The sequence below is a fragment of the Phlebotomus papatasi genome, chromosome 2 (genome assembly GCF_024763615.1).
Source record: "Phlebotomus papatasi isolate M1 chromosome 2, Ppap_2.1, whole genome shotgun sequence".
Lineage (NCBI taxonomy): Eukaryota > Metazoa > Arthropoda > Insecta > Diptera > Psychodidae > Phlebotomus > Phlebotomus papatasi.
Window position 1 is genome coordinate 11,105,186 of NC_077223.1, and position 246,314 is coordinate 11,351,499.

Below are 246,314 nucleotides of genomic sequence, written 5' to 3' on the forward strand. Positions count from 1 at the left end.
CATTTTCCGGCACTCGAGCACCAGCGAAGAGCGGGATTTGTTTCCCGATATGGAGAGCAAAGCAGCTCTGCTATCAGAAAATATGTTAATTTTCCTGCCAGAAACCCCAGATTCAGTCAGAGTCTGAACCCCAATTAGGATTGCTGTGACCTCGGCCTGGAATACTGTAGTATACCGGCCAAGTGGCACTGACCCACCAATTCCGAGTTCCGGACAGTGGTACCCGGCTCCAGAGGAGCCGTCTAACCGTGAGCCGTCTGTGAAGAGTGCAACCGCACCGGGTTCATTGATGACCCCTTCCCGGTTAAGTGCTTAGTAAGTACTTAATTTAATGTGTTAGCTTAGGATTCAAAAAAAAAACTCTCATTTAGGCTCCCAATCAACTGTACATCACTTCTAATCACAATGTATCCCCCTTGTTTCCATGTTAATCTCTATCCAGTGGATTTATGAACCAAATGGGTTGAATGCAATGGAATGGGTTGAATTTCTGGGAAACGCGCGGGAAAGCCATATGAAAGAACGTACCAGGAAAGTAAAGGATCTGTTTGCAATTTGAGGGTCAGGAATTGTGGATGTGTGTGAATGTATGTGGGTGGACAAAGTTTCCCGACCATAGACGAGGGTGGGTGGGTGGCCAAGATGTCTGGCAGCCACTTTCGATTTTCATTCGGTACACCCCAGACCCGAAGTCCTATTGATCCATCGTGAGTGACAGAGGAGGTGCGTCTTGGCGTAGGGGCATCTCCCCCACAACGCGCGTGGATTTTGCGCAATTTGGGGCACTGCCGAAGCCACCTGTTCCGCGAAGGGTGCGAAAAAGCGCGAGAAGGGTGCAGCATGTCTGATGGCGAGTCACCATAAATCAGTATCAATTTGTTTAGCGTGTAGACAAGCTGTGTTTCCGTAACATTTCATTTCGTAGACTGGACACCATCATCTTTAAGAACACCCACCAAATTCTGAATTATTGCCAAAAACAAAACACATAAAACTGATCCCAAGTGCCTGATTTTAGCTGAAAATTTCGAATAAAAAAAACCGTGCAATTTTTCTCTGTGAAAAGATCTATCTTTTTCGTGCTTCACTGGTGGATTACGTTTTTTCATCCCCTTCCCCGTGCAATTTTGTTTGAGCTCCGAAGGGCATTGTGCGAAAAATTGTTTATTTGCTTAAAGCTCTACTTTAGCAGCTTTTTTTCAACTTTCTTTGTTGCATCCTAAAAAGGTTAATATACTCCAAGTGCAAATAGAACATTGTGGCCACATTGTCACGTCCTTTGTTGGAAGGCAAAAAAGGTGACATTGAGAGGCATATGCAGATGAAATTGGGTGGTTTCTCTCAACCCAAGACCAAAACCACCAAAAAAGGATAAAGTGATTGTGGAGCGTGGTGGGAAAAAGTGATAAAATTGTTCAAGTTTTGAAGGAAGAATATATAGCTGAAGCTTAAAAAAAAAGTCTTCTTAATTGGGTTGTCGATTTTTGTGTTGAAGCGCAAGCTGTATTTCATCGATTTGGCTATATAAATTTTCCACGTGAAAGTGTGTTAGTTGATGTGATTGTGTGCGAGTGATCTAATACAGTCAAAAGGTCCTGCTATATACCTTAATCCCCGACCGAGGAGCAGACGCTGCTGCAACAGGTAAAAATGCTAAGGGTGTTATTGCGTCAAATCACAGCATGAATATATTTGCGAGGGTGGATGGAAAACTTTTACAAGCCAATAATAGAGCTCCAAACCACTGGAATGGATTAAAAATAGCCCACCAGTGACCAAATTTTCCCAATCTCTTGTCGTCCCAAAAAAAAAAAAACAGAATAAAAAACCAAACAGCTCCCGCAGAAAATTAAACCAGGGAACTCTCTTTGGGATATTCACAGCTAATATTCCTCCCAATATCCGTCCCTCAAAATTGATTCAATTTCCCATCCAATTTACTGCATTTTCCGCATTTTCAGGGCCATCAATTTAATACATCTCATCTCGCTGGGTGAAGGAAATTTGCATTTGAGACACCATGGCAACAGCTCTTCCAACGTACCATCCGTCACTCTTCAGTAACGTATCACCTTCAACTCTTTTTTTTATTTTTCCTCAGATGTGATCCTTTCATAATCACAGCAATTGTAATGCTGCTTTTCAAATAATGACCTTCGATTAGCCTTAAACTTATAGGGTAGAAGAATCTAAGTAAGACAATATTATGACGGAACGGATATCTTATTCTTTCACAAAGTCCCAGTAGATATGAGAGATTTATTATAGACCCGTCAAATCATTGCTCTACCTGCCGATTTTACTCTGAGCTTTTTTGAATTGTAACGGTATATTCTAGTACATTCAGAGGAAATCTGTAGATTTTCTGCAGAATTTCTGTCAGAAAATCTGCAGATTCTCGGCAGAATTTCTGCATTGGAAATCTGCATAGTATCCATTGTCTCAACAAAAATATTGTTGATTTATCAATAAACTATAGAAGTTACAAAGAAAATGGTATGCTCTGCTTAACAAGCGTTACCGATTAAACATTTTAGATAGCTAAAAAGATGCGAGCAAAAATACTAATTTCTTAAAAATCGCCAATCGAATGATACAAAAATACAAAATTTAGATCGACACTGTGTTTAAAGATATCACTTCACTATACTTCTACTTATAACACGGCGTCGCAGAATTCTTTATTTTACATAAACACTGTGATATCACCAAGAATAACGTTATTGAATTTTGCAAACTTCAGTGAAAAATATGCCATCTTTTCTGACACAGCTGTCTGGAAAGTCTGGAATGTAGAAAAATCTACAGAAAATCGGCAAAATATCTACAGAAATTCGTCAGAGTGTGCACCAGGATTTGTCAGAAAATCTGGAAAAATTTCTGACGAACTTTGTCCCAAGCCCAAATAAAATTCGTAATATCTACAGATTTCTCGTCAGATTTTCGGCAGAGGTGCAGATATTTTCTGCAGAAAACTTAAAGATATCTGACGAAATTATTTGACGGGGAGAGTTCCACTTTCAAAAACCGCAAAAAGCACGCGAATTCACTTTTTTTCATAACGGTTCATAACCAAAAAATTTGCATATATATATCGGTCTAAAAATTGGACTGAACTAAATTTAATTTTGTGTGATTTTAAAAGGAAGAAGAAGAGTATGAAAGAATAAGATAGACATATACAAAACTTTTAGGAAAAAAAGGGATGTAAATTTCGACTTTATGTAATTCTCCTGATCTAAAAGGTGTGCCGGAGCCATAAGAAATGTATTTCAAATTTAACGCGTGAAAAATATTTGCACACAATTCAAAAATTATTTTGTAAATGAGCTCATAAAAGTAGGCAATTCATATTAAATTCTTTCAATACGTTTTCACTTAATCCAGAACTGCTTGTATTAGTAAACTTTTATAAGAAATTTCCCAAGATGCAAATAACACCTTTTGTGTTTAAATGCGCCATTCTACTTTATGTAGTCACATAGACCTGGCCAAAAGCACTATAAGCAAATTTCTCACTTCATAAAAAATTTCTTCTTCAAGCCATTTTTTTGAAAATCAATTCAAATCGAAAACTTTTTTTTTATCTTAACGAGAAATGTGTTTTTCAAGTAATTTCCTATAAAAACGGGCTTTTCACTGGTTCAGAAAAGATAGAAAAGGTGAACTGGAACAAGTTGCCACGTAACACGGACTCTAATCATTTTTTGATAAAAATTCTTCGTTAAAAAATTTCGTTAATATGAAGTACAATGTTATAGGGTAAAATGGGGTAATTTGGAACCATTTACAATTTGGAACACTTAAAAATTGAGAATAAAAAGGAAAGAAAAGAAACAGCTATCTTTGTGATCAAGAGTCAGAGTAGTTGTGGTATAGTCAGATCAATGCTAAAAACGTTAGTCTCAAAAAGGAACTATTTACAATCATCCTCGTTCCGGATTTGGAATTAATTGGAAAATTCGATCTTTTTTTTCAATTTTTCAATTAATATAATGCTTCTAAAGCATCCAGTTGATCGTAATCAGTTTTCATCTCTTCTTGGACATCTTTGAGGAGTTTTCCCTCCACAAATTTCCTGGACATAAAGTACTTTTAGCTCATTGTATAATTCAAATTCAAATTTCGAGTTTTCCTATTTTTTTCTATTTTTTTCAAACCATAAAACGAAATTTGAGGTTGAGGTACAAATCAAATTTCATATGAATTGAATCACAACTTCTATAAATTCATAAAAGTTTATCACTAACCTTTCCTCTTCATAAGTCCGATATGAAGCATATATTTCCTAGAATTAAATTTTACCCTATCAAGGACAATTGTAATTGGCAATTGAAGTGCGTGAAGTCATCCTAAAAACCTCACTACGCGTATTGATTTAGCATTGAAAGCTTTCAATGTTAATTAAGGATGCATGAATAGATTAAGTCTCTCAGGCTCTATACTAAGGGAAGAGCGGGGCTTTTTTGGACGAAGACTATCCTTTCTGCTGAAGAAATTTTACTTTGAAAGCACCCATAACCGAGAGGTTCATGAATCACTAAAGGGAATTCAATGGCATTTCCAAGTCTGGAATTGATTGCTACACTTTTTTTTCGTTTTTGATTTATTTTTTTTATTCGGTGCTAATTTTTTTGAAAAAAATTACTCCCTATTTGCTGTGGAGACCGAAAATCATGTGCTAAAGCAAAATTTTGCTAGTTTTTAGCAAAATGAAACTGATAAAGTAAAGACAATCATCAAGCCTAATTTTCCAAATATAACATAAAACATTACAAACATAACATTCCAAACATAAACAAATTGTTTCTTGAAAAGATTTCTTTTTTAAGAAAAGGCAATTTTTTTCTCTAATGCATTTAATATTTCTCAAATTCTAAATAAGAAAGAATTTTTTTTATTGTCCTAAATATATACCTATAAAAAAACATTTCGGTCTCTCTCATGTACAATGTAGCCCTGTTCTACTCTTTGTGTATACTATGCAAACATTTCAGAAATTCCTTGAATTTTAGGAAACACTCGTAGGTATTGAATTTTGATGAGTGTCACTGTAAATGTGGCACAAATTGATTTATTAGTTGAAAGGGTGCCAACTAATTTGCTTTAATATATTCCAAGAAATAAGCTACATTATCATACGTTATTAGCAAACTTATCGTAGATGCGGGTAGCTTTGTACTCCGAAGGTGATCTTGCACACCTTTTCGAAAACTTTTCTTTAAGTCTATCATTTGTGGATGGTCTTTACTAATGGGACCTATAAAGACCATCCTTAAGTGCTAGCTAGAATTAAAGAAAAACTTACGAAAAGCAAGGGTGCAAAATTACCTGCATCTGCGGTAGGGTAAACTTTATGTGAATTTCAAGGCTTCTACATATCGGGAGCATTTTTCGTAAAAAAACACATTTTTGACAGAATTTTGACGTTTCTATCTGCAGCAGTGTAGACGATTTCCTTCAAAAAATCAATTTTTGACGAAAATAACTACCAATGTATAGATGCTATTAAGTATATAATTTTATTGATATTTTATTGAAACTCCCTTATGACTACTTTGTCTTTTTTTTGTCAAACCTAACATATCAAATATTTTAAATTAAATCCATTTTTAACTACAATTCTTAATGTTAATAAATTCGAAGATCTGTGAATAAAGGTGTCTACACATTATAAGAAATTTCTATCAAAAATGAGCTTCAAGAAGTGTTCTTCAAGAAAATTACCTACACATTGGTGAGAATTTTTGACAAAAAGATGGATTTTTGAAGAAAATTTGTCTAATGTGTAGACAAATTTCTTCAAAAATCATATCCAATTGAAGGTAATTTCCATCAAGAATTTTTGAAAGAAATTACCCGCTACACATTGGAATAAAATTCATCAAAGTCATTCTTGACAGAATTCTTGACGGAAATCATCACGATTCAAGATTGTTTTTCACGGAAATTTGTTATTTTCTGCTGGAAAAAGTGAGAAAAACGTATGCCATACGTCACAGGAAATGTTCCTTCAAAGGCTGGGTTGGATTCCACCAGGAACGACATCTCCAGAAAAACACTATTCCCTTGCATATTTAGAAGATTTTCTTCAGAAATTCACTAAATACTATCCCAAGGAACTTCACCAAACGTTTTTCTCACTTTTTGCAGCAGTGAAACAACAAATTTTCGTGAAAAACAGTCAGAAGAGCAAGAGACTTGGAAATGATGGCAATCTGTCAAAATTTTTTTGATGGAAAATAAAAATCCCAGTGTGGAGGCATTTTTCTTCAAGAATTCCTTCAAAAATATGAATTTTTCTTTAAAAAATTTTTGAAATAATTCTTGATGAAATCAGCTCCAATGTGTAGACACCTTAAGTCCGTAAACAGCTTATAACAATAAATATTCGGATTGTAATTTAATCGTTATTGAGTTAACACTGCCCTCATCTAACATTCTGGTCCATAAGAAATATGGTATACGCGGAAATCTGGTTTAAAATGTGACAAAATGCAAATTTCAAATTCGATGTCCTGTCCAAGGACAAAATTCCAAATTTTTACTACAGATAGCCTTCGGTAATATCCTGAGATTTCTAAAATTTTAAGGGAGTCGAATAAAGAATGTATACTCTTCTTTTTAAATTACTTTCCTTACAAAAGATTTCGACAAACTTATTTTCCAAAATCCATGCACTAGTGAGTGCTTCAAAGAATAATTTGGATCCAATGAACACGAGTCCATTATTCGTTTCATAAAGAAATTAGAGACGTCAAGATGGTTAAGAATCTTTAAAAAAAAATATTTAAGAATTTTAAAAATTAAAATATTAAAAAGAAATTTAAAATATTTACGTAAAAAATTATTTAAGGTAAGATAGGGCACTTTGGAACCATGTCCAATTTGGAACTGTAAAATTTCCTAACAATTTTAGATGACAAAAAGAAAAAAAACGAAGAAATACTCTTCAATGTAAAATATTGTACTTCCTCGTGGTTTTTTTTTTCACTTTGACCATCTGAAACAGTTAGAAAATTTCAAAATTCCAAATTAGACATGATTCCCATTACCCCATCTTACCCTACTAACAATTTTTACACAAAACACGTCCAATTTACTGTAAACAAAATTTATCAATTTGTTTTATTTTGAGTAATATTTTGTCATGTTTTTATAAAAGATGTTCAAGAGTGACAAGAATATTAAAATATTGTACTTTTTCTGAAAATTTCATCTATAATAGTGCCCCTGTAATATTAATAGAATGAATCCTACGCAGAAAAGTGTTGTTTAGTAATTCAGAGTTAGTAACAAATCACATTTACAGGGAACAAAAAAATGAATAAAAGCGCTCACAAAATATAATTTTCCACATGGAAAACTTGCATTGCAAAAGAGCTTGGGGACACATTAACTGAAACATACAGTGTTGGATATGAAATTGATCTACTCTATAGTGAACATCCCTTAGGCAAAATTAGTAATTTCCTGCACTCACGCTGCTGTTTCTATTTCACATTTTGCATTTATGCAACTCAAGAGCTCAACCTTTAAGCGAGATTTTTAATAAATGCTGCACAAAATGCAAGGAAAGATTTTCAAGTATATAGAACAGATAGATTTATTTTATACACACTATATACCAAACGTTCGAATCCTACAAATCTTTTAATGGAATTATCGTAGATGCTGTCTAGAGCTTTCACTATCATTTTATGCACTTTTACTATTTCGTGCAAAATATTAAATTCCTACCACAAACGTATTCTTGGATAACGCTTTTCAAGAAGCTTAAGAACAATATTTTGAAGATTTTTTATTATAAGAAGCTTATAAAAAATAGTGATAAGCCTTATAGTAGATTAGGATAGCTGATATTCTTCTGACACTTTCCTTTATTTAGAATCTACTATCTTGAAATTTTAAAATTTACTATCCTATGGATAGTAAATTCTAATTATCCGATGGTAAAATCTACAATCCTCCTAGGGTAAGTATGCCAAATTTCGGCATATTTGCATGCAAGCGTCAAAGTCTCAAGTTTGAAATGTAATATTTTAAATACAAATTTATTTTTTTTATCATTTCTTCTGAAAGAGTGTTGTTGGGAACCTTGTAAAGAGTTTACCGTCTTTATTTACTCTAAAATCATTCTTAATACATTTTAAAATGAATAAAAATATAGACATAGCTTTGGTGTCCTATTTCGGCCACCTTCATTCTCATAGTTCCTTGCCCTCCACGAATTCTTCCAATGCCTTTTTCATGTCATCTCGTTTGTCGAAGCTACATTTTTTGTTATTCTTTTGCGTTGTATAATCTCTAGAGTGTGTAAAATCTAAAAGTTCATGGAAATTCGAGGAACAAAAAAGGTGGCCGAAATTGCAAGCTGGCCGGAATTTGGCACACTTACCCTATAGCTTTAACCTTGGCTTCTCTTAGATTCTAATACCCGGATAGTAGATTTTAATATCCAAATAGTAGGTTCAACTAGCCAGATAGTAAATTTTACTAGCCAGATATTAGAACACAAGTTTTGGTAAAATTGGGATAGTAAGTTCTAAAGGTGAGCACGTATATTCTACATTTTTTACAGCCCGATCTAATAACGCGTTTGCTGGGTGATTCTTTTACTATACGACTATTAAAATTTTGTATGGTAAATTGTACCATCCTAGTTTTCTCAGTGTAACTTATTATATTTTGAAAATTTTTATAGTCAGAATCTACGAATTTTAATTAAAAAAAATCCGATTTAGATCAGGTTGTAGATTAGTTCATTCTACTCTAAAAAATATGATATGAAATTGACCTATTTATGTAAAAGCTATTCGCCCGGAAAGGATTAATATAGGATTGCGAAAATTTGTAAAATTACTCAACAGATATGACGGCAGCTTCTTTCCCCGAAGCTTATCCCTCAACATCCGCCGCTTGTGGATATTTCGAGTCCGATTTATCTATTTTCGAGAACAAAAGTGGACTAGCTGAGGACATGAAGTTCCTGGCATCGATGCCAGAACTCTGTGATGTCACGTTTCTGGTTGGAGAGACCAGGGAACCCGTCTGTGCCGTTAAGGTGACATTATATCCATTAAATCCCTATCTCTAGAGTCTAGACACTAAATTTTAAATACATTTTGCTTTCAGGCTGTTCTTGCATCGAGATCCAGAGTTTTCCAAAAGCTCCTGTACCAAGCTCCATCGCCCCAAAGAAGGAAGGAACCCCCTCAGCGCGAAAATAAACTCAGGCTGTTCCTCAAGAGATCCTCAGAGCCCCTTCTCAATCTACAGAATGCTGCTCAGCAGGTAGTTACGAGGATAAAATTCTGCACAAATTTTATTCTTGTCTTTGATTTCTTTTAATGTGCCATTTTATCCCCCAAAAATTTCCATGTAAAGATCCTCTGTGTGGATGCGGTATATATATACTAAATTTAGATGAGAAGTATTATTTAAATACCCCTTTTGGGAACTTTTGAGAAAAGTGATGACGCAACTGTCGCGAAGGATTTAACGATAAAGCATTACCCTGGTAAATAATAAACAAATCTCCACAATGGTTAATTGTTCTAATTGCTGCCTTCAATCATTCGACAATGTCTGTCTGTAATCAATTTCCGTGATTACGTAGCTCAAACATCTGCAATTCAAGTTTCCAATTTCCCTCAACTTTGTGGTTTGTAACTAATGCATTAAATGCAAGAGAAATTTACGACCCTGTACTTGACAGCCAATTAACGTTCCTGCTTCGACACTATGCGCAAAGGATAAATTTAGATTGAGTATTTAGTCACAAAATCTATTGAAAAATGTAATACATAAATCGCAGTAAAAAAAAACTCTACCAAGGGTTGAATATAATCAATATAGAGCTTTGGATTTTGCTTTAAACAAAAAAAAACTTGTAATTAATGGCTTTTTCGTCCCAAATTAATTTAATTTTTCAATTAGTTACCAATTTTTCAGGCATCACGGAGTTAATTAGTTTAAAATTTCACAAAGTTGTTGTTTATACAAATTTGTATATTAACAATCATAATAATGAAAAGCAATCGAGGGTGGGGTAATTCATGTTTCATGCTACAATTACGAGTTTAAAAAAACGTATTACAGTAGAGTCTCGCTATAGGCCATCGGTCTATAGTCCACAATTTATCGACCGTTGATTTCAAATCACTGAGGTTATGTTTTTTAGTACGCGACATGCAATGTTATCATAATTATTTTAATATTTTTGAGAGCGAGCACAAGTACCACAATTGCAAAGAAAGTGGAAGCCGTCGAACAATTTCAATACTAAAAGTCGTTGATAATTTTAAAAAATGATATGGACTATAGTGCGACCCAAGTGTCAAATCTGGAACCAAATATGGACTATAGCGAGACTCTACTGTACAACCTCCCAGCGAACATCGAATGTTAACCGATTTCAATTCAGCTGAAAACCTATGTATTTTCAGTTGAATTCTGCTGGCTTTAAAATGACACTCGCAAGGCAGTGTCATTTCCATATATTTGGTTAGCACTGTTTCTTCGAGAACTGTTGACCGGTCAGCATATTTTTGCTGATCGTTTATTCAAAAATATACTGAAAATGCTATTTTTTAGCTAATCATGCTCGCTGAGCATTACGACTTATCTGCAGTTCTATTTCATATGCTATTTTATCTTCAATCAACAGTATTTCAGAAGTTAAGAAATTTGTGGAAAAAATATATTTCTAATAGAACTCACTGTCAGAAGTATACAACAAACCGTTGGTTGAATCAACAAATTTAGTTAGCACAGTTGCCAATCCAACCGACGAAATGTAAACTACATCATCCATTGTCGTAACCGCATTTCGACGATCAGTTACATGATTTTCCTCAGTACATTATTTATTAACGAAAGTTAGCTCTGAATAAGGGAAACTATAGGATAGTATTAAACCGGGGCAATTATAAAAACACTGAGATTTTTCCTTTAATTACAAGCATTCAAAGGACGATGCATATTGCACGTCGATCAATAAGTCTGTAGACTGGCGCATAGCTAGAACCTAGAACTGGCAGTGGACGGAAAAACATAGATATTTTTTGATCGTTTCGAGGATTGTTGTCCTCTTCATCAGGTATAGAAATCGCAGAAAAATTCACGTACAGGTGGGAAATGTTTACACAGTTTGTTCAAATGAAAAAGAAACGACCTTGTATAAAAATATTGTTGAAAATAAATGAAAAACTTTTTGTAGCCACTGAAGAAGGTCCACATCCGGACCGAAAGCTCTGGGCAAGACAGAAAATTTGTTTTTCTTCTTGAGGTGAAATAAATTTCCACTGACGATTACCGGGAGTGTCCCCACAGAATGTTTACACTACACAGCACTTGGGTCCAAGTGCAGTGTAAACATTTGAAAATTTCATCAGTTTCGGTTTGTGAAGAAGTTCTTCGCGCAATGGCTGCCGCATTTGCTCACTTTGGCCCAAAACCGAAAAACCAAAAAACAAGCAAAATTGCACAAAATTGAGTTTGAACTAGTCCTTTAGTCGCCATATTCGCAAGACCAGGACTCAAGAGAGTTTTAACCAAATAAATGGCTCACCGAATAGCGTTTCATTTTACGAACTAAAATCTAAAATTATGACCTATTTTGAATAGATTTTAACAGGATAAAAAAGTTGGATAACCGTTGAAAATGCTATATCGAGTTTTACAGAACGTATCTTGTCAAATAGCATTGAATTGGATAAAAAAAAATTCTTACTAAGTCTACGGACTTATTGGTCGACGTGTTATGTAATGATAAACTCTATTGGAATGCTTGTTAATAATGAAGAAATTATTACCATAGTCCAAATTAAAAGCGTAAATTTTGATTATATAGACATGCTAATGACCTTCAATTATTCCTTATTTAGGGTTTTCAAGGTCAAAAGTGCATAAATCTAACGAGCGTATATGTCTCAATTGATTGTGTCATTTTAGGTTATATTCTTAATATTACATAAAAATCCTTAACCACTTGGTTTTCGGTTACCTCGGACTTGAATTTCTTACTGACCGATTTTAACTTATTATTGCTCATTTATTTTTTTCTGCTATAGGAAAAGTCTAACATTTCGCAAAAGTCAAGACTTTTAAGAACGAAAAAACAAAGTCAGAAAAAATAATTTTTCCTGTCGTCCTGAAAGGGTTAAACTTGCATTAAAACACTTTCGATTCTTGACCAGATTTTTTCGAGATCAGATTAGGAGGAAAAACTAAGAGTCATGGCAAAAAAAAACTTTATGTAACTAATCCACTTTCACCCAAAGCATAAACATAAATTCGCTTTTTAAAGTTTAAAAATCAGGCAGCAATTTTACCGTATATAAAAATTTCATTAGATATTTTTCCGAATGATGAAACTTTCTAGATTGAAATTAGATTAAAAAAAAACTGAGTTTCCCAATCAAATTTTAAAGTTGTTTTATTCCTCGATTGAATGCAAAAGAGGCTTCTTCATGCTGAAAATGATTAATTGAGGAATCATTGTGGAGATTTAATATTGAGAGTGTACTTGCTGCCGGTGATTCCGTCCGGTGGCTTTTCCCGACGCGTTCAATCACCAAAATTGATTATTCATGAGATTCAGGTGCGCCTGGTGTATTCTACCTAAGCTATTTTGACCAACAATTCAAAATTGTATAGCAAGTATATGAATTATATTTTCCAAACACACGCCCTTACCATAATCCCAAACTTAAAGCATAAAATTCAAATGTTTGACTGTTGCTGTATATTTGTTGGTGGGTGTAATTATTTGTTTTTGTTGCTGGGAATTTTTCATCAAACTAAATTTTCATGATTAAAACATCTTGTTGATTGAAAAATTATAGAGAAGTGGATTTACGAACCAGTTAGCGCCAATTCCTGAGGTAATTAAAATATAAAACAATCATGGTCAACAAAGCAAAATTCTTTTTTTTCAAAATTCATCTTAGAAATGCAAAATCTTTCCATTCATTTTATCTATCTTCATACATCATCATTTTAGTCACTTTCTCTCACTTGAGAATTTCCAAAAAAAAAAAATCTTTTCACCTAGACATGCTGTCTCTGAAATATGATTCTTTTTGAGCACATTTGGCTTTTTGAAAATTGAAAAGTTTCCTTGCAACAGGACGACAATGTGTGATTTTTCAATGTAATCCACTATGTACATTTCTCTTTAACTGTTTTCGCTGCATGTATATTAGATTGCGCACAAAGGCTTTTGTTTTGCAAACATATTTTTTAAGCGGCTTATGTTAGCAAACGAGGGACTACGTTCAATTTTTTTATTATTGTGCGTTGTCCATAAGCTCATAAGCTTTTCATAGTGATAAACAGCATATTTATACTCATGCACAATTTCAGGGAATTCAAAAAAAGTCCAATCAAAGCACAATTTGCACTTCCTATGTGAAAATTTTCCTTATAAAACCATTGCAAATTTCTCAAAAAAAATCTATAAGCTATTTTTCTTATCTTATCATTCATCAATAGTAGCTTTACTCCTTTACTACTGGATTAAGAGGATTTGTTCACAGATAAAATTAACGTGTTTTCCAATTTGCCGATTTTCCCCAAAATTTTGTCAATTTTTAGGATTCATTGAATATAATTTTTAAAGTAAAATACTCTTTTTAATCTTTAATATAATTTTATGTATCTAATTGTGCTATTAATAAAAAAATGATAGGGGAAAATCTTTTTCCTGCACATTTTTTTTTTAGTACACGATGGCTATTATCTGCGTTATCAACTTTTCTTATATTAGTTTCTGTCCCGACTGTTTTCCGCAGTCCTCTTCGTGTTCCAAAATCACCAATTCTAACAGGAACCAACTGAAAAGTCAATTATGGTGCTATTCCAATGAACAATGACCATGCTTTTTTAGCACTTTACTGTTCTCAAGTGCTTCTGCATTATCGACCTTTCTTTAGGTCAGTTCCTGTCTCGACTTTTTCCCCATATCTCATCGTGTTCTAAAACCACAAAACAGTCGAGAGTGGAACCAACCCAAAGAAAGGTCGATTATGTAGAAGCACTTGAGAACAGAAAAATGCTAAAAAAAAACATGTTTTATTTTCATTGGAATAGCCCAATTATGCAGAAACACATGAGAACCAGTCATGTACACGGTAAAAAATTTCGGCACGTATTTGTTCCAAAAATTAGCTCGTCCACGGACACCATAATTTTTGGCATAATCTTGTTCATTTTATGAGACTCAAAAAGATACCCAATATTAGTAATGAATTTGTTCCAAATTGTAGCTCGTCCACGGACACCATAATTTTTGGAACAAATTTGTACCTTCTAGGAGGAACAAAAAGATACCCAATATTAGTAACGAATTTGTTCCAATAAATGGCTCGTCTAGTATAAAAGCGTATCCCTCCTCTCACACTCAGTCGCCCGTCACCGAAGGGAAGAGGACGCCAAATCTGTGGCAATTTTCGTGCTACATGGTTTCACTTTTTTAATTCGAGATTCCCTTCCCCTCTTGCTGCCAGCGCTCGCATATGATTTCGTCATGCACGCGTCTGTATAAAACACTCTTAAGTTGATTCTTATTTGATGTTCCTTATGAACTTTCGCTACCGAAATCCATCTCGACTGAAGTATAGGCCTTAACTGTAAGGCGAAATCACTTACACGAATTTGTTCCCGACAATGGGAACAAAAAGATTCCCCATATGAGTAACAATTTCGTTCCAAAAATTACCTCGTCCATGGACATCGAAAATTTTTGGAACAAATATGTTACACATGTAGGAATAATATTGTTATAAAAAATATGTACCAATTTGTTCCTGACAGTGGGAACGAAACAGCCGAATGCAACAAATTCTGTTCCAAATTTCGGGAACAAATTTGTATAAAACGAAATCAACTTAAATTTGTAGACATTCCACTGTATCAAAACGGTTCCAAAAACAACTCTAACAAAATTGTAACTGTATTTTGTAACGAAACTGTAAAGAAAACTTTTTGGAACCAACAAATATCTTTTCTAGGTACAAATTGATTCCAAAGAAATTTGTTCCAAGGAAAACTTGTTCCAATATTTTGGTCAGTGTCCAAAAGTTTTTACCGTGTACTAGAAAAATAGGTGTGATTAGAAGGAATCACACCTAAAATGTTCAGGAGAAAAATTTCTCTTTAATATTTTTCATAGGAATTGCACCATAGTATATTGGGATTTTCAACCCTTTTTGCCAATTAGATGCATTCTCAACCCCAAACTCGGTAATTTTGTTGATAACAATAAGCTGAACGCTTTTAATGTAAATGTTGAACAACCACACGTGATTTTTTATGAGACAAATCCTCCTTTCAGGGATTAGTTAATATCGATCCGTGTTATTTTTTGCCCATCAATGTAATCCTCTTTACTTTTTCCGTACCACTCACTCCACATACAGCCAACAGGACACCAGCACCAGACATTGATCATTGAGGAATTTGAGCCGGATGTCTTCCGGCAATTGATTGAATACATCCATACGGGAGGCGTGACTCTACAGCCCCGAACTTTGTTGGGAGTTATGAATGCTGCAGACTATTATGGTCTAGAGGAATTGAGGAAGGCCTGTGCCGGATTTGTGCAGTATTGCATCAATGTGGACACCGTATGTGCTCTTTTAGCATCCGCTGAGCGATATATTCAGTATAAATGCACGAAAAATCTGGTGCAGAAAGTACTGGAATTTGTGGATGAGCATGGAAATGAAGTACTCAACCTTGGCAGTTTTACTCTACTGCCACAGCATGTGGTGCGACTGATTCTGGCACGAGAGGAGCTCCGTGCCGATGAATTCACCAAGTTCCAGGCAGCTCTCATGTGGAGCAAGAAGTATTGTGACAATAATCCGGTAAGATAAACATCTCAAAAATTAAATCCCGCGTAACCATAATATACTAAATCTTTGATGTTTTCCAGATCAATCCCCTGAAGGAGGTCTTGGGAAATTTCCTAGAGTACATTCAATTCCACAAAATACCAGCAAATGTGCTGATGCGAGAAATTCATCCTCTTGGCCTTGTACCATATTCCATTATAATGAATGCTCTAGCTTTTCAGGTATGTCCTTGAGTTTAAAATATACTCCATTGTCTATTGATGCCTATTAAAGAGGATGATGTGTTTGTATTTAAACAGGCTGACCCGGCTAGTGTGGATCCAGGCAAATTGTCACCCAACTCAAGTCGTGTCCGTCGAGCTAGACATGCAAAAGGACGCTCAATGTCTGTCCAGAGTTCTCTTGATCCCTATGGTTCAAACACAACCCTCAGCTCTACTGGGAGCAGTGATCCGCCGAATGGAACTTGTAGCAGCAACTAGCATAGGTCTAACGGCCCCTCCTCCCACCACCACAAAAACTCCTCTCCAAAAATCCGGAAAGCCAAATCCCAGAGCTTCCGTACTCGTCGTAGTCCATCTGAACGGAAGGGCAGTTCATCTGCATTTGCACCAACTTCGGGACAACTCAATCTAGCTATTGAGCGTGTTGGCAGCAGGAGAAGCCCTAGTGGTCCATCGCCTCATGACAGCAAAAGTCCTAGTAGCACATCACAGAAGAGTCCGATGTCTCTGTCACGACAGAACACCGTTCGGCAGTCTCATCGGAGAAAGAATAGCATGACAGCGTCGCTGAATTTGCAGGGACGGCGGAGTCCCTGCGGAACCGCGCCAGAGCAGCGCAGTCCGCAGGGACGTCGCAGCCCCGTCTTTCTCAGCTACGAACAGTCACGCTCAGGACACCGCAGTCCAACTGATCGGCGAAGTCCAACTTCCTCAATTCACGTACAGCAGCAATCGGGGCATCGGAGTCCTATTGACTATGAAAAGCGAAGCCCAATATCTGGAGTTGCACCACCGCTTGATCGAAAAATGTCAGGAGGAATATCACCGGATGAGCGAAGGTAATTCTTTCTGAAACATTCTGTGCTGTAAAAGACTCTGTTCTAACAATATTCCTTTTCGCCATTAGGACTTCTCTACAACAGTCACTGATCTTGGGCAGACGAAGTCCCATTGGTTTCTCGCAAGGAATGATGATCCCTCTAACACCTAGTCGTAGCCCAACGCTTCCTATTCCACCCATAACAATCTCCAATCCTTCAGAAACAATTGCCATCATCCAACGCCAGATTGACAGCACAGTTGAGTCCTCGGCAGATGAAAAGAGTCCTCCTCCAGTTGAGCGCAAGGAGAAGACTAGCGTTATGCGAGAAATCCTGGCTTTTGTGCGCAAACCTTCTAAGAAGGTCACGACGAGAACTAGTCGTTTTGCTGCAGCTTTCTCAAGAGCAGAATCCACATCTGGAAGTCCTTTGCTGCGCCAGAGCACCTTTTCCAGTGCCCCAACGGCATCTAGTCGAGCAGCCAAGAGTGCAGTCACTAAGCAAATGTCGGAAGTCAGCTTGGAACCGAAGATGTCTCAACGCTTTAAAAATCTAGCCTACACGACAAAACTCTCTCTGAGGCTTCGAAGGTCCGACACAGGTAGCAAAGGCAAGGACATGAAGAAATCTAGTGGAGAGGAAGCCAGCGATGTAGAGAGCATAACAGATGTGAGAGCGGTAGAGAAATTGGGTACTAAGCCTTCTCTTAGCAGTACTAATGGTAAGAAAAATATTCTTGATGAGTTAGCTCTTGGCACAAGTCTTGGTATTTAATCTATCCTCATGATCTTCATGATGATTTTCAGGTGGACTGTCATTTGAGTTGGAGAATGTGTACTTTGAAAAAGTAGGAGATTCCTATATCAAGCACGAACAGATCCGCGAGGAGACTCTTGAAGAATCTAGTCCTGTAAAGTCTGTTTCGAGTGGAGAGAAACGAACAGCTGAGGGAACATTGGAACCTCAGCGTATTGGGATGAGCGGAAAATCACCGCTGGAGGAAGAGACGGAACGCATTGAAGAGCTCAAAAGGAGCCTCTTGAGCCTCCTTCCACCGGTGGAGGGAAGTGTAGATGATGCGACTCAAGATACGACTGAGGCTGTCCCAGAGTTTACGCTCGAGAAGCCACAAGTGCCTGCCACCACCAAGATGCAGTGTCCCACGTTCGAGATCGAGCCCCCATCCCGGCGTGCATCCTTTGATCCACCTCGGTCACCCTATCTGGAAAATCTCCGGAGTCCAGGTGCTCGAGGTGATGATGCAAGTGGTGTACGCAGGGACTCGGGGGCGGATAGTTTCGAAATTGTGGACACTGATCGCAATCGTGAATCGAGCTTTGAAGACCGCTATTCATCCATTGACACGAGTTTCGACATATCCAGGTAATTGTACATAATGAGGTAACACTGCCGTCCAATACCTTTGATCCCATTCTTGTCCGCAGGTACCACTCGACGAGTTACGAAGATCAAACATCAAGCTTCGAAATGATGGAAGCCACTCCCGGTGATAAGAGATCACCCTATGATCTCCGTAAATCGTCGATTGAGCTCGTGGATGTTGAAACCTTCCAGCAACGCTCAGGTGGCAGCAGCGATGGTCGCAAATCCTCTTTGGAAACACATTTTGACTATACTCTGCCCCATGGTATGGCCAAACACTTCCACTCCCGCAAACATTACCATCAGCAACGAGCAGCTATGCCTCGACCACGTAGCCCACTCTCGCAGCAAACGTCATCCAATTACAGTTCTCGTGACTCCTATGATTCAGCTTCAGAGCCTCTGGCTCAGAAGCGTCTTTCTGGCTCTCGAAGCCCCTTTGCAGATCCTACGCGTCAGCACTTTCCACTTCCGGCTCGATCACCTTGTACCGGCGTCGACGGGGAACCTTTCCTGTGCATGGATCACCGTTGTGCCGCCATCTTTGAACCACGTCCACCACGAACTTCCTCTCCCTACCTTACCACCTCCAGCGGCAGCGAATTCGAGCCACCGTCGCCGCGACGTGCCTCCTCAGTGTCACCCAAGCACACCTTTACTTTCCGCATTGTGCTCAAGAAAGTCGAAAGCAGTCCTGATGATTTGTGTCCAACACGTGAACCACGAAGGAGTCGCGTTGACAGACACAAGAGACGTGATAGCCGTCGCAAGAGACTCATGGACACGGGAAAGAGTTTCTAGGAGCTAAGGAACAATCACCCCGGAACCCTTCCACCCGTCATCCAATGCCTTATTCGAGGAAGGATTTTCTGGTGAGTTGAATACATTCGAAAAATTCCCAAAATTGGCAAATTTCACGAGACTTAAAACGAAAATTCGAAATTCAAGCGAAAATTCGTTTTCGAAAAACATTCAGAAACAATATTGGCATATTTTCAAGCTTTTCCAAAAATTCTAAATACCAAACCTAATAGCAATTTAAAGTGAGTCCTAAAAATGTTAAATTCTTTAAAAAGTATTTTTTATATCCTGTGCCAAAAACACAATCCAAAAAACATTTGCTTGTTTTTAATTTCAGCATGTCAAATGAAATTAGAAATGTGCGAAAGTGAAATACGTGAATCAGGGAAAGTTTACAAATTGTAACATAAACATTTGCTTGCGTTCAAGTTTAATAATTAAAAAGTAGAGACGAAATAAAACAAAAAATTGAAAAATGGCGAATTAATTAATTTTTAAATAAAACTTACCAGTTAGTTCTTTCTGATCCAAATCACCCAATTCCTTTCTGATTCCGCCAATCTGCCTTCCACCTGAAAAATAATGAAACACAGAAGTATAACAATTTGCCAGATGTGGGTGATTGTGCTAAAAAAAAGTTGATAAGAATTTGTGTGGATAATTTTAAAAGATAATCAATAAAATGTTGTTACTGTTGGCAACTTAAACTAATCTCATTGATATAATTGATAAAGAAATGATAGGACAAAAGAATAAATAAAACGTACACTGTGACAATCCTCAATGTTACTTATATTTAGAAACAAAGATATTATTGAAATTATAGAAAAATAATGAATATTGTTTTTCCCCTTATTCCCTATATTAAGTAATTATATATTCAAGTCTGGCAACATTTGGCAATGATTTCGCAAGAATAATTAAATATCTATAATTAGTGTTCATTACTTAATTGTTAATTCCTGTGATTACATGATAAAGTTTTTATCCATGGACACATAATACCACAGTAGCTTAATCGTTTGCATTTATTAAACCGTTTCAGTGTTCGAACTCAAAGAGAGAGCGGTACTTTTCTCAACTTTGAACTAACCTACAGCTTAAACGGTAAAAGATATTAACATCACGTTTTCGCTGACCCCCAATAAAAAACATTAGGGAAAAGTAACTCCCCTTTCGAACAGTCATGCCTTCGAATAATGTGATTTTTTTTTACTTGCACATAGGGTAAGTGTGCCAAATTTCGGCATCTTTGCATGCAAGCGCCAAAGTCTCAAGTTTGAAATGTAATATTTTTAATAAAAATTGATTTTTTATTCCTTCTTCTTAAGGAGTGTTGCTTGGAACCTTGTAAACCGTTTATCGTCTTTATGTACTCTAAAATCATTCTTAATACATTTTAAAATGAATAAAAATGTAGACATAGCTTTGGTGTCCTATTTCGGCCACCTTCATTCTCATAGTTCCTTGTCCTTAGGGAATTCTTTCAACGTCTTTTTCACGTCATCTCGTTTGTCAAAGCTACATTTTTTGTTATTCTTTTGCATTGTATAATCTCTAGAGTATGTAAAAACTAAAAATTCATGGAAATTCGAGGAACAAAAAAGATGGCCGAAATTGCAAGCTGGCCGGAATTGCAAGCTGGCCGGAATTTGACACACTTACCCTAATTATCAATAATAATTGATAATAAGCTAACTAATATTTAACAGAAATGTAAAATGTTAGGAAAAGTAAAAAAAATCACATTATTCCAAGGCATGAACATTCGAAGGGAGAGTACTTTCTCCTAAGCACTAAAAAGCCATACGAAAATATACTTCACGGAGAGCTCTATCTTGTGAGTTCGAACATTCCGCAAAGCGTGGACACTTTGTAATCTCTTTTTTTTTATTCGAAAAGCAAAATCATTCCAATAAAGAAAATATGGATTGCATTTTCTATAAAATAGTCTGTTGTATTTTTTACGGTTAATCTTTCATTAAAACCGTAAATGCGTCACATTTCTATAAATTTTTGATCAAAATAAAAACAGAAATTACCGTATGAAGATTTAAACTTAAAATAATTACTGAAAAAACTTTGAATTTTTTTTTATAAAGTTTGTTACAGTCAAATTAAATATAGTTTTGGTAATCTAAAAACTTCTGGTTTTATTTATTCAACGTATAAGGCAAGAATACCATTTTCCCTGTAATTTTTTGGGAGAATCAATTTACTTTTCTGTTACTTAAAAATAGATTACCTTCCAACATATACGAGATCGTTAAAATTCGTGCCAAATCGGAAAATATTATCATTCGTACACTGGCAACCCTACATTATCAAATTGATCAAATCTAGTATTGCCAGAGGAACCAACATTATGGTGATTCCTCTGGTGTTGCTAGTGCCGAAGTGATTGTATATTTACTGCGCGGAGTTTCTATCAGTCCATATCTGCTTTACTATCATTAATTCTTTTATCCTTATATTGATTTTACTATGATGAGTTATTTAAAGAAAATATTTTGTAGGACTATAATGCCCAGTACACAATAAATTTTGTTTTGTAAACATGTTTTTTGACTTTTCAGTGTTATGTCCAGCGCACAATAACTTTTGTTTGTAAACATGTTTTTAAAATTTCCTATAAGAATGAGCGAGATGACTAGATCTAGATCTCACTCACATGTTTACAAAATAAAAGTTATTGTGCGTTGGGCATTACTGAATGAAATCTAAATTAAGAATCTCGCTCACTCTCGTATGCAATTTTGAAAACATGTTTACAAACAAAAGTTATAGTACGCTGAACATAATGCTCAACGTACAATAACTTTTGTTTGTAAATATGTTTTCATAATTCCCTATGGGAGTGAGCGAGATGACTATCTAGGTTTCATTCACTCTCATTGAAATGTCAAAGACATATTTACAAAACAAAAGTTATTGTGTTTTAGGCATATTTGAGTTGCTATTGCTAGTTTTTCAACTCAATCGATCAATAACCGTAATGTAATGATGTTTTTAATTTTTCTATAAGAGTGAACGAAACTTAGATCTAGTCATCTCGCTCAATCTCATAGGAAATTTAGAAAACATGTTTATAAATGAAAGTTATTGTGCGTAAAGCATTATGCCCAACGCACAATAATTTTTCTTTGTAAATATGTTTTCAAAATTTCCTATGTGAGAGAACGAGATGACTAGATCTCTGTTTCATTCGCTCTCATTGAAATTTCAAAAACAAGTTAAATTAACAAAAGTTATTGTGCGTTGGGCATTATACCTACAAAATTATTTTAAATTTTAAACCATTGAAAAATAAACAAACTGTCGATTTTGGTTGAAAATTAATAAAAAAGAAATATGGTCAAATGCATGGTTTTATGACACCAATTGTGTTGTTAAATTCTAGACTACTTTAAAGAAAATATAATCCATTTTTTTTATCTTCTATGTATCAACTCAACTTCAGTTGAGTTAATTCAACAACATAATTCTGTTAAAAATCATTGAAGCTCAATCTGGAGGTTAATAAGAGACTAGATATTTTTTTGTGTCTCTCCTCCAATTTTCACTCCCATCTCTACTAAAAACAAGTAAAAAAAATTGTAAAAAGAGTAAAACTTTATGAAACTATACACACAAAATGCCTCGTGATAAGATGGAAAAGTTAAAAAAAAAAATACAGTGAATATGTAAAGTATGCGAACACGTAAATTTGAGATATATCACAAGGACAGGAATTTTATATGTGCAACTTTAATATTTACCATGATTGATAATAATAATAATTCTAAAAAAAAGAACAAAATAAAAATAATTGAGATGAATGTGTGTTGATATGTTATACAACCATGACATTAAAAGTTGAAAGGAAACAATTAAAAACGTAAAAACTAATAAATTTAGCCTGATTATCCCATTTGCCACATAAGATCTTTTAGAGTGTGAGGTTATGTTGGACATAACCTTGAAAAAAAAACCTCGACGAATTCCTAGAAATAAATTAATAACTTATTTGACTATTTCAAGGACAAAACACTATATATAACCTTAAATTTTGCCAAGAGATTACTTGTTTTTAAATAATCAAACTTCTGATAAAAGTTCTATGTATATATCAATTGAAAACTCTAGAATCAAAGTATGTTTTGGTAATTTTTAAATGAAGACCAAACATAACCACACATTTTAAAATGGCTTAATGAACAAATAAAAGAAGAAGGCTAATTAATTACACTTTTGAATGTGTGATTGTGCTCTTTAACTGTTAAATTTAGCTTAAAAAGTAAACACACATATAAATACTGAATGTGAAGAGATACAGTGGCTTGCAATATCGTCGAATCACTTTAAATATATTATTTAAATTCTTTCAAAACCATTATTGTTGCAAGATAAAAAAAAAAATGCAAGACCACCGGGTGAACATTTAAGAGAAAAAGAAGTAACTTGACTAAGAGAATAAATGAGAACATCTCCTTCATGCCTTACATGATATATATCTTACATTATTGATCGTATTAAATTTATTATTGAATATATCTAGAAGTTATTGAAAGTTATACATTTTTACTGTAATGTCCAGAGTGATTGTGCTTAAAAAGATGCAGACAGTCATTCTCTTAGTAAAATGAAGAAGAACCTATTTAAAAAACAGACTCAATATATTCACTGTTGTTATTAAGGGGAAATCAAAAAGAAATATATTTGGACACTTTGAAAGCAAAGAAATCTTCAAAAAAAAAAACTGATTAAAATTAAAGAGAGATGTATTTATTGATGAAAAAGTGAATATATATTTTATTAGCCAGCTGGATTTGGGGCCGTTAATATAACTTAGATAAAAGAAGAAAAAGTAAAAGAAAACCATGTTAATATTGATAATAACTCAAAAAATTAAATCTATGTCATAAGATGTTTTAACTAAGAAAAGAAATTAAAATATTGATCAGCTATTCATAAATATACCGAGTTTAATCGTGAAATAAAATAATGTTTGCTTGTGGGGCAATTAATATCGTGGAATGTGACGAAGTTAAAAAAAAAAAGTTATTGCCACTGAGAGTCATTTTTTAATGTCCTCTGTTTATAACTAGTGGATGGTGTAAAAAAAAAAACAATTTCCCGCTCTGACAAAGGCTGTTTGTAGTTAATGAATTTATTTCATACCTTTGAAAGTTTCACACTCGAAAGAATTTGCCAAAAATGCCAAATTTATAAATGTTTGTTGAAAATATATTGCAACCCTATAATCATGGTATTTCATGTTCTCATAAGACAATTTAAAGAGAAAAAAAAGAGGAAAAGGACATACGCAATGAAAAATAAATTGTTTGCAAGAAAATTACTTAAGAGTGAAACTACATAATATTATCAACCATAAACTGAAGGTTTCGTATAAGTTCATGTTCAGGTGAAAAATATATTATTATATGTATACAGAAATGTGAAATGTTTTATTTTTTCAACTATTGATTATAAAGATCCCTTTTCATATTTTTTCACCTTCTCATATTGATTATTATTCAGAATAATGTTTATTCAGTTGAAGCCTTTCATCTTTTATGACATGTCAGGTAAGTGTAGGCATGGTAGGCATTATAATTGGAGAGCAATGTGAATTAACAATTTTTTTTAAAATGGGGAATGGACCAATTTATGAACAAAAAACTAATTTGCCCACCTTTAGGCGGGCCCCAAACTGTCCGCGAGGAGCTATCCCTAAACACGTCTACACTGCACGACGGTCCGCCAAAAAGAGAAACATTTCTCCTTTCATTACTCGCATGCCTATTCGTTACAAATATTCCTATAAGATACTCGATTGAAAGTCGTCTTTACTACCTTCAGAGGTTCTGGTAACATGGTTGTAATATGAGAAGAGACTCACCTAGAATTTATTGGTTGCCAAACTTCCGAAGGTTGCTGTTTTCCGGTCCGAAGGTTCCTGTTCTTTGCTGTACACATAATTGGATTCAACATTTCACTGCTTTTTTTTATAATTCACTTTGTATTAAAGTACTTGCTTCACTATATTTACTTTACTTGATTTTAACGTTAGTTAAACTTACTTAATGGTGCAATTCCAGACTAATTCTTGAGTAAATTAAATATTTAGTGGTAAAATACAATGTTTTGAAATTTTTCTTCATCGTGGCCTTTAGGTTAGGATGGTTATTGAACTAGCATTTTCTTTTCTATAATCATCATGCAAAATTCTCAAAGCACGGCACATTGGACCACATTTCTGAAAAAAAAATGCTTACAGGACTTTCAAAAAACAGTCCATATGATCCTAATACGTAAAAATAGGACAGTAATAAGAGGCTTCAATAGCTTTTTAGGCATCTGGAAAAAGCAATAAAGCATTTTATTGATTCTATTAAGAACATCTTTTTTAACTTTGCATTTTTTTATGAACATGCATTCTTGAATTAACAAATTTATTCGAAATTTAAGTCAAAGGATTTATGTTTTTAGAAATATTTTCTTATTAACCCATTCAGTCAATGTACCAGAAATACTTGAGATAGAATGTTCATATTTTGGGATAAGTTTCTTACAGATTAATAGATGAATTTTCTAAAAAGATTTTTTTTTAATCTATTATGAGGGTGCGGGGAGCCGCTGTCAAATACACGCCTTAACGGTCACTGAATTTAAATTCTTTACAGTTATTCATTACAAACTCTATTGATTTAGATAGAGTAACTATCCAAGAACATAAATTGACAATCAGAATTCAAATCAGAAAAGAGGATAAAGGCTAATTTTAACAAATTCGACGGAATGTCGAATTTTCCGTCCGCCATTTTGAGCAAAAATTTTGCATGACCTTCCGCGAAGCAAGAAAACAATAACAAAATGTATTTTCATATCTGTCGGACTATTTTTCCCAAGTAATTGAAGAATTAAAGTTATTAAAAAATCCATTCCCGACAGCAATTCGGATAAAAATTGCACAGGAATAAATCATCTAAAATCACTCAATTTGCGTATGATGTATAATACCATGGTAAGGAATGGGTTAAGTAATTTTACGGAATTATATTCCGCTTCTTATGAAACTTTTATATTTTCATTCGATAATTCACCTTGTTGAAAACATATAAGATCATTTCAAAACCTTGGTTCTGTTTTATAAGGAAACTAATTTTCTAGTTGGGTAGGTTATGTTCATTATAACCTTAAAAATAACCCTCCTAAGTGAAAATAAATTTTTATATGTATGTATATGTAAAAAAAATTAAATTCCACGTGCATTTTGAACATTTTTTCAACCGCCAAACCATCTATAATGAATATTTTATGTCCATTTTATCAAATTTAAACGCTGAACCAAATAAATTTGAACTTGAAATGCTTGAAATGGTTAGCTATCATACAGTTGATTCTCACTCAGGGGCGTAGGAACGAAATTTGCTAACGGGGGGGCAAAATTTTTTTTTTAGTTTTCAAATTTTTCAAAATATTACTTATTTTTAATGGCCTCTACACACTAGAGGACTAGAGATATTTATGTCCATATTAAAGAGTTTTTCCTACACAAGCGTAGGGAATTTGCTCCAATATGAACATAAATTTCCCTAGTGTGTAGAGGCCATAAGGGGGGGTGTCAATTAGAAGATAAAAGTGGTCTATATTCTTTTATTGTTTAAATCGATAGATAAACTATCTTAGAATATAACATAAACATAAATATTTCAGCAGAAGCTTATTCGAAAAGTAACAGAACCGAAAGCAAATGAGCGCCGATCAGAATAGCATGCGCTCGAGTGGACATTCAAAAATTTGAGGCGTTTCTCCACTTCTCATTTTTAAATTTTTGTCGAATTTGCGGGAAAGATTAAGAAAAAACTTATAGGCCAAATGAAATGAATAAAGGCTTATTCTCTTCAGCATTAAATTCTCTTCTAGTTGCTCTAAAAGAATTGATGAAAACTTATTTTCCATTTTTTTAGAGCCTGTGAAAGACAAAATTTTGTCCCAAAAACGCATATTTTTCAAAAACCTTAAAAAAAAGTTCTGATTTAACAATTTTCTTAGGGTTTTCTTAGTTTAACTATGAAATACACTAATGGAAATTGATTTTTTTCTCAGATAAAAATTACGAACTACAGATTTTTCTGAAATAAGGGAGTAGTGCGACGAGGCGCTCAAGAAAAATTCAAGAATCTTGAACGTTTCCTTCTCCTTCAAAGAAAGAATCCGATGAACAGCTAAGTTTTGGCCTTCTTATTGACACTCCCCCCTTAATTCACGATGCGTTAGAGAAAAGTCTAAATTAGGAGACCAAAAATTAACAGTTTTCTTTTTCTGGTTTTACGCGATTTTCCATACGAGAAGGACACGATCAAGTCTCTATTTTTTTCGAAAAATATATTACAAAATGGCTGTCTAAAGAACTTCACAAGAGCGTTTTGTCGCAGCGCTCCCTAATTAACGATGAAATGTGTATCTGACAATTCTTATATGAAGAAAAATTAAAATAATTTTCGATTTTCATAAGTTTTTTTCATATTTAAACCAAGAAAAACTAGAAAAAATCTTGAAATCACGTGTTTCGAAATTTTTGATGTTTGGTCAAGTGCATGCAAATTTACTCGACAGTCTTTGGCTTTCGTCTCTGTATTTTCGAAAATACAATCATTTTTATTAAACATAAATTTTTTAAAAATCATTTTTAATAAAAACAACGAAACCAAGAGGCTTCATAATTGTTTGAGGGTTGATCCTGGTTTCAAATTGCAAAAATGTGTTTTTCTTGATTTTTTATTGTACTACTCAAAGCTAAAATCTATTGATGAATATTGTATAGAGTTTTGATTTACATTTAAAAAATATATATCAAATTTTTTTTAAGAGTAAATAAAACAGATGCAGAAATTATGATATTTGTTTGTTACGATGATGAAGAAAAATACTTGACAGATCGAGTTGTTCCGAAAAAATTAAATATTATCAAAATTTTTATTGGATATGAACTAAAATATTAAATAAAAATTACCATTATTTGTGTAACCTTTTAATTAATTTAAAAAAAATCATTTTCATTCAAAAATTTTGTCGTGAAATAGAAAAACAATACGCTTTTTTACTTTACCGTTTAATAAATATTTCTTTGAATGCTTTTTAAAGAAAATCGATCAGCCAAGAAAATGTTTCTTAAGGTATCTACACTGGCAGTAATTTATGTCAAAAATTGTTTTATTTTAAGAAATTGACGATATTTCCTCCAGAGAGAAATGTACAAAAAATCTGTTAAAAGAACAGCTTTCGACGAAAATTGCTCCTTATAAACTCTAAACATTTCTTTCCTTAAAAAATGCGTTTTTGAAGGAAAGTACCTGTAGTGCTGTAGATAGAAATGTAAAAATTCTGTCAAAATGCGATTTTTGACGAAAATTGCTCCCAATAAAATGTGTAGAAACCTTTACATTTAAAAGAAGTCTTTAACCACAGAGGCAAATTTGAAAAGGTTTTGTTTTGGATTTATTTCACAAAGGCGCTCTCGAATTCATAAACTTAAAATTTTTATTGGTATATTGCTTTGAAACTTGAAAAATAGTATATTTTTAAAGATCAATACATGAATACCAAAAAACTAGTACGTTTTTCTTAATTTGTCACAAAAATGTGACAATATTTTACCGAGTTTTGATTTTGGAGAAGAACAATGGACAATTTTGGAAATTTTTGAAACAGAGATTGGCCTTCCCTTCACTCAATCGGCTCTTTTTCAATCGGGCGACAAATTTTGTTGACAATTTTCACGCTTAATTATGAAGCTAATTTACTCAAATTCGCTGTAGTTCTTCCTATTTTATCGTGATCCTTTATAATTGAGCGCTTTTTGTGGAATTTACAAAGGCTTTGACGCTCAAATCTATCGATAAACTGGATGACATTTTGCCCCATATCCCCGATTGAGAGAGAGTCTTCTGTATCTGTGAATCTTATTCTTCCTGAATAACTTTTGCCATTCTGATTACTCAGGCAATTAAAAAAATCCCTCGATTTAATAAATTAAATATTAAATTATCTTGATATTTAAATTATTTTTAAAAAAAAATCATTGAGTCAATACTTCTGCTAACTACTGTAAAAATAAGTGGCAGTTGCTCCAGTATTTTAATTTTGAATTCCATTTCTTTCATCTTCTCAATGAACTCAGCGCCAGAGTGTTTTGAGCGGCCGGAATCGCAAAGTTAGAGTGTCAGTCAGCTGTTTTCCCCAAAATGTTTTTTATCGCTTTTTAGCCTCCCAAAACGCCCTTTTCTGCCCTTTTAGTGCTCTAAATGCCTCCCAATCCAGCAATAAATAACATTCCAGTAATTTTCATCAGTTCATCAGTTAAACACATCAATTTGGATGGAGTTGTAGCCAAGAGGAGAAAAGTGAAAGAAAGATAGGTTAGGGAAAAGATTTGTGGGTGTTTTTCTCAGTGAAAATTTAGTTTGGAGAGCCAAAAGGAAGGGATCCCAGGTAATAGTAGAATGCATCGAGGTAGATAATTGTTGGAGGAGCTGTGGTAAAAAAAAATGGAAGACGAGGAGGAGGCTCTCTTGGCTCGTGCTCAGGCGGAACGGGAAAAGATTTTTCAGAAGTACGAGCGTGGCAGGGAGCCTGGAGCAGAGATTGATCCATGGGAAGATCCAGATTTCTCCCTATATAAGCATACAGACAGATATGGGTTTATCCATAAACATACATTGCCCGCAAGGCAGGATTTGGGAACTACACGTCGACGGGAGATTGAACTGGAGAGGGAAAAGAAGTGGCTGAAGATGCTGCCAAAGTGGCAACGGAAGGATACGCAGGAGAAGCTGAGAAGTCGCATTTTCAAAGGAATCCCCAACAAATTGCGTCCAGAAGTGTGGCTGAAGCTTCTGGGCGTGAAAGATGTGATGAAGAAATGGCCAACGGTGTACCGGGAAATGCTCAGAAGAGCACGACTTTTCTCCACGGAGGTCAGGCAGATCGATTCAGATGTCAATAGGCAATTCCGGGAGCATATGATCTTCCGAGAAAGGTACAGTGTGAAGCAGCAGAGTTTATTCAATGTCCTGGCAGCCTACAGTATGTACAACTCAGAAGTGGGCTACTGCCAGGGGATGTCAAGTGTCGCGGGACTGTTACTGATGTACATGGATGAAGAAGAGGCTTTCTGGGCACTCAATATTCTATTCACAGAAGAGAAATATGCCATGCACGGGCTATTTATCGAAGGATTCCCCAAACTGACGCGCTTCTTAGGCCACCACGATAGGCTTCTGGAGAGATTTATGCCAAGGCTCAAGAGGCACCTGGACAAACACCATGTGGACTCAGTTCTCTACTCACTGAAATGGTTCTTTGTGGTTTTCGTGGAGAGAGTTCCATTCAGTTTGGCGCTAAGGGTTTGGGATGTGTACCTGCTGGAGGGAGAGCGAGTGATGACAGCCATGGCCTACACAATTCTCAAAATGCACAAAAATCGTCTAATGCGCCTCCGGGACATGGATCTCATCATTGAATTCCTGCAAGTGAAGCTCCATTCGGACTTTGGCTATGACGATGACTTCGTGATAAGGACTCTAGGGCATATCATGACAGATTTGAGGCGGGTCAAGATGGACCTACCGCCACCACCGGCAGCCTCTGAGCGTCCCAAATGCACTTTTGGAGAAATTGTGGAGGCTTCAGTGGAAAAGAAAATTGGCCGCAGGAGATCTGTGTTCACAGAAACCGAACTCAATGTTCACAATGTTGTCATCAGCCGACGGGAACAACTCGAATCGACGGATTTATCAGAATCTCGCATCTCCGATGAACTCCCTGATGAATTTTTCGGTAAGTTCTCAGCCACTTTTCTTTCAATTCCGAGATTGAGATCGAGATTTTTTTTTGCTAATTCTTCTAATTCTTAGATTGTAATGTTGAATACCCTTAATCCCCTTAATATTCTCCACCGAAAATGGGCGTGGCCTATTTTCCGAAGGCATGATCTTTAGTTAAAATTAATTGAATTAACCCTTTAACGACGAGACACTTTTTACAGACTGAAAATCAACAATAAAAATTAAACTGAGAAACATAATCAATGATAAGTTTTACATCTAACCTTGGCAAGTCCAACAGAGTCTGATTCGGTGTATTTTGTGCTTCCATGAACAATAGGGACAAAAATAGCCCAAAAATTTAAGTAATTTTTCTGACAATACTAATGAATAATATTTTTCGCTTTACCGTGCAAACAGACGGAATTCCCACGGAAATTCCCATATGAGCAAGTGGTAAATTTGCTATACTAGCGCCCTCTGCAAAAGTGCAAGAAACTGCCCGAACGCGTTCAAATATTTTGAATTTCAAATGATGATTTTCCGTTGGATGGTGAAATGTTCAATTTTCTGAAATGGTTTTGCATCTCTTAATCATCGAGAATCACTGAATTATTCATCAAGGATGTTTTTTGAAGGATGTATAGGGTGGAATAACCGGCTATCGCCATGTTTAGGAAAAAATGAAATTCATTTAATCATATCATAACTTTTGAATCCTTGTTACAAGATAAGTCAAATTTGACACAAAGTTACTTAGATGTATTGGCTCTAGATACGTGAAAATAATAATCCTAGAACATAACACTGGATTACTTAAAAAACTGATTTTTATTAATAATGCAAAAATAACCATTTCGTCGCCACTTTTTACCACTTTTCGCCAGTTTTGTAAAATTTGTAACCACTTCTCGCCACCCACTTGAAAAGAACCACACTCGGTTATTTTAGGCAATGCTATGAAAAGAATACATTCACCATTTCTCTTTCCTTGTGATCACTTTATTATTACTCTCTTTAAATGATTTTTCTTCACTTTTATTTGAGAAATCAAATTATGGGGCTTTTGCAGAAAGTAAACAATGCAGATTTGACAACTGAGAATGTACGAAGTGAAGTTAGTGTCGCCTATTGAAAAGATATGGCGACAGGTGGTAAAATCAATTCCAGAATATTACCACTTCTCGCCATGCCTCATTTTTATACAAAAATAATATAAAATGAAATATTAATTGACTAAATACAAATTTTATGTATTCCACAAGTGCAATTAAATATTCAATAGACAAATTATTTACCCAAATAGGTATTTTTGGCCTGATGAAAATTTGACGACACTTAGTACATTTGGTAAGAGATGTTGGATTCGATGCACTTGCTTAAAATATTGCTCTAAAAAGTCATCAAAATCGTGAATCCAAAACGAATAATTATTATTTTTCGATTCTATGCGTAGAAGCAGGAACAATACAAAAAAATTGCGAGTCATTTATTTCATAAATTGCGAAAAATAGCGATTTCAATGTAAGTGGGGCACTGCTGGCGAGAACTGGTGATTCCACCCTAGTAGGATATTGAAACATGATTGCTCAAAGTCTCGAAACTTTAAAGCTTATATCTCAGAGATTTATTAATCGAATTTAATTAATGAATACTCAATCGAAAGGTCTTGAAAAATCCTGCAGCATGATGCTATAAGTTCACAAATCGACCGCAAGGAGCGATCCAGGTCATAAAAGTTCTCAAATACAGTAGACTCTCGCTAATTCGGCTCTTTTAAGATCAGGCTATTTTTTAATTTTGAAAAAAGTTTGTTGACATTTTTCAAGTTTGACTACCCCATAGCAAAAGAAAGCGGAATAGGAATAACAAGCGAAAAATTCCTTGGAATTTTCCACTATTTTTCCTTAAAAAATTCCATAGGAATTTTCCATAATAGGTTCCAAGGAAAATTTAATGGATTTATGCTGGATTTTTTCTATAGAATACATCCATGGAAATGCTCGTGGAATTTATGTGGATTTTTCCACCAAAATAAAATGGAGAAAAAATGAAGCTGTCACATGCACCTCATGATTTTACTTCCGAATTTTATAGAAACGGCGAAGATTACGAGGATTATAATATGTTTTTATAAACCAGCAATAACGAATTGACACTTTGAGCAATAAAAAAATATTTTATTAAAAAAAAATTTTTTTCCTAAAATATATATTAATTAACATAAAAACAGCATTATTTTAGGTTGGCGACCTATTTAATGTAATCACTTCATTATTATCTACACGAAACGCAGCATCGCATAATTAATTATATTATAATTGCCACATGAATCACTATAGAAATGTTTGCGGAAGGTTTGGAAACAAATTCTAAAAGTTGTCGCAACACCATTTTATTTGTTTGACATTTCAGAAAACTAGTGGAAAAATCCATATAAAACACTATGGAAAGATAGTGGAAATTTCCATATGTTTTTTCCAGCTTATCCCGCGGACGTTTCACGTGTGAGTTTCCATATAAATCTTCCGCGGAATACCGCGGAATTTAACGCTAGAATTCCAGCATGTCGTACTAGTAAATTCCATGGAGCACTATGATTTCCATGGAATTTCCGGCTTTAAATTCCATAGGAAAACTTAGTGGAATTTTAGCGTCAAATTCCAGCGAATTTAGCCATTTGGACGCAAGTTTTCCATTGGAATTTTTGCGGAATTTTGCTATGGGGAAGTGTCCGAATTTGAAAAAATCTACGTGAGAAAAGTGTTAAGTTTCGAAACTAATACAACCAATTTAGTGATTTTATAATATGTACTCTGATATTTTGTAACTTTTTTTTAAAGGTTAGAAGTTTTGTCAAGTTTTGTGTCATTGTATTCATCGATTTCAATAGAATCATTACATATTTTGACTTGTTTTTGAAACTATAATTTAATTGTTTTCTTTTGGAATTGTAATGACTGAGTAGCCCTCCATAAACCTTGTTCCCATGCCGAGCTTTCTACCTTTTCTCAGAGAGGAGTTTTAGTGGAAAAAATCCTCATTTTGTATGGGGACTACCGAAAGGAGTGGTAGCGGGGGAAAGGTATATAAACATGGTTAAAAAGTCTTCCATTGCCCTTCATCCTGTGCCAAGTTTTCTGATTTCTACTTCTTTTCACAGAGGAGTTATGATAATCGCTTCAGCCGATTTTGAGTAATTCGATCTCAAAATAGTTTTTTTTGTCGAAAGGATAAAGGCGTTTTTAAAAGGACTCAGCGAATATGGTAGTTTTTCGTCCTTTATCATTACCTATAAAATGCGCCTGGTCCCAACTGTGAATGCCACACAGACCAACTCCCATACATTTTTGCCCATTGTCCTTTGGAGACTGAAACAAATGTCGATGTCGGATTCGAGACACTTCGAAATTCGAACAGGAGATGGAAAAGTGATGTTTTAGCCACCACGCGGACGAAACGAAAAGTTATAATTTCTTTAGCTTTCGAAACCGGTCTTCGAATATATTTTTCTCATGACAAAACTCCGGCTGTTAGCGCTCGATATGGATCAAGTTTAGTGTAGACACGCTTCTAATTTTTGTCCTTAGTCGAGACTCAGAAGATTCCACAAATCTTGCTCTCACAACTTTATTAAGATTAAAATTTTGTTCTCGATCTTGGTCTTAGAATTTAGTGAATTTATACATTTTTTCTTTTGTTATTTTTTCTTTTTCTTTTTTTGCTTTTGAAACAATTCAATTCAGGCACAAACACCTCTGCAATTATGTCGTACAGAAGTGAGAATAGTCTCTGTACGTCTGTGGCCTCGAGCAACAGCTCAGTGGCCAGTTCGACGGATTGTGTGACGAAATTGTAGACAGATGCAATATACTCAGAAATTGTATGGACCACTTTTAATTTCTCCTTATCCTTTTTTTTTACTTTTTTGAAGGTAATTTTCATTTTATTTTGCTTTTGTTCCCTTTCAAGAGAAGTCAATTTGTTCTTTATACAATTTCCTTTGCAGATGATTTAGATTTGTCTAAGAGATCTACGCGTGAAGTATCTTTCGAGACATCTTTTTCGTCTACAGCAGACTTGAGTCTCTTCTCGGGCAGTTGCAGCAACACCAGCATCCCAGAAGAGGAAGTGGGTGAGGATAGTCGCGCCAAATGTCCATAGTCGTAAGGATTTTTTCTTATTCTATTTACCTATTTGTATCAATTGGATTTTTTTTTCACAAAATACTGAATTTATTAATAAACAGACGTGAAAAAAGACTCCACTGGAATTTACAATAATTTATTTTATGTCTTGAGATGATACATATTAAGTCCTTAGAGAGGATTCTTCGTGAATGAGCTCATTTAATTCCTGGGATGATGTTTCTAGAGTTTCATTGGTTTGACAAATGCTATCTTAGCGCTCCTAGCGGCAATGGGTTGATTTCTGTGTCTTCCAAAGAGTTTACATAAACCCTATTTTCAAACATACAAACAAAATTGCAAACCAGTTCCGAAACTAAAATTTGGTTTCAATTTTTAAACTGTTCGTCATTTTATTTCTTGTAAAATTCTAAATCTGTTTTTAGGAACTCTACTTTGGATTTTTAAACTGTTCCCAACTCAAAAAATCTCTTTTTATTTCGATTTTTCCGATGCAACCGTTTTTATATTAAAAGTGCAAAATTTCAAATACGGTTTTTCTTCAAATCTTAGTTTGAATTTTTAAACTGTTCCCAACTCAAAAAATCTTTCTTTATAATTCAATACTTGATTTTTTTCGCGAAACCATTCTCATATTTTCTGTAAGATTTTGAATCCGTATTGATGAGCTTTTATTTGAATTTCCTAAACTGTTCCCAACTCAAACTAATCCGTTTTTGTTTTGATGTTTGATATTTTTCGCATCACCGTCCCATTATTTCTTGTAAAATTCTAAATCCGTTTTAGGAACTCTACTTTGGATTTCTAAACTGTTCCCAACTCAAAAAATCTGTTTTTATTTCGATTTTTCCGATGAAACCGATTTTATATTAAGTGCAAAATTTCAAATGCGGTTTTATTAATCTTAGTTTAAATTTTTAAACTGTTCCTAATCAAAAAATCTTCCTTCATAATTCAATATTTGATTTTTTTTCGCGAAACCATTCTCATATTTTCTGTAACATTTTGAATCCGCAGTGATGAGATTTTGTTTGAATTTTCTAAACTGTTCCCAACTCAAAATAATCCATTTTTGTTGTGATATTTAATATTTTTCGCATAACCGTCCCTCTATTTCCTGTAAAATTCTAAATCCGTTTTGCGGAATTTTTCTTTGGATTTTTAAACTGTTCCCAGCTTAAAAAAATCTGTTCTTATATGTTTTAATATTCAATTTTTTCGCGAAACATTTCTTATATCACGTGTCAATTTTTAAATCCGGTTTTATGAATTTTAGTTTGAAATGTTAAACTGTTCTCAATCAAAAAATCTGTTTTTTTTATAATTCAATATTTAATTTTTTCACGAAATCGTTCTTGTATTTCCTGTAAGTTTTAAATCCGGTTTTATGTTCTTTAGTTCAAATTTTTTAAACTGTTCCCAATTCAAAATAATCTGTTTTCATAATTTAGGATTTTAATTTTTTTAAACAAACTTCGGATTTCAGAAACCCCTGAGCAATTGCCAAAAAATTTTCTGTACAGGTCAATTCTTGATCAAAACTGTTCTCAATCTAGTGAATCATTTAAATTTCTACAGAAAGTATTTATCTTATTTTTTATTAGGAACAGATTGAGAAAGAATTGATCCTTTTCCGGTTTTTATTCCAACACCAACATCAAATTCCCAGGAATTACTTACCCCATTCCTAGATGTCCCTCAGCTTATCCTCAATGTCTGTGACACGACACTTAACTTCCGGTGAATTGTCCCTCCGGAAAAAGTCCACAGTTGTTCCAAAGTGCTCCTTGATGAGTGTTAAAATGGTCGTATCGTTGGCTTTCTTGAGCCGATTGATGAGAATCAAGATGATATTGAGAGCCTCTTTCTTGAGTCCTGTATGCGGAATCTCGGCAAATTGTCCAACACAACGCAGAACAATCTTGCAGATGGCCTCAATTGTATCAGCATTGGGATCCACCTTTGCTTTCTTCACTGAATTATCAATCTCCATGGGAGTCTCTGATGGCGGATCGAGAATCTTGAGGCGCTCCACAAAGCGTCCAAGAGCTGCTAATAGGCTCACTTGGACTGGTCGGGTATTTCTACTCAGACACTCTACACACTTCTGAGCAAACAATACTTGATACTTTTGCTGAGTTTCCACAGAATTCACCGGCCAAGCTTTCCCCAGAGTCTCACAGACACTCTCCTTGAGAGCAATATTCACCTGGAGAGCTTTATTGCGCTCCTCGGCAGAAATTGTCGAAGCATCCTCATCGGAAGTTGATGAGGAATTCTCCAAAATATTCCACACCATATTGTAAACTTCCTCAAAACGATCAATCTTCAGGGCATCCAGAATACTTCCCAGTGCCTTGAGACTATACGTCCGGTACACTGGTTCCTCCTTCCGGCATTCCTTCATCACGGCATCTACTGCCAATGTTCCCAATTCTTCCGAATTCTCAAGATGTTCACAGAGATTATCCAGAGCTTCCAGGAGTTTCTCCTTCCCCTGAAATGTCCTTCCCGCCAGACCTGCTACACAAGCCCTAATCAATGTTTCTCGATCATTTGCCCCCAGAGATTTTCCCAATTGCTTCCCAAGTGTCTTAATGGCATTGCCACTCTGAGACTTGAGTGTCCAGGAGGAATCTCCCAAGAACTTGAGTAAATTCGGTATGATACTGTCCAAATGCATGCGAATCCCTGATTCACCTGGACTTACATCATTCCACAAATCTTTCCACACCTCACTGGCTGCCTTCTCAGTTTCGTCGTGCATGGCAAAGAAGATGAGAGGCAGCACCTGTCCCCCATAATCTTTGAGGGTATCTGGGTAGCGTTTATTGATGGATTGCAGAACTAAGGGCACTGCTTGGCATTTGTACGACTGGCGATCGTTGTAAAAATCATTGAGTTTCGTAAAGAGCTTCACCAGGCTGCTCTCTTTCAGGATTCCCGACAAATGACCAATAGCACTTGCATAGTATTTCCGGACAGTGAGATTCCGATCGGCTATTCCATGGTAGCAGGCACTCAAGTATTTAGCCGAAAATGGTGTCATCTCTTGACCCAAACGCACAGAAATCTATTAAAAAGGATGTTTTACTTTTAAGGCCAAAGCCAGGGTTTGAAAAAATCAAATCGCTCATCCCGGCTAATAAGTACTTATTAAGCCCTTAGTAAAGGCATTTCATGTTGAATCTGTTGAGCCTTTAATGCGAGAGGAGTGTAAATTACTCAATAATTCTCAAATTACAATGAATCTACTCTATAGTCCAGTGTATAATTCGGGGGTTCAAATTGCAGCAAAATATCATCTGATAAGGGCAACTACTTAAAAAAAAAGTACTTAGTAGGTCTTAATTAAGTACTCAGTGGTAAGGCTAATATTTGTCACATATATTCGCTATTCACCAAAAACGCTGACGTTTGTTTGCTGACTTGGGGCTAGGGATCTGCGCACGGAGTGCGCGCATTTATGCGCGCTGCGCGTAAACTGATTTTTATGACGCAGCGCGCAAAGTACATTTTATGCGCGCACAATGCGCGCAGCATTTATTTTTTAATTTTTTCATATTGAGATGAATAAATAATTATGCGAATTAAATTTATATTACTCATCCTTGCATTGGTTACAGAGAAATCCTATCCTAGTGTTTCTTCATTACTTGGTCATATCAATGGCTTAGAGTAAGTCTCGAAGACCTTGCCAATGGTCAACTTTAGAGCAGATTGTGAACGGAAAAATAGACCTTTCTTGACTTTTTCTCTTTAATTCTTCACGACGTTTCGAGGATGAATGTCCTCTTCATCAGGCTTAGAATGTGGAGGAAAAATCATGTACAGATGGGAAATTCTACTACTGCAATGCACTTGAACTTTTTTACAAATCTTCACTCTGAAGTAAAAATTTTGTAAAAAAATTTTGTAAAAAAGTTCAAGTGCATTGCAGCAGCAGAATTTCTCACCTGTACGTGATTTTTCCTCCACATTCGAAACCTGATGAAGAGGACATCCATCCTCGAAACGTCGTGAAGAATTAAAGAGAAAAAGTCAAGAAAGGTCTATTTTTCCGTTCACAATGTGCTACAACCTATTAGAACGAAAATTCCACCAAAACAGTCAACTTTACAGAGATTTTACATGCCGAATATGGGGTTTTTAAGCTCCTCCATTGAAGAATTCTATCAAAATCAGTCCAATTCACGCCCAGATAACGATAAGCGGTCGAAAATGATGATAAAATGAATTCTATAGCGGATAAGAAGAGATTTATCATATATTTCACTTATTTTTAAAAAATCCTGCTACTGAAACCCAATATCTATCTATGATAAATAGAGTTAAATTTTGAAGAAAAGTTCATTAATTTTAGAAAAATGGATTTCATTTTAGAAAATCTGAAGTCCGCAAGATAAATGTTATAGCTCTGTTCCTAGTCGAAATATTAACCCTTACTCTTTCAAATTTTGAAAAAAATAAATATAACTCGACAAAAAAGACAATTATATGTAGATAATACCACTGTGAAAGTGTAATAGGGAAAATTTTAATCGATTGAATTTCACTAAATTTAAAAATTGTGGGATTAGCAACCGGACTAATTTTAGAAATTTTGTATGATCAATTTTAGAAACCCTCGGGATGATTTTATAAATAGAATACCTTATTTTAGAAATTTTTAGATGGATTTAAAACATTTTTTATAATCAACCAGAACTCAGCACAAACCGTGTAAAATCTGTATAAATCTTCTTCTCCTTTAATATGAAACGGTTAAAATTGTGCACTAAAACCATATTGGTATTACTTTTATAAGTCTTCAATAAAGTGTTTTTCGCGAAAAAAAGAGTATGCGCGCAAAAACACAGCTTGCGCGCAAACAGTGAATCTTGCGTGCGAAAGTAGAAAAGTTTTTGGCGCGCATTTGCGCGCAAACCCTCCCTCTCCTGCGCGCAGCGCGCAAGATTACTCCGTGCGCAGATCCCTACTTGGGGCGAGGTATCGTCTTTACGAGTGCTTTGCACTCGGGGGGTGACTTTGCACTCTACTGTCCATAAAACTTTCATTAATTCTAGCACTTATTGGTGATCTTCGCCGATTCGGTCTACCATATATGTTATGTACCAAGTAGGGCATAAGAATCCTCAAAAGGATACTTGTAGTTACATTACAGTATTAGTCAATAAAATGGAAATATAGGTATTTTGCCAAACAACGACTCCGTGAAAAAGTTATCTGAAAGTCTGATTCCAAAAATGGTTTCGGAATAGTAAATTGCCTAAATCTAATTTAAAATTATCTAACTTGAATAATCCATTTCGATTTTGTTAATTTTTAAAATTCAAAAAAAAAATTTTTTACTACTTTCTCCCTAGAAACGCATTAAAAAAAGTAGTTGAGTAAAAGTCATGCAATTTTTATGGACACTTAGATAAAATTCCCGAGATCTACAAGGTAGCGTGGTCGCCATCTTGATTTGATGTTCCTGTCCGCCATTTTGAATAATTGTTAAAAATAAAAACTCGTTCGATTTAGTTTTAAATTTTAGTATGTTGTAGCTGATGTCAAGACCTTTTCGGAACGTATTAAATACTTAATAAGTACTTAATTTATTAGCCGGGATTTGATGATACAGGGGCGTAACTATTATCTAAAAATTTGCTTAAAATAGAACCACTTTAAAATTTCTTTCCTCCTCTCTCTCTGTAACTGTGTTATCACACTTGCACATTTAAAATTTTAATATGATTCACATTAATTGTCGCTGGTGAGAGTCCAAATGTGTAATTTGTGTGTTTGAATCATTTTATATTCAAAATTTGATCTATTTGTTGATAAAAAGGTAGACTTGGCCCGCAAAATTTGATATAAAATGATTTATAGCATTAATGCGAAAAATTAATGCGATTTTCTCTTTAATTTTTTAATGTGAAAAATATTTATGCTTTAGGTAAATTTAAACTTATTTTTGCAAGCCAAGTCCACTTCTTTATCAATAAATAGAAAAACCCCAAATATTAAGTGACTCAAAGACACAAATAACATATTTGGACACTCACAAGCGACAATTAATGTGAATCATATTAAAATTTTAATGTGTTCGAATGAGCGAAAAATTATTCATTTCAAAAATTATTCAAAAAAAATCACTTACCAAGCATATAAAGTGAGCACAGGCAATCTTAGTACCCAGATTGACGCTAGTCTTGATGAGATCCACAATTCCTGGAGTAATCTTCTCCATGGTATCTGTATCAATGTACCTGATGCACTTCCCAATTGCCACCATTGTGTGATGCTGCTTGGCCACTTCGGCTCTCATGGAATCAACAACTTCCTGAACATCAGATTGATCGCCAAATCTCGTGGACATGTAGCTGAGCTTCTCAGTCTCCACCTCTCCGGTCGCCTGCAACAGGCACGGAATCAGTAGCGGCAAGTGCGGGGCTATTGAATCTCCAGCTGTATCGATGATATCACTGAGAGTACGTATCGAGATCTTCCTCACTTCCGGAACAACATTTGTAATACCCTTCTCAAGGAACAGTGGCAATATGCTCTTAACCACGCGAATTCCGGACTTTCCATGTCCCGCAGATGATGCCACAATGCAGGCTTTACTGAGAACTGAAGCTGTTCCTTCGGCCGCAAGACGAGTTCCCTCATGAATGTCATCCATCACCCTGAATAGTTGAGCCCAGAGTTCCACAAGTTCTGTCTCTGTATCTGCATCTCCTTCGCGAAGCTTTAAATACCCAGGAAGCTTAATAAGATCCCTGACAGCCAGGCAACAAGACATTCTCGTGCGCCATTCGTGATTGGTGAGATTCTGGGTAACTTCTTGTAGGATCTCCCAATAGAATTGCTCCACAATCTCCTTCGGATTGGACACCAGTGAATTCCAGATGCTCACCATTGAATTCTGAATCTTTGGAGTTGGATCGTACTTATAGCGAAATAGCCTTGGAACAATTTTACCCAAAAATGGCTGCATTTCCCCTTTGGCCACTCCAGCAATGGACTTGAGTCCAAAAGCTGCTCCCAATTTGCTATTCCAGGTGGCATTGTGATTGGCCAGTTGCATAAATTGATAGATGAGATCGGGTTTATTGAGATCTGATGCCAGAGAACACAGTTCCCGATAAGTTGTAATATTCTCTCCAGTTGGAGTTTTTCCAAGGATTCCCTCTTCAAAAATTTTCGATTCTCCTGTCACCTGCATCATCTTCCTGCGGCCTCCCGTAAGTTGCAGCAGCAATTCATCGGCCAACTCCTTCTGATCAACATCACTGGACAACGAGAAAATCTCACCAAGCCCTCGTGAAGCAACATCCTGCACAAGTTCATTGTTTTCCGACAGCAATTCCGTAAAAGTCTGCTGAAGAATCTCCCTATTTCCACTCACAATTTTTCCCCGGGAACTCGCTTTAACTGTGGCCAGGAGCCAAATTGCTACAGCTTGCCTCGAAGATGGATGCATTTCACTTGTCAACTCAATCAATTCTCTGAGCAACCACCTTATCAATTCCTCATCTTTCCCCTCCTCATCCGTCTCCATTTTTTCCTCACCGCCGCCACCCTGTTTGAACACATCCACATCATCCTCCCCACCCACAATCTTCCCCATCGACTGCCCAATAGCAATATGCAGGGCAGGATCCTTCGTGAGACGATTGAGCTTGAGGAATTCCTTAAGAATGCGCTGGGAATAGAATTTGGCATCACCATGGGAGAGATTTGCTAAGCAAGTGCAGACTTCTTCCCTCAACTTCTGCTTCATGCTGTTACTCTTGAGAATACCAATGAGACTTGTGAGTAAGCTCTCTTTGGAGTCTGTTTCACCCTCCTCAGGCAAGGGTAACTGAGTGACATCCCCAATAAAAGATAGCCCACGGATTGCAGCAGAAATTATCATGTGATGACTGTCTTGCAGAGACTTCACTGAAAATTCAAAATGATCTCTTTCGCAATTTTTTCTAATGCCCAAAAATTGTTACATTTAAAATCTAGGAAGGTCCACTTAAACGAGGGTATTTTGATTCGAAAAGCCCCTTTTGAAATTGAAAATCTCCCCTTTGATTTCCCAATTGTGTCTTAGCTAAATTTACATACTAAATTTTCACACAAGATCTGGAAAATTTATGAAATATCACACTTAAAAGCTACCATAAGCCTGCTTTTGAACGAGGATATTTTAAAAATGCACCCCACTGTGCTATGCACCGGCGAGTCTTGGATAATCTCCCCTTGAGGTTCGTGTCTGAATAAAATCTCCCAGTTAGCTGTTATAATACTCCTATTTGTGTCTCGACTAAAATAGGCAGACTTTCTATTTTATTCCGAAACGTTTCGAACTTGTTTTGAGGTACATAGTATTGAAAATAATTTAATGGAAGTCAAAGGGTTACCAAGTAAATATTAATGGTTGATGAAAAATAAATTAAAAAAGATATTGTATTAAACTAGTCTCATCGCAGGGGTTTATGTCATTTTGCCAGGAATTTAAGGAAACATCGTCAGTTGCTTTACAATCTGAAAAAGTTTTGTTAATGAAGTTGTATTACAATGGCTAATATTTGGTTTTCCTCTATATAATTCATGATAGCTAGACTTTATGAAAACTTTCATCTTACTTTAGTACTCCTTGTGTTCTCTTGATAGTAATATTTCGTATTTTTGGAGTTTTCATTTAACAAATTTCTCATGTGATTTGTGGAACTGCTATTAAAAAATACAGACACAATCTATTAAAATGAAAATTAAATTCACTAACAAATTTCACTATAACACTAGGAATTTTTAAAGATATCCTTGGTGAAAGGTGTGAAAACTCTTGAAAAATCTGCACGAACAGCACTTTATATTTATCAATAACAAAAAACAGCGGATTTAGCTTTCGAAGAGTTACTTTTGTGCGCCAGAAGGTAGACAATTTCCACTGAGAAAGCTCAGTACGATATTTTATGTGCCAAGAGGTAGGCAAATGTGACTGAGAAAAAGTTCAGTGAGATATTTTGTGCGCCTAAGAGTATGCAAAATGACACGGCGAGAACGCTCAGTGAGATATTTTGTTTCGAACGGGCAGTTTCGAATCAAAAGTTCCCCCTATAAATGCTGCCTTAGTGTAAAAAATGATTCTTCCCACAATTACACTATGAAAGTACTCAGGTGCTGTGATATAACCGCTTTTACTCGACTACATTATTAAAAATAATGTTTAAAAGAATAATCAATTCAATCATTCATTGATATTGTTGTAGTTCGTCACATGAACAAAAAGCCCGCTGTGGTCAAAAAATGTGTTCCATAACAAATAAATTGAATTATCTCGGCTACCGAGCAATCGATAAGATCAAATTTTTGGTTCGAGCGCTTTTCAAAACCTGATACGTTTTACCAAACTTTTTAAAATTTGAATAAATTAATTTAAAGGGTTAAAAATTAAAATGTTAGCGGTATTATTACTTACGGGTAGCATATATTTCGGCAGTGAAACAAATTTCGTACAAAGAAGTATCAATTCAAATTATTATACCTTTTAAAATGAAAATAGAAAAATTGTAAGACTATAGTTCACCCAAGACACATTTGGGGCATTATTACAGATGAAAGAGAGATTTTATCGTCGATACAAACCACTAAGGGAATTCTAAGAGTAATCGGCGTGTAGAACAGGTAGAACACAATGCGGATATTTCAAAATACACCCATTTAAACGAGCCCAGACAACCCAAGTTACAAAATAAAATCTAAATTAAACTTTTAACTCTTTCCAGATCGCAGCATATTATGCTGCAAGCCAATTTCACCATTTTGTAATCAAAAATATCTAAGCTCAGGAATTAATTGAGGTCCTACAAAAAATATCTTACGTTTGGACATCCTTATAGTTTGTAATCATCCATAAGAATCGGATTTTTATCAGTTCTGAATAATTAAAAAACATTGTTTTTCATAGAATATGCATATGCTTCTTTGGGGTACTACAGTCCGAAAAGAGACGAAAGAGTTAAGCGAACCCAAGTAACTCAATTTATAAAAGAAAATCTAATGGCTCCGGTAAACCTTTTGGATAGGGAAAAATTCATGAAGTCGAAGTTCACATTCATTTCTTTCTTTAAAGCTTGGCGTCTATCCCACTTTATCGCACTCTTCTTCTTATTTTGAATATCAGGCCAAATTAAATTTAGTTCAGTCGAATTTCAGATCGAAAGAGTGAGATAGACTTATGCAAATGTCTTGAGAGAAAACGGGTCGCGAATTTTGATTTTTTGAAATTATACCGAGCTAAAAGGTGTGCCAGAGCCATAAATTCAACTTTTATCATGCAAAAGCTAAACAAAAAACAATTGTGCAAAGTATATGCACTATAGGGTGGAATCACCAGTTCTCACCAGTGCCTCACTTCTCGCCACTTATACATTGAAATCGCTATTTTTCGCAATTTATGAAATAAATGAGTCGCAATTTTTTTGTATTGTTTCTGCTTCTACGCATAGAATAGAAAAATAATAATTATTCGTTTCGGATTCACGATTTTGATCACTTTTTAGAGCAATATTTTAAGCAAGTGCATCGAATCCAACATCTCTTACCAAATGTACTAAGTGTCGTCAAATTTTCATCAGGCGAAAAATACCTATTTGGGTAAATAATTTGTCTATTGAATATTTAATTGCACTTGTGGAATACATAAAATTTGTATTTAGTCAATTAATATTTCATTTTATATTATTTTTGTATAAAAATGAGGCATGGCGAGAAGTGGTAATATTCTGGAATTGATTTTACCACCTGTCGCCATATCTTTTCAATAGGCGACGATAACTTCACTTCGTACTTTCTCAGTTGTCAAATCTGCATTGTTTACTTTCTGCAAAAGCCCCATAATTTGATTTCTCAAATAAAAGTGAAGAAAAATCATTTAAAGAGAGTAATAATAAAGTGATCACAAGGAAAGAGAAATGGTGAATGTATTCTTTTCATAGCATTGCCTAAAATAACCGAGTGTGGTTCTTTTCAAGTGGGTGGCGAGAAGTGGTTACAAATTTTACAAAACTGGCGAAAAGTGGTAAATAGTGGCGACGAAATGGTTATTTTTGCATTATTAATAAAAATCAGTTTTTTAAGTAGTCCAGCGTTATGTTCTAGGATTATTGTTTTCACGTATCTAGAGCCAATACATCTAAGTAACTTTGTGTCAAATTTGACTTATCTTGTAACAAGGATTCAAAAGTTATGATTAAATGAATTTAATTTTTTCCTAAACATGGCGATAGCCGGTTATTCCACCCTAGATTTTTTTTTTATTTTGGAGCCCCAGCATATGCAGCAAACCAATTTCATTCTTTCCGGACCGCAGCATTATGCTGCAAGCCAATTTCACCATTTTTTTTTAATCAAAAATATCTAAGCTCAGGAATTAATTGAGGTCCTACAAAAAATGTCTTACGTTTGGACATCCTTATAGTTTGTAATCATCCACATGAATAAGATTTTTATCACTTCTGAATAATTTAAAAAAAAAACCATTGTTTTTCACAGAACATTCATATGCTGCTTTGGGTACTCAGAGTCCCAAAAGAGACGAAAGAGTTCATTTTTGATCATAAATATCTTAACTCAAGAAATAATTAGGGTCTTAAAAAATATATCCTAGATTTGAACATCCTTTTTGTTTAAAATTGACAAGAATTGGATTTTTGTTGAAAAAAGTTTTTGAAAAAATACTCACTTAGAAAATCAACAGCAGTCCTGAGGATTTCCCACTGTAGAATATCTTCTTGGGTGGATTTCTGTTCCTTGAGAATATTGATTCTCTTGTAGATCCCATAGGAAGCTGCCAACAAGCTTCCATGTTGCCCTTCCAAGCTTTTATTTGCGGTATTCAGGAGACCCTGAACTTCCTCATCGAATGCCTGTCTGTCCGTCACATTGAAAGCAATGAGAATCCCATAGAGTTGTCCAACAATGGTCCTCGTGTCCTCTGTGACATCTTTGAGGGAAGTGGCCAGAAGTGGCATCAACTCTGCACTCTCACTGCACAGAATGTCAGGAGCTGCATGGAGCAGATCGAAGAGGCAACAGAGGGGATTAAAAGCTCTCTGGACAGTCACTAATTGACGTATCAGGAAGATGTACTTCCGAATGCCCGACGACACCTCAAAATTGCCCAAAATAAAAGATCTCATCGGTTGGGCATTGAAATTCAAACTTGGCGGAGAGCTGTAGCCCGATGAAGCCCAGAGGCAGGCTCTCAAGTAATCCAGAACCTCACCAAAAGTATCCAGATCATAGGGCAGGATCTTTTTGCCACTTACAAATCTCTGTTTGATATTTTCTTGCCTTTTCATGGCCATTTCGGCACAGTAAATAGCCATTTCGTTAAATTGGGGCAGGATAACTGAGGAATTGCTTTGGGTATCGCTTTCCTGGAAAGCTTTCAAGCGACTGTAGTCGATATTGTCTTTCTTAGGGGATCCGTATAAATGGGTGAAAATACTCTCGCGTAGAGAGGCTTTGCTTCCTGCAATCAGGAGGAGCAGATATCGCGAGGTGACCTGTTGAGGTGGGAAGCAGGTGGTGAGAAAGACAACACAAACACTCTGAACAATGGTACTGGAAGATTCCGAATGCTGGGCAATGAGAGCCAGCAGGAGAGTATGATTTCCAGCATCGGAATTCTCTTCCAATTTGCGCCAACCGAAAGCTGGCGCCATGGAAATCAGTGCTTCCCGGAGACTGGCTTGAATCTCCGTTGGTGCTTTTCCCAGTGTCGTGAAGTACGTGACAACCAGCTGCAAATCCTTGCTCACAATCTCCGGACAGACACTCACGAGGACTGACATTGCAGAATAAGCAGCATTCTGCACGTCAAATGGTTCCGGTGGCGAAGCACTGACCAACTTTCCAATTCCCGTGGCAATCACCTTGGACACTTTCCTGATCAATTCGGGATTTCCGTCTCTGGTGAGATTCTCACAGAATTGCAGAGCAAGGACTTTGCATCTCTGATTGGTTTGTTCCCCAAAGAGAGCTTCGAAGATCACCTGAATCCCCTTGACCGTGTCAATTCCCTTTCCACGACACTTCAGAAGATACTGCAGCAACTTCTGACGCACCCTCACATTGCACGGAGAGGATTTTTTATCCGGAATCTTTGCTCCGTTCCCCGAGAAGAGAGTGTAGAGAGGCGCTGAGAGACTTCCATTGGTCCAGTCGATGGAGATGCAAGTTTTGCTGAGTTCTGCAATTGCCGGAGTGGCTACACTGAATCTCGTGTCAGCTGAAGCTACAATTAGTGGTACTACTGTATCTTCAGGAGCAAGGATATCGCTGGAGAAAAATTTCACCAGGCCCGTCTTAAAGAGCTCTAGTTCCTCAGTTCTCCATTTGTTCCCGGAAATCCTCCGGAAAGAGTAGGGACTCATACCGGCGGGCACTTCACTGTCTTGCGTAATGCCATAGGGAAATAGCAGAACATCCTGCAGGAAAGATATCAACTGCAGCTTCACGGAATCTTGAGCCAAAAGCTCCTGAACTTCCTTCCGTGCAGTTGAGCCTTCGGGGAGTTTTATGTCACCCAGCAGGGGTACAATGAGTGCCAGAATTTTGTCCTGATGCACTTCAGGCTTACCCTTGAGAGCCACCAGCAACTGAGGCGTCAGCTGAGCCTTCAGTTCCGGCGACAATCTCGGAAAACCCATTGTAATGTAAATGATGGCAAAATTCATTGCAAATGACGAATCAGTATTTTGATACTGTGCCAGGATATCCTGCACTGGAATCTGAATCAGTGGCCGTGTCTTCAGTCTCTTGTTGATATGCGTGAGGACTTCCATTACCTTTTTTGGAGGGAAATATTCCCTAAAAATACCCCTTTTGTCTGGAGAGATAGCCATCAAAAAACTTACCTTCAGTCGAACAGCCTCATCGGACGAGACGATTTTAAGGAGTACCGGAGCCAGGAACTTACTAACTGCATTCTGGAGTTGTTCATCGGTATCTGCACAAGCCAATCTCAACAAAACCCGTTCCAAAAGAGCAATTTCATCACTATTTGAAGACATTCTTGCGAATTAAATACACTTTTTTTTTGCTATTCAGGAAACCAAAACACACTTTGCCGATCGCAGCGCCAAGAGTGGTGGGAGAAGAAAATTTCGCTGGCATGCAGTTCATGAGATTGCGCTTTTATTCAAAATCTCATTGCAACGGTCACTTTTATTGACTTTTAAAAATTTATTTTTCTGAATCAAGAGAACTTTTCTGAATAAAAAAAATCATAATTTTGCAATTTTAGAATTGTGTACTCAATAAATTTACCAAAAACCTGGAAAATCTTGAGGAGAGCTGGCAATTTTTGGTATTTTCGAGAGAATTATCTGCAGACAATTCCATGGAAAATTTCCAGATCCAAATATGTAGCTGAACACGCTGCAAAGAAATTTTTTATAGGGCATTACCCTCCCTATAGCCAACGGCCGCAGCGATTCTATTGGATCTCCAGCAGCCTTTTCTGCCATGTCCGCTGATTTTACCGCTCAAAATCCGCGTAAGCTTCCGAGATGGAATTTGACGCTAAAGGAGAATGGTCAAAACTATATGGGCGCTGGTCCCGGAATCGCCACAAACGAGAGTAGGCGCATTTTGTAGGTATTGATATAAGATTGGAAAATTGCCGGGACCCAGAACGATAAACGCTGGGAGTCCTTGTAAAAAAGCGGTTGTCCTTCCGAAATATCGCTGTTTTGACAACGAATTACTCAAGAACGACTAAAGCGATCTTGATGAAATTCGGTATAGGGTCAGTGTATTACTTAAACTTTTTACTCATGCATACCACCCAATCCCCCGACCCTCTATTCTTGTAGCCCCCATACAAAATGAGGCCATTTTATCTTACGACTTCTTTCTGAGAAGAGGTACAATGCTGAAATACGGCATGCGAACAAGACTTAAAGAAAACTTTTTAACCATACATACCGAACCCTTCTTCCATCATCCCTTATGGTAGCCTCCATATAAAATGAGAGCATTTTACCTTATAATTTCTTTCTGAGAGGAGGTAAAAAGCTGAAATTCGACATGGGAACAAAGCTTAGGGAAGACTCTTTAACTAGCATACCACACCAACATCCACCTGTCTGATAGTCTCAATATAGAAAGAATTCCTTCGCACAAATTGTTATTAATCCACTGAATTTCATATTATTACAACTTCTGTAGACAATAAATCGAGAAGCACCTCCAAAACATTGAGTACAATATCACAAAAATCATCATTAATGCCAATTAGATTATATGAGGATATGTTTCTATCTTTCACGTACCAACAGATCTTAATGAGGCGAAAAATGAAATATAAAAAATCTGGAAAATAATTCTTAACGTTATTACTTATTCATTTTTTTTTCATTCAATCAAGCTCGATCAAAAAGTTCTTCGTGAGGATTGATGAAAATAACTCTTCTCAGAAAGGAGTTATAAAGTAAAATGCTCTCATTTTATATGGGGGCTATCAGAATGGAGGGTGGGGGGAGGGGCTGGTATGCATGGACGAAAAGTTTAAGTAATACACTGACCCCATACCGAATTTCATCAAGATAGCTTTAGTCGTTCTTGCGTAATTCGTTGTCAAAAGAGCGATTTTTTCAAACTACTTCCAGCGTTTATCGTCCTGGGTCCAGAGAATTTTTTTTAATCTTATACCAGTATCTGCAAAATGCGCCTACTCTCATCTCTGGATAAAGATAAACCGGTGCCCATATATACTTTTGATCATTCTTCCTTCTAAGAAATAGTTTTTATGCTCTAAAATTTTTCCTCCATAGTTTAGTAGAACATTGGTCCAAGAAAAAAAGTTGTTACCTATACCAATGTCTATCCATTAACATAGGACCCGTTCGTGGCGATTCCGGGACCGGATTTGACTATTCTCCTTTCTTCCTAGCATTCCATGGACGTTTGCGGAACTCCGTATGGGACCGTCTAATAAGATATGTCCGCGAGTTTCCATGGACTTTTCTCTAACGAATATTTCCACGGCTTTTCCTATGGATTGTTAGCGTATAATCGGCAGTCAGCCCTTTAAAAATTCGGAAAATCCTCTATATTTCCAGGAAATTATCCGCTGAAATTTCCATGCAACGGCCTTAGAGGCTTCCGTGGTTTAATATTACGGAATTCCACGACTTTTCCAGTGGATTTTTTAAATACATTTTTCTTCAAAATAATTCCAAAAATTGATTAAAAATTTCGTGGAACTTAGAGAATTTCCACACAAAAAAAACATCCACAAATAAATGGACGATCACTGCCAATTGGCAGCTTAGAACGAGAGTATTCATCTATCAGACGAACACTCAATTGTTCTACTTTTGAGTTGAAAATATTGCTACTATATCGTTCATTTGAGTATGTCTAGCTCGCAAGAATTATAGCGTTAGGGCGAAAAATAATTGCAGAATTTTCGCGCTTACTTCCATGGAGTCTTGGTCGGAAAGATATCAGAAAATATACTCGGAATATTCAAAGAAAATTTTGAATCAATTTCCGAGGAATGCTCTCAAATATGTTGCAAGAAAATTCCTCGGACTTTTTTTCTAGGAAATCCACGCGAAAAAAAGCTGATAACTCCGCAGAATTCCAAGCGGAATACAGTAGACTCTCTCAAATTCGGGCATATGGGACCGAAATGTCAGCCGAATTAGACAGAAATTTGGGCGACAAACTTTTTGAAAAGCAACGATTTTTTATTCATGTGCATATTAAGTTTACACACTCATTTATATCGTAAATTGCATGAAAATCCCTCAATAATGCAAAATCACATCAAAACTAAGACAAAGCATGCCAAATTTGAGCATATTTGATTCATTTGATAATCATAATTAACACTTGGAAGGACCCTAGTGGCAGCCGCTGCCAATTTAGTTTTCAATTTAATTTTTTATAGTGAAGAATATATCATTTCGCTTGGAGGCCTGATTGAATGCGTGCAGAATTTATCTGTCTATTTTTTCGTTATAAAGTTTTTAATAAAAATTAAATATTAATGTAAATATATTGTAAAAACAAAAAACTGCACTCGGAAGGACCAAGTGGCAGTTGCTGCCATATGCATTTTATATGGGACTTTGACGTTCTGCAGATGTAATTTTCTTGATTGTTAGTGTATAAAAACCTTAAAAGAACAAATTGAAAGTGTTTTTGCAAAATATTGAGAAGAATTATGGAAAATATTGAATTGAGAAATATGAATAATTATGGGAATTATTCAATTTTTCTCTTATTTCCCAAAGCGAAAATTCCATTTTTTTAAGCGAAGCTAATAGATAATAGTTAATAGTATTAACTATTGTTCATAAGCATTCAAAAGCAGACTACTTTCCATTACTCCATGATTCTGATAAAGATGAAAACATCGAATGGTTAAAAATCTTTAGATACAGTACCCAAAGAGATAAAATTTCTGATTCAGACACCAGAAAAGAACTGACTAAAGCTTCGAATATTAAAATACAAATAAAAATATTAAAATATTTTGTAAAATCCGATAAATAGCAGCAGCTGCCACTTGGTCCTTCCGTGACACTTTTACTTTACAGTAGACTCTCACTCAATCGGCTCTTTTTCAATCGGGCGTCAAATTTTGTTGACAATTTTCACGCTTAATTATGAAGCTAATTCGCTCAAATTCGCTGTAGTTCTTCCTATTTTATCGTGATTCTTTATAATTGAGCGCTTTTTGTGGAATTTACAAAGGCTTTGACGCCCAAATCTATCGATAAACCGGATGACATTTCGCCCCATATTGCTGATTGAGAGAGAGTCTACTGTAGTTAGGGTTCTACGAAGTGTTATGCCCAACGCTCAATAACTTTTGTTTGTAAATATGTTTTCAAAATTTCCCATGAGCGTGAGCGAGATGACTAGATCTAGATCTCACTCACTCTCATTGAAATGTCAAAAACATGTTTACAAAGCAAAAGTTATTGTGCGTTGGGCATTAAACTTGAAAAATGACAACAAACTTTTTTCAAATGTAACCGCTGCCCGAATTAAAAAGTAACCCCGAGAGTAACCCGCCACCCGCCCGATCTTAAAAGAGCCGAATTTGCGAGAGTCTATTGTATTTTCAAGACAATTATCTGCAGACAATTCCATGGAAAATTTCCAGACCCAAATAGCTGAACACGCTGCTAAGAAATTTTTTTATAGGGCATTAAGTGTCAGTTCGTGTCAACATCTGTCGGACATTTTTTGCGTTTACGGCACGTTTTAGTGGAGATTTTTCGTGGTAATAAGATGCCTTCCTGTGCAAAAATAGAGAAACGCGCCTCAGCCGAGGTGCAGATCCCTGACAATGGTACCCCCATACGTCAGGTGATTGTGGCAGTGGAGCATAAGATCCGAAACTTGGAGAAGAGGAAGGTAAGTTGGAAACTGTTTGGGGATTACGCCCTTTTTTTGCCAATTTCCCGTACAGCTGCCAATGTGAATGTACCCCAAATGGATTCTTTGGGGTATGTGGGTTGAATTGCAAGTTCAATTGAGTGGATAGAATTGGGATTTCCTGTTCCAATTTGTGGGTTTTTTCTTTGTTCCCCCCGACGCCATATTTTATACACATTTTGCGCTTTGCATGTGCCCTTCCGGATGGGAGGGGGGGCACTTTCTCGAGGTTTTCTTGAGTCGGATTCTCAAGGTTTCTATCCATGGGATGTTGCAGGGAAAGTTGGAGTCGTATAGGGATCTGCAGAAGTCAGGGAAAGATTTGACGCAGGATCAGAAAATTGCAGTGTCCAAGTACGATGAAGTAACACAGTGTCTGGACTTTGCTAGGGAATTGTTCAAGCAGGTCCATGCCATTTCGGCCATGTGGGAGAAGGATCAGAAGAAGGTGGTGCGCAAGGAGACGGCAACACGTATCCAGAATGAAGTGACCAAAGTCAAGGAAGTACTCGTGATTCAAGACACATTGGAGAATCTTCGCGATGAGCAAGCCCGGGAGGATTTCCTCACGGGTTCCAATGGTGCGGCTAAGCTGGAGAAGAAGGAACTCGATCTACTGGATAAGCTCTATGACAGTTCAACGGTCAAGAGGGTGCCTGGGTCAAATCTAGAAACCTACCTGGCCAGTGCCCAGAAGGCGGCTGATCACCTCATCTCGACGGTGGATGGCAAGCCAAAGTCCTTCTGTGACACAAATTACGAGCGTGTCCGAAGCATCCTGCAAGTTGTGCAGAATTCCGGCTATTTTGACAAACACTTCATCATGCCGGAAAAGGAGGAAGAACCAGAGACGGAGACTAAGGAAGTGCTAAAGAATGGAGTAGAGAGTGATGCTGAAGTAGCTCCGGCGAAGGAAACTGTGGAAGAACCTGAGGCACCGCCTCAGCAACCTGCAACTGTTCCCAACTTCCCGGCTGAACCCTTGACCCAAGCTCCTCCAGCTCTGGTGCCTCAGATTCTCATGCCACAGCCCATCACGACCATCATCCCAGCTCAGGCGTCCGTCGTGAGTACTGCCACTCCGCCCTTGGTGGGAATTCCCGGTGCTCCGAATCCCCTTATGAATGCCGGCCACATGAGAGCCATGGAACAGTCCTACTTCAAGCATCAACAGCAGTATATGCAGCAGATGAGGCCAATCTCGGACATCATCGGTGGCAGCAATTACTACTTCCTGCAGGAGTCTGAGCTCGATTCTCCGGACGTCGTGACATCTACACCGGCGGCACCGCAGCCACAGCAGCCGGCTGCAGCACCAGCTCCGGCACCCCAAATGACTGCCCCTGCCGTTCCCATCGCCACTCAGACCTTCACAAACCAGAACTATCCCATGGTGCCCCCGCAAACTGTCTTTCCCGGCATCAAGCCACCCGCCGCTGTTCCCAATCAACAACCAATTGCACCCAATCAACCTCCAGCTCCGGATCATCTTGCAGGTTAGTGCATTTTTTTTCTTTCAAACAAAATATTAACCCATTCCTTACCATGGTATTATACATCATACGCAAATTGGGTGATTTTAGATGATTTATTCCTGCGTAATTTTTATCCGAATTGCTGTCGGGAATGGATTTTTAGTAACTTTAGTTCTTCAATTTTTTAAGAAAAATAGTCCGACAGAGATGAAAATACATTTTGTTATTGTTTTCTTGCTTCGCGGAAGGTCATGCAAAATTTTTGTTCAAAATGGCGGACGGAAAAAATGACAACCCGTCGAATTTGTTAAAATTGGCCTCCTTCCTCTTTCGTGATTTGAATTCTAGTTGCCAATTTGTTTTCTTGAATAGTTACTGTATCTAAAGCAATAGAGTTTGTAATGAATTAATGCAAAGAATTTAAATTCAGCGACCGTTAAGACGTGTGTTTACAGGGGCTCCCCGGGCCCCATAATAGATAAAAAAAATTTTCTTTTCAAAAAATTCATCTATTAATCTGTAGGAAACTAATCTCAAAATATGAATATTCTATCTCAAGTATTTCTGGTACATTGACTGAATGGGTTAACTCTTTTCGGACCACAACATATCCAGCGAACGAATTTCAGTAAAACTCACGTTATTGTAACTCTTAGTGGTCAAATATGATACTTTTGTAGAGAAAGAATTTTCTCCGCCTCTGGGAAATTGGAAAACTCTCATGGGTACTCTCGTCCCCAAAAGAACGAAAAGGAGACAAACTCAGACAAACTTCAATTTTCCCAAAGGCAATAATATCAATTTTGTGAATTATTTTTGCGTGTCAAATGACTCCTTTACAATGTTGATTACTAAAACAAGAAGAATTATTGACCAGTATCTTGTGGGATGTCCAGGAAGTGCTAAAAAGGACACCGAGCTCCTGCTTGCCAACAGATTCCTCAAAATATTTCACAGAATAGCACTTTAAAACACATTTTTCTCAAACACGATGTTACTGCAGACACATTAAGCTTTCTCAAGAGCCAAAAAAACACTTCCTGGACAATCAGAATTCACCAAAATCTGGAAGAATACAAAAAACTTTAAGCAAGCTGAACTTCGTACCAATTTGACAAGTACCAAATTTTAAATTTGACCGTTAATACACTGAGAAAAAAATGGGATATGAAGAGGGAATTACTTAGTTTTCAACAGAAATAAAGGTAATTTTCGATGAAAACGCATCTCCAGAGCTTATTGAATCCTCTATTGACTCACAGGAACTTAATAGGACTTGTGCTGTAATAAAATTATAGCATTTTATCGATTTTTTGTGGTTCAGTACAGATTAGCCAGCTGTCAAATTGGTACGAACTTCAGCTTTTTTCAATGAAATTTGGTATCAGCAAAAAGCTGAAGTTTGTACCAAATTTTTGATAGGTTCTATTTTAATTAATTCACAATTATTCACTGGGGGATATCACTGGGGTGGCCAGGAAGACGCTAAACTACCGCCTGAGATACCGGGCAAGAGGAATCTTGGCCACATTCACTTGAAAATCCGTAAATAAATTTGGTACCAAAAAAACTGAAGTTCGTACCAATTTGACAGCTGGCTAATTTGTACTGAGCCACAAATTTAATAAAATGCGATATTTTCACTATAGCACAAGCTTCATTAAGTTTCTGGGAGTCAGTACAGGATTCACTGAGGCTCTGAGGATGGAATTTGTGTGTAATTTCCACTAAAACGCTGAAAAACCACTTTGTTTTCATTTCAATTTGTACTTTTTTTTTAGTGTACCTTCCGAAATTTGGTACTGTCAAATTGGTACGTAGTTCAGGCTGCTAAAACTTTATCAACTTCAATCAAATGTCAAAATTATCGGCCATATTGGCAAAAATTTCGCTCCCGCTTGAATTTTCTTACAAGGTTGGTGTTAAAAAGCAAATGGCGGGCATTGGCGGGATAACCTTACATTTGACCTCTAGATTTTTGGGGACGAGAGTACCCATAAAGTTTGAACAAGTTTTTTTTATTATTATTATTATTTATTAATGCAGCGGCAAATTGCCATATGCATATAAAAATCAGGTACATTGGAAGACTACAATTCAATAACAATTCTAGCTATACCTGATTAGAAAAAGAAACCTTAAATATCTAAATCGAAATAACAATTTGTACGTGGTAATTAATTTAAAAAAAAAGAGAAAATAAAGAGAAAGAGAACAAAATTTTGCAAGTTTTTTTTTTAAATTTTAAGAAAAAAATATTTTTCGAATTTATGCAATTTGTAATTGTTAGTTATCATACTTATTGGCCCCGAGAGGTTTTTCCTTATTCTGGTCTAGAAATATCAAAAAAAAAAAGTCACAATATCTGCAAGGAAGCAGAAAATCGAAAATTCACGATTTTTGACCAAAAATATCTTAGCTCAGGAGTTAATTGGGGGAACCTGCAAAAAATATCCTAGATTTGGACATCCTCATAGTTTGTAATCATCCACAAGAATCGGATTTTTATCGATTCTAAATAGTCCAAAAAAAATTCTTTTTTTCCATGGATACCCAGAGTCCCAAAGGAGACGAAAGAGTTAAACCCCTTCGGTAAAATTTGAATTTGTGGCATTCAAATTCTGACCTGAATCCTGTAAAGTACAGTGGACTCTCACTCAATCGGCTCTTTTTCAATCGGGCGACAAATTTTGTTGACAATTTTCACGCTTAATTATGAAGCTAATTCACTCAAATTCGCTGTAGTTCTTCCTATTTTATCATGATTCTTTATAATTGAGTGCTTTTTGTGGAATTTACAAAGGCTTTGACGCTCAATTCTATCGCTAAACAGGATGACATTTTGCCCCATATTCCCGATTGAGAGAGAGTCTACTGTAAAGTAAAGTGTATAAAAGGAAAGCCAATATAACTTGCAACATCTTTCACAGCAGAGTCTGGAGAATTATTTCAAAAGCAGGTCAAGGAAATTGCAAGGAGTCTTGTTTTGTTCATTTTATGCTCTGTTAAAGAGGCCAAAGAAATTACCTCAAAAACAATCATAACATAATTGATTATTGCAATGCGATTTATTTATTTATTTTCTAAATTGAATCATTTTACTAATTTCTTCTCAATTGATTTTTGCAATTGCATCTTTTAAGCTAAGAAGTCTATTTTCAATTTAATTTAGGGTTTTAGGGGAAGGTTTCGCAGGTACGTACTGAAAATGGTTTCCATGATTTAACCCTCTAACGGGTAAGACCGTCTCCAGGCGGTCTTCACAAAAATCACATTTACAGCGACAATAAAGGTTTTATTTATTTAAAAATGCTATAGTGTCCTCGGTAATAGTCTTATAAACATCTCTTGAAAGTTTGAACTCATTTTGACTCTTCGTTTTGTTGCTATTCCCAGTTTTGTGTGACAGGTCAGAGAAAAAGCAACCAAAAATATTTGTGCAAAAAAACTCATTTCCAATTTCCATAAAAATACCGATTTAAAGTTATCTGACTAAAATTAATTTATTTTTTACTGAAAGATATGTCATTCTACTTTGTATATTTTATTTAAAAAAAATTGAAAAAACTAAAAATGTGAATTTTAGAAGCAAAAAGAGTTTTAAAATTTTTTTATATTTTCTCACCTAGCGCCTAAACTAAAAGAGATAATGAAGAATGGATGGTTTTTACGACTTTATTGGATCATAATTATCATAGTAAACATTGTTTTAGAACTTTTTTTTCGCATATTAAAGAAAACACCGTTAGAGGGTTAAGATTCTTTACTGAATTCCACACAAAGCGAATCAATTCGCTGCTTGGAAATTGCAAGGGGTCAACTCACTTTTTGCGATTTTGAGATTCTAATGCACTTAGAAAGACAATTTAATAAATTTTCAGATGATATAGGGTAAATTAAGCTAATTCAAAACCTGCTTCAAATGGAAATTTTTTGCTACTCCAAATGGAAACGTCATTTTTTTCCATGATAAATACAGTATTAATATAATTTTCTATACCACAGTTTCATTATTTAGTTAATTTTGCTCCAAATAAAGCGAAAATCCATTCATATTCACAAATTTTAATTTATTAATTTCTCAGAAAAATTAATAGTGTACCTTTTCACCATCGAATTTTTCATGTCATATTTCTGGGTAATTTTGTCACTTGTACCCAAACGCTACTTTTTGTTCTAAAATTTTATTTTATGAACTATTTACGTAAAAAGGAATTTAATATAATGACTTCCGGCTGTTATTAATGCATTTTGCATGAACACTTCCGGAATTTATTCACTTACAGCCTAAGTAATGGTATATTTGAATAAAATACGGTCTTATATGAATAAATGTATCAATAACAGATTTTTGTCCAATAAAATGGCTGGAAAGTATGACGTAGGCCATATCACAGAGATGAGGCTACGTATCTAGGCGTGATCCTGTGGTAGGACTATCAAATCTGGACTCCAATCACAGTTTATTACCATTTATTTTTGTATCTGGACGACAAAATCGTGTTCGGCGATGTCTAAACTATTGGCTAACCTTTCAAACTAATCAAAACCGATATCCTAAGCAACATCAGCTTCAGGGTATGATAACTGAATCATAAAATACTTGGCAGAATGACCGGTAAAGCAGGGAAAGAGAACGAAATGCAAAAGAAACTAAAACAGTTTTCAACTAATTTTACAATTCCTCAATTAAACCGACATTTCTAAAGAATTTTCAATATTTTTTCGGTCCCAGTTGGTTATTTTATATATTTCCGCGCTATATTAAATATATCCATGGTCATACTGCCCTAATCGTCCGATTTTGCTATTAAACTTTATGATACTAAATCAGTACGTAAAATCTTTATAAATAATTCCGCTGCTTTTTTGTCTATACAGACAGAGTATATAGGCTATTCCGTTGGGTAATTCATGGCTTAGTTATCATACCCTGAAGCTGATGTTGCTTAGGATATCGATTTTGATTAATTTGAAAGGCTAGCCAATAGTTTAGACCTCGCCGAACGCGATTTTGTCGCCCAAATACAAAAATAAATGGTAATAAACTGTGATTGGAGTCCGGATTTCATAGTCTTACCACTGGTTCACGTCCAGATATGTAGTCTGATTTCTGTGATATAGCCTACGTCATACTTTGCAGCCATTTTGTTGGACCAAAATCCGTTATTGATACACTTTTTCATAAAAGAGCGTATTTTATTGAAATATAACATTACTTAGGTTGTAAGTGAAAAAATTCCGGAAGTGTTCATGCAAAATGCATTAATAACAGCCGGAAGTCATTATATTAAATTCCTTTTTACGTAAATAGTTCATAAAATAAAATTTTAGAACAAAAAGTAGCGTTTGGGTACAAGTGACAAAATTGTACCAATGCATCCTTTTTTTAAAAGGCTCTAAAAAATATTAGTCCTTCTCCTAAAAAATTCTAATAAGGCACAATTTGTAGCTTTATAACAAAGCTCTCTAAGAAAAAAAAGTTTCAGTCAAAATATAAATTAGATCTTGAGATATTAAGTGCTTTATAGAGAGTTTTGAAACATTGTCCGGCACTGTATATTTATTCAGAATAATAAACACTCCCTTGCCTGCCCTCCTTATTCATTGAAATATTTACTGAACTCAAAGAAAAATTTCATTTGCTGGCTTATCTGCCCGGGTCTCCCCTAATTATAATTTATTATCTTTTGTAGCCGTTCATATTCCCGGATTTGCAACAGCTCGACCCATCGTGCCGCCGAATTCGGCTCCTCAGACGCTGCAGCAGCAACAACAGCAGCAGCAACAGCAACAGCAGCAGCCCATTCAGACTGCAGGACATGTGTCTCCTGGCCAGGCTCAGCAGTTCCCGGCAGCTGACAATAGATCTCTTATGATGACCCAGGCTCCACAGCCGGCTGTCTCGAGTGCTCAGCCGGCGCCAGTCGTTGAGAAAGTGGCACCGAGTAGGAAGGAGGAGCCACCGGCAGAAGAGCCACCTTTGACTATCAGTGAATGGACGGCTGAGGATTCGGCTGCGGTGACAAAGAAAGTGGCTGAAGAGAGTACTGACTGGGGCGATCAGGTGAATGAGGCAACAACCAAGGATTGGAATTCCGCAGACACATCCAATGCCGCTGGGGACAATCAGTTTGGTGGTTCTTGGCAGCCTGAGGGAGGATCGTCTGGAGGTGGCTACGGAGGTCGCCGGGGATATTCAAGTGGTGGAGGTGGTCAGATGAGGCGCCGCGGGATGCACAATAATATGGGTTACAGGTCCAGTAGGCAGCAGCAGGGAGGAGGAGGAGGAAATGGTGGTGGTGGGTATCATCAGAATGGAGGAGGAGCTGGTCAGAGATCTGGCGGTGGAAGCACTTTCTACCGCAACAACGATCCCAACTACTATCAGAATCAGAATGGGGGCTCAAGTGGCGGCAGCGGAGGAGGTGGCTATCACAATGGTGGAAGTAACTACAAACAGCGTCCCAATATGCGTCAGTCAATGGGCGGAGGAGGAGGAGGAAACCGTGGAGAGCGCAGTAACTCCAACAGACGTGACAATAGACCCATGCGTTCAACTGGAGGCTACCAAGGTCCCACTAGGAACTCTGCCCCAGCTCAGAATGAATAAAAAAAAGGGAGAAATTGGCACAGGAAGAAAGATGATGATACAAAGGGAGGAGGAGGAGGAGAAACTGGCCCAGTGGCCCTAAATATTTGTCTACTTTGAAGACTTCTATCTCTTGTTTTCTTGAAGTTCTCACACACAAACACAAAAAAAAAACTCAATTATGGAGTTTAATAATGAAATTAACCGAGTATTATAATCCCATTTCGTTCGTTCTCTTTTTTTTCATACAGACACACATATATTTAAAAGAATTGATGAATTATGCAGATGAACTGCTGTTTAATTACATTATTCTGATTTTTTTTAAAGATCCTTTTCATTATGACTTTCTGTATAATTTATAATAAAGAAGAAAATTATGTTTTTTTCTTAAGTTTGCTTTTTTTTTTGGATTTTTCAATTGTTATTCGCTTTTGGTTTTTTGTCCCTTGGCCCCAATTAGTTGGAACTCAACTTATTGCAAAATAGAAGCTTCGGAAATCGTCTGTCTGGTGGCGCTGATGCTTACTTTTTGCATTTATTGAAATTGTTCCAAGGGTTTGTGCCAAGGAACGGAAAAAACAGCTTCTGCCATTTTTAGCAATATCTTTTTTTTCTGAGTTTTCCAACAGATGTGAAATAAAAGAATTTTTATAGCTAAGATTACAGCCAATTAATAGAAAGAAAAAAACAATTACAATGAACGCAAAAAAAGGAATAAGGATTTGCTTTTCACATTCTAAATTTATCAAAAAGAAAAATCGTAATTAATAAAATATAGTGGATTTTTAAATGAGCAAATTAGCATGGAGAATCAATCATTTAATTATGAATTTAGCTCTTGAAAACAATAAATGACGGAAAAAAATGGATACAAAAATAAAGTATTAGGAGTTTTTAGAAAAGAATGGAGATACAATTGAAGGAATTACCCAAGTTCTACTTGTGTATGTTTGTAAACTATTTCTTGCTCTCAAAAAAAAATAGGTATATATACAATAAAATTAATTTTCTTTTGTGACACACTATTTTTATCACTGAACTGTACGGCTTCCGTTGGATATTTTAACAAATTGAAACAGCAGCGCCATCATGCGTGGGGAAATTGAAAATAATAATTTAAAAAATACATTTTAAACTTAACCCTTTAACGACGTGACAGTTTTCGCGGACCGAAAATCAGCAATAAAAATGAAACGGATAAACAAAATCAGTAAAAGGTCTTACATCTAACCTTAGAAAATCCAACAGAGTCTGATTCGGTGTATTTTAGTCCTCTATGAGCGATAGGGACAATAATAGCCTAAAAATTTAAGTAATTTTTCTGACAATACCAATTGTTGTGGACAGAACGCCGTCTGACGGAAATTTTATGAATTAATATTTTTTGGCATTGTAATTTAGGCCCTTCCGGCATTCTGTCTTTTCACTTTGTGACTTTAATGGCGAGACACGCGTGACGACGACGACTACAGAAATTTGGTTATTTTCTCGAATAAGTTGTGAAAATGGTGTAAAATTATGTTATCTATTGAATCTAAGAAGGTATTTCTTTACTTTGCGATAGGTTGATTAAATAGAGACAGACGGATTCAGTAGATATTAGGTGATATCCAGAACAAGATTGAAGTCTTATTAGGTAAAGACAAAGACGATTTATTTAGCAATTAGGACTTTTAATCAATTCTTATTAGCTCTACTAGATCTTCTCGGGAATTATCCGTGTCTCGCCGGCTGTAAAGACGACGAAAATAAAAAGCATTTACAAAAAAATACAGTCCACTTTGACGACGACCCCAACACCAATGAACGATAATTAGGTGTGATTCCTTCTAATCACACCTATTTTTACTCTAATGAAAAATATTATGTTTGAGTATTGTAGTTTCTACTTCCAAAACAGTTTTGCTTAAAAAAATTGGAAGTATAAAAAATAATTAAAATTAATTTTCAATATGAGAATTTAAAAATTCGTCATTTTTTAGCTGAAAAATTTACTATCTAACAAATAGCTGGAGACTTTCAAAAAATATTCTAGATTCCTTCAACCTTCTACTTTGCAAAAACGTACAAAAATAAGGAAAAAATGACTTTATGTAGTCAGAAAAAATTATTTTCCTTATGGGACAGCGGTGTCCCAATCGTCCTTAAAGGGTTCAATCCGCTGAAGTATCCGTTCACCGCCTTTATTGAGTCCATTTTTAAGAAAAAATGTGACAAAGGGTTCCAGCTTTGCGGAAGGCTCGAACTCACGAGGCGAGATAGAGCTCTCTGTGAATTATACTTACCTCACTTACCTATATTTTATTTATTTATTTACAATGGCAATGCGTGCAATTGAGATTAAATCCCTTGAAAGTACAGAAAAGGTTTAAGCAATTGAAGAAACAGTTAGCAGCGTCCACCGCCGTCTTAGCGTTGGTGACCAACCTCCAGAGCAAAACGGTGGAAAAGCTCCTTCGGAGGTTGTATTAGGTCCTTGGCACAATTAGGACTTAAGCCGAAAGACAGCTTAGTGGAAAATGATAGAAATGTAGTTAAACCATTATTTCGAATATAATTACGCTAAGCCATCTCTCGGCTAATCCTCAAGTCCAGGCCTGAGCTAAAAGAAAAGCCGAAGAGAGTTTGGTGGTGCCTGTTGGCATTCTTCGAAATGCCGCGAAAATTCACGTAGAAAAAATGAGAGGTTTTTTAATGTGAAAATTGTTTAATTCCTTAGAAGTTAAGTCATTTTCACAAGAAAATGCTTTTAATAATTTAGTTGAATACAGTTATTTGAATTAATTGTAAATTATTGTCGATATTACAACAAAAACATTGGGATGAAGTTTTGAGCTGGAAGACTCACATTCTTTTGAGCTGTATCAAAATTCAGGATAAGTTTGAGAAAAATCTTTTTGTACAACACTATTTTGGTTAATAAGAAATGCAAAAGTACATATTACAAGAAGGGACACGACCTGCTAATAAACATAAAATAGAGAAGAAAATATTTTCAAAGAAGAAAAGATTTTTCGCAACCGCAGCGCCGCCAGACGTTTGTCAAGTGAGTTATTTGTGTCTCTATCTCTCTCTCACAGTTGAATTGCGCGCGATTTAAGAACTCTCCATTTGAAGTGACATTTGCATTTAATTTCTTTGTATTTCTGCAAGATTCAAGTAAAAGGGTGTGTAGTGAACAGCTATCCGTCTTCCGACAAAGATATTAAGAAGACAATTTCTTTCTATATGAGTTTTTATTTCTTTTATGCCTTTTTGGCGCAAAAATATTTATCATGGCACCGTGAATGAGCGGGATTAGTCTTACCAGTATGGCTATCTGTAATTTCCATTAAAACTATCAACACAAAATTTCCGATATTACACGACTTTTAACGAGCACAGGTCTGCGTCAAGTCTGTCAAGGCCCTAAGCCGTCTGAGCCAACCAATTTCAAAATATACAAATTAAACAGAGAAATAGAAGAAAAAAATGAAAACGCAACACAAAAGAAAAAAAGAATTCAAGAGGACAGAAAGGATCGAATAAGCCACTGCCTCTTCTCTCTGGGCAGCTCATTCCCAGACTAAAGTACTATGAGTTACAAGCACACGGAGAAATGAAAATGAAATTCGACAAAGACAAGTCATTACCTTTATCGATTCATCACCGATTTCAAGACCTTTCCAAAAAATCCAAATTTAACCAAATTGATTGAAAAATAAGCCTCTAGAGTGATTAAACGGATTAAATCCTCAAAAAATCAAGACGGCGATTTCTTTTAGGTCATACAGTAGACTCTCTCTAAATCGGGTATATGGGGCAAAATCTCACCCAAAAATATCGAGAGATTCTGCTGTCAAAGTTATCGTAAATTCCACAAAAAACGCTCAATTATAAAGAATCACGATAAAATAAGAGGAACTTAAGTGTATTTGAACAAATTTGCTTAAAAATCAAACGTGAAAATTGTCAACAAAATGTCTCGCCCGAATGAAAACGAGCCGATTGAGCGAAAGTCCACTGTAGGTACAGTCGAGTTCCTCAAATTTGAACTCCTTCAAAATTTAAAATATGAGGCTATTGAAAGGAAATTTTGCGTGTAGTCTGAATTAGAACTATTTTTCTCTGGAGTTTTCTCAATATTGTTGTATTACCCCCCAAATGTTCGAATTTGATGAACTATATTGTATGTATAATAGAAAATATGTTCTTCTGGACCAACTCTAAAACATTTTCAAAAGGATATTATAGAAGCCATTTTCGAAATAAACCAAGAACATGATTTCAGCGTTAATGGAGGGAGGCAAGGGGAAAGGAATAAAAACTTCTAGAGGTAGTTTTTTTTTATTGGGGGTTATCGAAGACCAAAAGTTGATATCAAAATCTGTGCACAAATTCGCAAAAAATACTTGGAAGATAGATAAAGCTTGGAGGCTGGCCAAGTGTGTGGCTTATTAATCAAGACTAGCTCAATCATAAATAAGTCTTAGGCTCTTGATTACTGCCTGTTGCAGTGATATCAATATCACTCATTATCAGGTATGTTTTGGTTTTCTATTTTATTTGATTTGTTTTTCCTTAGAAACACAGAAAATATGGCACATATTTCCAAAAATAAATATTTATGTATGAGTTTTTTACGTTATAATTTTCTCAAAAAAAAAAAAAAAAACTAACAAAACTTGAAAAAAATCATGAAGAATTTATTACACAATTTAAGTTGAATTGCTAAAGTGCAGTCTTGATTAAATAAATCCGGCAAAATGAATTTGCTTTTGCTATTTCTTTCAGACACATCTCAGCTTCTTTCATCGTGTAGGATCAGAGAACCTTCTAATAATGTTTCGATGTTGTTTATCAGATTTGACTTTTTACGGGCGTTTGAAAAATACAGTGTGCAGAGATCGATCATTTTAAGATTGTTCTCTGCTCTTCCGGTGACTACTTGTTCTAGGCGTTTTAGACAAAAAAAAATGAGCAGTAAAAATTTAGATTTTTTCAGTAATGCTGCTCTCAGCTCCTACACCTATACAATTTAGTGAAATTCAATTAATTAGAATTTTAACTCTTAAGATGCTGGCACACCTTTTCAATTGAGTGAAATTCAATCGATTGAAATTTTACCTCACTCTTTCAAACTGAAATCAGATAAAACCATCTCGAAAATTCAAATTCAAATTGAACATGAAATTGAAATTTCAATTTTCATTTGACAGAAAGAGACAAACATATGTTATTTCAGTTTGAAAGAGTATAAGAGGTTAAAATTTCAAGCGTTTGAATTTCACTCAATTGAAAAGGTGTGCCAGCGCCATTACTCTTTTAAATATAAATAAATTTAAAGTTGTATCATTTTCTGTCAAATCAATATTGAAATTTCACTTTCAAGAAAGAGACAACTATCTGAGTTTGGCTTGAAAGAGTAAGAAGTAAAATTTCAATTAATTGTATCTCACTAAAATTGTAAAGGTAAGGGAGCACTACAAAAAATTAAATTCGAACAGTAAAAAATTAAATTTGGTTCGCAATAAATCAAAATTAGTCAGTAATGCCACCAGCACACCATTTAAAACAAGAATATAGTGGCACAACGTTCCATAGAGGAACTTAGGCCTTAGGATTGGATAAATTTGCCTGATCTATAACTTATGGCGCTGGCATACCTTTTTAATTTAGAAAAATCCCATCGATTGAAATTTTACCTCTCACTTTTTCAAATTGAAATTAAATATAGTTGTCTCTTTCTGTCAAATGCAAATCCAAAATGAAATTGAAATTTTAATTTGCATTTGACGGAAAGAGTCAACTGTTTGTAATTTCATTTCAAAAGAGTAATGGCGCTGGCACACTTTTTCAATTTAGTGAAATTCAATCGATTGAAATTTTACCTCTTACTCTTTCAATCTGAAATAAAATATAGCTGTCTCTTTCTGTCAAGTGAAAATTGAAATTTCAATTTCATTTTCAATTTTAAATTTCATGTGACAGAAAAGAGACAGATTTATCTGATTTCAATTTGAAAGAGTAAGAGGTAAAATTTCAATCGACTGAATTTCACTCAATTGAATAGGTGTGCCAGCGTCATAACAGCTAAAATGTTAACCGATTGAAATTCACTAAAATTGAAAATGTGTGCCAGCGCCATTAGCATAGAAAATTGAATTAAGCCTGTATAATATTAAACTTTTGTTAGTAAAAACATCTATACTTTTCCAAAAATAAGTCTAATTTATAACATTTTATAATAATTTATTAACATCTGAGGTAATTGCAGGTAAAGTGAAAAACTTAGCTCTCTCCGATATCCGGCAGACGGGTGGACAAAATGAAATTTGGGTTAGGGTAAAGGCTCATAATTTTGGACAGTCTGCATATAAGCATCGAAGTTCCAAGTTTGAAGTGCGATATTTTCAATTAATTGACATTTCTTGTTACTCTCTTTTCAGAAGGGTTGTTTAGAAACTTAGCAAGCTATTTATCGTCTTATTTTTATTAAAATTAGTTTTAATACGTTTAAAAATGAATTGATATGTAGAGGTGACTTTGGCTCTTATTTTGGACAACTTGTTTATTAATTTGTCCAACTTGGCTGTAAATTTGGACAGCTAATCCGCCTCAATAGGATGCCCATTGTTCTTCATTTCATGAACCAATCTTACCAAGTCCTCTTCCTGTTCATGTAAGGAAACGTAGAATGTCACAAGAAGCCCGGAAACTTTCCATATCATTCATTAAAGTGAGTTGACTTCGATACTCCAAGTATGATTCTGAATTCTGAAGTTCTGATTCTGAATGAATTGAAAATCAACAGATTTTTTTTTGTGGTGTGCTTATGTTTCATTTTGTGCCACAATTAAGTATCAAAGGTTTTGATAAAGTGAAAATAACATTTTAATTCATGCTGGACAAAGCTTCATCTTTGTAAAAAAAAAAAAAGAAGTTTGAATTAATCAACCGTCAGTATTAGGCAGCTGCCAGCCGGATATCGGGCCGTATATCGGAGAGAGCTGTGTAACTTGCATGAAAATTTATTTCTGCGCATAAAAATGTATTTATTGCTATCGGAAAATAGTTTTTAGTTACTGAAGTCTAGTCCTTCAAAAACGTAAGAAAATTACCTAATATAAATATATTCTGTTGCACTTTTCTCGCCCCGTGGGAAGTTATACAAAATTTTTGTCAAAAGTTTATGCCCAGAAAGTTTGATATCGCGTCGTTTTTGATAAAATTTTCCTTTTTTTTCTTTCCAGATTTGAATTCCAAGTGACAAATTCTTTTCTTAGTCAGTTACACTATGTAAATAAATAGGGTTTACAATGAATTTTATTGAAATTAATTCATTACAATGTTTGAACTGGATTTACTTTCAAATAAGGTCTCCTTGCGCCTCTTATGTAGGTAGAATTTTTCTCTTTTCACAATAAACAATTGTTGATCTGTGCTAATTCCAAATATGAACATTAGCTTAATTTATTGTGCTAAAATTTCTTTTCCGTGTCCACTAAAGAAATTGCCAATGCAAGAATCACAGCATCCATAAGGTAAAACAACCTTATTCCTTAGCTATTTCACATAATCTAATCTTTTTTTATTGTTTTTCTTTTTTTTTTTTTGACAAAATATGATAACTGTTGGCACAGTTATTATGTTTTAAGATTTTTTACAAATACAAATTCAAAATCTAAATTATAATAAATCAACTATAAATTAGAATTAAAATACAAAAAATAACAAACCGTTTCTAAGAGTGTATTCCGCGCACTAAAGAAATGATTTTCGAGAAAATAACTGAACTTTTCTTTCCGGAACTCACCTTTTTTTAATTTCCTGTTCACTTTTGATGCAAATCTGAAGAATCGTGTTATCACTGGGGAAAAATTCGCAACTAGCAATAAATGATCTCAGGAAAATGACACGTGTAATCAGCTGATTTGTTTATTAATTGCCGTTATATCGGTTATGTCCATAGAGAGACAGAGGTACGGTACTTGCCCCGACTTGTCCGGATGAATGTTTAATGAACTTTTCGTGGAATTTCGAGAGAAAGTGAATCATCAGGTATGATTTTCTACTCAAGCATCTTTTTGAGAGACCCATCGTTGTATAGCTTCTTGACGTCAGTTCCTCCCCCAATGAATTCACCCTTTACAAAGACTCTGGGTACCTGGGATGCCACAAAAACCCTTAGAGACGTGTTTGCAAGGCAGAAAATCATTAACTTACCGTTCTAGCACCTGTGATCTCTCCAAGAACATCCTGAATCTCAGACCCATCCTCTCTGCTCTCCAATTCAATTGCTGTGAAGTCCTGAGACAACTTTCGGAATTGCTGAAAGAATTTCCAATAGAATTTGTGATCCGGGAAGCCCAGGAAAACTCCAAAAACACTTACCTCCTTGGCCATTGAACAATAGGGACAATAGGTTTTTGAGAATATCACCACTTTATCACTTGCAATGGTCTCTCTCACAAACTGTGCCACAGGTCCACTCATGTCGACGGGTTCTTTGCTACTGAAAATGCCCATTTGCTCTCAAAATTTCATGAGAATCGCAAAAACTTTGCGCACAAATAAAATTCGCCTTTTTGTAAGAACGAAAACAAAAGGGAATGAGGTTATGTTAGTGGCAGTCTCAGAGATAAGGGAAAAAGCCGCAATTTCCGTGCATTAAGTGGTTTTTTCAATTATCTTATTATCAATTTACCAAAGTTCTGTAGATTTGATGTAAAGAATTTGTAGAAAAGTTAGAAAATAATAAAAAAACTTCAAATTTTTCAGGCATTTAAATTTACACCGCACTTCAGTTTAGCAATTGTTATACAGAGGTCACTACAATTGGCGGGAATTTTTATAATTTGTATTAGGCGAGACGCGTGATCAACAAAAATAAAAATTCGGTCCCTTTTTTAAAGAAATTTTGAGGAAAAAATAGAAAAGAAATGGAATATAAATAGAGAAATACAAATTTATTTATTAATGTAATTATTTATTAAAACCCAATATATTTTTTTTAGTATTATTTGTAAAAATGAAAAAAATTGGATGAGAAATTCATAAAAGTGTCTGAAAATCTTTAAAGTCGATTATCTCGGAAACTACGAGAGATAGAGGCCTAAAACTTTACATCCATTTAGAGCCTCTTTCAGGCTTGATATGTGCAAAATTTTACTTGACCTGCGAAAATCCTCGAAAAATTTCGCGACTCGCGGAAATCCGAGAAATTTCTCACGACCCGCGAAATATATATACAGTGTCTACTCAATAAATAAATTCGAGGAGAGATGGAACACCTTTTTTATATTCAATAGTGCGGACACATTTTTAACGGGAGATAAAAACGAATCTTACTATTTTGTCATTTAAAGACTCTAGATTCATGTTATCACCATTAGAAAACTATTAAAGAAAAAAATCACCTCAAAAAATTGATTTTAAAAAAAGTTGCATTTTGGGGCATTCAGAAAAAGTGAGGGAGAGATGGAACACCGAAAATTTTATCAAAATATGCAGTTTTATTGTATTAATTTATAAGAAAAAGACACATTTTTAAACAAAAAAACTATTTTATTGTATTTCTCAGTTTTTTCAATGAATTTGAAACTGATTTTTTAGAGGTCTTGGGAATCTGTGTAATACTTTTTTTGCGTTCTTGGGATTTGCGCTCAGTTTCTTTCTGTTTTTCATTTTTCATGCGCAAATTTTCTCTATTTTCGGTAGAGGTGAGCACAAGAGCTTTTCCACGGGTTCGAATCGATTTCTTTACTGCAATGTTGATTTCAGGAATTGGAGCAATCTCTTGCAAAAGTTTTTCTGACGTTTTGTTCTCAATCTCTTCCACTTTAATTTTAACCTCCTCGGGAACGACCTTCTGAGTCTTTACTGGTGCTAATTGTTGGGCACCAATCACTTTTGCTGCCCCATCCGCAGGAATGACTTTTCCTGTACTCGGTTCTTTCTTGATCTTATCCACTATGGCGAAATGATCATCACGCAGAGTTTGGCGATTCAGTGGGTAAATTCCCGTTGTCCTAAAGCCGTTCACAGCATTTTTTGCCGTAGCAGTTTTTAGCCACGCCTCCCGTACCAAGGGACCTAGCTGATAACGCGTTATATTGCGACCCGGGTGGCTAAAAATCCATGCATCAGCGGTAACCCTGAATTGATATTTAAATGGCTGGAAGAACGATGTATCCAATGGCTGGAGTACATGGGTTGTGTGAGGAGGAAGACAAAGAAGCGTCACATTTTCTGCCGCAGCCCTATCCAGCAGTTTTAGAGATCCGCAGTGAGAAACATGTCCATCCAAAATCAGAATATTTCTGCCCTTCACTTTTCTTGGCAAGAACACTTCCTCAAACCAACGTAGAAAAATTTCTCCGGTAACATATCCTGATTTTGGATTCATAAAGACTCGCGATCCAAGAGGCAGTCCATCTGAAAATTCAGCTTTCATATTTTTTCCTTTCAGAATCATTGTGGGGGGAAGAAATCTGCCCTCTGCTGAACAAAACGCCAATATTGTTACAGTTTCTCCTCGTTCTCCTGTTGTAATCTGATTCACATTCTTTTTCCCTTTTTTTGCAACCACTTCTCCGGTACTGTTGATGAGTTGAAGCCCACTTTCATCACAGTTCCAGATATTTTCAGGCTTATTCTGTAAATTGAACTTTTCGATTTCATTGAAAAGAAGATCGTAAAATCCATTTACAGATTCCCTTGTGAGATTTTGTGCTCTTGAAATGGATAGTCCTGCAGAATGTCGAATTGAAAGACTTGGATTGCGGCGCATAAATGACTGGAATCAAGAATATCCAGCTATTTGTTCTTCCTTATTGAATCGATGAGCGACACCCAAGTTTTCAGCGAATTCATAAGCCAAACGCCTGACCTTCTTTCTATTAAGAGGAAACCCTGCCTCATCCATATTTATGATGTGCTCAACCAACAATATCTCATTTTCTTTACCAAGACAAGCTCCAGGACCAAATCCATCACTTTTCTTCATTACCTTCATATTCCTGAATAGTGTAGTTTTAGGAATTTTATAAGAATCGCGAGGCTTCCCCGAGACTCAATGTCTTGTTTTTTACTTTTGAAATGGCTTCATCTAGATTATGTTTGGTCCACGGATGTCTAGACAAATTCGCCTTCCTTTTATATTGTGTTGGCATAGCTGTCACATAGAAATGAAAACATTCTAAATAGAATGTTCTAAACAAAGTTATAAAGTCACTCTTACCCGAAAAGTTCTCTTCTTTTTGGAAAATACTAAACAATGCGTTGCTTAACTTGGTTATGTGTATTTTAATGACGTCCGGATACAAAATATTTAAAAGAAAGAAGAAGAAGAATTCCTGTGAGAAAAACGTTCCAACTCTCCCTCAAAAAATTGTTCCAACTCTCCCTCACTTTCAAATGCACGTATTCTTACGGAGAAATAAAAATTTTTGGCCATTTTTTAGACATCCAAAAAATTGAATTTCTATTTTCTTGCAAAATTTTAAAGATAGAAAGCTGTAACTTGGGGGTTTTCCTTAGAATGTTGGAGGGCATAATTAGACTAAACGTGGTGGTGATCATGAGGAGGATGTGGGCAGGAGGCGAAGTGTTCCATCTCTCCCACTGTTCCATCTCTCCTCGAATTACTATAGATATGAGGCTGCCATCCTTATTTCAACTTCCTGAGAGTGAACTATACACGGTGACTGATGATCACTGTGACAGAATAAAGGTTTAGGATTGGTGGGATACGGCCATCGACTGGATTGACATGTGTCGAATAGGTTGTACGCTCTACATTACATTATCAAAATTGATTAAATAAAAATAGCTTTAGGGTAAGATGAGGTGATTTGGCATTATGTCTAATTAGGAATTTTGAGATTTTCTAACAATTTTAAATGGCAAAGAGAAAGAACAACGATTAAGTACTCTCATGTAAAGTCTTATACTTCGTGGTTTTCCGTTCTTCTTTGCTCATCTGAAACAGTGAGAATATCTTAAAATTTCTAAATAGACATGATTCCGAATTACCCCATCTTACTCTACTGATGTCATTTTGATTTTTCTAATTTTTACCGCTCATTTGATAATATCTCCAATTCTATTTACCTGTTCTTCATCACTGCCAATGCAAATGAAAGGTTTGAAAATCCTTAATTTATTAGTAGGACACCAACAACATTTTGGTGATATCAGCAGAATAAAGAAGCAAAAATATGTCTTACCATCGAGGGAATATACTTTATTATTCACAATAAGTTATTTATAAACGTACATAGTTTCTGGTATCTCCTCTGCACCACCAATTGCCACAGTTTCGCACGAGAGAGAACCCTTTTTTTGCGCTATTTTTCTCTGCAAATCTAAAGTGTTTCTTTCTTTTTTTTTTTGAGTGTATCAATAATCTTGATCTTTTACCACAAAAATACTGTGTGAGTGTGTCATCTCTCTGATCCTCTCAATCCACTAGACAAAAGCCTCTCCCACAGAAATCATCCCACAGTTTAGAAAAGGGTGGGAAGATTTTATTTTATATTTTTTCCATCTTCTTGTACATTCTAAAACAGTTTTATTTATTGTATATAATTTTGGCATGAGTGTTTCATCCTGTTGGGCTGTATTTTCGTCTTTCTCATTATTTATACCTCTTTTTTATTTTAAAAAACAAAACTTTCAAACCGAAATGGCTCAATTTGCTCGTGTCTGGCAAGCAACAAACGGAGAATCTCAGTGGCAAAGGGAATTAATATTAATTAATTAAATAAGTAAAATTTAAAACAGTGAAAATATCAACAAGGTGTTGTGTATCACAAAAAGAAATAAAAGTTTATTTATAATATTGAATAATGCAACTAACTAAAAGTCTTTTTTTTTTAATAATAATATTTGTTAAGTAATTATTCTTTCGCTGAATTCTAAGCATTTTGTTTTTTTTTTGCATATTTTAAATGACTCGTGATTTTCTCACTAAATATCCTAAATACAATTCTACTTTCTCTTTTTCTTTTGTAACTTTGAGGGAACACATATAGTACAATTATTTTGTATGTGAGGCTTTTCGCGACTTTTATTTTGCACAATTTAGCAATTGTTTTGCAAGGGCGGAAAAGCAGGAAAACACAGAAAAGGGGGATAAATGTCTCTAAAAAGTGTTTGGTGGGTGAAATTTTATACTTTTAGTTCATTTTTTTTTTTTCTTTTAGTTATTGTTCTACATTTCACTTCATGTAAAAGATATTCGAGAAAAATAAATTCTATATGGTATCTCTATTTGTGATGAGCAACACAAAATTATTCTTGTTTTGTGAACATGTTTTCGAAATTGCCTATGAGAGTGAGCGAGATGACTAGATCAAGATTCATTCTCTCTCTTTCTCACTCTTTGAAATATCAAAAAATCCATGTTTACAAAACAAAAGTTATTGTGTGCAGGCCATAAGAATTCCTGAAATGCTTCAAAAAATAAACATCAAACTCAATAATAGAATAATTTAATGATTAAGTTTTTTTTTTTGTTTTTGTTTTTTTGGTGAAATTTTTGCCCCAAAAATTCCCAGTAAAACTTCTCCACAATTTTCACCTATCTTACAATATTAAAATGTCAATTTTACAAATTAACTCATTAATCGAAAAGTATCAGGCTTTTTCGTTCAATTGAAACTCTCTCAGTTGTGAGTTCGAGTCCCACCCGGTGCAAAGATCTTAGGACTAATTTTTATCACCCTTATTCGCACCCGTCAGCTCTTTAGTAATCGAGAGAAATTGACTCGCACACCCCGCAGATTGAAATCCGTCTGTAACGACTCAATTATAAGAATCTGCGAGGTATGCGAGTCAACTTCTTACGGCCAATAAAAAGTTTACGGGTGCGAGCAAGTTTCAAAAATCGGACCTCTGAATGTCTAGAACAGAGGTGTGCAAGAACCGTTTGAAACCGAAAAAACGTCAAAAGAAACTTGTACGTCAGTGGTCAAAACGCTATACTTGAACAATTTTGACGTTTATTCGGTTTCAACGGTTCTTGCACACCTCTAGTCTAGAAAAGACATTTTCACTGTGATATAAAGTACTAAAAACGTACAGCCTATGCCCAAAAACTCAGGGAGGTACTCCTGTCCGATCTACGATCAACAGATTCTTCCAAAACGGTGTATACGACAATATGATTGAATTATAATAAATAAATCCCGATATGATTAAAAATAACGGATAATTGTTATGAATTACAGGGAGTTCCGCTTTGAAGGAATTTCTCTGGACCGAAAAGAGGCCCGCAAATTAACTCCAATGACAGAGTAAAATTGCATATTTGCAGGAGATATCTTTGGGATAAGTTATGGAATAGCTCCCAATAGTAAGCAATTTATAACAAATTCTTTCAGTCCTTTTTCTCTCAAGCTAGAACTCCCTGTACCTAACTACATATAATTAAATCTGTGATAAGTAAAGAATCCCGTGATACTTCTCACAGAATAACCAATCCAGATACCTGAATGTAGAGACTGAGAAATTAATCTTTATCCGGCGAAAAAGGATCCGTTTTCCTGATATAATTTTTTTATTCACGAGACAATTAATTAATCTTTCTTTTACACAACCTTTAAAAAACAAATGATAATTAAATTCAAAAGATAATTGCAGATTTTTTTAAATTTTTGCTCCTGATGATCGCGCGAGGTCTTGAAGAAGAATGAATGACAAATTGATAATGTCTTTAGTACCCAAAAACATTAGTTCTAAAAAATACTTCGGAGGATTTCCGCCAGAGCGTATGGTGTCCTTTCACAGATAACTTTGGGATTTCTGATAAAATATTATTTATTCTAAATTTAACTGAAAGCCGCTAAAAGATTGATGTTTAATTTGGAATTTTATTAGTTTATTCATAGCGTTCAAGAGGTTCTGTTGGTAAGGTTATGTGCATCTGGATTTAAAATTTTCTCAAAAAATGATATTTATGATTTGCTCCTTTTCACGCAACGCGTTGCTACGAAAATTGTCGAAAAGCTTACCATTTCTCTAAGCTAAACCTCAAGATAAAGTTAAGATAAACTTAAAATTACATAACCTATTAATTAAAATTTAATGGGTCTAAAAAAATTAATTCCATTAATTTTCAAGCTCTCGCCAATTTATAGAATGGGATGAAATTAAGTGTTTTATTGAAATTAAATACGTATTTCTCTATATGTTTCAAGTTGATAGATTACATAATACTCTAATCTGCCCTCTAGAAGAGTTTTTTGATCAAACCACGCCGAAGAACTTGATAAAAATCTTTCAATTCAGAAACCATAAAAAGTCAACAAATCTCGGCAAAAATGTCTTTGAAGTTATTTATTGAATTTGGAAAATAAGATTACAGATTTTTGAATTACCGAGGAAATCGCATTTTGCATTAAATTTCCAAAGTACTTGTTATGTTATGATCTCCCGTTTGAGGTTATATCATAACCTCAAATTGCAATTGATTCAGATCCTACTTCTGAATTATGGACCCCATAAAAATATTTATATACAGAAAATTAGCTCTGTGACCGGAAAAAACCTGATATTTTTCAAACTTTTCAACTTATACATATTTATTTTTTAGCGACTAGATTTTTTTTAATGAAATATTAACGCTTTTTATGACTTTTCACCGTCATCTAAATATATATATATATATATGTTCTGTTTTGTTCTATCTCTTTTAACGCTACTCCTCTCGCATGTTTCCTCTTTTTTTTTAAACAATAACCTTAGAATTTTAATATTCTTGTAGTTTTATTTTCTTTTTTTTTATAAATATTGAGATAAAACTATCTCTTTTATTACTCTTTTCTTATTTTCTTTTCTATAAAGCAGAGTGTCTTTTCAATACATTTAACATGTCTTATCGTCTTTTATTGCATTTTTTTCCTTATTATTTTGTGTTTGCACAATGAAAACAAAATTATTTTGAATTTTAATTGGAGAAAAATTGCACGACGCAAAAATACTGATTATTCCGATAGATCTCTATAAAGTACTTTTTTCTTAATTTTTTGCAATTTTCTTTTTTTTTTTGAGTACAAAACAGTCGGTAGAAAAGGGGTGGGGAGAAGTGAAATAAAAAACGTTGGGGAAGGGAATGATATCAAAATTTTTGGAGGTTAAATTAGTTTTTTCTTTTTCCCTTTTGGTCCATGAAAAAATCAACACCGATGGGAATGTCTCTCTCATTTTTTTTGAGCGAAATGCCGCTAAAATGCGGACCTCAACGATATGATTCAATTCATATAAATTCCCCTCAAGAGTCCTTAAAAATTTTCACTTTTTTTCTGTTCTTCCTTTTAGAAAAGTTCCATCATTGCTATTTATTATTGGGAAAAAAGGAGGTTTAAATGGAAAGAAAATTTCTTCATCTTTTTTTTTTTGTTAAATACCTATCGATTAATTTTGTCTTTTTCTTTTTCTTCAATGTTTTCAGCAAACAACAATAAATCTTATATTCTCTTTCTATTACTTTTTTTCATGTTTATATTAATTTTTTTTATGCATTAACATTAACACCATCAATTCGTTTAAAGTATCTCCCCACAATATTTATGTTTTTTTTTTTTTTCCTTTGAGTTTTTCTTTTGCAATTCTCCCAATTTGCAAAGATGGTTAAGTTCTCTCAAATCTTTTTTTTTTTTTACAATTCTCTATATAAATTCTCTCGTCAACTTTATCTTTTTAATACACAATTCTGTCTCCGTTAGAGTCTGTGCAATCAAAAACATCTCGAAGAATTCACTTAGGCAGAGAAATTCCTCAAGAGACTCTTATGTATACCACCCACTGTCCCCATTTTAATACGTTGGAGCTTGGAATTCATTCGTGCCTTCAGAGAAATGAGTGACAAGTTAGATAAAATCCCTAAGTAAAGTTTTCATTGAAATTACTCACCGCGCTGCTGTTGTCCGGAAAATGGGGGCTCATGGTACTGATCCGCATCATTGCCAACAGGGTAGCTCGAGTAGGCATTAGCTCCAGTGGGATCAGCATCATAAGAGGCAAAGGAAGCATCGACACCCTGTTTGAATCGTTGATATGCAAAGAAAGCGCAACCCGCCTGAAAAACCAAGAATTATTGCGATGGTAGTAATAAATTTTACATAGAAGACCAGGGGCATGACATTTCCTATGTTTCCCATATGTTTCTAGCGTGCCGAAAAAACTTTTGAGTTTACTAATTGTTTTCTGTCATTGTAGAATGAATTAAGAAAAAATAATAATACAAAACAAAAGCCAATGTAATAACGAAGAGGCAACCAAAAGCCCTAAATTGGCAATCTACGTGGTTTTGGAGATATCTCGTGAAATGTGTACGAAAACAGGGAAAAAATTACACTAGAACCGGTCGCATTTTTCAGAGCTAATGTTACCCCCCTGTAGAAGACGATAATTTTGTCAACTTTGACAAACTCTATACATAAAATCATTTTTTAGAATAATTAGGGTAAGTGTGCCAAATTCCGGCCAGCTTGCAATTTCGGCCACCTTTTTTGTTCCTCGAATTTCCATGAACTTTTAGATTTTACGTACTCCAGAGATTATACAATGCAAAAGAATAACAAAAAATGTAGCTTCGACAAACGAGATGACGTGAAAAAGATATTGGAAGAATTCCCGAAGGGCAAGGAACTATGAAAATGAAGGTGGTCGAAATAGGGCACCAAAGCTGTGTCTATATTTTTATTCATTTTAAAATGTATTCAGAATGATTTTAGAGTAAATAAAGACGGTAAACTCTTTACAAGGTTCCAAACAACACTCTTACAAAAGAAAGAATAAAAAAATCAATTTGTATTTTAAATATTACATTTCTAATTTGAAACTTTGACGCTTGCATGCAACTATGCCGAAATTTGGCACACTAACCCTAATTAAATTATTAATTTTTAGAAAAAAAAACTGTAAGGAAAAAAGAAACTTATTTAAGGAGTAGAGCAGACTAGGGCAATTCTTGTCAAAACGAATATTTCAATTTTTCCCAAGCCCTCTGAAAACTTGCTGTACCAAATTTCGGCCACTTCGTTTGTTCCTCAAATTTCTATGAATTTATATTTTTTGCATATTCACGGATTATACAATCCAAAAAATGTCACGTTTATAAACGAGGTGATGTGAAAAAGACTTTAGAAGATTTCCCAAAGGGCAAAGAACTATGAGAATCAAGGTGGCCGAAATATTACTCAAAGCTATGCCTATATTTTTATTCATTTTAAAATGTATTAAGAATGATTTTAGACAAAACAAAGACGATAAACTATCTGCAAGGTTCCAAGAAACACTCCATAAACAGGAGACACAATAAAATTCAATTTGTATTAAAAATATTACATTTCAAACTTAAGATTATGGTAAGCCGGAATTTGGCATGAACTCATGAAGAGTACAGCGAGTTCCGGCTTGAGTAAAAAACGGATTGAAAGAATTTGATATAAATTTCCTACTATTCGGAGCTCATTTATAAAATAATTTTTGATATGCCCCTAAATGTATGCAAATATTTTTCACGCGGTGAATTTGAAATACATTTCTTATGAACCGTTGGCGCTGAAAATTAGCTGAAAAATTGGCGCCGAAAATACCTTACATACATCACGGCGTTTCCATAACTTATTCCAAAGATATCTCCTGCAGATATGCAAATTTACTCTGTCACTGGAGCTAATTCGCGGGCTGTTTTTCGGTCCTGAAAAATTCTTTCAAAGCGGAACTCCCTGTATGTTCTTATAGGAAATTTAGCGTTCAGCAACTCTTCTAAAAAAATCACTTTCATGTTTCTCAAGAAGAAATGTGCTTTTAGAGACATTTTCTAAAATCGATTTTATGGAAATTTTTAAAATTAAAATTACTGGGGTAAATTTTGTCAGGTTTTGGGTAATTTGTAACGTTTTGCTTTCGTCAATGAAATAATTTATCCTATTGACAGATTTTGATAGGAAATTAATTCCTCTAAAACTTTGGAAACAAATATTTTTCTATTATTTACAGTTTATTATTACTACCCGAATAATTCAGATTTCTAAAAAGCTTCTAAAATTTCAATACTTCGGAATTTACAGCGTTATAAACGATTAAAGTTATGATAAAATCTTATTGTGTTTCTTCTAATATATATCTCTATATCTCAGCTATTAAGTCATTTTAAAAATATTTCCTCGAGTTAACTTGTAGTTTATCAGTACTAGTTTCTTTATTTTGATTCATTATTATTAAGTATTAGATTCGGGGATCATTCTTAAGAAAAATGAAGCTGAGCTGAAAATTTCGTCTCTTGAATAATTGTCAAAAGGAAGTTACGACAAATACTGATTTAACTGACGATATCCAAAAATGAGAGAGGAGTATTAATCTTTCGATTTTTTCACCACCACAAATTTTCTACTTTCCACTACCCGAAAGGACCACTTTTCTCAACGCATTTTCGCGTTTAATACGATTTCTGAGGGCTTCACGCTGTTTGTTCGTCTTTTCATTCGGCTGTCATCAGATATAGAAGCCAAACGGTTAGAGATAGAGACTTGGGACCTTCAAAACCTTCAAAACCATGTTTTTTGGGATTGTTTGAAAACGTGGCGTCCGATTTTTATTTAATTTTCAGGCGGATATGTCGTCTTTATAAGAAAATACTGTTAAATTGTTACTAATAACGGTTTTCAAGGTCAAATGTTAAAAAGGCTCTAGAAAGCGTGTTTTGCAACAGAATGGGGTCGTTTATAGTCCCGCTAGAAAGGTCTTGGAATTCCTAACAAGACTAAATCATTTCCAATTGATTATAAACCGGTAAGCTTAACAAGAACTTTCGCATTAAGAAAACTCCGCGAAATCCTTGAATTCATCATCAGTGCCTTTTCCACGTGAATTTAATTAATGAAGAACTTTAACAAAATTGGTTAGTAACAGTAAATAAATCGAGCACTTCGCAAAGCATAGCACGCTTTGCCACCACTTTTCTATACATATTCTATATGCTTACAATATTGTTACGATTTTACATGCGATCTTTCGCTTTTACTTTAGATTTCTTGCAAGAAACGCATATACAATCGCAACGATAAGATTGTGAAATATAACTCTCCAGAGTTTGGAAGATAAAGTTGAGTAGACTTTCAAGATCCGCCCCGGCTTGTCCGTGGGTAATCCCTAAAAGGTACACTCCGATTAGTTCGTGGATGTTCTCTTGGGGGAAAACCTCTTATCTTCGGTATTTAAAGCGGGCCATTTGGCCACTGGGAATTAAAAACATGTTAAAATAAAATGTAGCGAAGTTATAAGTTCACAAAAAGAAGTCTGGTATTTTTCCTGGACTTGGAAGCTCATCTTTGCCCCTCTTCCGGTCATGAGTCCTTTGAGGATGGTTAAATTGGATGATAGCTTCTACCCTATCCCTAGAATCGTTCCTTTTGTTTTTATACAATATCTGTTAATTATTGAAAATAGAGCACTGACCGGGATTAAAAATATTCTTTAGGGTGAAGTGGGGCACTTTTGAAATGAAGTATTTGTGAAATTGGGCTTTTTTTCTCCTACTTTTAAATGAAACTAGACTTTACCATCACTCTGAGAAAAAAAAGAGGGTGCGATTACCTTTTTTTCCTCATAACTTTAACACTTTTTAGGTGTAAAAATATATCAACATTTTTTAATTTTAATTTTACACCTTTTTAAGGGTAAAATTAACATGAAAAAGGGTAACTTTAACCCCCAATACACCTAAAAAAGGGTAATATTTACACCGATTTCGGATCAATACTGCAGGGTAAAATTAACATTTCCGGAATGTTATTTTAACTTTTTCGGATTTCTCTCACTCAGTGATGATATAATTCAGCTCGATAAACCAATTGTGAAGCTAAATTACATTATGATAAATCTCAATTCCGTGTGGAAATAGGACAAAAAAAACCTATTTTAAAGGTATACCATTTTAATGGTGCTCCACTTCCGCCAATAAGGTCTCTAATATTTCAGGAATTGTTTGAAATGTTTGATAATTTTGTAAGCGAGATTCAATAAAAAGAATTTTTCCTTCATAAAATGATTTAACCCTTTAACGACGAGACAGTTTTAGCGGACCGAAAATCAGCAATAAAAATGAAACCGATAAACAAAATCAGTAAAAGGTCTTACATCTGGCCTTAGAAAATCCAACAGGGTCTGATTCTGTGTATTTTTTATCTATATGAGCGATAAGGACAAAAATAGCCTAAAAATTTAAATAATTTTTTTGACAATATACTAACGAATGATAATTTTCACAATAATGAAAAATATTATGTTTGAGTATTGTAGTTTCTTTTCCCAAAACGGTTTTGTTTAAAAAAAAATGGAAGTATAAAAAATAATTAAAATTAATTTTCATTATGACAATTTAAAAATTCGCCATTTTTTAGCTTAAAAAATAGCTATATAGCAAAATAGCTAGAAACTTGCAAAAAATATCCTAGATTCTTTCAACCTTCTACTTTGCAAAAACGTACAATCATAAGAAAAAAATAACTTTAGGTAGTCAGGAAAAAATATTTTCTTTATGGGACACCGGTGTTCCAATCGTCCTTAAAGGAGTAAAAGACGTATCCAAGTGGCGTTTAAAACAGTAATTTCAAGTGCTCAATAAAATAAAATAAAAATTGTGATTCACTTCTGGATATAACCGATCGTTTGGAAATTCAATAGAAAACAGAGGGAGTTCAACCTATTTTTTTTTTGTTCTTCAAAATATTCTCTAAGCCAACGCAACGATCCTGAATGGGATCTTCTTCATAGCCTAATTACAATTTACAAATTCTTATTTTACTTTATAATTCCTTATTAACTGGAGACTTTTTTTGTGTTTATTTCGGTTCTAATACCTATTTTGATGCTACCTTAAATTCGTTTAAATATTGAAATTATCACACTGCCCAAGAAGCATTTTTTTCTTAATATAGTCTTGTAGAATTCCCTAAGTAAGGCATTATAGAACCAAAAATCTTTTTAAATGCTTATAACGCTCTTGGTTCCATCACTGAGATTACTATAAGTAAAGTGGTGCACTCTTAAGGATCTTAAGAACTTTTATAGGAATTAAAACACAAAATTCCCACTTTAAGTTTTTTAAAAGTGCACTAAAAGACTTGTCTAATACTTGGTTCCATAAGGCAGCTATTTTGTTTCTTGGGTGTATTCTTTGGAGTTAGCGAAGATAAAAACCTAGCTCTGATCATGCAGTGATTCTGTTAATTTTTTAATGGAAATTTCTCTTAGAGTTCAGCCTATTTTTTTCTTCTTGAAATTATTCTCTAAGCCAACGCATCGATCCTGAATGGGATCTTCTTCATAGCCTAATTACAATTTACAAATTTTCATTAAACTTTATAATTCCTTATTAACTGGAGACTTTTTTGTGTTTATTCCGGTTCTAATACCTATTTGGTGCTACTTTAAATTCATTTAAATATTGAAATTATCGCACTGTATTCTTTGGAGAGTTAGCGAAGACAAAAACCTAGCTCTGATCATCCAGTGATTCATTTGGTTTTTTTTTTAATGGAAATTTCTCTTAGTTGCTTTGAAAATATTGTATACTTATATGCGAAAGTAAACTACCGTGAATGAAGTCATGCGTTAATTCTTTCTCTGATGACCGTCAAATCATTGCTCTATCTGCCGATTTTACTCAGAGGTTTTTTGAATTGTAACGGTATATTCTAGTTCATTTAGAGAAATTCTGTAGATTTTCGGCAAAATTTCTGCATAAGAAATCTGCATAGTCTCCATTTGTCTCAACAAAAATATTGTCAATTTATCAAGAAACTGCAGAAGTTACAAAGAAAATTGTATGCTCTGCTTAACAAGCATTACCGATTAAACATTTTAGATGAGTAAAAAGATTCAAGACAAAAATACTAATAAAAATCGCCCATGAAATGATACAAAAACACGAAATTTAGGTCGACACTCTGTTTAAAGTTTTCACTTCACTATTCTCTACTTAGAACACGGCGTCGCAGAATTCTTCATTTTATATAAACACTGTGATATCACGAAGAATAACTCTATTGAATTTTGCAAACTTCAGTGAAAAATATTCCATCTTTTCTGACACAGCTGTCTGGAAAGTCTGGAATGTAGAAAAATCTACAGAAAATCGGCAAAATATCTACAGAAATTCGTCAGAGTGTGCAACAGGAATCGTCAGAAAATCTGCAAAAATTTCTGACGAATTTTCTCCCAAGCCCAAATAAAATTCGTAGGAATATTTACAGATTTCTCGACAGATTTTCTGCAGAGGTGTAGATATTTTCTGCAGAAAACTTAAAAATATCTGACGAAATTATTTGACGGGAAGTTACTAAAATTAATTATCAATCAACTCACCCAAGTGAGAATAGAGAAGAAGGAGAAGGCTATTGCGGCCTGAACATTGTTGACACCGTAGCCCATTGGCGGTTCCTCAGCCTTGCCCCACTGATTGGCCAGATAGCAGAAGCCGATGAAGTAGAGAAAAGACCAAAAGGCGGAGAATGCCATGTCTCCCAGGACATAGTGTTTGCGCGTTTTTACGGAGGACATCTGCTCAAACAGGTACTCGCCCACGATGAAACCCATGGAAGCCAGGAAGGCAATCACTCCAATCCCAACGCCATAATTGCAGGCATTCGAGTCTCCATTGTACAAGCAATAATCCTTCCCAGCCTCATCTACTCGCCATCCTTGGGATGAAATACAGCCGAAGACAATGATGGCGAACAGCTTTTGTGATCATTAATAAAGTAATACACATTTAGCTAAGAATTCCATGACTATCTACTAGAAATCTTTTATAAAAATTTCTACAAAATATTTTATCAGGAATAGTCTTTTGAGATAATTAATCATCTAAGAAAATGCTGTTTTCTGTGGGGATTCAGGAAGGTCTTTTCAAGGTTTTTTTTTTCTGGGGAATTGGGACAATGAGAAAAGAGATTTTCTAAAATTTTCCAGCTGTGGAGAAATTTATGGATTTTCTTGATGTTGCTAAAACTGAATTGTCCTGCAAATATTCTTGGAATTTGCAGAAAAATTCTTAGAAAAATACCATGAATTTCCCGAAAATCGATTCTTATTCATTTCCCCTCTTTTTTATCCTAAACAGTTTCCCCTGAATTTTATCCTACTACCCCCCCAGAATGTTTTATCCTGCATGAGATGAAAAATCGATATCGACATTGGGCATCTTTTTACGCCCTTTTCTGACAAAGTACTCTGAAGAATAGGATGAAATTGAGGATGAGGATGCTTATGAGATGGTCAACTTACCCAACAGACTGCCCTAAGGATGACTTGGGGTCTCTGAACGAAGGTGATGGGATCAAAAGCGGCACCAGCTTTGGAACCACCATAAGCTCCAGCTGTATCCATTTTATTTTTGCTTTTTACACAATTTCCGTGGCACACTGATTGATATTTTCACTTGATAGGTATCACTGAACCCTTTGACTATCCTCACAAGTGGGTGGTTTTACGCAAGAATCAAGAAAATTGCCTTTTTCGTGGGAAAAAAACAGAGAAAAGTACTTTCTTGAACACCAAAAAAGTCAATACTAACATCGGGCAACACTAGTCCTTAGTTGTCAATTGCATTACTTTCTTTCTTCCGGAAAGCGCCATTTTTCTCCGAATTTTTTCTCCGCGTTCTCCGTGTGTCAATATTGTGGTTTCCGTGGTTTCCGCAGAATTTGTAATAAAATATTTACCAGGATCAGGATGATGTGTCGACTGTGTCTGGAAGACAACATCAATGATGGAGTAACTTGTGAAGATTTCCCTGAAATATCGGAAATTGTTAAAAGTACTTTAGACATTGATGTGAGTATTTGGGATTCGGGGGATTTGCATTCCAGGTTTTTCAACTAATTTTCAAGGAGTCTCTTTCAGATGAACGAAGAGAATGAGTATCCACGAACTATTTGTGCTACCTGCTATGAAATTATAATGGAATATTATTCATTCCGGACACGGTGTATTGAGAATCAGAAGACTCTTAAAATCAGACTTATTAAGCAGAAGGTGGCTGAAATGAGAAGAAAAACGATTGAGGATGACAATGAAGTTATTTTTGTGGGTATTATTAAGCCAGAAAAGGAACAGGAGCCTGTAGTTCAAAGTCAGGAAAGTGATGAAGAAATACGAGGGTTCACGGGTAAAACTTATGGAGAAGATGTAAGTAAAAAAAGGAAGTTGACAGAAGTGGCGGAAATGGAAGAGAATTGCAAGGTGAGGAGGACAGAGAGTCAAATGGAAAGGTATGGAATAATTCCGTGCAGTGTTGCTGTCAAGAGACTTACAGCCGAAGCCATTGAGAGGATCATCAAATTGTACCAATGGAAAAGAAATCACAGTAACGATCACAACTATATTCGCATTCAGGCACCGTCTGTTGATCCACCGAGAAATAAAAGTGTGATCCAGGTAGTCAGGACGTACTGCAGCGGCACCAAAAGTATTTCCAGCCAAAATACCTCACCAGCTGCCCGGAATGATACTGGCGAGAGCTCTAAGAGTCGAATTGAACAACCAAATTCTGCCTCACCACGTTTAAAGGTACTGTCCAGTGCTGAAATCAATTCTCGGGCACAGCAACATCACAGGCTATCTTGCACTCTCATCAACAATCGGGGAAAGCTAGATTTCAATTTCACCGATGAAAAGAATAACGAAATTAATTTCTGGAGCATGACTGAACGGCAGAAGAAGGACATCCTGAGTACATTTGAACCAGAAGAGGTTTTACAGAAACTCAGAAAATATTTCAAAGTAACCCCAATCACACGGGACATGGAGGCTAAATTGCTATCGCTCTATCAGGGTACCATCCCATTCTCCGTGATTGTTGAAGATTAAAAATCCATCTTTCCCGGAAAATACAATAAAATTTTATTTATCTCTTAGAATTTCTCCACTCGACCTTTTACAATCTGTACATTGTCCACTGGGCGATCATTTTTATCAGTTTCCACCATTCCCATCCTCTTTACCACTTGCATTCCCGTGTGGATCCGTCCGAAAATAGTGTGCTTCCCATCGAGCCATTGCGTTGGCGCCAGAGTAATGAAGAACTGCGATCCATTGGTATTGGGACCCGAATTGGCCATTGATAGAATTCCAGCTCCTGTATGCTTGAGATCTGAATGGATTTCATCGGCAAATTCACCCCCGTAGATTGATGTTCCACCTCTTCCAGTACCTGTTGGATCACCTCCCTGAATCATAAAGTCCCTGATGATCCTGTGAAACACCGTACCATTGTAGTAGCCTCTCCGGACCAACTCAGCGAAGTTCCGGCAGGTGTTTGGAGCATGCTTCCAGTACAATTCCAGCACGATTTCCCCCATTCTAAGAAAGCATTTGAGGTTATGTTACAAAATCTCTATTTTCATTTTTAGATTATTAATGCTTACGATGTTTCAAGGGAGACAAAATGTGGCTGCCAAGCCTTATCAGGAATACCAGATGCTGCACCAGCTGCTTGAATCATTTTTTTCTCTGATTTTTTCACGAAAAAGCCAGCACAGCCACAACTTCCACTTTTTCCTCTGTTTTTATTTTGATTATTTCACCTTAACCTCAATTCCAGTGTTGCCAACTCTAGGAAATTTTCCCTAAGATTTAGGAGATTCGAGTGAGTATTTAGGTCCGGAAATTTTGATATAGGAGTTAGGAGAATATTTTTTTTATGGCTCGGGCACACCTTTTAGATCAGGAAAATTTCGTAAAATTGAAATTCGAAACCCTTTCTTTCTCACATATTTTGCATATGACTATCTCATTCTTGCACATACCAAATTCGATTAAGCTAAATTGAATTTGGAGTGATGTTTTAGAGAAGAAGAAGAGTACGAGACAATGAGATAGACATATGCAAAACATGCGAGAAAGAAAGGGATCCGAATTTCATCTTCATGAAATTTTCCTGATCTAAAAGGTGTGCCGGGCCGGAGCCATTAGAAATTACTGAAATTATCTATAAAATTTATCAGAAAAATTCCGACAAACACAATCTAACGTGAAAAATGTCAACAACTGCATTAGGTGTGATTCCTTCATAATCACACCTATTGTGATACTCCGATTTTCTAAAAGTGCTCCGATCGAGCTGAAATTCACAGGGTATATGTTTTGAACATCCCTGATGCCAAAAATGATAGTCCGCCATTTTCGGGTCCATATCGGCACATATCAAGCCTGAAAGAGGCTCTAAATGGATGTGAAGTTTGAGGCCTCTATCTCTCATAGTTTCCGAGATAATCAACTTTAAAGATTTTCAGACACTTTTATGCATTTCTCATACAATTTAATGTATAAATATCGTTCGAGTTTGCCACAATCCGATTTTGCAACGAAGGAATCACACCTCTATAAGCTGATCTAGGCTTATCACTGGTTTTTCAAACGAAATTCTCGCTTGAATTAAAGACTAAAAGTGTCTACACTCTACATCATCTACCTACACATTGGAGCTGGATTTCATTAAGAAATACTTCAAAAAGATTTTAAAGTATAATTTCAATGTTTCTTTCTTCAAAGCTGCGGTGGATTCCACCAGGAATGAAATCTGCAGAAAAACAGTCTTCTTTTACATTTTAGGGATATTTTCCACAAAAATTTACTAAATATTATCTCAAGGAACGTCCACAAACGCATTTCTAATTTTTTTTTAGCAGTGAAACAACAAATTTTCATGAAAAATAATCTCGAATCGTGATGTTTTCCTTCAAAAATTCTGTCAAAAAATTACTGGTGAATTTTGTTCCAATGTAGCGAGTAATTTCTTTCAATTTTTTTTTATAAAAATTACCTTTAATTGAATTGATTCTGGAAAGAAATTGCCTACACATACAAATTTACTTCAAAAACCCATCTTTTTTTATCAAAAATTCATACCAATGTGAAGCCAAGTTTTTTGAAACACACATCTTGATGCTAATTTTTGATAGAAATTTCTCATAACTAATGTGTAGACAGCTTTGCGAACACCAAATGTTAAAACGCAGAAAAATATTACTAATAGTTAGCAACATTTGTATAGAAATTCAAAGTTTTAGCATTTGGTGTACGCTGAGAGTTATAGTCTCGCAAATTTGTGAATTTAGGAGACAAATATCATCCAAATAATGAATAATTTTAGGGTTGAACGTGAATTGCAAAAATGTAATTTTTTTTTTATGTAACTGTCGTGTGAATTAAAAAATATCCCGATCCAAGAAAGAACTAAATTATAAGCAAGAGTTACTGTATTTCATTCTTAAAAGAAATGAATTGCTTAGAGTTTACATCTAGATTACACTATAAAGACTTATTATTTTTGACCACGTATTCTAATAAAACGTTAAAATTATAAATCATAATATTTTGAAATGATTAATTTTACTGAATTTGTATAAAATTTATGAAAATAATAAAATTTGTTTTGTCAAGTTTCAGGTGCAAATTACAAATATGATAATTTGTGTATCCTCGCTAATTCTGTTCTTTTTCAATTGGAACACATTTTAGCTCAGGGACTATTCAGTTGCATTTAAAAAGAAAGTTTGGTTACATTTTTCAATTTTGATTATGTTTGCCAAATAGCGGAAACAAATGTTTTCTGCTCAAATTGACATTCGATTTTTTTTTGTTGTGTTCTGATTGTTTGCATAGAAGTTTTCTTGACAAGTTTGCAATTATTATTAAGACTTTGTAAATTTATATTGATTTTGAAAAAAAAACTTGATCTTCATACTAATGTTCTACGTCCAAATTTCTCCATAAATTGGATGACATATTTCGCTTCCAAATGCACGAATTTGAAAGACTTTTTGTTTGTTAAACAAATTTAAGGTAATTTTTATAAATCATAATAAAGGCAGTTCTATAGAATTTTGTAAAATACAAAACTTATAATAGATAAATAAAAAAAATGTCCATATAAAATATAATTATAAAACTGAGTGGTTTTACTTGCAGAGAGATTTTATAAAATAAATTAAAATAAATAGATGCTATCCACTTTCAGAATTTTGCAAAAAAAATATGTATACGAAAAAAGTAAGGTTTTTGCCGTGGAAAGGCCATCGACTTTTATAAAAAAAAATAATACAGTGCCCGCTCTCTAATCCGGATCGCCGTAATCCGGACGAGTTATCGACGGTTACCTTTAAAATCATTTTGAGGTTATGTATGCATGTGTGTTCAGCAATGAGAATGAATTATCCTGTGAAGTTTTTGTTCAATAAATGAAGTATAATAGCATAGAATTCTCTAATTTTGTCCTTTTAAACTTCTTTAAAACTTTTATTCTAATTCTCGGAAAAAAACCTTGTATTATATTTTCAAGACGTTGAACAAATTCAAAAAATCCATCCGGATTACGAAGCGGACATCTGTCAAATTGTCTCCCAATCATCCGGATTACGAAGCGGGCACTGTAATAATAAAAATAGGGATAATCATTCGTACCATTTAACTATCCTCCTATTCCGTATTCTGATAAACAAATAAAAATTATTTTGTTTTCCATCCACAAGTAAAAAATTTCATGTGAAAATTATTAAGGATTCACATGCAATAAATATTCTTGACAAGGCAATATTCCCGGGACGCCCGGGACTCCCGGTGAATATTCAAATTTAAATATTTGAAATTTAGGAGATTTTTGGAAGATTTGAGCATTTCTTAGGAGAGGAACTGTCACTGAAGTGTTGGCAACACTGCTCAATTCTCCATTGACATTTCTCATTAAAAAAAAAAACAAGTTGTTGATGTTTTTCCTTTAGATTTTGATCTGATTTATTCATCAGAAAACCATGAAGTGCTCAGTAGAAAATTGTGAAAATTCATCTCGAGGATCTAAAAAAAAGCCCGGAGTATCTTTTCACTAGTATGTCATTCAATTTATCACGCAAAGAACCTCAGAAATTACCCTATTTCTCAATAACAGTTTCCCCATGGACAAGACGATGGGTGTGCAGTGGTTGAGAGCCCTGGGCTGGAAGAATCGTATTGTGAGCTCCAATACGAGGATCTGCAGTGATCACTTTGAAGAGTGCTACAAAGATAGATCATTGGGATTCAAAGTGCGCCTCCGCAAGGACGCAATTCCGACTATTTTTGATTCCCGGGGAGAGGAATCGGTTGAAGAGGAGACTTTTGGGGCACTTCCTGCAGATAGTATTGTTATAGATTACACCGAAGAGATGGAGGATGAAAGTGAAAATGCAAAAAGTGACAAAGATTGTGGAAAAGAAGAGTCCGAAGAGGAAAATTCACAAGACTTCGAAGCAATGTACAAAAATCAGTGTCGCTTGGTTCAGGGACTCTATCAGGAGCTCCAGATGAGTGAGAATGAGTGCGATGGACTGCGAAAAGAACTCGAGGAGTTGGAGATGAAATTCTCCAAACTGCAGAACCTCATGCAATTGATGACACCCTTTGAAAGGCTCATAATTGAAAATGAGATCTTCCCGGAAGGTCCCAGTGATGAAATTCACAAATTTTCCAGCAGCTTGTACAATATTTCTCCCCTTGCCTACGATTTTGTTCAGAAATCACTGCTAACATCGCTTCCGGACGTGGAAAATCTTCCAGAATTGGAAGAATTGTAAAGAAAAAAAAATACAGAAATATTTAAGATAAAATACACTTTTATTTTTTTTTGCATCTTTTACACATCCTATTCATCAAAGAAACTACTAATAGCGAAAATACTCTCGAGCGAGTTGGTGTCCTCAACTTTAAAAAGGTAACGCGGCAAGAAATGGACAGGAAGATTAAATATAGCGCGTGAAATTAAATTAAAAAAAAATTATGGCCACAGAGAATAGAGCATGCATCGGAGACAGAAAGAAAATCTCTTCATGGGACTTTGGCTGGTGTCACGGAGAAGCACACCCGGTTGAACTTTCTGCACAGCTGCTGAACAACCATTGTACCGTAATGCCAGTGACATAGAGTCGTCCCCACGCACAGTGCATAGAGTATGAAGAGCTCCATGGATGGGAATGTCATTCCAGCCAGAATCCCAGTCACAAAAATTGGTGTCATCCAGTGGACAGCTTCACATCGAGTACTGGACATCTGAGCCACAATCAGGCGACAGCTAATGTTGCTGAAAATCGTGCCGCTGAGCAGGAAAAGTCCACGAGGCTCACGTTCCATGATATTGCTCGGAGACTTATGCACCCACACCATAAAGATCACCAGGAATGTGACGAAGGGCAGCAGTGGACGCAGAGCCTCCAAAGGGGGACGCATTTTACCCGTTTTATTTCGATATGAACTGCAAGAAAGAATTTTGTTGAGAACATCAGAAAATTTATAAAATGATTTTTTCGAACGAAAAATTTGATCAAAAAAGCTCAAATTTGTGGTGAAAATTCTTTTTGTAGCAACAATAAATTGATGATAAAAATCAGAAATTTTGTAGTTAAGACACAAACCGAATAGCTGTTCTGGAACACAGCTCAATCATTGACTGATAATTTTATTTGGCAAAAAACAAACGAGCAGTAAAAAATTCAAAATGAGCCGTAAAATGTCAATATGGTCAGTAAAAAACTTAAATCTTTACAAAAATGGGTCTGTTTATATAACATTTAAAATTGTTACAGATAAAATGAAAAACCCCTTAATTTTCCCTTTGCCAAAATTTGAACGAAAATATCAATTTCAATTTTTTTATTACTGCTCAATTTTAACTTTTTACTGCTCATTTTGTGGTCAGACGGGACGAACGATATACTTAGTATAATTGCCGCGAATTATTAAATTTTTTATTTTGTGAAAATTTAATTTTAAATGAATTAAAGATCACTATATGAGAATTTAACTCGCAATTTACCTACATTTATAATATTTTCTGACTGATTTAAATAAAAAAACCAGTGTTTTTTCTATTATTCAATGGGGGAAAAATAGTTTTTAAAAAATCCAGAAGAAAAGTCGTGGAATTCCATAATATTAATCCATGGAAGCCCTTAAGACTGTTGCATGGAAAATTCCGCGGAGATTGTTCTGGAAATAAATAGTTTTTTTCGGAATATTTAAAGGGCTGACTATCGATTTTGCCGCCAATAATCCATAGGAAAAGACGTGGAAATTTTCTCCGGAAAAGTCCCTGGAAACTCGCGGACATTTCTTATTAGACGGTTGGATAGACAGTGGCAGAGCTATTTGGAATTATCTTAGAATTTTGGGAGGGATTCCCTAGGAATTCCGGTGAAGAGAGCGCCTATGACGCTCTACAGTCACTGGGGGATAAAATTCTAATAATTAGAACGCCTTCTTAAAGGCAGCTCTTTCTTAAAAGAACTTGGGAGGATTCCTGCATGAGAAGACTTAGTGAAAAGACAAAGTTTTTGCCTTACTTACTTGTCCTTTCCACTACTGCATCACTCATGTGAGCTTCTATGCATAAGCCGTAGCTAGATTCTGTGGAAAGACGCGACTGGTTTATTTTCCCATAAATCAATTATTTTATATTACAATACTTTCTTAATTCTAAAGAGGTGGGAGAAAATACAACTTTGATGCACGCCTACTGCAACTTGGGGGAAATGTGACAAAATATAATGAGAAAGCAAATTTCTTCCCCTACTTTGCAAGCACATTGTACGTTCTTCCACAATTGCCCTATATTCTTCCAAATATAAACAATGAGAAGTTAGTATAATTTATCAAATTTTAGAAAGGAATAATAAAAAGAAAAGGATTAAATATAGGGGAAAGTACTTTCCCTTCGAACGTTCATGCCTTCGAATAATGTGAATTTGCTTTTATTTTTTCTAAGAGACTTACACATTTCTATTAAATATTAGTTAGCTTATCATCAATTGTTGATAATTCCGTGATAATTTAGTGTAAATCTCTTACGAAAAGCAAAGGAAATTCACATTATTCGAAGGCATGAACGTTCGAAGGGAGAGTACTTTCCCCTATTATAAAAAAATTATTCATGTTCACAGTCGTGAACACGGTCCTATACAGAGTTCCGCAAACGTCCATGGAACGCTAGGAAGAAAATTAGCGCCAATTTTCTATCTCGGAAGCCTACGCGGATTTTTAGCGGTAAAATCCAGGGAACTCTACGCGGATTTTTAGCGGTAAAATCAGCGGACATGGCAGAAAAAGCTGCTGGAAATCCAGTGGAATCGTTGTGACCGTTAGCTATAGGGCAACGACCTCTGATTAACAAAATACAGTCGACTCGTCAGTTATCTGGCTGACTGGGGGACAAAATGACATTTGGGTTTTTTGAATGATCAACTGTTTTTATATTTTGTGCTGTGTGAATTTATTTTCTGTCTGCCAAAGAACAAGAGAATTTTCTTCATGGTGTGCTTATGTTTCATTTTTTATCACAATTAGGGTAAGTGCTCATAATTTTGGACAGTTTCTAAATTTGGACACTTTGAGGGTTAAATTGGACACTAAACATAAATTGATTAAAATGATGGATTTTTATTCCAATATTTGATGAATAATGAATTCTACCTAAATATTTGTTCTTTTTGGAAGATTTTGACACTAAATACGTTAAATTTTGAATATGATTTGAGTTGAAATTGCTTTGTTGAAAATTCAGTGTGAGCAATTGCTTACGAGAAATATGACAGAACTTCGTGGCTTACTTCAGTCTTATTTAGTTTTGGTGAAGTACTAACAAAGTTTGTTCGCTGTTTTTGAGTGATATTATTGAATATTCATTGAATATTGTGTTGATTCACGTTACTGATGATTTGTACATTTGACCTGAAGTGAGATTTGCCTTGTGAATTATATTTTTCGTGTGAAAAATGGGAAATTTTTTAAGACATTCACCAGTGAGATGATGATTCTTATTTTGGACAGGTGTTTTTCTCACGAAATTTCGTGAAGTTTTAGCTTTTGTGATGACTAGGTTGGACAAATGCCTGGAGAAGCAAAGGAGCATCATCTCTACGAAAGAGATGTAGCGAGAAATGCCTTGAAAGGCTCCCGGAAAGGTCAGGGAATGAGCGAATCTGCACGTACTTGGAGTATCGAAGTCAACTCACTTTAATAAATGATATGGAAAGTTTCCGGGCTTCTGTGACATTCTACGTTTCCCTTACATGAACAGGAAGAGGACTTGGTAAGATTGGTTCATCAAATGAAGAACAATGGGCATCCTATTGAGGCGGATTAGCTGTCCAATTTTACAGCCAAGTTGGCCAAATTAATAAACAAGTTGTCCAAAATAAGAGCCAAGGTCACCTCTACATATCAATTCATTTTTAAACGTATTAAAACTAATTTTAGTAAAAATGAGATGATAAATAGCTTGCCAAGTTTCTAAATAATCCTTCTGAAAAGAGAGTAACAAAAAAAGTCAATTAGTATTGAAAATATCGCACTTCAAACTTGGGATATCGATGCTTATATGCAGACTGTCCAAAATTATGAGCACTTCCCCTATGTAGTAAAAACTTCGATACAATGATAATAACACTTTAATTCACACTGAAGAAACTTCATGTTTACTAAACATAATTTTGAATGCATCAACCGCCAGTGTTTGGCAGCTGTCACCCGGATAACGAAGTGCCGGATAACGAAGAGTCGAGTGTATGCCCGATATAACGTAACCTCACTACTAGAATAAAGATAATAAAAACCTTTTTGCAATATATAGGAATTTCAATTTTTAAGGATCCAAGCTCCCCAAGATCTATCAAGTTTTAGAAGTTAGAAATTACTCTTATAAAAATAAAAAAATCATAAATTTTGCTACAAAAGATGTTTTTGATTTTTAAGGTTAGGCCTAAAATAACCTAAAACTTTTCAAATGAATTTATTCTATCTTCTCCTTCTTCTACTTTATGTAAGGCTGTCGGACTCACTCGGGTCCATATAAGCCAAATGAATTTATTACTGTAGACTCTCACTCCCTCGACTCTTTCTTCAATCGGGCGAAAAAATTTGTTGACAATTTTCACGCTTAATTATGAAGCTAATTCGATAAAATTCGCTGTAGTTCTTCCTATTTTATCGTGATTCTTTATAATTGAGCGATTTTTGTGGAATTTACAAAGGCTTTGACGCCCAAATCTATCGATAAAGCGCATGACATTTCGCCCCAAAAGCCCAATTGAGAGAGAGTCTACTGTAGGTCTATGAAAAAATATGCTGTCTATTTTGTTAATCGTTTTCAAATTAAGAGCTTTTATTCGATCGGTTTTACCTAATCGCAAAAAAGAAGTAAAAATTATTTATTCAGTAACCCAGCCCTCCCCAAAATACATATTAGGCACTTTTTTTCATATCGTGCCGTACAATTTAATTTGAACAATTTAGAAAAAAAAGAAACAATAATTATGAAATATAGTAACAATAAATATTTACAATTTATAATTCATTAATGTAATTTAATTCATTAAAAAAATTAGCTACTTTATGTGTATCCACCATCGAAAAATTAAGGAGATCTTTTGGACTTTTACTTCCAAAATGCTTTAGTCTTAAAGAGTTTAAATGCTCGCAGTGTAAAAGGATATGTGGAATTGTGAGAAGATTAGAGCAATTGGGACAAATTGGTTGAGGTTCACGGGTCATTTTATAGGATTGAGTCAGTCGTGTATGTCCGATTCTAAGGCGGCTAATAAGAGTGCATTCTCGGCGGGATAGAGATGGATCCAAAATAGGTTTTTTTGGTGTACTTGAAATTTCTTTGATAAAGCCAGCCACCTCATTATGGAACCATTCATTTTCTAATTTCATATAAAAAATTTTATTTAGTTTAAGTGCACTTCGTATTGAAATTGTAGGAGAGGGAAGATTATAGGACAGGGCTGCAGTCTTGGCTTCTGTGTCTGCCTTTTCATTGCCTTCGATAGACCTATGACCAGGAACCCATAAAATGGTAACAATTCCAAGTTCAATTAGAAGGGAACGAATTTGTTTGATCACAGGATTTCTATTACCTAAATTTTGAATTGCTTGAACCACACTTAACCCATCGGTCGCTATGACCCAACTTTCATGAAAATCTTCGCCATTTTTTATATATAGGAGGGAACTTAGGATTGCTTTCGCTTCTAATTCAAAAGAAGATGTTGGAACAGAACATCTTTCATTCAGAATTGATCCGTGTAATGATGTTATGGCATATCCTGCATTATCTCCTTGTAGTGAACCATCACAGAAAATTACGAAGCTATTTGGATTAATTCTATTTATACATAAATCAACTTGATGATTAAGATCAGTACTTGTCATAGTTTTAAATGGGCATTTAGTAATGGAGGTATTAAGAAAATTTATATTGAGAAGCCAGGGAGCTAAATATTCTAGGAAATCTTGTTCCACTGTAAGACCATTTAGAATTTCTCTGATTGCTTGTCCTCCTATTGAAAAGAAGCTTTTTATATCTTTACGCGATGAGGAAGACATTAGATCAAAATGACCTGGAGTATCAGGTCTTGATAAAAGTCGGATAGCTGATCTACTAATTTGTGATTTAAATCTTTGAGGGAGGGGAGATACACCAGCCTCAGCCAATAAACTGTTCAGAGGTGATGTCCGGAACGCCCCAGTACTTAGTCTATAGCCTGCGTTATATACAGGATTTAAGCTGTTTAATCTGGTTTTAGAAGAGGCAGGATAATAAATTTCACAACCGTAAAAAATTTTCGAGACTATGGTAGCTTCGTGAACGCGAATCAATGCATCTCTGTGAGCACCCCATGTGGTTCCAGAAAGACATTTAATCACATTTAATCTTAAATTACAAGAGGTTTTGAGCTCTTGAAAGTGTAAACCAAATGACAGTTTGGGATCCAGCCATAAACCCAGAAATTTATACTTTTGTGTGTATTCTAGAATACTGTTGTTGAGATAATAAGAAAATTGATCACAGACATGTTTACGGCAGAAGTGAAGGACTTTGGTTTTAGTCGGTGAAAACCTAAAACCATTTTCACTAGACCAAGCGGCTATTTTATCTAAAGAGGTTTGAATTTGGTGATGTCGCAAGTCATTATTTTTAGTAGAATTATAAATAACTATGTCATCTGCGTATAAAAGGATTTTAGTTTCATCATTTCGTGGAAACAGGCGAAAAATACTGTTAATAGCTATGAGGAATAAAGTTACTGAAAGCACCCCGCCCTGAGGTACCCCATTGTCCAGAGTTACTTCATTAGAAAAGAGGTCATTGATTTTAACTCGAACGTTTCGAGGATCTAAGTAAAACTCTATGAAAGACAGTAAATTTCCGTCAATTCCCCATTCTTTGATTTGCTTAACAACTGTACCCTTCCAAACACGATCGTAAGCCTTCTCGAGATCAAAAAATATTGCAGTAGTATGAGACTTGCTTTCGAATGAGTGGAAAATGTCTCCAGTTAGTTTAGCTAATGAGTTACGAGTAGATCGTCCAGAGCGAAAACCGACTTGATTTTCATCAAGCAAGTGATTATGTTCAAGGAACCAAATCAACCTAAAATTGACCATTCTTTCAAAAACTTTCAAGTCGCAATCACTAAGGGTGATAGGACGATAGTCTAATGGACTACTGCAAGGCTTTGGTATAGGGATAATATGAGCAGAATGCCATGAGGTAGGGTAGTAAGATTGAGTCCACATTTTGTTGTATAAATTTAGTAAGGTAGACCTATTAGAGAAGGAGAGATGTTTCAACATCCCATATGTTATTCTATTTGGCCCATGTGATTTTCCGGAACTTTTATGTAATGCTAGAGAAAGTTCGTCAGCTGTAAAATCATAGTTAAGTTCAGGACATCTTAAAGTAGCGTCAGCAATAGACGGAACGGAATTGTCTATTCTACTCTTAGCAAGAATTTCAGGTGGATTCAATGCGGCATTTGAAGAAGCATGAGTAAATTTCTTAATGAGGATATTTGGTATCTCAGTGGGATCGCTAGAGCTTCCCCAAGGACAATCAATCCGACGTATCGTATATGAAGAAAAACCACGAATCGCTTTTATTTTGTCCCACATTACTTTGAGAGGAGTATGGAGATTTATACTATTGGAAAACTGTTCCCATGAATCTTTCTTAGCTTTGCGGATACGTTCTTTCACTGTGGAAAGAAGGGACATATATGCCATCATATTTTCGTCTGACGGATGTCTCTTAAATTTATGAAGAGCTTTTTTTCTTTCGCGTATAAGATATCCAATTTCAGGGTCCCACCACGGAACTCTCCTTTTATTGCTCAGTTTTGGAGTTGAAGTTGGAATAGATTGTTCCGCTGCTAAAATAATGTCATTGCAAAAATTCTTGTAATCTTCTTCGACGGAAGATTCAGAATGAATAACTTTTAGATTTGCTTCTTCATAAAATTTACTCCAATTGGCTTCAGATTCAATCCATTTTTTAGGTTTGGGATAAAATGTAGAGGGAGAATTTAGATCAGTAATATAAATTGGGTAGTGGTCACTTCCATGTAGATCATTATCCACCTCCCATAGGAATCTAGCTCCCAAGGAAATGTCAGTGAACGTAAGATCAACTGTATTAAAGGTACCGTGTGCCACCGAGAGATTAGTATGATTTCCATCATTAAGAAAAAGTAAATTTTCAGACATTAAAACCTCCTCAATCATATGACCCCTATTATCATTCCTTGAGCTACCCCAAATAGCATTACTAGCATTAAAATCGCCCATTAGAATAAAAGGCTGTGGAATTTGGTTAATAAGGTCTAAGAATTGTCGCTGTGGGATAAAGATCGATGGTTTAAGATAAATAGAAACTATAGTTATAGGAAAGTGCCAGCGAAGTTTAATGGCAATAGCTTCCAATTCAGTATTAAGTGGAATTAAATCAAATTCCCATCCATTTTGGACGAGAATAGATACTCCTCCACTCATTCTGGGATTGTCAGAAATATTTTCATGAACCGCATTATACCCTTTTATGCTAGGTTTGCTTGAGTCTTGAGGGTTTACTTTTAAGTGGGTTTCTTGTAAACAAATGGCAATTGGGTTTTTATCACAGGCAATTAATTCTATTTCGGATTTTCTAGGCCAAAAGCCATGACAGTTCCATTGCATAAATGAAATTGGTGGATTAGAGACTTGTTGAGACTGAGAAGAATTATTGGAAGAATCAGAGATGTAATGGGAAATAGGAATATTTTGTACTGCGTGCATTTGAGACATCATCATAATGATTAATAAAAACAAAATTTCGCCAAAGATGTTCAGGGGCTACGCCCACCCAAGGATCCATCAAGCAGGGGCAAAGCAAGACCAGAAGGAACGCATACATACTAGAACGCATGCATGCATATCCCAATGCACACCCTCCACCCCCACAAAGAACCAGGGACAGACATAGCCCCAAATCATCCCGGCGATCAGTCAGCTCAGGAGTTACCTCCTGAGGCAGAAGAAAATTGATCATTTTCATCATTATCTTCAGGATCAGACATTTGAATATCTGGAGTTAGTGATATTTCTTCTTCTGAACTGATAAGTTCCATAATATCAGGTGGCTTAGGGTCAGGATGGAGGGTGGAGGGAGAGGGGGAGGGAAGAGGGACGGATAGGTTGGATTGGGATGGGGAGGAGTGATAGGAATCGAATCCTTTGAACTGATTGTAATCATCAGAGGAGATTTTTTGGTTTGTTAATGAATAATTTAATTGTGAATTGCTTAGTAGATTTGTGGATGAGTGGTGTAATTGTTCTGAATTGTTTTGTTGCACAGGTGAAGGGATATTTTCTGTTTGAGAGATTGTAATGGCTTTCTCTGCGAGGGAGGCATTCATTTTTTCCTCCGAAACTTGCCTTTTGAATTCTTTTCGTGTGACTTTAGGTTTAAATACCTTATTTTTCGGTGTTGAGATACGCTTAGCAATTTTTTGCTGGACAATTGGGGATTGAGAATTTACGTTAGAATTTTGAGTTTTAAGAATATTAGAATATGATTTTCCTGACTGATTAATTGGGGAGGTGGGTTTCAGATGTGCTGCAGGTTTGATGAACTTTCGATTCTTTAGCTCCTCTCTGGCGAGTTTATACGGGATCCTCATAGTAACGCGGATGGCGTTGATTTCCTTTTCTTCGATGTATTTCGGACAAAGTCTGCTGGAACTTGGAAGTTCTCCCAAGCAATTGATGCACTTGGCTGGTCCAGGACAGGGTTCCTCATTACCGTGGAAGGGTTTCGCACAATATCCACAGGTGTGCACGTTCTTTTTAGAATCACACCTTTTTTTTGTGTGACCCAGCCGCTGACAGATAACACATCGGAAAGGTGATGGAATATACAATTCCGTTTTGATGACGAGGTATCCTACATTTATTTCAGCAGGGCAAATTGGAGAATCAAAAGTGAGGATATGTGTGGCAGTATCTATCCAAGTGTTATTTTCTCGTCGTTTCAGTCTTTGCACATGAACCACATTTTGGTCACTTAATCCCTGACGAATTGTTTCCATATCAAGTTGCATTATCTCTCGGCAACGGATAATGGCTTGAGATTGATTTAGAGCACCGTTCTCAGAAATTGTAACGGGCTTTTTATTGGCGCCAAAACTGGTCAGTTTTTTTAGGGACTCAATTTGCCGGGTAGATGAAGTTTGAAGCAGCAAATCGCCACTGTTGAGCCTCGTGATGGTCTTGAATTTTTCAGAAGATATCAGCTTCAATCCACTGTGCACTTCAAATATGTTCAATTTTCTTATTTCTTCACCACCAATAACGAAATATTTCTCGTTATCGGATGGATGGGTGAAAAATGCAACTTTAAGAGCTTTATAATTCTTGTTCTGCGTCTGTTCCAGAGTGGGCATTTCACCTCTGTGGGTCACGTTGTAGAGATTAAATTCATCAGGGGGGCCCACAGGGCCCCCTGATGTAGCACTCATTGTGATTAACTTCTTAAAGTGAACTTTTTAACTTAACTTTCAAACAAAAAGAGGAAAGAACAAGAGAAAGTATTTAAAATACTCTGTTGAAAAAAATTCCTCTCAAAAAGATTCACCAAAAGCGCTCTGTGTAAATCCGTCTAGCTTCTACGAGATCTGACACAGTACTGAAGTAAAAATTAAAAACCACAAAATAGAATTTCAATAAAAAAAATCTAATTGTCCGAAACAATTTTGTGCATTATTTGAGATATTTCCCCCTTGAGATCATTCCAAAAAAAAAATTATCGAAATTGAGGCTTGAGATTAAATTAAATAGACTCACTTGTAGAGATTGTAGAGGGACATGGGGAGACTGGAGAGGGCACAGGCGTGCAGAATTGACTCCATAGCTGAACCGGAAGTTAATCCAAAGGGAAATGGAATTTTCCACATGCTGTAAGTTCCAATATATGTCACTAGGAACATCAGCGTTGAGCCCCACATGCTGAGATCGTAGCCCCAGGGGAGGTAGAGGACACCAGTGTTGTACTTCTCCCAGTGGGACAGGTAGAAGTTGAAGAATACCATCCAAGTGATGTAGAACATCCTCATGGGCGAAATTGAGGGAGCCAATCGGCCAAAGACGCTATACAAGCAGGCTGGAATCAGAGCGGCTGTATAGGAATCAAGGCCGTGATCAAAGAGCTCCCCCAGGGGCCCAGACAATCCAATCCGACGAGCCTGTTTCCCATCAATCCCATCCAGAGTATAAGCTAGGAAGAGATTGAAGGCTGCCAGAGCCCAGAACCAATTGGGAATGGGCTGAGTGCCGGGTAGATCGCTGCTGGCCCAAAAGCCCCAATCATACCATGAGAGCATGACAAAATTGAGTGCGGTGAAGAGGAATCCCAGAAATGTCATCACATTGGGCGCCACCCATCGCGGAAAGTACCTCACTAGGTGATTCCAGAACGGATGCATCACATAAATGCTGAGCGGTGAGGTATCTATAGAGCTGTACTGTAACACAGAGACAACATAGAGCGTGAGAAATTGTGCAATTTTCCGGTTTTGTGGGCAGTTTCACCTTCAAGGGCAGTGTGCTGATTGAAGGTTAGAAAATTGTGACTCACCTTGTAATTCTCGAATCCATCTAAATGCTCCTGTGACAAATACTCAAAATCCATCTTTGACTCCATGGATAGCTGCCCTAAAATCTCAATTGTAGCCTCTTCAAAAAACAAAACAACTCACTCTAGGAGACTTCCACAAAAGTCCCGGACACAAAAAAAACCGCTTTATCGGAGCGTCATCTTCAACGAAATGCGCACTAAACACATCAATTTGGTGGCTCTTTGGCGTTATCACAGCAATGGGTGTCTGTCCACCCTGCCCCAGCAATTGACTGTGGTGAAAATTAGGCCGAATTGAGAAAATTTGATAAGAAAATTAGGGAGAGACACTTTTTTTCAAATCACACTTTTTTTTTATTTGTCGCGAGACGGCATCTTCACACCGACTACAGCGCCTTCGCGTCTATTCTGCAAAATATAATTGTCGCAGTTGAGAAAAAAAGCGCGGGAGATTTTTCTGCAACAAAATTGGATTTTTATGATGTTCCCTAAATAAAATTAATGGAAATTTTCTTATCAATGAGTTTATTTAATCTCACTATACCCAGTTGATTAATATTTGCTTTCTTTAGAATTATTTTAAAACAAGAGATTACGTAGGTAAATTATAGTTTTTGAGTAGTCATCGTAGTCAGTAGTCCCTATTTAATATTCATAGGGAAAAGCCTTGAAGGATTTGCTAAGTCCTTGAGGTGTTAGGATTATAAAAAAGGAAAATTGATTTTGCAAGAAAACCTAAAAGGATGCTTGCCGGTGTTGCTGGTCGATTCATAACCTAAGATTCTTATCTAAAGGTTTTGCGGGTTTTTGCACCTAGAATTGAACTAAGGAAAAGACACAAAGAGATCCTAAAAGCCCTTTCAAAAATGGCAAGAAAATCTATTACTGTGAAACCGGATATTTCTAAATGAGCACACAAGATTCTCAGGTAAAAATTCTTGATAAGCTTCCTCTCTTTAGCAATTCAACCAACACGCGAAATCTTCTAATATATTTATCCCATTTATCCCCTAATCTTGCATTTTTTTCTCGCGAGATTTGCCCAAATCTCTCGCTTCAGGCAATTGAAGAAAATTACATTGAAATCTATTCAGTTTTTCCACGGACACGAGCTCATATTGCGTCAATGAGGGGCGTTGGAAGTGTTCTGGTATCGCTCCCGTGATATAAATAGTTATACATTTTAGCATTAGACAATGCACTATGAGGCCGACGTCACGAGATTTGTAGCGTGTGTGAGATAAATCTCGCGGCATTTGATGCATTGACCCCGTGCGTTTTGGTGCCACAGACACAATCACTGTCTGCAGCTCCAACTATTGATTCCGCTTGGAGAGCCTGACTGAGAGAGGCAGGAGGGTACCCCACGCACACACTTATTGCCTCATCTGAGCTGCAAGAGCGACTCTAACAAGCTGTAACCGCCAAGAGTACCAACTTTTCCAGAAGTTTTGCAGGGATTGTGCAGCATATTGATCATTGGATAATGGTGCTCTGAAGAGATAATGTTTATTCATTTCAATTGTGCCCCTTATATCAAAGAATAGTAGATAGAACGCTTTTTGACGCTCTCAATTTCTTCCCTTGTGCACATAAAGCCCCTAATAGATTCAAGCTGATCCTCGAAAATATTCAGTTCGTAAAATTTGGCAATAAAAGGCTCAGCCCCATCTATAGGTCAGTAGGGGAAAGTGACCATGCTTGATACGATCCAAGCTTGATAATAACTATTTTTTTCTTGTGTTAATCAATAGTTGTGACTCTTCACAATATATTTTAATAGCTGGTCCTAAGTCTCACACTTCCAGAAAAAATTAGGAACATAGCTCTTTTTTCCTAGTTTCAAGAAGCAAAAATCAAAAATAGGTCCAAAACTGTAATTTCAATACATGATATTTCATAAGTTTTTTCTTAATTAATGTCGCTGTTCAGGAAAACTGCTATCATAGGCACATAGAGGGTTCATCAGTATTAATATTTATGTAAAAATATTTTTACTTGGGGACACTGTTTTTGTGAATGGTGATAAATTCATAAATTCTATCCGTGTCCATCCTATATTTTAAGAAGGGTCCATGAATGATAATTTTAATGTAGCAACTCTATCATTAGATGTAATTCTTTCATAATTACACCTATTGTAATCCTCCAATTTTGTCGACAATTGACATAGCTTTCAACCCCGTTGACAGGATATTAAGGTTGCAGAGCGACATTTTCATGGACTCAAAGTGAAAAAATGGTTTTCGCTAGCGCCCTAATGCCATAAAAACATGGCTTAGAAAAATTACATAAGAGTTATTTTAAAACTAATAATCAGTCGTACAAACGATTTAAGCAGATAGATTAGAGTTCCGTCTAAATATTGATGTGCAATTTTTTGTATCCGGTGAATTTTTTGCAGTGAAAATGGGCCTCCGAATTGTCGAATCAATTATTATACAGGAAGGCCCCGGACCCAACTTGTATAAAAATCGCCACTGAATTTCCATTTTCTTCTTGAAGAAAATCTAAGGATTTTCAGGAACTATTTGAGGTTGGATTATGAACCTAATAAGTGAGACATTTTTTTGTCATAGTGGAATAATCGCTTAGGTTTGTGTGGTAATCAGACAATAATCACAAACCTTGGAAATCATTTTACAGTATAAAGCATGGTCACTTTCCCCTAGATATTTATCAACACTATTATTCTGTTAAAAATGTCCCAATGAATGGTCCAACAATCCGTAAAAAGTCGACAGTTACGTAATCTAACAGATATAGATTTATAGATACTGTCGATTCGATAGTGTCGAAAAGTTATCATTCCACCCCAGGATTAGGGAATTCTTTGGATCCTGATCCTCTCCAGCTAAATTTTACCGGTTAAATAGTTAAAGCATTTTGAAACACTTTTAAATATCGAATAAGTCCAATCTAAACCGAATTTATTCAGCAAAATCTTCCTCTATGCCTCCGGCACACCTTTTAGACCGGGAAAATTTCATGAAGTCGAAATTCGGATCCCTTTCTTTTTCACATGTTTTGAATATGTCTATTTCATTCTCTCGCACTCTTCTTCTTCTCTTAAACATCACTCCAAATTCAATTTTAGTTCAATCGAATTTGGTATGCGAAAGAATGAGATAGTCATATGCAAAACATGCGAGAAAAGGATTTCGAATTTCGATTTCAGGAAATTTTCCTGATCTAAAAGGTGTGCCGGAGCCATTATCATTAATTTTCGTTTTTTTTATTAAATTAATAATAATCTCAACTTATCTAAATCAGTTTATCATTTGTAATCTATAATAAAGGCCAAGATATAGTCTTTAAATTTGATCTTTAATTGCTAAAGATCATTTTTTTTATATTAAAGAAGATCACTTGGTGCTTTGGCACAATTGCAATTGGCATCCATGATTGTGCTGGAGATCGCTGTAAAAATCTCCAGGTATACTGGTATGAGTGTGAGAGAAGTCTCCGGAGGCAACTGGGGAGCAACTTTCTGCTTCTCGATCACTCCACTTCAAATCCCAATTGGTATATCTCCCTCGCGATCACTTGCTCAATAAGTTCCCCCACGATTTGGCTATTGTATGTGCCTGTGTGAGTCTCAGCGGCGATCGTGAAACGGGTTTTTGGTTTTTGAGTCACCCAAGTGATCTGAACACTCGTTCACCAGTTCATGTGGCGCTTTTGGAACATTCACTTGAAGATCGTGTCATTGTTAGTATATATTTCTTGGACTATCTTCTTTCCCCATCCCGCAGTTTTTTTCTCGTTTCACCCCACCGATCCTGGAGGGGATTTATCCTCCCAGAAGTTCACCACAGGGATCAGTGCGAGGGATTGCAGAGTGAAAATCAAGTATGCAAAAATCATCAGAAGAAAGAAGAAGTGTTGTGAGTGGTATTTGCAAAAGTTGAATGTGCGCGAATCCTAAAAGAGAGCTTGCTTGGCCAAAGAACGGTTATAATCGCATCCCAGAGAATAGATCCGCATATACCCGAAACACTTGATCATTTTACCGGTTTAGAAGTGATCATTTTGTGCTCTTTGGGTGTGCAATCAAAATTTCCACCTTCTTAAATTCAATTATCTCGCCTTCTCTGTGTCGAAAGAACAAAAAGCAGTAATAAGTTTGTTTTAATTCATAGTTAGGTGAGATTCTTTAAGAAACACATATCGAAATGTGATCATGTTTTTTCTTTTTTTTTTCATTAAAAATTAGTAAAACAGAAAATCTAAAATTTTGCATTACAGTGGTCCAATAATGAACTTCTTATGTTTGTGATGAGTGAACTGTTTTTTTTTATAAATCAGGAATGAGGTCTAGACTGACCTTGTACCCCTGTCTTTTCCAAGCTTTGCTTTAATTCTAATTCCAGGGCTTAAGGATGATCTAAGTCTAGAGATCATTTTTAAGTGCTAGAATTAAAGAAAAGATTACGAAAAAAAGTGGTGCAAAGTCACCCGTATCTACGGCATTTTATCCTTTTTTTTATTTGTAACCAAAAGAGTTCAAACGGTAAGAAATATGGACTTAGTGTCGTCGATGACCCCCCCCGTCTCACCACATAAATCGACATTCCCTAGAGACGCATTCTTTGTTTTTGACTAATGCCCTAGGAAAAATTAATGATTTTCTTTGTGAATAATCTTTAGTTAGAAATTGAGGGAGATATTTCTGAACTTCTGTAAATTCTACAAAAAAGATTGGAATCGAGAAACAAGACTTCTGTGTTCTTGAAGCAGAACACTTTCAATAAAAAAAAATATTTTTTTTTAGACTTCAATTAACGTAAATTCACTGTACTAAATTTTAATCTGAACCCCTATAGGGATTGAAACTGAGCGGCCAGCTGGTATTCTTACGGGTTTAGGTATAATGATCTAATGCGGGCTTGAGACCTAAGACTTAGTCATATGGTTTAACCTGGTTTAACTTTTATAATTTATTATTAGTTAAGAATTTTTGGAAATTCTTTGGAAACCTATTAAATTCTGAAAAACCAATAAAACTGGTTGCTGTTTTTAATTTTTAGAGCTTAAGGAACTGGACTAAACCTCAGTTCTGAAGCCGGTATAATACGATTTCTACATTAACAAGCTTAGCCCAATTTCCGAAGGTCTTTAATTTCTAAATAATAGGTAAGCACTGAATTTTAATGGTATGATGTCTTTGCTCTTATATTCACTCAAAATTTCTCTATAAAACTTGCATATTTAGAAATTATAGAGCTTAAGTCATGTAGCTAATATGGGCTTCAGAACTAAGGCTTTACCATATGGCTTAACTTATTTAATTTCGTATAAGTCAAATTTTTTTTGTAGAAAATTTTGACTTAGAATTGGACATTAAGGATTACAGAGATTCATTAGATTCTTAAAACCCAAGAGAATTAGTTTTGTTACTTAGAATTTTGAGATCTTCGTTAAATGGGTTAAACCTCTAAGCTGAAGACCGCTTAAACCCCTGATTTGAAGCCCGTGGAATAAGGTCTTCAGATCTAAAGTCCCAAAAAAGACTTAGGCTGATTCTCGAGAATATTACGCCTGTATAATTTAGCAGTAAAGGATTTTTGTAAACTATCAGAGATGACATTAAATTTCGTTTACCCATTGGTTCTATTCCATTGAATAATGTAAAGGGAAATCTTAATCTTGATCTTGACCATATTTTTAGTACAAGGCTGCTCTCATAAAAAAATTATTTAATCGAATTTTCCACTTATATTGGTTCCTCTGTCACGACTGTTTGATGATTTTAGAACAGGACGAGAAATAGGGAAAATAGTCGAGACAAGAACCTATACAAAGAAAAGTCTAAATTTCTAAAGCACTTGAGACGGTCATGTGCTAAAAACGGGTCCCGGTCAAAATCCCGAACACCAAAATCTCGAAAGCCAAAATCCCGAAAGCCAAAATCCCGAATAGGCCAAAATCCCGAAAGCCAAAATCCCGAATTCTCAAAAGTGTCACAGCTACTCCCACGGTTGTACCCGCGCTTGCTGGAGTCAAAGGGACATCTTCTGTGTCTTTTAGGAAATTATTCTAAACATTTTCTTCCATGTAATTTCATCCCTTTCAGGATTTTTTTTTGGCTTTCGGGATTTTGGCCCTTTCGGGATTTTGGCGTTCGGGATTTTGGCTTTCGGGATTTTGGCTGCCACCGGCTAAAAACATGTTCAAGAGAAAAATTCTCCTTTTCATTTTTCATTTGAATAGCGCCATAATTCTTTACCGCCAAATTTTACGAGTCATATAGAACTCGAGGATCAACCTTAGTCTATTTGGATCTTAAGGTTTAGCCATATGGCTTAACTTCTTTATTTTCTTTTATCAGATAAGACTTTTTGGAAAATTTTCAAATTGCCTGTTAAATAGAATTTTCAGACCTTCCAGAACTGGGCTAAACCTAAGGCTAAACCTCGAGTCTCAAACCCGTGTAAGAGACTTTACCTCTCGTTTTCAGTTCTGTTTCACAATTTTATTTAATTATTTTTATTTAAAATGATTAGGGTAAGTGTGCCAAATTTCGGCATAGTTGCATGTAAGCACCGAAGTCCTAAGTTTAAAATGCAATATTTTTAATTAATATTGATATTTTTTGTTGCTTTCTTTTCGGGAGGGTTGTGTGGAACCTTCAAGACTAGTTTATCATTTTTGTTTTCTTTAAATCACTTCCTAAAATATTAAAAAAATAATAAAAATATGGACATTGCTTTGGGTAGTATTTCGGCCACTTTGTGTGAAATTTCGGCCACCTTTTATCTGACCACCTTTTGTGACGGAACGGATAGAAAATTTCAAAACGTCAAAAGGAACGAGTTTAATATTTAATTTAATACGTTTATATGACTCACAAGCCCTGAGATCTTCCGTGTAATTTGTCTTAAACACCTGACGAGTAGCATCTCAAATTTACCCGCAGATTCCCGTAGCAATTTGCACTCCCTGAACTCTTCCAATGCCTTTTCCACATCATCTTTTTCATAGAAGCGATGGTTTTCTTCTCTGGACATTGTAGAATTCAGAAATTGAAAAAGAAAACATAAAATTAATAAGAAATTTAGGAAAGCAAAAGATGTTGCCGGAATATCCAACACTACCTCACCGGAGAGACGCTCACGAAGTATATACTTTTTTAAGCGAAATACAGGATCCAACTGGGAAATTTTATCCGAAATTTAAAGATTGATTCACTATTAACATAAACAGAAACAATCTTTAATGAAAACTAATCAATTTTCATGAAAAACACCGAAGGAAAACCTTCTGCACTTCACCACAAATCACAAGACTGCTAAAGACACAATCGATCTGTCACATTTTTTGTATGACTCTTTCCACACGGAGTTTCCACAACGCAATTTAAAATTTAAATTATACCTAAAATTTAACAGTCTTTGTGTTAATACATCCTAAAATGAATAAATATTTGAAAGCAAAATGAATTCATTGACTATTCGAAGATTACATACATAATTTTAATTAATTTATTTGCATGGCCGAAATTATACTCAAAGTGGCCGAAATTAGACGCTGGCCGAAATTTGGCACACTTCCCCTACAATAGCTGTGAAATAAGAATTTCATGTAAAAAGGTGAATTTGAGGAGATTTTCGATACGCACTTCTTATTTTGCGGGACCCACTGTAAAAAGATAGTATAAGAAATGGTAGTGAAAAAAATACTTTGTAGTGGCAAAAAGTCACTCCGTTATAATTGCACAATAACATTTTAGCATTTAGTTAAAGAGTGCTTTTCGTGATGAGTTAATAAACATTATAAATAAAAAAAGAGAAGCCAAAAAATTTGGAATAAACATAAATTGTATATATAGAAATTTAAAATTTTAATTAAGTCACCAAGAGTGATCGTGAGTGGATCTTTTGGGTGAAAAATTTACCAATGTTGCTCCCGCTCTCTTAGAAGGTCAATGTGATTTTTAACAAGAAACAGTCGACTATTCAAGGTCCTCCCTCTTCGAACACAAAATATATCCCATCCGCGATCACGCAAACATGATCAACTTGCGATCGTACCTTCTCAACTGCACACCACTAATTTTCCACATAAACATTTTATTATCAGTTTGGTGTGATGTCCGTCAGTCTTAGTTTTGCAATTTAATGACAAAATTTCCTTGGGATATGATCGTTTCATGGAAGTGCATCATTTGGTGATCATCCATTCTCCAAACTGGAATCAATATATAGCTCAATGGCGGAAATTCTTTTTCTTTTACTTTTTTAAGAGAAATAAAAACATACAATGTGTTTGGATGTTTTTTTTTCCTGGTGGCTTTTCCTCAACCAGTGATCAAATATTGCGACAATATTTAAAATACAAGAAGTGTTTTGCAAAATATCGATGTTGCAAGCCAGCTCTTTTTGGGTCACGTGACAAATAAATGCAAAAAAGGCAAAGTGAGAGAATCCACTTAGACAAATTGTGAATACAAAATGATGCTGATGATCGTGCAAGTATGAAATTGTCTTTATTTCAGCAAGAAGTGCTTCCAGCTAGAGAGAGTTTGTGTATAATGTCTCAAGTACCGTAGACCTATTGAGATTTTGCGATCTTGTGGGGGAATGGAGCAGAAGAGACTGACAAAGAAGTGATATTTCAGTGCAAAAAAGGAGTGATCGTGATCGTATATTGATGAAAAGCATCGTAGGTGGACTCTTTGACTCAGAAAATTAATTTTGTGACGTTAGACAATGATCTATCGCCCAGAAAAGACTGATCTTCAGCCAGAAAAAAAATCTTCTGTAAAACAAACTGGTGATCTTCATGGGATAGATCGCGAGATCTTAGCTAGAAAATTTTCTTTTTGAGAAATTAAAGTGTAAAACCTTCGGAAAAAAAATAGAAAAATTAGTGAACGTTATAGTGCGATCCTCAAGTGATCTTGTTCCTAGATAAACGCTCAAAAGCTTTTGTGGAGAAACTAATAATGATCGTTTTGGGGAAATATCACGATATATTAGGTTCGAAAATTTTTATTTAAGTGGTGTGAGCTTCAAGTGATCTGTCCATAGAAGTGTCTGCAGAAAAGACTGATCGTTGACGTAAAAATAAGTACAGTTTTTGTGGTAATATTTGAGGAAGAGATCGCATGGAAAATGGGGTCAATCGACAGTCACACGAGTTACACGGAAATCAGGCGGCATAGCATGGATGAGGAGTGTGTGGGTGGAGAGAGTAGTAAGACAAATCACTGGACTCTGCCACGACGTCGAGTTCACAAGGTGGACGATAATGACAAGATTATAGGTGGAATCTGCACGATAGGTAGGCACAGAGGCACCAGCCGTTTGTCCCAATCCCCTGATCCACAAAATCACGAGGAAACCCCACTGAACCGAGGCGTGGGAGTGTACTGTACTGTTCGATCGGTGGCCAGAAAAGGCGAAGAGGGTCATCAGATTGTGACACGATCGCAGTCATTCACAGCGGACACGACTGATCGATCAGCACCAGAAACGCCCGATATTGCAGAGACTCTCATGGAACTGGATGCATATTTGGACGAGGTGGAGCAGGGATGTGAGAGGCAATGGCAGCCCAGTGAGAGTAGCAGTGGGGGCGGAACATTGCCAAAAATCAGAAGGACAACTACTTCTGAAAATGTTCCGCGTGGGCATCCATTCAGATGTACAATTGCCTTTTCACCAAATCGTGGCACTCCCGGACCACCTGGTAAGTCTCTCCCACTTCCCTTTAACACCCTCCCGCTTCGAAAGTTCCGGGTCATTTCCTTCAATTTGATGAATAGACTTGAGAATCCCTCCTGTGACCAAAAAGAACAGATGCTCTTTGAAACCACAACGTATCAATTACTACAAAAACCCTGTAACCCTTTTATGTAACAACTATATATTATATAACGTTTAGAATATTTCCTCATAAGTTTGTTTTTGGCTAAACGATCACTACTGAACTAATAAACATTTTCTCTGACTAATTTTCCATTTACAAAGTAATTATTATTGAAAAAGAAAACGATAAGAATTCTTCAGTGTAAATAATCAGGAATCTCCATTGTTTCACGCTTTCCTTAAATGCATAATTCTTTAAAATATCATGATTTTGTTGAAGACACTTCGCGGTAAACACTTCGCGAATTTGTAAGAAGAATTAGAATTTTGTTTTCATGAACTTTATGTAGCTCGATTTTGGTCATCCTTTAAACCTCGAATACTATCTATGAATAATTTCTATAAAATTATAATCTTTCTGGATAACAGCCATATGTTTTTGATATAAATGAAAGAACTAGTGATTCAGAGGACAAGGAAATGAAGGATAAATACAGGATATGTTTAGAAAGAATCTTATGCCTTTAGGCTTAGTTCATTTACAACTTAAGCCGAGAGACAGTTTAAAGTAATTATAATCAAAATAATTAGCAGATTATATTTCCACCAGTTACTGACTAATCCGTCCCTCGACTTAAGTCGAGAAACGGATTAGTTGGTGGGAAACTGGTAGAAAATTAGCCAAATCAATATTTTGATTATTATCGTATCGAGATATTTATTACAAGGTAATCATTTTTACAATGTCATAATATCCCGTATTGGAAGAATCTGCGAAGTCCGCCCAGGAGCACTTTCCCGTAGTGTGGTGAATGCTTCTTCCATGCTCCCGGAGTTGTTGGGCGAGGCGGTGCATTTTTATTACGTTATATCACAGTGAAAATGTCTTTTTCTAAACATTCAGATCTTTGCACCGGGCGGGACTCGAACTCACAACAGTGAATCGAGCCGGGGAATCGATCCGCCCAAGAGCCAACGGTCTTGCCTATTGCGCCACTGATTCCCCAATATTTTGATTATAATTACTTTAAGCCAGGTCTTAGGTATTATGGGGTTAATATCGGTTTTAGGCATAAGATTTATTCTTTATGGTTTATGATAAGTACTCTGAAAAAGCCTTTTTAAGTGGACAAATAATGAATCTTGTTCAAATTTTGTCAAAGGGTTGTTATTTATGAATTTGATAATTTTTTAGAGAATTTTATATGAAAAACATTCTTTTGACGAACTTATCCTGCTGATTTGACGAAACTTTTTTCGGAATACGATATTTCAACTATATATTTTTTTAATATGTAATTTCAAAATTTTAAAAATGCAGTAGTTCACTCTTAGAAAAGTTTAGACGTGATTACTAATGAAAATTAGTTGTTCGGGCGATTATTATCAAATCTATTTAAAATTGTTCTTATATTCTTAAAACATTATACTCATAATAAATGTATTAGTAGTGAGAATATAAGACAATATTTACGTGGATAAGTTGCGGCAATTATTTCATAATGCTTTCATACAATTATATTTGCTCGTGTTAATTAAATGAAATCATTATCCCAACTAATATTGGTCACTAATTCCTTTTAGTTCTCACAACCAATGTAAATAGATGGGCCTATATTTTCATAAAGTTATGACTACTTTTCCAATAGTAAAGAGTGGTTTTTATTTTAGTAATGCGTTGAAGCTTTTTCGAATTTTAAGCAACTAATAAGAAATATGCATCACAATGAATTCTATATAGTAACCACAACTAATATGATATAGTTACTACAGCCAATAAGATGGGTATCAACCCCATTTATTTAGTAATTGGAACTAATATGTTATAGTACCCATTACTATTTTGATTTAGTTGTGATAACTAAATGAAAAGGATACTTTAACAAACTGTGGTCAACTATTTCATTTAGTTACCCAAACTAAATATATAGTTGGGTCTATATTTACTATATTTTATAGTTCTAATAACTGCATATGAGCTTGTACGAACTAATTTTTTCTAAGAGTGTTGGTTTGGGCTTTGATATTTGAAGACGTTTTTAAAAAGAAAAACTTATTTTGTAATGGATAAGATTACTTTGAGTAGATTCATCCGGAGTTGAAAAACCTAGCATTTCCATTTAGCAAATAAAACAAAGTGAGGAACAAGACAAAAGAAAGAAAGAAAATATCCTTCATTCATGTACGAGTTTAACTAACAGGGAATTATTTACTTTTATGACTTCAGATAAATCTACTACTGAAAAGTTTGTTTTTTTTTTTCAAAAAGGTCTCCAAAAATCAGTTCCTAATGCCTAAATTGTTTTAAATTTTTTAATGAAATTTTCAGAAAATATTCTTCAAGAACTACCTGTAATTCCTTAAATTTACCAATAATTTCTCAATAAACAAAACTACTGTAATTTCTGACTTAGGAACCTGTATTAAGAGCAAATTGACCTAATCGACCTAACAGATTAGGAATAGATACAATTTCTTCTTTAGAAATTTCATATTTTCGAGAATAAAATAAGCCTCTATTTTGAAGTGATCTTTACAGTGAAAACCGCTGTAGTCGAAGACCGTAAAGCGATCTTCAGACTAGAGGCTCAGCCCAGTTCCCGAAGGTTCCAAAATCTTAAATGGCGAGCAATTGTTTTGCTTTTTGAAAACGTAGGTTATTTAACTTTAATAATCCGATCTTAAGTTAAATTTTTCCAAAAAAATTGTGATTGTTATGAAATTAGAGCAGTTAAACCATATGGCTAAGCCTTATGTCTGAAGTCCGTATAAGTCACTATCTATTACTGTTTAGCCACTAGTTATAAGCACAAACACAAGAATGAATAAAATAGGCGAGATTGTTAAAAATCTCACTTAATACCACAAATCTTTTTTTTTTATTATTTCTACCTATTTGAACTCGAATAATGAAATTCATAAATCCCTTATATACCTAGACTTTTCTTTTGGTCTGTATCGTCTGTATGAATATAGCTTTTTAATTAAAGAACAACCTTTTAGATCGCAACCATCAATATGTATAGTTAATTATCTCGAGTTTAAGTAATAAAATTTATTACTAAATTTAATAAGCATAAAATTGTGTTTTAAACAAGTTGTTAAGGTGACCTTTTATCTGATAATCTATTCTTGTTTTTAAAGATTACATTCCGCATTTCACATTTTAGACACAAAAAAAAACCACAAAAGTTGTTGAAGAACTTTGTATAAAAGAGAACCAGAAAAATAAAACACACATTGCAATTAAAGTGAAATGACAATAAGCTTGAGTTTATATGAAAATATTTTAAGAACAACAATTTTTATTTGTGATTATTCTTGGTTTTTGGTTATTTTAAAGTTAAATTTTCCTCTATTAGCGCACAGAGGATATTATATAACCATTTAAGAAAAAAAAAACGTTGTGTTTTCTGTACAAACAATGCGAGTTTAATTTTAACATGACAAACAATTAAACGTATATTGCTCAATTTCTTATACCAATTTTGGGTTGCAACTTCCATGTGCCGGGGGCTCTGAAACCACTCAAAACCCCATTAAGACCTTTCCAAAAATTTGCTCAAATATTCAGTAAAAGCGATACAAATCGCTCTATATATATGTGGGAAAATATGTTGAAGGAAAAAAATTCAAGTGTAAGCATGATTATATTGACCTAGCACTTTGAGATGCACAAGTTTTTCCCATCGTACGCCATATGAATAATATTTTGAAGGTTTTACATACTAATCATTTTTCTACACAAAAAAAAATGAGATACTAGATAAAACATGTTCATAACTCACCACGAAAAACTATTTGAAAATCTTTTTGTGAGTGAAAACAAATTGATTTCCATTTTATTGCGTTTCATCAGAAGAAATAGAAACACGCGGATTTCCATTTTGCCGAAAAAAAAAACTAACAATAAGAAAAAGAAAAAGCAAGAGAGTGAAACGAAAAGTTGATGAATGAGACAATAAAGTTAATGACCAACAGCTAAAGTAAATCAATTCATTCTGGATGCAGTGGGATGAAAAAAATCATTGAGAATGAACTCCAAATGCTAAACTATTTTAGTGCTTGAGAAGAATTATTTTAAGAGAAAAATGATCTTTCTTATTTACAAATAAAGTTTAATTGGGAGATTTTCATTTTAAAAAATTTCAAATCTAATTTACAATTACAGTAGAGTCTCGCTATAGGCCATCGCTCTATAGTCCACAATTTATCGACCGTTGATTTCAAACACTGATTTTAAGTTAGGTTATGTTTTTTAGTATGCGACATGCATAATTATTTTAATATTTTTGGCAAACTTTATTAAGTAGTTGTGATAATTGTGATCCACAATGAAGAGGGCAAGGACAAGTACCACAATCGCAAAGAAAGTGGAAGCCGTCGAGCAATTTCAATACTAAAAATCGTTGATAATTTTAAAAAATTACATGGACTATAGTGCGACCCAAGTGTCAAATTTGAAACCAAATATGGACTATAGCGAGACTCTACTGTACAATTAGGAGAAGGCTTTCAGGCTCTGCACACACTCTGGCTTCGAACACTTCATATTGTTCCCGTATTCATTTGTTGACTATGACTCCCTATATGACTTAATTTATTCAGGAAGTGTGACTTAAGAATAGCTATTAAAATATATTGCCATATAGGTAGGCCAGAAGAAGTGTCCGAAACCAGAGTTCCCTTCCCCTACCTTCGTTTAAATGATCCTTAAAAAGGATTGAAGAGTGTAAGGGTTCTTTTCTAACAGGAAGTAAATTGCAAAATGTAAGATTTTTTTAATGAAATTTTACTGGATGAAAAGCAAAATTATTTATTATTGCTGAAAAGTGGGGAGCTTTTCGCTGGATTTACCACGAAGATGACCCAAAAGCAGAGAAGGAATTGCCAAGAATAATTTTCAATTGAAAGACTTTGAGCGTAGAATTTATGGTCAGTTTAATGGAAATTGCACATTGTCTTCTTTACGGTTCAGTATCTTATTATTTTTTTTCCATTGACCAGGCACAGAGTCCGGGATGGGACTTGTGTGCGCAAGAAGCTGCCGTGGAAACAATTGAGGGATAAGATAGTCATTAAAATTGTAAGAAATTGCACTAAAAAAATCAATAAGATTGCGGGGATTCAATTGAATAGATTCTGTTTATTCACCTAAACCTATTGAGGGAAATTTACTAAAATTGTATGTAACTGAGAAAAAAGGACCGTAGAATTAACTTTTCTTTTTCGTCATAACGGCAAAAATATATCAATATTTCCCTACACAGAAACAAATATTTCGTAAAGTTGTTCATAAATGTTTGCGAATTTCCATCGCGGACTTACGAAGTGTTCAGAAATAGTATACAGTAGAGTCTCGCTATAGGCCATCGCTCTATAGTCCACAATTTATCGACCGTTGATTTCAAAACACTGATTTTAAGTTAGGTTATGTTTTTTAGTATGCGACATGCATAATTATTTTAATATTTTTGGCAAACTTTATTAAGTAGTTGTGATAATTGTGATCCAGAATGAAGAGAGCAAGGACAAGTACCACAATCGCAAAGAAAGTGGAAGCCGTCGAGCAATTTCAATACTAAAAGTCGTTGATAAATTTAAAAAATGACATGGACTATAGTGCGACCCAAGTGTCAAATTTGAAACCAAATATGGACTATAGCGAGACTCTACTGTAACACACTTAAAAGATCGTAAAACTTTGTAAAATTTAACAAAATTGTTCCTAACATGATCACTTGACGAGCATTTCTTGTTCTTTTACAAACATTTGTTTGTAAATGTTCGTAAAGACACCGAAAAATGTTTGTTAAATTTTGTCACTTGTTCGTAAAGCTTTTCCTGACAAACAAAAATGTACGAGCAAATATTTGCAAGAGAACAAAAATGCTTGTCCAGTGATCATTTCTAACAATGTTTGTGAAAAAAGTACAAACTTTTATGAACTGTTTGTGCGTTATACGATTTACGATTCCCGGTAGGAATTCGCAAATATTTACAAACATTTTTTACAAAGTATTGTATTTTTTTCTGTGTAATTCTGTGTAACTTTTTAAATGTAATTTTTTCATAAGAGTAACATTGTAATCACTAATACACCTAAAAAGGAAGTATTTAGGGGAAAGCGTGCTACCTTCGGACAACTAATTTTTTTCTGCGGATTAGACTCACGGCTCTTATCAGGAGATTTGAGGCATCGGCATATCTAATAAAATTGATAATTTTATAATGGATCAAAATCACTAAAAGCGTATTGAAAAAATAATTATTTGTTCGAAGCTTGAGTCGTCCGAAGGTAGCGAGCTTTCCTTTACACCGATTTCAGATCATTAGTGTAAGTAAGGGTAAAATTGACATGGAATGCTATTTTACTTTTTAGGATTTTTCTCCGGGATAATAGCGCGGGGTGTTTGAAATTATATTTTGCTTTTTCTGAATTCAACGATTATAAAATAAGATTTTACTGACAAAAGGAATTCTAGTACAGTAGATTCTTCGTTATCCGGCTGACTGGGGGACAAAATGACATTTAGGTTTTTTGAATGATCAACGGTTTTTCTATTTTGTGCAGTGTGAATTTATTTTCTGTCTGACAAAGAAAAAGAGAATTTTCTTCATGGTGTGCTTATGTTTCATTTTTTATCACAATTATGTATTAAAAACTTCGATACAATGTTAATAATACTTTAATTCACTCTGGACAAACTTCATGTTTAGTGAAAATAATTTTGAATATATCAACCGCCAGTGTTTGGCAGCTGTCACCCGGATAACGAAGTGCCGGATAACGAAGAGTTGAGTGTATTACAATTTTTGTAAAATTAAGGGATAGAAAAAAGACCAAATAAAAAAGAACCGAAAAATGGAAATAAATGCAACGAGCACAGTTAGCTGAAAAGGGCAGCATTTTCAGCATATTTTTGCTGAGTCGATCAGCAAAAATATGCTGACCGGTCAGCAGTTCTCAAACGCAAGTGCTAACCAAGTATATGGCTCTGCTTTGCGAGTATCGTTTCAAGGTTAGCAGAATTTAGCTGAAAATATGTACATAAGTTTTCTTTCGTTTTTTTTAAATTTGTTTTTAAGCCATCAGTTCCGTTAAAAAATTGCAGTGAAAAAAAATTAAAGAATTATTCTTACGGACAAAAGATTTCTTGATTTAAGCCTCTTTTTTTCGCTGAGTACAGAAATATAGTCACTCTATAAAGACTCCCTTTCGACGCGATAAAATGTCATTCTTCTACGGGAAGAATAAAAAAAAACCATCTACACAAATTGCCATTCACAAATTGAGCAATAGAAAATTATATGGTGAGTCATTGGATAGGAGGAAATGATCTTTTCAATTGGAGGGTGATCGAGCGCGAGAAACTTCTTACAGATCACCTCAAATCAATTTCTTTGTCTTATGATTTCTCAGTTTTGTATTCTTCGACAAAATCACGACCAAAGACTTAAAATTGATGAGAAAATATTGTGAAATTCTCACAAAAATTCTCCTCTAAAATGCAATAAAAAAAAATGTTCGCGACATTTTTCTTATGTACCAAACACAACGTGTTAATTTGGCAAATTTTTTGCCATCATAATTTATGATAATTTCAAAATGTGCAAATAGCCATTGATTAGTGCGTCAGAGGCAAATAAAATCCAAAGACAGACACTGACATATTTTATATTCAATAAAAAAAAACACTGAGATGCTGCACAAAGAAAACCCAATAGTTCAAGAGAAGTCTATGCGAAAAGGTCAATTTTTCCGCAAACTATATCTCTGAGGTTTAATTTAAATTATGCTTCGTTCAAATACTATGCCTAAATACTTTGCGTAAAATTTGGCGGTGGCTTCTGAAGAAGTATAACCCAGTCAAATATTGATTGATTCGTTGGGAAGACTTGAATGAATGTGCTTCTACGGTTTCTATTTATTGTTAAACATTTCCTGGTAAACGAATTCAGGAAAATACTATTTAGTTATACTGTAACTGTACCCAAAAAAAGACATTTCGTTTGGTTAGCGGTTAAAAACATTTTCAAATTTAAATATTGTAGGGAGACGTCAAAATGACAAGTAAATCAACAGCGAACCTAAATTTAGAGTCCAAATAAAACAGAGAAAACATTGGCAAATTTAATAGATGGAGTCATCACTTATGAAAGATGCACTTATGGACATGGACGACAGCTTGCAAATGTCTTAAGTTTTTATCTAAAACAGATTTAGAAAATCACATAATTCTTAATCATATCAAAAACTATTAATTTTTTGATTTTTCGAAATCTGTTTCAGGCAAGAACTTAAGATTTTTGCACGCTGTTATAAGTGTATAAGGTCCATAAGTGATGACTCTACCCCAATTAAAGTAGAGTCAGTACTTTTCGCCACCTGTTTTAAAACGAATTTCAATTAATTAAGAGACGTAATAACGTATTGGGATATTAGAACAGAACATATTATGAGTGTTGAAATGCTACTTATTCTTAAATGCCCTAAATTAGTTGTTTTGTATTAGGTGGCGAAAAAGTGCTTACATGGCGAAAAGGGCTGACTCTACCCTAAATATATTTTGGTCAGTAAAAATTAAAATGATTCATAATGGCTCCGATACACCTTTTAGATCAGGAAAATTTCATGAATCAAAATTCACATCCCTTTCCCTCACGAACGTTTTGCGTGATCCTATCCTTTCTCAATCTTCTTCTTCTTTTGAACATCATAAAAAATTCAATTTTAATTCTATTAAATCTGAGTGCAATAGAGTGGGATAGACTTAAGAAAAAACTAGCAAAACATTTAAGAAAGGGATATGAATTTTGATTTCATGCAGTTTCCCTGATCTAAAGGGTGTGCCAGATGCATAACTTCATAATTTTCCTCTTTCCAAGAATATTTCACTACTCACAAGTTTTATTGGCCATTGTTACCAAAACATTGTCCGATCTTCTGCAGCCATTAAAATATGTTTTTGTAATTACATTAGTAATTTAATTCTCGAGTCAACAATCAACTATTTAAAATTATATTAATTTATGAGAAGTCTTCCAAAATTAATAATAGTAGTATATGTATACGTGGTTTAGATTTCATTAATATTAAGGTTTTAATGTCATTCTCTAGTGTGCTGTCCATTTACACATGAGCCACACGTAAAAAAAAATCATAAAGGTTCGTCTGAAAATTTCTTAATCGATTTATAAACTGTATAGTTTTTTGAGTATCTTGTTGAGCTACTTTTGCCTTGGAATGGAATTAGCCAAACACTTCCTGAACATCTTCAAAATTGCCTTTTTTTTAGCATAAAAATAGTTTCGTGTTAAATTTAGTCATTTCATCTCCTTCAACTTGGCTTTTTCTTAATTAACCCTTCAATGCTTATATTAATATATAGCGTTTTAACAATTCAGGGTTCCTTTTCGCCACTTCCGGACATGTACTTTAAATCCTCGATACTTTAAATGCATGTATTCAAAATAGTTTTATTGCAATTTCAAAAAATTGAACGATTGAATTTTTTTCTTCGCCGCTTGGATAAGTAATTGTCGTAACTTACTCGACATGTAAATCAGCAATTATTGCAACTTAACCCTTTGAATACGTGTATATATCGATTTATGTGAAGAGAATTTATTGGACGTAATTTTTCTACTAAAAAAAAAGAATAACTTTTATTTAAAAATGAAATAGAGAAAGATCTATAAAAGAATTTTGTTTATTTATTAGGCTCTTTATTAGGCTCTTTGTATAGCCTTAAAGAGGAACAGCATTGTATCTTTAGGCATGAAATAAACTTCAAATTGAAATGGAATTGAATTTAGGTAACGAGTAAATTACGACAATTGCTGACCCAAGCGACGATTTCTAAATTAGCTAAAATTGTCAAAAAATTACCCATTTTACCGGTAAATAAATTAACTCTTTCCGGACCGAAGCATATGCTGCAAGCCAATTTCATCATTTTTTAATCAAAAATATCTAAGCTCAGGAATTAATTGAGGTCCTACAAAAAAATATCTTAGGGGAGGGTGGGGCAGTTTCACCCCTAAATTGCAAAATGGATTTTGGGGCCATTTTGCAAAAAGATGATAAACGGAAGTAAAACTTTGTATATTCTGTGAATTACAGTTGTGTTTAGGGTTAATAAAAATAATAACAATAATCCTTTAATTTCATTAGTCTATTATGGAGAAATTAATTTCACTTGAAAGGCAGAATGTGTGAAAGTCCCCCATTGCGGGGCACTTTCAAGATAAATATGAGGCAATTTTTGAGGAAGTTAAAACGTGTTTATAGGAAACTTGCGATACCAGAATTGATTAAAATTACTATTTTGAAGTCTTCTAAGACTCAAAAACCTAAAAATATCGAACAAGAACTTTATAACAGAATTTGAACACTAATTGATCATACAGAGAAAATAAAATATCGCTAGAGATTTCCAAGCCTATTTCTCATTAATTGAGCAGTTTTCTTTGAATTTTTATACGAATGAAATGACTTTTGTAGTGCTAAGCTAATTCTGTACATTGTTGGGTCATTATATCGCTTTAGAACATGTCCTTTTTAGTATAACAGTTTTATAATAGTATTTTAAAGTCTTGAATTTTTATAATACTAAAAAAATTTTCAATATCTTGCTGAAAACATTCTGAAAATATATTAAAACAATTAAATTCATCATTTTTAAGCACTTAAAAAACACTGAAAGATTATTTTTTTTTAATTTTTATTATGAACTTTTAGAAAATACTACTTTCCATAATTTCGAACTTTATCGACAAAAACAGTTACAAAACGTTTTCAATGATCATTTTAAGTTAATTTTAATTAAAACGTAAATTGTTAGACACTGGAAACTTCTCAGTGTGCTTGCATGAAACTGCCCCTCACGCACTTTCGAAACTCAAATGAAAATTATCTGAACCATCTTAGATTTCATTCAACGCTAAGTGCCTTATAATAATCATAAAACCACTGGTAATTTAATACAATTATGTTACTTCGATAGATAAGTTCAATAGTTCAGAAATTGTTGAAAATAAAACATTACAAAAAGTTTCATTTTGATGCAGTTTTATAAAATCAATTACAGAATTCAAACGAGAAGCGTCACGAAATTAATTATTTTTATGAACATGGGTCTCGGTTATCTCTTCAATAATATAAAGGTTTTATCCCATTCCTTTCAAAGGGATAAGAAGAATATGCAAAAATTGAAACTGCCCCGTCATTAAACTGCCCCACCCTCCCCTACATTTGGACATCTTTAGGGGAATGTAGGCATGATTCGCCCATTTTCTCTTGGTTTTCAATGAGTTAATTCGTCGCTTTCTTAACCATGAGATAGATAATCATGAACCTCATGAGGTGGGATGAGAAATGACGAACCAGATCTTTACAAACAAAGAGAAAATGGGCATCGTTTGAAGCTTCACTGCGTGCGAACCATGCCAACATTCCCCTATAGTTTGTAATCATCCACAAGAATCGGATTTTTATCAATTCTGAATAATTAAAAAAGATTGTTTTTCACAGAACATTCATATGCTGCTTTGGGTACTCAGAGTCCCAAAAGAGACGAAAGAGTTAAGGGTTAATCCAAAGCAGTCTCCCAATTTAATAATTGTAATTCACGAGCAAGTTTTAAAGATTTCACACTTAAAGCAATTTAATCAATTAAGCTTTTCAATGTTTGATAATAATCTTTAGTACTCCTTAAAGTTTTGTGGACAAATTAAAGGAGAGATATTGAAGGTCATTATGTTTTTCGTACTGAAAGGATTGTACCTTTATTACTATTTTCGCAAAATATATTTTTTTCTGTAATTCTAATGTCATGGGTTTAAATTTTAGTTAATTTTCATCCATTATCATTAAATAATTCTCAAGGAAGATGAATAATTGTCATATTTATTGTAGAAATTGGGACAGAGATCTGCAAAATCATGCAAAAAAAAACTTAATTATATCTGAGGGTCAATGTATTTTTGGAAATTGGGGCTAAATGGTGTGAGATATTTCAGAAAAAAAAAAATTCTAAATAATTTAGTAACAGACTTGCTCAGCTCAGAGGGGAAAAGAGGGCAAATAATGCTGAAGATTCGGGGCAAGAGTGTTTGCAAACGAGACGATGGATAAGTAATATGGGAAATTTGAGTGGAATACCAAATGTTGTGTCCCGCATTTTAGTCACTTCCTCTCTCTAACTCGAGTACTCAAGAATGCCCACCGCGTGTTTGTCCACCTCCACCAAACAAACTAGTCACGCAAGAGTGGAATTGAATTTTCAGAAGAATCAGTTGACGAGTGGCTCTCGAGAGTGGTGGAAGTCAACACGAAGACTTGATCCGGGAAGTTCAGATAGTGGAAAAGAGATACCGTCGAGAAAAGTTGATGACACTGAAAAATAAGACCTTCGACGGGGTTGTTTAAAGTGCTGTTTTTGTCTTTCTTCTTTGACCAGGTGCTGAAGAATTGCCCGAACGGCGATGGAGGCGAACTTCCATGAGAAAAACTCGTCCAATTGCCCTACCTGAAGATCACGAGGAATCATCAGTTCAAGCACCACAACAAGAACCCATCATGGCTTCTGATGAAGATTTGAGGGATTTTGTGGAGTTCAATAGTGTGAGATTGACGGAAAATGTAACTCTGAGAGAGCCTCAGCTCTGTCCTGTACGTCCAGCACCTCTGCCACCTACACACAGTCTCCCCATATCTCCATCACATGTCATACTGCCTGAATCTCCATCAGAGGAGCGTCCTCGGCAACTTGGTAGACGAGCTGAGATGCAGCCCCGTGTTGTGGCCATTAATGCCGAATCTGCTGGAAATCCTCAGATAATTGTATCCCATCAACGTCCACAGAGTGCTCCAGCACGAGTTCCATCTACATCCGAAGTGAGTTCTGTGGTTACATCACGGAATCCCAGTCCTACATCATCCACAATCTCCAGTTCGGCCTCCAGCTCGATGGCTTCTACAGAAGCAGCAACACCACAAAGGTGAGTCTTTTCCACCCCAAACCCACAATTAACAACCCTCATTGACCGGAACTGTGGCCCAATTGCGAGGGTATATTGCCCAAGAGCGTGTCTGATGGGTTGTCCTGGAAACCAATCAGCCAAACACTCCAATGTGTCTCTGCGATCAATAGCAAAGCGGCAAAAATTGTCTGACTTGGTGTTTTTCCTCGCGTCCTTCTCTTTTGGTGCTGTTTTTTTTTTCGCTTGGGAAAATGCTAGTTGTGGCCACCAGCAGCTCAGTCTTTGTGAGGTCAGTGCGTGAGAAAGTCCTTCAACTTTGCAAGGATAACAGGGTTGTGTAGAAGAAGGGTCGCGACTTAAAATTAGATTTTCGGTGAAGTTAAAATGATTTGTCGTATAGAAGATTAACAAAGTGAATTCTTTCTGTGCTGGTAAAAAAAAAACAAATACTGAAGGAAATTTTAAAAAATTATCAATTTAACCCATTCCTTACCATGGTATTATACATCATACGCAAATTGAGTGATTTTACATGATTTATTGCTGGGCAACTGATACTCAAATTGCTGTCGGGAATGGATTTTTAGTAACTTTAGTTCTTCAATTACTTGGGAAAAATAGTCCGACAGAGATAAAAATACATTTTGTTATTGTTTTCTTGCTCGCGAAAGGTCATGCAAAATTTTTGCTTAAAATGGCGGACGGAAAATTCGACATCCCGTCGAATTTATTAAAATTGGCCTCTTTACTCTTTCCTGATTTGAATTCTGGTTGCCAATTTGTTTTCTTGGATAGTTACTCTATCTAAAGCAATAGAGTTTGTAATGAATTAATGCACAGAATTTAAATTCAGTGAACGTTAAGACGTGTGTTTGAGGGCGGATCCCCGCGCCCCAATAATAGGTAAAAATTCTTTCTTTTCAAAAAAATCATCTATTAATCTGTAGGAAACTAATCCCAAAATATGAACATTCTATCTCAAGTATTTCTGGTACATTGACTGAATGGGTTAAGAAAAAGCATACAAAAGGAAACTTAAATACTTTTCTTAAGAAGTATTTAAGAAGTATTTAAGTTTCCTTTTGTAGACCGAAGTATAGAGACTATTCAATATGGTTTAAAAGTTATATAGATCAAACATTGATTTTTTTAAATATAAAGAAAAATAAAATAAGATTGAAAGTAAATTTTATGAGCTTTGTAAAATACGTAAAATGTATCTGATTTTATTTTTTGATTATTTTAGCGATTTTAGCTAAAAAGGAGGAAAGCCGTAAACAGTCGTCAGACCAAGTTTAACTATATAGCTTACGCTTGCTTAATAATTTATTTTTTTAAATGATCCTATTTGTATATCTTGGATACTTAATAGGTCAAGTGGTAGAGTACTTGACTCTAAAAACATAGCCAAGATTTTAGTAGGGGGGCAATCATATTTTTTGGAACGATTATCTCCAAAAAAAAAAAAATGTTTTCCGGACGCAAAAAAACAAAAGTTATCTAGATCTAGAAAAACAACACAGAAAACTATTTTTAGAACCTCAAATCTTAAGAAAACCATTTAGGAAATGTTTTTTGAAGAAATCTTGTTCCTTAATCATTCCTGCACCGATTTTGACGAATTAAGACAAAGGTACAAAAACGTTCTCACTGATCTGAATAGCTTTTCTCGGAAGAAAGTTGCATTTCTAGCTTGGAAATAATCTCCCAAAAAAATAGAATCTTAAGACTATCTTCCGTTTTTTTTAATTTATCAAAAAAAAAACAAAAATAATAATACTGCACCGATTTTGATTATTTTTGGGCACGACGTGGAAAACTTGAAAGATTCCCTAAGAGCTTTTCCAAGCTAATATTGCAGCTTTCTTTGAGAAAAGTTGATCAAAAGTTTCCCCAAAGCTGTTTCAAAAAACTATTTTGAACTTTTAATATTAGTTTTATTTTTTTATTTTAAAAATTGCACCATAAATCCATTTTTAATTTAAATTTGGAACTTTTAAAAAGCTCATAAGATTTGACAAAAGATCCATTAAGCCAGTAAAAGCGCTGTTTTCGGCGAAAATACCCTTAAGATTTGAAAAATCTTTAGTGTTTTTTTTTTAAAATTATTTTTAGTGTTAGGGTCTCGACAGATTTAAGGATTAATCGCAATTATATTCGCAATAATGGTTCAACTATTTTTCCATCATTTTCCACTACAGTAGACTCTCTCTCAATCGGGAATCTGGGGCACAATGTTATCCGGTTTATAGATAGATAGATGCGTCAAAGCCTTTGTAAATTCCACAAAAAGCGCTCAATTATAAAGAATCACGATAAAATAGGAAGAACTAGGGGAAGTGAGGGATGCTTCGCACGCGCGAGCCTTCGAACAATCCGAGTTTTCTCTTTGTTTGAAAAGTGCTAGTCCCTCATTTCTTAGGCAATAGATAGATAATCCTAAACCTCATCTTCACCGCAAAAATAAGCAACCTAGTCCTTCTTTCCTAGGTTCTAGAATCACAATTGCAAAAATGGTCTAAAATGGGAAATTTTGATGACTCACATTTCGTGTGATGTCTCACAGTTAAATTGATTTTCATAAATAATCACTTACACCAATAGATGAAGGGTTAATCTGGGTTGATATTTACGTAATATTTTTTGCATCGGAGGAAAATTATTTTCCGAGTGGCGAAAAAATCCTAAATACTACACTGCGTATTGGTTCAACCACTGAAAGTGTTATGGTTCGCCAACTCATCAGGTTACTCCAGCAGCTTAAAATCACAAGATAACCTCAAAGAGGAAAACAAAGGAAAAGAAAGATGAAGAAAAGACAGCTGATAAATTTTTAGGGTTGTCACATTTGAAAGTTTCACATTTATTCAGTCGATTTTTCGACATAAATTTGCAAGAAAAATAGTGCTTCAGAAAAATTAGAAGAAAACTGTTTTAGATACCTTCTTTTAGTGAAATAATGGTTTCCGTGGATTCGTGGAACTTGAATCTAATAATCGGTTAATTATTTTTAAATGTGAGCAAGAGTTATTCCAGGAAAAAATGCAATGACGAACCTTAACAACCCATCGTGCGAATCTTGTCTTCACAGGCAAGGTTCGCACAAATCATCATACTTTTTTCATTTTCCTGTCCAGGAAAAAGAAAAGATTTTACGGCAGTGAATGAGACACGCATAGAAACTTAAAAGACCAGAGATTCTTGTGGTATAGCGCAATTGATTGTCCATTTTACCGTTCAGCCAGAAAAAAATCTTGAATATTAACTTCCAAAAAGCGTGCGAACTATCCCTCACTTCCCCTACAGCGAATTTGAGCGAATTGGCTTCATAATTAAACGTGAAAATTGTCAACAAAATTTTTCGCCCGATTGAAAAAGAGCCGTTTGAGTGAGAGTCCATTGTATGCCGTCTCTCAGCTTAAGTCTTACTGTCTAGGGCATTATGCCTTTTTTTTAGATGTATTGTAATATCTTGTAGGAGGAGGGATAACTGCCCGTAGTGCCCTTTCCTGGGTACGCCCTTGTAGAGCCGATGTCCCGGGTTTGAATCCCCCAATCCCTTCATTGAGTCCCTAGAAATTTTTCTGACAGTAAAAATTCTTGAATTTTCTACCGGTGACCTTCTGGGACTGACAAAAAAATAATAATAAAGCATGTTCCGAAAATCTTGCTTGCGAGAAAGCCTGGTTTCACTTTTGAATACTGTGTCACCATTATTTTTAATTTTAGTAACTTTAGCCAAAGCCTAGTCATTTCCTCAAATTTATCGGAAATTTTGAGTATAAAGAAAATGCTTAAAAATCAATTGAAGGGGCGTGGCCTATTTTTCAGAAGACTTCTAGGTCTCTCCTATACGATGAAAATTGGTGTAAAATACTATATCGAAGCAGAACTAATATTATTTCCCTATAGGTGGTAAACTTTAATAATTTATATCTTGTGGTAGGGGCATTTTTAGGGGCGGAGCTTATTCTGGAGCTTCAGTATATATTAAATCATTGTCTAATGCGGGTTTCAAACCTGAGGTTCAGCAACATAACTCCACTGAGAAAAAAAGCGGGCGCGATTAACTTTTTTTCCTCATAACTTTAATACTTTTTAGGTGTAAAAATATACGAACATTTTTTAATGTTAATTTTACACCTTTTTAAGGGTAAAATTAACATGAAAAAGGGTAACTTTAACCCCCAATACATCTAAAAAGGGTAATATTTACACCGTTTTCGGATCAATACTGCAGGGTAAAATTAACATTTTCTGAATGTTATTTTAACTTTTTCGGATTTCTCTCACTAAGTGTGGGCTAAAGCTCTAGTCTGAAGTGTTATGTATAACATGTTTCCATTGCCGCCCTTCAGGAGGCACTACTAGTATTCATCCTATAAAAGGCGAGATCGCTTTAGCCTCGCTCTCTGTTCCTCCCCGGCCACCTAAGAGTAATAAAGTAGTTAAAAGGCCAACCCAACAAAAAGTCTTTCTCTCGCCAGATATATCATGAAGTTCGCTTAATTTAACCATGGTTTACGTAGAATTTCATTGTTTCAGTGAGTTGGGTCAGAAATAAGATTATCCTTTAATTTCAGACCCCGCCGGAGCCGTTCGAGTTCTGAAGAGGAGGATACCCAGGTACCGACTGATCCCGACGACATGTCCAGCGACGGAGACAAAAACACCTGGCCACACAATTTCAGCCGAGCCCTAGCCACCTTGGGCTGCACTTTGGGTCTCTTCAATGTCTCACGCTTTGCCATGATGAGTGTCCACTTTGGTGCCAATTTCATTCTCCAGTTCCTCATTCTCTCAGTGGTCTTCGGCATTCCCATGCTGTGGCTACAAATGAGCCTAGGCGCCAAACTAAAAGCCGGATGCGTATCCATGTGGCGTGTAAGTCCAATTAGCCGAGGAGTGGGCATAACGCTTCTGCTGGTTCAGGGTCTGGTAACCCTATATTCTGCTGTATCCGTTGGCTGGCTCCTAGTCTATTTTCGGGACAGTTTTGTCTCCCGAGAAGACAGATATCGCTGGCAGGAGCCCTTTGAACTCTTCCGAGGTGGAGTATCTAATGATTCTCGGCTTTCGGACACTGTGGCTGACTATTTCAGTGGAGTCGTTCTACAGAGATGGCATCTGGGAGCAGGAGGAAGAGTTGCTGGCGGAGGATTGGGTGCTGTTCGCTTCCAAGTAGCTTTCAATCTCTCAATCTTTTGGACTCTAGTATTCATAGTACTCTGTCGAGGATTGCGTTCCTATGGGAAATTTGTCTATGTTCTGGCCATTTTGCCAACACTTGGAATTACAATTCTCTGCACAAAACTTCTCACCATGATCGATTTTACGAGTTTCCAGAGTATCTTCCCAGCCACTGATTGGCAGGATTTCTTCATGAATTCCCAGAGCTGGATGTCAGCAGCTCAGGAAACTTTTCTCACATGGTGCCTAGCTGGAGCTTCAGTTGTGACCATCTACAGCCGTGCAACAGCTCCCAAGAGCGGAGCCAGCTGGAGGGATTTACGGAGAGATGCCTTCCTGGTGGCCCTATTTACAGTCTATGGACTAATGATGGCTGCTTTGCTGGGGAATAGCTGTGTTCAGATCCTCTTCAACTACGGCTACCTGTATTTTCCAGGATCTTATGAGAATCTCGCCACAAATATTTTTATCTATCCTCGGGATGCCCCTCTGCCGCCTCAGATTGTATCCTTGCCATCCAAGTGGCTGCCCAGATACTCTTCAGTTGTGGGAGAGAGTTTTCGGCGTCCTGGAATGGTGCCATCCCGAGAGAGTGGATATCAGGTACTGCGTCTGGTCACTGAACTCTTCCCAGCCACACTAGCTGCCGCTTCTCGCACCAACATCTCTGCCGTGTGGAGCCTTCTGGGTTTCCTGGTGCTACTCCTTTTCGCCCTGGCCCAGCTCAGTGCCATGTGGAAGCCCATAGCGATTTCCCTTGGTGAATCCCCTAGCTCAGTCCTGCTTAGTTGCGTCACTGGCCTTTTGCTGGCTATTCCACTGGCCACAGAAAGTGGCATTGGCGTCATCCATTTTCTAGACGTCATTTTGGGCGGAGCATGGTGGTTAATGCTGGTATGGCTAGCCCAGATCATTGCCATCTTCCTCATTCGTGGTAGGCCATTTAGTTCGGATCTTCTGGTGCAGGATCTTCATCTCACACAGACATTTTCAGCCTTCATTGCATTTGCATGGAACGTTCTCATTCCCATTGGACTGATCGTTCTTGCGGTCTTTGAGTACAAAATATCCAATGCCAGGGAATTCTTCAACTGGCGTGGAAATAACTATTGGCCACTGTGGGTACGCAAAGTTGGTGGATTCCTTCAGGTGGCCATCCTACAAATCATTCCTGTTGTCGCCATCATCCAAATCTACAGATACATCACCAAGGGACCGCCTGACATTCTCGATGTGAGTTACATCAAAATTTTATATTTCTCACGATTATATTTTATTATTATTATTATTATTAAATTTTTAAGGCTTTGTTAATATCGCCTTTGGTTTTGTGTGCTCGCTGAATTCAGTGTGTTTCCTTTATTGTTTTTGTGCATGCAAAATTTTGTTTATTTTTGTTTTCATGTGTATTTAGAACTGTGTATATTAATTTTATGAAAATTCACTTATTTTATAGTTTGTATAGTATTTAATAATTGAGGTACCGCGGCCACTGACTGCCCGGTCAACCCGTCGGAACGATCAGGGGCATATTATAGTTCTTTTTGTAGTCCAACATCTTGTAAAAATTTTATTATTTTACTGTGACCCATAGGATCACACAGTAAGGATTGAATGGATTGGTTCCCTAGAATATTATTTCTTGGTGCAATGTATTTTCGGCAAAAATGTTAAGAATATGGGGAATGTCTAGAGTTTCGTTACAAAATTCACATACAGGTGGGTTGTTACGTTCCATTTTGTATTTATGCGTTAATCTTGTATGTCCAATTCGGAGCCTTGCTATAGTGGTACTTTCATTTTTTGTAGTGTTTGAAGCTAATGAAAATCCTTTTATGTTTGGGGAGAGAGTTGCAGTAAAGCCTCGTACTTCCCTTCTTACCCAATCAGAACACTTATCCTCCTGATTTTTCACCATGATAGACTTTATTCCATTCTTGGTTATATCAGTGATAGAGGGGGCTTCGCCATTTGCAGCCTTCTTTGCTTCCATATCCGCCTTGTCATTACCGGGGATACCTTTGTGACTCGGTACCCAAGCAACCTTAATTCTTCCATTAGTATTAATGATTTTCGAGCGAATCGGTATTAATGATTTTTGAGCGGTTTTGGATGGCCAGAAGACAACTTAAAGAGTCTGTAAAAATAATAAATTTGTCATTTGAACATTCTGAAGCATATTTTGTAGCTCTGAGTAGAGCTAGAGCTTCAAGTTCAAAAATTTACCAGTGTTCATCAGAAGACCCACTAGCAATAAGAATTTCTTCTGTTGTAACAGCATATCCTCCGTTTTTTTGATCAAGAATTGACCCATCAGTGTATAGAGTATTCGGGAAGGTATGTTCATATTTTTCTATGAGCTCATAAAAATATCCTTTAGCTACAACATCAGGTGCTGTTGTCAGCTTTTGAAGTGTAAGACTGAGATCGATAGAATTTGGGTCAAATAGCCATGGTGCTTCATTTTCATGTGTCTCCAAAATCGGACTTCGGCCACACAGGTACTCCTTCAAACTGTGAACAGCAGGTCCAAAGGATCCTTTCCAGTGTTCGCAAGATGTTGCATTTTTTATTTCTATGTGTCCAAGGGTGCCAGGGTTGCGTAGTATTCTTCCTGCTGTTTTCATGCAGATGCTTTCCCTATATAAACCAATAGGAGGAGCACCAATTTCGGCTAGAATATTATTTACAGGGGAGATACGGAAGGCTCCAGTTGCTATACGATATCCTCCGACGTAGATGCCATTTAACTCTTTCGCGTCTTTAGGGTAATGTCATGACTCGGGGAAAAAAGTTTTTTTTGGGTATTTACATAAATTGAAATCTATCTGTTCGTGCACGACATCATAATAGAAGGATGTAAGATTTTTGGCTCATTTTCTCAAGACTCCAGTTAGATTTCAATTAATGTAAATAGCCAAAAAGAAACTTTTTTCCTCGGGTCATATATGACCCTAAAGACGCCAAAGAGTTAAGCTTTGTAAGACACTTTTAGATGCACCTGTGTAAATCTCCATTCCATAGTTCATTTTAGAGACTATCCATGCCTGATGAATTTGCTTAAGGGACTTTCGGTGAGCTCCCCAGATTGTGCCTGAGAGACAACGTAGAATATTTAGTCTTTGATTGCACGAACTTTTCAAAGTTTTTTATATGCTCCTTGAATGTAAGTTTTCTATCGAGGTTAATTCCAAGAAATTTATAGTTTTCTTCATATGGGATAACACAATTTCCAATTTCTATTGGGGGCGGAATACATTTGTATTTACGACAAAAGTGAATAGCCGCGGTTTTTCTTGTTGAGAACTTGAAGCCCCGAGATGCAGCCCAATCTTCCATTTCAATAACTTTATCCTGTATAGTTCTTGTTTCATTTCTTCGGTATTTGTTCCTGTGGTGTATATAGAAATATCGTCAGCATACAATAGTAGCTTAATTTGGGAATCGGATGGGAATAGACTCTGCAGACTATTAATCCCTATTAAGAATAGGGTGACCGAGAGGACTTCCCCTTGAGGCGTACCATTTTCAAATGAGAACAGATTTGACTGTTCTCCATTTGCTGTGACTCGAACATTTCTCTGACTAAGGTAGAAATCTATAGATGAGAGCATAGAACCTCCTATGTGCCATTTTTTGAGCTGTTCCATAATAGTTGCGGATTATATTTTAATTCTTGATTTTCTTTACAGAGAATTCAGCTTCTCTATCGGCCTGAGGTAGATTCAGAGGGACGCGTACGGAATTTCTCACGCCCTGAAAATCAACGTCCACCCACCTCTCCAGCTGCTGTTACAACAATCACCCTGGAGAATCATCAGAATGTCCAGGACGATGCACCGCCAAAGTACACGCCACCTCCTTCCTACACCACAGCTACTGGCGCCAGGATAGCTAAACTACTGCGTCAGAGCATCCGTCGGAGTGTTCGGAGGTCGGTAACAAATATTTTGCTTCCCGCCTTAATTCTCGCATCAATCCATTTTACACTTTTTTTTTATAAATTGCAGAATCTTAGGCGAATCTAGTGGAAACAGGAGACAGACTGAGGCATCTCCATCGCGTCCTCCTCCCGACTACTCCTCTGTGATTGTTGATCCGAGTGGAGAGTCTGGGGAAATGGGACCCAGAGTGCTGTACAATAGTCACACAAACAGACGCTCAGAGCCCCCACCTGCCGTCACGTGTCAGCGTCTGACGGCTCAGGATGTGGCTCAGTTGCTTCGGCCACGACGTACAAACTTCCACAGAGCCTCATCCCTTGGAGGTTGTGTCGAACAGGTGTTCAGGGGCTCTCTGAGGCACGCTCACTCGCGCTCTGTAGAAAATCTAGTGCTCAATGCTGCACCAACTGGACAAAGCAGCTGCATGACACTGGATAAGGCGACAACGCCAGAAAACTCCTCCTCTGTGATATGAGAGAGATGTGCAGAGAACAACGATTCGATGAGTCTGACCAGGAATCTCGCAGAGTTCAGAGATTTTTAAAAGACGTGAAATATATTATATATAATCCATTGTTTTGTTTCCTTGTGGTCCTTGAGTTTTCTTTCCCCTCATTTTCGTATATTTCCAATGTCAAACATCAAAAAGATCAGCTGGAGAGCCCATTGATCATCAGATTAGAATAAGTATTGTTCCGGACTTGGCCAGGGAATGAATATGGCGGGAACGATTTAAAAGATGAAGGTTTCTTTAGAACACTTTATTCACTTTCTCTTGTCACTGTCCTAGTCACTGCCTTCCAATAGGAGCCTCTCAGTCCCAGGGGAGATCGATGGTACTTCTCAGCAGCATGTCTTGGGGTTGTATTTGTGCCCTCAAGGGTGGGTTTCCTTGCTGCCGTAACCGGCGCGATTGCACCTGACGACCAGTGCGGCAACCACGTTTGGTTCGCCGTTGCCTAACGGTAGGTCTGCGTCCAAAGATGGTTAATAATAATATAATAACGGTAACTGGCTTCGCTGTAGGGCCTTTCTCAACCTCTCACTTCCAACAGTGGAGGGTATTCGGCGCGAAGGTCGCAGAAACACGTCACTTGCCACTCGTACCACAATAGATCTTCGGCACGGAGACTCTGGGTGGCAGCCTGTGTCCGTAAATAACAGTTATTAGGCGCCCCAAGATGAATTCTCTGGTGCTTACTGGTGAGAGAGCTCCGAGGAAGACTTCCTTGATGTTTATTTTGCGCTATCAGCTGCAAGTTTATCACCAAATGGATTTGTTTTGTCTGGTGCTCAAATCTCTTGACTAGAGTACGTCAGTTTATTGCGTCATTGTCATTCACTGGTATACGTGTACCTCGCCTGACGTATATGGGAATTTCAAATTACTCATGAGGTACGATGATCTCCCATTTAAATCATCGTAGGACGCCCCAGGAGGGGTGCGGGTCCTTTTCCCCGCAACAGTATGAATTCATTGAAAATGTAATAGAATCCTGGATAGATTCTGAACTGCTTTGGCCGCAATAAAGCTATCTAGGGGAAAGCGCGCAACCTTCGGACAACTCAAGCTTCGGATTCGGACAATTCAATTTTTTCTCTATATGTTCCTTATCGATTTCACCCATGGTTCTTTACTGAAAATTTGAGGAATTGGACTAAGGTAAATTAAGTTAATTCAAAACCTGTTCCAAATGGAAATTTTTCGCTACTCCAAATGGAAACGTCATTGTTTTCATGATAATTACAGTTACTAAATTATTACATTTATATATTTTCTGTATCACAGTTTCATTATTTAGTTAATTTTGCTCCAAATAAAACGAAAATCCATTCATATTTACAAATTTTAATTTGGTAATTTCACAGAAAAATTAAAAGTGTACCTTTTCACCATCGAATTTTTCATCGATTGGTCATGTTTTCCACTGAAAAACACAATAAAGTGACTGTTGTTTATTCGTTTTGTTTAACATTTATGTCATATTTTTGGCTAATTTTAGTTAAATTAAGTACTAATCTTTATTGTTAACGGTACGTGAAGTTTTCAAATGAAATAATTACCTATTTCGTGAACAAAAAGGGTTTTTCTGAAGTGTCTGCAAATGCTTCAATAGGATGGATACCCCGGGAATATGAATTTTTTGGAGAGATTTTCTTATTGTTTTAGATGGGAAATGAGAAAAAAAAACAGGAATAAGAACAAAACTTGCACTCAGGAGCAACTCAACAAGGTTTTGGAAGCCTTTCGTCACGGTTTCACTTACACTGTTTGTCTCCAATTAGAAAATTTTCCCTTGTCTCCATTTGGATTATTTTGTTTCCAATAGCAGCATTTTGCAGTTGCGCATTTTTCTTGTATTTAATAAGTTTTCAAAATATATTTAAAGAATTTTCACTAAACAATAACATTCTAGAAGAGTCAAGAAGGAAATGTATGTAATTGTCTTCAGAAAAATATGAACTTGATGTGTTGAATTTTCTGTCATAATTAAAGCGTCTGGAAATGGTTTTGAATTAGGACAATTACCCTAGGTATAATATTATAATGGGCCAAATTCATTTATAACACAGTGAAAAAAATGATTTGTGCGAAACATAAATCGTCCGAAGGTAGCGCGCTTTCCCCTACCTTTTTTTTAATAGGGGAAACTGGGACAAAAAGTAACAAAAGGGATATTTAATTTTTTTACAAGCTAGCGCCCCAAAAATTTCTAATTAGTGCAGTTTTATAGGAAATTTACTGCTCTACAACTTTGTGAAAGTCATTTTCCTCTATTTTGTATAGAAATACATTTATCGAGCTGTTTTCTAAAAGGTAATTTTGTGATCATTTTCAAAAATGTTCTGGCAAATAGTAACAGGTATGGGATATTATCACATTTTGATTTGCTTTATTACGAACTTTCGTAAATTAAAAAAAAAATAGCTAGGTGACATATTTTCATAGGAAATTTATTCCTCTACACCTTTTTAAATCACAGTTTTCTCTATCTGAACGAGAAAAGCGCTTTTCAAGCTATTTTAGAAAAAAAAACACACACAAGAGACGGCTAATCGTTTGACAAATGAAAACAATAAGCGGCGAGATGCGAAAATGATGTTTCTTCTCCCCGTGAGACATCAGAAATTGCTTCAGTCTTTGTTACTTTTTGCTGCATACCTTTTGTTACTTTTTACCCCAAGTGGTCATTTTTAATAAAAGGATTTCTGGAGAAAAGAATCTTTGTAACATTCTAAAATAGATAGTGGTTTAGTATTCAAAGTATCCAAATCATTTAGAAAATACTCACCATTGCATCAATTTTGGAAAATAAATAGGTAAAAATTGATATCTGTTGTAAGGAAAACATTTCAAAAATAGGGCTAAAAATTTCAATATATTTTTTTTTCTGAATTCCTTGTTCGAATTCTTAGAAACTTACGACTTTGAAGAAGGTCTATGGAGGCCATCTATGGAAAAAATTTTAAGCCTCTATTTCTTTTATCTTGGAAGATATTGAATTGTCAAATTTTCAATTTGTGACTTTTTACCCCAGTCTCCCCTATTATAAGGGAACGGTCTAGGGCATAAGACTCTCAGGCTTCGCACACACTCTAGCTCAGGATACTTCATATTTTTTACATTTTGCCTCACACACCACTGATCCGAGCTGTAAGGGGTTAAAGTTGAAAAATTAATCGGCCTAAGATCTCTAATTCTAATTAACATTTTGACCTTTTAGTTGAGATTCTTTACAATCTCAGCTTGTGTGGTTCGAGATGAAAACCGACCTTTCCATATCGGGACCAAATCATGGTGTTTTAGGAAGCTCAAGTGGAGAACTATAGCCTTTACGACACCTTAATTTCATACGGTTTAATCGAAGGTCCGATTAATCGAAAAATTGATTTTCGAAATTTAGATTTTGAATATTTCGAAAACTAGACGTTGCTTTTTCTTTAAATTTTAGTATGTTGTAGCTGAGGTCGAGACCTTTGCAACGGTAGATCGCACTCCTCCCTCGACGGTCCCTGATCTGAGTTATAATGAAAATTTTCTTGACCGGACTGTGTTTTTGGTGTTTATGAAGTGATTTTGATGAATTGTTTTAGTATATCGTATCTGAGATCGAGATCTTTCTAGCAGTGGGTCGCATCCGTCCCTACTCCATCCAACTGTACCCTGACAATACCTTTACTATCGAAATTGACCGGGCTCTACATCTAATTAACCGATTTTAATGAACTTTAAATATAGCCTACACTTGAGAGAAATCCGAAAAAATTAAAATAACATTCCGGAAATGTTAATTTTACCCTAAATTATTGATCCGACATCGGTGTAAACATTAGACTTTTTAGGTGTATTAGGGGTTAAATTAACCCTTTTTCATGTTAATTTTTGCCATTAAAAAGGTGTAAAATTAACATTAAAAAATGTTGATATATTTTTACACCTAAAAAGTGTTAAAGTTACGAGGAAAAAAGTTAATCGCACCCCTTTTTTCTCAGTGTAGATAAGCTTATGGTAGCTGAGATTCTTTACAGATGCCCTCGAAATGCGTGCAAACTCTAAATGCGTGAAAATTCGATTTTGAGTTGAATTTTGGGGGTAAAGAACTGTGTCGATCAAAGGTTTTCGATGGCCGAAATGGATAAAATTGGCTCAATGCGATTCTTTACCCGCCAAATTTAACTCACAATCGAATTTTCAGGCATTCCAAGTCGTAAGCACCCCGAGTTGCACGCATTTCGGGGTCACCTGTAAAGAATCTCAGCTACCATATGCTTAAGCTTTCCTTTGGGGTAGTCCCAAAAGTTGTGAAAGACGAGAAATAGATTATCATAAAACAATTAAAATTTAAAAGATTTAAAATTTATCACAATAACTATGGCGCATTCTTGGTAAATAAAAACCAATTTGATTGCAAACTAAAATGCTTTCTTGCCCATTTGTTTTTCTTTGGAAAAAATCGAGGGCAGTTGGTGGGAATTTTCTGGGTCGGTTTAAAAATTGCTGAGTACAGTCTTCGTAGTCAAAAATTTTTAGGAATGAAAGTCGCAGTGATTTTAGGTGTGTTCCTCATCATCTCAGAGTTTAATCTCTGTTTAACGTGGTGCCTAAAGAGTCTTGGTGTCCAAGAATGTGACTTTAACTTGCTTCACATCTCAGTGTACAATTTCCGGGCATTTCTTTCTGTCCAGAGTCGAGATGTGAGACAAATTCCAACTCTTGTGGAAACCTCATGGCCAGAGAAGTTACTCTCTTTCGTGGCACGCGGATTTCCCAGCAACAGTGCTCACAGTCCAGCGAACAAATGCCAGAGAATTATACAGAGTTACCGAACTGGAGTTGATTGTCATGGGAGATTGTGGATGGTGGATAGTGGTTCTTGGGAATGTCCTCCCAAGATTATTGTGTACAATCTCAAAAGTCCTTGGAACAATGAGATTCACCGACATGTCTTTGAGAATGCCACAGAAGGAATCTTCACTTCTCTGAGTATCGATCCTGTGGATCACGCAGGAAGATTCACAAGGGCTTATCTCACAGTGAGAGGGAGTAATTGTATTGTTACTTATTCACTGGAGGAGAAAAAATTCTGGACACTTTGCTCTAGGGAGGATTCATTGGAAAATCATTATTTTCCATCACATTTCAGTGAGTCTGTAATCCTTCCAATAGGACTCTTGTACCTCTACGATCAATCCCAGAATTCCCTGCATCTCACGGACATTCGAGGGATTCGTGAGATGGAATTCCAGGAAAATGACATAATTCACATGGAAACAGATATAATTGGGAATTTGATGGGCAAGGGACATTCACTAATTGCAGATTCTAAAAATTTCCTCTACTACATCATTCCTAAGGATGGAGTTGTTGTCAAATGGAATATAAAGTAAGTGGACTTACCTTTCAATTTCACAAATTCCCGCGTCTCATTGGGCTTTTGAATCTTCTAGGAAACCTCTGACAGCAGAAAATCATGAAATCCTCCATTTTCAATCCCAAGAGATGATTGGTCTACTTTTTAGCTTCCAGGAATCCCTCTGGGTTATCAATGCCCATGCCATTGGGGACAATCATAGTCACAGAATTCATAGCGATTAAACTTTTATCTTGAGATCACTAATAATGGTATTTTTCTTTTGATTTTTAGCATCCAGTCGGCCCAGTTGAGTCAATTTTCAGCAAAAGTGCAGTTATGATGCATGCTCCTGCTTCTTTGGTTGTCCACAGTTGCACCACTTGACGATCAGTTGGAAGTTTCTCCTCATCTTCCGGACTGTTATCTTCCTCCTCATCCTCCTCCTTATACCCACAGAGACTCTGAGTGCGCACCCGGACCTCAAAAGAAGTCGCCACACGAGTATTTCCCAAAGTGAACCTTAAAAAATATTTCCCATCATTACTCAATTTTTTTCCAGAATTTTTTTTCTTTAAAATTTCCAAAATTGCCCCTTACGTGTGTTTAGCAAATATCGGAACAACATTTGGTGTAGCACTGAGTATTATATGCTTCCCAGGACCAGAATCATCTTTCTGTGACTGAGCCACACTCGGTTCATTGGAATCTGTTCACGATCAAAAAATATAATAAATTTCTTAATCAACATTGAGAACTCTTTTAAGATAAAAAAAAAAACTAGTGATAAGCCTAGATCAGCTCGTTGTAGGTGAGATTATTAACATGAGCAAACTCGGAATGCATGAAAATTTGATTTAGAGCTGAAGTTGAGTGACACCATTCAGTTATCTTGAATTAAATTCGTGAAACTATACAAATTTTGTATTAACACCAAAATATCAAGGATTTGGATAAACTGGCACAAAAGTAATATATGGGTGAAATGTAGACCAGAATGTTCTCTATAATTTTGCCGTCACTGAGAGAAATCCGAAAAAGTTAAAATAACATTCCGGAAATGTTAATTTTACCTTGCATTATTGATCCGAAATCGGTGTAAATATTACGCTTTTTAGGTGTATTGGGGGTTAAAGTTACCCTTTTTCATGTTAATTTTACCCTTAAAAAGGTGTAAAATTAACATTAAAAAATGTTGATATATTTTTACACCTAAAAGGTGTTAAAGTTATGAGGAAAAAATGTTAATCGCACCCTCTTTTTTTCTCAGTGGTAGAACTTGATCTCATCGATTACTCAGAAGGCGAGATAATCGAGGTTGTTTGTTTCTGAACTCGTTTTTTCACCCAGAGCGCCCCAAGTGTTCATTTGATGAACCTCAACTATATCAAAGAATTGCTGTATTTTGTGAGACATTCCATTAAAAAAACCCTATTTTAAGTGTCTTGGTCGAGTAGAAGCAATCAAATTGGCATCTTACTGAGTGATTTCAAAGCGTTATTATGGGAAAAATTAATTTTTTCACACTAAAACGACCAAATCGGGCAGATGCACTGAGAAAAAGAGGGTGCGATGAACATTTTTTCTTCATAAATTTAACATTTTTTAGGTGTAAAAATATATCAACACTTTTTAATGTTAATTTTACACCTTTTTAAGGGTAAAATTAACATGAAAAAGGGTAACTTTAACCCCCAATACACCTAAAAAGGGTAATATTTACACCGATTTTGGATCAATACTGCAGGGTAAAATTAACATTTCTGGAATGTTATTTTAACTTTTTCGGATTTCTCTCATGTCAGTGTGGCATTGTCTGATCGAAAAATGATGTATGCACAAAATATAGACATAAATGTCCTCTAAAATTATGTCGAAGTAATCATTAAGATCGGTTAAGCATGTGTCGAGATAATTGAGGTAATGTGTTTTGAATAACGGTTTTTCGACTGTGGCGCCCCTACCGTTGGTCCTATGAAGTTAAGATGTTCTAAAAAATTGTAGCGCTTGGCGATACTTTTATTTGCGTCTCATTCGTTAAAATCGGTCAAATAGAACCGGAGATACACTCGACTCTTCGTTATCCGGCTGACTGGGGGACAAAATGACATTTAGGTTTTTTGAATGATCAACGGTTTTTATATTTTGTGCTGTGTAAATTTATTTTCTGTCTGACAAAGAACAAGCGAATTTTCTTCATGGTGTGCTTATGTTTCATTTTTTATCACAATTATGTATTAAAAACTTCGATACAATGATAATAATACTTTAATTCACACTGGACAAACTGCATGCTTCGTAAAAAATCGTTTTGAATACATCAACCGCCAGCGTTTGGCAGCTGTCACCCGGATAAAAAAGTGCCTGATAACGAAGAGCTGAATGTACAGCAGACTCTCTCAAATTCGGGCATTTGAGACCGAAATGTCACCTGAAAGAGATAAATTCGGGCGTCAAACTGTTTGAAATGCAACGATCTTTTGTTCATTTGCATAGTCACATTAAGTTTACGTACTCATATTTATTATAATTCTTATGAAAACCTCTTAATAATGCAAAATCATATCACAACTAAGACAAACCGTGGCAAATTTAAGCACATTTGCTTCATTCAATAATCAGAATCATTACCTGGAAAATGTCAACAAACTTTTTTCAAATTCAACTTACTGCCCGAATTAAAAAGTAGCCCGATCTTCAAAGAGTCGAATTAGCGAGAGTCTACTGTATGGTGTTTTGAATTCCGTGAACTTTGACCCCTCGTATCTCCGGTTTTATTGTAACCACAGAGAATCCACGCCACTTTTTGGAAACTTAACAGCCTAGGCTTCAACACTCTAAAATTTCATCAAAATGCGCAATGGCGTTTTTGAGAAAAATGAGTTTGAATTTGATGAATTTTGACGCTATCGCAGCGCCACCTGTGGTAACTTTTTGAACTTCTATCTAAAATTGCTCATCGAGGCGAAACCAAAAACCCAAAATTTAGGTCAAAATGTTAATTAGAACCGGAGATAGAGGCCGGTCAATTTTTGAACTTTCACCCCTTATAGCTCGGGTCAGGGGTTATGGATCGACTTAAGTATTTTTTTTCTTGATAGGTATAATCTGGGGCTAGAACATACTAAAATTTCAGCCCGACGCACAATGGAATTTTTGAGTTATTTAACTTAGAAAATTTCAAATTTTTCTTTTTAATAATAGCGCCCCTGTCGGTGGTTTTAGGAACTTGCGATGTTCGATGCACCTTTGTTGCAAACTGCAAGTTGATATATTTCTTAGTTCGGGAGCTATTAAGCTCAAAAGAGTGTCCGGCCGGGAACGTAACTTAGCGACCCATATCGTCAGTAAAATCAGCATTTGTCGCAACTTCATTTTTGCGATTTTGAGATATATGCATATTTAGAATCGGCGTAATTTTGTTTATTAAACGCACTTGTGTAAAAGAAATTTTTATAAGCCTATTAAAAATTATTTTAAACAAAAATTATCGTAAGTGCCCTTAATTAAGAAAAATTTATCAGAATTTGTCGTAACTTCCATTTTTGGTGAAGTTAAGACAAATTTTCATACAAAATTTTCTCTAATCAGCATTTACCGTAACTTCTTTTGCGCGGCTAGTAATTTGCAGCTAAAACGTTTCATTTTTTAAAGATTTTCTCGAGTTAACACTTTAAAACCCAAAGTGGCATTTTTCCAATTTTAAGTTTGGAGCTTCATAGTAGAAATTCTATTCAATATTATGCTAAAGTGATAACACTAATGTATAGAGAACTTAATTAGCTTTCGTTTAATAGAAAAAAAATAGTTGATAACTTTTTTATTATTTAAAATAATGGGAAAAAACCAATTGCCAAATTGCCGTAAAATGCCACCTTTTTTTAATATGGAGTTGACATCTGAAATGGACATTTGCAATGGCTTATACTACATAACCAAAAAAATGTTAATATTTTTTGAGTTTTGTCATGATTCGAAAAAAATCGTAAAAAAATACGTGAACATGTTAAAATAATTATTAAAAATTAAGTAATATAAGACCTAGAATTGTCGTAGAATGGTAATCTAAAAAAAATTTGGTGAAAATTCACTTTTCGCTTTGTTTTTCTTTTTCGATTCCCTGTTGGAATTTTACATAAAATTTTCTTAAACAAAAGCACAGACTATATATGAGAATTTGAAAATTTTACAGGAAAATATATAGATATGTGTTCTAAGATCCTTGCCAAATTGCTAGAAAAAAGGACATTCAATAGAAATTGCCTTTTTGCTACGAAAATCTGCAAAAATTCACTTTGGCATTTGTTGTCAATTTTCACAAAATTTATATAAAAATTAGAAGAAAAATGGGAAGATATTTATTGAAAAAATAATTTATGAGTCCTAGAGCTGCTGTAGACGTCTTACGGAAGGAAAAACTATTGAAAAATTGCTTTTTTGTGGAGAATATCTCCACTGGCATTTTATGCCAGTTTGGTATTTTACGTGATTTTTTGGCTCGGGTTTTAAAGTGTTAATTTACAGTTTATTAGTGCCACTTTTATTATTTTGACTCAAAAGTATCGCATTTGGTGCTCATTTTTAAGAAGAATAAAGCTGAACTAAGAATTTCGTTTCCTGAAAAGTTGTCAAAAGGAAATTACGACAAATGCTGATTTAACTGACGATATATTCGTGATCAGGAAGTGGCGAAACACATTTTACCAAAGTTTGAGCCCGATCGGAGGTCATAATATTTTCTTAGGATTATAGTAGGTGAGATTGTTAAGAATGTCATCTAATAAGAAACTTACCCAGTGGAAGTAAATGCCCTCGATCAAGAATTGGCCGAATTCTGTCCACACGACTGAGGTAAAAGGCCGTTGTCCAGTCTGTGCATTCAGTGCTCAATCCTCCTGAATTGCACGTCTCCTGATTCAACTTGAATCTCACCCATCCCCTCACCACGAAAGCCAGCGGTGTTATGGCGCAGTCAGCGCAATAGCACGTGGGATAGTCGTAGCTGAAGAAGGCATCTGGAAGTACCAGAGTCTTCTTGAACTCACTAACCATCTTCCTATATTCACAATCTCGATTGTCCGTGAGCAGTGTATCCAGATCAATGATGAAATTATTAGCTGATCTTTGACCGCCAACTGCTCCAGCTGAACTTCCCGGTGAATCTGCCTGAACTTCCGTTCGATTTTCCTCTACTTCCACCTCCAAATAGTTAGAATCGTTGTTAACTTCAGGTGCTGCTGCCTCTGGTGGCTCAAAATAGGCTCTGGTTGTATCTTCTTGATTGTGAAATCTCTGAGTACTCTGACTGCGTTGAATATTGAGATTTGTCGAATGCTGCAGCTGCAGAGATTCTCGGAGACAGCAGGAATTTGTCAAGTCATTCCTGGCTTCCATTGAGCGATTCTTGATGGAGATGTTCATCAGGAGATTCTCAGATACACTTTCCATCACAGATCTGGTCATTGAAGAACTTCCAGGAGCATTTATTGGCGGCAGCGAAGTCTCTGTTTCCTTCTCATGCACCTCCAGATCTGCCTTTTCACACTGTGGCACATTGGATTCAGATTCTGGCCCTGTAGCTTCAAGGGTATTCTGTAGGGAAGCCTCCTCGTTGAAAGGACTTCCATTGCGCATAATTTCAGCATTTACCAAGGAAATTTTCTCACACTTCCCATAAATATCAAATACCGGATAAACATGATGAGGCAATCCTGTTGCCAATTCTTCCAACGTAGTTGAATTTACCATGAGGATGAGACTTCCAGCATGATTGAGAAGTGTAATGACACTTCCTCTCTGGATATTTTCCAGAACAGCTGCATAGGACGATTGCATCTTATTCTCATTGATATTGACGTAGTCTTCAGCAAATATCCAACAGGGTCGCTTCATATTGATGGCACTTTGAGGAATCTGCAGATGACTTGATGTCGGACAAACTCCCACAACACCAACCAAAATTGTCCCTTTCCAGTTTGGCGAAATCTCTTCCACGCGTATACTGACACTTTGACCCTTGCACAGTGGTTTATTGACAAAAACCACCCCATTGTTGTACCCCTGAGTCCTCCAGGCACTCTTCCTGTCTTCCGATAGCTGCACATTCTTCCCATGCAACTCAGCAAATTCAAATGCCAGCATATCCGAGTCTAGAGACTCCAACATTGAATCTTGCTTGTTTAATGGATCCACGCCAAATTCCAGGGAATCCTGGAGACGCAAGCTACAAGGTCGAAGTGGGGAAGAAGCACCTTGGGACCGAGAAATCACCTACGGGAAATATTGAATTTTATCTTCAATTTTCAGTTTGTAGCCTCTCCTTAATTTTGTCTCAATTTTGTGTGATTTTAGGGATAAAAAAGGTCTTTAAAAACAGGCTGAGATTATATACTGGACCTTCTCTGGACATAGGAAGGTAGGGCTATCTGTTATTTTGACCGGAAATTTTAACTTTAACCGATTTTTTACTATATTCGAACTCAAAAACAGTAGGGGAGACCGGGGAGGTTTGGGACAGGGGTAGTGTGGGACAAGGCGATTTTTCATTCATTTTTGAAATAAATGGGATTTAACCATTACTCAATCGTAGACAATATTAAGATGTATCGTGACTAAAAGAATGGATATCCTCACACTGAACGGAAACGGAGATTAAAAAATTGTTAAAAGTTGTTAATTCCCATACAGTGATTAAACAAAAGTTGCTATTTTGGGGTTAAACAACATAATTGTTGCGTTTTGTTTAATTTTAATCTCCAAAGTTGTTTAAATCTTAGATATCAAAAATTAATCAAATTGTTGTTAAATATTGTTACAAAGTGATTAAATTTATCAATTTTTTAACAACATTTATCAAAAAATAACAATTTTAAAAAACCCTTTTATGCACTTCTTAAATGTCTCTTAATTTTAAATTAATTTTATTTTATAATAAAAGAATCATTTTCAATCTTACTGAATATATTTCCTTCCATTTACATTATAAATTTTACATTTTTCTGGGATGTTTGAAATCATTTGAGAAATTTCATTATTAATCTTCCTACCAACATAATGGTTTCGGTGTCTGTCAAATTTTAATTCATTTTTAAACATTTGATTTCGAAATATGAGGTACCGATTTTTATAAGTTTTTCAAGAAAACGTCTTGCCGTGTACTTTGTCTTTTCGTAAATTTCTAATGATTTATTTCCGTGCTTAATGTTCATACCAGGTTTTCTTTGCAAGATCATTGTAATTCAAAATAATGGAGTTTCCATTTAGTTCAATTTTCTTTAAATCTTCGTTACAATTTGGATTAAAGAACATGTCAGATATTTGCAAAGAAGCTTACCAGAGAAAGTGATATATTTTTTCGAGACGTACTTTTCGTATAATATTTATCGTTGTGCTTTTCTTCGAATCTTTGACATGCAATTGGTCTGAGTGGTCCGCTTTGCTTAATTATGTGAGCATAGTGTGTTAAGTAGTGATACTTCGGCTTTAATTTCTTTTTAAAAGTTTTTGATATAGTTTATTGTGACGAGAGACGAGATTATTCACTTGGACAATTTCGTTTTCACTGACTGAAAATTTTGAAAGAATCATTACTATTTTCTACAAAATGAAGCTGATGTATGATGAATGAAGCTATCAGTTTAATAATTCGTACAAAAGTTGCCGATTCAGATGCGAACATTTTTAGTTTTTCTTTTTTCAAGTGCATCCTTGTAATTACAGTTGAATTAGAAGAATATTCGCTATCATATTTAAATTTGCTTTTTGCCGCATTAAGTTGGTCGATTCTAAAATATATCTTTTCACAATTAAATATGACAGCGCACTATAAAGATCATAGTGAACAACTACTTCATAAAGATCATGCATATTATCCTTGAAAAAATTTGTAGTTACGCACAGTACAGCTTTCCTCCATAAGACTTTCTAGTTGCAAATTTTGGAACATAATATTCTCCCTTAAACATATGACTTTTTTAAGGAGAAGTTCTAAAGCTTTTTAATTTTATTTTACCTTATCTTCGCCAGGAAAAACCACGAAAATATACTAAGAGAGAATTTCAATGGATCGGCAAGACATAATCAAACCCCGGCTCTGCGTGGTCTAGAATTAGGTTAACGAGTCCCCTCCTCCTGTTCTTCTTATCCAGTTTACCATTTTTCTCATGGTATTCTTTAAGGGAAATTCCTTCTGGACATTTTAAAATATCATGGATCGAGATAACAATCCAAGAGGACACTCGAGTATTTCCCCGTTTTGGTTGATCCCGGCGTACTTCCCTTCCGGACTGCACGTTTTGACGCCATTATCGACGGAATATCATTTTTACGGCCCCAGGAGGAAGGATTTCATTGATATCCGTTTCCTCGAGGTCGCAGATATCGTCTGAGGTGATTCCTCGATCTATAAATTAAAGAAAAAAGTCGAGAAATAAGACAAGAGGGAGAATGAGGTTATGGAAGATCAAAAATACCTTTCAGGGCTCCGTATTTCTCGGGTGCTCCAAACTTGTGGGACAGAGCCATCAAATTTGGATCGTTACAGACCTCCCCCATAAACAAAATTAGCAAATTTGCGTTTACCACTTGTTTTTTAATTTAATTTTATTGACACACGCGCAACTCACTTGGCATACTTCAACTTCATAATCCAATTGACTGAGAAGAAATGTCAAAATTAAAACTTATTTCAACAAAAAATGTTTAAAATTTGTTAAAATGTTGTTAAGAAAAGAAAACGAACAAATTATTGTTAGAAATAGTTTACTGTTGTTTTTTAGTTGGTAAAAAAAAAACAATTTTTGTTAATTTTATCTCCTTTTTAGACGCAATTAATGAAATTTTTGTTTATTTCGTAAATAATCTCTTTTTATCTCCAAAAATAAAAAATTTTCAACAAATTTTAACTCTCATTCCGTTCAGTGCAGTTTTATTGTTTTAATTCTATGATCACTTTTTTAAAAATTGATAAAAATTGCATATTTTGACGTCTCAGTTTTCCTCTTTGTATTTTATATCAGCGATATATAATCAAAACTTTTTTATCTCATTAGCTAGCAGTGTAATCTTGGAACATATTTTTATAAAAGATTCAGAGATTATACGCTCTTGTTTTTTACTTAAAGATTTTAAATACCAAAACTACACGCGGGGATGTTTGGGACACCTGAAAGGGGAAGAATGGGATGTTGATTTTCGACGCGATTGTAGGTGGTGTTCAATTGTTTATTGTCAAAATGAAGAATAATGCCCAGTTTCAACTGAAAATCTCCCTCTTGTGCAAACTTTACCAGTAGAGCAGATTTTTTTAACTACAGGGACAATTAAACCATCATTGTCTTGGGAATCAATAATTCCTTCTCACTCAGAGAATATTCGATCTTTGCCCAATCTAGTTAAAAACTATTTTTTTCGAAAATTTCTCGAACAAGTTCTCCAGAAAAAGCAAGGCGAGAGCTAATTCAGAGAAATAATGAGAAAACAGGAATCCATCAATGAGTTCAAAACTAAGAGTTGTAAGAAAATCTACTCACTTAAGGAATTTGATAATCATGATTGCAATATTTAGAATAAAAAAAAGAAAAGAAAGGTAGATGGAAAATAAGAAGAAAATACTTTAAATAATTGATTGACAATAAATGACTCTACTGTACAAATAAAATTGATATTAATTTCTAAGTATAAATAAAAGATGAAACATTTTTATTTCTATCAGAAATATTTTTAATCTGGTATTTAAAATTAATTAACGTGTTCCAGTAATGCAAATTATGCGAGAAAAACGCGTCCCAAACATCCCCTTTTGCGTCCCATACTGCCCCACATCGGGAAGGTTTGGGACAAAGCGTCAAGTAAAATGTTTTATCTTCTCCAAGAAAACTGAGTTGTTTTCCAAGTTCTATCGAGTACTTTTTATAAAGTCAATACCCATAAGTATTCTATAGACTGCATAACATTGTAATACACTATCGTGATTTTTTAGAATACTGTCTCAAAGTCAAAACATGAAAAAGTGTCCCAAACCTCCCCGGTCTCCCCTAATTGACTGCACACTAGACAAATTTCTGTAAAAAAAAAATTAAAGTCGAATATTCGAAGGTAAAATTAAACAATTCTGGATGGCCTATTCCTCAACTGAATTTTCTTAAATTTGGCTTTTTTTGGAAAAATTAGAAAAATCGGAATTAGAAAACTCACCTGTACAGCCATTGTTGAGCCAATCAGCTCTACCACTGCGTAAACATCCGTTGAAACTCCATGGAAAGTTATGTTCATGTCTTCGGAATTCAGGAGAACATGCAGAGTCCTCGCCGGAGTCAATTCCAGCGTTAGACGATCTCCCACTCGAAGCCATTCCAGAGAGGCCAATGATCTATTGATCAAGCCACCATTGTGCCTTACTTCATTGCACGAGACATACCAGACATTAGCTGGAATCCTCTTGATCGTACTTGGTATATTCTTTCGAACATGTTCATCCGTCAAATTGAGATCCGTTACGCCGAACTTCAAGCTTCCAGCATACATTTGATTGATCTCCGTGATCTTAATCTCAAATTGCTCCCCAACAGCTAGAGGATGCTCCGAAAAGGCCAATCCATGTGAGAGAGCAGCAGCAGCATTAACACAGCGATTGGCCATTGTCCAGTTTTGAGACAGGGAGATATTTCCCGAGATGCATGACCACCGATGTTTGGCCTCCAACGCCGGCTGAATCACCGACGTAGCCTGGAGGCTCTGGGAATTTTCACTAGTGGCATATGGTGCTCGGATATCGAGTTGTGGCGTAGAGATGCTCACCTGAGCACATTGCCCATAGAGATCAATAACGGCGTACAAATTTGACGTTCGCAGCTCATAAGCTGGACCCTGATCAACTCCATCTATCATAAAATGGATAAAATCCCCATTTCTCATCACCCCAATCCTGGCACCAGTAGCCAATGTATCCAAATCAAAGGGGATCAATCCATTACGGACAGTCACACCATTGTAGATTAGGGAACTCCCAGACAACATTAAAGTATCGTGACTGAGGTCTGTTGCCGTACTGGGTAAGCTCACCTCATCCGGCCTGGCACCCGTCACCCCAATCTCAATGCTCCCTGTCCAGTGATCAATCATATTCTCCAGCACCACTTCAAACACCTCCCGCTGCCTCAATGGTCGATTGCTAAACACAATTGATCCATTGAATTCAGCCAGAGCTTTCGGACGACTCGCCGTGAAGCCACCATTTGATATTCTAGCATTCCTCCCATGCACCTGATGGAATCTCAATCTTGGTTCACTACTATACAGTGTTGTATTGGAAATTGTTGAGTTGCCCGTGTCCGGACTTCCCACTTCCGATGTATCCACAATACTCGCTTGAGCTGCTTGACCATACAAATCAATCACCCCGTAAACTTTCTCTGGGACTCCCGTGGCTGCTGGTCCCTGATCCATGCTGTTCACATAGAAGTGCAACACTCCATCGTCCTTTCGGACAACACCCACACGATCACCTACCTGAAGTCTGTCCAGATTCTGGCCATATTGCTCAATAACAGTAGTTCCATTCTGCATCACACCATTCCCTGTCATCATCCACGTCCCCGAGCGCACATTTGTCATCGTAAAGGGAAATTCCAGTTCAGTGGGACTGTGAGTAGTAACTCCCATCTCAATTGAACCAGCCCATTTACTAACAACCCTTTCCAGACGAACCTAAAGATGAAAGTGAATTCACTTTCAAGCTGGACTTTTTAGAAATTTACAAGACCGATTCTATATAGGGTAAATGTCCTAATTCAACCAATTAAGTTCGTATTTTTTCTGAAGAGAATTACATAAATTTGCTCCTTGACTCTTCTATAACACTTGGAAGGACCCTAGTGGCAGCCGCTGCCAATTTAGTTTTCAATTTAATTTTTTATAATGAAGAATATATCATTTTGCCTGGAGGCCTGAGTGAATGCGTGCAGAATTTATCTGGCTATTTTTTCGTTATAATATTTTTAATAAAAATTAAATATTAATGTAAAATATATTGCAAAAACAAAAAACTACACTCGGAAGGACCAAGTGACAGTTGCTGCCATATGCATTTTATATGGGAGTTTGACGTTCTGCAGATGTAATTTTCTTGATTGTTAGTGTATAAAAAAGCCTTAAAAGAACAAATTGAAAGTGTTTTTGCAAATGATTGAGAAGAATTAATGGGGAAAGAGACATGCCTTTGAATGCGTCAGTTTTTTTAATGCTTCAATTTTTCTCTTATTTTCCAAAGCTAAAAATCCATTTTATTAAGCGAAGTTAATAGAAAATAGTTAATAGTTATTAACTATTGTTCATAAAGTAGAATTTTTGCTTTGAAAAATAAGAGAAAAATTGAAACATTCAAAGGCTGCCGCATTCAAAGGCAGACCACTTTCCCTTACTCCATGATTCTGATAAAGATGAAAACATCGAATCGTTAAACATCTTTAGATACAGTATATTTTTAATTTAAATATAAGTAAAAATATCAAAATATTATGTAAAATTCGATAAATGGCAACGGCTGCCACTTGGTCCCTCCGTGACACTTTTAGTTAGGGTTCTACGAAGTGATAATGTTACTGTTTAGTGAAAATTCTTTAGATATAATTTGAAAATTTCTTAAATACAAGAAAAATATACGAGTATACAAAATGCTTCTATTAGTAACAAATTAATCCAAATGGAGACAAGGGAAAGTTTCTAATTAGAGACAAACAGTGTAAGTGAAACCGCGACGAAAGGCTTCCCAAACCTTGTTCAGTTGCTCCTGAGTGCAAGATTTGTTCTTATTCCTGGTATTTTCACTTTTTCCATCTAAAACAATAAAAAAATCTCTCCAAAAAATCATATTTCCGGGGTTTTCTATTGAAGCATTTGCAGACATTTCAGAAAAAAACATTTTTGTTCACGAAATAGGTACTTCACGTATCGTTAACAATAAAGATTAGTACTTAATTTAACTAAAATTAGCCAAAAATATGACATAAATGTTAAACAAAACGAATACACAACAGTCAACTTATTGTGTTTTTCATTGGAAAACATGACCAATCGATGACAAATACGATGGTGAAAAGGTACACTTTTAATTTTTCTGAGAAATTAACAAGTTAAAATTTGTGAATATGAATGGATTTTCGCTTTATTTGGAGCAAAATTAACTAAATAATGAAACTGTGGTATAGAAAACATATAAATATAATAATTTAGTACTGTATTTATCGTGAAAACAATGACGTTTCCATTTGAAGTAGCGAAAAATTTCCATTTGAAGCAGGTTTTGAATTACCTTAATTTACCCTACTTTGCGTAATTTGAAAAACTATGAAAAACCGTGTCATTTCAAAAGGAATTTATGCTGTAGGGAGATTTATGGCATGGCTAAAAGTTTCATGATTAACTTGGTCAAAAGGTTGCCAAAAAATACTTTGGGTAAAGTTTTAGCCTAATCGGACGACACAAAAATCATGATAATTGCAAGCTATCAAAAATATCAACTAAAAAAAAATATAATGAAACTTACTTGGAACAACTCATTGGGTCTCAAAGGCCTTCTGGTCAGGACGACGCCATTGTTAAAGTCATCGGAAGCGTTGGGTCTCAATGCTGTACGTCCACTATGCGTCACTGTAGCGTGTGATCCGCAGATTGGGTGAAAGGTGAGCCTGTCCGTTGGGAGAGCTTCAAGATCAAGGGCTACCGATGGGTTATCTGTGACATTAGAAACAGCCTCAACAGCTGCATTTCCAGTACTTCCGGCATTTGTATTCTGTGATGCCAGATTATTGCGCCTGGTGACGAGATTCTGCTGCTCACGCTCATCCCTATCCACAATGGTAACTTTGATGGTCATCCCGTAGAGATCGATGACACCCCAGAGAATCTGAGCCACCTTCGTGGCAGCACATCCCTGATCCCGTCCATTGATGAAATAGTGCAAATTTCCATTGGACTTACGCATCATGCCAACACGATCTCCCTCTCGCAGCTCATCCAAATTGAACTCTCCATATTCCCGGCGGGTACCCTTCCCATTCGTGAGGATCCCACAACCAGACATCATAATCGTACCCGAACGCATGTTTGTCATTGTAGCCGGAAAGTGCAGGGCGCCGGGATTGTGAGTTGTTACACCGACTTCAATTGACCCTGACCACTTATCCACGAGTTTATCGATACGAATCTCAAACAGTTCATTATCCCTCAATGGCCTATGCGTCATCACGACACCATTGTTGAACTCATCCAGTGGACGGCGACGTTCGGCTGTCCGAGAGTTTGAACTGAGTTTTACAAGGCTTCCACAGCGCGTGTGAAAGCGTAGACGATCATTCATGTCAACAGCCTCTGCACATGCCGTCGATCCCGGCGGAGGACTCACACACACGTCAACAGACATCGGGATATCAATGTTTTGAGTAACAAGGGTATTATCAGTCAATGGCTGGCACTCACAAGTTGCTGTGGTCGGTGAATTAATCACCACCTCGAAGATTTTAAATGAAAAAGAGATATTCAATTGCAACGCAGATGCAAAGAGATGCCACCGACGATTTATTTATAGAAAAGCTCTAAATTGTATTTAAGTTATTTGTGCTCTCAGCCTCACTTATAAAGAATTATGTACAAAGAGTTGTAATATTCGATAATCGCGTTATGGTGAAGTAACCACTTATCGCCACTTTTAGGAGAAAGTGAAATTAAATGTATTATAACTTTTGACCCCTTATTATCAGATAACTCAAATTTGACACAAAGTTACTTAGATATATTTACTCTACATTCGTCAAAACAAAAGTCCTACAATACAACGCGGGAGTACATAAAAAACCGATTTTTATTTACAATGCAAAAATAACCACTTCATCGCCACTTTTTACCACTTTTCGCGAGTTCTGTAATCACTTCTCGCCACCCACTTGGAAAGGTTCAAACCAAACTCGATTATTTTCGGCAATGTTATGAAAAATACACATTCAGCATTTCTTTTTCCTCATGATCACCTTATTATTACTCACATTAAATGATTTTTCTTCACTTTTATTTGAGAAATCAAATTATTAAACTATTGCAGAAAGTAAACAAAACAGATTTGGCAACTGAGAATCTATGAAGCGAAGTTAGCGTCGCCAATTGAAAAGCAATGGCGACAGGTGGTGAATCAATTTTATAATATTACCACTTTCCGCCATGGCTCATTTTTACATAAAAATAATATAAAATGAAACATTAACTAACTAAATACAAATTTTATGTATTCGCCGAATGTAACTAATTGTTCAATATATAAATTATTTATTCAAAATCGTAAATTTTGTTCGATAAAAGTTTTATGACACTTACTATATTTGGTAAGAAATATTGGATTCGATGCACTTGCTTAAAATATTCCTCTAAAAAATGATCAAACATTTAAATTCAAAACAAAAAATTAGTGTTTTTCGACTCTATAAATAACAGCAGTAGACATACAAATAATTTTAAGGCTAATTTATTTCACAAATAATGGAAAAATTGCGATTTCAATATAAGTGGCGAAAAGTGGGGCACTGGCGAGAAGTGGTGATTCCACCCTACGGCAAGTATTTCGATTATTTTCTTTCCATCCATAAGTGTAGAATTTTCATCGATTCTAAATGGTCCAAAAAAATATTGTTTTTCTGCAGAATATTCGTATTGTGACGAATTTTGGCTTCATTATTGGAAGGGGTAGTGAATTATTCACAACCGACCCCGCCTCCTACCTCCACAATGCACCCTTGGATTTCCCATAGCCCCATGAACCTATTTTGGGGCGAAAATTGCAGAATATTTGCTTGAGTGCAATTTTTGCACTTAAGCATAAACTTCGTGAAAGCAACACACCTATCTGTGAGGCAAAGCATGAAGAGGAGAGAGAAACAGAGTAGGAGCTGAATATCCCATTGAAAGAATAGAAAACAGTGGAAGATTGAAGTATAATGCATCATGAGCATCATACTAATTTTCCCAAGTAAGCAAGTTTAGCACCGGGACAGCTACTAAATAAACTTAAAATTTAAAAGTTCTAAAAACAGGGCATTGATGAGATTGCAAATTTTTTTCGATTAGAGATATTTTGACAGGGCTTTTACTCCTCCAGATTGAGCAATACAGGGAGTTCCGCTTTGAAAGAAATTTTCAAGACCGAAAAAAGCTCATGAATTCACTTCAGTGACACTGAAAATTTGCATACTTGCAGGAGATATCTTTGTAATAAGATACGGAAACGCCGTGATGCATGCAAAATATTTTTGGCTCAAATTTTTCGGCGTATTTGCAGAACCAACGGTTCAGAAAAAATCCATTTCACATTTACCGCGTGAAATTCAAAAATTATTTTATAAATAAGCTCCCAATAGTAGGCAATTCATATCAAATTCTTTCAATCTGTTTCCACTTAATCCGGAACTAGGGAAAGGCTTTCAGGCTTCGCACTCTTAATATTTTTCCTCTTTTTCCTATAGGGTAAGTGCGCCAAATTTCGGCATAGTTCCATGCAATCGCCAAAGTCTCAAGTTTGAAATGTAATATTTTTAATAGAAATTAATTTTTTTTTTTTGTTATTTTTTTAATAAGGAGTGTTTCTTGGAACCTTGTAGACAGTTTATCGTCTTTATTTTCTCTAAATTCATTCTTAATCATTTTCAAAGGGAATAAAAATGTAGACATAACATTGGTGCCCTATTTCGGCCACCTTCATTCTCATAGTTCCGTGCCCTCCCGGAATTCTTTCAATGTCTTTTTCAGATCATCGTGCTCGTCGAAGCGATATTTTTTCTTATTTTTTTGCATTGTATAATCTCTAGAGTATGCAAAACCTAAAAATTTATGGATATTCGAAGGACAAAAAAATGTGGTCGAAATTGCAAGATGGCCGGAATTTGGCACACTTACCCTATTACTTTAATTTTGAATGAATTTAACCTAATCTCTGGAAATTAAGTAGCTAATCTCAATCAACACATTTCTTGTAAAACATAGGTTATATTCATTAAAGGAAAATTGAAAAAATATGAAGTATTCGAAGCCAGAGTGTGTGCGAAGCCTGAAAGATTTCCCCTATTTTGCTTTGTCATTTTTACTCCTGAGGTACGGTCATCAAGGCTAAGATGGCGATGGCTGCTAAAAACTACAATGTACTGTACTCATTCATTAACCTCCCTTATGCTGTTTTTTATAAGAATTCGTGATGAATAAAAATCTATCTATCTAATATTAATAAAATGAAAATGAATAATATAGGGGAAAGGCTCATAATTTTGTCCAGTTTCTTATTTTGGACACTTTGAGGATAACATTGGACACTAAAAATAAATTGATTAAAATGATGGATTTTTATTCCAATATTTGATGAATAATGAATTCTATCTAAATATTTGTTCTTTTTGGAAGATTTGGCACTAAAGACGTTAAATTTTGAATATGATTTGAGTTGAAGTTGCTTTGTTGAAAATTCAGTGTGAGCAATTGCTTACGAGAAATATGACAGAACTTCGTGTTTACTTCAGTTCTTATTTAGCTGTAGTGAAGTACTAACAATGTTTCTTCGGTTTTTTTGAGTGATATTATTGAATACTCATTGAATATTGTGTTGATTCACGTTAGTGGTGATTTGTACATTTGACCTAAAGTGAGATTTGCCTTGTGAATTAGGTTTTTCGTGTGAAAAATGGGAAATGTTTTAAGACATTCACCAGTGAGGTGATACTCCTTATTTTGGACAGGTGTTTTTCTCACGAAATTTCGTGAAGTGTTAGCTTTTGTGATCACTAGGTTGGACAAATGCCTGGAGAAACAAAGGAGCATCATCTCTACGAAAGAGATGTAGCGAGAAATGCCTTGAAAGGCTCCCGGAAAGGTCAGGGAATGAGCGAATCGGCACGTACTTGGAGTATCGAAGTCAACTCATTTTAATGAATGATATGGAAAGTTTCCGGGCTTCTGTGACATTCTACGGTTCCCTTACATGAACAGGAAGAGGACTTGGTAAGATTGGTTCATCAAATGAAGAACAATGGGCATCCTATTGAGGCGGATTAGCTGTCCAAATTTACAGCCAAGTTGGCCAAATTAATAAACAAGTTGTCCAAAATAAGAGCCAAAGTCACCTCTACATATCAATTCATTTTTAAACGTATTAAAACTAATTTTAATAAAAATAAGACGATAAATAGCTTGCTAAGTTTCTAAACAACCCTTCTGAAAAGAGAGTAACAAGAAATGTCAATTGAAAATATCGCACATCAAACTTGGAACTTCGATGCTTATAAGCAGACTGTCCAAAATTATGAGCCCTTACCCTATACATGAAAAGTAAAATATTCTGAGGAAAAATTAAAAAGATTTCAGTTTTTTTTAAGGTTTAAAGGGATTTCTTGGATTTATTATTACTTTTTGTTTATTAATAATAATATTAATTAATTATTTTTTTCTTTTCTTAAAAAAATGTGTTATCCTATTTGTTTAAAACAGTTTTTTTTTTAATGGAGAATTTGACTAAAAATACCCTGCTTTAAAGATTATGATTTTTAGGATTAATATTGATAGTTTCAACGTAAATGAGAAACAATTTGGAAACTCTTCAAAACATTCAAACTTTACCGAATCACCGCTAGTGGCGTTGAAAACCCATTTAACGAAGACTTATGCCCTAGACACACTTACGACTTAAGCCGAGAGATGATTTAATGGAAAATGATGGAAATGTAATTTAACCATTATTTCTAATATAATTACGTTAAGCCGTCTCTCGGCTAATCCTCAGGTCTGTCAAGGCCTTTATTTAAGATTATTCCAATGAAGAGTAAAATTGAGCTCTCTAAATAACTCAATAATCTGATAAACTGAAAATCACTTACCTCCACACACTTTCCGTAGAGATTAACGAGGGCGTAGAGAGTCCGGGGAAGTCCAGTTGCGGCGACACCCTGTGAAATTCCATTCACATAGAAAATTAGTTCCCCATCCGAACTCTTCACAACACCAACACGATCATCCTCATTGAGGCTTTCCAAGTCAATACCATAGAATTCAACGATAGTCACGGTGTCCTTCAGCACAGAGCATCCTGACATAAGCCAGGTACCAAGACGCAGCTTTGTGGTGCAAGCTGGCAGCTGATCAAAATGTTCTGGCGGCACAGAAGTTACTCCAATTTCCAAACTACCGCTCCAAACGTGAATCTACACCCCCAAAATATAAATATATAACCTCACATTTATCATAGCGCCCCCTCGCCAAGCCCAGACACTCACCTTTTCAACAATGCGAATCTCAAAGAGTTTGTCGTCCTGCAGAGGATTAGCACTCAGGCACAGTCCGTGGTCAAATTCACTCTTGCGGCGTGTTGCGCGTGTATTATTCTCACTCAAAATCACTTTTTGGCCACATTTGGGGTGAAAAAACATACTTTTTGGGGGAAATTTTCTAGGATGTAGGACAAAAATCGATTCGGGACATCTTTTGTTTTTTTTTCCTCCGGCGACGTCACTGCAACTGAACTTTCCGGAATCCCTTTTTGTACAAATTCCGAAAAGTGATTTTGGTGTGTGGAAACCGTGGAAACTGGAAAGTGTCAAAAAAAAATTGCATACACAAAGAATTTTTGTCAACATTGGGTTGAAAAAAGTGAAATTTCGCAATTTATAGTGAATATTCCGTGATTAAGTACCCTTGTAGACGATGGGGGAGTGCCTGAAGCTCCTAATTCTTGGGGTATTAGTGAATTTGGGGACCTGTTTGGACTTTACACAGACAGTTTTTGGATCAGCGACTGATGGGGTTCCTGCTGCCTTTGGGGACTTCAATTCTGACGAATTGACAGACATGTTTATGCTGCGAGATGATTTCAAAACAGTGCAAATCTTCTTAGGATCTGACACAGAACCTCTGCTGAAGGAGGGGCCAAAGTGTACATTCAAGAATTTGAGGATTTCTAGTGTTGTTCCGGGAGACTTCGATGGAGATGCCTTCATGGACGTTCTCATAACTGTGAGGAGCAATGAGAAGGACAAACTTGGAATTTTTATCAATTGGGGAGGATCTTCGTATATGAACTGTACGGGAGAGGAGGAGAAGATTCTGGATGTTCATGGGGAGCCAATGGTGCTGGATTACAACAATGACATGGTGATGGATTTGTTTGGGCTAGAAACAGAAACACACAAGAGGACTTTCTGGCTCTTCCACAAGGACCGCTCGAAACCAGAAGTTCGCCAGATGCCAAAGGATCACAAGGCTGAACTGAGACTTCCTCATTCCCACGCCTTTATTGACCTCAATCATGACTTCACAGCTGACCTGTTCATCACCACTGACCGGGAATTTGAGGTTTGGAATGGCACAGAACGCCATGATGGCTTCATCTTCAGTCACACCATTGAACTTCCCACAGGACTCAATGAACACGTGGGACAAGCGATCTTTCTAGATGCTGAACTTAAAGGAAACATCAATCTCGTCCTTCCCATCTGCTTCGACCGGAAGTGTGCCAATTCCACCATTCTCGTGCACAATGGTCACAAATTTCACGATCTTGAGGTCAACTTCAAAGATCCCGACAACAAACAATGGGGATTTGTCATTCCAGATGATGACCTCTTCACAAATGCCATCACGCTCCGCGGTGGTGACTTCAACATGGACGGCTACCCAGATCTCCTGGCAACCCTCCAGCAACATCCCGGAGGAGCCATCCAGACTTTTCTACTGGAAAATGTTCCTGTAGAGCGCAAAAATAATCCCATATCGAGGACTTTTGAGGTGCGCTGGAAGGCCTTGGCCCCCTTTGCAAATGGAACCATCGCTGGAGCATTCTATGACTTCTATCAAGATGGAATTCTCGATGTTGTTCTGGTAGAAAAAGCAAATGGGAAATACAGGACCAAAGCGTTCCGGAACTCCTTGGATTACGATGCCAACTTTGTCAAGGTAATCGTTCTCACGGGATTAGTGAATAAAGAAGTGCCCACGACAAAAACACCACTCGGCAGGACAAAGAAGACTTACGGTGAGTTTATATAATTTCAAGATATTGCCCTTTTAGTACAGACTTCTCTTCTAAAACAAAATAGCTAAAAGTGAATTTAGAAGCTGTGAGCAAAATGGAATCTGTTTCGTATTCTTCTCTTTCATGAACATTTTAATGTACTAAAAATTGAAATAATTTTTAGTACATTTTAGTACATTTTTTTTTGTGTAGGTACTAAAAATTGAAATAATTTTTAGTACACTATCCTAAAATTTTATTTAAATATTTCAGTTTCAGGAAAGTGAAATTCTTTTTGATTTTGTAGCTTAGGTAAAAACTAATTTAATTTTTTTAGTACTCAATTTTGTCAAATAACTACCCAAAATCCTAATTTTTTTTAATTTTTTTTTTAGATTTTGATAACAAATTTAAAATAATCGTTGTTCAATTTTTTTTAGTATACAGATAAAATAGAATTAAATTTCTTAATTTTTTAATTTTTAATTTTTTTTATTTTTAATTTTTTTCTATCCTTTATTTTAAATTTTAAATTATTGTTGATGAAATAAAAAAAAATACCGATATTCAGGAATACAGTTTTTCTGTCTTTTGCACTTTAATTTTTTCGTGTTCTAAAATCCAATTGGTACTAAATTTTAACACAAAAAGAAATGTCTGATGAATCAAAAAAAAAACAAACGAATTTTAATATTACTTCAATTTCGGACAATTTTTTATTATAAGAAAAAAAATAAGCAGTTATGAAACATCTTTTAGAAGTTAGAATGAAATTTACTCTGACTGTGCTTATTCTTTTAAATTAATTTTTATAAATGCATTTTTAAAAGTAGATTGCATATATATCTTTTTTTTAATTTAGTACAAAGTTCTAAAAGCTTCAGTTTTAGATTTTAGGATTGTATTGAGAAATAACATGATTTTCAGGCACAAATCTACCTGGACCCAGAATTGCTTACTACACCATTACCCAGGATGGATATCCACAGTACGGGACATCGGCCCAAATTCCTCAGTCGGCTTACTTTGCCCTCCATTTGCCCTATACAATTTTTGGTCTGGGCAGAACACCTAATTTCGTGGATTCCATCACCGTGGGGCTGTCCAATCAGTCCAAGACCTGGACTCAGCTCATCCCAAATTCCCAGATGATCGTCGTGCCGTGGCCAATCAAGGAACCATGGCGCTGGAAGGCTCAACTCTTTGTAACTCCAAGTAAATTGATCCTGATGAGCATGGTGGCTTTGGGAGGGACTTGTCTAGTCATTATGCTCATTATTCTGGGGCTTTACATTAAAGAGAAGCGGGAAGATAAGTTGGAGCGGCTACAGGAAGCACATAGATTTCACTTTGACGCTATGTAGAGAGAAATTGGCGCAAAAGTTCTTTTAAATTATTGTGATGCTAAAATATACCCCTTCACCCCTTGTTCGTTTAATGTAAAAAGTATTTAATCAAAATGTAATAAATAGATATTTATAAATTAATAGTTTTTTTTTTTAATTTTAATTGATTGCTCCAGAATCAACGGTGAGAGAATTTGTTTGATTGTTTTCTCCCTTTTTCTCACAGTTCTCGCCGTGATCTAAATCAACTAAAACAGTCGAAGCAGAAACTAGTACAAACAAAAGTCGATAATGTAGAAGCATTTAAGAACAGTAGAACAAAAACGCTCAGTTTTGTAAGTGCACAGAGGATAAATCGGATAAACATTTTTTTAGTACATGACTGCTCTTATGTGCTTCTGTATAATCGACTTTTCTCTGTATTGGTTTTCTATCAGAACTGTTTGGCGGTTTTGCAACATGACGAGAATTGGAAAAAACACACGTGATACTGTGTTCAATATCTGCATTAACGACATTTTTGTGTTGGTTCCTGTCTTGACTGTGTTCCCCCCAGTTCTCGTTGTGTTCTAAAGTTACAGTCAAGACAGAAACCAACAAAACAGAAAAGTCGATAATACAGAAGCACTTGAGAACAGTAAAGCGCTAAAAAGTATTCTTTTTTTGAAAATGAAAAGGGCATAAACATTTTTTAGTTCATAATTTCTCTATGTTTGGCTCCTCCTGTCACGACTGTTTGGCGGTTTTGGAATCTGACGATTATGGGAAAACATATACTTATACCAGGAACAGAAAGACATGAGAACAGTCATGTACTAAAAAATGTATATCCCTTTTTTAATTTTCGAAAATAAACTGCATTATCGACTTTTTTTCTTTCTGTTGATGCCAAGGGGGAGATATTAGCTTGGAAGTGGTGTACACTGAGATGGAAGTACTGCGGAAGTGGAAGTCTCAAAAATAAAATGATTTTTGCTTTTTTCATTTAGATACAGTAGGAAAAGTACTGGTAAATATATAGCGCAATTAAAACATGTCCTGGAAAACTAAATTTATGTCATTTTTGATCGCAATTATCGTCAATTCCTCATCAAAATTCTCGTAAAAATGTTCAAATATCGTCAACTAATGCCATCTATTGCAATGGACGAAACTTAATGGAATTCCTTCCAAAAATTTAAATTTCGAATTATGATTTTCAGTTAGAAAATATTCGAGTGTAATAAGTATAATAGTAGTCGATTCTTTGAAATGGTTTAGCTATACTGAAAACTATCGGGAATGACTAAAACTAAATTACAGGATATTAATTTAGCCTACTACTTTCAGAAAAAAACGAAAAATTAAAAAAAAATGAAAAACATGCAGATACAGAAAATTAAAAAAATATAGAAATGATTATTTTTTATAATATTTGCGACTCAAGTTCTGAAATTCTATTTTTGACACAACGACTAAAGTAGTGTAAATCAGAAATCTGCAATAATTATACATGGTTCTTTTGGTTTTGAGTTTTAATTCGACAATATATATATATATATATATATATATATATATATATATATATATTAATATAAACTTTTATGTATTTTTTGTATACATTATATTATGATTCATATACAAAATGTCATTTTCACATTCTTTTAAATAGAATATTTTAAATTCTTTTAAATTTTTCTAGACAATAATGTAAACAGAGAGATTAAAATTTAAAGAAAATGTACATACTCTTGGTAGAATTTTGGATATTTTTTAGAACTAAATATGTAGTCCAGAACCGTGAGTTTTTCAGTATAAAACTTTTGACCATTAATTGGTAGGTATCCCCTAATTCATTTTTTCATTATACTCTATCTTGTTCGAATTAACGTTAAATATACTTGTTGCAAACCTTTGGGAAAAATATGTGAAAGCTCTATTAGAATCAGCAAACTCCCAATAAGAATATATTTCCCTGGTGCAGTTACCTTCAAATAAAACAGTGGCAGAGCATTAGCACAGAGATTCTCACTATCTATAGGGCCGGGAAGGCGTACAATACCTTTAGGAGGGAAGAGAGATTGGTTAAGGAATGTATTTGGCGAGAAGGATTAAAAATTTTCCCTTTTCCGCCAAGAAGCAATCTCTTCCCTTTGTGGTGGGTCACCTCGTGGTGGATCTTGGCCCCCTTTCCTTGAAATCACTCGAAACTCAAGCCTTTCCTCCTGGATTTTCACTGTCCCCCGATCAGCTGATCTTTCCACTCCACAAAACAACTTTTTAACAATTTACAAATTTTATTTCCACTTAATTAATTATAAATTTTTCCTCAAATTTTAATTTTTCACACCAATCACCAAATTTGCACAGAGAACATGAAGAAAAAACTAACAGTAACATGGGAGAAAGTCCAAGAGTGAAGAGATGATAGAAGGAGAAAATCCCACTAATATCGATATCATCCTCCATCTCTCTTTTGATCGATATTTTGAATCTGCTTCTCTTATTAACGGTCACTTCTTCTTATTTTACACTAAAACCCCAACAATACTTTTAAAAACGTTTTGTTAAAAGAGTTAAAAGTATAACAACAGCAAAACTTGAATCAACCTAAATTAAATATGTTCAATGTCATGAGTATATATGTTAAAAATTATACACAGACTAGTCTTTTTTATTGTTTAGTAATAATTCTGGATATTTATATTCATTGATAATTAATTACTGAAAAACAGCGTATTAAAGATAATTCTTTCAATCATTTTTTTCAATATTAAGAATTAGATATCTAAAAAAACAAGTAAGTTATTTGGACATTTAAACTAGCAATAAGGATTTCCATGAATGCGAATGACATTGTACGTATAGTGACGGTAATTGTTCTACTGCGTTTAAATTATGAACACGTACCTAGTAAAAATAAAAAAATATACGAACATCACTATTAGTTTGTGAATTTTAATAAAAATTTTTGAAACACTAATAGTATATTAAAGAAACGAATATTGTAATGCAATTATTAGATTTATTTCTTTCACCAATTGAGTCGCATTGGAATGTCAGAACTAACAAACTAGTAATAAATATAATTTAAAATTTTACAAATGGTGAAGAAAAAGCTTTGAATAAAGTATAAGGAGATTTAGAAAATAGGCGTCTCAGTTTTGTTTAATTAAAAAAAATTGTTAAGTGATGATACACACTGTTTGTTTCAATGAGAATTTCTTGATTCATATTTTTTTTTTGAATACTATTTTTTTATTTTAAATAAATGTTCTACGTGAAAAATGAATAAATTTATTATAACACTGACGCTTGCAGATCAATTCCTCATGTATAACTTTTCTAGATTCATTTAAAAAATCAGCCTTCTAAAAGAAATTATTAAAATAGAGCTTTATTTTCAGTTTAATTAAAATGCAATTACGATATCCAAAAAAGCGAAAAATAATAATTTAACCGTTCGTTGAAGAAAATTCAAATTAGATTTTAGTCGTTACTTTTAAATTCAAACGCCGGAAGTGCTTGGAAGTGCCTAGAAGTGCAAGAAGTGCCTAGAAGTGCAAGAAGTGCTGGAAATCACCTATGGCACTTCCGGAAGTGTGGAAGTCTTTGACGTTTCCCATACAAATTTAGGAAGAGCTGGAAGTGGTGTACACGATTTTTCGTCTAATATCTCCCCCCTGGTTGATGCCCATTTCGACTGTTTCCTCAGTCCTCACTGTTATAAAACGCCACAGTCGTGACAGGAATCAATACAAAGAAAAGTCGATAATGCAGAAGCACTTGAGAACAATAATGTGCTAAAAAAAATATGTTCATTTTTGATTGGAATAGCACCATAATACAAAATACATAAATTTTCTTAAGTCTTTATTAGAAAATTCACAGAATTTTACAAAAAATACCTATGTGGTGCCTTTGGAGTATCTCTTCCAGAACCTCTTGACATCGTCATGCCCGGCTTTGGTCACTACCATCGTCCGCGTCCTCTCATTTTGCCACACGAGGACACTGATTGACTGAGCATAGTCCCGAAGGGTGATGAAATCAGCCTGGGAGAGGAACTGGTTGTACACTACACCTTCTGTGTATGTGAATCTGTTTCTCTCATTCTCCCAGAGCTTGATTTGATCCACAATTGTGGGCGGCAGGCAGGATTTGTGACGATAGCCAGCATTAGAATTTTGGGCGACATTGATGAGGGCCGGATGAGCATGTTGTTCCAAATAACTGATAATCTGCTCAGCTGTGATGCCTCCACGGAGGGCCGAACGCACAGAATCCCGCGTGAGGACACCAACAGTGAGATTAGGAAAGCGATAGAGGAGCTCAGTGAAGAGACCCAAAAGAGCCACCAAAAGATTTGAATCCGTATATGCGTAGACTCTGTAGTTAGTTTCAATGACGATATGACGCTTTCCAGGAGTAGTTTGGGCATCTTCCTCATTAGCAACAATAGGAACAGCATCTTTGTTGGTAATGTTGAGGGCCAATCTGGTTGGGTAGAAACGTCCAGCTTTGCGTTTCCGTTGATAGACCAATCCGAATTCCCTCAGATGCTGAAGAAAGGTTAGCATTCCCGGACTTAAACCCTCAGAACTGTAATCTCGTCCGAGAGTTGAGAAGCTCAATTGGAAGAGCATCGAGAGACACTCGCCCAGATCTAGTCCACGTTGATGGCATGTGTCCAGATATTGCAGCATAAAATGCCACACCTGAGCCTGAGTGTCCAGCAGGAGAAATTGAAATCCCTGCTTTGTTATCACACAGCTCCCATCATCCTCCCTCTTCATGAGATTCGCATGCAAGAGAATTCTCACAGCGTCTGGAGAAATTGCTTCTCCATCGGGGGCTTTTGTATTGCAAGCTCCTACCATATAGTGCAGGACACATCGCCATCGAGACATAGCATAATTATCTAGAAAAGTAACATCTCTGGCTTTGGAATCAGATTCCAAAGCATTGGACATTGACCAGGGTTTTCCGCCGCCCAGAAGGGCAATTTTTAGGTTTTTCTTGTAGGTAGGGCACAGTTCCCAGGCCGGCAATCCACCTGGGATTGCAGCAGCACGCCATACACCCAAATCCGATAGGATTGAGATGGCAGAAGCATGCTCTTTGGCATGAATCTGAGAGCCCCATGAAGACACCACTGCCTGAGGCACTGGTTGTTCAACAAACAGAATACGAATGACAAACTGCCGGGAAATTTCTGGCAGCTCCCTGGGGAACGCAATAAAGCCCTATAAGCTACAGAGATTGCTATTTGAAAAGGGGCCCCTGTGGACTCACCTGTATACAGCCAGACAAATTGTTGGGTAGTTATAGAGTTTTTCCAGGACATCTGAAGATCTGGTCTGCAGGTACTCATAGAGATCCTTACATTCAAGATTTGCCGCCTTTGGGAGACCCGTAGATACCTTAGAAGATTTAGGATCGGGCATTTTATTTTATTTTTCAAAACACTTCCACAAACAAAACGCAACACCACATAACCTCACTTTGACTTTCCGTTGAATTTCCGGAAGAAAAAAATCTTTTTATTCCAGTTTCCACAGGAGGGTGATTTTCCATTCCACAAATGGCAGTGGTGGTGTAAAAAAAGTCACAAAGTGCGTGTTTTTGGGCATTTTTTCAGTGTTTTCTCTACAGAGAACGGGAAGAAGAGGTTCAGGAACAGCAGATTAGAGATGGCAGACAACAAGGAGAATAATAAAGATGCAGACGATGAAATCCCGGAGGATTTTTTCGATGATTTTAGCAACACTGAGTTTATGGCAGGTTAGAGTTAGCTGGGGGATTTTTGTGCGGCCTTTTTTGAAGCCAAATATTGGCTATATGCTACCACTTTCAGGGCTAGATGTCATCGACACATGGGATGAGGGTGAGGAGAACAAGGAGAAGAAATCTAGGCCGGCTAAGAAGCCGGCGGAGGATGGCGATGAGGGGCGGGAAAGGAAGCGTCATCGGCAGAGATCTCCACCAGGTAGGGATCGTCGCAACACGAGGTCAAAGTCTCCAGTGGGCCGGGCACCCTGGGATTCGCCAGAAAAACGAAGGCGGCACTCACCACCACCAAGACGGCATGAAAGGAACTCTATACCGCGTCGGGATGAATTTAGGCGGCCAGGTGGCAGTAGGAGGTCCAGGAGTCGCAGTCGCAGTAGAAGTCCAAGGTCACGCAGACGTAGTCCACCTAAGAATAAGACACCCTTCTTGGAGGAGTTGGCACAGAAGCTGGCCGAAAAGGGGCACAGTTTGACGGGATTGCAGCCAAATCCGTACGCTTTTCAGGCCCAGAACTATCCCAACTATCAGGAAATGGGGTATGGGGGGTATCCGGTAAGGGCGCCGGGGCCAATGGTGATGCCCTATCAACAGATGCCGCTGGTGCAGTATCCAAATTTGCCACAGTACCAGGCACCTCCGGTGGAGTATCCTGGTCATCCTGGTGCTCCAGGACCATGGCCAGCTGGCCCTCCGCAGCCCAACAACTTCAACAGCACACTCAGTATCAATTTGACACAGCAGACAGCAGCACCAAGTGTCCAGACAAATGCAATTCCGGGAGCCAATCCTGAACCACCGGAACGAGCAAAAACGCCCCAACAGGAGAAATTTCAGCTGGGCCTGGCACAGATGCTGGAGGATAACTATGAGGAGGTGAAGGAGAAGATAGCTGAACTGTCGTCCAAGGATAGCATCCTGGTGCGCTGCAAGAAGGCAATTGATAGTCTCCGGGGTGATTCCAAGACTTCCAATGCTTTCATCTATGTCCCCATGACGATGCCCAAGGAAACAGCTGATGGGAGTCCAGTGGGCAAATTCCATCATGTGAAGTTCCCTTGGTCGGGTAAGTGTGAGATTGACACGCACTTTATCACGTTGTCCAGCAGCAAGACGCGCGAAGTGGCTCAAAAACTGGGCATGAGTGCAGCCAAAATTATCAATAAGCTCAAGATTCAGGATGTAACCGAGAAGATGTCCAACAATACCTCCCAAGCTGCCTCAGACATGGCCCTCGTGCCGGAGAATTACTCAACTACGGCTTGTCAGACGGATCCAGCTGAATGTCCAACGTGTCTCAAGAGGGAACTACTCACTTACTGGGATTCGGCTGCCCAAACGGAACCAGTTCCGCCGACTCCGAGTGTCGCTGATGTCCTTCCGGACTACGATGAATCCTCCATTAATCTCTTGAGGCGCTTTGGACAGCAACAGAGGGATATCCTTATTTATTTCATGCGCCTCATTGAGCGTCCGGATTACGTGACGCCCTATCACATCAACACACTCACTTCACGCCTCCAAGATCTGCCCAGGATCTCCAATCAGGCACGCCAGGTGACACAGCCTTCGGGATATCTCATCAATCCACAGCCAGACTTTCGTAGATTCTAAACAAACTGCGCGAAAACTTTTTTTTTTAAATTTCCAGGAAACTCCGTTTTTTTTCGGATTTCGTGTTTTGTTAAAAATTTGTAGAAACAACAAGTTTTCAACAGTGAGTGACATTTATAGTTTTTAAAAACAAAAAGAGTCTACAGGAAGAAAGGTGAGTGGTCAAGTCCTAAAGAAATGCAAACTTGATGAGGAGATTTTCTTTGTTATAGCTTTCTTGGAAACTTCAATGGTTCCAAAGAGCCCCCAATTTATGATTATTTTTTTTTACTTGCATCTGAAGAACATTCATGGGATCACACGTGAAGTGTTTGTAGAATTAACAAACCTTTTCTGCATATTCTATACATATTTTATGCATTGTAATAAACGTATAGCCAACATCTCAAATTTTCTTTTAAATTTCTTCATCGGAGTCATCTTTGTCATTTTTACAAAGTGTTTTCCAAGGATTGTTGTCACAAAAAATTGAAGATTTTATTTTTGAAAAATGTTTGGCAAAACTCGTATGGCAAGTTTTTTTTTCGTGCGAAAAATCAGCACTTGAATTTATTAATCACAAATGAAAGACAATAAAGATTTGTCAATTCAAATAATGTGATTAGTAGATTTGACTATACAACAAAATCCGCAAAAATGTCAAGTGTTTAAAAAATAGTGAAAATATGTGTTAAAATAGAAGAAACTTCGTGTGTCGAGGAATTGTTATTTGGCAAAAATGTTGTTCAACAAAGGTTTGTAAAAATTACAAAGAGCGGATAATCGAGGAAATAATTTGAGAAATGGGTGACTATAGGTATGAGCTACAGTGAATCACTGTAGAGTAGACCTGTAGTCGTTAAAAGTCGTGTAAAGCTGGCTATACATTAGACATAATTTATTGAAATATTTCTTTTCAATGTCAAATATTGACAAGGATTGCCTCCACATTGCAAAGATTTATTGACATAAATGTTTCAATATTGAAGAAAAATGTCCAGTGTGTAGGCAAATATTGAAATATTTCTTTCAATATGGAACATTTTGTTCAATATTTTATTTCATTATTTTGAATGGCTACAAACTAGGCCAAATTATGTCAATAAAAAATTTCAGTCACATTGAAATAAAATTTCAAAGAAATTCTAAATATCAAATTGATTTGATATTTCCTTCAATATTTTTTAATGGTCAGGAATCTTCTTCCTTCAGAACATCACAGAACTGCCGGATTTTCCTTGTTCATGAATGAAAACACATCCAAGATCAATATCCAAGTCAAGACACATCTCTCCTGCTTCCTCCAGAAAATCCCAGATTCTTGGAATTTGGTTATATATTTTATTCAATCTCTTCATGAACCCAACTTGGTCAGCACTAATCACCTGCTTCCTCCAGAAAATCTCAGAACTTTTGGGATTCTCTTGTATATTATGCCCAAAACACTTCAGATACTTTCTGTGGTCAGAGGATTCCTGGAGCTTCCTCCAGGAAATCCCAGATCTTCTGCGATTTTTTTGAAAATCATGTCAAAAACCAGTCAGATACTTTCTGTTGTCAGAGGATTCCTGGAGGTTCCTCCAGGAAATCCCTGTTCTTCTGGGATTTTCTTGTTCATTATGCCCAAAGCACTTCATATAAGTATAATTTTATGATACGAATTGGAATCCTACAGAGGAATCGAAGGCTTGTGGTTGTGGCCATCCAGTCCTTTTGCTCGCTATGGTAAACTCTCCAACGGTATGATACGAAGCATGATCCTGAAAGTCTGTGAGAATTCAAGTTTTTAATTCTATTTGGCTTTTGTTTTCAATCTGAAGTGTTTTTGACATAATATACAAGAAAATCCCAGAAGATCTGGGATTTCTGCAGGAAGCTGGAGAAATCTTCTGACCAACTTGGTTATTTTTGGGTGTTCTTGACAAAAACGGAAGAAAATCCCAGAGGATCTGTGAATCCCTGACTAGACTGATATTTTTAATATTGAAGTTTTAATATTGAAGTCAATTTGTTCAGTGTGTAGTCAATTATTGAAATATTGGTTTCAATATTCGCTTCAATATTGAAGTTTCTTTTCAATGGCACTTTGAAATGCTATTATTTCAATAATTTGTCTAATGTGGAGACAGCTTAATATTGGAAATTTTGTGTTGATAATTTTAATGGAAATTACAGATAGCCATACTGGTAACACTAATCCCGCTCATTCACGGTGCCATGATAAATATTTTTGCGCCAAAAAGACATAACAGACATAAAAAACTCATATAGAAAGAAATTGTCTTCTTAATATCTTTGTCGGAAGACGGATAGCTGTTCACTACACACCCTTTTACTTGAATCTTGCAGAAATACAAAGAAATTAAATGAAAATATCACTTCAAATGGAGAGTTCTTAAATCGCGCGCAATTCAACTGTGAGAGAGAGATAAAGACACAAATAACTCACTTGACAAACGTCTGGCGGCGCTGCGGTTGCGAAAAATCTTTTCTTTGAAAATATTTTCTTCTCTATTTTATGTTTATTAGCAGGTCGTGTCCCTTCTTGTAATATGTACTTTTGCATTTCTTATTAACCAAAATAGTGTTGTACAAAAAGATTTTTCTCAAACTTATCCTGAATTTTGGGACAGCTCAAAAGAATATGAGTGTTCCAGCTCAAAATTTCATCTTAATTTTTGTGTTGTAATATCGACAATAATTTACAATTAATTCAAATAACGGTATTCAACTAAATTATTAAAAGGATTTTCTTGTGAAAATGACTTAACTCTAAGCCTAAGGAATTAAACAATTTTCACATTAAAAAACCTCCTCATTTTCTCTACGTGAATTTTCGCGGCATTTCGAAGAATTCCAACAGGAGCACCACACCAAATTCACTTCGGCTCTTCTTTTAGCTCAGGCCTGCTGTAGAGGCACTTATTCATCCTTGGAGTATTATTATTAATCGTGTCGAAACACTTTATTTTGTATTACAATGTGATCATTACAATGTGCTCGTATTGGAAGAATCTGCTGATCGTACACCGCCCAAGAACACCACCGTGATGAATGCTTCTTCCGTGCTTCTGATATGTTTTTGGGTGGAGGCAGTGCATATTATTACGTTTTATTGAAAATGTGAACATTCTGCTGCTTTACACCGGGTGGGACTCGAACTCACAACTGTGAGAGTCGATTCAGAGATCTCACCGCCCAAGATCCAGCGGTCCCAAATAGCCAATAATTTCCCTTTATCCTTAAACGCGAAAATAAAAAATTTCCCAAAACAACAAAAATTTCCTTCTGTCCCTAAAACCGAAAATAATAATGCTCTGGAGGTTGGTCACCAACGCTAAGACGGCGGTGGATGCTAAAAAATTAACTACAACTTACCCACATCAAAATTATCAATGTTGTAAAACAATCTTGGATGTATGATAATGCTCAGGTGCAATAAATAAATAAATAATAATACAGTAGACTCTCTCAAATTCGGGCATTTGGGACCGAAATGTCATCCGAATTAGAGAGAAATTCGGGCGACAAATTTTTGAAATGCAACGATTTTTTATTCATCTTCACACTCATTAAATTTTCTTACTCATATTTATAGTAAATGTCATAAAAATCCCTTAATAATGCAAAATCACATCATAACTAAGGCAATACCAATGCAAATTTAAGCATATTTCCTTCATTTAATTACTAAGATCGAACTTGAAAAATGTCAACAAACTGTTTTCAAATTTAACTGCTGTCCGAATTAAAAAGTATCCCGATCTTAAAAGAGCCGAATTAACGAGAGTCTACTGTAATAATTTTCCAAAACAGAAAGTTTGCCTCTGTAAACTAATGACCAGCGCACAATAACTTTTTTTTGTAAACATGTTTTTAAAATTTCCTATTAGAATGAGCGAGATGACTAGATTTAGATCTCGCTTACTCTCACTGAAATGCCAAAAACATGTTTACAAAACAAAAGTTATTGTGCGTCGGGCATAATAATTTCCAAAACATAGAAAATTTCCGAGCCTAAACTGATATATCGGCGATATCAAACAATATTAATTAATTGATAAAATGCAAGAGAGACGACACTTGTTCATCTGCGTTCGGTATAAATCTATTGTATCCATTGTATCAAAAAATACTCGCTCTCCAGACATCCGACTGTCCAACAATAAACATCAATAGTTAAGTGCACTTCCAAAAGACTATATTTTTCCATCGCCAAATTATAAAAAATAATAATAATTTCCCAAAAAAAAATTCTTGCTCTAGCAAATGAAACTAGTAAATTTGCTAGAATTTTGACCAGGACCCCGTCTCCAATCTTTAATTGTCTGAAGTTTATAAGAAAATGCTCTTTTTACACTCAAGGTTATACTTCGGGAGAGTAACTTTAAAAGTTTACTATTTCAGTGCTCGTTTATAACTGTAAAGATCTAAAGACTAATTTTGAAGTAAGTAAAACGCTTGATATCGACTGTTTTCGTCCCTGCCCCAGCAAGCACAAAATGCTAATAGATTTCAATTTAGCTGAAAACATATGAATTTTCAGCTGAATTTTGCTAACTTATTATACAACTTGCCTGGCAGTGCTATAATTTCCATATATTTGGTATGTACTTTTTGTTCGAGAACTGCTAACCAGCCAGCATGTTTTTGCTGATCGATTCAGCTTTCAGCGATAAAAACAACATTGCTTTTTTCTTAAGCTCTATGTCCGCTGGGAGGATTTTCTCCAAGCATTTTATTTCGCCCAGTATTTCGATTTTATAATAAAAATATTTTTTTTTGCATAATTTTTTATTTTTAAGCTGAATGAAGTCCTATTTTTAGAGATTATCTCATTATTGTGAAAAATTTAAGATTTGGATCATTCAAATTATTTTTTTGTAATTTGTTGAACAAAATAGTGCAAGTAACCAAAGAGGAAAGTACTCTACCTTCAGACGACTCGAGCTTCGAACATCTCCTTTTTTCAATATTTTTTTTTTTAAATTAATTTGACTCATAGTCCTACTCGTCCTACTTATGCCTCAAATTTTCTGAAAGGGGTCATATGGGTCAAATCCATTAAGAACATATAGAAAAAATTGAGTTGTCCGAAGCTTCAGTCGTTCGAAGGTAGCGCGTTTCCTATTGATTTTTAATCATCCATCTTTTTACGTATCGAACAATTGTTTTTGTATCGCCAAGAACGTCAATTATGACCACCGCAAAACTTTATTGAATAATTTGATTTGATTGAGAACAATATAGGGGAAAGGCTCATAATTTTGTCCAGTTTCTTATTTTGGACACTTTGTGGATAAAATTGGATACTAAAAATAAATTGATTAAAATGATGGATTTTTATTCCAATATTTGATGAATAATGAATTTTATCGAAATATTTGTTCTTTTTGGAAGATTTTGACACTAAATACATTAAATTTTGAATATGATTTGAGTTGAAATTGCATTGTTGAAAATTCAGTGTGAGCAATTGCTTACGAGAAATATGACAGAACTTCGTGTTTACTTCAGTCGTATTTAGCTGTGGTGAAGGACTAACAATGTTTCCTCGCTTTTCTTGAGTGATATTATTGAATACTCATTGAATATTGTGTTGATTCACGCTAGTGGTGATTTGTACATTTGATCTGAAGTGAGATTTGCCTTGTGAATTAAATTTTTCGTGTGAAAAATGGGAAATGTTTTAAGACATTTACCAGTGAGGTGATGGCTCTTATTTTGGACAGGTGTTTTTCTCACGAAATTTCGTGAAATTTTAGCTTTTGTGATGACTAGGTTGGACAAATGTCTGGAGAAACAAATGAGCATCATCTCTACGAAAGAGATGTAGCGAGAAATGCCCTGAAAGGCTCCCGGAAAGGTCAGGGAATGAGCGAATCCGCACGTACTTGGAGTACCGAAGTCAACTCACTTTAATGAATGATATGGAAAGTTTCCGGGCTTCTTATGACATTCTACGTTTCCCTTACATGAACAGGAAGAGGACTTGGTAAGATTGGTTCATCAAATGAAGAACAATGGGCATCCTATTGAGGCGGATTAGCTGTCCAAATTTACAGCCAAGTTGGACAAATTAATAAACAAGTTGTCCAAAATAAGAGCCAAAGTCACCTCTACATATCAATTCATTTTTAAACGTATTAAAACTAATTTTAATAAAAATAAGACGATAAATAGCTTGCTAAGTTTCTAAACAACCATTCTGAAAAGAGAGTAACAAGAAATGTCAATTAGTATTGAAAATATCGCACTTCAAACTTGGAACTTCGATGCTTATAAGCAGAGTGTCCAAAATTATGAGCCCTTACCCTATTTAAAAAATAGTAATCTTAATTAACTTTTTCTTGCTAACATTAACTTTTTCCAATAGGTCAATTACAAAAAGAAATAAAAGGCGCACCAGTAAGACTTCCGTTTCTTTCAGGCATAAATCAAAATTGGAATCATTTAATTTTAATCCTTATTAATTTAATAAATTATTTGAAAATGCAAGTGTTGTTTTTCTTAATTTTTATCAAAATGGGGGTAAAACGGGTAAAATGTGAAATTTTGAAAACCAATCTGTGTAGGGTAAGTGTGCCAAATTCCGGCCAGCTTGCAATTTCGGTCACCTTTTTTATTCCTCGAATTTCCATGAATTTTTAGTTTTTACATACTCTAGAGGAGATTATACAATGCAGAAGAATAAAAAAAATGTAGCTTCGACATACGAAATGATGTGAAAAAGGCATTGGAAGAATTCCTAAGGCCAAGGAACTATGAGAATGAAGGTGGCCGAAATAGGGCACCAAACCTATGTCTACATTTTTATTCATTTTAAAATGTATCAAGAATGATTTTCAGAGAAAATAAAGACGATAAACTGTCTAGGGGGAGGCTTTGATGTTTCGCATACAAAAATGATGTCCAAGTTAAGTAATTTTTTCTGACTACAACACGAACCGTATCAATTCACCAACTATGCCAAAAAAACCTCTTACTTACTAGGTTCAAAATCCTATCTCACAAAATCCTGGGAAATCCTCACATTTTTCTCTAGAAGAAAATGAAAATTGAATGGCGATTTGTCCGATAGTTCAATCAAGTTTCTATTTTCGCATATAATTTACATCACTCAAAAACGTCCCATTTTCACCGTAAATTTTGCACCCGACATTAAAAGTTACACATCATTGTTTAGACGGAACTCTAGTCTATCTGATTAAATAGTTTATGTGAGGAATAATATCTTTTAATATTACTTTTATGAAGATTTGTAAAAGGCATAATTTTATACACTGAGGAATCCATTTTCTTTCTTTGATTTTCAAATTCCATGAAAATGTCACTTTGGCAACCCCAAAATGTATGTGGAAATTTGAAGGTTATGTTGCATCTTGACGTCCGCAACACACAAGGGAGGTTATGTTAGAACATTAAAATTATAGTGTTGCCAGATTCACTATGCGATACATAATAACCCGGCCGGAACAAACTCGGAGTTATAACATATTTCCATGATACTAGTCTGACAAAAATTTGAGTCCGATTTGTATTATATTTTTCATTTAAAAATATATGATATTCGTACTCTGTAATTGTCCGAGATATGTTCCACTCATTCTACAGTGTCTCTGATATGTTCCACTGCCACAATAACATCGAAAATAAATGTGCAATATTTTTACTATTTTGCAAAGATTTATACGAAAAGAGGCATAAAAGTAGCCAATGAAGCTTAAGAATTACGTTTCCTGTAAGAAAATGGCCTCATCAGATGATAAAATTAATAATTGTGATTCACACGTACACGGCAGTCACACCAATACTAATGCTGGCAAAAAGTCTCTTCCACTAGTAAAACGACACAGTCTTTTATATGGAGGGTAGGCCTACAATCGGCCTACTATCCCGACTATAGTAGGCCTACTCTACCTAATTAATATATAATATTTATCTAATATTGTATAACATTTGTTCCGGCCGGGAATTCTTAATATCCGATCGATGAATATGGGTCAAGTTTGCGAATTTTTTTCCACCCACAAAAACGGCCTTCTTCATTCCAAGAGGTTTTTATACAAATTTAAACCCTAATAACCCCTGTACATCCTGTGATAGTAGTTTTCCAAAAAAAGTGATAAAAATTGTGCAAAATTGTACAAAATATTACACATTAAAATTACAGTTTTGCACCTGTTTTTAATTTTTGTTTCCTGAAACTAGGAAAAAAGAAATAGACACCCAATTTTTTCAGGAGAGGTGGGATTTAAGAGTAGCTATTAAAATATATAGCCATATGTGAGATTCATAAAGGAATACGGAAGAAATACGAAGTGTTTGATGGTAGCGTATATGCGAAACATCAAAGCTTCCCCCTACTCTACAAGGTTCTAAGCAATACTCCTTAAGTAGAAGGAATAAAAAAATCAATTTCTCTTAAAGATATTACATTTCAAACTCGAGACTTTGGCGCTTGCATGCAACTATGCCGAAATTTGGCACACTTACCCTATAGTTATATTTTTTTATTAACGAAAATTAAATAAACGTTAAATAATAAAATCTTTCAGAAAATATTGTTTTCGAAATATTAGTAGCCGTTAAAAAAAACAAGCAAAGTATATTGCACATTTGCAAGGTTTCCAAATATTTTCTACCAAAACTTCCACTGTTCTCCGCACGATGTCTCTGATGCTGAGGTCTTACGTCAGTTCCAGAAATGTCATTCAATGGTGGAGTGAAGTGCAGCAACTGTGTGAAATTTTGCTAAAAAACAGCATTTTTCTGGTATATCCCACTTGAATTCCAATTGCAATTCCTTCCTGAATAGCCAATTGACCCACCCCAGCAGTAAACGTGGTCCTCTGCGTCGTGCAAAGGGGCAAAAAGTGTGTGTGTTTTCTGTGCATGGGGAGTTGGTGGATTGGCGAGGAAAAAGATGGAGAACTAATAAAATTTTTCCACTAATATTGTGTGATTCAGGTTCGTGTTGGTGCAGAAAATGGATAAAAACTTCGATGGAGACTCTGTGCTCAATGTCCAGGTACGATTTACCATTCTTCAGGGGGTGAAATAGAAGATGGGAAGGGATTCTGTGTCCGGAAGATGACAGTCACCTCGATGGGGGTCATTTTCTCTGATGCTTTTCATCGTGCCACTGAGATTTCTTGTTTATCTCATCCTCTAGCCCACGCACACATTGACAGACAGGGCTAAGTGTGCCGAGAGAACCCCACGGGGGTGCATAGTTAGGAAAGTCGCTTCTGGAGAAAGTTCCACTCTCTCAAGTTCATTCACTCGCAAGTCAATGATGAGCCCTTTCCGGACATGCATAATCACTTGCCGGCAACAAGTCCGTGGAAAACCCTCGATTTTTCTCCTCTAGCTCTCTCTCTCTCTGTTTACGCTTCACCGGCAGAACAGTTTTGGCTTATCAATCACACATTCCACTGATATCAAAAACTTTTTGTGACGCTCTCTTGAGACTCTCCCTTGGTCACCGGCCTACTTACACTTTTCTCAATTTCTGTAAAAGTTACACTTCACACAATGTTTTCAAGTCCACCTTGAGGTGGAATTCCTCAAGAGTAATAGGATCTCTTTGTCCATATTTCTACTATTTATTCCTTGTTTATAGAATCAATCAATTTTAAATAATAATTCTGCTCAATTAGACAACGGAGTGGTATTGAGGTCATTGACTTATGTGCGACCTTGAGAAATATACTGAGATTCTTAACTGTATGGGCCGGCAATTCACTTTTCTAGTATCTCAGCTTTAGGAGGTTTGGAAATAACTCTTTAAGTTTTAATATACTTCCTAGAAACCCAAGGTAGCAGGACGAAAGCTAGTTCCGCTTTTGAAGCATAAATTCTAATATACAAAAATAGATTTTTTCAATTCTCAGAACAGTTTATCGTGCAAGTTTTGAGCTAATATTTTCAGCGGTGTTCAGTTTGAATAGTGGTGCTATTCCAATGAAAAATGTTTTTTTTTTGTTTTTAGCACTTTACTGTTCTCAAGTGCTTCTGCATTATCGACTGTTCTTTGTGTTGGTTCCTATCATGACTATTCCGTGGTTTTAAAATATTTGGCGAACGCGCTGAGCAGAACTATCGAGATAAGAACTAGTACAAATAAAAGACGATTATGCAGAAGAACTTAAGAACAGTAATGTGCTAAAAAAAAATATTTTCATTTTTCATTGGAAAGCAGGATAAAGGGCTAGCTCACAAGTTTGAATCTCTTTCACCCACAAGAGATTTTATGCTATTATTCAAGATATTTTAATTGAATTCCTTTGGGTACCTCTGTGTTTAATATTTAGACCAAAAACTCGAACTTTGTGTAAAAAAAATCTGTAGAATTTTCCTTTGCGAGAAGGCTTATGGTACTATTTCAATCAAAAATGAACATGCTTTTTTTACTACATGACTGTTCTCAAGTGCTACCGCATTACCGACTTTTGTTTTCGTTGATCCCAGTTTCGTCTATTTTGCCCAGTCCCAGTCACAATAAAAAGGGACATGTTTTTTTAGCACATGACTGTCCTCAAGTGTTTCTATATAATTAACTTTTCTTTGTGTTGATTCTTGTCACGACTGTGATTTTGAAACGCGACAAGGATTGAGGAAAACAATCGTGACAGTAGTCTACACAAAGAAAAGTCGATAATGCAGAAGCACTTGTGAACAGTAAAGTGCTTCTACACAATTTTTTTTGTTTTGGTTTCTGTCACTACAGTTTCATACTTTTAGAACACGCCAATGACTGGAAAAAGCAGTCGAGCCAGGAACCAACTCACAGGAAAGTCAATAATGGTACTATTCCAATAAAAACGAACTTTTTTTTTTAAACTTCCCTGTGCTCAAGTGCTTCTACATCGGGTTTCTTTTGTATGTTGGTTGCTGTCATGACTTTTAGAATGTTTTAGACCACAGAGCGAGGACTGAGGAAAACAGTTGAGACAGGAATCTACACAAAGAAAAGTTGATAATACAGAAGTACTTGAGAACAGTCATGTCCTAAAAAAAAAGTTCAATAAGAGAAAGATCTTCCCCTTTTTATTTTTCATTGGAATAGCACCATAATTCGATTTATGATTCATTGCATTTTTGAAGGGATATTTTTAAGGATATCTGGATTTCCATTAAAATTCTATTAAGATAAAGTAAATCTTTGATTAAATAAATCCACTAACGTAAATTTATTTTTCTTATCTGTAATTAAAGGTAACAATTGATAAATTTATCAATAGACAAAGTTGATTGTCTACAAATCAGAAAAAAATGGACTTTTGTGTATGCTTAATTCGCAAAAGTGTTAAAAATTGTGTGCTTTTGAGCATTACAACATCCAATTGGAGTTTGGGTGTAAGGAGAGTGAGATTGGAGATCCAGAAGATGAGGGGTAAATGGCGAAGAAGCCACCCACGTGCTTCAAGTCACCAATTCCCACTTAATTCTCAGTCTGATCTCACGGCAAATCGGCTTCTGCAATACTTTAGCTCTCTCTCTTTCGTGCTTTTGATGCTCTTATTTATTCCAAATAGTCACGGAGGTGATAGAAAATGATCAGTGAAAATGTTGGCTCGTTGAGTAAATAAATTAGAAATGTTTGCTGTCTCAATCTTCCACTACATAAGAGTCCAATGAGATTAATATTCTAATAATGATTGTCATATGAATTTTTAAAAGTTTATTGTATTTTTCTTGGGCTTCATCTGTGGAGACAGTTTAAACTTAAAATTGTTTTGGTCTGCACAGAGGGCAAATTAATCGAAATACTAACTCAGGGTTTTCAGTGGACTCTACTAAATTTAATCTTTCGCAATAATCAAATTTTTGAAACCTTTTTTTTCGGAAATTATTTTCACAATTGCAATTTCTCATCATATTTTTTAAATTATTTTTTTTGTTGTAGTTTAATACATGTAGAGGAGGGTGGGGTAGTTCACGGATGCATTAGAATAAGTGTTTTTAGGACGAAAAATAATTATTTAGAAATTGTCCTGTATATTTTTAGATAGTCAATACTCAAAAGAAACTACGAGAGCGTAAGTTAGTTTGAATATGGTTTATATTCGTTTAACAAAAATAAGTTCCGAAAAAAGCTCAGCTGCGTGAAACAGCCCCTCATTGCTTCAGTCCTGAGACTTAGCAATGTGGCTTATCTGCTCTAATTAAATTAAAAAAAAAAACGATTTTTTATTTTGTAATTCAGGAAACCCCTTAAGAAAGAAGGGGCGTTACCTATTCTTTTAGTTCTTTTAGTCATTAAAATAGTGGCTTTGAATTATTCATTTTGGATACTAGAACCGAAGATTATTATTTGCAAAATAATGTATAGGGGAAAGCTCGCTACCTTCGGACGATTTATGCTTCGAACAATTCATTTTTTTTTCAATGTGTTATACTCCCTCCGTTCTGAAATAAGTCGTACGTTTGGGAAAAATTCTTGTTTCAAAATAAGTCATACGTTTTGGAAAAAAATTGGGATTAAAGGAGAGTTTGTTGGTAAATGTTTTGTGTATCAACAATTATCTCTTGTAAGGAACTATTGCTAATGTCTAGTACTAAAATTGGGGTCCAGTCTTGATGGTAAGTTGAGGAACGAATGTCTTATTTTTTGAGTTTTATTTTCAATCTAAAATAGGTGTAGAATGGTGAGAGATACAGACTTGGGACCATCGGGGGACCCCCCTATAAGTTGACCCTGGGACCATAATATGTCCTTTATTTTGCCCCCACCCTTCCCCTTCCCCTCCAAAATTATGTTTTTGGATTGCTCGAGAACACGTCGTGCGATTTCTTTTTTTCAATTCTGGATATGTTTTAGAGAAACATATAAATGATCCCAGGGTCAACTTATGGGGGGTCCGCTAAAGGTCCCAAGTCCCTATCTCTCATCATTTTGCATCCAGATATTCGAACACATAAAAAAATGATATTCTTTTTATTGCTCATTCTGCAAAATTTGAGATATAAAAAATGTCATAACGGTAATAACTGTTGAGTTCTACTTGTGCCTACTAAAAATTTAGAACAAATTCTAGCCTAATGTTAATCACAGTCCATCTTGTAGTGATTAACTATCTACCGGAGCTTTTAAAAAAAAAAAAAACGCGAAAAATGGACAACTTCAACGTATCGATTCCTCAACTTACCATCGTTATAGGATCCCCATATTATCCCTGAACATGGAGGATAGTTCATACATAAGATATTTATAAATAACAAAAACATTCTCTGAAACCATTCCTTAATCCCTAATTTTTCGCCAAATGTACGACTTATTTCGGAACGGAGGGAGTATAGGGTAAGGGCTCATAATTTTGACCACTCTGCTGATAAGCATCGATCTTCCAAGTTTGAAGTGTGATATTTTCAATACTAATTGACATTTCTTGTTACTCTCTTTTCAGAAGGGTTGTTTAGAAACTTAGCAAGCTATTTATCATCTCATTTTTATTAAAATTAGTTTTAATACGTTTAAAAATGAATTGATAAGTAGAGGTGACCTTGGCTCTTATTTTGGAAAACTTGTTTATTAATTTGGCCAACTTGGCTGTAAATTTGGACAGCTAATCCGCCTCAATAGGATGCCCATTGTTCTTCATTTGATGAACCAATCTTACCAAGTCCTCTTCCTGTTCATGTAAGGGAACCGTAGAATGTCACAGAAGCCCGGAAACTTTCCATATCATTCATTAAAGTGAGTTGACTTCGATACTCCAAGTACGTGCGGATTCGCTCATTCCCTGACCTTTCCGGGAGCCTTTCAAGGCATTTCTCGCTACATCTCTTTCGTAGAGATGATGCTCCTTTGTTTCTCCAGGCATTTGTCCAACCTGGTTATCACAAAAGCTAAAACTTCACGAAATTTCGTGAGAAAAACACCTGTCCAAAATAAGGAGTATCACTTCACCGGTAAATGTCTTGGAAAATTTCCCATTTTTCACACGAAAAATCTCATTCACAAGGCAAATCTCACTTCAGGTCAAATGCACAAGTCACCACTAACGTGAATCAACACAATTTTCAATGAATATTCAATAATATCACTCAAAAAAAGCGAAGAAATTGTTAGTACTTCACCACAGCTAAATAAGACTGATGTATAAACAAGAAGTTCTGTCATATTTCTCGTAAGCAATTGCTCACACTGAATTTTCAACAAAGCAATTTTAACTCAAATCATATTCAAAATTTAACGTATTTAGTGTCAAAATGTTCCGAAAAGAACAAATATTTAGATAGACTTCATTATTCATCAAATATTGGAATAAAAATCCATCATTTTAATCAATTTATTTTTAGTGTCCAATTTTATCCTCAAAGTGTCCAAAATAAGAAACTGGACAAAATTATGAGCCTTTCCCCTATAAATTTAGCCTATTATAATATTATATTTTATTAGCTAGTTCAATGCTCCAAATTTCCTTAAAAAAATCATAGGTCAAATCCATAAGTAACATAGAGAAAAAAATTGAATTGTCCGAAGCTTGGGTCGTTCGAAGGAAGCGCGCTTTCCCCTAATATATTCTTTTCATATATTTTTTTGTTAAATTTCCTTTGTAATAATGCATTATAATTTTATGTGGTGTTTTTTTTTCAGGCAAAGCAGAAGGCATCGGTGAAGTGGCTACTGTCGAAGGCGTACAACAATCAAGTTCCAGTGCATCTGAAGGAGCCCTTCTATCGTGATATTTCGGGCATTGAGCAGCTCAAGCCACAGATTGTCATTGGATTGGGCAATGCATCCCTCTACTGTCAGACACTGTCGAATTTGTACTCAGATCCCAACTATCAGAACCTCAATCATGGCACAATTCTGCAGATTCTTATCAGAAAGTGTGTCCTGCAACCCGATAATTCCGATACTCCGCTTACAGAGACGATTCTCATTCAGACAAATCCACTCAAGACGGTGAGTCGCATAATATAATCAATTATTCTCTTTGTTCAACTTTTTCCCAGCAATACCACCAAAAAAAAAATAGCCCACCCATTTTTTTCCTGGTTACGTGAAATTTACACCCTCTTTCTTGTTTTGTGACATTTTATTGCGTGTCTCATTCACATTTACTTTCTACCACAATACACTCTTATTTTATGATACGCATTTTAGGTAAACAATTTTTCAGTGACTTTTCTTCCGCGTGGGAGGAAAGTTTCAGAGAAATTCCCAAAAAGTCAATCCATACCGATGCATGGGATATGTGCAAGAAATGATTTAAGGATCGCGTGCATTTTTTTTTTCAGTAAAAAAAATTAATTATTGCATAGTAATGACACTGTCGGGTACTTAAATTTTTATAGTTCGCACTAATGTGCACATTTTTACACATGAACATTATACTTTGATGTTTGTGGGAGGCTCAAAATCTGACAGAAACTGTTTTTCTCTGATAAATGAGGAAGTTCTTTGAGAGATTTTTCTTTGTGATAATGTTATTCAGAAATACTTTGAAGAAATATTTATTTAAAATGGGGTAAACGGGGAAATGGATATTTTTTCAAGAAAGGCAGACGTTGTTATATAACTTTTTTTTAAAGAAAATCTTGTTGATTTTTGAAAATTAGTATTTAGGTTCTTCCCGTTCCTAGTTTTAAGTCACACCGTTTTTTTTTTATTATTTAACCCTTTAAGGACGATTGGGACACCGGTGTCCCATAAAGAAAATAATTTTTCCTAACTAAGGTAAAGTGCCCTCAAGTCGACCGGTTCCTCAATTCGACCGATAGAGTTATTTATTCAATTTATTTATATTTGCACTAATATTTGGCGTATAATTTAACATTAATAGGTCAATTATTCCATAAATAAATACGAATCAATGACAATTTTATAGAAATCCACCATCAAACATTCAAATATTGACCACTGGTCGAGTGGAGGAACCGGTCGACTCGTGGGCATTTTACCTTACCCAAAGTTATTTTCTTTTAATATTTGTACGTAATTGTAAAGTAGAAAGTTGAAGGAATCTAGGATATTTTTTGCAAGTATCTAGCTATTTGCTATATAGTAAATATTAAAGCTCAAAAGTGGAGAATTTTGAAATTTTTACATTCATACATGATTTTAATTATTTCCTGTATGGTAAAGTGGTACAAGTTGGACAGTGGTACAAGTTGGACAATGGTACAATTTGGACAGGGCTTTTTGTCTTTATAAATTTAGTACTTCATTTTTATTTGTATATTTTAATTGCTTTAGTTTTATAATTTGGTTCCTTATGCTTAAAAACAAATTTTGTACTGTATTTATCAAGAAAAAAACCATGTCCAACTTGTACCAGCGAATTGTCCAACTTGTAACACTAATTCCAAATTATATCACTTTACCCTACTCTAAATTTTTTCAAAGCAAAACCCTTTTAAGAATAAAAACTACAATACCTACTTATACTTAATATTTTTCATTAAAGTGAAAATTATCATTCATTGGTATAGTAATAAAAATTAATTATATATTTTTTGGCTCTTTTTGTCCTTATCGTCCATAAAGGTACAAAATACACCGAATCTGATTCTGTTGCATTTTCTAAGGTTAGATGTAAGACTTTTTTTCGGTCAGAAAAAAAAACATCTCGTACTTAAAGAGTTAAGAAGGTTACCTTAATTACAAGGCCAAAAATGAGCTGTTTTTCGCGATTTTTTTTTGGAGGAGCGAACAATTAAGCTTCATGAAATATTATATTTTTTCAATAAAATAATGTGTAGTTTATTGGACCGCCTTGTTGCGGCACTCCTTAATTGGCGGGAAATCTATATTTTAAAGCTGGTTTAGAGCTGAGAAAAATATCTAAAAATATATTAATTTTCTCATATTTCATATTTAAACAATCTTAAGAAAACCTAAAGAAAATCTTGAAGTTGAAACTGCTTTTAAGTGTTTTTTTTTAAATTGCATTTTTAGAATAAAATTTTGGCTTTAACATGCTTTAAAAGATAAAAAAATAGGTTTACAACAATTTTTGGTAGTTCAAATAGAAGAGAATTTAATTTTGAAATTCGTTTTAAGAAACGCACTTCAAGAACGATCTTTTGCAGTATCTTCGAAAATACTTCGAAATGGTTTCGGAAGTTTTCTATGCGATTTTATTAGATAGTTTATCTTATCTATTTAAGCAATTTAAAATATAGATTTTTGTTGACTTTGTAATTAGGTAAATCCCCTTAATAGGAGCATAATATGATACTCATAGGGCAATGCACACCCACAAACTGAATTGTGCATTGAATAAGAAGGCTGTGTTTTTAAAATATAAGCCACACCTTCTTCAGGTTCTAATTCTTCTTTGAAAAGAATAAAAAGAACATTTTTCATTAGTGTATTTTATAAACCAGAAGAATATCGTGAAATCGATCTTTAATTCATGATTTTTTAATGAATTTTTCGGGATAAAATATTGACTTCAACATGCTGTATAAAAAAAGATCTTCAATAATTGTTTTAGTTCAAATAGAAGAGAATATATTTTTAAAGAGAATAAACTTTTATATCTTTTAATCGGTTTATATCGTTTATATGTTTATGAGACAAAATCACAAGAATTGAGAAGTGGAATAAATAAGTTTTAAAGCCACCGTATCTTCAAAACTTCGAATTAGTTTCAAATTTGTTTTGGAATAGTCTTATAGATAGTTTTTCTCTCGTTTTAAACAATAAAAAACGATTTTTACCTTCTAATTTAGGAAACCCTCTTGAATCCTTCGAGACCGCAGAATATTCAGTAAGTCAATTTGACGATTTTTTGATGAAAAATATCTTATATAAATGTGTCTACACAATGGGAACAATTTTCGTCAAAAATTGCTTTTTTGAAGGAAATTGCCTACAGCACCGCAGGGGGAAAAGTGAAAATTCTGTCAAAAATGCAATTTTTGACGAAAATATCTCCCAATATGTAGAGGCCTTAAGGTCCTACAAAAAATATTCTAAATTTGGACATCTTTATTACTTTGTAATCGCTTACAAGAAATGGATTTTTATCGGTTCCAAATACTTAAGAAATTGTTTTTCCCAGAATGTCTATATTTTTCTTTGGGTACTAATGCCTCTACACACTAGAAAAATTTATGTCCATATTGAAGCGAATTGCCTACACTGAGAAAAAAAGAGGCTGCGATTAACTTTTTTTCGTCATAACTTTAACACTTTTTAGGTGTAAAAATATATCAACATTTTTTTTTATGTTAATTTTACACCTTTTATGGGTAAAATCAACATGAAAGAAGGGTAACTTTAACCCATAATACACCTAAAAAGGGTAATATTTACACCGTTTTCGGATCAATACTGCAGGGTAAAATTAACATTTCCGGAATGTTATTTTAACTTTTTCGGATTTCTCTCAGTGTATGTTTGTGTAGGAAAACCTCTTTAATATGGACATAAATTTCGCTAGTGTGTAGAGGCCACTAGAGTCCCAAAGCATGCAAGAGTTAAAGGAAAGAAAGGGGGTGTGACCTAATTTTTTAGTCATTCAAATAATAGCCAGATACTAAATAGCAGGATTATTTTTTATTATTTGTCACAAGCATTATTATTGTTTTTTTTTCCAATTTTGCAAAGCATCAATATCTGTCCAAAAACTGCTCAGATGGCAATTTGAATTTGAGAATTAATCACAAAGATCCAATAATTTACGACAAATCTTTCGAATGTTGAACTTTCTATACAGTTATTTTTCATCTTCTTCAACGCCTATAAAAATACTTCCTGCTGCGGAGACAAATGAAAAAAAGAACTAATATTGAGAATTGAGGTCAAATAATCGAATAAAAAACATAATTTATTATATTTCAATGAGGTAATTTTGTCCTTTTTTATTTACTTGCAAATTTTCCTTGGCATTTAGAAAACTTGTCGAAGAGCTAATAAAGAGTGTTTAAGTCACAATTTTTCTTACATAATTTACTTACCAACTTCATTATTTAATATTATCGACAAATTACTTTTTTTTTTAGTAAAGTGCAAATTATTTTCAATTACCACATACAGTACATTCGATTGCATTTTTCAAATAGCATTTTTTATAGTAGCTTTACAAGCTGCATTGCTTTTGGGTTAGGAAAAAAATAAAATAAAAATAGCTTTTGATTGGCCAAATATGACACTTTTATGCATTGACTATTATCCGATATATCCAAGAATTAATATTCATATGTCCAATTGACCTAATGTGAGCTGATATAATTGTACTCAATTATACTCTATTGCATTTAATTTGCTTCATGGATTTATTCACATGTAATAAATTTTCTCGGCGAGACGTAAAGTGTGAAAGTTTGTATTTTTCTTTCGTTTATCTTGTTGAATTTGATGTTTTATTTGAAATAATTCAAGACCACTTCAGATGAGCATATAACGTTACAATAAAAATCTCTTGTTCTATATGGAGGTAGTAGTATGCTACTTCCTGAAAGGGCGTGGCTTAAAATTATTCTAAGTCACGCCTCTTAAATGGTTTATGAGGCTTAAAACCTCTTTGATTTAAAAATTTGATCCATTTACCCTAAAAGCTCTATGAAAACCAATTATAAATTTTCATAGATTTTAGATAATAAATAATTATCTTGTTAGGAAAGAGAAAAATTTGCTACTGCCTTGCCTCTTCGGAAGTTCTTCTAACTTATTTGCAATCTTTCAATACTACTGGAAAAATTCTAAAATTAGTTATAGGCCTAAGGTGTCAAATTTTCCTAACACAGAGGGAAAAGTGTGTAAGATGTGAAAATGCTAGTGAAACATGGCAAAGCACTTTTTTTGTTGTTTTTATTAATTAAATATTCACTCATTATTTCTATTTTTTTCCGTCTCTTTCATCTTTTTGACTAGTATTATGTAAGAGACTAAAAATATAAATAGTCAAATATTACGTGCCTCATCTTTTCCACCTTTACATTCAAAGGAAGATTTTCAGCTTATTTACCTCTTCTAAATACAAATCCAATTTGGAAATTTACAGCTGAAAGATGCAAACAAGACCAAACAGACACTTTTGTGCTTATTCACACCATTTTTACTGGATTTTTTTTTCGGTGATGAATGGAAAGAGGAAGAAGACTAAGGGAACGAAGAAAAAAGTATGAATGAAGAAATTTGTAAATGAGAGTGAGAAAATGGCTGTTTAGATCGAGCACGATAACATTCTCAAATTAAGATTGATTTCCTCCTTAACTTGACTTTGCCTTCAATGAGACATTGACTCACGGAGAGTTTGATTTTATTGAAGAAGAAGGGCAGAAAGAGAGAAGAAAGTTTGTTTAGCATGAAGAAAATGACTTGAGGAAATATTTGGTGTCAGTTTTGTTTAACATTTTGTGGGTAGAGTTGAATAGAGGTTACCGGAAAATATTCCAAGATAAAGATTTGGGATGAATTTCTATAAAAATGATTTAAAAAAATTCATTTTTATTAGTTTTTATTAGATAATACTGTATTATGAATGGATAATAAATTTTCAAATTCAATTGATATCGATGAACTTTTTTTCCTTTTGATAAAACGACTGTTTTGTGTTTATCCCAGGGGGGGTCGGTTTCCTATACTTCCAATGCTTTAGAAATGGAACCTCAATTTTCTATATACCTCTCACTCACTTGTTTGGAAAAGAATAGCAAATGAGGGAGTGAGACAAACAATAGCAATTTTCGATGGAAGAAAGAATCTTGATTTTCGGACTCTAATGCAACTTAAAATCAAATGTACTCGGGCAACTTTTGTTTAAATAGGGTAAAGATCATATTTCATTGAAAAGATATGATGAGAAAAGAAAGATAATCGTGTAAAAACGAAAAAACCAATCTGTAAATAATGCCCGAAATGACATTTCAAGAGAGTCGAAAGAGAGAAAGTGGGTGGGGGAGAGACCTTCACGGGAAATATGTGATTCGCTCAAAATTATTACTGGAAAATTAACTCAGGTCAAAGTTAATGCAATTTTAGATCTATTGTGTTAATTTGGTTGAGGTGTTATTTCTTAAAATAAATTAAAAAATCAAAGAGAGTGCAAAAATTCTCTCGCGAATCTCTCAATTTTCTCTATTTGACTCCCCCATAACAACAGTTCTGCAGTTAGGATTTTCATAGGACATGTCCACTGAATTTTAAAGACATGTCTTATTCGCACCCAACATGTTATAAAATCTATTGAAATACCAAATTATTTTGTGAAAAGTGTCTAAAAACTAAAAAGAACTAAATGATATAATATTGTTGAATAAAATAAAGGAATAAAGGAAAACGCGATTTTAAGATTTGGGTAAACACGTACGTAAAACCGAGGGAGAACGCGAAATTTTTCTAAGTGTTAGAATTAAAAAAAAAATTGTCAAGGGGGTCGTTAGGAAAACGCGATTTTAAGATTTGGGGTTGGGGTACAGTGGGTTGAGGCAGAGACGGATGGGAACCATTATTAGAAAGATCTAACTCTCAGATACAATATATGTTAAAATTAAATCGAAATCCCTTCATAAATACAGAAAATGCAGTCCGATCAAGACATTTTTGATTACACTATGCAACACGGTTTTGCTAACGGAGATCTCCCATGCTACGTTTGATAGAGTCAAGTCTCCTGATTAAGAATCTAGTCTTGGTTTTGCTCCAACACGTAACATTTTTTTTTATTAATACTTTTATATTTTTTCTGCTTTGCCTTACATTATCCGTTATATCTCAGGTTCTAGTGAACAGAACTTAAACAGTGTGGGTCCATTAGAAAGCTCATTAGCTGTGCTTCAATTTTGATAATAATAAAAGACTTTGTAAAACCACTCCTTCAGGGTGTAAAATTGGAGTTTCTCTAAGAATTACCAAAATACTGGTCTTAAAGTGAGTTTTTAAAAATTTGTATAAAATAAACTAAACAAAATATTAAAAAATCATTGGCACCAGGCGATAGGCACCACTTAGGACTACAATTTTGCTCATCTAAGACATCGTGCTCCGATCACTCTAAATGCCTCATTTGTTGGTTTTTGTCATTTTTCAAAAATATGAAGTACCTATTTTAGAGCAAATTTCCTAAAGATTTCTGAGAAAATATCTTTTAAAACTTATGTGAAACATACATAAATGTGGAGATTCTTCTTTAAATCGATCGGGGGACCATCAACATGATTTTCATTAACATCACTAATCATCATTCAACCTCGAGAAGAAACCCCTAAACTCCTTTTAGATTGCTTTTTTATGATAGGCAGAAAACGCATCAGCGATCATTTCGCAAATATATTTCAATGACTTTAGATCATACTTTCATTTAAAATTGGGCTCTACTAGAAATAGTATTAGATGGATGGATGGAAATAAATAGAAACAAAAATTGAATTACTTAAAGGAAAATTGGGAGCTTTTTAACGGGGGTTGATTGGGAATGTTAATGAAAATTATGTTGATGGTCCCTCGATCGATTTAAAGAAGAATCTCAACATTTATATATATTTCACATAAGTTTCAAAAGATATTTTCTCAGAAATCTTTAGGAAATTTGCTCTAAAATTAGTTTTTCATATTTTTGAAAAATGACAAAAACCAACAAATGAGACATTTAATGTGATCGGAGCACGATGTCTTAGATAAGCAAAATTGTAGTCCCAAGTGTTGCCTATCGTCTGGTGTCAATGATTTTTTAATATTTTGTTTAGTTTATTTTATACAAATTTTTAAAACCTCACTTTAAGACCAGTTTTTTGGTAATTCTTAGAGAAACTCCAATTTTACACCCTGAAGGAGTGGTTTTACAAAGTCTTTTGTTATTATCAAAATTAAAGCACAGCTAATGAGCTTTCTAACGGACCCACACTTTTTAAGTTCTGTTCACTAGAACCTGAGATATAACGGATAATGTAAGGCAAAGCAGAAAAAATATAAAAGTATTAAAAAAAAAATCTTACGTGTTGCATCAAAACTAAGACCAGATTCTTAATCAGGGGACTTGACTCTATCAAACGTACCATGCGAGATCTCCGTTAGCAAAAAAACTTGTGAATTTGTTGCATAGTGTTACAGCTCGGGTCAGGGAACATCGAGGGAGGAGTGCGACCCACCGTTGGAAAGGCCTCGACCTGAACTACAACATACTAAAATTTAAAGAAAAACCATCGTCCAGTTTTCGAAATGTTCGAGATTGATTAATCGAAAATCGATTTTTTGATTAATCGGACCTTCGATTAAATCGGATGGAATTGGGGTGTTATAAACTTTATGGTACTCCACAAGAGCTTTCCAAAACAACAAAATTTTTCGAATTCCGATAATTAGAAGCGTAGATATGACCATTTGAAAATTGAATTTTGGACCCCCCCTCTAACTCAGGTCAGGGGGTCCGGGGGCTTAAGTTTGGTATCGATCGAAAGCTCTTAGGCCCAGCTATAACATACTAAAATTTGAGCCCGATCGATGCTATAGGGGCTGAGTGTGTAATGAAGAAAACAAATTTTAGGTGAATTCCAAAATGGCGGAAGGAGGAGGTGGGGATGGATCTGACATAACCTACTTTTAGCCGCCCATCAACGTTTAGCCTTTGCCTCAAATTGCTTGTCGATATCTCTCTCCGTTCTCTCTCCAAAAGTGGTTATACGACGGACGGACGGGACGTCCACGAAAATCGATTTTTCGAAGTAATACAATAATTTTTATTAACCCTCTATCTTGTAAGACCACCTCAAGACGGTCTTAACAAAAATCACATTTACAGCGATTACAATATTTTTATTTATTTAAAAGTGCTATAGTGTCCTCGGTAATAGTCTTACTAACATCTTTTGAAAGTTTGAACTCATTTTAACTCTTCGTTTAGTTGCTATTCTCAGTTTTGTGTGACAGGTTAGTGAAAAAACAACAAAAAATATTTTTGCAAAAAAACTCATTTCCAATTTCAAGAAAAATACCGATTTAAAGTTATCTGACTAAAGTAAATTTATTTTTTAATGAAAGATGTCTTTCTATTTAGTATTTTTTATTTAAAAAAATTGAGAAAGGCAAAAATGTGAATAATAGAAGCAAAGAGTTTCAAAAAAAATTTATATTTTCCCACCATGCGCCTAAACTAAAAAGAGATAATGAAGAATTGATGGTTTTTTCGACTTTATTGGATCATAATTATCTTAAAAAACATTTTCTTACAACTTTTTTCGCATATTCAAGAAAATACTGTTAGATGGTTAATTTACCTGTAGTGTTCAAACATAAACTCAGTGCTCCAAATTGTAAGTTGCCCAAAATAGTGCCATTTTCATATTAGTATTAAATATTTAATTCCCACGAAAATATAGCAATAGTCTGGTAAGACGAAGGATTTGTCCGAGGATGTTTTTCCGACATGTCAAGTGACATTATTTATAGGGCTCTCTCTCAAAAAGAATTTTCTCGAAAGAGAGAGCTCCAATTCTCAGTCGATTTTCAATGTGTTCGGACAAATTATTTTCCATAAACAGTGTATTAGGTGATAGTTACTAATTAGTTTTAGCATTAGTGAAAATATGGTTGAGGTGTTATTTCGGAAAACAGTAAGTTTTATTATAACTCATTCGAGTCGGGGGTCTCTCTGAGAGAATTATAACTCCAGGGTCAAATTAGGTGAATGTGGACAGAGAACTCGCGCTGTGATTGGCTTATTTTATTTCTCCCAAGTACGTCCGAAATCGGTTTGTTTGGGAGACAGCGATATCAAAAAATGTTCCATTTTATTCTTGTTTACGAGGGGGCTTGGTTTATCCCCATTCCAGTCTTGTCATTGGAAAATTTGTCCCTTTTTATTGGGGGTTTGCAAAAATATTAACAGCTTCTTCATGCTCTTATTCTTCTGACAAATAATATTTTGGCACTCAGACTGTTTCTCTCAAATAAAATAATAAAATATTTGAATATATTTGGTCAGTCGCCATAAATCAATCAATCATTTAAAGCGTGTCGAAGAAAAATTTTCCCCATCGGAAAAAGGCTCTCAGATGTTAACCACAGTATAAATAAAAAAAAAAAAACACAAATGCATTTTCGGAAAGATAATTTTATTCTTATTTTTCTGGGATTTTTTTTTAATTCAATGACTTCTCGCCGAATTCTCGCACTTTCTTCTTAATTCCCTTCATTAAGGACTTGACAAACCTGTCTCCACGGTATCGGATGGCTTCCGGAGTGCAGGACGGGTTAAACATCTTTCCCATAGCCTTGGAATCCTTTCAAAAGATGATCGTTGAGTTTCCGCGACCTTGTTTTAGCATCTTGACGCTATTTGTCGGTCCGATGGGTAGCAGCTTGAGCTTTGTAGGTTATCAAACGATTTCTTTTTTTTTTTTTGATTTTATGGACCAAACTCAAACGTATTCCCGTCTTTTTGACAACATCTCGCACGGGAAGTTGAGTTGCTTCTCGAAAAGCTCAAGCAGTTTTCATTTCCATCCTCTTGTCCCGAATTCCAGGCTTTTGGTCAGTTCCTCCTGGCTTCTGAGCAACAGTCTTGAGTTGCTTAAACCGAATTATAATCTTCCAGACAGTGCAGCGGAATACTTCCCGGTCAATTTCGCGATTTCAGCACAACTCGTATTTGGATTTTTAAGATTTATTGTCAACTTTTAATCTTTGCATGCTTTTCATCTTTTTGCAATTACTCAGTCAAAAACCAATATTTTTAAATAAGAATTTCACCAAAAGAAAGCTTATGCAATTCTCTTGAAATGACACCAAAGAAAAAATAAAATCTACCAAAGCATACTGTGGCTAACTTCATGCCAAACGTTGGAGGAAATTTTTCTTCGACAAGCTTTAGGTTGGGAAAAGAAGAACTTGCTAGTCTTACACACACAAAGAAATGTCGCAAAACTGTTCGTAAATGTTTGTCAATCCCTACTGAAGACTTACAAAATGCTCGTAAATTGTATAACCCACTAGAAAGTTTGTAGGAGTTTGTGCTTTTTCACAAACAATATGTTCGTAACATGATGACTGGACGAATACACAAAAAACGTTTGTAAAATTTTTTCATTTGTTCGCAAAGTTCTGCCGGATAAACAAGCGTGTTTGTAAAGGATAACCAATGCTCGTCAAGCAATCATGTTACGAACAATGTTTGTGAGAACAGTACAAACTTTTATGAACTTATTACTGGGTTATACGATTTACGAGCATTTCGTAAGTCCCCGATAGGAATTTATAAACATTTACGAATACTTTTACGAAATATATTTTTGTCTGTGTAGACAAGGACTTACCCCTGCAATATCTCATACAGTCTTCAGACTTAAGTTTGAGTGATATAGATTAACTTCTCTAAATTCTTACTGGACAGGATTTTTTTTTTTGAAAAATTTGACTGAAAACTGGTTATTAAAAGCAAATGATCAACTTGATCTTGAAAAGTCACTAAAATTGCTCATTATTTAGGATTGAAACTTCTTCAGGAACTGGGATAAACCGTCAGTCTGAAATCCGTATTAGAGAAAGTAGCGAAAGTTAGTAAGTTCATGTAAGATTACGAGAAGGTGCGTAGACCATCAGAAATAACACTGCAGTTTTGCGAGAATCTCTGGCAACTAAAGCACTTATTCCTTGCGATTGTTACTGAAGGTTTCGCTCTTATGTTCCTTACTGAACTTCTCCATTTTATATTAATCATTGCATCACAACAATTATTCTTAGTGAAGAATAAGATAACATTGGACAAGATTGGTTCTTAAGTTTTGAATTAGCTATCGCGAGATTCCATATCGTTCTTAACATTTTCGTGTTACTTGGGACTCTAGGTACACGGAGAATTTTTTTTTAGGTATTTAGGAATATAAAAAGTTTGATCCTTGTGGAAAAAAGTAGACTTTTTAATAACGTTTCATTAATATTAGTTTTTTTTTTTTATAAATCTTTAAAACCCAGTACAATTTTTGAGACCTTTATCATCCAAACTTACAAACTTACTTAAAGGCTAATTACTAACAAGAAAGTACTGTCATCAAAGTCAGAGAAATCTGTAGCTTTGATCAAATATGTAGGAAGATATTAAATGAGATGTGGTATATTAACCCACTCAGTCAATGTACCAGAAATACTTGAGACAGAATGTTCATATTTTGGGATTAGGTATCTACAGATTAATAGATGATTTTTTTTGAAAAGAAAAAAAAATCTATTAAGGGGGCGCGGGGAGCCCCTGTTAAACACACGTCTTAACGGTCACTGAATTTAAATTCTGTGCATTAATTCATTACAAACTCTATTGCTTTTGGGTAGAGTAACTATCCAAGAAAACAGATTGGCAACTAGAATTCAAATCAAGAAAGAGGAAAGAGGTCAATTTTAAGAAATTCGACAGGATGTCGTATTTTTCGTAAGCCATTTTGAGCAAAAATTTTGCATGACCTTCCACGAAGCAAGAAAACAATAACAAGATGTATTTTCATCTATGTCGGTAGATTTTTCCCAAGTAATTGAAGAATTTGAAGTTACTAAAAATCCATTCCCGACAGCAATTCGGATAACAAAATGGCCCAGGAATAAATCATCTAAAATCACTCAATTTGCGTATGATGTATAATACCATGGTAAGGAATGGGTTAAAAAGGGCGAAATTTCGTTAATTCTTTTTAAAAAAATTCCATTAAAGATTAAAATTTACGCAGCACATAGTAAAGAAAATTTGTATGAAACTGCGTGCGGCAGCGAACAACTTCTCTTTCTCATTATAAATTTTTTATTAAACTTTAAAAAAAAAGTAAGTTGGAACGAAATTGGCTTACTGGTGATCTTATGGTCCGGAAAGAGGTAAAATAAAAGGTTCAATCTTAAAAAGATTTCTGACAACACGTTACGAAAATTAAAAATTTTTTATATTTGGACCACCCGGCTAACACATTATGTACTTATTCACAGCGAACAGACTGGGCTTTTTTACATGGTCATTGCTTTTTTACTCCTTCATTGCTTTTTTACACGTGGAAATAATATTGAAAAAATTGAGGCATCAAACCAATTTTTGCATCAATTTGATCTTTTTCCGTTCTCTGAGACAATATTCTGTAAAAAGAAAATGATATTTTAGTAAAATTAGCCAAATTTAAATACCTTGAACAAAAAGTAAAAAGCAATTGCCCGGTCAATTGCTTTTTCTTGACAATTTCATATCACATAATCCGTTAACATTCTCTATTTAAATTCATTGTTCGAAATTTCATCGACCACCATCGAAATCAGCTGATGCCAGGAAAAATCAAAACAAAGGAAATTTTACTCATAAAACTCTATTGAAAACTTTTGAAATGTATTTAAAATGAGTCTAGGCCTTAGTGAAATTAAAATTTAGTATAAAATACAGGTGAATAATGTGAACTTCATTGTTTTGAACAACTGAAAATATTTCCCGCCTTGTACATTTTACTTACACTGGATGGCGCTGTTCTCAGTGAGTTATTAATCGAAAACAATGAAGGTGTCAAATTCACTTCTTCATTGCTTCTTTGAAAATCGATTAAAAGAGCAATGGCCTAGTCTGTTCGATGCTATTATGTACCTAATAAGTTCTCAACTCAATACTTTAATTTTAAGGAGTTGTAGAACATACAACTACTTAAAAAATATATGAAAATGAGATAAACGTCAGCGCTTTGCGGCGAGTAGTGAAACTAATGTGGTATGACTCGGCCTTAACGCTAAGTACTTAATTAAGGCCTTTTCAAAAGTCCTTAACTAAGTAGTTTGTATTAAGGACATAAAAGTGTGTTCATTAAGTACTTAATTAAGGACTTTCGACTAAGAACTATTTAAGTAGTTACCCCAATGCTTAAAATACATTTTTTTTTGAATTCCTCTCTCTCTCTCTCTTGTTTTTACGTTTTTGGCTGTCAGACTCAATCAGGTCCATATAGCCATTTCGCTCACTCTTATTTACATACGAGTTCCATCTGTTTCTTTTTTTTCCCATATGTTTGTTCCTCTCATCTCTCCCATATCATTTTTCTTTTTGCTCCATCACAAATCCTTTTTTTTTTTTGCTCCCTTATCTCTTACCATACTTCCTTATTGATATTTTTGCGTTCAGTTGGTAGCTTTTAAGGACGGTGAAAAACTGTTTTCCAATTATTCACCGGACGCGCTTTGATCAAGGATCGAACCGAGGGCCTCTGCGTCACAAAGCCAACACTTTGCCCATTGAGCTACCGAGGCCCCTTTTGAATTCCTCATATTTTTTTATTTTATAGGAAAGGTTCCGTCATACACTTATCCTCTGTTGTAGTTCATATTCATAAAAAAGCTGCTCTAAAGCTGCTGTTGGTGAACCGGACGCATATTTTGTTTGAAGTATAGCTTTAATTGGTACCGGATGATCTCTTGAAATCCCTGTACCAAAATTCGAGTCGTCTGGAACAAGAAAGTCATTAAAATGATGGGTTAAAAAATTATTTTGAAAATCTAGTAAAATTACACTCCCGGAATACGAGTTTTTGGGGCCAGAGCTAAAGGGATGAAATATCAGAGTTTGATACCCTCTTCGACACGTTACACTCCCGGATCATACTCTGGTTCAACTAAAGAGACTTACTTATCAGAATTTAGTAATCTCTTAGATAGCTTACATACCCGGATCACGAGCTAAAGAGAGTTTTGAGAGAATATTTGAAATTCTTTTGCAATTCACTTTCCCGGATAGCAAATGTGACGGAACGACAAAACAGATTCAACAAAATTAAAGGCACATGTGAGCAAATTTCATAGATTTCAGGCGGCTGGAACTAAATGGAGGGCTTTCAGTTAAACTTACCAAATTAAAATTGACTTTGCAGATTCCACTAATTCTTCCTTTCGGATAGATTTACCACTAAATCACTAAAATTTTTGTAAATAAAAATACACGTTTGATTACACTTAGAGGTTAAGTTTTTCTGACATGTCATGTTGATCTATCTCTTTCTATCCTATGTTCAAGATGTAGCCATCGCATTCTCTATTCGAGTTTCCACTTTTTGTCACAAGGTGTCCCTACTATCGCGCAAAAAATTCCTTAATTAAGAACTTTATAAGTACTTATTAAGGCCTTATTCACAGCGAACAGACTGGACTTTTCTACATGGTCATTGCTTTTCTACGCCTTCATTGCTTTTTTACACGTGGAAAAAATATTCAAAAAATTGCGTCACCAAACCAATTTTTAATCTATTTTGATATTTTTACGCCTTATAAAACAATATCCTTTGAAAAGAAAATGATATATTAGTAAAATTTTCTGATTATAAGTACTTTGAGAAAAGAACAAAGAGCAATTGACCGGTCAATTGCTTTTTTCTCTTAATTCGAGGCTTTTATATTTGGAAAATTTTACTAATAAATCATTTTCTTATTAAAAAATATTGTCTCAGAGAACGGAAAAACATCAAATTGGTGCAAAAATTGATTTAGTGACGCAATTTTTTGAATTTTTTTCCACGTGTAGAAAAGCAATGAAGGCGTAAAAAAGCAATGACCATGTACAAAAGCCCAGTCTGTTCGCTGTGATTTTATGCACTTGCACAAAGCTCTTATTTCAGAGCATGGGCAATGCCTTTAATTATAGTATTCTTCTAGTAAGAGCTTACCTTGTGTTAGCCGGGGCACTGAAAGATTCCTTCGTCATTTAAACTACCGTAGATTTTTTTTTTAATTTCTCGTTTTTTCGGAAAATCCTTATTCTCTTATCTAAAATCTATTGATTGTTCAACTCTGACCCTTTTCTGTTGCATTTTTTTTTGGTGAGGCAGAAAGCGCACATGGTGTTGATAGAGTCGCTGATGGCGCTCTATATCAAGGAAGTGGGGACATTCGAGAGGATCTCAAGTGCTGTGTCGCGAATTACGGGCCGATCGCTGGTGCCCGAGGGTCAGCAAGGATATCAGGATCCGCTGTTGGCGTGGGTGGCGCACGTGTGTTTGGCGTTGAAGCAGCGCATTGATGCCGAAAGTGGGGGACAGAAGGTGCAGGAGCTGGAACAGTGGTTTGGGAAAAAACCCTTCCTCGGTGACTACAACGATTTGTCCGATGGGGTCTGTCTGGCTTTCCTCATCTCCTACTACTGCCCCAAACTCGTGCCCTGGCACTCCATTCGGGTCAACTATATTCCCACTGTGGAAGATTGCATCTACAATATGCACATTGTCAGTAGTTTCTGCCAGCAGCATCTGCCATATTCGGTCTATCATATGATCCCCGAGGATATTGCCTACATCAAGGGGACTATGAAGCAAAATCTGCAGGTTTTTGTGGCGGATCTTTTCAATTTATTTGAAATTCATCTCGTCAATTGCATCACACATCCGGATTTTGGTGAGTGTCCATTCAATTATAATTTCTGTCTCTTTCCTAATTCCCTAAAAAAAAACATCTTGAGAAAAATTGTCTTTCTGTTACACTCTCTTAAGTGTTGTGTAGAATACAATTTATATTAATGTTGTTTAATTTTTGGGCTGAGGGTCTCTTCTAATTTTTATGCTAATCGCACAATCCATTCTAAAGTGTAACATGTTGCAGTGTGTGACGTAATTGGCTTTAATATTATGTTTTTTTAGTACTGTTAATATCACAGTTTGTCTAATAAAATTAATATCTAACGCACAGATTGGCTTTCAGAGGGAAATGACAGTAAGTTGATTGAAAAACTTTGGTTTTGACAAACCCTGAATTAGTATTATATTTTGGCATAAATAAATTAAACTAATTATTGACTTTTTTTCATTTCTACGCAAAGTTTATTGCAATCTGTATTGAATTATATACTTATTATCACAAATTATTGACTTACTCGTATTGAAACATTCAATTCTTAAACATTAAATATCGTAGAGTACTCTACAATGTTCTACGAAACGCAAAATCTACGAAACGCAAAGTTTACGTTTTGGTAGATTTTTAGAAGTGCCTCTACAATTTTTTTTTTTAATGATTTTTGGTAATGTTTTGTCAATAGTTCTGGCGGTTACTTATCCATAATACAGCAAATGGTGTTTCGTACTATAAAATATAAAAAACCAAATAAAATCTTGTTGAGCCATACTAAAAAAAGTTACAAGATTTTTCTCTACTCCTGTAGACAACTCCTCTCGTTTTATTCACCAAAAAAATGCTGATTTTCCGGTAATGAATAGTCTCTAAAGTACTATTTGACCATTCTCTACAGATTGTATACCGGAGCATAATTGTTATCATAACTATTGATTGTTTGCAACAAATTTGCAAATAATTTCAGAGAAAATCTTCCAGGTTCATTTTGAGAGAAAGATTATAAAAAATGAAAGGGAAGATTGTGTCAGCAACACGTGCGTTTTTGGTCAAGCTGTCACTTATCCCTCATTATGCTTTCTCCTGTTGCCCCGATCCTGCACAACAATTGTCACAAACATTATAAAAATATAACAATACATTAGAGTCTCGCTATAGTCCATATTTGGTTCCAGATTTGACACTTAGGTCGCACTATAGTCCATGTCATTTTTTAAAATTATCAACGACTTTTAGTATTGAAATTGCTCGACGGCTTCCACTTTCTTTGCAATTGTGGTACACTTGTCCTCGCTCTCTTCATTATGGATCACAATTATTACAACTACTCAATAAAGTTTGCTAAAAATATTAAAATAATTATATGGCAACATTTCATGTCGCGCGTACTAAAAAACATAACCTAACTTAAAATCAGTGTTTTGAAATCAACGGTCGATAAATTGTGGACTATAGAGCGATGGCCTATAGCGGGACTCTACTGTATAACATATTGTTAATATATCTATTTGACATAAACGATTAGTGATTCAGTGGTTTCTGCCTTTTACCTGATGAGATCGGTGGGCAGTCGCAAGTAAGCATATTTGAGGAGAAATACATTGAATTATTATTATTTGTATCGAGATATATTCATTACAAAGGTAATCATTTCTACAATGTCCATATCCCGTGTTAGAAGAATCTGCTACTCTGTTTATAGACTCGCCCAAGAGCGCCTTCACATTGAATTGAATTGAACTATATGTTTTTCAGCGCCATTTGTTGAAAAATTCCAATAAAAAAGAGTTTGACGAAATTTCTCCAAGACTTGTGAGTGTTTTTTGAACAGACTTCTGCTCGCTTAGTAGGTAAGCCCATATAGTTTTTGTGTATTTTTTGCACAGAGAGGCGACAATCAGAACTAGTGATTCTCATCTCCATAAATTTCACACAAATAGAGAGAGGAAAAAATTCCTGCCTCCACTCAGGCTTGAACTGTCTCTGTCTAAGCGAATGCTCTACCAACTGAGCTATGAGGGTACTGGCTCTGATTGTCTTTTCCATTGCTCTCGAACCAATTGCTATGAGCACTTCAACTCGTTTTGACTCACTACGAGCCTAAGAAACGGTATCATGCGTACAATTAAATCAACAACCTATGTTTTTTCACGTGTTTGCCAAGAATCTTGCGTCAATTTTGGTTGATTTAATTCTGACAAGATATCTTGTTGAAAATAACAGGATTTTACAAGATTTTTTTTCGGAGTAATCACTTCTTCTAATGGCTTTTCAAATTTAAAATAAAAGCGTCTATCCAAAGCATTTTTTAATTGGTTGGGATAAGTATGGAATAGGTTCAAGACTTTTAAAATTTATACAAATTTGAGTTGGTTAGAAACGGTTGTGAATTGTAAATTAATTAGTGAAGTTAATGTTTTACTTGAACTACAGTTGTTTGATTTGTTAAGCAATTTTTTGGGAAGGTTTCGATATGAATTGTAAATTGTTTCAAAAAGTTACAAAACATTTTTAATCGATTTAACATTATAAAATTACTTAGAAGAAACTTTTGAAATAATTAAAAACGTTGCCGCGATTAATGTTGAACCACGACACAACTTATGCGTCCAAAAATAAAAACATACTAAAAAAGATTTTTTTTTGTAAAAACTTTCAAGAAAATATGATCAAAGCTTTAAAGTTTAAAGGTAAGGTGGTGTAATTCGGAATCTCGTTTATTTTGGAATTTAGGACTTTCTCACTGTTTCAGATGGCCAAAGATAAAAAGAAACCCACGAGGAAGTACAAGACTTTACATTCGAGTGTACTTCTTCGTTGTTTTTTTCCTTTTTCTATCTAAAAATGTTAGGAAGTTTCAAAGCTTTAAATTAGACATGATTTCGAATTACCTCATCTTACCCTACACAGAAAAAGATATTTTGTAAAAATTTTCGTAAATGTTAATTCCTATGGGGGAGTTACAAAATGCTCGTGAATCGTATAATCCACAAACAAGTTCGTAAAAGTTTGTACTTTTTTCACAAACATTGTAACATGATCACTTGACGAGGAATTTTTCTACTTTTACAAACATTTATTCGTAAATGTTCGTAAACACACAAAAAATGTTCGTAAAATTTTGTCATTTGTTCGTAAATGTTTGTTTTACAAATGACAAAATTTTACGAACATTTTTTGTGTGTTTACGAACATTTATGAACAAATGTTTGTAAAAGTACAAAAAATGCTCGTCAAGTGATCGTGTTACGAACAATGTTTGTGAAAAAAGTACAAACTTTTACGAACTTATTTGTGGGTTATACGATTCACGAGCATTTCGTAATTCCTCCATAGGAATTCACAAACATTTACGAACATTTTTACTAAATATTTTTTTCTGTGTAAGGAGATACAAATATAAAATTGAAAACTGTTTTGAAGGCTGAAGTTTTTTTTAAAGCTTTCTTCGAAATTTCGAAATCTTTTTAACTTTATCCGACCATTATTTTGGGAATTTTTCAACAAATTACGCCTCGCAAGATTCAGATTTGAAGCTCATTTGATATCTGAATTTCCCAGGGTACTTTATCAACTTTGTAGATTAACCTACTTTAGAATGGATGGTGCGAATTTTCTTTTCGTTTCTGTACAATTATTTTTGTTTTCTACATTACACACATGTTGTTTATAAAAAAAAAATGGTAAGAGAGACATTGTAGATGGAATGTTCCTTTTGTTGAGTTGGATGTGAAATAGAGAGGAAAACTACCAAATATAAATTGGATTGAAGGGTGGAAACTAGTGTGACCCAAAACTGTAAAACAGTTTTTGCTTATACCTTTTGCAGTGAGCTAAACTTTTGCTGTGTACAAAGTTTATTCAAAGACATTTTGATGGAAAAAATAAAATAAAATAGTTGATGTTTTGGAAATTTTATGTAGAAAAACAATTATAAGTCTGGCGCTCTTTTCCTACCCTTCTGTCTCTCTTCCTGTACAGTAAAACTTTTCTTTTTTTGTCATTGACAGAATGAAAAGTTGGAATGAAATATAAATAGAGAGTGAAAAGATAAAAGACTTATATTAGTGTTGTAAAATAATAAAATTTTTTACTTATTTTATTTCAACACCTTCAGCAAGAAAAAAATTATTAGTTTGAATGTTGTTTTTTTTTTAAACACACACACTTTGAAGTTTGTAAGAAGAAAGAAAATCCAAAATTTGAAGATTGTAGGCTAAAAAGGTGTAAATTGTGTAAATCGGTTTCACAGAAAAGGACAAGTTGGCTTCAATAAATGAACATGGGGTCACCCTTCGAAGAGGACTAACCAACCACCCTACAGTAATCACGATTCCTGAGTTGAGAAGCAACTTAGATTCTGCTTTTATCACAACGACCACAAAACCGCATTCTTCAGGTTCTTTGCTTAATTATTCACATTATTTTTGAACGTTATTATCATTTTCTTGTTTCATTATAGACTTTGATAGAATTTGTGTTTTTGAAATATTTTCGACGTAACTACAGAAGAGCTTAATTTTTTTTTTAAATTAAATCCCACATTTTTCAAGAAGGTAATATTGAACTTACTTAGATACTTAGAGTGGGGATTCAAAAAAAAGTAGGAGAATGTAGGCAGGCTTCGCACGTGTGAGCTTTCGAACGATGCGAATTTTCTCTTTATTTCCAAAGAGTTGGTTTCGCATTTCTTAGCCATAAGTTAAGTATTTATGAACCTTATCTTCATTGTAAAAATAGGCAGCCAAGCCCTTCTATCCTAGGTGCTAGGATCACAAATAGAAAATTGGCCCAAATGGGTAATTTTGATGACGCACATTTCATTTGATTTCTTATAGTTGAACTCATTTCTAAAAAAAATCACTTACATAGTGGATGAAGAGTATACTTGAGATGATATTTACGTAATAATTTTTTGCATCGGAGGGAAATTACTTTCACGGTGGCGGAAAATTCGCAAGTACTACACTGTGTGTGGTTTCAAACACTGAATGTGCGAGCGTTCGCACATCCATCAGACAACTCCAGCTTGAAAATCATAACCTCACTAAAGCCTCATAAGCCACAGTGAGACATTCGTGGTCATTTCCTTTTCGACAGGCGTCTCCTTCCCATCTCCATGAGACGACGGTTATTGACAGTGCGAACTGTGTGAACATGTTCATAGTCGATTTTTCGATATTCATTTGGAAGAAAAAACAGTGCTCCAGAAAATGTGAAAAAGGTGTTTTAAAGATCTTCTTTTAGTGCAGTGATAGTTTCCGCAGGTTCACGGGGATACAGTATAACTATCGGAAAATAATTTTTAATTGTAGATAAAATTTATTTCGAAAAAAAAGCAATGACGAACCCAAACCTCCATTGTGTGAACGCTGCCACCAGGGGCAAGAATCGCACAAATCGTCATATTTTTTTCATTTTCCTGTCCAGGAAAAACCAACAATTCTGTGATAGTGAACGAGGCATGCATAGAAACCTAAAAGATCAGAGAACTTTTTGGTGTAGTGCAATTCACTGCCCATTTTACAGTTTAGTCAGAAAAAAGTCCTGAATACGAAGCATGAAAAAATGTACGAAGGCTGCCTACATTCCCCTATTTGACGTTGTGACTCAATGAGGAGTTAAACCAATCGAAGTTGAATGGTTTTAAGTTTAATTGAGTAATGGGATTCAGTGATGATGGGATTATTTTTTGATATAGCCAGAAAAAGGGTTGAAAGGTCCCGCCTACTAAAAAAATAGGCCACGCCCCCGACAGATTTTTGTGAAAAAAGAAACAATTTTATCGGATAATGAGCGAAAATTAGGGGCTTTGGATAGAGTTTCGTTAGCGTATAAATGACTACAATTACTGACCATCAACTGTATTTCAATAAATTTGATGTTAATAGGGCGTGGCTTATTTGCAAGATAGACATTTCTAGCCCCATTCACTATAGAATTTGCAAGTGTAACTTGTCCTAAATATACTTTACTTTAATTATACCCTGATTTTAATTTCAGTTATCTATCGTTATTGAAAGGGGCGTGGCCTGAAGTTATTTTTAACTGGAGCTTATATTTAGGAAGTTCAATACCGCTTTCTAGAAAAATATTGATTTAAAAAAAAATTATAAAGTTTTGTAGAAGTCCCTGCTGTTTCTTTCAATCTTCTCTTTTTCTTCCTTTTTTCTATTCATTGAATTTCATTTCATTGTTTTTTTTTGTTTTTAAATTAAAAAGATGGTAAATATTCAGATTAATTTGTTCTTTTGAGAGAACGATTTTTCAATCAGATATTTTTGCTTACTCTTGCACATTTTTCTTCCTCTTTGATAATTGTTCTTTTTTTTCTAATTAAATGATTAACAAGCTTATAACGAGGGTTTGATGGGCAAATATAGGGGAAAAAAAAGAGGAAGAGTAAAAAAGAAAAGATGAAGAAAAAAGATTAGAGAGAAAAAAAATAATGATAGATATGAAGTGAAAGAATGTAGAAAAAAAGCTGATTCAATTTGTGCCGTGTTTCGTGGTCACATCTATTTTTTCTGTATTATCTCACACTTACACATTTCTCATGCTTCTTTTCCATTTATTCATTAATGAGGCTTTTTATACACATATTAGATGTTTTAGCTTTTTTTTGAGTAGTTCACTCATTTGAAGATGTGAAAATCTTTTTGCATTCTTATCTGTGTCTAATGATTGTTTTGTGCATTTTATTCTTGTGTGTGTGTGTGCTCTTATGTTGAGAAAAATAAATTAATTTTTATGGTAATTTTGTGGCTTTCTTGCGGTCCTTTTTGCAGGCTCTCGAATAGCATTGTCTCCGCCACTAGCGAGGCAATCGTCGAAGACTGAAACTGATTCTCTAGATAGTGGTGAGTGAATTTTCTTGTATAACATTATTTGATTTTCTAGCAAATTGAATTTTTGCGGTGAAATTGATAAAACATTAATTAGAGTTGAAAAGAATATAGGGTAAGTGTGCTAAATTCCGGCCAGCTTGCAATTTCGGCCACCTTTTTTGTTCCTCGAATTTCCATGAACTTTTATATTTTACGTACTCTAGAGATTACAGAGTGCAAAAGAATAAAAAGAATTCGACAAACGAGATGACGTGAAAAAGATATTGGAAGAATTCCCGAAGGGCAAAGAACTATGAGAACGAAGGTGGCCGAAATAGGGCACCAAAGCTATGTCTATATTTTTATTCATTTTAAAATGTATCAAGAATGATTTTAGAGTAAATCAAGACGGTAAACTCTTCACAAGGTTCCAAGCAACACTCTTTCAGAAGAAAGAATAAAAAAAAAACAATTTGTATTTAAAATATTACATTTCAAACTTGAGACTTCGACGCTTGCATGCAACTATGCCGAAATTTGGCACACTTACCCTAGATGAAAGAGAAATTTTTTTTATTCATATTTTTCTTTTTAAATAATCCAAAAGTTCCCGATGAAAGTCTGAATTTTCCAAACAAGCAAGCAATTACATTGCTTTTTCAAGATATATTGAGACTTGAGAGTGAACTGTGAACTTATAAGTAAAACATTTCTCAAAAAATATTGCTTTTTGAAAGTTTACAGTACACAGTAAAAAAAAATTGACAAGGATAATCATTGGTTTGCTTTTTTACCACGATTATTCTTGTAAAGTTACACAAATTATGTATTTCAACAAAACCTGTAATTTGAAAATGTGTAATTTAAATTTTATGTAATTGTAAACCGTGTAATCAACTGGGAATGATTACACAGTTTTGTATATTTTCTTACATATTTCGTGTAAAATTACACAGTTTTCAAACAAAAAGGTGTACAAATTACACAATTTTCAGACAAAATATGTACAAATTACACAAATTTTTTTTTCAGAATCGACAGTCGATAGGGTAGAGTCAGCCCTTTTGGCCATGTAAGCACTTTTGGCCACCTAAAGTAAAATCACATTGTAAGGCAATTATGAGTTTATTTAGAACAGGAAAATGGATCTTATTTCGTGACCTCTAATCTAACGAATCAGAAAACCATATTTGATTTTGCATCGACTTGATTAATTCTAAGTTATTGAAAGAAATTCTCGACAAGGTAAACAATCACTAAAAAAAACATGGGATTCTTAAGAAACTTGTGAATGTTAAGAGGAATTGTTTTGCATTATATTCCATATTTTTGATGAAAATATTTGATGTTATTCAATGAAAGTCCATTTCTTAATTAACTAAATTTTATTGTGATATCATCCTTAATAAGATTTTCTAACAAATTAAATGAAAATCGAATGTGGCCAAAAGAGCTTACTTTTTTCGGCTGTGTAAGTACTTTTGGCCATTCATTTTCCCATACATTTTCCACGTGGCGCACCTCGCGGATTTCAGTAAAAACAATTGTGACTTTTGACTGATTTTTACAACAAATAGAAAATGTGCAAAAAGTCGTTCAAAATACTCTAATAATCACATAAAATTGTTGTAAAATTGTTGTTGCTGTGTATTTGTGAAAATTTTCGAAAGCTATTTCTTCTGTTATTTTATTAAAATTCTATTGGAAACAAGTGGCCAAAAGTGCTTACCTTGCTTACACACAATGGCCAAAAGTGCTTACAAAGTGACCAAAAGTACTGAAACATGCATAGTTGCATAAAATGCATTTTTTACTAAAATATCCGAAAAATTTTAGGAATTCTCTTGGATTATTAGGAAGAAACGGCTTTAAGGCATCTTTATACAAAATTTCATTTTATTTAAATAAAGATTATAAAAATTACAAGCATATGAAACCTTAAAGTGGCCAAAAGTACTTACTCCACCCTACTATCGAAAACAAGTTATCATGTCACCCCTGATTTTTTTTCCTTTAAGGCTATAATTCATGTGAGTCACACATATGCAAATACAACAATATATGAGTGGAAAAAATTTGTAAATTTCAGATATGGTATTCATCTTAACAATTTACAATTTTTAACAATTAACTTGACATTTTCTTAATTTCCATTCGACTTTATCATCTCGTGCGTTAATTCTACAAAACTCTGAATTTCTGCGGCAATGTTAGGGAACTTACGGACACCTTTCCATTGCAGTTAGGAGCATCTAGGTTAATTTACATTGCACAATAGTTTTTTTTTATGAATCTCGCAATTTATTTAATTGCCATCGTACCAAAATAAAAAAAATATGGCAAAAAACAAACGATCAGTAAAAAATTCTAAATGGGCAGTAAAAAATTAAAAATGAGCAGTAAAATATCTAATTATGGTCGGTAAAAAACTTAAATCTTTACAAAAATCGGCCTAATTTATATATTTAACATTTAAAATATTTCCATATAGAGTGAAAAGCCCCTTATTTTCCCATTGCCAAAATTTGGACGATAATATCACTGTTTCAAATTTTTTTGTTACTGATCAATTTTAACTTTTTACTGCTCATTTATTCAATGCCAAAAAATATCAGCATTTCCCAAGTTGACATTTTTATCAATGAGATTGAAGAATTCTTTTTAACCCATTCCTGACCATGGTATTATACAACATACACAAATTGAGTGATTTTAGATGATTTATTCCAGGGCAATTGATATTCGAGTTTCTGTCGGGAATGGATTTTTAGTTACTTTAGTCCTTCAATTACTTGGAAGAAATAGCCCGACAGAGATGGGAATACATTTTGTTGATCTTTTCTCGCTTCGCGTGAAGTCATGCAAAAATTTTGCTCAAAATGGCAGACGGAAAATGCGACATCCCGTCGAATTTGTTAAAATTGACCTTCATCCTCTTTCCTGATTTGAATTTTGATTGCTAATTTGTGTTCTTGAATAGTTACTCTATCTTAATCAATAGAGTTTGTAATGAATTAATGTACAGAATTTAAATTCAGTGACCGTTAAAACGTGTGTTTGAGGGCGGCTCCCCGCGCCCCCATAATGGATAAAATTTTTGTCTTTTCAAAAAAATCATCTATTAATCTGTAGGAAACAAATCCCAATATATTAACATGCTATCTCAAGTATTTCTGGTACATTGACTGAATGGGTTAATCTGCAACTCTGATTTAATAGAGTTGTCGATTTTTTTTTTTTTTTTGAATTTACCAAAAAATTACTTGCAGCCTATGTTGTTCACCGAAGTCGTCCTGTTCCAACGCTCACATCGATCCACCATGAAGCCTCTCCTCCGCCTCCTCCCACGGCGGCTGAACGAACATCTCTTGTGGTATCATCAAATGAAAGCCATCGTGGTCAGAATCAGTACTATGGTGGCGAGGAGAGGCACAGCATTGATGCTGTCCCAGCTGGACGGCCTAGCAATTGGGATGAACATCGGAAGCAATCATTTGCTGGACGTCGATCACGCAAGAATTCCCTCTCAGATGAGTCTCAGTTGACCATTGAGAATTTTGGGGGATCACAGGAGCACCTCAATCACTTTTTCCGTGCTGAGAGGGAACAGAGAGCATCACCGGGATCGTCTATTGGGGAGCCGGCGGTGCCCGTGAGGTGCTCCATTCAGGATGCCAGGGGTACATTCCAGATTGGGTATGATGGTGGGGATGAGGGTGGTTTGGTGGCTAGAGATGAAATTCGACGGAGTAACAGTGTGAAGGCACAGGAGAGAATTGTCTACAAGGACATTCAGTTTTCGCCAGAAAATCGATTTGCTGTGCAGAAGAACAAGATTAATAGTTTCTTCATTAACAACAATTCCGCTGAGAATAATGGCGGTACAACGACTACGTGGCAACAGCAAAAGACCCAGTGGCAACAGATGGAGGATCAGGGAGAGAATCAGGCAATGGGAGATGAAGGAATTGATGATAGGAAATTGCTGTCGATTAGGTCACTCATGGAGGAGAAACGACGACACATTGAGACGGAAAAGAGGAAGCAGGAGATGAGTTTGTCGCAGCAGCACAAGAAATTGGGCGAAGTTGCCTATATGCAAGCGCAATTTCGCAAAGAGAATAGTGCTCCTATGAGACCAGCATGTTCTCCACCTCCGCCACCACTTCCGGTCACGGCGCCACCAGTGCCAAAAGTGCCAAATGATGATATGATGGCGCCACAGAATATCAGCTTCCTGGGCGATGAGGAGGAAGTCGAAGAGAATTGTGTGGTGAGACATCGGGAGCCTTTTCACATTGTCCAGCCAAGGGAGAAACCTGAGGAATTCTATTTGACAAAGGTGAATGTATCCAATGGCAATCAGACGTACCGTTTGCCAACTCCTGGACGTACAAGTTTGACATCTCAGACTTTTGCGGATCAGCGACAGCCGGAGAAGGCTGGAGGTCAAGAGACGGGATTCTTCATTGGATTTGACACTAATCAACCGATAAAACCTAAGCCAATGCTGCGTACGAGTCATCCGGAACTGAGGAGGGCAGAAAGGGCATCTCCTAGACAAACTCCACCGGTTCAAACTCCACCACAGCCAATGGAGAGGCGAGAGATTGAGCGAAAGAGTGTTGAGAGGCTCAATGAGGAGCCCAAAATCAGTCCATCGTCCATTTCTCACAGTGAAAGTCCCAATATCTCCCGAAAGGGCGAATCCCTCCTTCTGGCACTCGATGACAGTCCACGCACGGATTCCAGTGTCCTGGATGAGATGGAGCGAAAGAAGGAGAAAATTATGTTGCTGTCCCTGAAAAGGCGTGAGCAGCAGGAGGAAGTGAAGGCCAGGAAGGAACTGGAGGCAATGCGGAGGCGTGAGAGAGAAGCTGAAAAGGAGGCCGAGAAGGCACGCAAGAAGGAAGAGATGGCAAGTCGGCGTCAGCATATTTTTGAAGCCTATAAACTTAAGAAGTCACTGGAGGAGGCGGAACGAGAGGGAAAGAGTTTGGACAAGTCTGATCTGTTTCTGGCCACGAAGCAAAAATCCGTGGCCAAGAGAAGTCAGATGGCTAGACCACGGCCAAAGACCATTCACATTGAGAGTGGTAGTATTGACATGAATAACTATCACGGGAGAACCAGGAAGGAGCACAGCATGGATATTGATTCTGGTACGGGTAGTAGTTCCAGCATGAAGAGGGACTTCTCCAGGGATCAAGATTCAGGTGAGTGCAAGTGGACAATTTAACTTGCAATTTTGCAATAAATTAACTGTTGCTTCAGCAGGAAAGAGCAGCGTTGGCAAGCAGAGTCCTGTTTCTCGGACATCATCATCAGTATCTTCCGGAGTTGCGAGTTTCCGTGGCCGAAAGTCCAATTCCCTCATGAATTTATCGGGTGAGTTGTGTTGTCTTGCGTGTGTAGTATGGTGATGTTTCTGCAATGCTGTTTTTGCGTGTCTGGCGTGTGCTTTTGTTTTTTTTTCTTGCTGTGATGGTAGAATAAAATTGACTTGGATTTTCTCTATTTTTGCTGCATCTCTTGTTGGGGGAATGAAAAAGATTCAAGTGGCAATTTGTACCGGCCAGTGGCTCCGAGACGAGCTCAGTCACCAATGGGACGTCACATCACATCACCATCTGGTCCGGGATCTCTGCCACCGGGTCTTGTGACGAAACGTCGTGGTTTCGACGATGGAGCCAGTGATATTTCGTCAACGCCAAGCTCCATCCTCGAATACTCAGGTTGAGAATGCCACAGTAGTTTATTTTTCTTTGGTTTTGTTTTCTTTTGACTTTGAACTACTAGGGTAAGTGTGCCAAATTCCGGCCAGCTTGCAATTCCGCCCACCTTTTTTGTTCCTGGAATTTCCATAATTTTTTACTTTTTACATACTCTAACTCTAGAGATTATACAATGCAAAAGAATAACAAAAAATGTAGCTTTGACAAACGAGATGACGTGAAAAAGACATTGGAAGAATTCCGGAAGGGCAAGGAACTATGAGAATGAAAGTGGCCGAAATAGGGCACCAAAGCTATGTCTACATTTTTATTCTTTTTAAAATGTATTAAGAACGATTTTAAAGTAAATGAAGCCGAGATAAACTGTCTACAAGGTTCTAAGCAACACTTCTAAAGTATAAGGAATGAAAAAAATCAATTTCTATTAAAGATATTACATTTCAAACTTGAAACTTTGGCGCTTGCAAGCAACTATGCCGAAATTTGGCACACTTAGGGTAAGTGTGCCAAATTTCGGCATAGTTGCATGCAAGCGCCAAAGTCTCAAGTTTGAAATGTAATATTTTTAATAAAAATTGATTTTTTTTATTCCTTCTTCTTAAGGAGTGCTGCATGGAACCTTGTAAAGAGTTTACCGTCTTTATTTACTCTAAAATCATTCTTAATATCTTTTAAAATGAATAAAAATGTAAACATAGCTTTGGTGCCCTATTTCGGCCACCTTCATTCTCATAGTTCTTTGCCCTGAGGGAATTGTTTCAATGTCTTTTTCACGTCATCTCGTTAGTCGAAGCTACATTTTTTGTTATTCTTTGGCACTTTATAATCTTTAGAGTATGTAAAAACTAAAAATTCATGGAAATTCGAGGAACAAAAAAGGTGGCCGGAATTGCAAGCTGGCCGGAATTTGGCACACTTACCCTACCCTATTTTTTTTTAGTTTCGAATTTTCAAAATAATTTTCTTACTAATTTTTTTATCGTTGTTTTTTTTTATTGGTTAATATTTTAGGTCCAAAGTTGTATAAACAACCAACAGCCAAATCAAATCGTGGCATAATTCTGAATGCCGTGGAGTATTGTGTGTTTCCTGGGATCGTGAATCGAGATGCCAAGCAGAAGTTGCTGGAGAAAATAGCACGATCGGAAGCGAAGCACTTTCTTATTCTCTTCAGAGATGCCGGTTGCCAATTTCGGGCACTCTACAGTTTCTATCCTGAGAGCGATAGTATAATCAAATTGTGTGGAACGGGACCTAGTCAAGTGGAGGATGTCATGTTTGATAAGTTTTACAAGTAAGTGCTACTATTATTCATTTATTTACATATTTATTTTCCTAGTCTACAGGGAGCATCTAAATGAGGAGATTTTGATTCGAAAAGTCCCTCATTGAGGTTTAGTCCGGTGTAATTTTCCCTATTTTTCGAAATACAGTAGACTCTCACTCAATCGGCTTTTTTTCATTCGGGCGACAAATTTTGTTAACAATTTTCACGTTTAATTATGAAGCCAATTCGCTCAAATTCGCTGTAGTTCTTCCTATTTTATCGTGATTCTTTATAATTGAGTGCTTTTTGTGGAATTTACAAAGGCTTTGACGCTCAATTATATCGCTAAACCGGATGACTTTGGATACTTTGGCTTCAAACACACTGAGAGAGAAATCCGAAAAAAACATTTCGGAAATGTTTATTTTACCCTGCAGTATTGATCCGAAATCGGTGTAAATATTATTCTTTGTAGGTGTATTAGGGGTTAAAGTTACTCTTTTTCATGTTAATTTTACCTTTAAAAAGGTATAAAATTAACATTAAAGAATGTTGATATATTTTTACACCTAAAAAGTGTTAAAGTTCTGAGGAAAAAAAGTTAATCGCACCCCTTTTTTCTCAGTGCACTTAGGCGAGACTGGGGAGGTTGGGACACTTTTTCATGTTTTGACTTTGATACAGTCCAAAAAATCTCGATAGTGTAATACAATTTCATGCGGCCTATAGGATACTTATGGGTATTGACTTTATAAAAAGTACTCGATAGAACTTCGAAAGCAACTGAATTTTCCTGGAGAAGATAAAACATTTAACTTGACAGTTTGTCCCAAACCTCCCCGATTTGGGGCAGTATGGGACACAAAAGGGGATGTTTAGGACGCATTTTTTCTCGAATAGTTTGCATTATTGGGGCACATTAATTAATTTGAAATGCTATATTAAAAATATTTCTAACAGAAATAGATATATTTAATCTTTTATTTCAGACTTAAAAATCAATATCAATCTTATTTGTACAGTAGAGTCATTTTTTGTCAATCAGTTATTTAATGTATTTTCTTCTTATTTACCATCCTAGCTTTCTTTTACTTTTTTATTCTTAATATTAGAATTATCATCATTCAAATTCCTCAGGCGATTAGATCCTCTAGGACACTCTTAGTTTTGAACTCATTGACGGATTCCTGTTTGATTTTACGACAACAAGCGTGGTAGTAGATTGTCCTTATTTCTCTGAATAAGCTCTCACCTTGCCTTTTGTAGAAAACTTGTGAGATTTGTAGAGGATATTGTTCGAGAATTTTTCCAGAAAATAATTTTTAACGGGATTGGGCAGAGGCGAATATCCTCAGGAGAAGAATTTATTAGTTCCCAAGACATTGATGTTTTAATTGTTTCTGTATTTGGAGACAACTGCTCAACTGGTAAACTTTGCACAAGAGGGAGATTTTCAGTAGAAACTGGGCATTACACTTCATTTTGACAATAAACAATTGCACACCACCGACAATCTTGTCGAAAATCAACGTCCCATTCATCCCCTTTCAGGTGTCCCAAACATCCCCGCGGGTAGTTTTGCTATTTAAAACCTTTAAGTAAAAAACAAGAGCGTATAATCTCTGAACCTTTGATAAAAATATGTTACTACATTACTGCTAGCTAATGAGATAAAAAAGTTTTGATTATATAGGGGAAAGGCTCATAATTTTGTCCAGTTTCTTATTTTGGACACTTTGAGGATAACATTGGACACTAAAAATAAATTGATTAAAATTATGGATTTTTACTCCAATATTTAATAAATAATGAATTCTATCTAAATATTTGTTCTTTTTGGAAGATTTTGACACTAAATACGTTAAATTTTGAATATGATTTGAGTTGAAATTGCTTTGTTGAAAATTCAGTGTGAGCAATTGCTTACGAGAAATATGACAGAACTTCGTGTTTACTTCAGTTCTTATTTAGCTGTGGTGAAGTACTAACAATGTTTCTTCGGTTTTTTTTAGAATTGAGTGATATTATTGAATATTCATTGAAAATTGTGTTGATTCACGTTAGTGGTGATTTGTACATTTGACCTGAAGTGAGATTTGCCTTGTGAATTACGTTTTTCGTGTGAAAAATGGGAAATGTTTTAAGACATTTACCAGTGGAGTGATGGCTCTTATTTTGGACAGGTGTTTTTCTCACGAAATTTCGTGAAGTTTTAGCTTTTGTGATGACTAGGTTGGACAAATGCCTGGAGAAACAAAGGAGCATAATCTCTACGAAAGAGATGTAGCGAGAAATGTCCTGAAAGGCACCCGGAAAGGTCAGGGAATGAGCGAATCCGCACGTACTTGGAGCACCGAAGTCAACTCACTTTAATGAATGATATGGAAAGTTTCCGGGCTTCTGTGACATTCTACGTTTCCCTTACATGAACAGGAAGAGGACTTTGTAAGATTGGTTCATGAAATGAAGAACAATGGGCATCCTATTGAGGCGGATTAGCTGTCCAAATTTACAGCCAAGTTGGCCAAATTAATAAGCAAGTTGTCCAAAATAAGAGCCAAAGTCACCTCTACATATCAATTCATTTTTAAACGTATTAAAACTAATTTTAATAAAAATAAGTCGATAAATAGCTTGCTAAGTTTCTAAACAACCCTTCTGAAGAGAGAGTAACAAGAAATGTCAATTAGTATAGAAAATATCGCACTTCAAACTTGGAACTTCGATGCTTATAAGCAGACTGTCCAAAATTATGAGCAATTACCCTATCGCTGATTTAAAATACAAAGAGCAAAACTGAGAAATCAAAAAATACAATTTTTATCAATTTTTAAGAAAGTGTTCATAGAATTAAAACAATAAAACTGAGGATATCCATTCTTTTAGTCAAGATACATCTTAATATTGCCTACGATTGAGTAGTGGTCAAATTCCGTTTATTTAAAAAAAATAATGAATAAATCGCCTTGTCCCACAGTACCCCTGTCCCAAACCTCCCCGGTCTCCCCTACTATTTTTCCCATACTCCTACATTTAATCTGACTTTTTTCAGAAAATGTGTAACTTAAGACTAGCTATTAAAATATGGGAAAAAATATAAAGTGCTCGTAGCTGAAGTGTGTGCGAAGCCTGTAAGCTTTCCCCACGATCTATCGATTTTCCCTTTAGGATTCAATACGAGAGGCCTTATTGAGTCTATCTTATCATATCTTTCCACACGAAATATTTCATTCATTATCTAGAGTTTTTTTTTTCAGAAAACTCTTAAGAAACCCTTATATTTTTTTATATTTATTGTTTTTACTAATTTATTATTAATTCTTCTTGCTATTTCAGATACAATTCGGGAAGCAAATGTTTCTCTCAAATTCATACGAAACATTTAACTGTAACAATAGATGCTTTTACAATTCACAATGCCCTTTGGCAGGGCAAAAAGATCAATTTGCAGAACAAGAAGGACATGGTTCTTGTTGTCTGAAGGAATGGTGAAAGTGAAAAGCGGCCAAGAACAAAAAAAAAAAAACATAAACAGAACTGAGTTTAAAAAGCTTTTCAAGGTAAGTTTCTCATTTAGAAACCCATCACTAAAATCTTCTTGACTCAATTTTTAATTTTATGCCCAATTAATTGAAAACAAAAAAAAAGAAATATTGTATGGTAGATATTTCTCCTTGTTCAATTTCTTTCCCAGAAAATAATTGTTAAATGTAAAAGTGAGAGAGAGAGATTCTAAATAGAGTCATGTCCTTTGTCCTAATGTGAAGTGAATCATATGAAATGATAAAAAAAAAATGTGAATGAAATGGGAACATTTTTTTGCAATATAATACCGAGAGATATAAGATTCTTTGAAAAAAAAATGCGCCAAGAATTTCAAATGACATGAAAGTTATATAGAACAAAAGAAATTTGAATTTCGAGTTTTAAAAAACAAAGAAAATCACTAAAAAAAATGAGAAACATTTTTTATCGTAGGAAATAATTCCAATTTATATTGTTGTAATTTTTTTTCTTCAAATTAATCTCTCTAATAATTTATATGACATTTTATTATTCCCAATTTTTCCCCTTTTTTTAAATTTTAATATAGAAATTACAAGAGAAAAAATATTACTCCTCTCATGATTTATTTTTTACTTACAAAGTAAAATGTGTAATGTAATTAATTACTCTTCTCGACAATGAACATTAATTTTAGTATCCTCCAATAAAAAAAAGAAATAAACATTTTTTTTTTAATTTTATGAAAATGATATTTTGCGGAGGTAAAAATTGCTAACATTGAATTAATTTTAAGTAAAGAACAAAAAAAAAAGTCGTAAATATATTAAACAAAAAAAACATTGAAACACTTGATAGTGAAGCAAGAAAAAACGATAAAAAGCCAAAATTTTGTTCCAACTGCCTTTTTTCTATAAGAAAAAGAAAAACAAGAAATAAAATTTAGTGTTGTGAAAGCAGTAAAAAAAAAGAATGATAAAAAATACGGTAGAAAAAATCAAAAAAAAGACACAATTTTGAATTAAAAATCATTCGCGGAGTCGCTTTTTTCGTCGTGATATATTTTTTTTTGAATAAATTCCCTGGCTCTTTTGTAGTGGTTTCTTTTTTGGACCACTATTTTTATTTTATTATTTTTTTGATACGTGTCTGTCTTTTATTTTGTATTACTCAAAAAAGAAATTATTCCCTTTTGATGTGCTTTGCCTTGAGAAATTAAACAAAAAAAAAAAAAGAAAATAATTAAGAGAAAAGCGTTAAAGCAAAAATTACTAACAAAATTTATCGTGAATTGAAAATAAGATTGCAAGTTAATTTGCGGCATTGTTTTCTTTTTTTTTTATTTGCAACAACAAAAAATTAAAGAAATTGTTGTAAATAAAATTATCTAATTAAAAAGAAAAGTTAAGAGGGAAAAAAAATCAATTGATAAAAAGTAAAAGAAGAAGAAATTACTCGAGGAAGATGAAACTGAAGATAAATGAAAAAAAAATCCACTTCAAATAATCCACTAATTACTGTGAATAATAAATTAATAAAATATAAAATTACTATTTTACACTCTTTTTTTTTATCTCAATCATCAAAGAGTCGGATTTTTTCTTTTTAATTCTTTTATTGATGGAAAAGTTTGTGCTTTACAAAGCTATTCGGGAACTTTCCACGATAGTTGCTTGCCCATCTCGTAGAGAAGTTTAATGGCAGAAGCGAGTTTTTCTTCTTTCTGGAGTTTTACGTATTCCTTGTAGAGCTGGAGGGCAGCTCGGGCATCCTCGATAGAATCATGAGTCTCTGATTGAATCTTGATGCCCAGGAAGTGCCAGGCCAGAAAGCGCAGGGATACCATGCGCTGATGAGGCAGGTGAAAGAGGTGAACTGTGTCGATAACTTGCTCCGGCGGGACGATCATGTTGATTACCCTGCAAAACGACATAAAATGTCCTAGTTTTTATCTTTGCAAGCTTTGATCTTAAGGTAACCCTAATATGGTAAGGGTTTCAGGCTTAACAGACCCTATAGCTTCGAACTCTTTATATTTTTCCCATATTCCTTTAAGGAATTTGATTGAAAATCATCCCTGAAAAAACCACAAGAATTAAAAAAAAGGGGTGACAAAGCGTACCAGGCTTTGCGAAGTGCTCTAACTCGTGACTTAGATGCTATCCCTCAAAATTACTTTCGCATCATTTAGGAGGAAGTGGGGCACCTTTGAAATTGGGGTTTTTCACCTATTTTTAAATAAAATTGAGCCTTATTGTGATATAATTTAGCTGCACAAACTAATTGAAAATCTAAATTATATCACGATAAGGCTCAATTTTATTTAAGAATTGGCAAAAAATACTAATTTCAAAGGTGCCCACTACCCCCTACCGTTTATCGGTTCTCAACCGATTTAAACCGATTTTTAAATCACTCGAAAGATCCCACAAAATAATTTTAAGAGTAATAAAATTGATTTTCAAACAAAAAATAGGGGAAAGGCTCATAATTTTGTCCAGTTTCTTATTTTGGACACTTTGAGGATAACATTGGACACTAAAAATAAATTGATTAAAATGATGGATTTTTATTCCAATATTTGATGAACAATGAATTCTATATAAATATTTGTTCTTTTTGGAAGATTTTAACACTAAATACGTTAAATTTTGAATATGATTTGAGTTAAAATTGCTTTGTTGAAAATTCAGTGTAAGCTGAGCAATTGCTTACGAGAAATATGACAGAACTTCGTGTTTACTTCAGTTCTTATTTAGTTGTGGTGAAGTACTAACAATGTTTCTTCGGTTTTTTGAGTGATATTATTGAATATTCATTGAAAATTGTGTTGATTCACGTTAGTGGTGACTTGTGCATTTGACCTGAAGTGAGATTTGCCTTGTGAATTAGATTTTTCGTGTGAAAAATGGGAAATTTCCTAAGACATTCACCAGTGAGGTGATGGCTCTTATTTTGGACAGGTGTTTTTCTCACGAAATTTCGTGAAGTTTTAGCTTCTGTGATGACTAGGTTGGACAAATGCCTGGAGAAACAAAGGAGCATCATCTCTACGAAAGAGATGTAGCGAGAAATGCCTTGAAAGGCTCCCGGAAAGGTCAGGGAATGAGCGAATCCGCACGTACTTGGAGTATCGAAGTCAACTCACTTTAATGAATGATATGGAAAGTTTCCGGGTTTCTGTGACATTCTACGTTTCCCTTACATGAACAGGAAGAGGACTTGGTAAGATTGGTTCATCAAATGAAGAACAATGGGCATCATATTGAGGCGGATTAGCTGTCCAAATTTACGGCCAAGTTGGTCAAATTAATAAACAAGTTGTCCAAAATAAGAGCCAAAGTCACCTCTACATATCAATTCATTTTTAAACGTATTAAAACTAATTTTAATAAAAATAAGACGATAAATAGCTTGCTAAGTTTCTAAACAACCCTTCTGAAAAGAGAGTAACAAGAAATGTCAATTAGTATTGAAAATATCGCACTTCAAACTTGGAACATCGATGATTATAAGCAGACTGGACCAAATTATGAGCCCTTACCCTAAAGGACGAATTAGGGAACTCATCATCACTGTTGAAGTCTGCTTCTTTATCAATTTCACTTAATTCGCAGAAATCGACCATTTTACTCATTCTGGACAGTCTTCGTGTAATCTCAATTGTTTTCCATGATTAATATATTGCAAAATAATAATATATTTTACTAGAACAACCAAAACAATTAAATAAATAGTTCGGTAATTTTTGAAAATTTTACACCTAAACCGATAAGATCGTCCACAGGCGGTCTTCCCTTTTTTCTTCTAAAACTCATACTTTTAGTTTTTTCACACTTATCAATTGAAATATACAAACTAGAAGAACATATCTTTCAGGAAATAAGATTCTTACTACAGTTAGATTATTTTAAAATAATATTTTTTGTACTTGAATACGAAAAATGTCGCGAACGTCATTTTGTTATTTTTTTTTTCTCTGATCTGTCACACAAAACTGAAGATTGTAAGCAAACGAAAGATCAAAATGAGTTCAGCTTCAGAAAATAAGTTAGTAAGACTATAACTGAGGACACTGTAGATATTTTAACTTCAAATAAGTAATATTACCGCAGTAAATGCGATTTATAGAATGACCGCCCATTATAAATTATTTTTTTGTTACTTCTTTTTTAAGGAGTGTTGCTCGGGACCTTATAGACAGTTCACCGTCTTTATTTTTTTCTAAAATCATTCTTAATACATTTTAAAATGAATATAAATGTAGACATAGCTTTGGTGGCCTATTTCGGCCACCTTCATTTTCATAGTTGCTTACCCTTCGGGATTTCTTCTAATGCCTTTTTACATCATCTTGTTCGTCGAAGCGACATTTTTGTTATTTTTTTTGCATTGTATTATCTTTAAAATATGCAAAAACTAAAAATTCATGAAAAATTTGAGGAACAAAAAAAGTGACCGCATTTGCAAGCTGGCCGGAATTTGGTACACTTACCCTAACTGTCCTGAGTCTTCAGTGAGTGAGCATCAGTCGCCGTGGACGGTTCAATCTCATGAAGTGAAAAATGTGAGCATTTTAGGGCTTACAATCGGTTCATTACCGGTTCACAACTGATTTGAACGGATTTATAAATCACTCGAAACATTGACCAAAATAATTTAGAACAAAAATAATTGAAGTCAATGTGGGAAATTCGGTCTTATTTTGTGTTCTTCAATTTGACTTTATTTTGCCAACGTTTCGATCCTGGATGGGATCTTCTTCAGGGCCTATTACATACAAATTCAGGATCGAAACGTTGGCAAAATAAAGTCAAATTGAAGAACACAAAATAAGACCGAATTTCCCACATTGACTTCAGCTTGTATACGTATACGGTCGAAATATAGCACTACACTAAAAATAATTGAATTTCGAATAAAAATCAGTTATCAGTTATGAACCGGTTCATTACCGGTTCAAAACCGATTGGAACCGATTTAGTTTTGTCGGAAATTTCAAGACCTTTCCAACAAGCCGAAAATGACCTTATTCGGTTTATAAATGCGCTCCCTAGAGCCTTTTTTAGCCATGGAACTTGAAAAACCGTTATTAGGAATGTTTCAACGGTATTTTCGCACATGGTTAATTGTTCGCCTGGATATTCTTTAAGACATATCCAAAATGATTTTGGAGGGGAAGGGAGGGGTGGAGAGAAAATTAGGGGCGTGTTAACGATCCTTGGGTCGACTTATAAGGAGGTCACTCGAAGCTCCCAAATCGCTATCTCTAACCGTTTGGCCTCTAGAGCTGGCCACAGCCGGACAGACAAACAGACAAAACAGCATGACGACATTTCTCAGAAATCGTCTGAAACACGAAGTTGAGAAAAGTGGTCTCCGGGGGGGGGGGGGGGGGGGGGGGGGGGTTGAAAAATCGAGGGATTATACTGCTCTCTCCGTGGAATTGGAGCAGTAAAAACTTACCTAAAATCATTCCTCAAGCCGTGTCCAACGAATATCACGCCAATGTCCGCCAGATACCTGAGTTTTTGGTAGGAACTCTTGAGCGTTGTGAGATTCTTATTGCTGAAATTGGCATCGAGATCACCCGGCTTGATTCCTGAAAACTTGGTCAGATAATCCACCACTTGTTCCTGCGTCGAGATGTAGTCATCGATGAAAGGCACCCCCTCATTCTCCCCCTGTCCCCTGATACACGTAATCCTGGCTACACTCATATGGCTGGGCTTTATAGTTGCCATCTTCCCATCTGGCCGCATCTCATTCTCCTCTGGATTGAGCGTGACAAATTCCGCATCCATAGCAACAAGATCACCCCTAGCGGGCATTTCTGTTGGCGTAAGTGGGCGGAAATCACATGGCTCCAGCATCAGCTGTCGCGCATAGAGATCCGTTGTGAAGGGATTGAAGTCGGGATAGAGCTTGGGAGACAGTTCTTCACCTCCCGAACTATCCCGAGTGCTGTAGAAGAGGACACACGGAACTTTCCAGTCCAATGTAAACCAAACAGCTTCCTGCATTGAAACTGGCGTGATGCTGAAATCATTGAAGACATACCACAATCCCTGACCATCATTCTCTCCGGGATTGGCATGGCAGGAATCGGCCACTTTGACAATGGACACGAGATTCTTGCTAGTTCCATCGTCAATTTGACAAACGACCGCCGTTAGATCATACACTACTTTCCTATTGACTTCTGAGGTCTTTTCTTCACCTTCCGGAACCTTCTGTTCTGGCGACCTCCTCCCACAATCTTCCTCAATCGTTAGGTTTGTGTCACAGTCAATTCTGAGGGAGAATTTGAGCGGGAACCATGTGTTGCTCTTGCAGGAATTTGCTGCAGGTGTTGCCTAAGCAAAAATTAATGGTAAGGATTTGCAACTAAAGATGGACACCTCAAACGAATGAATAAAAGGTACTCGGCTATTTTAATCTCACAAGATAGAGGATTGCGGATATTATCCAGGTTTGGATAATAATTTTCTTAAAAGATTTTTTTTCCTAAAAAATGCCTAATGGTACAAGAAACAAAAACTAATTGCAAATGTGTTTTTCCAGAAACTTTGGATAAATATCTAGGATAAAGGATCACATTTATCAAATACTTTTCAAGTAACCTGGGATAATAAGTCCTGGGAGAATAAAAATAATGCACTTTTATGATAAAACAATGATTGTAGTGAGGTTTGGGAATTAATCCTGGGAAACTACTTAAATATTGGATAAAGATCTCGGATAGAATTATATTAAATCAATACTTTACAAGGAACATGATTCACAGAATGATTTTTGCCGTATCTAGATATTTATTTATGAAATTTATTTGATAATGATCTCAATAGGATAACGAAATTAGTCAACTTGCTTTTCAAGAAAACTTGGATAATGAGCTCTCAATATACTAACAATAAAGAATATTATCCAACTTTCTTTTTCAGAATGTTCGGATAAAGATCTTGCTTAAAAAAGTAAAACAAAAACCCTTTACGAAAAACAGTACCTCCTTGATTTTTCCCAAGTCTGAATGTAAGTACTTTGATAAATTAGATAAAAATGTTGGATAAAATGCAAATTTCGAGAATGCTGGGATAATTGTGAAAAAATGTCACATTAAATTTTTTTCTTCAAATATGGACGGACACTCATCTTGGATTTTTTTTTTTGACAAATTGGATGAAGATGCTGGATAAAATGCCGACTTCCAATTTTATTTTTTAGTAAGTTTAGACAAAAATTTTAAATAAGATATTAAAAACCATTCTGAGAAATGTAATTACAAAAATTATTATCTTCAAATCTGAAAATTTACCTTCGGTATCTAATTTTATAAATTGTATATAGATCTCGGATAAAATACTATCCAAATTTTCAGAAGTCTTCTACCAAATAAGGATTACCTCATTGATTTTCTTTCAATTTGAGCGTTTATTTTTAAAATTAATTTGATAAATCGAACAAAGATTTCGGGCGAAACTCTAGTTTCTAAGTTTATTATCCAAAAATGTAGGATAAAGATCTCGGTAGAAATAATAATTATTAAAAAATTTTGCGAAAGATATACCCCAAAAATTATTCTCTTCAACCGGAATTTCTTTTGATAAATTGAATAAAGATGTCGGATAATATATTGGTTTCTAACTTTCCTTTTCGGTATGCATGGATAGAGATAAAAAACCATCGCGAAAAATGTCACTAAATTGTTAATTTCAAATCTGGAATCTTGGAAATCATTTAAAAAATCGGATTAAAGATCTGGGATAAAATACTACTTCCCAAGATGCTTTTTTCAAAATTACAAAATTTCGTGAAAATATAACAAAAAAGGCTTTAACAAAAAGCAGTACCTCATTGATTTTCTTTTCAATTGAACATTACTTCTAAAATTAATTTGATAAATTGGGTAAATATCTTGGATAAAATGTTAGTTTCCAACTTATAATTTCTACAAAGCTGGAATAAAGATCTTAGTAGATATATTGTTGATTTTTGATAAATTGGATAGAGATGTTGGATAAATATAACGTGGATAAATATCTTTAAAAATAAAAAAAATATAGTGGACAAAATTATTATTTTCAAATCTGGACATGTATCTTGGAAACTAATTTGATAAATTGGATAAAGATCTCGGATAAAATACTATTTTCCGAGATGCTTTTTCCCGAAATTTTGGATAAAGATTTCGTGATAATATTAAAAAAGCTTTTACAAAAAGCAGTGGTTCATTGATTTTCATTCCATTTGAGCATTTATTTCTAAAAGTAATTTGGTAAATTGGATAGAGATCTTGGATAAAATATCAGTTTGTCGGTTTGCTTTTCAGAAATCTTAGATAGTTTTCGGTTAAATTATTATAAAACATAATCTTTTACGAAAAACATAGCTTCATTGATTTTCTTTAAATCTAAGCATTTATTTTTTGAAAATTATTTAATAAGGATCAATTAAAAAAAAAACGGAAGTGCGCTACCTTCGGACAAATCAATTTTTTCTATGTTCATAATGGATTTGTCCTATCACTGAGATAAATCCGAAAAAGTTAAAATAACATTCCGGAAATGATAATTTTACCCTGCAGTATTGATCCGAAATCGGTGTAAATATTACCCTTTTTACGTGTATTAGGGGTTAAAGTTACCCTTTTTTAAGTTAATTTTACCCTTAAAAAGGTGTAAAATTAACATTAAAAAGATGTTGATATATTTTTACACTCTTTTACACTTTTACACTCTTTACACTTTTACATACCTTTAACACTTTTTAGGTGTAAAAATATATCAACATTTTTTAATGTTAATTTTACACCTTTTGAGGGTAAAATCAACATGAGAAAAGGGTAACTTTAACCCATAATACACCTAAAAAGGGTAATATTTACACCGATTTCGGATCAATACTGCAGGGTAAAATTATCATTTCCGGAATGTTATTTTAACTTTTTCGGATATCTCTCAGTGAGTGATGGCTTTTTTCAGGGAATTTAAGGCATATAGGTGGTCAATCAACATAAATCTTACCTGTGCTGTTGGAGATTTCCTATCCGGATGGGAAAAGTGGCAGTCGATTCTTGAACAATTCACTCCATATCTGCATGGTTTCATGCTTGTCACCGGAGTATTTTCCTGATTTCCTGTCGATAACGTTCTATTTGTGATTTTCTTCAGATACTGCAGATCCCTCTCATTTTCCAGGCCACAGTTTATTGCCAGAATCTTGGGCAGCTTTGCCACTCTGACATATTGATTGGTTGGTGTGAATTTCTTACATTGCTCACACCAAACGGGAATGGTCTTCTCGCCGCTCAGGGAGTTCCTGAGTATCCTGGAAAATGTGATACTTTCTTCGGGATTTGGGGTGGAATACAGCAGACTGCAGACCAGAAGGATATTGACCTTAGACCTTTCGTCGCTGCACTTCAAACAGCGTGAAGTGCAAATTTGTCTCGTACCAAAAAGTCGACTTATTTCAGTCTCTTCGTCTTCTTTTCTCGGCGCTGAATCTGCTGATCCTTCTGCCTCCTCCTTGGACTCAATAAACTGAAATTTCTCCTCATTGACCGCTGATGCAATTTCTTGGAGTTTGGGAAAATTCTCCTCATAGGATGTGAGTTTTTTGGGAGAAGAATTTGCTGAGCAATTGTTATCTAAATAGAAAGAGAGAGACAGAGAGAGAGAGAGTTAGCCGAGACACTTTCCAAAGCTAGAAATTAAGCCTATCTCACCACCAAATGAATGAGGAATGGATTTCTTGGCTGTCTCTAGCAATTCATAGTGGATTTGATGCAAGATAAATCGATTCCAGTTCTGGATCAGACTGATCAAGTTCGCCTTGCTGCTCGTTCGATCAGACAGAATCAGACCAAGAGCCGAAGCTTCAGGGACTGTTCTGAAGGATCTGAGGAAGTTACTGGCCTGACAGGGAGCCCCATTGGATGTTGCTAGCATGTGAAAGAGGAAACCCAATTCGCATGCCAAGCAAAATTCCTTAGAGCAGGAATGAGCAAGAAGAGCTTGCCTCAGGGGCTTGATAAAATGCAAAACTTGAAGCATTGCATTGCAGTAGGCATTCGGAAGATTAGCTTCCAGTCCTGCGAACTCCGTCTGGTTGTACTGATCGAAATCAAAGTCCTGGGTGCCAAGTTTGGAGTACTTTACCTCGACCTAGGGATTGGAATAAGGGGAATAAGTCTTTTATGTGGAATAACTTAGCTCTAGAGATGAATTAACTCTTTCCGGACCACAACATATCCAGCGAACGATTTTCAGTAAAACTCACTTTATTGTAACTCTTAGTGGTCAAATATGATACTTCTACAGAGAAAAAAAATTTTTCCTCCTCTGGGAAATTGGAAAACTCAAGGGTACTCTCGTCCCCAAAAGAACGCAAAAGATGCAAACTTCAATTTTCCCAAAGCCAATATCGATTTTGTAAACTCTTTGTGCGTGTCAAAGAACTCCTGTACGATGTTGATAACTGAAACAAGGTGAAATATTGATCAGTATCTTGTGGGATGTCCAGGAAGGGGTTAAAAAAAGACACCCAGCTCCTGCTTGTAAACAGATTCCCCAAAATATTTCACAGAATAACACTTTAACACACTTTTCTCTCAACACGATGTTATTGTAGACACATTAAGCTTTCTCAAAAGCATAAAAGACACTTCCTGAACAATCAGAATTCACCAAAATCAGGAAGAATAGGAAAAACTTCCCTTGCTGCCAAATGTCAAAATTATCGGCCATATTGGCAAAAATGTCACTCCCGCGTGGAATCTTACAAGGTTGGTGTCAAAAACATAACATAACAAATCCTAAAAAGTCGCAGGCTATACTCATTTCTAAAAAATCTGTGCACATTACTCCTTATCCTCTGATTCTTCATGGTGAAGTTATTCCTTTTTGTGAGCAGGTCAAAAACTTAGGAATCATCTTCAATACAAATCTGTCTTGGTCAGATCATGTGTCTTCTATTTGCCGTAAGGTCAATTACTCTCTTTATACGCTTAAGCGCTACCGGGACATCACACCCCGTGACACACGACTTCTTTTGGCCAGAGCACTTTTGCTCCTTTTTCAATTATGGGGCCGAGCTGTTTTTTTTAGCGGACGCAGAATCGATGCGCAGACTCTCGGTGACCTTCAACAATTGTATCAGGTATATCTGTTGGCTTAAACCTCGTGACCACATTTCCTCGTATAGGGATGTGTTTGTCGGGTGTGACCCACCTTCACACTTTGCAAATGCGAGCCCTCACGTTCATTTGTCGGCTTCTTGTGTCGCGGTGTCCTGAATATTCAATTCAATTCAATTCAAATTTATTTCAATCAACTGTTTGCGGCTGCCGACCGACTTCACAACCGGTCTCCCCAGGTAAACGGCAGAAACCCTGGTTCACTGACCGTATAAGCCATAGAGATATATACATATTAAATTCAATAGATCAAGAAACAAAGCTTTAGTGAAGTGACCGCGACTAATCTCACTTAGTTTAGGAAGGGAAATCGGAGACAGGTCCGCACAGCAGTCGAAGGTAGAACGGCAACAGGCTCTAATAGAGCACGTTATGTTGCCGTCGAGCTCGGCGATGTGACGCCGCAGGGAAGAAAAAAACGTCACCCCAAAGTGAACAATTTTAGTATGAAAAGTTAGGTTAGTTAGGGAGAGAGAGAGAGAGAGCGAGCGAGAGAAAGTAAAAACAGCAAAGTATAAAAAAATGGGCCGATGGAGGAGAGGACAAGATGGCAAGATATTATTAAGGTATGGCAAGAAGCATCTATAAGTTGGAAAGTGACCCGCACCCAGTGAAACAAAAAGAAACCCAGGACGATGGACGTGCATAACGGCAAAAAATGGCAAGCACAGCTTTAACTCTTTCGCGTCTTTAGGGTAATGTCATGACTCGGGGAAAAAAGTTTTTTTTGGGTATTTACATTAATTGAAATCTATCTGTTCGTGCACGACATCATAATAGAAGGATGTAAGATTCTTGGCTCATTTTCTCAAGACTCCAGTTAGATTTCAATTAATGTAAATAGCCAAAAAGAAACTTTTTTCCCCGGGTCATATATGACCCTAAAGACGCGAAAGAGTTAAAGCTAGAGGAATATAATAGGATAATAAAGAGAAAAATTAATAGAGTCGTGGAGGCATATTTCTTCACAATGAAGTTGTGGGCAAAGGAAAGGCAGAAGGCCCGAAGGAAATCCCACAGAATCAGAAATCGCTTGCAAGACCATAGATAAGCAAAAACGAAACAAAAAGCGAAAAAAAGATAAATAAAATCGCAAATAAAAGAGTGATATAAAAGAGCTATGCCGCCATCGTACCAAGCCCACATGTAAGCACCAAGAACGAGTCAGAATACCCAACAAAAACAGAAGCTCAAGTGCGGGAAGCGCGACATTCGCTCCATATTAGAGAGGATAGCCTACCAAGAAAGCAACCTTTGGATAACAGCCGACTCTTCATAGACATCGGAAGCGCATTATATAGAGTAGGACCCAAGTATGTGAAAGTTCTCTTAAACCATTCAGTTCTAGGATGAGGAACTACTACCCTATAACCACATCTAAGAGGACGTATCCGTCTCGAGTTGAGAAATCCAGCTCTTAAATAGAATATACGAAGAGTTCTATATTTGAAGGTATAGGAAATGGGGAGTATATGATGTGACATGAAGGTTTCCCAGAGAGAGTCATATTTACGTTTCCGGAAAAGAGCTCGGAGAGCAGTTCTCTGTGCCATTTCTACAGATTTCAAGTGGCAGTGAGGACTAGCGCCCCAAACGGAAATACCGTATGACAAACGGGAATCCACGCATGCATAATAAAAAGAACGAGAAACATCTAAAGGGCAATATTTTCCTATCTGAAATGCTTTAGCAATGATAGGAGAGAGAGAGAGCTAGACAATCGTCGGAGATGAGATTTCCAAGATAGTGTATTGTCGATTGTAACCCCAAGGTATATTATCTCCTCCGTGAAAGGAATTTCCATACAGACATCGCCACACACAAGATTGCAGCCAGGAGCATGACAAGGAACAGATTCTGAATTATTTGAAGGACCAAAAAAACGCATTGCCCTAGATTTATCACTAAGTACTAGGGAGTTCAAATTAAGCCACCTTCTGATTTCAATGAGATCGTGTTGCATCATTGTGCTAACTTCTGACCAGCAATTTGATTTGAAAATAATAGCCAAGTCATCTGCATAGGCTAACATTCTTCCATTAAGATGGAGGCCCAAGAGATCGTTTAAATATATAATAAAAAGTAGCGGACCCAAAACCGTCCCCTGTGGTACTCCAAAATTAATGAAACCAAAGGAGCTATGGTTATTTCCAAGGCGAACACACTGTTGTCTAAGCGTTAAATATGATTCAAAAATAGCAAGACCTACTCCATTGATACCCAAGTTAGATAGCTTCTCCAATAAAATCCTATGAGATACTGTATCAAATGCTTTTGTTAAGTCTAAGAATATTGCTCCGACGCAGTAACCGTCATTGACTGCAAGATTAACTTCATTGACAAAAGTCGTTATTGCGTCTTCAGTGCTGCAGCCCGGAGTAAACCCGAACTGATCTGGACTGAAAAAATGTATATCATTTAGAAAGCTTTCAAGTCTACTTTTAAGAATTTTTTCAAATATTTTAGAAAAGACCGATAGGAGGGATATTGGTCTGTAATTATTTGGATCTGATTTAGCCCCCTTTTTGTGAATGGGAATGACTGTTGCTAACTTTAAACATTCAGGGAAGGTACCACTTGATATACAGCGATTGAAGAGCTCACATAATATATCGACAATATTATAAGAAATTTTTTTAATGCAAGTTGTGGTAATTCCATCAAAAGTATAAGTGGTAATTCCATCATATCTGGCGGCCCTCTTGACGGACGGTGGTTCGGCTAGGTTGAGGGGGCTCATTGTGCCGAGATCTGTTAGTGAGACATTCCGTCGCACTCTCTTTGTTAGGGGAGTCTACCTGTACAACTCCCTTCCTCCTCTTACGAGACGATCGGTTGCTGCTATAAGGGAGCACTTCCTGAACTCATCTGAGTAGCTTTTTGAATCTTAACAATTTTTCTTTTTCTTTTTAACTATTTTTTTTTATTATTTTTCCAAAATCTTTTTTTTCACTGATTATTTTTTTTTGCATTTTTTTTATCTTTCAACTGCCACAAATTTGTAAGAGGGAAATACTCTATTTTTTGTGATGAATAAATGAATTGAATTGAATTAAAAAAGCAAATGGCGGGCATTGGCGGGATAATCTTACATTTGACCTCTAGATTTTTGGGGACGAGAGTACCCATAAAGTTTGAACAAGTTTTTTGAAAATTTATGAAAAAATTGTTTTTCGAATTTATGCAATCTGTAATTGTTAGTTATCATACTTATTGGCCCCGAGAGGTTTTTCCTTATTCGGGTCTAGAAATATCAAAAAAGTCACAATATCTGCAATGAAGCAGAAAATCGAAAATTCACGATTTTTGACCAAGAATATCTTAGCTCAGGAGTTAATTGGGATCCTGCAAAAAATATCCTAGATTTGGACATCCTTATAGTTTGCACTTATCCAGAAGAATCGGATTTTTATCGATTCTAAATAGTCCAAAAAAATTGTTGTTTCCATGGGTACCCAGAGTCCCAAAGGAGACGAAAGAGTTAAAAAAAAAAACAAAAAATCTTCGACTTACCTTCCGGTATCTCTTGGGAATGATCTTAATTCCCGAGTCAGCTTTGTTGCTGGCCACTGTCGTTGTCACTTGATTGCAGGCCTGACTGGGATCCATGTAGTAAGGAATCTGATTGCGTCTTGTGTGCCTGGGATTCAGAGCATATCCTATAGGTCCCTGCATCTTCATTGTGGCCAGAATCTCTGGATCCACGGGCTTGGGTCGTCTGTAGCGGTACTCCATCAACTGCACTGGCCAATCACTGAGCCAAGTATCTCCTGTTGTGAGTTCCGGGAGAGGGATTGAGGACAGGGGGAAGTTTTCGTCTGTGATTGGAACAAGGGGAAGAGGTTCAATGGGATCGGCGAATTCAGTGGCTCGAGAAAATGGATTGAATTGGGGTTCAGACACAGAAACTGAACTGATGAGATTGATATGGCCAGATTGATCCCCAAAGGCCATGGCCAGGCACGAGGAGCTGATGTCAAAGCTGAGACATTGGCTTCCGGAGGTATTGATCTGATACATGCAGACACGAGGTTCACTAAGTTCCACCGTGTCCACGAGTTGCATCTGCCCGAGGGGTGACACCACGGCCAGGCGTGAGCATTGGGATGGCAGGAAACGCAGTAGCTGGGGCTCAATGTGGACCTGAATGGGTGACACGAGGCGCAACATCCGGAGATCGTAAACCATGAGAAATCTGTCGACTGACAGTGATCCCTGACGCTCACTGAATCCACAGGAGACCAAGTAATTGCCTTCAACGTCAAAATCCGACAGACTTCCGGAATGGGGCTTTATGGCGTGCTCCACAGCCAAAGTGGAGGGATCTCTGAGGGTAATTTGCCCAAATGCATCCCCTGCACACAAGTACCGATTGTGTAGACGCAATACGACACATCCATTGTCTCCAGCACTGGCCAGGAGAGTCTCCCTCCTGGTTTCCGTGTCAAAATCAATGAGACTCTCTTGATTTCCTCCCAAAATAAATCTTTTGGGATTCATCTGCACCATGCAGAGCATATCCTCGGTATTCTTGGACGTGTGCGTGTACTTGGGAATACCCCGGCGAATCTGATGCCTCAGGCTGGTGCTGGTGAGCACAAGAATTCCTGCCTCTGTCGGATGGATTTGCCTCACAATGTCCGTGGCATGGACTTGGAAGGATGTATATTTCTGCATTGTGCCACCGTAGTATGATGTGACATGGCCCCCTTGATTTCCCATCCAAAGGAGCTCTTCGTGGGTATCAAAGCAGACCGTGGAGACGCCAAAGCGATCTCCACCATCTGCAAGAACAAAGCCCATTGGGAGGTACTCAGCATCACTCTGTGGAACTGTGAAGGGCTGGAAACTTGGAGAATACTCTTGTCCTCTATTTGAATTCTCAAACACTACATGAAAAAAAGCAAGAAAAGCATAAAAAATCAAGGATTTAGGAAAATTCAAATGTTTTTGATTTTGTCACGCATCCTCTTTTTATTTTTTGTATTTATTTAGTCATCTACTTACTTTGCATGGCTATCATATCCTCAGTTTGCTCTCCAGCATCCCCTGCAACGTACACATAATCCATTTTGTCAATTTTCACAGTATTTCACGGGAAAAACTAAAATAAACTCTAGGAAAGCAAAATTTTCTTGTTTGTTTTTGTTTTGTATTTCAGTGACTGACCAACAATGGCGCTAGTGGCAAATTTGTGGGGAAGTGTGGCACTTCTCAGCCAGAGGGAGCCTCACTTGATTTCCACACGTTCCATATACTCTAGGTTCCACGTATTTTCCCTCCAAATTTACCAAAATTAACCCATTCGCAGTCAATGTGAGATAAAATGTTTATATTTTGGAATTAGAGTAAAGCTGTCTACACCGAGGGGTTACTCATTGGAGAAACACAAGCCATTTGGCCGAGAAACGGTTTCAGAAACGAGGAAACATTACTGGAAACAAGAGAAACATGCTTGGAAACGGGGAAACGTAGCTGGAAACACAAAAATGTTTCTGGAAACGCGGAAACACAAAATCCCCCGTAAGAAATTGAAACTTGGATAGAAACATGGATAGAAACAGGGAAACATGGATAGAAACAGGGAAACATGGATAGAAACACGGAAACATGGACAGAAACATGGAAACGTAAATTTTCAATTGAGAGTAACGTTAACTATTTGAAATTCAAAAATTACCCGGTTTGTCAGCAGTATAGCTGTAATTTTCCTTTTAATATGTGGACCCTATAAAAATATTATACTGCTAATTTGTTGCAATATTACAAAATTATTTATGTATTTAAGGTAAAATAACCTCGAGTCGACCACCCTGAGTTCCTCAAGTTGACCGATGGAAATATTAATTCAATTTATTTACAATAATATTTATCGAAGGGTTTAACATCATAGGGTCAATTATTTCATAATTAATTCAAATCACTGAAAATATCATAGAAATTGACCATAAAACATTGAAATATCATAAAAAGACGGAGCGTTAGGGCATTTCTTAAAGAAAAATTCACAATTTTTCATCAAATTATGACATACTTTTTGATATTCTTGACTTTTTTCTTAAGGATTTCAATTATTATCCTCACAGATTACTTGAGTATTCCAATTTTGAGTCTAATCGCAAGTTGAGGACTTTATCTTTATTACTTGTGGAAAAATTTTAGTACCATGACTAAGTTAAAGATTAATTTTATGTATTAAAATTGAAAGTGCATTTCAAATAAATTGTTCCTCAACTCGACCGGTCAACGAATCATAGCAAATGAAGCTTTTTTCACTTGAATGTTGTTCTATACTTCTGAATGAATTCATAAAAGTGAGTTTCCCTATTTATTTTAATGATTAACCAAATTTTAAGTGCTAATCATGATGTGTTAAATAAGCCAAAGTTAAATCCGTGGCTTTTAAGCTTTGTGATTTGTTTAATTTTAAGAAAAAATGGGTGGTCGAGTAGAGGAACCCCAGGCGGTCGAGTGGAGGTACACTGATATTGAAGTGGTCGAGTAGAGGAACACTTCACATTTTTGAAGCATTTTAATTTTTTTATAATTTAAAATTATATTATGACTAAATGAAGTTCACAATTAGATAGACAAGGATTTATTTGATTTATTCTATAGTTTTAGGCAAAAACCCTATGAAAAAACACAAATTATAACTGTTTTTTCATAAGTTTCAAATAACTGCTTTTTTCATAGTTTTTCACAATATCTATCCTTAACTCTTTCACGTCATTAGGGTCATATACGACGCGGGTAAAATCTTTTTTTTTTTGACTATTTACATTAATTCTATCTGTTTGTGCACGACATCATAATAGAAGGATGTAAGATTCTTGGCTAATTTTCTCAAGCCTCCAGATATTCAGGATATGAAAATATTTGAGATCAAAAATCACGAATTTCGAACTTTGTGAAATGACTTTTATTTCAAAATTTTTTATATTCATTTATTTTTTTCAGCGAAAAGTTCTTTAGAAACACAAAATAGAATATCCAAAGATCGTATATTGCATATTTTGATATAATAAACTACTCTCAATTTTACAGAAAAGCGCGTAGAATTTTCCGGGTGATATACGACCCTATTGTCGGCAATGGTAAAAGTTTATGAAAGTGTTTTCGTGTCAACAATGTAATTGGGACAGTTGGGACATTGTTTTTCTTTGTTTAATCCAAAAGGAAAATATCTTGCTCCTGGACATTTCATCTTATATCTGATGAATTATAACATATTTTGCAATATTTTAGAGTATTCTGCAAGCGTCCCATATTGTGCAATTGTATTGTGTGTGGATAAATATGTAGATAAGTTTATTTTTGCCAAATACCACTCAAAATATTGTGACAGAGACTGTTCAAAGGGATTACCAGGAAGAGTTCTTGAACACCAAGAGTACAGTGTTCATCAAAACTATCCAGTTTGCCATGGTTTTTTTTTTCCAAATTAATAACTTCAAGCAAAAAAACTCTTAGAAAGCCCGTGATATAGATTTTGAATATGGTATGTATACTTCCCTTGCCGATAGTAGGGTCATATATGACCCGGAATTTTTCCGAGTTTTCACGCAATGGACATTTTTTTCCTTTCACAACTATTATATTTGAACATAAAGCATTAAGAAAAACTCAATTTTACATGAATTTACTTGCTGAATAAAAGTGTGACGCGAAAGAGTTAAGTGGTCGACATAGGATACTTTACCTTATACTAGAAAACTTCAGCAGATTTTCTTAATTACGTTTTTTGAACTGAATTTTATATAACAGATTATGTTTTGAACTAAAATTAAATAACAATATTCTACTCATATAAAGCATAAGATTATATGTGGATCTCAGAGCGACAATGGCTAATATCCTATGCTTTAGCCATTTTCGCTCTGAGCTCAACATATAAAGTTCTAACTTTCAAGGTAAATTCTTTGATAATAAGTTTCTATTCCGCCAAATTAAACAGAGATTTGATATTATTGAAACACAAAGGTGAGGCTTTTTCTCTACAAGTCTTAAGGTAGGGAGAAGTGTGGCTACTTGGAGCTAGATATGGTAAATTTCAAGAAATTTCATGAATTTCCGCCTAAAGTAGATAGAGATTGCCGTGAAATTTCTGAAATTGTACCATCTCTACGTTGGAGCAGTGGGGTTACGATATACGATTTTTTCGTGTATTTCTGAAGGAAACTGGGCTTTAACGTAATGTAATTTACATAGACGAAACAATTATGGATCTAAATAAAATAATTATAAGGCTCCGCATCCTTTAGTATGCGAAAAAGACGTATATAAATGTAGCCCCACCTCCCCCTACATTAAGACATCTAGAGTTCTAGAGTAAAAAGCTTCAGTTTCTGAAACCAATAAATTTTTACGAGAATTTTATTTGTCTTATATTTAATACTCCCTTCGTGACGAAAAAAAGTCGTACGTTTGAAAAAAATTGGAATTTAGGGAAAGTTTGTTGGTTAAATGTTTTGTGTATCATCAATTATCTCTTGCAAAGAACTATTGTTAATGTTCAGAACTAAAATTGAAGAACAGTTTTGATGGTAAATTGAAGAACGAATGTCTTAAAAATGTCTTTTTGCGATTTATTAGCTGAGATTCTTTACAATTTCAGCTTATGTGGTTATAGGTCAAATTCTATATATTTTTTTATACTTGTTATGTACAAAGAACACGTCGTTGACCGTCTGTGGAAAAAATATAGACCTCCTTTATATAATGCAGGACACTCAACGAAGGAAAAATGTGTCTCTTGTAATGTTTCAAAATATAGTTTAGATTTAGATATAAAGTCTAGGGAAAGATGTAATTTGGAGTTGATTTTAGAAGTTATGAGATAGATCTTAGAAGAAGAACACTTAATTTTAAGAAGTTTTTGATATATACTAGAAGTTTAAATGCGTTTAAGTTCACGTTAAAATCACGGTAAATGTGCTTAAAATTACGCACTGCTGAATCATAAAACGGTGAAGATTGCGCTTAAAATTACGCATAGCTCAAACATAAAACGGTAAATACGCTTAAAATCACGCACAACTCAATCACAAAACAGTTAATACGCTTAAAATCACGCACAGCTCAACCATAAAACGGTAAATACGCTTAAAATCACGCACAGCTCAATCACAAAATGGTAAATACACTTAAAATCACATACAGCTCAATCACATAACGATAAATGCGCTTAAAATCACACACAGCTCAATCACAAAATGGTAAATGCGCTTAAAATCACACACAGCTGGATCATAGAACGATTAATATTGAGCTTAAAATTACGAATAGCTCAATCATAAAACGGTAAATGCGTTTAAAATGACGCATAGCTCAATCATAAAATGGTTAAGATTGTGTCTAAAAACACGTACAGCTCAATCATAAAATGGTAAATACGCCTAAAATCACGCTTTAAAATTACGATTGAGCTATTTGTAATTTTAAGCTCAATATTAACCGTTTTATGATTCAGCTGTGTGTGATTTTAAGTGCTTTTATCGTTTTATGATTGAGCTGTGCATGATTTTAAATGCTTTTACCATTTTATGCTTAAGCTGTGCGTGGTTTTAAGCGCATTTACCGTTTTGTGATTAAACTGTGCGTGATTTTAAATGCATTTATCGTTTATGATTGAGCTGTGCGTGATTTTAAGAGCATTTACCGTGATTTTAACGGGAATTTAAACGCATTTAAAATTCTAGTATATATCAAAAAATTCTTAAAATTAAGTGTTCTTCTTCTAAGATCTGTCTCATAACTTCTAAAATCAACTCCAAATTACATCTTTCCCTAGACTTTATTTCTAAACTATATTTTGAAACATTACAAGAGACACATTTTTCCTTCGTTGAGTGTCCTGCATTATATAAAGGAGGTCTATATTTTCTCCACAGACGGTCAACGACGTGCTCTTTGTACACAACAAGTATAAAAAAAATATATTGAATTCTATAAGACACTCTGGTGCATATACATAAAACAAAGGAAAAGCCTTCTATAAGGTACTTTTCGCTCAAAAACTAGTATTCTTTTTGCTTTAATTTAAAATTGGATCACCGCCGCCAAAAGTTACCTCGGATCCAATCTCTGCGAGTTCCCTCCAAAAACGTTTTTCCACTTATCTCAAAATTGATCCTGGCGATTTCGTTTAATTTTTTACATGTTTGGAAGGTAATCCAGCTGAACATTTTGTCTTGCGACGCTTTTCACCGAAAATCCTTGATTTTGACCTTCAATTCTTCAAGGTTCAAAGTTCAACCACTTTGTAGAGCCCAATTTTCAACGGATTTAAAACCAAATATTAGCCACAAATATATATATTTTTTTTTGAAATTTCTTAATTCTGAATCCGACTGCATTAGTCACAATCGGTGATGAATCGGTAAAGTAGCGGTAACAGCTCTCTTTTAAAAATACTGTTTTTCGCGTTTTTTCTATCTTCTGACCCAAATAAAATTCAGACGATTCAAACGGTAAGAGATATCCACTTCCGCTCTTCGATGACCCCTCCTCAAATGATAGTATTTCGAAGCTAATCTCTTTATTTTCCCCCTTCCCCCTCATACGTTCCCTACCCCCCTAAAATATATCAAAAATTAGGTTTTTCTAATCTTTAAAAATAAATAAATTTAATTTTGAGGTGACTCCAATCCTATACAGACGATTACCGGAACATCTTCAAATAAACTCATTACAATAAATGTCCTAATTCACAACCATTTCCAGAGAATTACATAAATTTGCTCCTTGACTCTTCTAGAATGTTACTGTTTAGTGAAAATTCTTTAGATATAATTTGAAAACTTCTTAAATACAAGAAAAATACGCCAGCGTAAAATGCTTCTATTGGAAACATATTAATCCAAATGGAGACAAGGGAAAGTTTTTAATTGGAGACAAGCAGTGTAAGTGAAACCACGACGAAAAGCTTCTAAAACCTTTTTGAATTGCTCTTGAGTGCAGGATTTGTTCTTATTCCAGGGCTTTACTCCTTTCCCATCTATAACAATAGGTGAATCTCTCCAAAAAAAAATCATATTTCCAGGGTTTCCTCTTGAAGCATTTGCAGACATTTCAGAAAAACTCTTTGTTTACGAAATAGGTAATTATTTCATTTGAAAACTTCAAGAAACGTTACCAATAAAGATGAGCACATAATTTAACTAAAATTATCCAGAAATGTGACATTAAATGTTAATTAAAACGAATAAACAACAGTTCCATTTTGTTTTTCATTGGAAAACATGGTCGATCGATGAAAAATTCGATGGTGAAAAGGTACACTTTTAATTTTTCTGAGAAATTAACAAATTAAAATTAGTGAATATAAATGGTTTTCGCTTAATTTGGAGCAAAATTACCCAAATGATGAAACTGTTGTATAGAAAATTATATAAATATAATAATTTAGTACTGTATTTATCGTGAAAACAATGACGTTTCCATTTGGAGTAGCAAAAAATTTTCATTTGGAGCAGATTTTGAATTAACTTAATTTACCCTACGCCATCACCAGTCTAAATTTCTAATAAAATTATTTTAGACATAGATAAATAATTCTACATAAAAAGCATGCCAGATAGCTAACATAACACCTGATGCGACACAAATTCCACAATGTACATGTGTTTAGTCGGGCACTTTTCTGCATTGGGAAGAAAAAATCCGATAAAACTATTCAAATTTGAAAGAAAATTACGGATTTTAAATGTCTGGATAAAAATTTGGATAGAAACAAATTAGAAACAAGGAAATATGCATGGAAACGCAGAAACACAACTAGAAACGCGAGAAACACGACTGGAAACGAGGAAACACAACTAGAAACAAGGAAACACAACTAGAAACAAGGAAACATGGTTAGAAACGGAGAAACATAACTGGAAACATGCTGGAAACGAGGAAACACATCAAGAAACGAGAGAAACACATTTTTTTCAGCGATAGAAACAGAAACGGAGAAACAGAAACAGAAACGGAGAAACATTTCTCGTGTTTCTGGAAACGGGAAACGCAAGCCAATTTCTTTTCTTATGAGTAACCCCTCGGTCTACACATTAGACAAATTATTGAAATAATAGCATTTCAAAGTGACATTGAAAAGAAACTTCAATATTGAAGCGAATATTGAAACCAATATTTCAGTAAATGCCTACACACTGAACAAATTGAATTCAATTCAAAAAAATCCCAAAAGATCTGAGATTTCTTGGAGGAAGCTCCAGGAATCCTCTGACCACAGAATGTATCTGAAGTGCTCTGGGCAACAAGAAAATCCCAGAAGTTCTGAGATTTTCTGGAGGAAGCAGGGAATTAGTGCTGACCAAGTTGGGTTCTTGAGAAGATTGAACAAATATATAACCAAATTCCAAGAATCTGGGATTTTCTGGAGAACGCAGGAGAGATGTGTCTTGACTTGGATTTTGATCTTGGATGTGTTTTCATTCATGAACAAGGAAAATCCATCAGTTCTGTGATGTTCTGAAGTTAGAAGATTCCTGACCATTAAAAAATATTGAAGGAAATATCAAATCAATTTGATATTTAGAATTTCTTTGAAATTTTATTTCATTGTGACTTTGAAATTAATATTGACATAATTTGGCCTAATTTGTAGCCACTCAAAATAATGAAATAAAATATTGAATAAAATGTTCCATATTGAAACAAATATTTCAATATTTGCCTACACACTGGGCAATTTTCTTCAATATTGAAACATTTATGTCAATAAATTTTTGCAATGTGGAGGCAATCCTTGTCAATATTTGATATTGAAAAGAAATATTTCAATAAATTATGTCTAATGTATAGCCAGCTTAAATGTCCTAATTCAAAACCATTTCCAGACGCTTTAACTTTGACAAAAGATTCAACACATTAAGCTCATATTTTTCTGAAGAAAATTACATATATTTGCTCCTTGACTCTTTTAGAATGTTACTGTTTAGTGAAAATTCTTTAGATATAATTTGAAAACTTCTAAAATACAAGAAAAATACTTGAGTGTAAAATACTTCTATTGGAAACAAATTAATCCAAATGGAGACAAAGGAATGTTTCTAATTGGAGACAAACAGTGTAAGGCTTCCAAAACCTTGTTGAGTTGCTCCTGAGTACAGGATTTGTTCTTATTCCTGGTCTTTTCTCCTTTCTCATCTAAAAACAATAAGAAAATCTCTCCAAAAAATCATATTTCCGGGGTTTCCTATTGAAGCATTTGCAGACACTTCAGAAAAACCCTTTTTGTTCACGAAATGGGTAATTATTACATTAGAAAACTTCACGTACGGTTAATAATAAAGATTAGCACTTAATTTAATTAAAATTAACCAGAAATATGACATAAATTCTAAACGAAACGAATAAACAACAGTCACCACATTGTGTTTTTCATTGGAAAACATGGCCAATCGATGAAAAATTCGAAGGTGAAAAGATATACCTTTATATTTTTTGAGAAATTAACAAATTAAAATTTGTGAATATGAATGAATTTTCGCTTTATTTGGAGCAAAATGAACTAAATAATGAAACAGTGGTATAGAAAATATATAAATATAATAATTTAGTACTGTATTTATCATGCAAACAATGACGCTTCCATTTGGAGTAGCGAAAAATTTCCATTTGAAGCAGGTTTTGAATTAGCTTAATTTACCCTAGTTTCTTACAGATTAATAGATGATTTTTTTAAAAAGAATTTTTTTTATCTATCCAGTAACTTTCCAAGAAAACAAATTAGCAATCAGAATTCAAATCAGGAAAAAGGATGAATGCCAATTTTAATAAATTCGACGGGGTCGAATTTTCCGTCCGACATTTTGAGCAAAAATTTTGCGTGGTCTTCTGCGAAGCGAAAAAAGAACAACAAAATGTATTTTCATCCAAGTTTTCATCTCTGTCGAACTATTTTTTCCAAGTAATTGAACGAGTAAAGTCACTAAAAATCCATTCCCAACAATAATTCGGATAGCAATTGCCCTGGAATAAATCATCTAAAATCACTCAAATTTGCGTATGATGTGTAATACCATGGTAAGGAATGGGGTAAAAAAATCTTACATTTTTTTCACCTAACAACTCCCAGTGGTGCCAAATCAACTAAAAAAGTACAAAAAGATAAAAAGAAATTTAACAGAAAAACTAAGAATACACAAATAAAATTTAAAAAAATGCAATAGTAGGGTAAGTGTGCCAAATTTCGGCATAGTTGCATGCAAGCGTCAAAGTCTCATGTTTGAAATGTAATATTTTAAATTCAAATTGGTTTTTTTTTTATTCTTTCTTCTTAAAGAGTGTTGCTTGGAACCTTGTAAAAAGTTTACCGTCTTTATTTACTCTAAAATCATTCTTAATACATTTTAAAATGAATAAAAATATAGACATAGCTTTGGTGCCCTATTTCGGCCACTTTCATTCTCATAGTTCCTTGCCCTTCGGGAATTCTTCCAATATCTTTTTCACGTCATCTCGTTTGTCGAAGCTACATTTTTTGTTATTCTTTTGCATTGTATAATCTCTAGAGTACGTAAAATCTAAAAGTTCATGGAAATTCGAGGAACAAAAAAGGTGGTCGAAATTGCAAGCTGACCGGAATTTGGCACACTTACGCTATCGCTTCTTGGAAATTAAAAGGAGCAATCAACTCAGTCTCCTGAGCAGCCAGCATGAAAAATTCTCAAATTTGAGTTATATACAATATTCTACTGTAAATGTCATGCCCTAAACATACTTACGATTTAAGCCGAGAGACGGTTTAAGATAATTACAGAAAGTTTCACTGTGAAAGAAATTTTTGGGACCGAAAAAAGCCCGTGAATTCACTTCAGTGACACAGTAAAATTTGCATACCTACAGGAGATATCCTTGTATTAAGATACGGAAACGCTGTGATGTATACAACACATTTTTAGCTCAATTTTTCGGCCTATTTTCAGCGATAACGGTTCAGATTGGGTCCGGCACACCTTTTAGATCAAGAAAATTTCATGAAATCAAAATTCACATTTCTTTCTCACACATTTTGTGTACGTACTTATGTCTCTCTCATTCTTTCGCTCCAAATTGGATTGAGCAAAAATTGAATTTCTTGTGATGTCTAAAAGAAGAAGAGAGTGCGAAAGAATGAGATAGTCATATCGCTCCTTGGAAATTACAAGGGGCCAACTCAATCTGAGCCATTTTTCAGGAGACAGCATGAAAGATTCAACTTTGTATAAATAATTATCTCAATTAAGTATGTTAATAAAAACATTTTAATTCTTTTCTATTTGTATGAGCATTATTATAAATATCGAAACATACATATTTTTACCTTTTAAAATATGTTTTTTTATGAGTTAGCCCTTTGACATTCTAAATGATGCGTAAATTTTCATGAAATTAGAATGACACGGGATCAACTTGCTTGAGTTAGTCCCTTGTTTCACAAAAATTTCAACGATAAATCTATTTTGTGCCCCTTGACTTCAAACAAAACCGCGCAAGTAATC

General features: G+C 35.3%; 19 protein-coding genes and 1 long non-coding RNA gene across 33 annotated transcripts; 11 read left to right on the top strand and 9 right to left on the bottom strand.

Moving 5' to 3' along the window:
* The first annotated feature begins 757 nt into the window (after window positions 1–757).
* On the top strand, window positions 758–16,342 carry LOC129803789 (serine-enriched protein). Of its 2 annotated transcripts, XM_055850590.1 has the most exons (8): window positions 758–1,644; window positions 1,962–2,060; window positions 8,871–9,064; window positions 9,136–9,294; window positions 12,849–12,887; window positions 15,423–15,872; window positions 15,941–16,081; window positions 16,160–16,342. In XM_055850590.1, the coding sequence occupies exons 2-8, from the start codon at window positions 2,021–2,023 to the stop codon at window positions 16,340–16,342; spliced, it is 1,206 nt and encodes a 401-aa protein (XP_055706565.1). In that variant the 5' UTR covers window positions 758–1,644; window positions 1,962–2,020. The 2 variants fall into 2 exon arrangements, with proteins under 2 accessions (XP_055706565.1, XP_055706566.1); XM_055850591.1 differs by lacking the exon at window positions 12,849–12,887.
* A 4-nt stretch (window positions 16,343–16,346) lies between these two features.
* Window positions 16,347–24,525, top strand: LOC129803759 (serine-enriched protein-like). The gene is made up of 4 exons (XM_055850541.1): window positions 16,347–16,923; window positions 16,992–17,626; window positions 17,712–18,288; window positions 18,351–24,525. The coding sequence occupies exons 1-4, from the start codon at window positions 16,586–16,588 to the stop codon at window positions 19,087–19,089; spliced, it is 2,289 nt and encodes a 762-aa protein (XP_055706516.1). The 5' UTR covers window positions 16,347–16,585; the 3' UTR covers window positions 19,090–24,525.
* LOC129803846 (uncharacterized) lies at window positions 19,455–25,110 on the bottom strand. Its single transcript, XR_008751909.1, has 2 exons — window positions 24,971–25,110; window positions 19,455–19,661 (listed from the first exon to the last, which is right to left on the bottom strand). It is a non-coding gene; the product is annotated as an uncharacterized LOC129803846 (long non-coding RNA).
* Window positions 25,111–29,269: 4,159 nt separating this feature from the next.
* Window positions 29,270–35,096, top strand: LOC129803779 (USP6 N-terminal-like protein). Of its 2 annotated transcripts, XR_008751896.1 has the most exons (3): window positions 29,270–30,912; window positions 34,646–34,833; window positions 34,909–34,972. XR_008751896.1 is itself a non-coding variant. In XM_055850562.1 (2 exons), exons 1-2 carry the CDS (start codon window positions 29,622–29,624, stop codon window positions 35,061–35,063), a joined length of 1,446 nt encoding a protein of 481 aa, XP_055706537.1. In that variant the 5' UTR covers window positions 29,270–29,621; the 3' UTR covers window positions 35,064–35,096. The 2 variants fall into 2 exon arrangements, 1 of the variants encoding a protein (XP_055706537.1); XM_055850562.1 differs by lacking the exon at window positions 34,646–34,833 and having other exon boundaries at window positions 34,909–35,096.
* Window positions 35,097–35,167: 71 nt separating this feature from the next.
* LOC129803745 (proteasome-associated protein ECM29 homolog) lies at window positions 35,168–49,160 on the bottom strand. The gene is made up of 5 exons (XM_055850514.1): window positions 48,952–49,160; window positions 46,773–48,882; window positions 41,193–42,979; window positions 36,728–38,120; window positions 35,168–35,359 (listed from the first exon to the last, which is right to left on the bottom strand). Exons 1-4 carry the CDS (start codon window positions 49,105–49,107, stop codon window positions 36,735–36,737), a joined length of 5,439 nt encoding a protein of 1,812 aa, XP_055706489.1. The 5' UTR covers window positions 49,108–49,160; the 3' UTR covers window positions 35,168–35,359; window positions 36,728–36,734.
* Window positions 49,161–53,250: 4,090 nt separating this feature from the next.
* On the top strand, window positions 53,251–61,955 carry LOC129803762 (caprin homolog). Its single transcript, XM_055850544.1, has 3 exons — window positions 53,251–53,473; window positions 53,772–54,990; window positions 60,666–61,955. The coding sequence occupies exons 1-3, from the start codon at window positions 53,348–53,350 to the stop codon at window positions 61,580–61,582; spliced, it is 2,262 nt and encodes a 753-aa protein (XP_055706519.1). The 5' UTR covers window positions 53,251–53,347; the 3' UTR covers window positions 61,583–61,955.
* Window positions 61,956–68,853: 6,898 nt separating this feature from the next.
* Window positions 68,854–70,158, bottom strand: LOC129803838 (uncharacterized). Its single transcript, XM_055850651.1, has 3 exons — window positions 69,938–70,158; window positions 69,770–69,874; window positions 68,854–69,710 (listed from the first exon to the last, which is right to left on the bottom strand). Exons 1-3 carry the CDS (start codon window positions 70,070–70,072, stop codon window positions 69,615–69,617), a joined length of 336 nt encoding a protein of 111 aa, XP_055706626.1. The 5' UTR covers window positions 70,073–70,158; the 3' UTR covers window positions 68,854–69,614.
* Window positions 70,159–73,765: 3,607 nt separating this feature from the next.
* On the bottom strand, window positions 73,766–86,138 carry LOC129803819 (synaptogyrin). Its single transcript, XM_055850623.1, has 4 exons — window positions 85,844–86,138; window positions 84,923–85,297; window positions 78,461–78,626; window positions 73,766–78,395 (listed from the first exon to the last, which is right to left on the bottom strand). Exons 1-4 carry the CDS (start codon window positions 85,943–85,945, stop codon window positions 78,364–78,366), a joined length of 675 nt encoding a protein of 224 aa, XP_055706598.1. The 5' UTR covers window positions 85,946–86,138; the 3' UTR covers window positions 73,766–78,363.
* A 44-nt stretch (window positions 86,139–86,182) lies between these two features.
* Window positions 86,183–87,458, top strand: LOC129803794 (uncharacterized). Its single transcript, XM_055850599.1, has 2 exons — window positions 86,183–86,392; window positions 86,462–87,458. The coding sequence occupies exons 1-2, from the start codon at window positions 86,291–86,293 to the stop codon at window positions 87,425–87,427; spliced, it is 1,068 nt and encodes a 355-aa protein (XP_055706574.1). The 5' UTR covers window positions 86,183–86,290; the 3' UTR covers window positions 87,428–87,458.
* LOC129803827 (peptidyl-prolyl cis-trans isomerase-like 1) lies at window positions 87,437–88,167 on the bottom strand. Its single transcript, XM_055850639.1, has 2 exons — window positions 87,985–88,167; window positions 87,437–87,919 (listed from the first exon to the last, which is right to left on the bottom strand). Exons 1-2 carry the CDS (start codon window positions 88,059–88,061, stop codon window positions 87,472–87,474), a joined length of 525 nt encoding a protein of 174 aa, XP_055706614.1. The 5' UTR covers window positions 88,062–88,167; the 3' UTR covers window positions 87,437–87,471.
* Window positions 88,168–91,286: 3,119 nt separating this feature from the next.
* Window positions 91,287–92,166, top strand: LOC129803821 (uncharacterized). Its single transcript, XM_055850633.1, has 2 exons — window positions 91,287–91,442; window positions 91,503–92,166. Exons 1-2 carry the CDS (start codon window positions 91,369–91,371, stop codon window positions 92,164–92,166), a joined length of 738 nt encoding a protein of 245 aa, XP_055706608.1. The 5' UTR covers window positions 91,287–91,368.
* A 21-nt stretch (window positions 92,167–92,187) lies between these two features.
* LOC129803791 (ethanolaminephosphotransferase 1) lies at window positions 92,188–104,803 on the bottom strand. 2 transcript variants are annotated; one of them, XM_055850593.1, is made up of 3 exons: window positions 103,533–104,803; window positions 102,743–103,419; window positions 92,188–92,840 (listed from the first exon to the last, which is right to left on the bottom strand). In XM_055850593.1, the coding sequence occupies exons 1-3, from the start codon at window positions 103,596–103,598 to the stop codon at window positions 92,417–92,419; spliced, it is 1,167 nt and encodes a 388-aa protein (XP_055706568.1). In that variant the 5' UTR covers window positions 103,599–104,803; the 3' UTR covers window positions 92,188–92,416. The 2 variants fall into 2 exon arrangements, with proteins under 2 accessions (XP_055706568.1, XP_055706569.1); XM_055850594.1 differs by having other exon boundaries at window positions 102,743–103,414; window positions 103,533–103,929.
* Window positions 104,804–107,143: 2,340 nt separating this feature from the next.
* On the top strand, window positions 107,144–136,038 carry LOC129803750 (sodium-dependent transporter bedraggled). 7 transcript variants are annotated; one of them, XM_055850525.1, is made up of 6 exons: window positions 107,144–107,384; window positions 112,030–113,225; window positions 125,809–126,349; window positions 130,915–132,754; window positions 135,214–135,455; window positions 135,532–136,038. In XM_055850525.1, exons 2-6 carry the CDS (start codon window positions 112,649–112,651, stop codon window positions 135,938–135,940), a joined length of 3,609 nt encoding a protein of 1,202 aa, XP_055706500.1. In that variant the 5' UTR covers window positions 107,144–107,384; window positions 112,030–112,648; the 3' UTR covers window positions 135,941–136,038. The 7 variants fall into 7 exon arrangements, with proteins under 7 accessions (XP_055706500.1, XP_055706503.1, XP_055706507.1 ...); XM_055850528.1 differs by having other exon boundaries at window positions 107,167–107,445; XM_055850532.1 differs by having other exon boundaries at window positions 107,167–107,426.
* Window positions 136,039–140,499: 4,461 nt separating this feature from the next.
* On the top strand, window positions 140,500–141,569 carry LOC129800231 (uncharacterized). Its single transcript, XM_055844498.1, has 3 exons — window positions 140,500–141,010; window positions 141,134–141,350; window positions 141,415–141,569. Exons 1-3 carry the CDS (start codon window positions 140,500–140,502, stop codon window positions 141,560–141,562), a joined length of 876 nt encoding a protein of 291 aa, XP_055700473.1. The 3' UTR covers window positions 141,563–141,569.
* LOC129803746 (neuralized-like protein 4) lies at window positions 141,549–160,876 on the bottom strand. Of its 2 annotated transcripts, none has more exons than XM_055850516.1 (7): window positions 160,613–160,876; window positions 160,217–160,540; window positions 154,861–155,823; window positions 151,512–153,023; window positions 146,111–147,587; window positions 141,918–142,026; window positions 141,549–141,839 (listed from the first exon to the last, which is right to left on the bottom strand). In XM_055850516.1, exons 1-7 carry the CDS (start codon window positions 160,763–160,765, stop codon window positions 141,608–141,610), a joined length of 4,770 nt encoding a protein of 1,589 aa, XP_055706491.1. In that variant the 5' UTR covers window positions 160,766–160,876; the 3' UTR covers window positions 141,549–141,607. The 2 variants fall into 2 exon arrangements, with proteins under 2 accessions (XP_055706491.1, XP_055706492.1); XM_055850517.1 differs by lacking the exon at window positions 160,613–160,876 and having other exon boundaries at window positions 160,217–160,285; window positions 160,381–160,446.
* A 23-nt stretch (window positions 160,877–160,899) lies between these two features.
* LOC129803770 (T-cell immunomodulatory protein) lies at window positions 160,900–163,832 on the top strand. Its single transcript, XM_055850553.1, has 2 exons — window positions 160,900–162,366; window positions 163,273–163,832. Exons 1-2 carry the CDS (start codon window positions 161,040–161,042, stop codon window positions 163,707–163,709), a joined length of 1,764 nt encoding a protein of 587 aa, XP_055706528.1. The 5' UTR covers window positions 160,900–161,039; the 3' UTR covers window positions 163,710–163,832.
* A 3,698-nt stretch (window positions 163,833–167,530) lies between these two features.
* Window positions 167,531–169,188, bottom strand: LOC129803778 (general transcription factor IIH subunit 4). Its single transcript, XM_055850560.1, has 2 exons — window positions 168,966–169,188; window positions 167,531–168,896 (listed from the first exon to the last, which is right to left on the bottom strand). Exons 1-2 carry the CDS (start codon window positions 169,115–169,117, stop codon window positions 167,579–167,581), a joined length of 1,470 nt encoding a protein of 489 aa, XP_055706535.1. The 5' UTR covers window positions 169,118–169,188; the 3' UTR covers window positions 167,531–167,578.
* A 45-nt stretch (window positions 169,189–169,233) lies between these two features.
* Window positions 169,234–171,464, top strand: LOC129803772 (uncharacterized). Its single transcript, XM_055850555.1, has 2 exons — window positions 169,234–169,454; window positions 169,528–171,464. Exons 1-2 carry the CDS (start codon window positions 169,364–169,366, stop codon window positions 171,072–171,074), a joined length of 1,638 nt encoding a protein of 545 aa, XP_055706530.1. The 5' UTR covers window positions 169,234–169,363; the 3' UTR covers window positions 171,075–171,464.
* Window positions 171,465–179,752: 8,288 nt separating this feature from the next.
* On the top strand, window positions 179,753–221,181 carry LOC129803748 (patronin). Of its 4 annotated transcripts, none has more exons than XM_055850519.1 (11): window positions 179,753–179,828; window positions 180,024–180,084; window positions 185,659–185,970; window positions 201,777–202,338; window positions 206,543–206,689; window positions 209,079–209,150; window positions 212,387–214,333; window positions 214,392–214,505; window positions 214,670–214,852; window positions 215,864–216,146; window positions 219,456–221,181. In XM_055850519.1, exons 2-11 carry the CDS (start codon window positions 180,043–180,045, stop codon window positions 219,598–219,600), a joined length of 3,807 nt encoding a protein of 1,268 aa, XP_055706494.1. In that variant the 5' UTR covers window positions 179,753–179,828; window positions 180,024–180,042; the 3' UTR covers window positions 219,601–221,181. The 4 variants fall into 4 exon arrangements, with proteins under 4 accessions (XP_055706494.1, XP_055706496.1, XP_055706497.1 ...); XM_055850521.1 differs by having other exon boundaries at window positions 214,395–214,505; XM_055850522.1 differs by lacking the exon at window positions 206,543–206,689.
* A 37-nt stretch (window positions 221,182–221,218) lies between these two features.
* On the bottom strand, window positions 221,219–235,994 carry LOC129803749 (PAN2-PAN3 deadenylation complex catalytic subunit PAN2). The gene is made up of 6 exons (XM_055850524.1): window positions 235,828–235,994; window positions 234,334–235,709; window positions 229,351–229,789; window positions 228,647–229,272; window positions 225,090–225,979; window positions 221,219–221,542 (listed from the first exon to the last, which is right to left on the bottom strand). Exons 1-6 carry the CDS (start codon window positions 235,889–235,891, stop codon window positions 221,269–221,271), a joined length of 3,669 nt encoding a protein of 1,222 aa, XP_055706499.1. The 5' UTR covers window positions 235,892–235,994; the 3' UTR covers window positions 221,219–221,268.
* Window positions 235,995–246,314: the final 10,320 nt, after the last annotated feature.

Bases quoted from the DNA above. Each gene is read 5' to 3' on its own strand.
- LOC129803772 (XM_055850555.1), top strand. From the start codon at position 169,364: ATGGCAGACAACAAGGAGAATAATAAAGATGCAGACGATGAAATCCCG. The intron at 169,455-169,527 runs GTTAGAGTTAGC...TACCACTTTCAG, and splicing joins CAACACTGAGTTTATGGCAG to GGCTAGATGTCATCGACACA.
- LOC129803779 (XM_055850562.1), top strand. From the start codon at position 29,622: ATGGAAGACGAGGAGGAGGCTCTCTTGGCTCGTGCTCAGGCGGAACGG. The intron at 30,913-34,908 runs GTAAGTTCTCAG...TTTCCTTTGCAG, and splicing joins ACTCCCTGATGAATTTTTCG to ATGATTTAGATTTGTCTAAG.
- LOC129803759 (XM_055850541.1), top strand. From the start codon at position 16,586: ATGTCTCTGTCACGACAGAACACCGTTCGGCAGTCTCATCGGAGAAAG. The intron at 17,627-17,711 runs GTAAGAAAAATA...GATGATTTTCAG, and splicing joins TTCTCTTAGCAGTACTAATG to GTGGACTGTCATTTGAGTTG. The intron at 18,289-18,350 runs GTAATTGTACAT...TCTTGTCCGCAG, and splicing joins ACGAGTTTCGACATATCCAG to GTACCACTCGACGAGTTACG.
- LOC129803749 (XM_055850524.1), bottom strand. From the start codon at position 235,891: ATGGATTATGTGTACGTTGCAGGGGATGCTGGAGAGCAAACTGAGGAT. The intron at 229,790-234,333 runs GTAAGTCGAAGA...TCCAATCCCTAG, and splicing joins TTCCCAAGAGATACCGGAAG to GTCGAGGTAAAGTACTCCAA. The intron at 225,980-228,646 runs GTAAGATTTATG...ATTTTTGCTTAG, and splicing joins GGAAATCTCCAACAGCACAG to GCAACACCTGCAGCAAATTC.
- LOC129803838 (XM_055850651.1), bottom strand. From the start codon at position 70,072: ATGGGCATTTTCAGTAGCAAAGAACCCGTCGACATGAGTGGACCTGTG. The intron at 69,875-69,937 runs GTAAGTGTTTTT...AAATTCTTTCAG, and splicing joins ATTGTTCAATGGCCAAGGAG to CAATTCCGAAAGTTGTCTCA. The intron at 69,711-69,769 runs GTAAGTTAATGA...GTGGCATCCCAG, and splicing joins AGATCACAGGTGCTAGAACG to GTACCCAGAGTCTTTGTAAA.
- LOC129803745 (XM_055850514.1), bottom strand. From the start codon at position 49,107: ATGTCTTCAAATAGTGATGAAATTGCTCTTTTGGAACGGGTTTTGTTG. The intron at 48,883-48,951 runs GTAAGTTTTTTG...CCTCCAAAAAAG, and splicing joins ATGAGGCTGTTCGACTGAAG to GTAATGGAAGTCCTCACGCA. The intron at 38,121-41,192 runs GTAAGTGATTTT...CCTTTTTAATAG, and splicing joins GTGCTCACTTTATATGCTTG to ATTTCTGTGCGTTTGGGTCA.
- LOC129803750 (XM_055850525.1), top strand. From the start codon at position 112,649: ATGGGGTCAATCGACAGTCACACGAGTTACACGGAAATCAGGCGGCAT. The intron at 113,226-125,808 runs GTAAGTCTCTCC...TTCTTTGACCAG, and splicing joins TGGCACTCCCGGACCACCTG to GTGCTGAAGAATTGCCCGAA. The intron at 135,456-135,531 runs GTCGGTAACAAA...TATAAATTGCAG, and splicing joins ATCCGTCGGAGTGTTCGGAG to AATCTTAGGCGAATCTAGTG.
- LOC129803770 (XM_055850553.1), top strand. From the start codon at position 161,040: ATGGGGGAGTGCCTGAAGCTCCTAATTCTTGGGGTATTAGTGAATTTG. The intron at 162,367-163,272 runs GTGAGTTTATAT...CATGATTTTCAG, and splicing joins CAGGACAAAGAAGACTTACG to GCACAAATCTACCTGGACCC.
- LOC129803819 (XM_055850623.1), bottom strand. From the start codon at position 85,945: ATGGATACAGCTGGAGCTTATGGTGGTTCCAAAGCTGGTGCCGCTTTT. The intron at 85,298-85,843 runs GTAAGTTGACCA...TGATCACAAAAG, and splicing joins TCCTTAGGGCAGTCTGTTGG to CTGTTCGCCATCATTGTCTT. The intron at 78,627-84,922 runs GTGAGTTGATTG...TTGGTTTTTCAG, and splicing joins TCTTCTCTATTCTCACTTGG to GCGGGTTGCGCTTTCTTTGC.
- LOC129803748 (XM_055850519.1), top strand. From the start codon at position 180,043: ATGGATAAAAACTTCGATGGAGACTCTGTGCTCAATGTCCAG. The intron at 214,853-215,863 runs GTTGAGAATGCC...TTAATATTTTAG, and splicing joins CTCCATCCTCGAATACTCAG to GTCCAAAGTTGTATAAACAA. The intron at 216,147-219,455 runs GTAAGTGCTACT...TTGCTATTTCAG, and splicing joins ATGTTTGATAAGTTTTACAA to ATACAATTCGGGAAGCAAAT.
- LOC129803821 (XM_055850633.1), top strand. From the start codon at position 91,369: ATGAAGTGCTCAGTAGAAAATTGTGAAAATTCATCTCGAGGATCTAAA. The intron at 91,443-91,502 runs GTATGTCATTCA...TCTCAATAACAG, and splicing joins CCCGGAGTATCTTTTCACTA to TTTCCCCATGGACAAGACGA.
- LOC129800231 (XM_055844498.1), top strand. From the start codon at position 140,500: ATGAAAGTCGCAGTGATTTTAGGTGTGTTCCTCATCATCTCAGAGTTT. The intron at 141,011-141,133 runs GTAATTGTATTG...TCCTTCCAATAG, and splicing joins TTATCTCACAGTGAGAGGGA to GACTCTTGTACCTCTACGAT. The intron at 141,351-141,414 runs GTAAGTGGACTT...TGAATCTTCTAG, and splicing joins GTTGTCAAATGGAATATAAA to GAAACCTCTGACAGCAGAAA.
- LOC129803789 (XM_055850590.1), top strand. From the start codon at position 2,021: ATGGCAACAGCTCTTCCAACGTACCATCCGTCACTCTTCA. The intron at 9,065-9,135 runs GTGACATTATAT...TTTTGCTTTCAG, and splicing joins AACCCGTCTGTGCCGTTAAG to GCTGTTCTTGCATCGAGATC. The intron at 15,873-15,940 runs GTAAGATAAACA...GATGTTTTCCAG, and splicing joins AGTATTGTGACAATAATCCG to ATCAATCCCCTGAAGGAGGT.
- LOC129803791 (XM_055850593.1), bottom strand. From the start codon at position 103,598: ATGGAGTCAAAGATGGATTTTGAGTATTTGTCACAGGAGCATTTAGAT. The intron at 103,420-103,532 runs GTGAGTCACAAT...TCTGTGTTACAG, and splicing joins ATGGATTCGAGAATTACAAG to TACAGCTCTATAGATACCTC. The intron at 92,841-102,742 runs GTGAGTCTATTT...TCTTTCTTGCAG, and splicing joins TCCCTCTACAATCTCTACAA to TTCATATCGAAATAAAACGG.
- LOC129803746 (XM_055850516.1), bottom strand. From the start codon at position 160,765: ATGTTTTTTCACCCCAAATGTGGCCAAAAAGTGATTTTGAGTGAGAAT. The intron at 160,541-160,612 runs GTGAGTGTCTGG...TTGGGGGTGTAG, and splicing joins AGATTCGCATTGTTGAAAAG to ATTCACGTTTGGAGCGGTAG. The intron at 153,024-154,860 runs GTAAGTTTCATT...TTTCATCTTTAG, and splicing joins GACCCAATGAGTTGTTCCAA to GTTCGTCTGGAAAGGGTTGT.
- LOC129803794 (XM_055850599.1), top strand. From the start codon at position 86,291: ATGATGTGTCGACTGTGTCTGGAAGACAACATCAATGATGGAGTAACT. The intron at 86,393-86,461 runs GTGAGTATTTGG...AGTCTCTTTCAG, and splicing joins AAAGTACTTTAGACATTGAT to ATGAACGAAGAGAATGAGTA.
- LOC129803762 (XM_055850544.1), top strand. From the start codon at position 53,348: ATGCCTTCCTGTGCAAAAATAGAGAAACGCGCCTCAGCCGAGGTGCAG. The intron at 53,474-53,771 runs GTAAGTTGGAAA...GGGATGTTGCAG, and splicing joins GAAACTTGGAGAAGAGGAAG to GGAAAGTTGGAGTCGTATAG. The intron at 54,991-60,665 runs GTTAGTGCATTT...TATCTTTTGTAG, and splicing joins AGCTCCGGATCATCTTGCAG to CCGTTCATATTCCCGGATTT.
- LOC129803827 (XM_055850639.1), bottom strand. From the start codon at position 88,061: ATGATTCAAGCAGCTGGTGCAGCATCTGGTATTCCTGATAAGGCTTGG. The intron at 87,920-87,984 runs GTAAGCATTAAT...ATGCTTTCTTAG, and splicing joins TTTGTCTCCCTTGAAACATC to AATGGGGGAAATCGTGCTGG.
- LOC129803778 (XM_055850560.1), bottom strand. From the start codon at position 169,117: ATGCCCGATCCTAAATCTTCTAAGGTATCTACGGGTCTCCCAAAGGCG. The intron at 168,897-168,965 runs GTGAGTCCACAG...TGCGTTCCCCAG, and splicing joins ATTTGTCTGGCTGTATACAG to GGAGCTGCCAGAAATTTCCC.